The sequence below is a fragment of the Palaemon carinicauda genome, chromosome 37 (assembly GCF_036898095.1).
Source record: "Palaemon carinicauda isolate YSFRI2023 chromosome 37, ASM3689809v2, whole genome shotgun sequence".
Classification (NCBI taxonomy): domain Eukaryota; kingdom Metazoa; phylum Arthropoda; class Malacostraca; order Decapoda; family Palaemonidae; genus Palaemon; species Palaemon carinicauda.
In genome coordinates this window covers 17,622,454-17,876,206 of record NC_090761.1, presented here as the reverse complement: position 1 = coordinate 17,876,206, position 253,753 = coordinate 17,622,454, and the positions used below count along the sequence as shown (strand labels likewise).

Genomic DNA, 253,753 nt, shown 5'->3' with positions numbered 1-253,753 from the left:
CTATAAATGCATCAATGATGTCTGAAGGCGGTATGAATGCAAGTGCCATAAGGCACTTTACTTTTGTATTAAAAGCACAATCACTATGATATCGAACCTTAAGACCCAATATCTGTCACTTTTCTGTTAACATTCTTACAGAAATGAAAATAACAGCCTATTACATTTGCAGAAGGAAAATGTCAGAAAAAAATTAAAAAACTAGCTGGTTCGAAATCAATCATTAGATTTCAGGTTCTAGGACTCGAGTAAATCTTTAACCTTTTGAAAAAACGTATCGTAAGATTCCTTAGTCTTATTCAGAAGGAGACCGTAAACTCGTGGGATGCATGCATGTCCTATGTTGACATGTAGAGTATATACCCGATCAATGATCTTGAAGCCAGCTGGGATTTCAGTGTATTTTCTTTCATATGTGCAATTGTTTTTTGCATTTTATGTTTGCTTTGTTTGCTGGATGGGTATGCTCACTTACAGTTTTACAGATTGAAATCTCTTCAATATTCCGTTTTGTATGTACTCTTGCTTTGCAGTTTTTTCAACACACTTCCAATAAACCTTGCCTCCATATTCTCTTTCTTGCCGGTAAATGAAGTTGGAATCATCTATGAGCTTATCACAACCTCTGGTGCTTTTGATAGTGTACGGCATCGTAGGGGTTTAAGTTTCAACTGATAAAAGTAGATAATACAAAGGTTTAAGATAAAAAAAAAAAAGATATATGGTAAACTACCGAATTGTAATGACCTCATTTAAACATTCAACGACGGGTGTAACGACCTCTCTCTCTCTCTCCTCTCTCTCTCTATCTCTCTCTCTCCTCTCTCTCTCTCTCTCTCTCTCTCTCTTTTTTTTTTTTTTTTTAATCTATACATGACAAAGCATATACATTTTATGGCGAAATGTCCTTTCGGCAAAATATCCGTACGGCAATTTTTCTTACAGCAAAATGTCTTACAATCAATTGTCCTACGGCAAATTGTCCGTTCTCCGTAATTGCCGACAAGCATAGTCACAAAGGTTAAGTAGTAGTAGCGGGAGTGGTCATTCCATCCTCTAGTAGTGAAAAGGCTGCAAGTTTTGTGGGGTTCCCAATCGATAGACCTTTTTGCCGCAAAACTCAACAAGAAGCTTCCAGTTACTGTTTTGCCCAAACCCAGACCCAGCAGCAGCTCTAGAAGATATCTTCCAACACCAGGACAGCCTCTATGCTTATGCTTTTCCTCTATATTGGCTGATTTCAAGGGTTATCAACAGAAAGCTGATTACACTAAATCTCAGAATGACCCTGGGGCTCCCAAATGGCCACCAACAAAATGATATCCAGACCTTCTAATGTTACAGACAGAAGTTTGGCCCCACATGCAAAGATTCTATAGCTCACTGGCATCCCTGTCTCTCACAGATGGTGACTATCTAGCCTCTCCTCTGAGAGAGTGGCTTTATGCAAGGCACTGCGAAGATGTCTGGATACTTGTTTATATCCTCTGCAGCGGTATTATTATTATTATTATTATGTTGATGTGGTGGCTCTTAGCGAGACCAGACTACCCGAAGAGGGCAACATCAGGGAAGCTGGATCAGGCTACACCATCTTCTGGAAAGGCAAGGCCCTAGAGGAGCCTCGCATCCACAGTGTCGGCTTCGCCATCCGTTCCCAGCTAGTGCAGCAGCACAACCTCGCTCCCAAGGCCATCAGTGAGCGCCTGATGACAGTCCGCATCCCCCTCACGCGGGACAGACATCTCACCCTGATCTCTGTCTATGCCCCGACTATGACCTCAACCGATGATAACAAAGCTGCCTTCTACACCCAGCTCGACCGCACCATCCAGGCAGTGCCCGCCAATGACAAGCTCGTTGTGCTTGGCGACTTTAATGCCCGAGTAGGCAAAGACCATCGCCTGTGGGAGGGAATCATCGGCCGCCATGGCATTGGAAACTGCAACGCCAATGGCCAACTCCTACTGGGTCTGTGTGCAGAACACCAACTTGTGGTAACCAACACCATCTTCCAGTTACCAAAGCGACAAAAGACCACATGGAGACACCCACGGTCTAAACACTGGCACACCCTGGACTACGTCCTGACCAGAGCCAGAGATCGAGGAGACGTCCGCATCACCCGATCCATGCCCGGAGCGGACGACTGCTGGACGGACCACAGACTCCTCATCTCCCGACTCTCCGTGACGACCCTACGACCACCCAGAAGGGCACCTGACAGCGTACCACACCAACGCTTTGATTGTAGTAAGCTCCGCAACCCACAGGTGGCACAGAACTACAAGGAGGCCTGCGAACAATACCTCGCAGACCCTGTGGGTCAGGCCACTGTTGAGCACCACTGGACCACCCTCAGAAACGCCATGGCCCGTGCCGCGGAGGAAACACTAGGCTACACCACCAAGAAACGGCAGGATTGGTTTGATGAGAAGGATGCTACCATCTCTCATCTCATTGAAACCAAACGACAAGCACGCCTGTCTTTGGAAAACCAACCAACAGCAGCTAACAAATGTGCTCACAAGGTGGCTGAAGCTGGTTGCCAGAGAGGTATCCGTGAAGCCCAGAACATCTGGTGGCAAAGAAAAGCTGCAGAAATACAGAGTTTCGCTGACCAACGTGACCTGCGCAGATTCTATGCAGCAACAAAGGAAATATTCGGTCCCACACGGTCATCAGTGGGCAGCCTGAAGGACGCGGATGGGGCCACGACCATCACCGACAGCGAGGGCATCCTGGCCAGGTGGAGGTCTCACTTTGAGAACCTCCTCAGTGACCAAGCAGACACCCCAGACGATCTCCTGCGAATGACCCCGCAGCATCCCGTCCGTCACTGGATGGCACTACCACCCTCCATCCATGACTTCAACAAGGCCCTGCAGCGCATGAAGCCCGGCAAAGCCCCAGGGCCAGACAACATCCCGTTGGAGCTCCTCACTCACGGTGGCCCCGGCTTGAGGAACCGTTTGATGCTCCTTATACTGAAAATATGGGAGACCAAGACCCCCCCCAGTGACTTCCGCGATGCAAACATCACTACCATCTTCAAGAAGGGAGACAGGGAGAACTGTAACAACTACCGGGGAATATCACTACTAAGTATCGCGAGTAAGATTTTCGCTCGGATTCTCCTTGACCGCCTCGTTATTCTCGCAGAAGACGTCCTGCCAGAGTCCCAGTGCGGCTTTCGACCTTCCCGCGGGACGATAGACATGATCTTCTGTGCGCGACAACTACAAGAGAAGAGCCTCGAACAACAACAGCCCATAATGTTCATCTTCTGGGATTTGAAAAAGGCCTTCGACAAAGTACCTCGACCTGCCATGTGGGCTGTCCTCAAAAGATATGGCTGCCCACCCGATTTTGTCAAGCTGGTGCGTGCCCTCCATGACGGAATGGTTGGGAGAGTCTGCCACCAGAACTCTCTTTCAGACCCATTCCCCATCAACGGCGGCCTGAAGCAGGGCTGTGTTCTGGCCCCGACGTGTTTCTCGCTATACACCGCAGCAATGCTCAACGAGATTCCCCCAGACACACCCTCAGTCGACCTACGTTTCCGCATGGATGGAGGCGCTTTCAACCTCGCTAGACTCCGCGCCAGAACCAAGACCACCTTGTGTGCAGTGCGAGAACTGCAGTATGCTGACGACAATGCCACCCCAGGTCAGACAGCAGAGGACCTGCAGTCGTTAGCTGATGCATACAACTCTGCCTACGAACGTTTTGGAATGCAAGTCAACTCAGACAAAACCAAGACCCTCGTCCAACATCCACCAGGACTGATGCTCCCCAACTTCAATACCACAGTGAATGACCAACCGTTAGAACAGTTGGACCAGTTCTCCTACCTAGGGAGCATCCTAACATCAACTCCCACAAGCAAAAAGGACGTGGAGAACAGGATCAGGGCAGCCCACTCCGCCTTTGGCCGACTCAACTGCCGCGTATTTAACAACCACGCACTGACAATGACCACCAAAATAATGGTGTTCACGGCAGTAGTCCTCTCCACGCTCCTGTATGCATAAGAAACATGGACGCTATATAAAAACGATATTAAAAACCTAGAACGCTTCCAACAAATGAAACTGAGGCAGATCTTGAAAATCCCCTGGGAGAGCCACACCACCAACATTGAAGTCTTAGAACGTGCCTCGCTGACCATCGTGGAGGCCACCATCATCCACCACCGCCTCCGCTGGATAGGACACGTGCATAGGATGGATCCATCTAGGCTCCCAAAGAAAATATTCTACGGAGAACTGACCCAGGGCACCAGACCACGAGGAGCCCCGAAAATGTGCTATAAAGATCAACTAAAGCGCACCCTGGCTCTAACTGACATCGATCCTTCCTCATGGGAAGAGACAGCCAGGGACAGGAAAACCTGGAGGAGTACAGTACACCATAGCACCGTGGACTTCGAGGAGAGGAGGAGACAAAATGAGGAGGCTAGGAGGAGAAGAAGGAGAGAGCGATTAGAACAGCCCCGCCCACCACCTACCCTCCCTTGTGAACACTGTCCGTGACTCTTCCACCACAGACTAGGACTTAACAGCCACATCAGGCATAAGCACCCACCCCACAGATAGGAGGCTGATGGCTAACGACAGAACCCAATACTCGGACACGAGTGGGCGCCGACGACGATTATTATTATTTTTTCAATATTAATCTTACCCGATGATCATGTAGCTGTCAACTCCGTTGCCCGACAGAAATCTACGGTCGGGATACGCCAGCGATCGCTATCCAGGTGGGGGTGTACTCAACAGCGCCATCTGTGGTCAGGTACTCAAGTACTTCTTGTCAACAAGAACTCAATTTTTCCTCTGTCGTGCCGCCGGCAAGACCTACTTGGATACTCTGTTGATTTTGGAGTCTTTTGTTCACGATTTGGTGATATATTTGCTCTAAAGTTTAGCCTTCGCTGTTCAGGAAGCTTTATCCTTAGCTTAGCAAGCTTTTGGAATTAATTTGATTCATTGGTTAACGATCTTTGCTTAATTTTGGAATTCCCCCTTGACTACCTCTAAATTCAAGATGTCTGACCATTCCCAAGTTCCTAAATACAGGCAGTGTAGTGTTAGGACTTGTACTAGGCGTCTTCCGAAGGCCTCTATAGATCCTCACACCGTATGTTCCAATTGTAGGGGTAAATCCTGTCAATTGGAAGATCGATGTGGGGAATGTGCTGGGCTTTCGGAATTCGATTTTAATGAATTCCTCAGATATGCACGTAGGTTAGAGAAGGAGAGAGATAGGAGGAGTTCTTCTCGCTCTGTGGATTTTTCCTCTCCCCATGCCCCTCAACCTTTTCCTTCCCCTGTGGTGGTGACTCCCGAACCTGCTACGAGTGCTCAGCCTGCAATGGCTGATATGTTGCGTGCCATTCAGGCTCTCGGTGAGAAGGTGGAGTCGTTGGTTAGTGACCGCAATCAGCTCATGGCAGATGTCAGAGAGCTGAAAGCGAAGAGTGCAGTGGGAAGTGTTAGTGCTAGTGATGTGCATAGTGTCAGTGTCAGTGTTGCGCATGAGGGTACATCTGTGCGTGCCAGTCGTCCTCCCAGTCCGGGACCTCTTGCAAGCTCCCAAGCCCAGGGGAGAAGCAATGTCGAAGGACCAAAGGGTTCGGCAGGCCTTGATCGGCGTACGGATGTATCCTCAGTGGTTGCGGACGTATCTGCTAAGGATCGTCCCATCCACATACAGACGAATGAACCCTTACATTCCTCGTCTGTGGAAGAAGTTTCCAGGAGGAAACGGTGGACCAAGGTCTCACGACCGCTCAAACGTAAGGTCCCTTCCGAGCTAGTCCAACGGCCCAGGTGTAGCCACTGGGTCAGTTCGGACTCGCCACAGTCATCTGATGACTGCACACCTCCCAAGAGAGGTAGAGTGGTCCCTCAACAGGCCTCTGCTCCGTCTGTTGTTGCTCCAACCACAGTAGACCCTAAGTGGTCCATGCTGCAGACTATGCAGTCTCAGCTTGCGGCATTCATGCAGGAGTATCATGCCGAGAAGGTTAACACCTCTCCTGTTAACCTACAACCCGCAGAGGTTGTGCGCTCAGCAGATACTGCGGCTGCCTGCTCCCACACCCCACCTGTGAGAGCTCCTCCACCGATGCGCAGTCCTCCCTGCCAGACGCATGTTCTTGCTGCACCATCTGCTAACATGCGTGAGCTGCCGCATCAGGAGTTGCCGGGTTCCAGCACTATGCGGCATTCTCCTCAGCCCATGCAGCATGCTCTGCAGACCTTACAGCATGCTCCGCATACCATGCAGCATGAGCCGCATACCTTACAGCATGCTCTGCATACCATACCGCATGCTCCTCAGCCCACCGCAGACCCTCCCACACACCAGCCCTCTGCTTTTGTTGTTGCCAGCTCGCAGACTGTCCAGCAGAGGCATGATGTTGGATCCGCAGGTACGCATGCACCCGTTCTGCAGGATTCAGCCGTTCAGCTTGCTGCTCTGCCTTTGCCACTCACAACTCAACTTTCGGATGATGATGTATCGGATGATGAAGCTGCTCATCTGGATGAACCTCACTCTGATGTTGAAGGACACAAGTCTTCGCCACCCTCCTTAGACTTTCGCAAAGTCCTTGCTTTGTTCAGGGACTTGTATCCTGAACATTTTGTGTCTGCAACCCCTCGTTCTCCTCCCTCCGAGTTTGCTCTGGGCATGCAGTCTGCTGCGCCTGCCTTCACCAAGCTTGTTCTCGCCAGATCATCTAGGAGAGCTTTGAGGGTTAAGGGGGACTGGTTGCATTCCAAGAAGCAACTGGGAAGGACCTCTTTTGTGTTTCCTCCTCCCAAGCTGGCTTCTAAGTCGAGCGTCTGGTATGCCACGGGAGAGGAACCTGGCTTGGGGGTTCCTGCCTCTGCCCAGGCCGACTTCTCAAGTCTGGTTGACTCTCCCCGCAGGTTGGCTATGAGACGTTCGAAGATCTGCTGGTCCTTTTCCGATCTAGATCATATGTTGAAGGGAGTCTTTCGTGCCTTCGAGATATTCAACTTCCTCGATTGGTGTTTGGGAGCCTTAAGCAGGAAGACTTCCCCTTCAGATAAGGACTCGGCCATGCTGATCATGTCTAGCATGGACAAGGCAATTCGGGATGGGTCTGGTGAACTTGCGGCTTCATATGTATCAGGAGTCCTCAAGAAGAGAGAACATCTTTGCTCCTTCTTATCTGCTGGTATCACTCCTTGCCAGAAGTCAGAGTTGCTGTTTGCTCCTCTCTCCAAGTGTATGTTTCCGGAGGAGTTGATTAAGGGGATGGCTGCCTCACTTATCCAGAAGGATACTCATGATCTAATGGCTTCTTCTGCACGTAAGGCTAAAACCTTACCTTCCGTGCCTAGACCCTTCCGCCCTGCAGCAGTTGATACACCTGCTTCTAGGTTCATCCCGCCCTTTCGTGGCAGAACCTCCAGCAGAGGAGGTACCCGTGCAGACAGTCACCGTGGCAAGTCCAAGAAGGGTTCCAAGTCCGCAAAAGGCAAGTTTTGACTGCCTTCCTCTCCAGACAGCAGTAGGAGCCAGACTCAAGACCTTCTGGCAAGCTTGGGAGAGCAGAGGTGCAGACGCTCAGTCTGTGAAGTGGCTAAGGGAGGGATACAGAATTCCGTTCTGCCGCAATCCCCCTCTAGCTACATCTCCCATCAACCTCTCTCCCAACTACAAGGAGAAGGACAAGAGGCTAGCGTTGCAACAAGAGGTGTCGCTCTTGCTACAAAAGGAAGCAGTGGTCATAGTCCGGGATCATCAATCCCCGGGCTTTTACAACCGTCTCTTCCTGGTAGCCAAGAAGACAGGAGGTTGGAGACCGGTGCTGGACGTCAGTGCTCTCAATGCTTTTGTCACCAAGCAGACGTTCACGATGGAGACGACGAAGTCGGTCCTAGCAGCGGTCAGGCAGGAGGACTGGATGGTCTCGTTAGACCTGAAAGACGCATACTTTCATGTCCCCATCCATCCAGACTCCCAACCTTTCCTAAGATTCGTCTTTGGAAAGGTTGTGTACCAGTTCCAAGCCCTGTGCTTTGGCCTAAGCACGGCACCTCTTGTGTTTACTCGACTGATGAGGAATATTGCGAAATTCCTTCACTTGGCAGACATCAGAGCCTCCCTCTATTTAGACGACTGGCTTTTAAGAGCTCCCACAAGTCGTCGCTGTCTGGAGAATCTCAGATGGACTATGGATCTGACCAAGGAACTGGGCCTCCTGGTCAATTTAGAGAAGTCCCAGCTCGTCCCATCCCAGACCATTGTTTACCTGGGTATGGAGATTCAGAGTCAAGCTTTTCGGGCTTTTCCGTCGGCCCCAAGGATCAACCAAGCCCTAGAGTGCATCCAGAGCATGCTGAGAAGGAACCGATGCTCAGTCAGGCAGTGGATGAGTCTAACAGGGACACTTTCATCGCTGGCCCTGTTCATCGAGTTAGGGAGACTCCACCTCCGCCCCCTTCAGTATCATCTAGCTGCTCACTGGATAAAGGACATGACGCTAGAGACGGTCTCAGTTCCTGTTTCCGAAGAGATGAGGTCTACTCTTAACGTGGTGGAAGAACAGCATTCTTCTCAAGGAAGGTCTACCTTTGGCTGTTCAGACCCCCGACCACTGTCTCTTCTCGGACGCATCAGACTCGGGCCGGGGTGCGACATTGGACGGACAGGAATGCTCGGGAACATGGAATCAGGAGCAAAGGACACTTCACATCAATTGCAAGGAGTTGTTGGCGGTTCATCTGGCCTTGATAAACTTCAAGTCCCTCCAGCTAAACAAGGTGGTGGAGGTGAACTCCGACAACACCACAGCCTTGGCTTACATCTCCAAGCAGGGAGGGACTCATTCGAGGAAGTTGTTCGAGATCGCAAGGGACCTCCTCATTTGGTCAAAAGATCGAAAGCTCACGCTGGTAACGAGGTTCATTCAGGGCGATATGAATGTCATGGCAGATCGCCTCAGCCGGAAGGGTCAGGTCATCCCCACAGAGTGGACCCTTCACAAGAATGTTTGCAGCAGACTTTGGGCCCTGTGGGGTCAGCCAACCATAGATCTGTTCGCTACCTCGATGACCAAGAGGCTCCCGTTGTATTGTTCTCCGATTCCAGACCCAGCAGCAGTTCACGTGGATGCCTTTCTGCTGGATTGGTCCCATCTCGACCTGTATGCATTCCCGCCGTTCAAGATTGTCAACAGGGTACTTCAGAAGTTCGCCTCTCACAAAGGGACACGGCTGACGTTGGTTGCTCCCCTTTGGCCCGCGAGAGAATGGTTCACAGAGGTACTGCAATGGCTGGTCGACGTTCCCAGGACTCTTCCTCTAAGAGTGGACCTTCTGCGTCAACCTCACGTAAAGAAGGTACACCCAAACCTCCACGCTCTTCGTCTGACTGCCTTCAGACTATCGAAAGACTCTCAAGAGCTAGAGGCTTTTCGAAGGAGGCAGCCAGAGCGATTGCCAGAGCAAGGAGGACATCCACTCTCAGAGTCTATCAGTCTAAATGGGAAGTCTTCCGAAGCTGGTGCAAGGCCAATGCAGTTTCCTCAACCAGTACCACTGTAACCCAGATTGCTGACTTCCTGTTACATCTAAGGAACGTAAGATCCCTATCAGCTCCTACGATCAAGGGTTACAGAATTATGTTGGCAGCGGTTTTCCGCCACAGAGGCTTGGATCTTTCCACCAACAAAGATCTACAGGACCTCCTTAGGTCTTTTGAGACCTCAAAGGAACGTCGGTTGTCCACTCCAGGCTGGAATCTAGACGTGGTCCTAAGGTTCCTTATGTCATCAAGATTTGAACCGCTCCAATCAGCCTCTTTTAAGAACCTCACATTAAAAACTCTTTTCCTCGTGTGCTTAGCAACAGCTAAAAGAGTAAGTGAGATCCACGCCTTCAGCAGGAACATAGGTTTCACATCTGAAACGGCTACATGTTCCTTGCAGCTCGGTTTTTTGGCTAAAAACGAGCTTCCTTCACGTCCTTGGCCTAAGTCGTTCGAGATCCCAAGCCTGTCCAACTTGGTGGGGAACGAACTGGAGAGAGTACTTTGCCCAGTTAGAGCTCTTAGGTACTATCTAAGAAGGTCAAAACCTTTACGAGGACAATCAGAAGCCTTATGGTTTGCTATCAAGAAGCCTTCGCTACCAATGTCTAAGAACGCAGTTTCTTACTACATCAGGCTTCTGATTAGAGAAGCACATTCTCATCTGAAGGAAGAAGACCTTGCTTTGCTGAAGGTAAGGACACATGAAGTGAGAGCTGTGGCTACTTCAGTGGCCTTCAAACAGAACCGTTCTCTGCAGAGTGTTATGGATGCAACCTATTGGAGAAGCAAGTCAGTGTTCGCATCATTCTATCTCAAAGATGTCCAGTCTCTTTACGAGAACTGCTACACCCTGGGACCATTCGTAGCAGCGAGTGCAGTAGTAGGTGAGGGCTCAGCCACTACATTCCCATAATCCCATAACCTTTTTAACCTTTCTCTTGAATACTTTTTATTGTTGTTTTTGGGTTGTACGGTCGGCTAAGAAGCCTTCCGCATCCTGGTTGATTTGGCGGGTGGTCAATTCTTTCTTGAGAAGCGCCTAGGTTAGAGGTTGTGATGAGGTCCTTTAGTATGGGTTGCAGCCCTTTATACTTCAGCACCTAAGAGTCGTTCAGCATCCTAAGAGAACCGCTACGCTCAGTAAGGAAGACGTACTTAATAAAGGCAGAGTAATGGTTCAAGTCGACTTCCTTACCAGGTACTTATTTATTTTATGTTTGTTATTTTGAATAACTAATAAAATGAAATACGGGATACTTAGCTTCTTTGTTAACATGTATGCTGGTCTCCACCCACCACCCTGGGTGTGAATCAGCTACATGATCATCGGGTAAGATTAATATTGAAAAATGTTATTTTCATTAGTAAAATAAATTTTTGAATATACTTACCCGATGATCATGAATTAAAGAACCCGCCCCTCCTCCCCATAGAGAACCAGTGGACCGAGGAGAAAATTGAGTTCTTGTTGACAAGAAGTACTTGAGTACCTGACCACAGATGGCGCTGTTGAGTACACCCCCACCTGGATAGCGATCGCTGGCGTATCCCGACCGTAGATTTCTGTCGGGCAACGGAGTTGACAGCTACATGATCATCGGGTAAGTATATTCAAAAATTTATTTTACTAATGAAAATAACATATTATTATTGTTGTTGTTGTTATTATTACTTGCTAAGCTACAACCATAGTTGGAAAAGCAGGATGCTATAAGCCCAGGGGCTCCAACAAGGAAAATAGACCATTGAGGAAAGGAAAATATTTTAAGAAGAGTAACAAGATGAAAATAAATATCCTATATAAACAACGAAAGCATTAACAAAATAAAGAGGGAGAAATAAGATAGAATAGTGTGTGAGTGTACCTTCAAGCAAGAGAACTCTACCCCAAGACAGTGGAAGACCATGCTACAGAGGCTGTGGCCCTACCCATGACTAGAGAACAATGGTTTGATTTTGGAGTGTCCTTCTAGAAAATCTGCTTATCATAGCTAAAGAGTCTTCTACCCTTACCTAGTTGAAAGTGGCCACTGAACAATTACATTGCAGTAACCCCTTGAGTGAAGAAGAATTGTTTGGTAATCTGTGTTGTCAGGTGTATGAGGACAGAGGAAAATATGTAAAGAATAGGGCTGAGTATTCAGTGTGTGTGTAGGCAAAGGGAAAATTAACCGTAACCAGAGCCAATGTAGTACAGTTTAGCCAGTCAGAAGACCCCATAACCCTGTAGCGGTAGTATCTCAACGAGTGGCTGGTGCCCTGGCCAACCTACTACCTAAACTTGGTAATTTTTTACGATTGTTGCCATGGAAGGGGTGATTATCCAGAGCCTCTACAATTTATTGCAGATTTTCTTATCTACCTTTGCCGAAGAAAATTCCTTTCAATTGCAGCGGTGAATGGCAATTTCTTAGCCTTGAGCCAGATCTTTCAATTGAAGTGCTTAGACCTTTCCTTATCATGTGAATTGTCCATGCTCATTAGGAGCTTCAAACAGTCTTCCCTACCAAGGGAATTCAGACCACCCGCGAGGGGTGTAACCTTAGATCCCTTAGAAGGGCAGCATGCAAACCACTATGATTCGTTGGATAAAGACCTCTCTCTAAAGTCAAGTATTCTAGCTTTGAGTCTTTCTCCATCTTTTCTCTTAAGGACATGTGAGGGGGCCTAAACGCTACTCAAAGATAATCCTGTCCTTCAGACTGCATAACCAGAATCTCCTTATTAATGTCAGCAGGATTAGAAAGAAAGTTTTGAAAACACCATTTCCCTCTGGCTTTTGGAAACTATTGAAAGGGCATATCTCTAAACAGAGAATCCTAATGATTCAGTTCTAGTACGGGCCCTTGAAGTCAGAGGAATTGGGTCAATGCCAAGTGTATGAGGTTCTTCCATGAACATCTGTCCAGAGACAGAGACCTAGCCTAACCACCTTGAGATTCTTATCTGGTGTTAAATGTGGCTGTGTCAAGACCCTGCACCTCTTATGGTTCGAAGTTTGACATAGCAGCCAGTTTGATTATAGGAGTTTCTTCCAGTTTCATAAGGAGTCTCCTATTAAAAGATGAGGGTTTGTATTCTTTGTATAAAATCAAGTATCCAAAATTAATATACCCAAACTGTATACTGTATCTGAATATCTGCCCAATAATGTTGCTGTATGTGTAATGAGAATCCTGTTGGAATTTGGAAAATGTTATAATTTTCATGTTAAAACGAGAAAATCTTATCATTTTCATATTAAAACGAGAAAATCCTAGTTAAATTTTGATTGCAAGGAAATACAAAGAAGAAAAAAGTCTACTCTTGTGTGAAGAGGAAACGCTGTTTACTAAATCCTTGGAAATAGCATGCTAGGTACCATTCATAAGTTAAAGGTGATTTTATTTGAAGATAAAAAAGCTGAAATTATAATAAAAAGATACATGAATAGTGTCTTCTTATTAAGGGTTACTTGCCGACCTTAACAAGAAACTAATTGGGTATTATTGGTATGGTAGCTTGCAGTTTTTAATCACAATGTTGGATTGATTAAAGCTTGACAGTAGTGAAAGCTATCAAAGATTGAGATCTCTGCTCTTTCTCGTTAAGGTTAAAAAGGAAAACCAAAAAATTTGTGATAATATTTATTATTTCAATACTTACCTGGCAGTCATCTTGCTTAACCCTCTTTAAGTTACAGCTTCCTAACCTCTTTAATAAAAAAATAGAAAAATCCCTATCCTTTCCTGTATTGTGTACCCATATAGGTGGTCATTGGTCCCAATGTCACCTGTGAATCATCATTGTATTACTTAAAGGCACAGGCACTCAGTGGTCATCAAGCTTACCTTCTCAAAGGTACACCTTCCCGATATCTTGAATAACAAAGTAAAAAAAAATCTGTCTCCTCTCTTCCCTATATCACCTACCCCAGTGGAAGGTCTTTGGTCTTGCAACACTACTTATGTCAATGTAAGTTTTCCAAAAACCTCATAACTAAGTCTAAGGATACTTTGAAATAAGAAATCTCTTGACATCACTAAAAGATGGGGGAGGCAGGAGGGAAGTAGATGACTACTAGGTAGGTATTGAAATAAATTTTATTAAAATTCCCCTTTTTTTCGGTGAATCTTAACTGATACTCATTACACGGATTCCCACATCCTTATGGATGTGATTATATGAGATGTGAGGGCACGAGTCCCATTATAACTATCTTAAAGTTGAATCATTATTTAAACCAGTCTTATATATCTCACCTTTTTAAACTGTATCAACATTCTATGTTTCCTAGATTATGGAATTTTTGAAAACTTGTTTTATTTCATAAACTAGAGACAATTATCATATATTAAGAAATAATTTTTCTTTTCTTTTTCTTACTTATTAACTGATCCCCTGTGAGGCTTTTAAAAATCAACTGAAAAAATCTCTTAAACCTTCAATTATTACTAACCTAAGCTGTACAATCATAATGAAAAAAACAAAACACCTAAATTTGTATATAACCTGCTGCTACCATAAGACCTAATGTAAAATTTTGAGAACAAATCATGCCTTTTTTTTAAGTAATGTTTTACGAAACTGATTTGATATGCCATTGAGATGCTGCTAACACCTTTTCCTATGGCAAAATTTTCAAGAAACTATGAGAATTATCCCTAGTGTCTAGAGATCTAACTTTCAAAACATCACATTTGTTCCGTAACCGAAATACAAACCACGCTATTTACATTGGGTTTACCTTTTAGCGCAGCTAAAATGACGAGCCAATAGTTTTAACGAGGGTTAATTACCCCCGCGCTAGTTAGCGGGAGTTGGGGGAAGGGTAGCTTGCTACCCCTCCCCCCTCCACACACCGGTGACTTGCTTCACTTCACTTTTGGCTCGGCGGTGATCAGACGTGTCTTCTCATCGTCCTCGTGACAGCCTTTAATTTTCTGCTTTCTCTTTACAGCGTGTGTGTTGGTTGGAAGTTGACCTTCATTATTATTACTTTACAATGCGTACATGCCCTGGAGTTGCCGGTCGTCCTTGTGGGACTTTCATATCAAACGTAACTACGGACCCGCACACCCTTTGCCCTCAATGTCGGGGCCGACGGTGTGACCAGGAGAACATGTGCCGTGAGTGCAGGGAGTGGTCTGCCTCCCAGTGGGAGAGGTTTGGCCGTCGGCGTAAGAAGAAGTCCAGGAGAGACCGTTCTCCTTCGGGGTTAGCCTTGAAGGAGGAAGGTTCTCGGGACTCTTCTTCCGCCGCCCAAACCTCCTCCGAAGCTCCCCCTCGTCCGTCTCCTAAGGAGAGTCGGCCGAGTGGTAGCGCAGGCCCTAGTTCTGTTTCCCGACCTTGGGTGGGGGGAGAGTGCGTCGCCTCCCATAGCGAGGCGGTTCCCCCTCCTCCTCCGGGGGAGGTTATTGATAATGCCTTAACCAATGATGATCTTTTGCAGATTTGGTCGTCCCTGGGGCTTAAGGGCTTGCCCTCCAGGGTCGCCTTTATTGACCTTGTCTCGTTGGGGGCCGCTGTTAAGCAGTCGCCGGCGGTAGCAGAGGTAGACCCTCTGTCTATTGTCGACGTCGTGGTGACAGAGGCCTCCGACGTGGCTGGGCAATCCTCCGCAGGTGCTGTTGCGGATGATGGTGCTAAGGGCTCTCCTTCCCCTTCCGTACATCCTTCGAAGGGGGAAGTGAGTCCTTCGGTCTCTGCTGCTGCTCAACTTCCTTCTGAGGGAAGTGCTTTGATGGAGACTCCCCTTCGGAGGACCGATGGTCCCGGCGATCTTCCCCGAGGCCGCCTCCGCCGTAAGGCTCACCGTCCGCTACGCCGCAAGGGCCTTCCTTCCCCTTACAATGGGGTTAAGAGGCGCCTTTTTGGGTCTTCTTCCTCAGAGGGGTACTCTCCTCGTCAGCCTCAACCTACAGCTCTGTCTTCCTTGGACCTCTCTGCAGACCGTTCACCAACTCCTGCCAGATCTTTGCCTTCTGGAGAACTCGTCACCCGACGAGCAATGGTCCCTTCGGGGCAAAGGGATCCTTCCTTCCACGAGCAGTGTTAGCGCACAGGCGCTCTCCTGCTCGTCAGCGCTCTCCTGATCGCCAGTGCTCTCCTGCTCGTCGGCGATCTCCTGCTCGTCGGCGCTCTCCTGATGTTCGCCCTCCTCGCCAGCGCTCTCCTGATGTTCGCCCTCCTCGCCAGCGCTCTCCTGCTCGTCAGCGCTCATTTGAGGACCATCGCCCTGCGGTCTCTGACCATCCAACAGTTCCTGCTGAGCTCCCTGCTCACCATCTGTCTGATCCTGTGGCTACGCAACATCGTTCTGCGCGTGTGTCAAAAGCACATGTTCGCCAACGCGCCAGCGATCTTCCAGTTCCTGCTCGTGAACGCGCCGCACCACCTGTCCTCGCCGCGCCACCTGTCCTTTCACAGGACACGCGTCGACCTTCTGCTCGCCAGCGATCACCTACTCGCCAGCAATCACCTGCTCGCCAGCGTTCACCTGCTCGCCAGCGCGCACAGGCGGTTTTAGTATCGCCTATTTACCAGGGTTCTCCCACGTGTCAACGATTGCCTACGCGCCAGCGTTCACCTGCTCGCCAGAGTTCACCTGCTCGTCAGCGCGCACAGGCGATTTTAGTATCGCCTATTCAACAGTGTTCTACGCGTCAGCGATCACCTGTCTCTCGGCGATCTCCGGACCGTCCGCGTGTGTTACAGCCGGCGCACCAACGTTCTCCAGCGCTTCTGAAGGAACATGGTTCGCCATCGCGCGATCGCTCACCTGCGCATGCTGCTCGCCATCGCTCGCCAACGCGCCATCGCCAACCTGCGCGTCAGCGCTCACCAGCTCATCATCGATCGCCTGTGGATCTACATCGCCAGCGGTCTTCCTCACCCACGCGGCAGCGCGTTTCCTCGCCGTTGCGCCAACGCTTGTGTTCGCCGCCTCGGACACGTGTTCATTCACCTGCCCACCCTCGCGCCCACTCGCCTGCGCGCCCGCGTGATCATCCACCTGCGCGCCCGCGTGACCTTTCGCCCTCGCGCGACCATAGTTCACGGCGAATTCCGCAGCCGGTGGTAGCAGCAGGAACGCGTGTTCCTAGATGACGCTCGGGATCGCCTCCACCCAAACACAGGTTGGTAGTGCAGGACGAGGAGAGGTTAGTACATCATTCTTCCCCACCTTCTTTTCAGGCAGGTACCGTGGTGTCCACTCCAAAGGATCACCCGATCCCTTTCCCTTTAGCGAGGATTTCGGACTCTGTGTCCTTGGAGCAACAGACTTGGTTTGGTCGTCTGGCACGGGCGTTAGTGAGGGTTATGAAACCAGCACTCGCCAACCAGGGTAACAAACCAACGGCTGTCTCTCCTACGCTGAAGAGAAAGAGAGGAGTGGACTTCGTGGTGACTTCCCCCAGGGCGAAGTTGGTTCCCAAGAGGTCGGTCGCGAAGGCCCCTTCTCCTGCACGAGTGCTTTCTCCTTCTCCCGTGGACGAGGCCTTTCCGTCCTCAGGTGAGTCCAGTGGGACGGTAGTCTTCCCCTCGGCACCAAGGGGGGAGACTTCGATTCATGCAGGAGAATCATCTCGTGAGGAAGGGGCCCCTCGAACCTCGTTGTTGGGATCCTGTATCCCTCCCAGGAGGGAATCCAAGGACTCCAAGACCGTCCCTAAATCCTCTGCAAGGATTCGTCAGGAACCCACGACTACCCGGGGGAATGTCCACGTGTCACCCCAAGAAGAGATCCCTGGGGCAGGAGACTTAGCTGCCAGCCCGCAGGGAGGAGAACAGCAAGAATCCGAACATGCCTTCTGGCAGGTCCTAAGCCTGATAAGGCAACTTAACGGGCTCATGGATCCAGTCATCGCCCCCCGTGAAGGCAAAGACACGATCTTGGATGAAGTGTTTGACATTCGGAAGGCCCCTAAGACCAGTGCGGCTCTGCCCTGGTCTCGGGGTCTGAAGAGTGCCAGAGCTAGGGCCAACGCTCAGCTCACACTTCTTGCCTCCTCCAGTCGTTCCACGGCCGGGAAAAAGCTCATCCCTCCTCCTCGTCTTCAGCAGAGGAGGTATTTTGAGATCCTGGGTGAGCACAACCTCGCTCTTCCTCTCCATCACTCTGTGGAGGAGCTGGCGAAGGGAGTTCCCCTTGAGAAGCTCTCTGCCCGGCAGGTGTCGTTCTCGGCGGCAGAGATCCTTAGCCACGAGAAGGTCGCTAAGTGTGCCATGCAGGCCACTTCGTGGCTGGACTTTTGGCTAGGATCTCTGGGCATCCTATTGCGATCGGAGGACTTGTCCAAGGAGACCAATAGGAAGGCCCTGGAGACCTTCTTGCTCTCGGGCACCCGCTCCATCGAGTTTTTGGCGCACCAGGTTACCACCCTGTGGGCCAACTTGGTGTTGAAGCGTCGCGATGCTGTGTCCGAGAGATTCCATCCGAAGGTCCCCGCCGTGGATGTGTGTAGGCTCCGACATGCTTCCCTTCTAGTGGAGAACCTGTTTGAGCCTCAAGACATGGAGCGAACGGCTGAGAGGTGGAGGAAATCCAGCACGGACTCCCTCCTCCATAGGGCCCTTACAACTCGCCCCTATAAGCCTCCAGCCCCGCCACAACAGCAGCAACAGCCTCGTAAGGCCCCCAAGCAGGCACCGGCAGTTAAGAAGGTGGTGTCTAAGCCCCAGCCCTTTCCAGCCAAGGTCAAGAGGGACGGTAAGTCCTCCAGGGGAGGCAAGACTCCTAGGGGTGGCGGCCGCGGCCACAAGCCCTAGGGGTGGCAGTCCCCCTGCGTGTGGGGGGATGCCTTCAGCGTTGCGTCCGCAGGTGGCAGCAACACGGGGCCGATGCTTGGACGGTCTCAGTAATCGGCCAAGGCTATCGCGTCCCGTTCACAACATCTCAACCTCCCCTGACAGCAAATCCAGTGTCGTTGAGCTCCTATGCCACGGGATCGGCAAAGGGGCTGGCCCTTCAGACCGAAGTCGAGACCATGCTCGAGAAGGGTGCTCTCCAGGAGGTCGTGGACGGCTCCCCAGGCTTCTTCAGTCGACTCTTTCTTGTAGAGAAGGCTACTGGAGGCTGGAGACCCGTCATCGATCTCTCAGGTCTGAACAGGTTTGTCAAGCAAACCCGGTTCAGCATGGAGACAGCAGACACGGTAGACTTCATGTGCACACTGGATCTAAAGGACGCGTACTTCCAGATCCTAATCCATCCGTCTTCCAGGAAGTACCTGAGATTTTGCCTAGACAACAAGATCTACCAGTTCAAGGTGCTGTGTTTCTGTCTCTCCACAGCTCCTCAGGTGTTCACCAGAGTGTTCACCCTGATTTCATCTTGGGCGCACAGGAACGGCATTCGTCTCCTTCGTTATCTGGACGATTGGCTGATCCTAGCAGACTCGGAGTCGACCCTTCTTCGGCACCGAGACAGGCTTCTGGATCTTTGCCAGGATCTGGGCATCATGGTAAACCTCGAGAAGTCCTCTCTGCAGCCGTCCCAACGACTGGTTTATCTAGGCATGCTAATAGACACCAATCTCCACAAAGCCTTTCCATCAGACGACCGGATAGCAAGACTGAGGAGGGTGGCGGAACCCTTCCTCAGGCGAGAAGAACTCCCCGCCCAATCGTGGTTGCGTCTCTTAGGTCACCTATCCTCCCTGGCCCGTCTGGTTCCAAACAGCCGCCTCAGGATGAGATCCCTTCAATGGCGGCTCAAGTCCCGGTGGAATCAAGGATCTGATTCCCCGGACATTCTGATCCCAATGGGGTCTCTGGAACAGACGGACTTGCGGTGGTGGCTGGTCGACGAGAACCTGCGGAAGGGAGTGAGTCTTCTCGTCCTCCCCCCGGGATTGACTCTGTTTTCGAACGCGTCAAAAGAAGGGTGGGGGGCGCACGTTCTGAACCAGAGGGCCTCAGGCCTTTGGTCAGAATCAGAAAAGTGCCTACACATCAACCTGCTAGAATTGAAGGCCGTCTTTCTGGCTCTTCAGCAGTTCCAACGGTCCCTGGCGGGTCACTCCGTGGTGGTGATGAGCGACAACACCACGGTAGTGGCTTATATCAACAAGCAGGGAGGCACTTTTTTGCAACAGCTATCCCATCTTGCAGTAGAGACTCTGAGGTGGACCGAAACCCACTCGATAACACTATCAGCTTGCTTCATTCCTGGCAAGAGGAATGTGCTCGCCGACAGTCTGAGCAGGGCCTCGCAGATAGTGAGTACCGAGTGGTCTTTGGATCCTCAGATAGCCAAGAAAGTCTTGACTTTGTGGGGTTCCCCGACTGTGGACTTGTTCGCGACAGCCTTGAACTTCAAGCTGCCCCTGTACTGCTCCCCAGTCCCGGACCCCAAGGCACTCTGGCAAGATGCTTTCCAGCAACAGTGGGAGAACATCGACGTGTACGCCTTCCCACCGTTCTGTCTGATGAGAAGGGTGCTCAACAGGACCCGACTATCGGTCAACTGTTCGATGACTCTGGTAGCTCCGCTATGGCATCACACGGAATGGTTTCCGGACCTTCTGCAGCTCCTGACGGAACTCCCGAGGGAGCTTCCTCCATGACACGAGCTTCTCAGACAACCCCACTTCGGCGTCCCTCACAGGGCCGTAGCCTCGCTTCGGCTTCACGCCTGGAGATTATCCAGCGTCTCCTCGCGGAGAGAGGCTTTTCGCAACAGGTTGCGGAGAGAATGTCTCGGCACCTGCGAAGGTCCTCTGAGGGAGTCTACCAAGCAAAGTGGAGAGTCTGTTGTGGTTGGTGTCGTGGAAGGGTATCTCTCCACTCGATGCCACTATTCCAGCAATAGCGGACTTCCTCGTGTATCTGCGGGAAGAAATGCGCCTTTCTGTCTCGGCAGTGAAAGGCTATCGCTCAGCCTTCAGATTGAAAGGCTTGGATATTTCTTCATCGCTAGAACTCTCTTTACTCATACAGTACGTAGCTATGAGCTTACCTGCCCCCAGTCGGAAGTGAGACCCCCTCCTTGGAACGTGGTTCGAGTCCTCAGGTCTCTTAAGAGACCTCCCTTCGAGCCATTACGCCAGGCCTCCGATCGCCACCTGTCTTGGAAGACGGCTTTCCTACTCGCCTTGGCTTCGGCCAAGCGGGTTAGTGAACTTCATGGTCTCTCGTACGACATCGCCCATTCAAGGGGATGGGGGGAGGTAACGTTCAGGTTCGTCCCTGAGTTTGTTGCCAAGACTCGGAATTCTGGAGTGCCGGATCCTCGGTTCGACTCTTTCAGGATCGCGAGTTTCCGTTCTGTAACAAACGACCCAGACCAGCTGCTACTATGTCCAGTGAGGTGTCTGAGGCACTACTTGAAGAGAACGGCTGCAGTCCGACCTCAAGTGCGAGCTTTGTTTGTGAGCACAGGCAGGACTAAGAGGAGGGTCACCAGGAACACCATCTCAGCTTGGATTCGAAGGGTTATCCACCATGCCCTGAATCCTGACCCTCCTCCGTCACGTCGCCCTCGGGCCCACGATGTCAGGGGTATTGCTACATCCCTGGCCTTCAAGAGAAACTTCTCTGTGACGCAGGTACTTCAAGCTGGGGTCTGGAAGCGTCAAACGACCTTCACAGCCCACTACCTGCAAGACGTGACCCACAGGAGCCTCGATACGTTTTCTATCGGCCCTGTGGTGGCTGCACAACAGCTGGTCTAACCTCAGGCTCCTATTTGGACAAGTAGCAGTAGGTTGAGGGCGTTGTTACCCGGTCTTAGTCTGCGTGAATTAAAGAGTATGTCTGACCCTTTCTTCTTTCTTCATTCTCCCCTCTCTTGGGGAAGCAGCATCCTGGTCCTCGCATAGCTGACCTCGACCTCTGCAGATAACCCATGCTTTTTTGTGCTCCTAGTATTAAGCTTAATACTGTTGCGTCTCCCATACCCTGACGAGGTGGTATTGGGAACGTCCTATCCTAGAATTCTTATCTGAAGGTCTCAAGGTCAACTTCATAGGACGAGTCACACACTCCTCCACACACTGCTTATGTAAGCCACTCGTTCCTAGCGATGCTAGGAACTTGTGAGGTACAGGGGCTCCCTCTCTCTAGTGCTGCTCACTGAGGGATCGAGCCCCCGGGCAAGCCGAAGTCAGTAAGGCTGGGGACTTTCCACCCTTCCTAAGGGGTAAGTCACCCAATGTAAATAGCGTGGTTTGTATTTCGGTTACGGAACAAATGACAAATTCGAAGATAATTTGTATTTTTCCTAACCATACAAACCTCAGCTATTTACACACATGTGCCCGCCATCCCTGACCTCTAAGTGAAGGGAAGCAAGTCACCGGTGTGTGGGGGGGGGGGGGGGGGAAGGGGTAGCAAGCTACCCTTCCCCCACCCCCCGCTAACTAGCACGGGGGTAATTAACCCTCGTTAAAAACTATTGGCTCGTCATTTCAGCTGCGCTAAAAGGTAAATCCAATGTAAATAGCTAAGGTTTGTATGGTTAGGAAAAATACAAATTATCTTCGAATTTGTCATGTTTAGCATTTAAGTTCTTTGTGCACTTTTTTCGCTAAGCTTTAAATAATAAATAACATAGATTCTTGGAGAGATGGTATTCTAATCCTACAAAAGTGATTAGAAATGCTGCTTATAACAGACTGCTCTAATCAGACAAAAACCTATCCTACCAATCCCTATTCATTTACTGACAAGAGAATATGGATATAATGAGGCAGTAATTCTTGTCCCTTAAACTTAAAAAAGTGATAAAACACTCTTATTCAAAGCAAATACCATGTGCTTTGTTGATTTCAAAGCCAAAAAGAAGAGATTTTTGTAAGTTATTTTAATGCTAACATTTCCAGTGGTTCATATCGAGGACCTGTAGAATATTGTAAAGCCACATCTAAACTCAATGAACCAACTTAATATCTGGAGGTTTCTTAATATTTAGATGTGAATACATCAGCAATGATATTTGAAGAGGGTAAATCTAGCCTAATCTGCTTCAGCACTGTACAGTATTAAACATTGACCTATACCCATTGATAGCTATAATAAAGTTTTTTATATTGAAAAGGGAACATTTAACAATAATGTCTAAACTGGTTTTTTATTATTGAAATTCAAATAGATTTGCACCAACCAAACTAAATGTTGCACTATTTTCTGTATGAATTATGGGTAAATAACCATTTGTAAGCTAAAATAAACAATATAGAGGTCCATTAGGATCCTTTATCTCTGAGGATATGGTGGATGGTTTTCATGCAGTTAGCTGAAGCATTTGGGGTTTTGGTGTCCTATTTGCATTAGAAGGTATTGGAGAAGATTAGTCTTTGCAGGCAACCCTAGTGAGACTTATGACAGTAGAGGCCATAGATCTGAGAACCACTTCCCCTGGGTCCAGTAAAAGGCTCTTATGGTCATTCTACCGTTTGGTAATGTTTGGATAAGCATAAAAATCTATGTAGGGCTTCCACCTCTTGATCCTAAATTTCCCTGCATACTAACGGGAGAAGAGATTACCCACGCAGCAAAACTTTGTGTTTCTTGCTTAAGTGATTGGCTATGGAATGTTAATTTCTCCCCAGAATGAATTGGGGTAGCAATTGAATTCCCCACATTTCTATCCCCCATAATATTTCTTTTGCTTTACGGAACAAAGTTTCCTGACCTTGTCCCTTCCTGCTTTCCTGAAGCTAGAGCTTTTGTGTTGTCCATGTATCCTCCATTACACTCCCTCATCAGTAGAGTTTCTTGCGCACATATAGCCTTGAACACTGCCTGAAGCTCTTGACAATTTATGGGTAGGGTATAAGGTGACGATACGCAAATGATTAATTATTATTATTACTAGCCAACCCTAGTTGGAAAAGCAAGATGCTATAAGCACAAGGGCTCCAACAGGGAAAAATAGCCCAGTAAGGAAAGAAAAGAAGGAAATAAATAAACGATATAAGGAGTAATGAAAAATTAAAATAAAATATATTAAAAGAACATTAACAACATTAAAACAAATAATTCATAAACTGTATAGACTATTCAGACTTATGTCAGCTTGTTCAACATAAAAACATTTTCTGCAAGTTTGAACTTTTGAAGTTCTACTGATTCAACTACCCGATTAGGAAGATCATTCCACAACTAGATCACAGCTGCAATATAACTTCTAGAATACAGTGAAGTATTGAGCTTCATGATGGAGAAGTCCTGACTATTAGAATTAACTGTATGCCTAGTATTACAAACAGGCTGGAACTGTCTAGGAAGATCTGAATGTAAGGTATAGTCAGAATTATGAAAAATCTTATGCAACATGCATAATGAACTAATTGAATGATGGTGCTAAATATTAATATCTAGATCAGGAATAAGAAATTTAATAGACCGTAAGTTCTTGTCCAACAAATTAAGAGACGAATCAGCAGCTGAAGACCAGACAGGAGAACAATACTCAAAGCAAGGTAGAATGAAAGAATTGAAATACTTTAGAAGAGGTTGATCACTGAATATCTTAAAAGACTTTCTCAATAAGCCAATTTTTTGTGCAGTTGAAGAAGACGCAGACCTAATGTGTTGCTCAAAAGTAAATTTCCTGTCGAGAGTCACACCTAATATTTTAAAAGAGTCATACAAGTTGAAGAAACATTATCAATGCTAAGATCCTGATGTTGAGGAGCCACTGTCCTAGACCTATTTACAATCATACAGTACTTTGAGTTTTGTTAGGATTCAACTTTATACCCCATAATTTGTTCCATGCATTAATTTTTACTAGATCTCTATTAAGGGATTCAGCAACCCCAGATCTACATTCAGGAGATGGAGTTGATGCAAAGAGAGTAGCAGTATCTGCATATGCAACAAGCATGTTTTCTAGGCCAAACCACATGTCATGTGTATATAGTTTGAAAAGTGATGGGCCAAGAACACTAACCTGTGGAACACCAGGTATCACATTTCGTTACTCACTATGTTGCCCATCAATAACAACTCTTTGAGATCTATTACTTAAAAATTCAATAATGATGCTAAGAATTGACCAACCCACTCTCAACTATTTGAGTTTGAAAAGAAGGTCCTCATGATTAACACGATCAAAGGGAGCACTAAAATCAAGGTAAAAAATTATGAACTTCCTGACCACAATTAAGGGATTTCTGTACAGCATTGGAGACTGTAAGAAGGGCATCACATGCTCCAAGGCCTTTACGGAAACCAAATCGCAACTAGGGAACAGATGATTACCATCAGCAAACCTATTATGACATTTTGCCAAAAGACGTTCAAAAACCTTAGATAATATGGGAGTTGTGGAAATTGGGCGGTAATCAGTTATTGCGCATAAATTTTGATTGTGTTCACTGGGCTTAGAAGCGAAAGGAATGGATAATATATTTGAGGGTCTGACCACTTCTATCTCAAATTCCGATTGCATTTGGCAATAATCTGGATTCCAATATGCCGAACCCGTTGATATAGAAGAATCTGAAACCATATGAAAAATTCAAAGCTTGAGGTGAAGAATTTAATTCTTTAATGCACTGAGAAATATCACCTTTAAGATAATTCGTTGGTAAATTATTACCGCTAAGCACTCTCTTCGAGTATGTTAAACTAGGTTCAGGGTGGAATAGATTAGGCTGGTAGGTGCATCTTTAGTAGTCTTGATTATGTCTAATGACACATAATTTGTCGAAATAGTAACACTTGATTTCATGAAACTGGAAAACAGTTTTTTATAAACTGTAAACTGTGATTTAATCCCATCAGTCTCCTTTCTAACATCTGGCTGTTCACTCTTTGAACATTAATCATTATTTCTTTACTGAAGTCCACTAACTTAGCTTGATCTGTACTTTATCTTGATTTCCTTCCGTTTTTTTATGTTCTTTTACATTTTAAATCTAATTCACGAAGCTTTTATACTAACTTGACATATTCTGCTTTAAGCTTATCTTTATAATTTTGCACATTCTAAACATCTTTGCTCCTAAATTACATTGCTGACCCTTGCTCTATCAATTAAAAGAAACTTATACTCCTTTTTAAGAAATTAAGTAACAAGTTTAGTTATGAGGTTTTTGAGGCACCCATGCTTACAAGTGTTACGATGCTGATTCATTGCATGCATTATGGGACCCATGACCTCCTAGAGACTTGGGCGATAGGGAAGGGATCAAGTTTTTTATTTTTTTCATCAATTTTTTTATTTATTTTTTTTTTATTTATTTATTTATGAGGCAAGAAAATTGTAGCTTTGAGAAGGTAAGCATGATTTCCACCAGGTTAAGATTCAGTGAAATGATTTCAATGAATACAGAAGGAAGTTTGGGGAAAGGTATTTACGTTAATGGCTGCAGTACAAAGAGGGCAGTACTTTCAGCAACGTTAATTCATTGCCAAACACTAGAAAAAATTGTTAGTCAATATTATTTTAGGTACAGTATTAGAATGCTCAGATATATTTTTCCTTTGTAAGAAAGAATTTCCTTAAACTTTATAATGCAGTAGTGCATTTCGTATTGAAGAATTTCATTAAAAAGAGATCTGCTATTATTTATGGTCAAATTTTCCATGTACATATAGTTCTGCAAAATTTTCATATATATTCCTTATTTTTTCATGGTAGGAAAGAATCATGGTACTAAATTGCATCTTGGCTCATTCTTATTGTACTTCAGTAATTATTAATGTTTGTTCCAACATAATTATTAATGTATTTTAGTTCTTAATTTCTGTTTCATTCTTAACTCCTTTCAATACGATGTTACTGAACTAGCAACTAATGTGATTGTAAGTGGTTAACTGATGTTAACATTGTTACTTTTTATGTTAGTTGTTTATGTAAGGAATGACTTTTGGTGTGCTGTGATCTTACATCAGGCAATGCGTAGCGCTGGTGCAGAGGAATCTGAAAAGGCCCACACTCCACCAAGCCTGGATGCCTTGGAGAGCCAGTTAAGCGAGTATAGCTATGTCCATGGCCACATGCCTTGTCAGGTTGATTTTCGGATATGGGGTCGTCTGGCTAACCTCCCACTTACTGAAAGCCATCCAGCTGTATTCAGATGGTACAACCACTTATCCTCTTTCTCTTCTGAAGAAATAAAAGCTCTTCCTGACTTTGAACAACTCAGTGTCAGGGTAGACCTGGTAAGGGTTTGGAAGGTTTCAGATTAGCTTAGAATTGATTTTGCTTTGTTTTATGTATAGTTGTTGGCTTTACACCCTTTTTTTGCTTAGGTATAGGTTTTAGTGTCTCTCTGTGTTTGCATCTGAATGACAATTCACTGGAGTACTTATTCTTGTCTTGTTATAACAAAAAGTTGATTTGGTATCTTTGCAAAAAAAATGATTGAAGATTTTGTTTAAATTGAAAACATACATGTATGTGATGGATGGTTAGCTTTCTTTAATTTTGGATGTGGATATTTATATAACTGCATGCTAGCATGTGATAAATCCAAATATTGTTGGTCTTAGTTATCCTCCATGATTTTTCATTGTGCTTATGATATAGTTAGTTTTTATTATAATCTGCACCCTGCCTCTTCTCTGCCTTGGCCAATTTGTTGTCTGTGTGGAAATCATCTATCTCTGCCTTTATTTGGGCTTTGACATCCAATGATTCCTTCTTCTCCACAAAATTATAACCTTGATTGAGCAATTTTCAAGGTAAACAATGATATTTAAAGTAATTGATGCCCTTCAGTTACATTATGAAAATGGCCTTTCCAGATTAACATGGAAATGGTTGCTGATGAACAAGAAAAATTCTGATTTATTGGTGTTGAACTTCCTTACCTGCTTAATTTGCTTATTCCTATGCGTATATAAACATTTAATTTTTTGAAATAAGGAATGTCTTCAGCACAAGCTGAAACAGCTGTTGAATTTGTTAACGAGGTAGTTAAGATAGATTGTGTGCATGGGCGAGTAGCCCATTCACCCTCCTGTCAAAGACTACCCGTTTGTCTTCAGCTGCAACGAATATGGATGTACTGTTGCGACATTACCAGAGGTTTTCATTTTTTCTTTTACTTATTAGAAAGTGGATGATTGTATGAAACCTTATTGCTGATTATGGATGTTGCTAAATTTTGTAAATACTGTGGAAAGGGTGTTTTATGGAAAGACCAGTAGTAAAACCACACACTGTGTGGGAGCAAGATTTTTCAGTCATCCTCATGTGCTTACGCTTTCAGGAGGAAGAATAAGGCAAAGTCTTCTCCTGTTTCAGACTTAGCAATGCCCAAGAGGGTGTGGAAGAAGCTATATAACTCTGTTCTGTTCTCGTCATCTTGGCTTTCATAGCCTGAGGAGAAGGTTTGTAAGAAGTGAGTCCACTCTTCTTCCTTGTCCTCACCCTATTTTAATTCTGAGTCTGATACATCATCTAATAAGGAGGAAGAAGAAATAAAAATCCAGATGGTTGTAAGGGGAATTCCTACTTACCATTAATTGATTCTCCCTATTATAAAGGACAGAAGGTTTGTATACACATATGGAAACAAATAATGAATTTTAAAAGTAATTAATAGTTTTCCCAGCTGTACAAACCAGAATACTTTAAAGTTAAACATCTCACCTCAACCATCCCTTTAAGTTCTGAGTCAAAGGTCAAGGTCATTCTCACCACCTGCTATTAACTACCTTATTAATGAATTTAGTATTCCATTATATGCTGAAGACAGTCCCTATTTTAAAGAACTTGGGTTTATATAACTAGGACAAATACAAATTACTTTTACAATTTGTTATTTTAGGCTGAAGTTTTAGTAAGATACAACTGTTTTGGATTTATTTGGTGTATACCATCTCAAACTCAAAATTTGTAAGACATTTACAGTATTTGTAAAAGAATGCTATGCCTTATATTTTGGAAAGTAGGGTATCAACCATGGGGTCAGGTTTAATCTAATTACAGTAGTTCTCAATGATGTAATTATTCTTGAAGAAAGTCAGAAACTTTCGAACTTATAACCTTTGTTTTGTTATGTATAGAAAATCTTTGCTTTTCTTTAAGAAAAATGAGTGAATACATGATCCATTCATATTTATTGCATTATCTATACTGTATTTGTTATCTATGTGTCATACAAACTTTTCTCCTTTAATTAAGGAGGCTGATATAGGTAGAGCTGGAGACGGTTGTTAGAATTTGTTAACGAGTAGTAAACCAGCTGGGGACAAATCGTTCGTGTCATTACAAGCCTAGTCAGACCTGATGCTGATAAGTTACACTTTAGAGCTCCATTCTTTATAGCTAATGAAGCATCTCCTCCCTGAACATTGAGGAGGATGGTGGAATTTATTCCAACCCATTGATCATCATTCAGGTTTATGATTCCAAACTGATATCCCCTTACGTGGAAGGGTTTCTTTATTTAATAAAGTACATTTATCCATGTACAGGTCATTCTTTATCAGTCTTTTCATCCCTATGAATGACAGTTAGGAGGTTGTTGGAGTCACGGTTTATCTCCCGTACGGGACCAAGTAGTGAACACTTCTAGGGAAGAAAATGAACCATTCAGTTTTGTTCAAAGAGGACTTCCAACCCACGAGCAGTAAGTCTCCCTATTTAAAGGACAAGGGTTTGAATGTCACCTAGGAACAAATCACAAGTGTTTAAAGTAATTTGTATTTTTCCTAGCTGTACAAACCTGAGTCCTATAATCTAACTTCCCTCCTCAACCACCCCTCTCGGTCCTAGGCTGGAAGGTCAAAAGTAAAGCTATTTCGTTTGCAAGAGCAGACAGGGCTCCTTGCTCACACCCTTAACCAGCTGGTTAACCATTCGTTAAAAATTCTAATACAGTAACTGATATCAGCTTGTGCAGAGTCAATCTCCTGTATTAAAATTAAAAATGACATTTAAAGATTATTTTTTCATTAATTAAATAAACAAAATAGTTACATAATCAGGTCAAAGCCTGTTGTGTGTGTGTGTGGTTTTTTTTTTGAGGGGGGGTTAGGCTGAGGTTGAATTGTACTATATATGGAAGAAATGCTTGATTTTCTATTTTGTTATCACATTAGATTCTGATAAATCAGGTATCTTCAGTTATAATAAGTTAGTCTATTATTGTTATTATTATTGTTATTATTATTATTATTATTATTATTATTGTTATTATTGTTATTATTATTACTTGCTAAGCTACAACCCTAGTTAGAAAAGCAGGATGCCATAAGCCCAGGGGCTCCAACAGGGAAAATAGCCCAGTGAGGAAAGGAAAAAAGGAAAAGTAAAGTATTCTAAGAAGAGTAATAACATTAAAATATATATCCCCTATATAAACTATAAACAACACTGAGATTACCAAACAATTCTTCTTCACCCAAGGGGTTACTACAGTGTCATTGTTCAGTGGCCACTACTTTCCTCTTGCTAAGAGTAGAAGAGATTCTTTAGCTATGGTAAGCAGCTTTTCTAGAAGGACACTCCAAAATCAAACCATTATTCTCTAGTCTTGGGTAGTGCCATAGCCTCTGTACCATGGCCTTCCACTGTCTTGGGTTAGAGTTCTCTTGCTTGGGGGTACACTCGGGCACACTATTCTATCTAATTTCTCTTCCTCTTGTTTTTAAAATTTTATAGTTTTTATATGAAAGAGTTATTTTAATGATGTTACTGTCCTTAAAATATTTTATTTATTTCCTTCCCTCACCTGGCTATTTCCCCTGTTGAAGCCCCTGGACTCATAGCATCCTGCTTTTCCAGCTAGTGTTGTAGCTTAGCAAGTGATAATGATTATAATAATAGTAATATAGATCAACATGAAAATACTTTAGAATGTGTAATTTCCTTAGATATGATGAAGATTTGTAAAAAAGGTTATGAAAAATAATAAGTTTGTTTGATTATTTTAAATAGTCTAACTACTACTATGGTATTTTCTGTTGAGGGTACTTACGTAATCTCCTTAATACCTAATCCTTTATGGTTTTTGTTTAGCAATATGGACATGAAATATTCTAGTGGTGTTAGTTCGTCCTTAAACAGTGCAAAGTACTGTATATAGCATGTTAGGGATCGTTCTGTTCATTCATGTAGAAATTAATGCACTCTTCTCTTTATGCACTGTATTTGTTGATTCATGGGATATTTTTTTACATGCAAATATTGTGTTTAAGCATACTGTCTGTAATATTCTAATTAGGAGGTTGTATTGTCATGAAAATTTTTGGATCCCCCTTTTCAATGATATATATATATATATATATATATATATATATATATATATATATATATATATATAGATAGATAGATAGATAGATAGATAGATAGATCGATCTCTGTGTGTGGGTATGTATGTATGGTTTTTTTTACTGTTGTATTTTATGTTAATGACCTTTCTTTTTTCAGGCAAAAGAAGCAGAAGGAGATGAAACTAAAGTGCCTGAATCTGTCAGGGAAAAATTAACAGAACTCACTGTTGAGTTGTTACGACCATTATCTATATCACAGTTGAAGGAGGTATTGTATTTTCTTTAATGCTATTAATTTGCAAAAAAATTCTAATTAGTTATGTGTGGTATAGTTATTTGTCCCACTGTAAACGTATCACATCTATATAGCCTTAATTCCTGGTGTTCAAATATTCAAGTTTAGCAGTCTTTGTTTTACAGACAGAAGGGATTACAGCCATACTCATGCAACACCTGTGTCTTGAAGTAAACAGTAACTACCTACTTTGCCTTTTTTTTTTTTCTATTATGCTGTCAACAACTTTGCAGAATTACCCAGAGTATTATTAAGAGTATTTCTTAAAGAAATCTTTTGCTTTTGCTTTTTGGAATTATTAAATAAATTTTCTGTAAAGTAGGTTTTTAGATCAAGTTGTTTTCTATTAATTAGATAATGATGGGTTAGCTAGTGAACATTGGGTATAGATTGTATTTCTTCCTGTATTTTGTTGTTTTCTCATTGGGAATTTTTTTATTGTCGTTTTTCCTTACTAGCGTTAGTAAGGTACAGTATTTGTTCCTAGATAATACAAACATAAGTCCTTTAATAGGAGTATTATTTCAGCTTGGCTGGAATTTGTCTGTTAAAATTTTAACAGGGTGTTTTGTTCATTGGTAAACGGGAGGGGGTGGGGAGCGCCGTCCTCTCGCCAGCACACTGGGAAGCTACTACTTCTTCAGCCCCAGGGGTGTACAGATTTACTTTTGGTGTTTTTTTTCGGAAGTGGTGCACCTTCGTGAGCAGGATTCACTAGGATCCCCATCTTGGGTGAGTTTAGGCGGACCATGCTCATCCCATATGGGATCTTTTGGGCCATAATGATAAACTTTTTAAAGTTTATACTAATGTTGATTCGCCCACAAATCATATGATTATTATTGATGAATCACATTTTTAATTGTTGTTATTATTATTATTGTTGTTGTTATTGTTGTTGTTGTTGTTGTTATTATTATTATTATTATTATTATTACATACATACATACATATACCAAGGCACTTCCCCCAATTTTGCGTGGTAGCCGACATCAAACAAATGAAAAAAAAAAGGGGACCTCTCTTCTCTACGTTCCTCCCAGCCTGCCAAGGGACTCAACCGAGTTCGGCTGATACTGCTAGGGTGCCGCAGCCCACCCTCCGCCGTTATCCTCCACAGATGAAGCTTCATAACTGCTGCTACCTCTGTAGTCATCCAAGGCACCGGAGGAAGCAGTAGGGCCTACAGGAACTGCGTCACAATCGCTCGCCATTCATTCCTATTTCTAGCACGCTCTCTTGCCTCTCTCACGTCTATCCTCCTATCATTCAGAGCTTTCTTCACTCCATCCATAAACCTAAACCTTGGCCTTCCTCTTGTACTTCTCCCATCAACTCTTGCATTCATCACCTTCTTTAGCAGACAGCCATTTTTCATTCTCTCAACATGGCCAAACCACCTGAACACATTCATATCTACTCTAGCTGATAACTCATTTCTTACACCCGTTCTCACTCTCACTACTTCGTTCCTAACCCTATCTACTCGAGATACACCAGCCATACTCCTGAGACACTTCATCTCAAACACATACAATTTCCATCTCTCCATCACTTTCATTCCCCACAACTCCGATCCATACATCACAGTTGGTGCAACCACTTTCTCATACAGAACTCTCTTTACGTTCATGTCTAACCCTCTATTTTTTTACTACTCCCTTAACTGCTCCCAACACTTTGCATCCTTCATTCACTCTCTGGCGTACATCTGCCTCCACTCCACCATTTGCTGCAACAAGACCCCAAGTACTTAAACTGATCCACCTCCTCAAGTAACTCTCCATTCAACAAGACATTCTACAAAGGTAGTAAAGCATGTGTTAGGATAGAAAAGGAAGTGAGCGATTGGTTTCCGGTGAGAGTGGGGCTGAGACAGGTATGTGTGATCTCACCGTGGTTGTTTAACTTGTATGTTGATGGAGTGGTGAGAGAGAGGTGAACGCTTGAGTGCTTGGACGAGGATTGAAACTGTTAGACGAGAATGAACATGAATGGTAGGTAAATCATTTGTTGTTTGCGGATGATACTTTACTGGTTGCAGACGCGGAAGAGAAGCTTGACCGATTAGTGACAGAATTTGGAAGGGTGTGTGAGATAAGGAAGTTGAGAGTTAATGTGGGTAAGAGTAAGGTTATGAGATGTACGAGAAGGGAAGGTGGTGCGAGGTAGAATGTCATGTTGAATGGAGAGTTACTTGAGGAGGTGGATCAGTTTAAGTACTTGGGGTCTGTTGTTGCAGCAGATGGTGGAGTAGAAGCAGATGTATGTCAGAGAGTGAATGAAGGATGCAAAGTGTTGGGGACAGTTAAGGGAGTAGTAAAAATTAGAGGGTTGGGCATGAATGTAGAGAGAGTTCTGTATGAGAAAGTGATTGTACCAACTGTGATGTATGGATCGGAGTTGTGGGGAATGAAAGTAACAAAGAGACAGAAATTGAATGTGTTTGAGATGAAGTGTCTAAGGAGTATGGCTGGTGTATCTCGAGTAGATAGGGTTAGGAACGAAGTAGTGAGGGTGAGAACGTGTGTAAGAAATGAGTTAGCAGCTAGAGTGGATATGAATGTGTTGAGGTGGTTTGGCCATGTTGAGAGAATGGAAAATGGCTGTCTGCTAAAGAAAGTGATGAATGCAAGAGTTGATGGGGGAAGTACAAGAGGAAGGCCAAGGTTTGGGTGGATGGATGGAGTGAAGAAAGCTCTGGGTGATTGGAGGATAGATTTGAGAGAGGCAAGAGAGCGTGCTAGAAATAGGAATGAATGGCAAATGATTGTGACGCAGGTCCGGTAGGCCCAGCTGCTTCCTCCGGTGCCTTGGATGACAGCGGAGGTAGCAGCAGTAGGGGATTCAGCATTTTGAAGCTTCATCTGTTGTGGATAACGGGGCAGGGGCGGGCTGCGGCACCCTAGCAGTACCAGCCGAACTCGGTTGAGTCCCTTGTCAGGCTGGGAGGAACGTAGAGAGGAGAGGTCCCCTTTTTTGTTTCATATGTTTGATGTTGGCTACCCCCAAAAATTGGGGGAAGTGCCTTGGTATATGTATGTATGTATTCTTATTATTATTACTAGCCAAGGTGCAAGTTGGAAAAACAAGTTACTATAAGCCTAAAGGCTCCAACAAGGAAAATAGCCCAGTGAGGATTGGAAACAAATAAACTACAAGAGAATTAATGCACTGTTAAAATAAAGTCTTTAAAGAACAGTAACAACATTGAAATAGATATTTCATAAATAAAGTATAAAAACATCCAATGACAAGTGAAAGAGAAATGAGAGAATATTCTGGAAGGATATATAGTACTTCTACCACATGCCTCACTGACACATCAAACCTGGGTCAGTAATGGTCTCATCTGGATAATTTTCTTGAACACTGAGAGGAAAGAACTATGTGCTTCATGATACTTTAAAAAAAAAGCTGCAGAAATTGTGTAACAATTCTAGTTTGACTTAGAAGCTAATAATCTAGTAAAACTACATTAATGCATAAAAGAGTCAGGGCTATGGTTACACAGAAAGGAGAAAAATAAACTAAATCTTCTACAACTGATGAATACAATCCCATACCATCATGCAAAATACCACTCAAGAGGAAGTGGTCTAAAGTAGCTGTGATCTAAACAGTCCTTTTGAAAGCTTCTTCATTAACCACTACATATACCCAAAACGTGACCTGTAACAGCCATAATATCCCTTTCTTATTGTGCTTAATATATTTGTCTTCAGACAAGGAGAGTCTGCAGTTGTCTGAAAGGACTCTTTCTAGTCAAAGAGGAATGTCTTTGTTAATGTTTAAAGGCTAATCATGAATGGCAGAGGCAAGGGCCAGTGACATTGCCCTATCAAGCAGGACAATGCCCCTGAGACTGACCATATATACATATGATTGGTGCCCAAGCCCCCTCCCCACCCAAGCTAGGACCAAGGAAGGCCAGGCACTGGCTGCTGATGACAGCAGATAGACCTTTAGGCTCCCCTTAGCTCACAATGATGGTGAAGTTGCAGCGACCAAAGGAACTGCAGAGTTAGGATGGCAAAAAGGACAGTAATAGCATTGTTCATTGGTTGTCTGAGTCTTGGTGACAAAGAGAAATAAAACGCAGACCAAGGAACTCAGCCACAGGGCATCTAATTAACTTTCATGTCTTAGATTGTGTATGATTGGAGAGAGATACAATCTTGAGCATCAATCAACTGAATTGGGCTAATGAAATAGTAAAATTCCAACATGGTGAAGATAAAACTTTAAGGACTAAAAAGTGGCCATATTAAAAGACTGTCCCACTAGGAAGGCTTTATGGGAAATGTTACAAAATCCTTAAGAGGTCTGTTGGTCTAAAGTTTAAATGAACTAAGGTCCAATGCAAATGCCAGTCATGTCTCTGGAAGTTGTAGGTACAGTATATAACAATTTTCAAATTGAGGCATAAGGTTGTTTGTTAAATAGATTACTGATACTCATATCACCTCCTTAGGAGGAGGTTGATTAGAAATTGTCCCAACTTTTGGATGGTGGTAAGTCTTGAGTTTCAGTAGAAAATTAGCTAAGGCTGCAGCAAAAACCAATAAAATTCCTCTTTCTTAAAACCCTCACATAATACACTAGTGTAAAGGTGCTTGGGGAACCTCTAAAGTTTGTGCGGATCTGTGAAGCAACTCGAAAGTTAAAACCGTTCTGGATTTATTCCTACTGTGGCCACAGACTAGTTCAATAAAAGTCATCCCAGAATGGGTGGAGGCTCTGTGCTGCTTGGTAGATAGGAGGCATAAGCAGTAGCCTAGACATTATCATGTGTATTTTGTTATTCCAGTCTGATAAGTAAAATACAGGGACTGCTGTTGATGGTATTCCATCTTTCTACCTCACAGTGGTCATTTTGCAGCTGTGAAACATAGGTACCAATCTTGTACCTGAATGGTTGGCCTGGAACACTTTCTTTTTTACTGTAAAGATTACACTCTACAGTATGTTGCTTCTTGTTGTTTGTCTACAAAGATTGTAGGTTCTCTAAATAGGAGATATTTACTAAGAATCCAGGATTTTGGATCTTGAGGTACTAGACAGATACTTCTTTTGTGCTAAGGCTGATTATTATTATTATTATTATTATTATTATTATTATTAGTTACACTACAACCCTATTTGGGAAAGCAAGATGCTATAAGCTCAAGGGCTCCAACGCCGATAAATAGCCCAGTGAGGAAAGGAAACAAGGAAATAGATAAGCTACGAAAGAAGTAATGAACAATCACAATAAAATCCTTTAAGAACAATAACAACATTGGAATAGATCTTTCTTGTGTAAAGTAACTATACAAACTTCAAAAAAACAATAGGAGGAGAAATAAGACAGAATTGTGTGCCTGAGTGTACCCTCAAGCAAGAGAACTCTACCTCAAGACAAAGGAAGTCATGGTACAGAGGCTATGGCACTACCCAAGACTAGAGAACTATGGTTTAATTTTGGAGTGTCCTTTTCCTAGAAGAGCTGCTTACCATAGCTAAAGAGTCTTCTACCCTTACCAAGAGGAAAGTAACCTCTGAACAATTACAGTACTGTAGTTAACCCCTCGGGTGAAGAAGAATTGTTTGGTAATCTCAGTGTTGTCAGGTGTATGAGGATAGAGGAGAATGTGGAAAGGATAAGCCAAACTATTCAGTATGTCTTGGCAAAGTGAAGAATGAGCTGTGACCAGAGAAAGGGATTGTGCTATTACTACATCTATAAAAAACATCATTGATTTACAATCCTCTATTCATTTCCCAGATCAAAGCTTTAGTATAGCTATAGTTATTTACTATCATAAAGTCTACCTGGCAATCTGTTGGAAGGGGGTTCAAGACTCGCTCAAGATTGTTAGTTTCTAGTACTGTCTACAACCTCCCCATCCTTGTGAGCTAGGAATGTGGGTTATAGAAGACCTTATAAGTCCACCTTGTTCTCCCTGGTCTTAGCGATTGATGGAGAGCGGACTCGGGTGCTGATCATTTGCATATGTGGTCTGTTTAAGACATTGTCCTGTCCCTTGCCTTTGCCATATTTGAGCGACCTTTAATCAATTAAACCCTGTTTTGTTTATAAGAATTGTTATATTATTTAATAGTGGCTCATATTTTCCTAAGAATTTCATAAAATAATGTTTTAAATTCATGAAACAATAATGAATATCTTAGTGATTTGTATGAAAGGTTTAAAGAAAAATGTAGCATGCTGTATTGAAATAAAACTTGCAAAGAAACTTTAACTAAAAACTGGATTGGGAAAATAAGTAGGAATTTGAAGAAATTTGCAAGTCATTCTGAAATTCCACTTCATTAATGGATTTACTGTATTTTCTACAGGTTAAAAAATTGGTTGATGAAGCTATGGCCCAAAATAATGAAGATTTAGTTAAAACAGAAAATGAAAGGGACTCAATTTTAAAAGAGATTGGAAATCTTGTTCCTGATGATGTACCTGTCAGCGATAATGAGGTTTGTTACTTTCCTTTTAATTTAGATGAACTGGTTTACAAACATTAATTTTTTCCCCCTTTGCTAATCGAAGAACAGATGTTTTGATAATTACCATTTCATTTGTTCTGAAAATATAAACTTACTAGTCTTTTATTTAGGAGTATATTCAGATGTTACCTGAAAACTGTCATTTAAGCTTTGTAACAAGATATATTTAATAGTTAATATGTTAGTAGTTGTTGGGTAGGTGAGGGGAGATTCCTGACCATCTTGCAATTTTCCTTGTTTGAAGTATAAAAAAGATTATTACTTGTGTTATGTGTATGTTGAAGTGAGCAATGATGTTCACACGAGTGGTGATGAGTCAAGATACATTGAATGAGCTACTGCCCTTCCTTCTCATGAAGACTATTTTCATTGATGTAGAGTTGTGAAATTCATCTAGTTGTATAGACTAGCATATATTTTTGTAATACATGCATTATTAAAGGTATATATTATTTTTGTTAATGAAAATTTCAAATATTTGATATATTTGATATAGATGGTAACAATTTGAGTGATGTGTCGACCACAATAAGAATTGTTAGCTGTGAAATGCAAATTCTGATTATATGTTGGCACAGGTAGGAAAAATGTCATATCAAAACATATGTAAAATTTTGGAAACTCATTAACTTTAGTTGTGGCTCTTTGAATTTTCTTTATTTTTGCAGGACAACAATGCAATTGTAAGAACATTTGGGGAAGAATCCAAAAAGAAATACTCTCATGTGGATCTCATATCAATGATTGGTGGGGTTGACTCTAAGCGTGGTTCTGTTACCTCGGGTAAGATGTCACCTTCATCATTAATGCTTTTAAATCTGATATTTCCTTAATGGAGTTAGATGGGAAAGGAGTTTCTTCCTCAATACACCTAAGTCTTTTTCTAAATCTAATCCCTTTCTAACTAACTGATCTTCAGTCCTCATTATATGTCCTAACTATTTCAGTCTAAGTTTATCTTCAGAACTCAGATAACATATCTCTACACTGTTTATTATTTTGAAATTTGTTCTTGTTTAACTCTGGCTTTTAATTTTGATATACTACTCTGTATCATCTCAACAGACATTAACTTAGAGATTTCTGGTGTTTATTGTACAGTACAGTTCAGAGTCGAGTAAATATAGAAATTATATTTTTAAATATTTAACTTAGCCGGTGAATATATAATAGCTGCAACTCTGTTGCTCGACAGACAAAAAACAGTAAAAACTCGCCAGCGATCGCTATACAGGTTGCGGGTGTGCCCACCAGCGCCAACTGTCGGCCAGATACCACTCTCTCGATGTAAACAAAGACTCAATTTCTTCTCTGTCGACGTGTCGACAAGACGTACTTTTACTCGCTGTAGAACCTGGAGTTTTCTCAACATATTTGGTGAAGTACTTCATTTTGGTTTGAGCTTTCGCAGTGCAGGTGTTTTATCTTCATCTTAAATCTTGAACTCGTTTTGGATAGATTTAATTTTTGGTGACAAAGAGAGTATGGACTTTCTTTGACTTTTAAATGGCCGACCCTTCCCTTAGACGGAAGTGTGTTTAGGCTTTTAGTAATTATCTTATCACGTTATAAATTAATTATAGATTTTCCTCTATATATTTTATATCTCACCGCCTTTATTAGGCCTCTTCGATTAACTTTCCATTTATAATAAACATAAAAAATAAATTTTAATGTTTTGTTTATATGCGACCTTTCCTGAGAGTAGGCGGTCCTAACTTGGTAACCGAAGTTAAACAACGTTGAGCCCTTTCAATCGTAAATAGCTTTTAAAGAGCTAATGATTTAAAACTTTTTAAATGAATATTTTTAATAAATATTTTATGAAAGAATTTCTTTGAATAGTCTTCGTACTGTTTTCAAAGATGAACTAACGTTTAGTTTATTTATGCTACGCAGTTTGCGCTCTATCGTTACGATAGAGAGAGAGAGTATCACGGTTTCACTTTGCAGAAAGAGTAAATCGATTCTGACGTTTTGTTCATTCTTCTTTCAAAGCTTAAATGTTTTAAATTCTATTTTTCAATATCAAACTTACCCGATGATCATATAGCTGCATCCCTGCTGCCCGACAGAAAAAACCTACGGGCGGAATACGCCAGCGATCGCTATACAGGTGGGGGTGTACATCAACAGCGCCATCTGTCAAGTAGGTACTCAAGTACTCGATGTCAACAAAGAACCAATTTTCCCTCTGTCGTGCCACAGGCAAGACCTACTAAATACGCCGTCCCTAACTGGATTTGTTTTCACAACGATTTGGTGAAGTACACTATTCCAGTTTTGAGCTTTCGCTATGCAGGGGTTTTATCTTCATTTCAAAACTTGAACTCGTTTTGGATAGATTTAATTATGGTGATGAAGAGAGTATGGACTCTCTTTCACTTTTAAATGGCCGACCCTTCCCTTAGACGGAAGTGTTGGTGACGAAGAGAGTATGGACTCTCTTTCACTTTTAAATGGCCGACCCTTCCCTTAGACGGAAGTGTGTTTAGGTTTTTGGTAATTTTGCTTAACAAGTTATAGATCTATTTATTTTATATCTCTCCGCCTTTATAGGCCTCTTCGATTAACTTTCCATTTATCATAAACTTATAAAAATTAATTTTTATGTTTGTTTATATGCGACCTTTCCTAATAGTAATAGTAGGCGGTCCTTACTTGGAACCGAAGTTAATTAACATTGAGCCCGTCATATCGTATTTACCTTTTAAGAATTTATACTTTTTTAATTTTAATGTTTTTGAAAGAATTTCTTTGATAGTCTCGTACTGTTTTCAAAGATGAACTAACGTTTAGTTTAGTCTCCGCAGTTGTTGACGTTCAGAACGTTCAACATGCGCTCTATCGTTACGATAGAGAGAGAGTATTTCACGGTTTCACGTTGCAGTAAGAGTAAACCGATTCTAGCGTTTCGTTCATTCTTTCTTAGCTTAAATGGTTTAAATTCTAATAAAGGAACTTTTTATTTGGGAAACCTTTCAGTTTTTTCCTTTAGCAAATAATATGTTTTAACGATATATAATTGGGCTCTTCTCTCAGGTTCTAAGTCAAGAGAGAAGAGAGAGAGAGATAGAGACGGAGGGAGAGAGAGGAGAATAAACGTTTCGTTCAAGCGGGTAACGTTGTTCTCGTTTTTTTACTCTTCTCCCTAGTCGCTGTAGGGGAAGAAGGTAAAACGTTTCTAGAGTTTTATTCTTGTTCCCAGGCTTTATGCGGTGAGAGATTTTAAACGTAGTTTATTTGATCTAGTGTTTAGTCTCTTTTCCAGCCACTGAATTCTTTATCTTTAATTATGTTTTTCTGTTGCATTATAAATCTGTTTTCGCAATTACTACCTTTTAATGAAGGATAGGATTGCGTGTTTCAGGTAGAAATCAGTTAAAGTTTCGATTTCAGTGAAATAAGTGCAAACAGAAAATCAAAAGTGATAAAGTGATATGCGCAAAGTGTTACAGTGTTGCGTTCGAGGGTTCGTCTGTTCGTGCCAGTTGTTCACCTAGTCCGGGACCTCTTACAAGCTCCCAAGCCCAGGGGAGAAGTAATGTCGAACGACTTATGGGTTCCACAGGCCTTGATCGACGAACAGACGTTTCCCTCGGTGGTTTCGGGTGTATCTACACACGTTGCCGACGTGATCGCCCCACCCACACAAAGACGAGAGAGCCCATTTATTCCTCGTCTGCGGAAGAGGTTTCTCGTAGAAACCATGGACCAAATCTTGCAGCTTTTTAAGTGCAAGTCGGTCCCTTCCGCGCAAGTCCAACGGCCTAGGTGTAGCCACTGGGTCAGTTCGGACTCGCTGCAGTCATCCGACGACTGCACACCTCCCAAGAGAGGCAAGGTGGTACCGCAACAGGCAGTAACTCCGTCTGTTGCCGCACCAGCTGTTTTAGACCCTCAGTCACAACGGACAGTAGCTCCGTTTGTTGCCGTCTTTTGTAGACCCTAGTGGTCCATGCTGCAGACTATGCAGTCTCAGCTTGCTTCCTTCATGCAGGAGTATCGTGCTGAGAAGGTTGACACTGCACCTGTTAACCTTCAACCTGCCACGGTTGTGCGCTCAGCAGATACTGCGGCTGCCTGCTCCCATACTCCACCTGTGAGAGCTCCACCACCGATGCGCAGTCGACCCTGCCAGACGCATGTTCATGCTGCACCCTCCGTTGACATGCGTGAGCTACCGCATCAGCAGTGGGAAGGTGCTGTCAAGCTGCCGTGTTTTGACGCAATGCGGCATGCTCCGCAACCCACGGCAGTCCCTCCCACGCACCAGCACTCCGCTTTTGTTGTTGCCAGCTCCCACACTCCGACTGCGGAGAAGGTTGACGATGCACCCGTTGGCCTACAGCCTGCCACGGTTGTGCGCCCAGCATGGCTGCCTGCTCCCACACTCTTGTTGTGAGAGCTCCTCCACCCATGCGCAGTCGACCCTGCCAGACGCATGCTGACTCCCACAGACACACGGAGCACTCCGTTGCCGTGCGTGAGCTACCACAAGCTGCCGTGTTTTGACACGGTGTGTCAGCCTCCGCAACACACTGTGGTTACCGCCACTCGCCCGCAGCAGACTAGTCAGTCAGGAGTTGAGGCATCCCCACACAGCTTTGGTTGTTGCCAACTCACAGGCTGTCAAGCAGTTACATGACGTTGCCTTCTGGTCTGCTACTAATGCACCAGTGCTGTATGTCCTCACGCACCTGTTGTGGTTGACAGTTCAGTTTTTGACAGTTCACAGACTGTCAAGCAGTTACATAACGTTGCCTTCTGGTCTGCTGCTTATGCACCAGTGAAACCCTCACTGAGATAACCTAGCTTTTCTCGGACATGGTTCCTGTAGATGAGAAAGTGCTGTTCTCCCTCCTTCTGATTTTCCCTTGAGGACTCTGTCATTTGGAGAGGAGCCTTAAGCTTCTTAGCCTCCCATGGACTTTAATTAAAGCATAACAACTTCCAGGGATGGTAAATGGTTCCGCTTCAGTTGCTAACCCCGTCTGTTGCCGCACCTGCTCCCATAGACCTTGGGCTTGGTTGCAAGACATGCAGTCCAAGCTTAGTCCTTGATAGAGGATTTTTTACGGAGAAGAACCTTCTAGCCAACAACCTTCCTACCGGTTGGTTGTACGCCCTGTTGACGCTGAGGTATCCTACTCACGTCCGCCAGTTGAGATGGTTCCTCCACCGGTGCGACCCAGTGTGGGTTGCCAGTCGCACGTTGACGTTAAGCGACTCTCGGAGGTGGTTGTGGACGTTCAGTGTGTCACTAGGAAGACGTTCAACAACCAGCAGAGGTGACTTGTTGTGACGCAGTGCGGCAACCTCAGCAACCCGATAAGGGGTTGTCTGCACAACCCAGACAGTCTAGACAGTTTCGGGTTGTCGCTGTACTTCCTCGCGTCCCCATGGTTGACAGTTCACAGACTGTGCAGCAGTACCATGATCTTGTGTCCGGCTCCGTCACGCATCCACCAGTGCGACCGGATTCAGCGAGTCAGACGTTGCCCACTCCGTTGCCGTTTCCTCATCAGTTTCGGATGAGGAACCCTCTGATGAGGACATGGCTGAACAAGACGATCAACCCCCAGCCCTGCCATCCATCCAGAAGATGCTGAAGAAGGAACACGGCCCTGTCAGGCTGTGGATGAGTCTGGTTAGGACACTGTCATCCGTGGTTCAATTGGTGTCACTTGGAAGACTACACCTCCGTCCTCTTCGGTATCATCTAGCTCTTCACTGGAAAAGGACAAGACGCTAGAAGCGGTCTCGATCCCGGTTTCCGGAAGATAAGTATGGTCTGACTTGATGAAAGGACTTTATCAACCTTTGAAAGGGTCTTCCCCTGACTGTTCAGACTCCCAACCACGTTCTCTTCTCAGACGCATCGGACGTAGGCTGGGGTGCGACCTTAGGCGGTAGGGAATGCTCGGGATTATGGAACTCGAGTCAAAGGACAATGCATTTCAACTGCAAGAAGCTTCTGGCAGTACGTCTGACCTGGAAAAGCTTCAGGTCTCTCCTTCAAGGCAAAGTAGTGGAGGTGAACACGGTCAACTCCCTGCTTTGATGTACATCTCCTAGCAAGGAGGGACCTACTCTCTGACATGGTACGAGTTCGCAAGTGACCTCCTCTCCTGTTTAACAGGTCTAGACTTTTCACTAGTAACGAGTTTCATCCAAGGCAACTTGAATGTCTTCGCAGATTGTCTCAGTAGGAAGGGACAATAATTCCAACATATTGGACCCTCCACAAGGATGTATGCAAGAGACTTTGGGTCACCTGGGGCCAGCCAACCATAGATCTCTTCGCAACCTCGATGTCCAAGAGGCTCTCAATACTTTGCTCACCTATCCCGGACCCAGCAGTAGTTCTTATAGATGCCTTTCTACTAGATTGGTCTCATCTAGATCTATATGCATTCCCTCCGTTCTAGATTGTCAACAAGGTACTGCAGAAGTTCGCCTCTCACGAAGGGACAAAGTTGACGCTAGTTGCTTCCCTCTGGCCCGCGAGAGAATAACTTACCGAGGTACTTCGATGGCTAGTAGACGTTCCCAGAACTCTTCCCCTAAGGGTGGACCTGCTACGTCTGCCACGCGTAAAGAAGGTACTCCAAGGCCTCCACGCTCTTCGTCTCACTGCCTTCAGAGTATCGAAAGACTCTCGAGAACTAGAGGTTTTTCGAAGGAGGCAACCAGAGCGATTGCTAGAGCAAGGAGAACATCCACCCTTAGAGTCTACCAATCGAAGTGGGAAATCTTCCGAAACTGGTGCAAGTCAGTATCCGTATCCTCGACCAGTACCTCTGTAACTCAAATAGCTGACTTCCTCTTATATCTGAGGAAAGAGCGATCTCTTTCAGCTCCCACTATCAAGGGTTACAGAAGCATGTTGGCATCAGTCTTCCGTCACAGAGGCTTAGATCTTTCCAACAATAAAGATCTACAGGACCTCCTTAAGTCTTTTGAGACCCCGAAGGAGCGTCGTTTGGTTACACCTGGTTGGAATTTAGACGTGGTTCTAAGATTCCTTATGTCAGACAGGTTCGAACCACTTCAATCAGCCTCCCTGAAAGATCTCACCTTTAAGACTCTTTTCCTGGTATGCTTAACCACAGCTAAAAGAGTCAGTGAGATTCATGCCTTCAGCAAGAACATCGGATTCTCATCCGAAACGGCTACATGTTCTACATCTTGGTTTTCTAGCCAAACACGAGCTGCCTTCTCGGCCTTGACCAATATCGTTCGATATTCCAAACTTATCGTATGGTTGGAAATGAACTAGAAAGAGTATCATGTCCTGTAAGAGCTCTTAAGTTCTATTTTAAAACCTTTACGAGGCCCGTCTGAAGCTTTATGGTGTTCAGTTAAGAATCCATCTTTGCCTATGTCAGAGAATTCTTTATCCTATTTTTATCAGACTGTTAATACGAGAAGCTCATTCCCTTCTGAAGGAGGAAGACCAAGCTTGGCTGAAGGTAAGGACACACGAAGTTAGAGCTGTCACAACTTCCGTGGCCTTTAAACAAAATAGATCTCTGCAAAATATATTCGACGCAACCTATTGGAAAAGCAAATCAGTGTTCGCGTCTTTTATCTTAAGAATGTCCAGTCTCTTTACGAGAACTGCTACACTCTGGGACCATTCGTAGCAACGAGTGCAGTAGTGGTGGGGGCTCCACCACTACAATTCCCTAATTCCAGAACCTTTTTAATCTTTCTCTTGAAATATTTTTGGGTTGTCCGGAAGGCTAAGAAGCCTTTCGCATCCTACTTGATTTGGCGGGTGGTCAAAATCATTTCTTGAGAAGCGCCTAGATTAGAGGTTTTGATGAGGACCTTTAGTATGGGTTGCAACCCTTCATACTTCAGCTCCTAGGAGTCGCTCAGCATCCTATGAGGATCGCGAGGCTCAGTAAGGAAGACGTACTTAAAAAGGCAGAGTAATTGTTCAAGTCGTCTTCCTTACCAGGTACTTATTTATTTTATGCTTGTTATTTTGAATAACTGCTAAAATGAAAGACGGAATACTTAGCTCATAATGTCAACTTGTAATGCTGGTCTCTACCCACCCCCCTGGGTGTGAATCAGCTATATGATCATCGGGTAAGTTTGATATTGAAAAATGTTATTTTCCTTAGTAAAATAAATTTTTGAATATACTTACCCGATGATCATAAATTAAAGGACCCACCCTTCCTCCCCAATAGAGAACCAGTGGGACAGAGGAGAAAATTGGTTCTTTGTTGACATCGAGTACTTGAGTACCTACTTGACAGATGGCGCTGTTGATGTACACCCCCACCTGTATAGCGATCGCTGGCGTATTCCGCCCGTAGGTTTTTTCTGTCGGGCAGCAGGGATGCAGCTATATGATCATCGGGTAAGTATATTCAAAAATTTATTTTACTAAGGAAAATAACATTTTAAAGGAACTTTTTAATTGAAAAACCTTTCAGTTTTTTCCTTTGGTCAAATAACATGTTTTTTTGACGAAATGTAATTGGGCTCTTCTCTTAGGTGCGAAATCAAGAGAGAAAGAGAGAGAGAGATAGAGACGGAGGGAGAGAGAGGAGAGAAAACGTTCCGTTCAAGCGGGTAACGTTGTTCTCGAGTTACTCTCGTCCCTAGTCTCTGTACGGGGAGAAAGGATAAAACGTTTTTAGTTTTATTCTCGTCCCCAGGCAATGTACGGTGAGAGATTGAAAACGTAGTTTTGAATGAACTAGTGTTTCTTCTCTTCCCCAACCACTGATTTTTTTTTATCTTAATAGATGTTTACTGTTTTTTTTGCTGGTATTAATGTGCTTGCATTATACGACTGATTTCGCATTTACTACCTTTTGATGAGGGTAGAATTGCGTGCTTCAGGTAGAAATCAGTAAAAGTTTCGATTTCAGTGAAATAAGTGCAAAACAGAAAATCGTAGTGATAAAGTGATATTGCGCAGTGTTACAGTGTTGCGTCCGAGGGTTCGTCTGTTCGTGCCTGTCGTTCACCTAGTCCGGGACCTCTTGCAAGCTCCCAAGCCCAGGGGAGAAGTAATGTCGTACGACTTATGGGTTCGAGAGGCCTTGATCAGCGAACAGACGTTTCCCTCTATGGTATCGGGTGTATCTTACCAAGATCTCCCCTACCATAAGGCGAGAGAGACAATTTTCTCCTCGTCATCCGAAGGCTTTTCGCATAAGAAACCTGAAACAAGGTTTCGAGGCCCTTAAGCGAAAGTCAGTCCTTTCAGGACAGGTCCAGCGTCCTGGTTGCAGCCATTAGGACAGCTCTGACCCTATGCAGTCATCGGAAAACTGCTCGCCGCCTAACAAAAAGCGTAACACAGACTCCGAGAGTCTTTTTTGTTGGCAAAGTGTTGCGGTCACAGACGTTACCCTCGTCTCTTACCGCAACCATTTCCGTTGATCCTAAATGGGTTGTACGGCAAGACATGCAGAATAAGCTTGCCTCCCTTATGGAAGACTATTCTGCCGATTAGTCCGTTGAGCCTAGCCGTTTATCTCATCGAGATCCTGGCTTTCAGCCAACCTAACGTTCCTTTGTGCGTCCTGTTGACGTTGGCGTAGCTAAGTCACGTCAGTCAGGTTGTTTAGAACCACACTCGATGCGGTCTCGTGTGGATTTTCAGCCACATTTGGACGTTAGGCCACTTGTTGATGCTCCTGTTGACGTTCAGGACGTTCGCTAACAATCGGAGTTGACTTGTTTTGACGCTGTGCGTCAACCTCCGCATTCTAGAGTTGTACTGCTCAGTCTAGACAGTCAAAGCAGTCTCGAGTGGACGCTGTGCGTCCTCACGCACCTGTTGTTGTTGACAGTTCACAGACTGTCAAGCAGTTACATGACGTTGCGTCCTGGTCTCTCGCACCTGTTGTTGTTTACAGTTCACAGACTGTCAAGCAGTTACATGACGTTGCGTCCTGGTCCGCTACTAATGCACCAGTGCGTGTGGACTCTGCTTGTAAAGCATTGCCACCACGGTAGGTCTCTCCCTTGCTTGAGACTCAGCTATTATCGGACAAGGTTCCTTTAGATGAGGAAGTTGCTGTTCCCCCTCCTACTGATATTCCCTTGAGGACTCTGTCAGACGGAGAGGAGCCTAAAGCTGCTTAGCCCTCTATGGACTTTAATTAAATCATGCTGATTTTTAAGGATCTTTGTCCGGATCTTTTTGTAACTGCTGCTCCTCGTTCGCCTAAACGTCAGAGCTTACACTAGGCCTAGCTACTTCGAAGCCGTTGTTTATAAGCTAGTGCTCTCTCGCTCTCCTAGAGAGCTTTACGTTTGCTAGGCGACTGGTTTATCACCAGGAGGAGTTTGGGGGATACAGCCTTTGCTTTCCCTTCTTTTAAACTGGCTTATAGAGCGAGAGTCTGATATGACACGAGAGAAGTTCTCGGCTTGGGAGTTCCTGCCTCTGCCCAGATAGACTTCTCAAATCTCGTAGACTCTCCCTGGCGCCTGGCCAGGAGACGCTCCAAGATTTTACAGGTCAACTTCACAGCTGTTTTCGAGCCTTTGAAGTTTTGCTGTACAATTATGTCATGCATAAACAAGGCTTTCAGGGATGGCTCCAATGATCTGACAGCCACGTTCTCTGCAGGGACAAGTCCCTCAGGGATGGCTCCATGATTTGGCAGCCATGTTCACTGCAGGAGTACGTAAGAGGCAAGTGCGCTCAATGTGTTCATTGTCAAGACAAACTTCACGATGAAGTCTACCAGGCTGTCTTGACAGCATTTATGGAAGGCGACTGGATGGTCTCTCTCGACCTTCAGGAGGCATACTTCCACATTCCTATACACCCGGATTCCCAACCGTTTCTGAGGTTTGTTCACAGGAATGTGGGGTACCAGTTTCGAGCTATCGGAGATCAGAGCCTCCCTGTACTTGGACGACTGGCTTCTCAGAGCCTCTTCCAGTCATCGCTGTCTGAAGGATCTCAATTGGACTCTAGATCTGGCCAAGGAATTGGGACTCCTAGTCAATTTGGAAAAGTCACAGCTGGTCCCATCCCAAACTATTCTGTATTTAGGGATGGAGATTCACAGTCAAGTTTTTCGGGCTTTTCCGTCGGCCCCCAGAATAGATCAAGCCCTGCTCTCCATCCAGAAGATGCTGAAGAAAGAACGCTGCTCAGTCAGGCTGTGGATGAGTCTGGTAGGGACGCTATCATCCCTGGAGCAATTTGTCTCGCTAGGAAGGCTACACCTCCGTCCTCTTCAATTCCATCTGGCTTTTCACTGGAAAAAGGACAAGACGCTAGAGGCGGTCTCGATCCCGATTTCCGAAAAGATAAAGTCTTGTCTGACTTGGTGGAAGGACAATATCAGCCTACGAGAGGGTCTTCCCCTGGCAGTTCAGATACCCAACCACGTTCTCTTCTCGGACGCATCGGACTTGGGCTGGGGCGCGACGCTGGACGGTCGGGAATGCTCAGGTCTGTGGAACTCGAGTCAGAGGAGCATGCATATCAACAGCAAGGAGCTTTTGGCGGTTCATCTGGCCTTGATAAGCTTCGAGAATCTCCTTCGAGGCAAGGTGGTGGAGGTCAACTCGGACAACACCACGGCCTTGGCGTACATTTACAAACAGGGAGGTACCCACTCACTGACTTTGTACTAGGTCGCAAGGGACCTGCTCATCTTGTCAAAAGATCGAGGCATCTCCCTAGTAACGAGGTTCATCCAGGGCGACTTGAACGTCCTAGCAGATTGTCTCAGTCGGAAAGGGTCAAGTAATTCCAATCGAATGGACCCTCCACAAGGATGTGTGCAAGAGACTTTGGTCGACTTGGGGTCAACCCACCATAGATCTCTTTGCAACCTCGCTGACCAAGAGGCTTCCAATCTATTGCTCTCCAGTCCCGGACCCAGCAGCAATACATATAGATGCCTTCCTCCTAGATTGGTCACATCTGGATCTTTATGCATTCCCACCATTCAAGATTGTCAACAAGGTACTGCAGAAGTTCGCCTCTCACGAAGGGACAAGGTTGACGTTAGTTGCTCCCCTCTGGCCCACGAGAGAATGGTTCACCGAGGTACTTCGATGGCTAGTAGACATTCCCAGAAGTCTTCCTCTAAGAGTAGACCTTCTACGTCAGCCACACGTAAAGAAGGTACACCAAAGCCTCCACGCTCTTCGTCTGACTGCCTTCAGACTATCGAAAGACTCTCGAGAGCTAGAGGCTTTTCGAAGGAGGCAGCCAGTGCGATTGCTAGAGCAAGGAGAGCTTCTACCATTAGAGTCTACCAATCGAAGTGGGAAGTCTTCCGAGACTGGAGCAAGTCAGTTTCTGTATCCTCGACCAGTACCTCTGTAGCCCAAATAGCTGATTTTCTCTTATACCTGAGAAAAGGACGATCCCTTTCAGCTCCCACTATCAAGGGCTACAGAAGCATGTTGGCATCGGTCTTCCGGCATAGAGGCTTAGATCTTTCCAACAATAAAGATCTGCAAGACCTCCTGAAGTCTTTCGAGACCACTAAGGAGCGTCGTTTGGCTACTCCTGGGTGGAATTTAGACGTGGTCCTAAGATTCCTCATGTCAGACAGGTTTGAACCTTTACAGTCAGCCTCCCTGAAAGATCTCACTCTTAAGACTCTTTTCCTGGTATGCTTTGCCTCAGCTAAAAGAGTCAGTGAGATTCATGCCTTCAGCAAGAACATCGGATTTTCGTCAGAAAAGGCCACTTGTTCTCTGCAACTTGGTTTTCTAGCCAAAAATGAGCTACCTTCTCGTCCTTGGCCTAAATCTTTCGATATTCCCAGCTTATCGGAGATCGTAGGCAATGAACTAGAAAGAGTCTTATGCCCTGTTAGAGCTCTTAAGTTCTACTTAGCTCGTACTAAACCTTTACGAGGCCAATCTGAAGCGTTATGGTGTTCGGTTAAGAAACCATCCTTGCCTATGTCAAAGAATGCTTTGTCATGTTTTATCAGATTGTTAATACGAGAAGCTCATTCACACTTGAGTGAGGAAGACCGATCTTTGCTTAAGGTTAAGACGCACGAGGTTAGTGCTGTAACAACTTCCGTGGCCTTTAAGCAAAATAGATCTCTGCAAAGTATCATGGACGCAACCTATTGGAGAAGCAAGTCAGTGTTCGCGTCATGTTACTTAAAAGGTGTCCAGTCTCTTTACGAGAACTGCTACACACTGGGACCATTCGTAGCAGCGAGTGCAGTAGTGGGTGAGGGCTCAACCACTACAATTCCCTAATTCCATATCCTTTTAATCTGTCTCTTGAAATGTTTTAATGTTTTTATGGGTTGTCCGGAAGGCTAAGAAGCCTTTCGCATCCTGGTTAATTTGGCGGGTGGTCAAAGTCATTTCTTGAGAGCGCCCAGATTAGGGGTTTGATGAGGTCCTGTTGTATGGGTTGCAGCCCTTGATACTTCAGCTCCTGGGGGTCTGTCAGCATCCTAAGAGGATCGCGGGGCTCCGTAAGGAAGACGTACTTACAAGGCAGAGTAATCGTCTAAGTCGACTTCCTTACCAGGTACCTATTTATTTTGGTTTTGTTATATTGATAACTGTCAAAATGAAATAAAAAACTCTTAGCTTATACGATGTAAACATATTTAACTGGTCTCAACCCACCACCCTGGGTGTGAATCAGCTATTATATATTCACCGGCTAAGTTAAATATTTAAAAATGATATTTTAATTATAAAATAAATTTTTGAATATACTTACCCGGTGAATATATAAATTAAACGACCCTCCCTTCCTCCCCAATAGAGATGCAATGGGATGAGAAGAAATTGAGTCTTTGTTTACATCGAGAGAGTGGTATCTGGCCGACAGTTGGCGCTGGTGGGCACACCCGCAACCTGTATAGCGATCGCTGGCGAGTTTTTACTGTTTTTTGTCTGTCGAGCAACAGAGTTGCAGCTATTATATATTCACCGGGTAAGTATATTCAAAAATTTATTTTATAATTAAAATATCATTTTTCAGGAAATAGGATTGGCAACCTCAATATAATTCAGTTAGGGTCTTCAGAAACAGTTTGTATAGTACTGTAATTGATTGAATATTAACTCAGTCTTAACATAGACATGTTGGGGATATATTCATAGCTACTAAAAATAGTAAAAAAATAATGATAGAGCTTCTTTATACAGAAAATAATTAGTTGCATAAAATATACTCATGCTGTAATTACCTTTTAAAGAAAAACATATAAAAAACTAAGTAATGAAATAGAAAAGAAAAGGAACAGAAATGAGAAATTATCATGAAACTAGCAAGGCCAACTCAATAATTCAAGAGCATTTATATATTAACATTTATGTATTGTTGGCAATAAATAATATACATATGTTTAAACCAAAGAAAACTAGAGGGATTCTCAGTAGAGCGCAGGCCTCCGCCGCAGCAGCTTGATTCTTGACCATTTGCCTAACCTTGACCTTGACCTTAACATGTATTAATGGGGTTGGATTTTCATACACTCAAATATGAACCAAGTTTGAAGTCTCTGTGACAACAATGTCCAAACTTATGGCTGATTACGTGAATTGGATAGTTTACTTGACTGTAACCTTAATCTTTGACCTTGACCTTCCAAAATTTAATCATTTCTAGCTTTTTGCATAACAGTTAATCCCTGCAAGTTTCATTGCTCTACGATTAGAATTGTTGCCAGGAAGCTGTACACACACACACACACTCACACATTGAGACAAACAAATATACAAAGAGGGGCAAAAACATAACATCCTTTTAACTTTGTTGGTTGAGGTAATTATATAATTTAGGTAAAGTTTAAATAAAATTAATTAAGAATATATAGAAAATAAGAAAATTATTACACACTTGCTTAGTGATGAAAATACTGGTTAGGAAATATAATAGTAAGATTTTTGTTAGCTATCATATAATAAATTTTCCTATTTAAAGAAACCCCTGAATCATTTAATAAACTTATAACAGAAATATCCAGCTTTATCTGCCGTTTTATTTTCATTTGCAAGAAGTATTTAAAGGAAACTTTTCCACGTAGATTCTTTAGATTTTTAATCATCTCTAGGTGTGAAAGGGAAGGAGCATGTTATTTGGCTGCAAGAGAATAGAAGTTAATTACTATAATTTTTGTTTATAACTTACAGGGTTAAGAATGCACAGTACAGTAATTTCCAGTATTAAATATTTTATTCATCTTACAGTATTGCTTTTCATATCAAGTCTATATATTGGAACAGTGCTTGAAAGAAAAACCTAATTTTACAGCTATGATTTATTTCAGGTGGGCGAGGATATTATTTAATGGGCCCTGCAGTATTTCTTGAGCGAGCTATTGTTGAATTAGCATTGAAAATGCTCCATGAAAAAGGCTATCAGCCTCTGGTCACTCCATTCTTTATGAGGAAAGAAGTCATGCAAGAAGTTGCCCAACTTTCACAGTTTGATGAAGAACTTTACAAGGTAGCTATCTTCGCAATTTTAAAAATTCTTGAGCTTTAGTACGTGGAAGGATTTTGTTTGAAATTTACGTAGAAGTTGTTAATACTTAAGCACTTTTAGTGAATTTTCAAACTTTTCAATTTTTTTCTTGATATCTTTAGGCTTGGGTAAGATAAGGGATTTAGGTTGGTCATCACAATGGCCTTTGCATTATATAGTGTTTCCAAAAAATATCTTAATTGTTCTTTCAGAAATTCATCTGCTCTTACTTCAACTTTTGCGATTGATATTCTGTGGTCTCTGCAAATAATAAGTGTTTATATAGAACTGCATCATTACTATGAATAATGATTACTGTATACTTTTGGGTAAGCTGAACATTCAATTTAGATATTCATTTTATTTTTTAATCTTACCAATTTTTTTTATATGGGTTAACTGAAATATTTGATGTGACCCATCCTGATCCTTTCTTAGAGAGAAATAGTTGGTCAAGGATTTTCTTTTCATGATTAAAACTAGAAAACTCGGTTTTAATATGATGACCTTCAAAAGAAATGTCATTAAGACATTTGAAATTAAATCTGATGCTTATAGAAATCACTACTTAGTAACAGCCAGAGAGTGGTTCATGGCAGCAAATGCATTGCCCAATTCCTTTGACTACAGTTCCTGTATCAGGTGCTTAGCTAGGAATATCAATATTGTTGAATTTAACACAAATCTCAATCAGTTCCTTATGAAAGTAACATGCCAACCCAGCCCCCTCTGTATTATTCTCATTTTCATCTTAGCCTGGGGGCTCCTGTAAATAGTCACGCCATTTGTATACTTAATAGTAACCTTTGTGCCTGCACCAAGCAAGGGAATTGTTTTGGTAGTAAAGTTACTAGAACCTACGTTAACACCACTGGGAAAAACTAAAGATGAACAATTAAGCTGGTTGCCATCCAAAACATGATGTAACTGTTCAGCTCCCGCTAAAACATAAAATATTCATGTAAAACTGCTCCCTGTTCCACATGAACCATATGATATGCCATACCATTAATGTAGACATAAAAAGTTGCTTGTGCGCTACTTCAGTGAGGGGTGGGATACATGGATCCAAGCCATCAGCTTGGTCTTTTATAACAGAAATCAGTGGTCTTACATAGCAAACCAGATCATGGAAACACTAGGGTTTTGCAATAGGACCTGAAGTCATTTGAGAGAGAGACTTGTAGAGAGATAATTGATTCTATAATGTTCTGCTCACCATCAGAGCCCTTATTGACTTGGAAAACATGGAAAGTTAGCTTAGGGTTCTAAACAGGGCAGGTTAGGGTAGAATCAATGCTTTGCTTGAAGAGTCACTGGTTGTCTTAGATTTAATAAGGTAGAAGAAGTGTATGCTAATGAAACCCACTTTTATCAAACCCAGCTGTTGAAAAGATAGTTTTTGTTTATTTATTTAAGAGAAACAATTATTTAAGTTTTTAGTTTATGAAATATGCTATATTTCTGTTTAAGAAAATATAGATAACATACATCATAAGAGGCAATACATAAGAAGTTGCGTCATGCTTCTAGAGTAGCAGCGTAGGCTACGAGTCTTGAAGGAAAACACCGAACACTTACGCTAAGTATAGTATAGTTAAGCTGTACTGTAGTAATATTACTGTACATATATCACAATAATATACACTACAGTATCAGTAAGTATTAGGTTACAGTACAGTATTACTAGATAGGAACAACTTATATTATACAGAACAATAAGGGGATGATGACGACTCTGTAAACTTCACCTTAGCACAATACTGTACTGTACATTTACTGTGTCCAGTACGTGGTGTACTTGTGTGCAAATGTACTGTACACTGTACATATGATTATAAACTGTTGTAGAAACCAAATTACAGTAAAATAGTTTTAGGCAGTATTTACTATGATAATCATCAGCTTTGGCACCTGCTTTTGGCAAGGGGCAGTGACTTTTTAGGTTAGGAGTTAACCCTCCCTAGTGCAGTATTTACTCGCGAAAATTTGCTTTTCGCGCCTGTGTCTTTAACCTAACTATCGCGAAGAAAGAGGCCAGACTGTAACCCAATTCTCACTCCCACACACAAAATCAGGAGTCAGGCATACAATGGTTTATATTTTGCAAACAACAAAAAGACAAAGGATTATAGCGTACCCATGCTGAGGTAATTGATATCAACTGTAAGATTTTCTCAATACAATACTTCATAGCAAACTTCAATTTTTTCTTTTTCTTTGTCCAAAGTTTAGGTCACTTTAAACTTATTCTAGAGTGCCAGTTTCATCAAATTAGACTTTCGATTCAGCTCATACCCACTCTTGTCTGTAGCATAAGCTCAGGTCCCTGCTGATATATTTCCTGATATCTTGACTTTGTTTCTGAACCTAGTGCTAATGATGAACTTGCGTATGCCTGAATTGACAATGTCTTTATTGCATTTTACCCTTACCCAAATGAATGTACCATTTATTATTAACTTAATGAGTATGATAGCATAGGCTTTATACAGTAGTGTTAAGCTACAACTTCTGGATAACCTAACTGATACTAGCGTAAGTTACTTGCCTCTATCTGCATTCCCCTTGGTGGCAATAGTGAAGATTCGGGTGGAGTACTTTAGTTCTTGTGACCTAATCATTGCATACAAAAACAAATAGTTAACACTAAGAGTCACTTATGTGAATGGAAACAGCAACCAGCAGCTTGTGGTTAGTTTTAGAAACAAATAATTTAGTGGTTTATCTAGTTCAAATCTTGAATAATTGTTATTTGGTGAACAAAATGTCGATTTTTATATATGGGAGACAATCCCTTTGTATCATCTTTAACCAGAGTTTGATCTATCATGAAGAAAGTACTAAAACTGTTTGGATGGGGTTCTTTCCTCTTGTTGAAAGTATCTCGTATGATTTTTTTATTTGATATAAAAGCTATTGAGTTGAGTCTTTCTCATGATGTAACTACTGAATAACTCTTGGGTATTAAATCTTACTGAGATGTAGTCTTTTTCTCTAATCACGTGCTTTATACTTTATTATATTTATTTTCATACCTAATAAGTTTTCATTCAATGTATTTAGTTTTTTTTTTATTCTTTTGCAATCATCTATATTACCTGTCAGTTTCTCTTCCTTCATATGAGTCATTACATTCTCCTCCAGTAAGGTAATATTCTTTCCATAGGTGTTGGGGAAAGGTGATGTCCCAGGATCTGATCAGGTTGATGAAAAATATTTGATAGCTACCTCAGAACAACCCATTGCTGCCTTTCATAGAGACGAATGGATTCCTACAGATCAGCTTCCAATTAAGTAAGTGACTGTATTTCCTTTTACCATTATCATTACCTGTAACATTTAAGAATGTTCATGTTGAAAAGTTTGATTTCATTAATCTTGTGGGGCTATATTACTTTCTTGTTAAAACATATCATGGAAATTTATACTGCATTCTTAATTTGCATTTTTTTAAGTAGTTATGGTTATTTTTCATCATATTAACCATATTTAGATGTTTGGGGACATACCTTTGGGTTGCCATTGTATGTACTCATGGTCAACCTATAAAGGCATTTGAATCTTTTGAAATTTTGATTTTAATTTTCTGTTACTCACTGCTAAAGTTCAGGTGATAAGTAATAATTTGATTTTTGTATTTGAAAGGTGACAGTGCAGAAAGGTCTGTGGATGACAATGTAATTGTTTGTTGTTGGGTATCATTTATTAGAATATCTTAATTATACAAATTTGTGATGTGATGGGGTCAGCAGTGTATGAAATTTCACGAGTACAGTACATTGCTACGCTGTGTTGTAACTGAAATCAGTGTGTCATTTATTTTAATCTGGAGGTTTGATTATGTGAATTGAAATGATTTGATGATGTACTGTCTTCTCATACTTGATAATTATAATTCTATAACTTTTTGATGTACAGACAGGCATCTTTGCACTTTACAATATAATTTTTTAATGAAAATTGTCTTTTATAATCAGGAGAGGAATGGAAGTATCATTTGAACATAAAGGGGCCCAGCTAATTATTAGTGACTTAACATATTGAATACTGTATATTTTTGTAATATCTACTACAATAATTTGATTTTAGATATGCTGGACTCTCTTATTGCTTCCGACAAGAAGTTGGATCCCATGGACGGGATACAAGGGGAATTTTCCGAGTACATCAGTTCCAGAAGGTAAACACGTTTATTTTTATTTGATGCATTATGCTGTCTTTGGTTCTAGCCTCTTGAAACAGGGTTTGAGATTAATGTTACATTTCTTCATAAGTAGGGTGTTGGGAGTTCTTATATCATTATATTTCATGAGTAGAGCAAGAGTTTAACCCTGGATAGGTACGCTCCTCGGACACCCCTTTAAGGGTATACTCGGACGCGAACGACCCCGACGCCAAAAAAAATTCTTGAAAAATCAGTTTTTGCAGTAACCTCTTTTTTTCTTTTGCCAAAAAAAACTTCAATGAATGCTTAAAACAACTGTAAAGATAAATACTACTCATATGCAGAAAAACTATTTATTATAAATATTTTAAAAAATTAAGTAGAAAAAAAAAGACCTGACATAAAAATTCATAAAAAAAAAAGTTTATACATATATACACAAATCCTTTTAGGAATTGATTCTTGAATGTTTAGGACACATCTTGATGTATTTTGGATGAAGTCAGACCCATGGTGGTGAAGATCTGAAATGAGAAAAAAAGGGTAACTTTTTTTGGCCAAAAAAATTTGTCCAAATTTCATGAATTTTTTTGGGTACCCAAATGAAATAGGAAGTGGCTAATTTTTTTAGGGAATAAACATATGTTATCCTAAAATAGAAATATGTAAAAAAATCTTCATTATTTTGTAAATTACATTTATATCAGGGGCCATATCTAAAGGTAATTTTTTGAGTACTTAGAAATTTCGTAAAAAAATACATATTTAATATATAATATGATATTTATGCAGGTAAAAATATACCAAAATATCACAAATTCTATAGGGAACAAGAATATATATAGATAGGGCAACTTACGCTTCGGATATGTCCACAAAATGGCCGCCAACCACACTGACTCAGACTCCCTAATCTGCCACTTGAAATGTAGGAAGGGTATGTCAATTTCAAGGTGTTATTTACTAATCTAATTATTATTGGATATGCATAAAAAATTGTATGGTGGGTTGCTGGATAATTGTCGATTATTTTACGACTATAAAATTAAAATTCTGACCCAAAAAAAATTTTTTGAAGGGAAATAAAATCGAAAAAAAAACAAAAATGTGAAACAATATAATATTTTAGCTAAAAAAATTTGATGATATTCAATCAAAAAAGAAGTAAACAAAATTTTCTGACAAATAAACATCTAGAGGAATCATTACTCTGTGATAGTTCCTTAGTACGTAGTAATTTTGAAAGAAATGGGAAAAAACGAAAAAATGGCAATCACCGGAAAATCGAACACATACCTATATATACGCCATATCTGGCTAAAAATAAAGATAGGCATGGGTAGCCAGATCATCTAGAAACACTTTCCAACACTATAAAATTATAAGTTTTGCGACACTACTTGCCAATTCCTTACGGTAACATGACTAAGCAAAAAAATGCAAAACAAATAAAAAGGGGCACTCGCGGAAAAATGGCTAACATTCTAATATACGGCATTTCAGAAAAAAAAAATTCAGCCACGTGCTAGGCAAACCATCAAGGCACATTTTCCGACAAATAAACATCTAAATGAATCATTACTCTGTGATAGTTCCTTAGTACGTAGTAATTTTGAAAGAAATGGGAAAAAATGAAAAAATGGCAATCACAGGAAAATCGAACACATACCTATATATACGCCATATCTGGCTAAAAAAAAGATAGGCATGGGTAGCCAGATCATCTAGAAACACTTTCCAACACTATAAAGTTATAAGTTTTGCGACACTACTTGCCAATTCCTTACGGTAACATGACTAAGCAAAAAAATGCAAAACAAATAAAAAGGGGCACTCGCGGAAAAATGGCCATTCTAATATACGGCATTTCAGAAAAAAAAAAAATTTCAGCCACGTGCTAGGCAAACCATCAAGGCACATTTTCCGACAAATAAACATATAAATGAATCATTACTCTGTGATAGTTCCTTAGTACGTAGTAATTTTGAAAGAAATGGGAAAAAACGAAAAAATGGCAATCACAGGAAAATCGAACACATACTTATATATACGCCATATCTGGCTAAAAAAAAAATAGGCATGGGTAGCCAGATCATCTAGAAACACTTTCCAACACTATAAAAATATAAGTTTTGCGACACTACTTGCCAATTCCTTACGGTAACATGACTAAGCAAAAAAATGCAAAACATAAAACGGGGCACTCGCCGAAAAATGCCAAACATTCTAATATACGGCATCTCAGATAAAAAAAAAGACATGCACGTGTTAGCCCAACCATCAAGGCACACTTTCTAACACATAAACATGAAAAAAAAATCAATAATATACGGCAATTCCTTACTACGTAGTAAATTTTTACAAATATTGAAAAAAAAAAACAGAAATTGGCAACCGCAGTTAAATACCCAATATACCAATAACTACGTCGTATCTGACAAAAACAAAGTCACGCATGGGTAGCCAGATCATCTAGACACACTTTCCAACACTAAAAAAGCAAAAGTTTTACGACACTATTTGGCAATATCTTACGGAAAAATTACTTGGCAAAAAAATGAAAAAAAAATGAAAAAGGGGCACTCGCGGTAAAATGCCCAACATTCTAATATACGGCATCTCAGATAAAAAAAAAGACATGCACGTGTTAGCCCAACCATCAAGGCACACTTTCTAACACATAAACATGAAAAAAAAATCAATAATTTACGGCAATTCCTTACTACGTAAAAATTTTTACAAATATTGAAAAAAAACAGAAATTGGCAACCGCAGTTAAATACCCAATATACCAATAACTACGTCGTATCTGACAAAAACAAAGTCACGCATGGGTAGCCAGATCATCTAGACACACTTTCCAACACTAAACAAGCAAAAGTTTTACGACACTATTTGGCAATATCTTACGGAAAAATGACTTGGCAAAAAAATGAAAAAAAATGAAAAAGGGGCACTCGCGGTAAAATGGTCCTCGTGGTGATGAACGACATTTTAACTAAAAAAAAAATCATGCACATGGTAGCCAAACAATCCACCAAGACTTTCCACAACTGATAACCTATACAAGTTGCACCATTCTACGACAATTTCATAATACGTCATAACTTTGATAATTATGCAAATTACCTTAGAAGGGTAAACTCGGTCGCGCTCGACCCCGACGCGTCTCAGAAATCGGGGAAGGAGTACAGCTACAGCAATGCACATCTGGACACTACTAGAGCGTGTAGGGGAGACACCTCCTGCAGGTCGATCACCCACAAATTCAGTCACGGGGGTGAGTCACGTGAGAAAAACCTCTTTTTTTTTTTGACGCTCGGGGTCGCGTACGACCCACCGTACCTATCCAGGGTTAATAGATTTACAGTGGAGTTTTGTTTAATTTTAAAATTAATGTAAAGTATCATAAATATGGTCCACAAATATTTTCTTTTTCCATAACTTTTCCATGTTATATGCCATGTAAAGAGAATGGAACATCTGTATCATGTGATTTAAATAACTATTAATTACTATAAAAGCAACCACACTAATTGTTTTATGGATATTATAATAGTTTTTTGTATGATAATATAGGTGAATGTAGTTTTTCTGACATAAAGTACAGTATAGTTTAGTAAGTGCACAAGTTAATTTGGAAAGGGACCTGTTAACTTATGGTAATATTTAGTGCTCTCATTGCTAATATTATTGCTATGAACCTCTTTGTATTGATTTTTCTCCAGAAACTTATTTTATTGATGTTTACCCTCAAAATCTTATAAAAAAAAATTTCCATAAGCTTTCCTTTCAAAAGATGCATGTCCCCAAGAAATTAATGAGACAATCTAGTTGTTAATGCTAAGGAGTATGCTAGAAGTTTCCCGTTCTTCAGTTCCTCTAGCACTCAATGTATTGGCTAGTCGGAATAACCGGCACCCCTGGCTCCCACCAGCCAAGGTTTATTTATGCAATGAATGTTATCTAGAATTCCTCAGCAGTTGCCAGTTTAAAGGGATGCACTCTATCGGCGATACTGTAATTGTTTACGTTTTGCTATAGTCAACTCTTACTATCCACATGTTTTGGTAGTCCCAAATTTCTTACAACGCAAAAATGCTAAATTTCATAACTGTGAAAAATTGCCAATCAACACGAGTCAAAATGAGAAATTTAGAGTTAGAAATCGCCAAATACAGGTTACTGATAAAAAGTATCTAGGATTAAATATCTTCTTTCATTTACTATAACGGATATGTTTAAGCCTGTCAGTATAGGCCGCTAGTAGTCAGGTCTACTTGTAAGGCTTGAGATGTGGTTTTACATATATCATCATGATCATCTCCTCCTACGCCTATTGTCACAAAGGGCTGCGGTCAGATTTTGCCAGTTGTCTTTATTTGGTTTAGGTTTGTGCATGTATTGTACATATACCAAGACACTTCCCCCAATTTTGGGGGGTAGCCGACATCAAACAAATGAAACAGAAAAGGGGACCTCTCATCTCTACGTTCCTCCCAGCCTGACAAGGGACTCAACCGAGTTCGGCTGGTATTGCTAGGGGTGCCACAGCCCACCCTCCCCCGTTATCCACCACAGATGAAGCTTCATAACTCTGAATCCCCTACTGCTGCTACCTCTGCGGTCATCTAAGGCACCGGAGGAAGCAACAGGGCCTACCGGAACTGCGTCACAATCGCTCGCCATTCATTCCTATTTCTAGCACGCTCTCTTGCCCCTCTCACATCTATCCTCCTATCACCCAGAGCTTCCTTCACTCCATCCATCCACCCAAACCTTGACCTTCCTCTTGTACTTATCCCATCAACTCTTGCTTTCATCACCTTCTTTAGCAGACAGCCATTTTCCATTCTCTCAACATGGCCAAACCACCTCAACACATTCATATCCACTCTAGCTGCTAACTCATTTCTTACACCCATTCTCACCCTCTCTACTTCGTTCCTAACCCTATTTACTTGAGATACACCAGCCATACTCCTTAGACATTTCATCTCAAACTCATTCAAGTTCTGTCTCTCCGTCACTTTCATTCCCCACAACTCTGATCCATACATCACAGTTGGTACAATCACTTTCTCATACAGAACTCTCTTTACATTCATGCCCAACCCTCAATTTTTTACTACTCCCTTAACTGCCCCTATCACTTTACATCCTTCATTCACTCAATGACGTACATCTGCTTCCACTCCACCATTTCCTGCAACACCAGACCCCAAGTATTTAAAGTGATCCACCTCCTCAAGTAACTCTCCATTCAACATGACATTCAACCTCACACCACCCTCCCTTCTCGTACATCTCATAACCTTACTCTTACCCACATTAACTCTCAATTCCCTTCTCTCACACAACCTTCCAAATTCTGTCACTAATCGGCCAAGCTTCTCTTCCATGTCTGCAACCAGTACAGTATCATCCACAAACAACAACGGATTTACCTCCCATTCATGGTCATTCTCGTCTACCAGTTTCAATCCTCGTCCAAGCACTCGAGCATTCACCTCTCTCACCACTCCATCAACATACAAGTTAAACAATCACAGCGACATCACACATCCCTGTCTCAGCCCCACTCTCACCGGAAACCAATCGCTCACTTCATTTCCTATTCTAACACATGCTTTACTACCTTTGTAGAAACTTTTCACTGCTTGCAATAACCTTCCACCAACTCCATATAACCTCATCACATTCCACATTGCTTCCCTATCAACTCTTATCATACGCTTTCTTCAGATCCATAAACGCAACATACACCTCCTTACATTTTGCTAAATATTTCTCACATATCTGCCTAACTGTAAAAATCTGATTCATACAACCCCTACCTATTCTAAATCACCCTATATTTCTAAGATTGCATTCTCTATTTTATCCTTGATCCTATTAGTCAGTACTCTACCATACACTTTTCCCACCACACTCAACAAACTAATACCCCTTGAATTACAACACTCGTGTGAATCTCCCTTACCCTTATATAGTGGTACAATACACGCACAAACCCAATCTACTGGTACCATTGACAACACAAAACACATATTAAACAATCTCACCAACCATTCAAGTACAGTCACACCCCCTTCCTTCAACATCTCAGCTCTCACACTATCCATACCAGATGCTTTTCCTACTCTCGTTTCATCTAGTGCTCTCCTCATTTACTCTCTTGTAATCTCTCTCTCATTCTCATCTCCCATCACCGGAACCTCAACACCTGCAACAGCAATTATAACTGCCTCCCTATTATCCTCAACATTCAGTAAACTTTCAAAATATTCCGCCCACCTTTGCCTTGCCTCCTCTCCTTTTAAAAACCTTCCATTTTCATCTTTCACTGTCTCTTCAATTCTTGAACCAGCCTTCCTTACTCTCTTCACTTCTTTCTAAAACATCTTATTCTATTCATATGAATTGTACCACTATATAAGGGTAAGGGAGATGTGCACGAGTGTTGTAATTCAAGGGGTATGAGTTTGTTGAGTGTGGTTGGAAAAGTGTATGGTAGAGTACTGATTAATAGGCTTAAGGATAAAACAGAGAATGCAATCTTAGAAGTACAGGGTGATTTTAGAATAGGTAGGGGATGTATGAATCAGATTTTTACAGTTAGGCAGATGTGCAAAAAATATTTAGCTAAAGGTAAGGTGTATGTTGCATTTATGGAGCTGGAGAAAGCTTATGATAGAGTTGATAGGGAAGCGATGTAGAATGTGATGAGGTTACATGGAATTGGTGGAAGGTTGTTGCAAGCAGTGAAAAGTTTCTACAAAGGTAGTAAAGCATGTGTTAGGATAGGAAATGAAGTGAGCGATTGGTTTCCAGTGAGAGTGGGGCTGAGACAGGGATGTGTGATGTCACCATGGTTTTTTAACTTGTATGTTGATGGAGTGGTGAGAGAAGTGAATGCTCAAGTGCTTGGATGAAGATTGAAACTGATAGATGAGAATGATCTTGAATGGGAGGTAAATCAGTTGTTGTTTGTGGATGATACTGTACTAGAAGCTTGGCCAATTAGTGACAGAATTTGGAAGAGTATGTGAGTGAAGGAAGTTGAGAGTTAATGTGGGTAAGAGTAAGGTTATGAGATGTACGAGAAGGGAAGGTGGTGGGAGGTTAAATGTCATGTTGAATGGAGAGTTACTTGAGGAGGTGGATTAGTTTAAGTACTTTGGGTCTGTTGTTGCAGGAAATGGTGGAGTGGAAGCAGATGTATGTCGGAGTGTGAATGAAGGATGCAAAGTTTTGGGGGCAGTGAAGGGTGTGGTAAAGAATAGAGGGTTGGGCATGAATGTAAAGAGAGTTCTGTATGAGAAAGTGATTGTATCAATTGTGATGTATGGATTGGAGTTGTGGGGAATGAAAGTGACGGAGAGACAGAACTTGAATGTGTTTGAGATGAAGTGTATAGGGTTAGGAACGAAGAAGTGAGGGTAAGAATGGGTGTAAGAAGTGAGTTAGCAGCTAGAGTGGATATGAATGTGTTCAGGTGGTTTGGCCATCTTGAGACAATGGAAAATGGCTGTGTTAAAGAGGGTGATGAATGCAAGAGTTGATGGGAGAAGTACAAGAGGAAGGCCAAGGTTTGGGTGGATGGATTGAGTGAAGAAAGCTCTGGGTGATAGGAGGATAGATGTGAGAGAGGCAAGAGAGCGTGCTAGAAATAGGAATGAATGGCGAGCGATTGTGACGCAGTTCCGGTGTAGGCCCTGCTGCTTCCTCCGGTCGCCTTGGATGACCGCAGAGGTAGCAGCAGTAGGGGATTCAGCATTATGAAGCTTCATCTGTGGTGAATAACGGGGAGGGTGGGCTGTGACACCCTAGCAGTACCAGCCAAACTCGGTTGAGTCTCTTGTCAGGCTGGGAGGAACGTAGAGAGGAGAGGTCCCTTTTTTTCATTTGTTTGATGTCGGCTACCCCCAAAATTGGGGGAAGTGCCTTGGTATATGTATGCGTCTTTATCTTGATCTTTTAATTCAATACTTCTCCATTCATTGTCTCCTACTTCACGCTTCATAGTCCTCAGCCATGTAGGCGTGGGTCTTCCAACTCTTCTAGTGCCTTGTGGAGCCCAGTTAAACTTTTGGTGAACTAATCTCTCTTTCTTAGGGAGTGTGAAGAGCATGCCCAAACCATCTCCATCTACCCCTCATCATGATCTCATTGACTTATGGCACTTGAGTAATCTCTTTTATAGTTTCATTTCTTATTCTGTCTTGCCATTTAATTCCCAATATTCTTCTGAGGGCTTTGTTCTCAAATTTACTATACCTGTCGAGATTGTTTCATTGTCTTACCGTGACTCATATCCACATTGTAACACAGATATTACTAAACTGATATATAGTCTGATTTTTATATGTAATTTCAGGCAATTTGATTTCCAAATTTTCAATATTTAACTTAGCCGGTGATTATAATAGCGGCAACTCTGTTGCTCGACAGAAAACTCTAAGGTAAAATTCGCCAGCGATCGCTACACAGGTTGCGGGTGTGCCCAACAGCGCCATCTGTCGTCCAGATACCCAGTACTCAATGTAAACAAAGAACTCAATTTTCTCTCTGTCGTGCTCCCGACAAGACGTGCTTATTCGCTGTTGCTAAACTGGATTTGTTTTCACAACTAATTGGTGAAGTACACTATTCTAGTTTTGAGCTTTCGCTATGCAGGTGTTTTATCTTCATCTTAAATCTTGAACTCGTTTTGGATAGATTTAATTATGGTGACAAAGAGAGTATGGACTTTCTTTCACTTTTAAATGGCCGACCCTTCCCTTAGCGGAAGTGTGTTTAGGCTTTTAGTAATTATATCACGTTATAGATTTTCCTCTATATATTTTATATCTCTCCGCCTTTATTAGGCCTCTTCGATTAACTTTCCATTTATTATAAACATATAAAAATAATTTTAATGTTTTGTTTATATAGACCTTTCCTGAGAGTAGGCGGTCCTAACTTGGAAACCGAAGTTAATCAACGTTGAGCCCTTTATATCGTAATTAGCTTTTAAAGAGCTAAGGATTTAAAACTTTTTAAATGTAATATTTTATGAAAGAATTTCTTTGATAGTCTTCGTACTGTTTTCAAAGATGAACTAACGTTTAGTTTATTTATGCTACGCAGTGGTTGACGTTCAGGACGTTCAACATGCGCTCTATCGTTACGATAGAGAGAGAGTGTATCACGGTTTCACTTTGCAGTAAGAGTAAATCGATTCTGACGTTTTGTTCATTCTTTCTTAGCTTAAATGTTTTAAATTCTATTTTAAAGGAACTTTTTATTTGAAAAACCTTTCAGTTTTTTTCCTTTAGTCAAATAACATGTTTTTTTGACGAAATATAATTGGGCTCTTCTCTTAGGTGCGAAATCAAGAGAGAAAGAGAGAGAGAGATAGAGACGGAGGGAGAGAGAGGAGAGAAAACGTTCCGTTCAAGCGAGTAACGTTGTTCTCGTGTTACTCTCGTCCCTAGTCGCTGTACGGGGAGGAAGGATAAAACGTTTTAGTTTTTTATTCTCGTCCCCAGGCTATGTGCGGTGAGAGATTGAAAACGTAGTTATATGAACTAGTGTTTAGTCTCTTTCCCAGCCACTGATTTTTTTTTTTTATCTTTAAATATGTTTTCTGTTTTTTGCTGGTATTAATGAGCTTGCATTATACGACTGATTTCGCAATTACTACCTTTTAATGAAGGGTAGAATTGCGTGTTTCAGGTAGAAATCAGTAAAAATTTCAGTGAAATAAGTGCAAAACAGAAAATCGAAGTGATAAAGTGATATGCGCAAAGTGTTACAGTGTTGCGTCCGAGGGTTCGTCTGTTCGTGCCTGTCGTTCACCTAGTCCGGGACCTCTTACATGCTCCCAAGCCCAGGGGAGAAGTAATGTCAAACGACTTATGGGTTTGAGAGGCATTGACCAACGAACAGACGTTTTCCCTCTATGGTATCGGGTGTATCTTACCAAGATCTCCCCTACCATAAGACGAGAGAGACGTTGTTTCTCCTCGTCATCCGAAGGCTTTTCGCATAAGAAACCTGTCACAAGGTTTCGAAGCCCTTAAGCGAAAGTCAGTCCTTTCAGGACAGGTCCAGCGTCCTGGTTACAACCATTAGGACAGCTCTGACCCTATGCAGTCATCGGATAACTGCACGCCGCCTAACAAAAGCGTAACACAGACTACGAGAGTCTTTTTTTTTGTAGGCAAAGTGTTGCGGTCACAGACGTTACCCTCGTCTCTTACCACAACCATTTCCGTTGATCCTTAATGGGTTGTATGGCAAGACATGCAGTATATGCTTGCCTCCCTTATGGAAGACTATTCTGCCGATTAGTCCGTTGAGTCTAGCCGTTTATCTCATCGATATCCTGGCTTTCAGCCAACCTAACGTTCCTTTGTGCTTACTGTTGACGTTGGCGTAGCTTAGTCACGTCAGTCAGGTTGTTTAGAACCACACTCGATGCGGTCTCGTGTGGTTTTTCAGCCGCATTTGGACGTTAGGCCACTTGCTGAGGCTCCTGTTGACGTTCAAGACGTTCACTAACAATCGGAGTTGACTTGTTTTGACGCTGTGCGTCAACCTCCGCATTCTAGAGTTGTTTTGACTGCTCAGTCTAGGCAGTCAAAGCAGTCTCGAGTGGACGCTGTGCGTCCTCACGCACCTGTTGTGGTTGACAGTTCAGTTGTTGACAGTTCACAGACTGTCAAGCAGTTACATGACGTTGCGTTCTGGTCCGCTACTAATGCACCAGTGAGTGTGGACTCTGCTTGTAAAGCATTGCCACCACGGTAGGTCTCTCCCTTGCTTGAGACTCAGCTTTTTTCGGACAAGGTTCCTGTAGATGAGGAAGTTGCTGTTCCCCCTCCTACTGATATTCCCTTGAGGACTCTGTCAGATGGAGAGGAGCCTAAAGCTGCTTAGCCTCCTATGGACTTTAATTAAATCATGATGACTTTTTTTTAAGGATCTTTGTCCGGATCTTTTTGTAACTGCTGCTCCTCGTTCGCCTAAACGTCAGAGCTTACACTAGGCCTAGCTACTTCGAAGCCGTTGTTTTTAAGCTAGTGCTCTCTCGCTCTCCTAGAGAGCTTTACGTTGGCTAGGCGACTGGTTTTTCACCAGGAGGAGTTTGGGGGATACAGCCTTTGCTTTCCCGTCTTTTAAACTGGTTTATAGAGCGAGAGTCTGATATGACACGAGAGAAGTTCTCGGCTTGGGAGTTCATGCCTCTGCCCAGATAGACTTCTCAATTCTCGTAGACTCTCCCTGGCGCCTGGCCAGGAGACGCTCCAAGTTGTTTACAGGTCAACTTCACAGCTGTTTTCGAGCCTTTGAAGTTTTGCTGTACAATTATGTCACGCATAACAAGGCTTTCAGGGATGGTAAACGGTACCGCCTCAGTCGCTAACCCCGTCTGTTGCCACACCTGCTCCCGTAGACCCTAAATGGGCTTTGCTGCAAGACATGCAGTCCAAGCTTGCGTCCTTGATAGAGGACTTTAATGCGGAGAAGGTTGCTACCGAACCTTCTGGCCAACAACCTTCCAAGCGGTCGGTTGTGCGCCCTGTTGACGCTGAGGTAACCTACTCGCGTCTGCCAGTTGAGGTGGTTCCTCCACCGATGCGACCCAGTGTGGGTTGCCAGCCGCACGTTGACGTTAAGCGACGCTCGGAGGTGGTTGTTGACGTTCAGGACGTTCAACAACCAGCAGAGGTGACTTGTTTTGACGCAGTGCGTCAACCTCAGCAACCCGGTAAGGTGTTGACTGCACAACCCAGACGGTCTAGACAGTCTCGGGTTGACGCTGTGCTTCCTCGCGCACCCATGGTTGTTGACAGTTCATAGACTGTGCAGCAGTTCCATGATATTGCGTCCGGCTCCGTCACGCATCCACCAGTGCGACCGGACTCAGCGAGCCAGACGTTGCCCACTCCGTTGCCGTTTCCTCATCAGTTTTCGGATGAGGAACCCTCTGATGAGGACGTTGCTGAACAACAAGACGATCAGCCCCCAGAATAGATTAAGCCCTGCTATCCATCCAGAAGATGCTGAAGAAGGAACGCTGCTCAGTCAGGCTGTGGATGAGTCTGGTAGGGACGCTGTCATCCGTGGAACAATTTGTGTCACTAGGAAGACTACACCTCCGTCCTCTTCAATACCATCTAGCTTTTCACTGGAAAAAGGACAAGACGCTAGAAGCGGTCTCGATCCCGGTTTCCGAAAAGATAAAGTCTTGTCTGACTTGGTGGAAGGACAATATCAACCTAAGAGAGGGTCTTCCCCTGGCTGTTCAGACTCCCAACCACGTTCTCTTCTCGGACGCATCGGACGTGGGCTGGGGCGCGACACTAGACGGTCAGGAATGCTCAGGACTGTGGAACTCGAGTCAGAGGAGCATGCATATCAACTGCAAGGAGATGTTGGCAGTACATCTGACCTTGAAAAGCTTCAAGTCTCTCCTTCGAGGCAAAGTGGTGGAAGTTAACTCGGACATCACCACGGCCTTGGCGTACATCTCCAAACAAGGAGGTACCCACTCACTGACGTTGTACGAGATCACAAGGGACCTGCTCATCTGGTCAAAAGGTCAAGACATCTCCCTAGTAACGAGGTTCATCCAAGGCGACTTGAACGTCATAGCAGATTGTCTCAGTCGGAAAGGGCAAGTAATTCCAACCGAATGGACCCTCCACAAGGATGTGTGCAAGAGACTTTGGGCCACTTGGGGTAAAACCATCCATAGATCTCTTTGCAACCTCGCTGACCAAGAGGCTTCCAATCTATTGCTCTCCAGTCCCGGACCCAGCAGCAATACATATAGATGCTTTCCTCCTAGATTGGTCACATCTGGATCTCTACGCATTCCCACCGTTCAAGATTGTCAACAAGGTACTGCAGAAGTTCGCCTCTCACGAAGGGACAAGGTTGACGTTAGTTGCTTCCCTCTGGCCCGCGAGAGAATGGTTCACCGAGATACTTCGATGGTTAGAAGACGTTCCCAGTAGTCTTCCTCTAAGGGTAGACCTTCTACGTCAGCCACACGTAAAGAAGGTACTCCAAAGCCTCCACGCTCTTCGTCTGACTGCCTTCAGACTATCGAAAGACTCTCGAGAGCTAGAGGCTTTTCGAAGGAAGCAGCCAGTGCGATTGCTAGAGCAAGGAGAGCTTCTTCCATTAGAGTCTACCAATCGAAGTGGGAAGTCTTCCGAGACTGGTGCAAGTCAGTTTCTGTATCCTCGACCAGTACCTCTGTAGCTCAAATAGCTGTTTTTCTCTTATACCTGAGAAAAGGACGATCCCTTTCAGCTCCCACTATCAAGGGCTACAGAAGCATGTTGGCATCGGTCTTCCGGCATAGAGGCTTAGATCTTTCCAAACATAAAGATCTGCAAGACCTCCTTAAGTCTTTTGAGACCACCAAGGAGCGTCGTTTGGCTACCCCTGGATGGAATTTAGACGTGGTACTAAGATTCTTCATATCAGACAGGTTGGAGCCGTTACAATCAGCCTCCCTGAAAGATCTCACTCTTAAGACTCTTTTCCTGGTATGCTTAGCCTCGGCTAAAAGAGTCAGTGAGATTCATGCCTTCAGCAAGAACATAGGATTTTCGTCAGAAAAAGCCACTTGTTCGCTACAACTTGGTTTTCTAGCCAAAAATGAGCTGCCTTCTCGGCCTTGGCCTAAATCTTTCGATATCCCCAGCTTATCGGAGATCGTAGGCAATGAACTAGAAAGAGTCTTATGCCCTGTTAGAGCTCTTAAGTTCTATTTAAAGCGTACTTAACTTTTACAAGGCCAATCTGAAGCTTTATGGTGTTCAGTTAAGAAACCGTCCTTGCCTTTGTCAAAGAATGCTTGGTCAGACTTTATCAGATTGTTAATACGAGAAGCTCATTCACATCTGAGTGAGGAAGACCGAACTTTGCTTAAGGTGAAGACGCACGAAGTTAGAGCTGTAACAACTTCCGTGGCCTTTAAGCAAAATATATCTCTGCAAAGTATAATGGACGCAACCTATTGGAGAAGCAAGTCAGTGTTCGCGTCATTTTACTTGAAAGATGTCCAGTCTCTTTACAAGAACTGCTACACACTGGGACCATTCGTAGCAGCGAGTGCAGTAGTGGGTGAGGGCTCAACCACTACAATTCCCTAATTCCATAACCTTTTTAATCTTTCTCTTGAAATGTTTTTATTGTTGTTTTTGGGTTGTCCGGAAGGCTAAGAAGCCTTTCGCATCCTGGTTGATTTGGCGGGTGGTCAAAGTCATTTCTTGAGAAGCGCCTAGATTAGGGGTTTTGATGAGGTCCTGTTGTATGGGTTGCAACCCTTGATACTTCAGATCCTAGGGGTCGATCAGCATCCTAAGAGGATCGCGAGGCTCCGTAAGGAAGACGTACTTAAAAAGGCAGAGTAATTGTTCAAGTCGACTTCCTTACCAGGTACCTATTTATTTTGTTTTTGTTATTTTGATAACTTCTAAAATGAAATAAAAATTCTTAGGTCATAATAATGTAAACATATTTTGCTGGTCTCTACCCACCCTCCTGGGTGTGAATCAGCTACAGTATTATAATCACCGGCTAAGTTAAATATTGAAAAATGTTATTTTTATAATAAAATAAATTTTTGAATATACTTACCCGGTGATTATAAATTAAAGGACCCTCCCTTCCTCCCCAATAGAGACGCAGTGGGACGAGGAGAAAATTGAGTTCTTTGTTTACATTGAGTACTGGGTATCTGGATGACAGATGGCGCTGTTGGGCACACCCGCAACCTGTGTAGCGATCGCTGGCGAATTTTACCTTAGAGTTTTCTGTCGAGCAACAGAGTTGCAGCTATTATAATCACCGGGTAAGTATATTCAAAAATTTATTTTATTATAAAAATAACATTTTTGCATAACCCTAGCCATTGTCTTATTTGCATTTTTCAATCTATCATTAAACTCCAATTCTAAAGACCCTGTATTTGAGATCATAGTTTTCCACCATCTCCAACTGTTCTAAGTATTACAAAATCACATTTGTAGTATGTTCAGTTTTGAACCTTTGTGAAGCTTTCACTTTTAAATTTTACAGTTAAACACAATAATAAATCTACAAACACTACTTATTAAGTTTGTGTTTGGGAGTACAATTTTTCATCTCTCCTTATTTGAAACAGTTGTAAGTATTTAACCTGAGAGTAGTGGTCTTTGTTCAGTGAGACGTTCAGTATATTCAGGACAAACTATGGATATTGCAGGTATTGCCTATAATTGACTATGTGGGATTAGAATGTTAATTCATCCTTTGTCCAAAAGGCAGTGTATTTTGTTGGAGGTTTCGGGCACCAGGAACTTGGCAATTTTGGATCCTAATCTTATATAAGATGAAGATTTAAGGTTGTTGATATTGAGAGTAACCCAACATCTCTTAATTTTTGCTGAAAAGTTTTCTTTGCCAGTTTAATGTCATATGAGCATTATCTTGATATATCCTTACTTTCTTATCAAGGTTATTAGCTTCTAGTTCATATAGTTGCTGTGGACAGATTTATTTTTGATATTTCAAATATCATTAGAAAAACAATCTTGAGCCTTATAAGCAAATGTTTTTTTAGTTGAATCCCATTAAATTCTCAAATTATTGGGTCTAGAATTATAATTAGGGTATAAATTTCAAATTTTTATTACCTATTGTTTTCCTTCACTGGCATCCCACCTCCATCAGATTCTGTGTTTTTATACTCGACTGATTTATGTATACAGTACCTGATGTGCCTAAGCGCTTCTACACTGACTTGTGATGTCAAGGAATAGGGAATACTTTCCACTTCAAAACTGAAGAATGGGAAATTCCTAGCAGGCTACTCCATCAACCGCTAGATTGTCGCATTAACTTACTGCGGTCTTGTATGTTTTGAAAGGAAAGATAATGAGAATTATTTTTTATAAAATTTTGCGAGTAAACATTGGGAAAATGAGCTTATGAAGAAGAAGCTTTATGAACATAGGATGTATAGAAATAATTTTTTTATTAAGATTATGTTTTTGGTTTTTCACAGTCCAGGATTACACTCTTGTCCAGACCTTGTTTTATCACTGATTAATATGACAGTTTCTCGCTGCAAAAGGTTGAAATAACAAAGAAACTGGAGTGTCACTGCTTCATTTCTTGTTATGAACTGCTAGAGCATTTCATGATTTTACTAGAGCCATGCATTTACTGAAAGGAAAGCAAATTGAGTTATTGACCAAGTTTGTAGCGAAGAAGCAATATGAACAACAAGGAATGTTGGTAGAAATGACACTTTCTCTCTAGAACGTTTCTGTATAGTATGTATTTTTATTGTTTTAGAAGTTAATTTAAAAAATGGGAATTTGATTAAACATGGAGAGGAAAAAAGTTTAATTGTCTGGTCTAGTGCACATTTTATGCTCATTTGCAGCATTGAGTGGACAACATGTAAAGGGTATGTTTCTCAGATCATACCCTATTTTAGCCAAGGTTTCTTTTATTGTGTTAATGAATTCTTATCTTTCCAACAGGTCGAACAATTTTGTCTAACATCACCCCATGACAATGAATCATGGAAGATTATGGATGAAATGATCACCAATGCCGAGAATCTGTGCAAGGCCTTGGGTCTTCCTTATCGTGTTGTTAACATAGTATCCGGGGAGCTTAATAATGCTGCTGCCAAGAAATTAGATTTAGAAGCATATTTTCCTGGATCAAGTAAGTTTCTCTTTATTATAGCATACAGATGATCAAAATTATATTCTTGTAAGTTCATAGTGTTATAGTTTGGAAACTGATTGCTTTTGTTTAGTACCTTTATATCACTGTTTCTTAGGTGTACATTGAGGTTATGTTACTCAGCTATTTTACAGAACCTCATGAGGAATACATTGTTCCTTAACTAGTATACTTTGTTGTGCTCCACTGGATCTATTGGTCTCGTGAAAAAGCTGTACAATAGTGTCAACTAATCAACCTTTAGCTTAAATTATAATTAAGGTTATGGTATCAGATAATGTACTCTTAATTAAAAAAAATATATTCTATGAAAACAAAGACCACCTACACTTCTATTCTTGTTAGATTACATTCTCTTATTGAAAAGCAATGAGGTATACCTACCAACTAGTCAATGATGCACTTACTTAACCTGTCTCTCTTAGCTATTTTGCGTCTTTTAAGACTACAAAATTGGCATACCAGGGGAATCAGTTATATAGACCATGGATAACAGGTTGGATATGGATGAGAGGTTTATATAAAAGATATATACAGTATTGCATGCTATACAAATGTAATCACTGTATGGACTTAATACATAAATCCAGTCCTTGAAGGGAATCAGGCAAGTGTTTTGATGATAATTCAATTGTGCTAAGTTCATGTTTTTTTTTTCATAAAAAAAATTATGAAATTGATTATTACTGATAAGAATGAGTTGGTTTTGTGAATTACAGTAGAGCTAAAGCTTTTATCAGAAAATGGTTTTATAGTAGGTATTGCATTATGTTTTCAATGCATAGTAATTTTTGCTTCTGTAATTCTAGTTTGGTTTGTGACAAAAGTATATCAAGGCACTGTTAATAGTTTTTAAAAGTCACTTTACCTGAAGTAGCTATATTTCAGTAAATAGTTCTCTTTATCTTTCAGATGCCTATAGGGAGCTTGTTTCTTGCTCCAATTGCCTTGATTACCAGTCCAGGAGGCTGAAGGTTCGATTTGGAGCAACAAAAAAGATGAATACTGCTGTAAGATATATCTTTGTGTTTTAAAAAGATGGGTTCTTGTGTGTAATTTCTTTGAAAATTTCATCTTATATAGTGTTAATTTAAAAATACTGCCCACCGTATATACTCGCGTAATATGTGAGTTTTGAAGGCTAATTTTGAAGCTAAATTCAAGGGGGTCGCATCATACACGAGGTATGAAATTAGCATATGTACTCTGGGACTAGGCTACATCATCGCTCAAAATGTTTATCCATTTACTAGGGTAAAAAATCGGCTGTATTTCAAATAAACCGGATTTGGATTAAACTGGTGTTATACTTAAATGTATTCAATAATAATGCATGTAGTATTCATCTTTTAGTATCGTATTTATGAATAAAACCACGCCAACTATAATCTTTTCTATTGTTTATGTTTGAAAGTCAGTCAACACTCCTGTACGCTTTCCAAATCAGCTGATTAAGGCAAACTATCGAAGGATATTTCATATTTCCTTAAAGGAACAATTATTACTTGATACATCATTTTCCAAATAGCATACTAATTTCAATAGTATCATTTGAAATACTTTTCTCGTATTTCATTTACTGTTGAGTTGAATTGCATATAGAACTTGACCGGAGTTTCGTTCATGTTGCTGACTTATGATAATTGTTTTTTCAATATTAAACTTAGCCGGTGATCATATAGCTGTCAGCTTTGCTGCCCGACAGAAAAACCTAAGGACAAAATACGCCAGCGATCGCTATACAGGTGGGGGTGTACATCAACTGCGCCATCTGTCGAGCAGGTACTCAAGTACTCCATGTCAACACAGAACCAATTTTCTCTCTGTCGTGCCACTGGCAAGACCTACTAAATACGCTGTTACTAACTGGATTTGTTTTCACAACTATTTGGTGAAGTACACTATTCCAGTTTTGAGCTTTCGCTATGCAGGGGTTTTATCTTCATCTCAAAACTTGAACTCGTTTTGGATAGATTTAATTATGGTGACAAAGAGAGTATGGACTCTCTTTCACTTTTAAATGGCCGACCCTTCCCTTAGACGGAAGTGTGTTTAGGTTTTTAGTAATTTTGCTTAACACTTTATAGATCTATATATTTTATATCTCTCCGCCTTTATTAGGCCTCTTCGATTAACTTTCCATTTATTATAAACATATAAAAATAAATTTTTATGTTTTGTTTATATGCGACCTTTCCTGATAGTAGGCGGTCCTAACTTGGAACCGAAGTTAATCAACGTTGAGCCCGTTATATCGTATTTAACCTTTAAAGAATTTAAAACTTTTTAAATTTAATGTTTTATGAAAGAATTTCTTTGATAGTCTCGTACTGTTTTCAAAGATGAACTAACGTTTAGTTTTTTAGACTACGCAGTTGTTGACGTTCAGGACGTTCAACATGCGCTCTATCGTTACGATAGAGAGAGAGTGTATCACGGTTTCACTTTGCAGTAAGAGTAAACCGATTCTGACGTTTCGTTCATTCTTTCTTAGCTTAAATGTTTAAATTCTAAATTAAAGGTACTTTTTATTTGGAAAACCTTTCAGTTTTTTCCTTTAGCCAAATAACATGTTTTGACGATATATAATTGGGCTCTTCTCTCAGGTGCGAAAACAAGAGAGAAAGAGAGAGAGAGATAGAGACGGAGGGAGAGAGAGGAGAAAAAACGTTTCGTTCAAGCGGGTAACGTTGTTCTCGTTTTACTCTCCTCCCTAGTCGCTGTACGGGGAAGAAGGTAAAACGTTTCTAGGGTTTTATTCTTGTCCCCAGGCTATGTGCGGTGAGAGATTGTAAACGTAGTTTATTTGAACTAGTGTTTAGTCTCTTTCCCAGCCACTGAATTCTTTATCTTTATATATGTTTTCTGTTGCATTATACGACTGTTTTCGCAATTACTACCTTTTAATGAAGGGTAGGATTGCGTGTTTCAGGTAGAAATCAGTAAAGTTTCGATTTCAGTGAAATAAGTGCAAAACAGAAAATCGAAGTGATAAAGTGATATGCGCAAAGTGTTACAGTGTTGCGTCCGAGGGTTCGCCTGTTCGTGCCTGTCGTTCACCTAGTCCGGGACCTCTTGCAAGCTCCCAAGCCCAGGGGAGAAGTAATGTCGAACGACTTATGGGTTCGCCAGGCCTTGATCAACGAACAGACGTTTTTCCCTCCGTGGTTTCGGGCGTATCTACCCAAGATCGCCCCACCCACACAAAGACGAGAGAGCCCATTTACTTCTCGTCTGCGGAAGAGGTTTCTCGTAAGAAACCTTGGACCAAGGTCTCGCAGCTTATTAAGCGCAAGTCGGTCCCTTCCGCGCAAGTCCAACGGCCCAGGTGTAGCCACTGGGTCAGTTCGGACTCGCTACAGTCTTCCGATGACTGCACACCTCCTAAGAGAGGTAAAGCGGTACCGCAACAGGCAGTAACACCGTCTGTTGCCGCACCTGCTGCTGTAGACCCTAAGTGGTCTTTGCTACAGTCTATGCAGACACAATTAGCATCTTTTATGCAGGAGTATCGTGCGGAGAAGGTTGACGCTGCACCCGTTAGCCTACAACCAACCACGATTGTGCGTTCAGTAGACGCTGACGCTACCTGCTCCCGCACTCCGCCTGTGAGAGTTCCACCACCCATGCGCAGTGTACCCTGCCAGCCGCACGTTGATGTTCACAGACGCACGCTACCCTCCGTTGACGTTCGCGAGTTACCACAACAACAGGAGGGTGGAGTTAAGTTGCTTTGTTTTGACGCTGTGCTTCAACCTCCGCAACCCACTGTGGTTACCGCTACTCTCCCGCAGCAGACTAGTCAGTCAGGAGTAGAGGCTTCCCCACACAGCTATGGTTGTTGCCAGCTCACAGACTGTCAAGCAGTTACATGACGTTGCCTTCTGGTCTGCTACTAATGCACCAGTGCTGTATGTCCTCACGCACCTGTTGTGGTTGACAGTTCAGTTTTTGACAGTTCACAGACTGTCAAGCAGTTACATAACGTTGCCTTCTGGTCTGCTGCTAATGCACCAGTGAGACCCTCACTGAGATAACCTAGCTTTTCTCGGACAAGGTTCCTGTAGATGAGAAAGTGCTGTTCTCCCTCCTACTGATATTCCTTTGAGGACTCTGTCATTTGGAGAGGAGCCTTAAGCTGCTTAGCCTCCTATGGACTTTAATTAAATCATGATGATTTTTTAAGGATCTTCGTCCGGATCTTGTAACTGCTGCTCCTCGTTCGCCTAACGTCAGAACTTACACTAGGCCTAGCTACTTCGAAGCCGTTGTTGTTGCTAGTGCTCTCTCGCTCCCCTAGAGAGCGTTACGTTGGCTAGGCGACTGGTTTTTGCACCAGGAGGAGTTTTAGGGATACAGCCTTTGATTTCCCTTCTTTTAAACTGGCTTATAGAGCGAGAGTCTGATAGGACACGAGAGAAGTTCTCGGCTTGGGAGTTCATGCCTCTGCCCAGGTAGACTTCTCAATTCTGGTAGACTCGCCCTGGCGCCTAGCCAGGAGACGCTCCAAGTTGTTTACAGATCAACTTTTCAACTTTTGTCGAGCCTTTGAAGTTTTGCTGTACTATTATGTCACACATAACAAGGCTTCCAGGGATGGTAAATGGTTCCGCCTCAGTCGCTAACCCCGTCTGTTGCCACACCTGCTCCCGTAGACCCTAAATGGGCTTTGCTGCAAGACATGCAGTCCAAGCTTGTGTCCTTGATAGAGGACTTAAATACGGAGAAGAACCTTCTGGCCAACAACCTTCCAACCGGTTGGTTGTGCGCCCTGTTGACGCTGAGGTATCCTACTCGCGTCTGCCAGTTGAGGTGGTTCCTCCATCGATGCGACCCAGTGTGGGTTGCCAGTCGCACATTGAAGTTAAGCGACGCTCGGAGGTGGTTGTTGACGTTCAGTGTTTCACTAGGAAGACGTTCAACAAACAACAGAGGTGACTTGTTGTGACGCAGTGCGTCAACCTCAGCAACCCGGTAGGGTGTTGACTGCACAACCCAGACAGTCTAGACAGTTTCGGGTTGATGCTGTACTTCCTCGCGCACCCATGGTTGTTGACAGTTCACAGACTGTGCAGCAGTACCATGATATTGCGTCCGGCTCCGTCACGCATCCACTAGTGCGACCGGATTCAGCGAGTCAGACGTTGCCCACTCCGTTGCCGTTTCCTCATCAGTTTCGGATGAGGAACCCTCTGATGAGGACGTTGCTGAACAAGACGATCAACCCCCAGCCCTGCTATCCATCCAGAAGATGCTGAAGAAGGAACGCTGCCCAGTCAGGCTGTGGATGAGTCTGGTAAGGACACTGTCATCCGTGGATCAATTTGTGTCACTAGGAAGACTACACCTCCGTCCTCTTCTATACCATCTAGCTTTTCACTGGAAAAGGACAAGACGCTAGAAGCGGTCTCGATCCCGGTTTCCGGAAAGATAAAGTCTGGTCTGACTTGGTGAAAGGACTATATCAACCTTAGAGAGGGTCTTCCCCTGACTGTTCAGACTCCCAACCACGTTCTCTTCTCGGACGCATCGGACGTAGGCTGGGGTGCGACATTAGACGGTAGGGAATGCTCGGGATTATGGAACTCGAGTCAAAGGACAATGCATTTCAACTGCAAGAAGCTACTGGCAGTACGTCTGACCTGGAAAAGCTTCAGGTCTCTCCTTCAAGGCAAAGTGGTGGAGGTGAACTCGGACAACACCACGGCTTTGGCGTACATCTCCAAGCAAGGAAGGACCTACTCTCTGACATGGTACGAGATCGCAAGGGACCTCCTCACCTGGTCAAAAGGTCTAGACATTTCACTAGTAACGAGGTTCATCCAAGGCAACTTGAAGGTCATGGCAGATTGTCTCAGTCGGAAGGAACAAATAATTCCAACAGAATGGACCCTCCACAAGGATGTATGCAAGAGACTTTGGGCCACCTGGGGCCAGCCAACCATAGATCTCTTCGCTACCTCGATGACCAAGAGGCTCCCAATAGTTTGCTCACCAATCCCGGACCCAGCAGCAGTTCATATAGATGCCTTTCTACTAGATTGGTCACATCTAGATCTATATGCATTCCCTCCGTTCAAGATTGTCAACAAGGTACTGCAGAAGTTCGCCTCTCACGAAGGGACAAGGTTGACGCTAGTTGCTTCCCTCTGTCCCGCGAGAGAATGGCTCACCGAGGTACTTCGATGGCTAGTAGACGTTCCCAGAACTCTTCCCCTAAGGGTGGACCTTCTACGTCAGCCACGCGTAAAGAAGGTACACCAAGGCCTCCACGCTCTTCGTCTGACTGCCTTCAGACTATCGAAAGACTCTCGAGAGCTAGAGACTTTTCGAAGGAGGCAACCAGAGCGATTGCTAGAGCAAGGAGAACATCCACCCTTAGAGTCTACCAATCGAAGTGGGAAATCTTCCGAAACTGGTGCAAGTCAGTATCCGTATCCTCGACCAGTACCTCTGTAACTCAAATAGCTGACTTTCTCTTATATCTGAGGAAAGAACGATCTCTTTCAGCTCCCACTATCAAGGGTTACAGAAGCATGTTGGCATCAGTCTTCCGTCACAGAGGCTTAGATCTTTCCAACAATAAAGATCTACAGGACCTCCTTAAGTCTTTTGAGACCACGAAGGAGCGTCGTTTGGTTACACCTGGTTGGAATTTAGACGTGGTACTAAGATTCCTTATGTCAGACAGGTTCGAACCACTACAATCAGCCTCCCTGAAAGATCTCACCTTTAAGACTCTTTTCCTGATATGCTTAGCCACAGCTAAAAGAGTCAGTGAGATTCATGCCTTCAGCAAGAACATCGGATTCTCATCCGAAACGGCTACATGTTCTACAACTTGGTTTTCTAGCCAAACACGAGCTGCCTTCTCGGCCTTGACCAATATCGTTCGATATTCCAAACTTATCGTATGGTTGGAAATGAACTAGAAAGAGTCTTATGTCCTGTAAGAGCTCTTAAGTTCTATTTAAAAACCTTTACGAGACCCGTCTGAAGCTTTATGGTGTTCAGTTAAGAATCCATCTTTGCCTATGTCAAAGAATGCTTTATCCTATTTTATCAGACTGTTAATACGAGAAGCTCATTCCCATCTGAATGAGGAAGACCAAGCTTTGCTGAAGGTAAGGACACACGAAGTTAGAGCTGTCGCAACTTCCGTGGCCTTTAAACAAAATAGATCTCTGCAAAGTATATTCGACGCAACCTATTGGAAAAGCAAATCAGTGTTCGCGTCTTTTTATCTTAAGAATGTCCAGTCTCTTTACGAGAACTGCTACACTCTGGGACCATTCGTAGCAACAAGTGCAGTAGTGGGTGAGGGCTCAACCACTACAATTCCCTAATTCCATAACCTTTTTTAATCTTTCTCTTGAAATGTTTTATTATTGTTTTTGGGTTGTCCGGAAGGCTAAGAAGCCTTTCGCATCCTACTTGATTTGGCGGGTGGTCAAAGTCATTTCTTGAGAAGCGCCTAGATTAGAGGTTTTGATGAGGTCCTTTAGTATGGGTTGCAACCCTTCATACTTCAGCTCCTAGGAGTCGCTCAGCATCCTATGAGGATCGCGAGGCTCAGTAAGGAAGACGTACTTAAAAAGGCAGAGTAATTGTTCAAGTCGACTTCCTTACCAGGTACTTATTTATTTTATGTTTGTTATTTTGAATAACTGCTAAAATGAAATACAAAATGCTTAGCTCATAATAATGTCAACATGTAATGCTGGTCTCTACCCACCCCCCTGGGTGTGAATCAGCTATATGATCACCGGCTAAGTTTAATATTGAAAAATGTTATTTTCATTAGTAATATAAATTTTTGAATATACTTACCCGGTGATCATAGATTAAAGGACCCTCCCTTCCTCCCCAATAGAGACCCAGTGGGCCGAGGAGAAAATTGGTTCTGTGTTGACATGGAGTACTTGAGTACCTGCTCGACAGATGGCGCAGTTGATGTACACCCCCACCTGTATAGCGATCGCTGGCGTATTTTGTCCTTAGGTTTTTCTGTCGGGCAGCAGAGCTGACAGCTATATGATCACCGGGTAAGTATATTCAAAAATTTATTTTACTAATGAAAATAACATTTTTGTTAGCGTTGTGGTGCTTGATTATAAAGCTTAACAAATTATTTATATCATGTTATAACAAAACTATATTCTGTTTTCAGACACTTTGTAACTTTATCTTCAAAATTCGGTTTTTGCGTTTAATTACGCGATTTGGAAATTCATAGGTTCCCATTAAATTTCCTTTTGTTTCCTCCAGTCTCCTACACAGCTTTCCCCGATTCCAAACAGAATAGCAGCTATGAATATTTTTTGTTTTCTCTCCTTCATTTACTGCTTGTTAGTTTATATTTGACAAATTTTCTTGATATTTTCTCTATAGTGAATAGGGGTGTAATGTAAAAATATCAGATTTATGCTACTTTGTTTACTATCGTACGATATTGATATGCAAATAAAACAGCTGCTATCTGATTCGAGTGTTCATAACAAAACAACTGGGTTTTTGTTTGATTGTTAATGTGGCTGTGTTTACGCAATGATTATCCATCCATATACCAAGGCACTTCCCCCAATTTTGGGGGGTAGCCGACACCAACAATGAAACAAAACAAAAAGGGGACCTCTACTCTCTATGTTCCTTCAGCCTAATCAGGGACTCAACCGAGTTCAGCTGGTACTGCTAGGGTGCCACAGCCCAACCTCCCACATTTCCACCACAGATGAAGCTTCATAATGCTGACTCCCCTACTGCTGCTACCTCCGCGGTCATCTAAGGCACCGGAGGAAGCAGCAGGGCCTACTGGAACTGCGTCACAATCGCTCGCCATTCATTCCTATTTCTAGCACGCTCTCTTGCCTTTCTCACATCTATCCTCCTATCACCCAGAGCTTTCTTCACACCATCCATCCACCCAAACCTTGGCCTTCCTCTTGTACTTCTCCCATCAACTCTTGCATTCATCACCTTCTTTAGCAGACAACCATTTTCCATTCTCTCAACATGGCCAAACCACCTCAACACATTCATATCCACTCTAGCCGCTAACTCATTTCTTACACCCGTTCTCTCCCTCACCACTTCGTTCCTAACCCTATCTACTCGAGATACACCAGCCATACTCCTTAGACAATAAATCATATTTTATAGGTGAAAATTTGGGGTCCCACAGTACGTGAGATCGGCTGTTACACGAGTATATACGGTACTTATTTATTTCTGAATAATAGTTTATTTTCACTTGACAGCAATGTTGTTTGACATTACTGTAAAATTTCAAAGATCCCAAACTATTGGGTAGAAAATATAACTTGGTTTTCTTCAAATGATAAAATGAATTTAAAAGTAAATAAGAGAGAAAAGATTGAGGTTGAAAGACAAAACTCAATTTTTTGATAATTTTTCAAAAAAAAGGTACAGTATTTGGTAAAATGAATATGATAATACAATATGTTCTCATTCAAAAGTAAGAAAAAAAATTCTTGTATGAGAGAAAGATGAATAAAATGTAAACTGCCATATTCCTTAGATTTATACTCGCATGTCACATTTTTTTTTTTTTTAAATTTACTACCTCAGTTCCTAGATAAAATTTAAAAAGAATAATAGTTAACTATTTTGACTTATTACCCAAATATCTTTCCTTATATTAGTATGTTTTAGCATTATTACAGTAACAAATATTTACCAAACTGTTTATTTAGTTTAGTTTCTTGAATTAGATTTCCTTTTCTCAACCACTTTTCATGTAATTAAGTATTATTTATATACAGTATAAGTAAACCTTACAAACTGCCTCAGGATTTGCCTGACACCAAGTTTAAGGTTTTTATATAATTTTATTTTACAGTGCTCTGAAAGTTATGCATTTTCATGAAAACCAACTGACTTTTTAATTTCATACCAAGATGCAGTGCCTTAATTACTGCTTTGTATTTCGCATTACAGGTTGAATACGTGCACATGCTGAATGCTACAATGTGCGCAACTACTCGTGTGATTTGTGCATTGCTAGAAAATTACCAGACTGAAGAAGGCATTACTGTTCCTGAAGCAATAAAAGATTATATGCCAAAAGGTATGTTATGAGAAGTTCTTAGAAAAAAAAATGCATTCTGAACAAAGTAGTTCTTGTTTCTATTTAGATGTTATTATCCCTGTGGCTGTGGCATACTGGAGAAGAGCTTAGTTACATAAAGATATAATAATTTAACCCCAATAGAAATTTCAAGATTTTTTTTTTTTCCATGTAAATCATACATACATATACCATGGCACTTCCCCCAATTTTGGGGGGTAGCCGACATCAACAAAGAAACAAAAACAAAAAGGGGACCTCTACTCTCTACGTTCCTCCCAGCCTAACAAGGGACTCAATCGAGTTCAGCTGGTACTGCTAGGGTGTCACAGCCCACCCTCCCACATTATCCACCACAGATGAAGCTTCATAATGCTGAATCCCCTACTGCTGCTATCTCCGCGGTCATCTAAGGCATCGGAGGCAGCAGCAGGGCCTACCGGAACTACGTCACAATCGCTCGCCATTCATTCCTATTTCTAGCACGCTCTCTTGCCTCTCTCACATCTATCCTCCTATCACCCAGAGCTTCCTTCACTCCATCCATCCACCCAAACCTTGGCCTTCCTCTAGTACTTCTCCCATCAACTCTTGCATCCATTTTCCATTCTCTCAACATGGCCAAACCACCTGAACACATTCATATCCACTCTAGCTGCTAACTCATTTCTTACACCCGTTCTCACTCTCACCACTTCGTTCCTAACCCTATCTACTCGAGATACACCAGCCATACTCCTTAGACACTTCATCTCAAACACATTCAATTTCTGTCTCTCCATCACTTTCATTCCCCACAACTCCGATCCATACATCACATTTGGTACAATCACTTTCTCATATAGAACTCTCTTTACATTCATGCCCAACCCTATTTTTTACTACTCCCTTAACTGCCCCCAACACTTTGCAACCTTCATTCACTCTCTGACGTACATCTGCTTCCACTCCACCATTTGCTGCAACAACAGACTCCAAGTACTTAAACTGACTCCAAGTACTTAAACTGATCCACCTCCTCAAGTAACTCTCCATTCAACATGACATTCAACCTTGCACAACCTTCCCTTCTCGTACATCTCATAACCTTACTCTTACCCACATTAACTCTCAACTTCCTTCTCTCACACACACTTCCAAATTCTGTCACTAATCGTCCAAGCTTCTCTTCTGTGTCTGCAACCAGTACAGTATCATCCGCAAACAACAACTGATTTACCTCCCATTCATGGTCATTCTCGTCTACCAGTTTTAATCCTCGTCCAAGCACTCGAGCATTCACCTCTCTCACCACTCCATCAACATACAAGTTAAACAACCACGGCGACATCACACATCCCTGTCTCAGCCCCACTCTCACCGGAAACCAATCACTCACTTCATTTCCTATCCTAACACATGCTTTACTACCTTTGTAGAAACTTTTCACTGCTTGCAACAACCTTCCACCAACTCCATATAACCTCATCACATTCCACATTGCTTCCCTATCAACTCTTATCATACGCTTTCTCCAGATCCATAAACGCAACATACACCTCCTTACCTTTTGCTAAATATTTCTCGCATATCTGCCTAACTGTAAAAATCTGATTCATACAACCCCTACCTCTTCTAAAACCACCCTGTATTTCCAAGATTGCATTCTCTGTTTTATCCTTGATCCTATTAATCATTACTCTACCATACACTTTTCCAACTACACTCAACAAACTAATACCTCTTGAATTACAACACTCATGCACATCTCCCTTACCCTTATATAGTGGTACAATACATGCACAAACCCAATCTACTGGTACCATTGACAGCACAAAACACATATTAAACAATCTCACCAACCATTCAAGTACAGTCACACCCCCCTCCTTCAACATCTCAGCTCTCACACCATCCATACCAGATGCTTTTCCTACTCTCGTTTCATCTAGTGCTCTCCTCACTTCATCTATTGTAATCTCTCTCTCATTCTCATCTCCCATCACTGGCACCTCAACAGCTGCAACAGCAATTATATCTGCCTCCCTATTATCCTTCATGTAAATGGCAATATTATATCCAGAAATTGCCATGTCTTCCTTGAATATTTCTTATTTTTCCGGTGAATATGGACTAGTTCTAAGAAAAAAGTAATTTTGAAACTTAAAAGTTTGTAAATTCATAAAAGGAATTTGTAAGTTATGAATACAATGGAATGGGCTCATAAATTTTGAGATTTACTAAAATGATATATATTAAAATCTAGTTACTTTGCATTAGAAAATTATTATTGGAAATGTCCAAGTGTAAAAAAGCTCTAAACAGTGATACCATGTAAAGCGGTTTTTAAGCATAATTTGCAGTAAAGGTTTTTTTCCTTCTTTTGCAATCTCCCCCCCCCCCCTCACCTTTTATTTCCACATTATACACGAGTTATGGAGCACAAAACACACGTTAGTGTTTTTATACTTACGATTGGCCATTGAAATGGTGGTCCGTGATCTCTCTTTTTTTTTCCAGCAATGTTCATGGTTCTTACATATAAGAAATAGTGTTTAACCTTCAAGCATTTATCTTACTACTCCCTGATTAGATTCAACTTCAGAAGAAAATTAAAGGCCCCAATTGTAGGATCACAAATTTCTCCTCTCCCCTTGGCCCAGTACTTTAAGAGAGTTAGAGGTGCTTTTGGGGTGTATGGCAGAGGGGTAGTTTTTCTGCCCTGGCAGCTCCAATCTTTTTGACAAGCAGGGAGACCATTTTACAAACAAAGAAATAGCCGAGAGAAATGGTGTCCAGAGGCTAGAAAAAAGACTTAGAACCTTTAAGTAGTTTTGACATGCAATGGGAAAGAATGAGGAATGTTGGGTATAAAGACATCAGCTATAGAAAGAACAGTTTGAAAGCTTGTTGTAAGATCCAGAAAATCATGGGAAAAGGTTCTTCATGAAGACTGTTTCTTCTTCAGTTGCTTAAAAAATAGGCTTATTATGGAAGTGTTAGTAAGATTTTTTTGTGATCAATCTCTTCTGGAGAATTTTAATTCTTCCATCCAACCCTGTTTTTAGTATTTTTCTCATGTTTGCGGTCCAGCTGCTGACTCTCATCTCAATTTATTGAACAAGAACTTGTAGGGTATTGAATTTCTTACTCCTGATCTAAAGATTTTTCTCTAATACAGTCAATCAGTTAGTTCTTTATGCATATTGCATATGATTTTTCATAATTCTAACCATCCTTTGCATTCAGATCTTAGACTGTCTAGGCATGCAGTTAATAATAATAGTGTAGCCTTCACCATCACAAGGCTCAGTACTGCACACTATTCTAGAATTTTTATTCCATCTGTAACCAGATTGTGGAATGATCTTCCTAATCAGGTAGTTGATTTGGTGGAACTTTGGAAGTTAAAACTTGCAGTGAGTGTTTTCATGTCAAACAGGCTGATATAAGTCTCATAGTTTATATATGACATCAGCACCCTGATTTTCCTAATAGGGTTGTAGACTAGCTACCCAGCTATTAATAATAATTTTAGTAATAGTAATGAATAGTCTTACTAAAATATAAGAAATTCTTAAGTGAAGTACCAAAAGTTATGGTAATTTGCACATCACATTATTTTTATTCATTCCATCAACTGGAGGAAATTATTATGATTTACAAGTTTATGCATTTTATGGTAAGCTAATGTATTTACAGTTGGGTATCCCAGATTATTTAAATTGTAGGTTGCCTTCATCCACTTAATGCCCAGAGTTTTAGTACAATACTTTTTATTTCCAGAATACAAGGAGTTTATTCCTTTCAAGTTTCCAGCTCCTATTGAAGAAGAGGCTGCAAAGAAGAAAAAGAAAGGTGGATCCAAGAATAAAGAGGAATGATAAAACTCTAGTAGCCTTAGAGTTCAGAAAGGTTATGGTATTCCTTAGAAAACTATAAACATTCTTTTGTAATGCTTTGGTCTACTGGAATAAATATTTGAAAATGTTAGATATTTTTATCCCTTTTATCTTACTATATTGAGTGCTGATATGGTATCCATTTTACAGTATGTCTTTTTTAACTTGAGCAGTGTCACATTTAGAGTATAATACATGGAGCACCACATTTCTAGGATAATACATATTACACAAGATTTATTGTATAGTACATGTCTTGCATGCATAAGATGGTTACACATATGTACTGTATCATATTAAATTCCTTTAGCTGTAAGTTGGCTTTGGTGACAAAAAAAAAATTTAGCCTAATTTTTGTTAACCATTCTTTATGAAGACTGGTTTACCTATCTAAAACTGCTTTTATATTTTTTATGAACTTTTGTGTTCAAATGATATGAAACTTTATTTTCTGTTGTTTTATAAAATTTTGTGTTTTCCAGATTTGAAACCACATATTTGATTTGTTTCTGCAGCCTACCCGTTTATATTACACTCTGCAATCGGCGAGCTAGAGATCAGCAAGCTGACAATTGGCTGGTCAGAGATCAGCGAGCTGAGGTCGATGATAGAAGAAAGACGAGCTGGCAATCGGAAAGGTAGTGATTGGCGAGACCGGAGGTCAATGATCAGAGAAAGATGAGCTAGCAATTGGCAATCAGTGATCTAGCGATCAGTTGGTTGATGATTTCTCATTGGTGGAAGATGAGCTAGAAATCGGCGAACAGTGGTCGGTGAGCTAGTGATCGGTGATGTGGCAACTAGAGATTGGCGAGCTAATGATAGGCAGTTTTCAACGTCCAGATCGTGTTTGCTGACGGTGGTACTGTTAGAAAAACCTCCTGAAGAGAAAGGGACCAAGGATTCCCTGTGAGGAATCTCAACCGATGGTAGATGCGTTGGATCCGCCTTAGAAGATGGAATATTCGGGATCTTGAACCCTTCTGTGACGCCTCTTCCCTCTTTTCCCAGCGGGCGTGCTTTAATGTGTTTGCGGGAAGGGGAATAGGGTAATGGTGTCCTGTCAAAAAGTTTTCCCTTTCATTCTTTTTGCCTTTTCCGCGAGTGTGCAGGAGAGTACGGCGGTGCACAGTAGGATGCTGGTGCACATTTTCCGGTGAATGTGCAGAAGAGTACTGGTGCGTAGGTAACCACTGGCGCTTCGGTAAGCGCGAGTGCGCAGGAGAGCATTGGCGTGCAATAAGGCGCTGTACAGGGTGTTGCGCAGTCTCCCTAGAATGCGTAGGAGGGTGCGGCCGCACAGCAATTTGCTGAGTAGAGTGTTGCAGTCTCCTTAGAATGTGTATTAAAGCGCTGGCGCGCAGTTCGGTACTACACAGGAGGTTGCTGGAGAGCAGCTACTGGAGAATGCAGGTGTGCCAAAGGTTGCTGAAAAGCTGGTGAGAGCTTGAACACTGCAGAGCTCTGATGCGCAGTGCAGTGCTGGCGCACAGGAAAGGGCTGGCACTAGTGCCCAGGAGAGTGCTGTCGGCCAGAAAAGCATTGGCGAGCAGAAGACCGAGGTTGCGCAGGAGCGCGCTGTGGTTTTGGTGAGCGCTGACGAGCTTGAGCTGCCGAGCATACGTTGGCTAGTAAGCGTTGGCGAGCTGGCAAACGCTGCTTCCTGGAACAGCGATGGTGCAGGCGATCAGGAGATCACTAGGGCATTGGAGGGCGCTGAGGACGAGCAGAAGGCTGTAAGTCAGACGAACGCTGAAGCAATTTAGATCGCTCCTGGAAAGCGTGAAGGAGCAGGCTTGCACTGACGTGTTGTTGATGACCGCTGGTGCACTGCAGGACGGTGGCATGCTGGAGAGTGTTAGCGCGCAGCTGCACGCTTAGGTAGGGCCTCAAGAGGCTGTGCCAGATACAAGAACGGCGATGGCAGGTCGGCTGGTAGAACGATCAGGAACCGGGATGTGCCCTTTGGAAGGCCAAACATCCACCGATGGAGGTTGCGAATGATCCACAGAATAGTTCAGGACTGAAGTCCGAGGAGTGTCGTTAGGAGAAGGTCCACGAACAGGCCTGAAGGCGATGGAAGAGGAGGCTCCTCTGCAAGGAAAGACTGCATTGCTGAAGAAGCAAAGAGGTGTCTCTTCACCTGAGGTTTAGGCGTACTTCTAAGGAGAATGCCCTTTGATGATGCTCCTGAGGGCCGGTGGATCAGCAAGCTGACCCTCAGCAGTAGCAATCCTCCGAAGAGGAATCTCTATGAGTGGCCCCTCTCACGAACGTGAGGTGATCACTTTGCAGGAGAGACTTGCTTAAGACTATGCTCCACCCCGAAGGAAGAGAGACTCGGCAAGGGGGGAGTGTAGTCTAGGCGAAAATAGCAACAGCAGTCGCAGTCGATGAAGAAGATGCAGGAAAGTTCTCCCTCGGAAGGGAGAAACAACCCCACACCTGGGGAGGGGAGGAAAGCTCTCCCTCGGAAGGGAAAGTAGTCCAACGCCTAGAGGCAAACCTGGCAGCGCTATAAAATGATCTGCCAAAAGCACTGCCTGAGGAAGCGTAGCCGGATCTAGTTCCTCGAAGATGAAGTGCTGATCAGGAGCTGCCACGGGCGTACTTCTAAGGAGAAGGGATGATGCCCTCTGGTGGCCGGAAGTAACAGCAGATTCCCCAGGCATAAATGGAACAGTTCTATATTACCGGCTCTCTTAGTTGAATGAAGAAGAACTGCATCACTAACTGAGGAAAAATAAAATAAATTATATGACAAAAAACTCCCTTGGGAGGAACACCTACTCCTACTCCGAGACCAACGAGGGAACAAATGTAAAATAAGAACTGCGCACTCCCTTCCCCGGTTGACATCGATGGGAGGAGACCGGAGAGTAACTGTAATAAAACAAGAATTACAATTATTTAAATTGGCTAAAAATATTCACTAAAAGGAAGAACCATTGATCCTCTGAAGGGAAGTGTTCCCTGCGGTGAAGCTGAAAAGTTAAATTACAAACAATTGTGATATCACAAATAATTAAGAAAAAAAATCTGAAGCGCAACGTAACCCGCGAACGGGAAAGGTGTTCCCCACTGTTAGTATACTGTTGGAAGCCCATGAAAGGTGAACGGCTCGAGAAGAGAAAGGCCGAAGTCAACCTCTGAAAGGCCACACTCCCTTCCATCAGTAATCCATATGATCCCCGTGGAAGAGGGAAAGGCGAGGACAACAGTTGAACGAGGAGGGTCCAAACCAAACGATGACAATTCCCCTGCAGCAGCGGCCGATTCGACGGCAGGTTATCCGCCAATGGGAAGACCGATGGACAAGGGGGAGGAGAGGTCGGAAGGGAAGGTTCCTGGCCTTGTGCAAGTGTCTTGAAAACCTGCCGTATACGTTACCACATGCACAGCATAAACACTGAAGAGAAAACTTACAATATATCTATATATATATATATACATAATGATTAAGAATGTTTTCATATAAATATATATACTGTATATAAGAAAAAAGTAAGTTAAAAGACAAAAATTAATGGCAGTCCAAAATAGACAAGGAGGAAGAGCAGTAACAACCAGTCTCCATCCAAGCCAAAATTAAAGTGAGCGAGAGGTAAATCACTGGTGTGTGTGAGCGGGAGCAAGCTACCCCCCCCCCCCATCCCCCGGTAACTAGCGGTATAGGTAGTTAACCCTTGCTAAAGTTTAATGGCTCGTCATTTCAGCTTTGCCGAAAGTAATAACCGTGAATAAATAGCGTAGGTTTGTATTCCTGCTATGGAACAAATAGAATTTTACTTGAAATTTTAATCAATATTTCTCAAACAAAATAATAAATACCAAGCTGCAAGGATATTTAAAACATCTATGAAACTGCCAAATACATTTTATTCTATTCACTTTTCCTTAAAGGAGAAACGGTGAATGAAAAAGGCAATTCTCCTTTGAGGTCAGTACAAAATTATTTTCCAAATAAATGAAAGATTACTATACACAAACAATATTAGCAACTGAAAAAATAGGATTCGTTTAGATATACTTAAGCTAAACATCTCCAGGTGTCCTTCATTGCTACATACATATGAAAAGTTGTCACGTAGGATTCCTCGTGAACTAAAATTTCCCTTTCCTTACAGAAACTGGAGATTAATTTGTTTCCACTTAGGTTTCCTCTCCAATTTTAGTTTCCACTTCGGTTTCCTCTCCCTCCTCGACAACTTCAAGTATGCGGGGTCCATACAGTAAGATATATGCACAATGCCAATCACCTGTTCATAATATAAAGAAAATTAGGATGTGTTCCAGTTTATATGCCAACAAATTTTTCTAACGTTATTTTACAAATTTTATTTTGTCAGTAACAGCAGAGGCCAAACCCTAGTAAGGGAATGATGATGTCTGATGGGCGTAGGGGTAAAGACTATAAGCTTTAATACTGATAATTTAATTTACTATTCTGGGAAAAGGGAGCCAACTGCCATGATTTTTCGTGATTAATTTTTTTCATGTATCAAAAGATTAGTTACACGGTCTATGTGGAAAAAACCTATTGTCTAACATCCCAGGTTTCATTTGATTATCTTGATAGATAACCAATATAGAGCTCTTTTATATCACAAAATCATCGTAATTATGCTCATTTGGTTTGATAAAGGTATCACATGTATGGCCGATTTAGTATACCCCTAATTATTAAAACGTTTTAGCACATGCCACACATATTTAAAGGGGAGTTGTTACCAACCTTTACACATCACTGCTCACTTGAATGAGTCTTGATAACTTCAGTTGCCCATACATAATTAAGAATAACAAGTCAAGAGCAAGTTGACGAGTCCCCGGCAATTTAAGTAACCTTTGTGTCTACACCTATAACAACCCAGATAATCTATCTACTTTTCTGAAACTAATTGTTCAATGACCCGTGCAGTGCTACCCTCCTTGCACTGCTCTCCCAACAGAAGCATGAGGACAAAGAGAGCCATTATGGCTCAATGGGTTTGGGGATACCTATCCATTCCCCTTATGTTTCTTCAAAAACCTACGATTCTAATATTTTGACACTACTGTATATTCCCTCTATCCTTTTTCACAGAACCACCATTCCAGTACTTCTTCTTTAGACTATTTCTAAAAAGGTGGTCATGGCAGGGGTATTTGGCTGTGCAATGTATGTCTTCAGGAAATACCAAGGCTAGACTAAACACATTGTGGATTAACATGCGAAGAGAATAGGAGAGGAAAGTAATTATTGTCAGTCGCTAGCACTGAATTAGAAACAGCAGCACGAGGTTTATCAGCAATAGATATTTGGTCCAAGAAGGCACCAGAAAGACTTATCAAAGTCCAAGGAAGGTTAAATAACCTTCAGGTACAGTATTCTAACAACTACACTAATGGCAGAACAGCAGGAACTGCACCAGGGGCAACCATATACTGAACTTGTAATTGCCCTATAATACAAGGAAAGCACATGCTTAGACTTTCTCCACACAAGTACCCCCTTGTAAATTTGGATGCCAGGTTAAAACAAACAAGCCTAAAGGATGGTGGAATTCAAGGGACAAGAAAGTAACTCTCAAAGGTTGAAAATTCTGTAACATTATATAAAGGAGGTAGGATGAAAAAAAGGTATTAAATACATTCAAGTTAATCATAATACAAACTTCAAAGTGTTTAAAATTGACAAAGCTGGACATACTGTCTAAAACTTGTTTTAGAAATACATTATCTACAAATGACACAGGCAACTGCATTTCATTCTTCCTCCATTTTTCTAATACTATTTCTACTCAAGAAGAGACTAGACCAAACACTCCTCGCAGGCAAATCAATAAAGCATATCTGATACCACCAAAACACTAAGTACTGAAGGCCCAGAGTTATGAGCAAAATTAAATGTTTGAACAATCACACTGATCAATCATATTTTTACTATATCAAAATCAGTGCAGTCAGTAACATGAAAAAAAATAAGGAATTTCACAGTACAAGTCAAGATATATAAGTGAAGAAATCTGTTTATGATAATGGCCAAATAAAAAGTTAAGGTAATATTGACAGTGAGTAAGCAGCCTTCTGCCAGTTCCCAACAAAACTGAAATCTCATGAAATCTGTGATTCAGTTTTGCTTTCTCATAGGAACAATAAGTAAGTATATTACTAAGGAGGATAACAGGGTCTAACATTAAGTATATTACTCCAGTGGATAACCAGATCTAACATTAAATACTGTAATTCAACTAATCTGTCCTCATACTAAACATGTCCTGAATTGTAAATTTAATTATTACCAAGAATCGCCCTCTCATAAGAGCATTATCAAAATTTGTGGTAAGGAAGGTTTACCATACATAATATTCCACACACACACAAAAAGCTCAAAGTCAGTCCAAAATCTGTAACTAGTTGTTGCATTCATTATATCAAGAGAAGAAACCATCAAACCAAAAATAATACACAAACTCCTTTGCAACTATAATACAGGATTGATAAAAAATAATGTGCCCATTCTGAGGTGTCTCATAAGCAATGCTAATTAATGAGGGTATTAACTACAGTATACATAATACCTATGGGTAAATGCACCTCCAGGTAAGTACCTAGCCAACTATATACCTAAATTCTTTGATGCATATACAGACATATATAGACAGGACCATCAGAATAATATCAAATGCAGTCATGCATAAAAATATAACATAAAATCTTTAGAATTAAAAGTAATATGCAAACAAACCTCCTCCAGAGAGCTTCAAGATTTCTTCTTCTGTGACCGAAGTAACTTCATCATCATCACACTTCAGCCATTCCTTTCCCTTCAATCGTATCCAGCTGACATAATGACCCGAAGACGATGATCTCCCTTGATGTGTCAGCACAGCTTGAAGCTGATAAAATCCACTGTTGTTACTGCCAAGATCTGCATAAAAATATGTCATCACTAATCTTTACTTGATGCAATGGTAAAAATAAATCCTAGACTACATTTTGTATAAAAAATAGTACTTTAAGGCACCTAATTCATCACAATACACCCTACAGATACAGGCTGTGAGCAAATTATAAATGATTCTATACACAAGACTGGAAATTGCTCAGGCCTAGTAACCACCAAGTGCCTGCCCAGTTTTTTTGGCAAACTTGGTTTATGCTTCAAGTAGAACACAAGCTCAGACCTTCATTTAATTTCTAGTGAGGATAAAGCAAGCTGTCTTTGATTTGTTATACTATTTTAGATAGTTTACAGTAATAAAAAATCTCAAGCAGGCTGGAATGGCATTTCAAGTAATAATTGCATTTATGTTGGTAACAATTGTATAAAGATGAGTGAGCCTGTTGTAGGTTCAAATAACTATACCTTTTTGAGTGTTGAGAAACAAGATCAAGGACAAAGCATGGTTTAAAACCAATTGTTAATATATTTATTTAGATACTGGAGGCTTCCTTGGCTAAGATCTGCCTCTAATAGTTGATGTTTCAGCTGAAAAAAAATACAATTTAACCATAAAAGGTACCCATTCTGGTACAACACACAAATATAAATGGTAGGCTACCCTCAAATCTAAACACTTGTGCAGATTGAACAGTTCCTCTTTTGTTTATATCATATGTGACTGTTAGTTACTGTCTGAAATAAAGAAACCCTTTTGGTTGAAATGCCCGATTCCTATTTTTCAGAAGTTATACAGTCTGTTTAACCTCTCTTACTCATGTGTTAAAAAAAAAATCCTTTTCAATCATAAGCTATTAACTTGCTACATCATCTTTTCCCTTCTAATATAACTAAAGGACGCTGCTCATAAACACATGCAATTTACCAAACATTATGAAGGACTTGAAGCCTTAGAAACCATAACGGATAAAATGAAGCAGATGATAAACCAGCTCCTCATCACCCCATTCCTCAACCAACAAAGAAAACCTCCCTTATCCAACTAATCAACTCGACCTTTGACTCGGACAAGAAGACTGCTAACAGCTAAGAAATCAAGTTTAATTTATATTGACAGACTCTTGAAACCCAAATTAAATATAACTCATGAATAGTTTGGATGAATTTAGGAAAATTATTTACAATTCAAAGCTATCTAAGGAAATAGTTTCTTATAGTAAAGAGTTACCTCTGTTCGTGAATTACAACTGTTTGAATATGAGTAAATTGGGATATGAGCATACAAATTCAGATTTGATTATGGGGGCCACTGTATCAGTCTGCCAGTATAAATTTCATTCTATATGGGAATTTTTTGTGGATAAGAACCAACAAGACAAGCAAACAATGCACAGAAACTAGTCATCTTGTGCCCATACAGCAGACATGCAGTTTTCACAAGAGTTTAACGCCATTTTGTTTCACATTAGATTGCATCCCCACCTTTCTAAGATCTTAAATTTTCCACTCTCACAGCAGCTTAGATTTTAATAATAATAATGTAATAAACATTATTTTTAATTATGAAATAAAATTAAAACCAGAGTATTTACCATCTTCAAAGGAGAAAGGCATAGATCGAGTTTTTGGTTTTTTTATCACATCACCAGGTTTCCCTCTTTTCAGGGCACGCTCTTCCTCTATTTCTCGTTCCTCCATATCCTAAAAGAAAGACAATAAAATAAAATACTGACCATACAGAATGCATGCCTTCAAAGTTCTACAGAAGCTATAATATACAGGTAGGGTAATATTTCAAGAAATGATTATAGCAATGAGGTGCAAGAAAAAGAACAAAATATATTAAAAAATATTTTAGTTTTAATAATAAAAACAACCCATACTTTATTCAAAAATAATAATTTGGAAACATTGGTTGGTCTTTTATACAACTAAACAACCTTACGTCTATCTACCAAGGAACTTCCCCCAATTTTGGAGTCCAGCCTGACAAGGGATTCAGCCAAGTTTAGTTGGTACTGCTAGATTGTCACAGCCCACCCTCCTCCATTATCCACCATAATGAAGCTTTGTATGATGAATCCTCTACTGCTGCTAACTCAGCACCGCAAACAGAGGAATCAGTATGGCCTACCTGAACTGGGTCACAATCGCTCACCTTTCATTCCTAATTTTAGCACACACTTTTAGCTCTCTCACATTTATCACTCCGTCCATCCACCCAAACCTTGGCCTTCCTCTTGTACTTCTCCCATCAACTCTTGCATTCACCACCTTCAAGCAGACAGCAATTTCCATTCTTTCTACATGGCCAAACCACCTCGACACATTCATATCCACTCTAACTGCTAAATAATTTCTTACACCAGTTCTTACTCTCACTACTTTGTTCCTTTCCCTATATAATCAAGATACAGTACACCAGCCATACTACTCAGACACTTCATCTTGAACACATTTAATTTCTGTCTCTTCATCACTTTCATCCCCAACAACTCCGATCCATACATCACAGTTGGTAGAATCACTTTCTCGTACAGAACTCTTTACGTTCATTCCTAACCCTCTCTATTCTTTACCATTCCCTTCACTGACCCCAAAACTTTACATCCTTCGTTCACTCTCTGATGTACATCCGTTTACACTCCACCATTTTCAGCAAAAACAGACTCCAAGTACTTAAACCGATCTACTTCAAGTAACTCCATTTTACATGACATTCAACCTAGCACTACCCTCCCTTCTCAAGCATCTAATAACCTTACTCTTACTCACATTAACTCTAAACTTCCTTCTCTCACACGCCCTTCCAAACTATGTCCCTAATCGACCCAGATTCTCCTCCGAGTCTGCAACCAATACAGTATCCACCAGAAACAACAACTAATTTGCCTCCCATTCATGATCACCTCGTCTGTCAGTTTCAATCCTCGACCAAGCACACAAGCATTACCTCTCTCACAACTCTATCAACAAACAAATCGGCCAACCATGGCAACATCACACATCCCTGTCTCAGCCCCACTCTCACTGGAAACCACTCACTCACTTCATTTCCTATCCTAAAACATGCTTCATTGCCTATGTAAAAACCTTCCACCAAACCATATAACCTCATCAAATTCCACATTGCCTCCCTATCAACTCTATCATAAACTTTCTCCAGATCCACAAATGCAATACAGACCTCCTTCCCATTCACTAAATATTTCTTGCATATATTCTTAACAATAAAAATCTGATCCATACATCCCATACCTCTTCTAACACCGCCCTGTACTTCTAAGATTGCATCCTCTGTTTTATTCTATCCTATTAAATCAATACTCTATCACACACTTCTCCAACCACACTCGACAAACTAATACCCCCTGAATTACAACACTCGTGCACATCTTTCTTACCTTTGTATAGCAGAAAAATACATGCTCACACCCAGTCCACTGGTACCATTAACAACATAAAACATACATTAAACAATGGGTCCTTCTATCAAAGTAGGAGTTTGGTCATACCTTTGCCATGTGAGGGTAATTGTTTGGTATTTGGTAGTGCGTTCAAACATTTACACAAATAAATGTAAAAACAACACCTACACAGTACTGTAGTGAATATATTCTAGTGTTGAAAGATTATCAATTATTGCTTGTATGTGAGAATTGTAGACTCAAATGTTAAATACACACGCATTCGGCCTCTTATACAGGTGTCATACAATTATTACATACAAACATTATACAAAACATGGCAAATTATCATAGACAGGTAATAACATATGTCAACAAGATATACTTCTTGTTTTGAATTGTTGGCATATGACATGTTCATATAGCTGTGCCTAGAATAGCTAAATCATTTCCAGACTTGACCAGCCATTTGTCCCAGCATGCCCAAATTTGAAATTTGTCCAGAAAATAAAGGGTTACCAGTATTTGTCAGATTATGTTTTTACTTTATTAATTATGAAGTTTACAACCTTTAACCATTATTTTATTAAGTCGCAAATTTTTCAAGTATTTTTCCAAACTATACCCGAGTCCTTTATTAAGCTTTGTATTTGTGTATGAACAAACAATTGCTATCAATTCTTTACATAGAATGACTAAAACCTTACCTTGTACTTCTCTCTATTAGGTAGCAGCCTTTTCTGTAATTCTTCTGTACATAGCTCAAATATATCCAGCACTATTGGGAATTTTACATCTTTCAGTATTTTTGCGTTTACAGCTTCTTTTTCCTTATAAAAAAATCTGAAAAACAAAAACCATTATTATAAAAGGCTGGTCTTATATTTTACTATATACTACAGTATCTTGTTCTAATACTAATTGTAAATTAACACCAATAAGGAAATATTCTGTAAGGAAAGGTTAACATAATAGAAATAGTTAACATTAAAAGTAGTAGATAGAGGAATAAAATATTCAAGTAGCAAAATATTCTTCAGAACGAGTGTCAATCTTTAAATCATGCTCTTGTATTTAATTTCTATAAAGTGTACTAAATATAACCGGATTTATTCTGTATGATTATTTTCTTATCTGGATGGTTCATTTATGTTTTGTTTTTCCTAATATATGTTTTGTGTATCGTCTCCAGCACAACAGTAGAGTTCTGGTCTACTCTCGTCCCCAGTCCATGCATACTGCGTAGGGGTTTCATGGAGCTATATTTTAAGGGATATTGTTTTTCCTTTGTTTTGAAAATAACAGAATTATATTTAAAGCTTTAATTCTATAGGTGGAACTAAAAGACCAACATTTACCTTTATGTAGTACTAAGACAACTTGATTATTTTCACTATGCTTTATGTCCTCGCAAAAATGGCTAGATAAACTACTGTTTTTTAAACAAAGGCCAGAGGCTTGCCTATTACTGCAATGTTTTTATGGTAATCTTCTATACATATCTTCAAAATACAAATTAATGAAATGGAAAAAAAAAAAAAATTGTCAAAATACATTTTGACCTACCTAACCATTTCAACAGTTAAATAAGCTGGTAATCTTGATATTTTGGATTTTTTTGTATATACAGCATCTCGGTCTAAAATCGCTGATTTCTTTGTGATTTGTTCCTGAAAGGAAAAAAATTTCAGTCCACAATATTTACATACTTAAAAAACCAGTCACAAAATCAAAGCATAGAATACTTCCACTTTCTTTCAAAGAATAAATATATAAATTATCTTTCATAAAATGATATTTTAATTATAAAATAAATTTTTGAATATACTTACCCGGTGAATATATATAGCTGCAACTCTGTTGCTCGACAGACAAAAAACAGTAAAAACTCGCCAGCGATCGCTATACAGGTTGCGGGTGTGCCCACCAGCGCCAACTGTCGGCCAGATACCATACTCGATGTAAACAAAGACTCAATTTCTTCTCATCCCACTGCGTCTCTATTGGGGAGGAAGGGAGGGTCGTTTAATTTATATATTCACCGGGTAAGTATATTCAAAAATTTATTTTATAATTAAAATATCATTTTTAAATATTTAACTTAGCCGGTGAATATATATAGCTGATTCACACCCAGGGTGGTGGGTAGAGACCAGTTAAATATGTTTACATCGTATAAGCTAAGAGTTTTTATTTCATTTTGGAAGTTATCAATATAACAAAAACAAAATAAATAGGTACCTGGTAAGGAAGTCGACTTAGACGATTACTCTGCCTTGTAAGTACGTCTCCCTTACGGAGCCTCGCGATCCTCTTAGGATGCTGACAGACCCCTAGGAGCTGAAGTATCAAGGGCTGCAACCCATACAACAGGACCTCATCAAACCCCTAATCTGGGCGCTTCTCAAGAAATGACTTTGACCACCCGCCAAATCAACCAGGATGCGAAAGGCTTCTTAGCCTTCCGAACAACCCATAAAAAACAACATTAAAAACATTTCAAGAGACAGATTAAAAGGATATGGAATTAGGGAATTGTAGTGGTTGAGCCCTCACCCACTACTGCACTCGCTGCTACGAATGGTCCCAGTGTGTAGCAGTTCTCGTAAAGAGACTGGACATCTTTCAAGTAAAATGACGCCAACACTGACTTGCTTCTCCAATAGGTTGCGTCCATTATACTTTGCAGAGATCTATTTTGCTTAAAGGCCACGGAAGTTGCTACAGCTCTAACTTCGTGCGTCTTCACCTTAAGCAAAGCTCGGTCTTCCTCACTCAGATGTGAATGAGCTTCTCGTATTAACAATCTGATAAAGTATGACAAAACATTCTTTGACATAGGCAAGGATGGTTTCTTAACTGAACACCATAAAGCTTCAGATTGGCCTCGTAAAGGTTTAGTACGATCTAAATAGAACTTAAGAGCTCTAACAGGGCATAAGACTCTTTCTAGTTCATTGCCTACGATCTCCGATAAGCTGGGAATATCGAAAGATTTAGGCCAAGGCCGAGAAGGTAGCTCATTTTTGGCTAGAAAACCAAGTTGCAGCGAACAAGTAGCTTTTTCCGACGAAAATCCGATGTTCTTGCTGAAGGCATGAATCTCACTGACTCTCTTAGCTGAGGCTAAGCATACCAGGAAAAGAGTCTTAAGAGTGAGATCTTTCAGGGAGGCTGACTGTAAAGGCTCAAACCTGTCTGACATGAGGAATCTTAGTACCACGTCTAAATTCCACCCAGGAGTAGCCAAACGACGCTCCTTAGTAGTCTCAAAAGACTTAAGGAGGTCTTGCAGATCTTTATTGTTGGAAAGATCTAAGCCTCTATGCCGGAAGACCGATGCCAACATGCTTCTGTAGCCCTTGATAGTGGGAGCTGAAAGGGATCGTCCTTTTCTCAGGTATAAGAGAAAATCAGCTATTTGGGCTACAGAGGTACTGGTCGAGGATACAGAAACTGACTTGCACCAGTCTCGGAAGACTTCCCACTTCGATTGGTAGACTCTAATGGTAGACGCTCTCCTTGCTCTAGCAATCGCACTGGCTGCCTCCTTCGAAAAGCCTCTAGCTCTCGAGAGTCTTTCGATAGTCTGAAGGCAGTCAGACGAAGAGCGTGGAGGCTTTGGTGTACCTTCTTTACGTGTGGCTGACGTAGAAGGTCTACTCTTAGAGGAAGACTTCTGGGAATGTCTACTAGCCATCGAAGTACCTCGGTGAACCATTCTCTCGTGGGCCAGAGGGGAGCAACTAACGTCAACCTTGTCCCTTCGTGAGAGGCGAACTTCTGCAGTACCTTGTTGACAATCTTGAACGGTGGGAATGCGTAGAGATCCAGATGTGACCAATCTAGGAGGAAGGCATCTATATGTATTGCTGCTGGGTCCGGGACTGGGGAGCAATAGATTGGAAGCCTCTTGGTCAGCGAGGTTGCAAAGAGATCTATGGTTGGTTGACCCCAAGTGGCCCAAAGTCTCTTGCACACATCCTTGTGGACGGTCCATTCGGTTGGAATTACTTGCCCTTTCCGACTGAGACAATCTGCTATGACGTTCAAGTCGCCCTGGATGAACCTCGTTACTAGGGAGATGTCTCGACCTTTTGACCAGATGAGCAGGTCCCTTGCGATCTCGTACAACGTCAGTGAGTGGGTACCTCCTTGTTTGGAGATGTACGCCAAGGCCGTGGTGTTGTCCGAGTTTACTTCCACCACTTTGCCTCGAAGGAGATACTCGAAGCTTTTCAAGGCCAGATGAACTGCCAACAGCTCCTTGCAGTTGATATGCATGCTCCTCTGACTCGAGTTCCACAGACCTGAGCATTCCCGACCGTCCAGCGTCGCGCCCCAGCCCAAGTCCGATGCGTCCGAGAAGAGAACGTGGTTGGGTATCTGAACAGCCATGGGAAGACCCTCTCTTAGGTTGATATTGTCCTTCCACCAAGTCAGACAAGACTTTATCTTTCCGGAAATCGGGATCGAGACCGCCTCTAGCGTCTTGTCCTTTTTCCAGTGAAAAGCCAGATGGAATTGAAGAGGACGGAGGTGTAGTCTTCCTAGTGATACAAATTGCTCCAGGGATGACAGCGTCCCTACCAGACTCATCCACAGCCTGACTGAGCAGCGTTCTTTCTTCAGCATCTTCTGGATGGATAGCAGGGCTTGATCTATTCTGGGGGCCGACGGAAAAGCCCGAAAAGCTTGACTGTGAATCTCCATCCCTAAATACAGAATAGTTTGGGATGGGACCAGCTGCGACTTTTCCAAATTGACTAGGAGTCCCAATTCCTTGGTCAGATCTAGAGTCCACTTGAGATCCTTCAGACAGCGACGACTGGAAGAGGCTCTGAGAAGCCAGTCGTCCAAATAAAGGGAGGCTCGGATGCCCGATAAGTGGAGGAATTTGGCCACATTCCTCATCAGCCTCGTAAATACGAGAGGAGCTGTGCTTAGGCCAAAGCACAGGGCCCGAAACTGGTAAACCACATCTTCGAAGACGAATCTCAGAAAAGGTTGGGAGTCTGAGTGAATGGGGATGTGGAAGTAGGCGTCCCTTAGGTCTAGCGAGACCATCCAGTCTTCCTTTCTGACCGCTGCTAAGACTGACTTTGTGGTCTCCATGGAGAACTTCGTCTTTGTGACAAAGACATTCAGAGCACTGACGTCTAGCACCGGTCTCCAACCTCCTGTCTTCTTTGATACTAGGAAGAGACGGTTGTAAAATCCCGGTGATCGAAGGTCCGAGACTTTGACCACCGCTCCCTTCTCTAGCAAAAGAGACACTTCCAGTTTCAGGGCTTGTCTCTTTTCTTCCTCTCTGTACCTGGGAGAGAGATCGATGGGGGACGTCGCTAGAGGGGGTTTGCGTACAAAAGGGATTTTGTACCCCTCTCTGAGTAACTTCACAGATTGTTGATCTGCGCCTCTCTTCTCCCAGGCTTGCCAGAAGTTCTTGAGTCTGGCTCCTACTGCTGTCTGAAGTTGCGGGCAGTCAGACTCTGCCCTTAGAGGACTTGGATCCTTTCCTCTTCCCTCGCTTCCCTTCGGCACGAGCACCTCCTCTGCTGGAGGCTCTGCCACGAAAGGGCGGAATAAAGCGAGACGCTGGAGTGTCTATCCTCGGTCTAGCAGACAATGTAGGCAAAGGGGGAGCTTTGCGAGCCGAGGATGCAACTAGATCGTGGGTGTCCTTCTGAACTAAAGATAAGGCAATTTCCTTTACCAAGACTTCAGGAAACAGGCACTTGGAAAGGGGAGCAAAGAGAAGCTCAGATCTTTGGCATGGCGTCACTCCAGCAGACAGGAAAGAACAGAGAGACTCTCGCTTCTTCAGGACTCCGGACGTGAATGAGGCGGCTAGCTCGTTGGACCCATCACGGACGGCCTTGTCCATGCAGGACATAATGAGCAAGGAAACATCCTTATCTGCTGAAGAGATTTTCCTGCTCAGGGCTCCTAAGCACCAGTCTAGGAAGTTAAAGACTTCGAAAGCCCTAAATATCCCTTTAAGAAGGTGGTCCAGGTCCGATGGTGACCAACAAATCTTTGAGCGTCTCATGGCAAGGCGGCGGGGAGAGTCTACAAGACTTGAGAAGTCACCCTGGGCAGAGGCAGGAACTCCCAAGCCGAGAACTTCTCCCGTGGCATACCAGACGCTCGACCTAGACGAGAGTTTAGATGGGGGAAAGGCAAATGCTGTCTTCCCTAAACTCTTCTTAGACTAACCAGTCTCCCAACAGCCGCAAAGCTCTCTTGGATGAGCGAGAGAGAACGAGTTTAGTAAAGGCAGGTGCGGCAGCAGGCACGCCTAAAACAAACTCTGACGGCGGCGAACGAGGAGCCACAGAAACAAAGTGGTCAGGGAACAACTCCTTAAATACAGCCATGACTTTTCTAAAGTACAATGATGGTTGAGTTGCCTTAGGCTCGTCAAGTTCTGAAGGTTGATCCTCTTGTGGTTCAGCAACGTCCTCATCTGATAGTTCCTCATCCGAAAACTGATGAGGAAACGGCAACGGAGTGGGCAACGTTTGGCTCGCTGAGTCCGGTCGCACTGGTGCATGCGTGACGGAGCCGGACGCAGCGTCATGGAACTGCTGCACAGTCTGTGAACTGTCAACAACCATGGGTGCGCGAGGACGCACAGCGTCCACCCGAGACTGTTTAGACCGTCTGGGTTGTGCAGTCAACACCATACCGGGTTGCGGAGGTTGACGCACCGCGTCAAAACAAGTCACCTCTTATGGTTGCTGAACGTCCTGAACGTCAACAACCACCTCCGTGCGTCGCCTAACCTCAACGTGCGGCTGGCAACCCACACTGGGTCGCATCAGTGGAGGTACCCCCCCAACTGGTAGACGCGAGAAACTTACCTCAGCGTCAACAGGACGCACAACAGACCGCTTGGATGGTTGTTGGCCAGAAGGTTCAGCAGCAACCTTCTCCGCATTAAAGTCCTCCATCAAGGACGCAAGCTTGGACTGCATGTCCTGCAGCAACACCCATTTAGGGTCTACGGCAGCAGGTGCGGCAACAGACGGGGTGAGCGACTGAGGCGGTACCGCTTTGCCTCTCTTAGGCGGCGAGCAGTCATCAGATGACAGCAACGAGTCCGAACTGACCCAGTGGCTACAACCGGGACATTGGACTTGTCCTGAAGGGACCGACTTACGTTTCAAAGGTCGTGAGACCTTGGTCCAAGGTTTCTTACGAGAAACACCTTCGGACGACGAGGTAAAAACGGGCTCTCTCGTCTTACGTAGGTAGGGGCGATCTTGGGGAGATACGCCTGATACCATGGAGGGAACGTCTGTTCGCTGATCAAGGCCTCTCGAACCCATGCGTCGTACGACATTGCTTCTCCCCTGGGCTTGGAGCTTGCAAGAGGTCCCGGACTAGGAGGACGACAGGCACGAACAGACGAACCCTCAAGCGCAACACTGTTCACAACACTTTGAGAAACACTAGGCACTTTATCACTTCCCGCGGCACTTTGGCACTTTAGTTCCTTAACATCCGCCATGAGTTGATTGCGGTCACTTGCAAGGGACTCAACTCTCTCCCCCAAGGCATGGATAGCACGCATCATGTCAGCCATCGATGGTTCCTGAGTGCTAGGAGGGGGGTTAGGAACAACCACTACAGGGGAAGGATTAGGTTGAGGGGCATGAGGAGAGGAAAAATCTACCGACCTAGAAGAACTTCTCCTTACCCTATCTCTCTCTAGTCTGCGTGTATACTTCTCAAATTCGATAAAATCGAATTCCGAAAGGCCCACGCATTCCTCACACCGATCTTCCAATTGACAGGTTTTACCCCGACAATTGGAACAAACAGTGTGAGGGTCGAGAGAAGCCTTTGGAAGACGCCTATGACAATCCCTAGCATTGCATTTTCTGAACTTGGGAACTTGTGAAAGGTCAGCCATTTTGAATTGGTCAAGGGAAAATTCCAAAAAACGATCTAAGTCATCAACAATGAATCCGATACAAAAGAGTTCAAGGATTTATTTGAAGAAAAACCCTGTACTGCGAAAGCTCAAAACCAAATTAAAGTACTTCACCAAATATGATGGGAAAAACTCCAGGTTTCAACAGCGAGTAAAGTACGTCTTGTCGACACGTCGACAGAGAAGAAATTGAGTCTTTGTTTACATCGAGTATGGTATCTGGCCGACAGTTGGCGCTGGTGTGCACACCCGCAACCTGTATAGCGATCGCTGGCGAGTTTTTACTGTTTTTTGTCTGTCGAGCAACAGAGTTGCAGCTATGTATATTTACCGGCTAAGTTAAATATTTAAAAATGATGTGCAACATGAACATGACAAAAATGAAAGTAATTTGTATTTTTCCTAACGATACAAACCTGGAGTTATTGATAGGGATACACTTTTGGTGAAGCTGACAAACGAACCCTGATAATTTTAGCGAGAGATAACCACCCCAACCGCTAGTTAGCGGGAAGGGTTGGGGGGTAGCTGTCAACCCCGCTCACTCACACACTTGGGCTGAGTACCCACTTTGCTTTCAGGCAAGACTTTAAGGGGGACAGGACTGGCGGGGCAATTTGTATTCATAGCTTCAGGTTTGTATTATGAAAATTACAAATTATTTTCAATTTGTCATTTGTTCCGACACTATATACAAACCCTCCGCTATTTATAAGGAGGACTTGCCTCTTAGGAGGGAGAAAGTTCTCGCCAACTGGCTTTGGCACTGACCTGAGGTTCTCTCTCCTCTGATATTAGATCGTAGAAACCATGCCCTGCTAAAATAGTTGTGCTATGCACAATTAGCAGCCTGCAGAAGCTGTGTTTGTGATACTAGCAGTATAGCTGGTGTTAGTAAATAGGATCTTGAGTCATAGGAATCTGAGAATACGTTGGGACTGATCACTACTCCGTTGAATGACTTCCTGGGAACATTAGATATTCTTGACAAAACAATACAGGTATTTTGTCATCTGCTTCTGAATCCCTTAGCATTGCAGATGATTCCACTTTAGCTATTTAAAAATCAAGACTTTTGTACACTCCCTACTTTTTACCCGGGGTCTGGCAAGTGTGTAACAAAGTTCAAGCTTTCTGTGAACCATATTGTCTCTAAATAAACCTGGTCAGGACATATGGGAAATGATCCGCACAACTGGACCATCTGCTGTCATTTCCAAAAAGGTTGTCAGACTATAGTAATTCAATCTGCTCAGATGAACTATTTCAAGGGTGGTTTGCCCAAACACATACAGTAATTAGGACCAGCATCTCTCACATTCACGAAACTGATCTTCTATCCATGCAGTGCTAAAATTTGAAGCTTTTTCATATCTAATCAACTGAAATCTTTTGATGACAATCTCGAACCCATTGTTTTCGCAACTCCTAGATTACCCTTTATAAGTCTTAAAAGACAGTCTACCATAATCTACCATTATTTTATATAAAAAACAATAATTCTTTAATTTTATGAGGGTTAGTCTAAGAATGTATCAATAATTAAAAGTAGCTAGGTTCATATTATTAAAACATTTAAGGTGTGCTTTAAGATAAGAATCACCAGTCTCAGCTTAATTTGGTACTGTAGTATCTTAGATTAGACTTCTACTTTCAAGTATTATAACGGATATATTGGTAGTGATCACCAGCTCCTAATTTCCACACTGAAATTAAAACTGAAAACACCCCACAAATGTAGATAGAGTACTTAGGTTTGATACTTATAAGCTTATAGAAGATGAGCACAGAGAAACCTTTGCAATTGAAAGTAGGAATCGATTTGCAGTCTTACAGACTTCAGAAGAAGAGGAGCAGACAATTAATGAAGAATGGTGTGATATTAAGAACATATATCAGTCAGTTGGTAGTGACGTTTGGGACATGCAGTTACAAGGAGAAAGCCATGGATATCAAATGATAATTGGGATACTACACTGTAAAAAGAAGAGAAAGAAATTGATTGTTGAAAGTTTTCAAGGAAGTAATGATAGCTAGGTGAAAAGAAAAGCCAGGAATGGCTGGAGAGAACATTTAAGACAGGAAAGCAGATGAGGCTCATAAAGGGAGTGGCTATGGTGTAAGAATTGCTCATAGAATTATTAATGAAATCTCTACTGGGGCAAGGAAGAAGCATATGCCCATCAAAAAGAGAGTTGGATCTGTTATAACAACAGAAGATGAAGAAAGGAAACGTTGAATGGAACATTTTAGTGAGGTCATGAGTAGGAGATATGAAAGGAATAATTTGATTGATACACCTGAAGCTGAGGAAGATCTTGATGTGCCTATGAATGAATTCAGTGTGTTTGAAGTTGAAGCTATCATTAAAAAACTCGAGAGATGGAAGGCCACTGGATACGATGGAATAACAGCCGAGATGATATTGGTCGAAAATGAAGTGACTCCCAGAATACTTACAAGATTGTTTGACAAATGTGGTATAAAGAGGCAAAACCTGATGAATGGGAGCTAGGAAAAAAAAAAAAAAAAAAAAAGATCTGACTGATTGCAATAACTACAGAGGCATCATACTTACATCAGTTGTCATGAAAATATATAGTACAGTACGCTTATTCTTAAGAGACTAAGAGAGAAAGATTGATGAAAAGCTGAGAGATGAATAAGCAGGATTTAGAAAAGATAGAAGTTGTACTGACCAAATTTTAATTTTAAAACATGAGGTATAGCAGTGTAGAATATAGAAATACACTTTTGATGGCATTTGTGGACTATGCAAAAGCCTCTGATAGTGTGCACCGACCAATTTTGTGGAGAGTCCTGCGTTATTAGAGTTCCTCTCAAGTATATAAATTTCATTAAGTCTGTTCATGAGCATAGCAAGTGCACAGTTAATGTTAGTGGAGTCCTATCAAAAGAATTTCCAGTGAACATTGGAGTACTCCAAGGGAATGTGTTGTCACCTATGTTGATTATCCTCCTCCTGGATTTTGTAATGCATAACATAGTTGGGGATGGTGGAGAAGGATTGGACTAGATTGGTAATAAGTATGATGCTGTCCTTATTAGCAGAACACCACAGGACTTGCAAAGCTTGCTTATCAGGATGCATGAAATATCACATGAGATTGGGCTCAACATAAATATGATGAGAACGGAGTATGCAATGGAAGACGAAATATCATTGGAAAGAGAAAAGACTGAGGTGGAATAATTTAAATACTTAGGAACTATGATCTCTAATAGAGGATCTTTAAAATTTAAGATTAATGAAATATTAAAAAGAGCAAATCAGAAAATGGCCACGTTAAGTAAAATTTGGAAACCAAATCGTCTGAAATTACATATAAAAATCAGGATATATATCAGTTTAGTAAGATCGGTGCTACTGTATGGACAGGAATCGTGAAATACCAATGAAACAATATCCAACAGATTTTGTAGATTTAAGAACAAAGCACTTAGAAAAATATTTGGAGTTAAATGGCAGGACAGAATTAGAAATGAAACTATAAGAGAGATTACTTGAGTGCCATATGTGGATGAGATCATGGTGAGGGGTAGGTGGAAATGGTTTGGGCATACTCTTCGTACTCGCCAAGAGAAATTAGTTCACCAAACTTTCAAATGGGCTCCACAAGGCACTAGAAGAGTTGGAAGACCTAGGCCACATGGCTGAAGACTATGAAACGTTAAGTAGATGATGATGGTTGGAGAAGTATTCACTTAAAAGCTCAAGATAGAGACAACTGGCAAAAATCAACCGAGGCCCTTTGTGTCAATAGGCGTGGGAAATGAGGATGATGATGATATTTAAGCATATCAATATAGGATGACAGTAATTAGGTCTACTTGTCAGACTCAGGATGTGGATTTACATATGTGATAGGTTCAATTTTGAATCTTCAAGATACTTTCACTTGTAACCTTACAGCTAAACGTATAATAATCTACAAGCACTACCTTTTACAGTGAGCTTTGGAAGGAAGTTCATTGTGTCTTTTTTTAGTGCTAAATAGTTTTAGATTAAGTGTCAGTTACAGTTATACATACCTTGTAAACTAAGTTTCTAAATATCAGGAGTAAACCTATACCTTTTAAATTTCCCAGAAAGATTTCCTTGGAAAGAATTTTTAGACAGGTCAATTATGTACCTGTTTGGTGTCAGGTTGACATCATCTTTAGAAATCCTGACTTTCTTATAAAGATTATTGGCTTTTAGGTCCTATAGTGGCTGCTCCTTTGGCCTTCTAATCTTTATAAAAAAAAAAAAAAAAAAAAAAAAAAAAAAAGACAACAACAACAACAACAAAGATTGGAGCCCTATTAGCAAGCAGTTTTTGAAAGGATTCCAAATAAATTCTAGACCTATTAAGTCTGGAATTCTAATCAGGTTATACATTTCAAATTCATGTTGACCTATCTCTTTCCTTCACTGGCATCCTATCTCCATCAGTGTGGGATCCTGTTTTATGATGTCAATGAAGAGAGAATAATTAAGACTTCAAAACTGAAGAATGGGAAACTCCTAGCGAGCTACTTACCATTAACCAATAGATTGTCTCATTAATTTACTGGAGGCTTGTATCTTTTGAAGTAAAGAAAATAGCAAATTCTTTATATAAATTTTGGGGGTTAACGTCGATAAACCGAGCTTTTGGAGAGGAAGCAATATCAACATGAGGGGAGCATAGACATAAAATTTCATCATCAAAATTCTGTTGTTTAGACTAAAAAATATAACCAAAATATTCAAGCTGCCTACCTTGAACAAAATTTTCAAGCCTTAGAAGTACTTCACCCTCAATAAAAGACTACCATTTTCCCCATATACATAATAAAATATAAAATTTGTTAAGAATAATGCATCTTGAGAGGTTTATAGCACTACTGTATCTGTGAACAACAACAGATAAATGTTTCAATGCCTCACCTGGATTCTAGCAACTAGCCCAGTATGTAAATATTTAACATCTTGACTAATATGGCAAAGCAATTGTTGGAAATTGTCCGTTGACTTAGTTACTTCTTCTTCTTCACTTTCAACACATTTCCATTCACAAGAAAATTCTCCTGAGAAGAACTGATCAATAAGAGATGTCCTGTGAAAGAGAAAACAAAGAGCTAGAGATATGTCATGGTACACTATAGTTCTACAATCGGACTATCAAAGACAACACAGCTACCATCTTATTTAACAGGATAAAACACCACGGCACTATCCATCATCAGCAATTACATATCACATTATCCCTTTACCAGATTAAACATAAAATGATATCTCTTCACGGTCTTCTATCTTATGTGCCCCGTGGTTGAATTTCCTCTCTTGAAAACTATTCAGACTTTTCATCATCATCATCTCCTCATAAGTTTATTGACGTAAAGGGCTTCGGTTAGATTTCGCCAGCCGACTCTATTTTGAGCTTTTAATTCAATACTTCTCCATTCATCATCTCCTACTTTGTGCTTCATAGTCCTCAGCTATATAGGCCTGTTCCAACTCTTCTAGTCCCTTGTGGACCCCAGATGAATGTTTGGTGAACTTATCTCTCTTCCATTCAGACTTTTAAAATCTGAAAATCTCTCTGGATAAAATAGTTACAGAATGAAAATATAATCTAGCTGCATAGCATAACCTATGTCAGACAACCCTAAGGCATTAACAGAAAATTTCCATCACACAATGTAGAATAGTTTATAGTACTACATGAAAGAGTAATTAAATAACTCAAAGTTTAGGAGTCCTATAGGAATCTGGGAATTTTGATTCAATCAAGTGTCTTATTAATGTAAAGCTTATAGCTACTTTGACAAAGTCATATCTCAGCAACACCATAATTGCTCAAGTAAATATCTTTCTTTAAAAAGAATTCTATTGAATTCTTCCTTGAATTTTTCAGCTCCCACATTATCACATCTTGCAGCTTCACAGCATAATTTCACATTGTGGAAATTATTAGGATTCCACATATGCCGAGACCATCCATGAATTGCTGTGTGTGTTCAAGTTTAGGTAGGGTAGTGGTAACAACCTGTAAGCATTTCAATAGTATTCTTACCTTAGCCTGTATTATCAGTAACATAGATGGAGTATTCTGTATTAGACCTTCCATCCCTGTTAAAAGAAGTCACCCAATAACAGCAATAGGACATTCTCCTTTCTTTTTAATAGTCAGGCCTTCTACATCCTGAGGCCCAATACTGCACAGTATTCCAGAAGTTTAATTCCAGGTGTGACGAAGTTGTGGAACGATCTTCCTAATCAGGTAGTTGAATCGATAGAACTTCAAACTTGCAGCAAATGTTTTCATGTTGAACAGGCTCACATCCATCTTTTTATAGTTTATATATGAAATATCTGTTTTGATGTTGTTACTGTTTTAATTGTTCATTATTTCTCATATTGTTTATTTCCTTATCTCCTATCCTTATTGGTCTATATTTCCCTGTTAGAGCCCTTGGGCTTATAGCAGCTTTTCCAGCTATTAATACATACATACATATACCCAGGCATTTCCCCCAATTTTGGGGGGTAGCTGACATCAAACAAATGAAACAAAAAAGGGGACCTCTCCTCTCTATGTTCTTCCCAGCCTGACAAGGGACTCAACTGAGTTTGGCTGGTACTGCTAGGGTGCCACAGCCCATCCTCCCCCATTATCCTTCATAATGCTTAAATTCCCTTCTGCTGCTACCTCCGTGGTCAACCAAGGCACCGGAGGAAGCAGCAGGGCCTACCGGAACTGCGTCACAATCGCTCGCCATTCATTCCTATTTCTAGCACGCTCTCTTGCCTCTCTCACATCTCTCCTCCTATCACCCAGACCTTCCTTCACTCCATCCATCCACCCAAACCTTGGCCTTCCTCTTGTACTTCTCCCATCAACTCGTGCATTCATCACCTTCTTTAGCAGACAGCCACTTTCCATTCTCTCAACATGGCCAAACCACCTCAACACATTCATATCCACTCTAGCTGCTAACTCATTTCTTACACCCATTTTCACCCTCACCACTTCGTTCCTAACCCTAACTACTCGAGATACACCAGTCATACTCCTTAGACACTTCATCTCAAACACATTCAATTTCTGTCTCTCCATCACTTTCATTCCCCACAACTCCAATCCATACATCACAGTTGGTACAATCACTTTCTCATACAGAACTCTCTTTACATCCATGCCCAACCCTCTATTGTTTACTACTCCCTTTACTGCCCCCAACACTTTGCATCCTTCATTCACTCTCTCACGTACATCTGCTTCCACTCCACCATTTGCTGCAACAACAGACCCCAAGTACTTGAACTGATCCACCTCCTCAAGTAACTCTCCATTCAACATGACATTCAACTTCGCACCGCCTTCCCTTCTCGTACATCTCATAACCTTACTCTTACCCACATTAACTCTCAACTTCCTTCTTTGTCACCCTTCCAAATTCTGTCACTAATCGGCCAAGCTTCTCTTCCGTGTCCGCAACCAGTATAGTACCATCCGCAAACACAACCGATTTACCTTCTATTCATGGTCATTCTCGTCTACCAGTTTCAATCCTCGTCCAAGTACTCGAGCATTCACCTCTCTCACCCCCCCATCAACATACAAGTTAAACAACCACGGCGACATCACACATCCCTGTCTCAGCCCCACTCTCAACGGAAACCAATCGCTCACTTCATTTCCTATCCTAACACATGTGTTACTACCTTTGTAGAAACTTTTCACTAATTGCAACAACCTTCCACCAACTCCATATAACCTCATCACATTCCACATTGCTTCTCTATCAACTATCATACGCTTTCTCCAGATCCATAAACCCAACATACACATCCTTACCTTTTGCTAAATATTTCTCGCATATCTGCCTAACTGTTAAAAATCTGATTCATACAACCCCTACCTCTTCTAAAACCACCCTGTACTTCTAAGTTTGCATCCTCTGTTTTATCCTTAATCCTATTAATCAGTACTCTACCATACACTTTTCCAACTCCACTCAACAAACTAATACCACTTGAATTACAACACTCATGCACATCTCCCTTACCCTTATATAGTGGTACAATACACGCACAAACCCAATCTACTGGTACCATTGACAACACAAAACACATATTAAACAATCTCACCAACCATTCAAGTACAGTCAAACCCCCTTCCTTCAACATCTCAGCTCTCACGCCATCCATACCAGATGCTTTTCCTACTCTTGTTTCATCTAGTGCTCTCCTCACTTCCTCTCTTGTAATCTCTCTCTCATTCTCATCTCCCATCACAAGCACCTCAACACCTGCAACAGCAATTACATCTGCCTCCCTATTATCCTCAACATTCAGTAAACTTTAAAAATAATAATAATAATAATTAGATTTTACAAGAAATTATTCAACAGCCTCTTATCCTTTCCTTGTACTAGATGATTGTCAAAGCCATATAGGCTGAGAAAGTTCAATACCATATTCGACAACTGTTACAGCATTACCCACCCAAACTGAATTTATCATAAATTCCTTTTCTTTTCATCATTAAGAAATTATCCACCTGGGTGCTTGCTAGACATAATTGAAGACCTATTAATAAGAAATATCACACAAAAAAATGCAAATATCATAAATTGCAATATAAAAAACTACACATCTGTAATTATCAGAATACTTAAGCATACCTGATGATACCCGTTTTACATATGTATGATGAGTTTCCTTTTTTGTTAGCCAATATGGGAAATTTTATAAACTATTAGCATTTGGATATCCTGTAGCTAGTTGTTTAACAGATAACTGAGCTCAGCCCCTTTTCTCAAAAATACTGAAGGATTGGAAATGGAATTTTCACATTAAGATATCAGGAATGAAAAACCTAACCTAAAGATAAACCATCCTAATATTATCTGCAGAAAAACGAACATAATTTGATTGAAAATGTTCAGTACCGTGCTGTATAAGCTATGCAGTATAAGAATTACAAAAGCCTCAATATATTGAGAGCTTCCTATTATTTACTGCAGCAGAAACTTAAGCAATACAATTGATTAACGCAAAGAAGAAATAATTTTTTACTTTTTCTCAAAACCACTGCAAAACAGTCCTCAATTTAAAAAATTATGAATACAGTAATTCCATGGCTTGCGGGAGGGCGAAACTCACCTAAAGTTCTGAGCGGTCTTCTCAGGATCCTTGGCTGTAATTTCTTGCATTAATAGCCGCATTAGTTCAGTCCAGCATTCTGAGGCATCCTGCTGCAAGAACTTTCCTTGTTCTCCTTGTTCTGCAAATCTGAAAAAAAAGTAATCAGTTTATTTAGAAAAGCAATAGGTTGCTCTTAAGAAATTTTGGTTAGGTGTAGCCATAGTAGAATCGTTAGCAATTGGTTTTGTGAAAACAGTAAGCCTTGTGCTCATATTTACTTTTAATTCCAACTCACTACTTCTTGAAAATGTAAGGCAAAAAGAACTGGTGTAAATTGGACTTTCAGGCTAAATACGAAAAGCTTACCAATATGAACATGAATGATAAAATGCTTTCAAGCATCTCATGTAGATAAACAAAAATGAAACTAACTGATTACAGTTGGCAATATATAAGAAATCTTGAAATAATTTCCAGCTTTGGAAATACAAGTACTAATGAAAATGATGTGAAGATGGATGAATGGATGTACAAAGATGGAACCTTAATATTAAAATTCATTATTCTTATATTCATCTAATATTCACAATGGTTCTCTCTCGAAGCCAGATTTTCTATCAATGTTAACACTAAAACTAAACTTTACTCGTTTTCTTTACTTTCAACAGGCTTAGGACTCCACTAATGTATAGCACAGAAACAATCTGGTGGTTAATGGCCCCTTCTTTTCAGTATCAAAGTCGAAACTAATGCCCTATCCTCTTGACATCACTATTCAATGGGGATGAGGAGGGTTCAGTAAGAGATATGAATTTCAGACTAGCATAAAGATAATTTTCTCAACGAAATTTCGTACATTCCTACGAAACGCCATGATGTTTATATTGCTGATATCCACACTCTGATAGAGGTGGGTTACTGAAAAATCCTAAACTAATAAACTTTTTTTAGCACCTGATATTCACCTCTTGGCCTAATACCAAATAACCAGTGTCATAACTCAAGCCTCAAGATTGTCTTCCCTAATACTCGTACACACCTATCAAACTACACACTGAGAGATTACTCTTCTATCAAACTATACACAGAGAAATTACTCAACATAGTGCATTTTTAAAAGAAAAAATTGAAAACTATAACTAATCAAATTTACACAAAAGAAAATTCACATTTAACCTACAACAGCACCTAAAGCGCGACAGGTTTGACAAGAAAATCATGTTTCCCTAATATGAGGCTTAGCAGAAAATTACTATGTACACCATTCACTTGCCACTAAGACTCTCTAAAGAAAGATTTCTATAGAAATTAAGAAATGTAGCACTTTTAGTATCATGAGCCCTTATCTTCAAGTGCTTCATCTGACTTAAAATCCAATTTGCTCTGAGCTTCATTGGCTATGCTTTCAACAAGAAATGACAACATTTTTGTAAAGAGGACGATTCGACATCCTAACTCCAAAGAACAAATTAGGATTCTTACCCACTAATATATTTTGAATTAGCCAAAGAACAATTATCAGCTCTCATAGGGCAAAGAACTATTCACTGACATATCACCCACTTTCTTTTCCAAAGACATTGAGGCTAACTCTTCACGTTAAAATCATTATAAGCTTAGAAGATATATGCAATATCATCAAACAATGTTTCCTCTCATATTTTGTAATTCACTAACCCATGACTTTCAGGATGTAACAATTATATTCCAATGTGTCTGTACCTAGAACTAGTCTTGACTCGATTACTTTTCCATGCATTTCACTGTGCCTTAGCTTTTAGGGAGATGGTCTCTTAGAAAAAGAGTAAATACAAATTCTTTACAAAGGGGTAAAAGTGATTCAATCCAAATTTAACTGTAATTGTAATGACAAATATTTACCTAACTCACAATCTTTCCCATAGGAAACTCAGTCAACATACCAAAAAAATAGAGACCATTTTATCAATGCAGTACAGTACTGTTCACTGCTTTTGTAAAACATCTTTTATAATTTTATTTCATACTTGGGAAAAGTAGTACGGAAGAGATTGACCAAAATCAGGGGAACTGCGGTCTTGCCAGAATTCATGGTCTTGTAGCAATCTTGAATGGCCAAGGTGAGGAGCGAGGCGGAGTCAACTGCCAACGTTAAAAGTGAAGACGATTCCGGCTCTGTTTCAGGGGATATAACTTTCATCAAAATGCTCAAAATTATGAGAAAAATAAATCAATATCCATAAACCAATCATTACACTGTCAATAATCAATACAAAACCAATATTTTTCTAGAAAAATACACTGGTTATAAAATTCATTAAAAGAACCTTATCTACTGTACTTTGATCAACCTCAGAATCACTTTCCTTATTTCCCTTACTACAATATTTATAATTTTCTAACAAGCATAAAATGTGTACAACTGCTATCCTTACTCCAAAAGGCTGAAAGGAAACATTAACAATAGATAAGCAACATCACCTAACCTATCATCTAGACTGACTTGTATGCCGACAAAAGAAACTCGCACTTACGTTTGGGTTTATATTCTTTGATAGCACTGTGTAACTCTGGCACAGTCTTCAAGCACTGAATAACAGCATTTAGGTAACACGTATTACCTAGATTCTTGATGCCAACAGGCAGTTGAAGCTGGAAATAAGCAAATGGATATTAGCACCTAGCAAGTGGCTTAGAAAATCAATGCATCATTAAAATACCCTTAATCCGTTCTTCATAAAATAGTAAACCTGAACTCGTTCATTTTAAATACTAAATAGATTAAAGTATGGCAAACAACTCATTTCAAGTCCAAGAAATGTATGCTATAAATTCACCATTCCGAAGATAATCAGCCTCAACACGTTTATTTTTCATTAATGATGCTCCAAAGGCATAGTCACACGTACTGTATAATTATGTAAGAGTATGTTTACATGTGATTTTAAAAACAAAATCCATTTTATTTTTATCTTTATTTGTAGCACTGATTTATCATGAACATATCTTTATCATTAATATTTTTTATTAACTCTACCGATATTTTTGTCATTACTATTTTTCTAACTTTAATATTTTTCTGACTCTGAAATTTGTTTATTCAATAATACTAAGATTCTGTATCTCTAGCTTGGTTAGATAGTTATGTCAAACTTATGACAGGCACTTCGTGGTTGTAGGAAGAAAACATCTCCCAACCAAAGGAGAACGTGAGGCTTCACCAAGGCCGTTAAATAAGCGAATAAGACTTTATTTTCATAAAATTGGATGCTTCGACTGAGTTCGAGGCTGGCACCTTCAGGGATGCAACACCTCCACTTCAGAGTATTCTGCTGCAGAAGACTCCTGAGATGTCTTCTATTACTATAAGGAATGAAGGGGGCTGGAGATGTATGTCTAGGCTTGAACACTGATGGAGTAGATTCCTGTTTAGGCATGGATCTAGAATTTTTATTCTTTTCTGGAACGACCTTACATTAAAGGTGAACCTCTGACGTACAGCAGAGGAGAGTGAGGGAGATCGAGAAAATTCATAATTGGAAGTCTCCTATTCTGGTTACACCGACTCATAATAAGATGGAGGAGGAAGAAAAGGTTTTACCTCTTTCTCTGCTGATAAACAGTGAAAACTAGTCTTTTGTCACTTGTACTCTCTTCTTTGCACATCAGCTCTCTTTGAGATTTCCACTTGCAATTCTCTTTGATACCTATGCAATGCATAAGCTTTTAATGGAGAACTAGTTTTCTGATATTTATGCAATGCAGGCATACAATACTGGAAGAAGGATGATTCACTTTTAGGAAATAGAGGGGTAAGGCTCTGCACTTGGTTTTCTCTCATTAGATGGAGACCGAGGTCAAATATCCAACACTAAAGATTCCTAACTATAACTTGAAGTTTTTGATTAATGAATTACTGATGAGCAGTTGTTATCTTCCAAAGGAGATAATGGAGGAGAAGCTTACGTGTAATAGCAAACGAGGGTTCAGGAGGAGGGCACATAATGGTTGCTGCATGTTCAGCAGGCAGGCCAATGGGAGAATGCACAAAGGTAGCGCGCAAGTACTACGGCGTGTGCCGCGTTAATGTGGATGCACTGGAGTTCGTGGAGGTTGTTTATAGAACTGTGGGCCCACTGCTAAGTTAGCACTAGGGTTATAGGATATAAACTGTTGTTCTTATTGTCTAGAGGATTTACTAGGCAAATGATGACCCTACTTTTCTCTTAGAAGCTGACCATGTAGAAGGGCTGAGGATTTTCTAGCTTAAAATTGGAAGCGATAAAACTCTGACAGATTCACGAAGCAGAGATTGAAGTGCATAACCTTTTGAGCAACAGAGTACTCAAGAGGAATAACCCAGAGTTTTTAATGTATCTCAATGGGCCACCCAAAAGCGAAATGTTGAATGATTGGGCTACCCATAAAAAGCTAAGGGTGGACTCCATAGACTGCACATACTCCAAAGTATTGTAAGAGGAATGGGGGAGGGGGGGGGAGATTGTCAAAAGACGGATCGTCCACCATTCAATAAATTTCCTTACGGAATTTAATTAAAGAAAAAGCTCTTTCTTCTAAAATAATTTAGCTAATTTAGCTGACATGTCTACACTGACCTGTGCAAAGAGAAAACGTAGCAGAGAGGGGCTGTCTATAAAGACCTTTTTGGTAAGAGGGGTTGGACTTCAGATTTAGTCTAAAGGATAAGTCCTAAAACTATCTACCTGAATTCTACATCCCTTTCCTTGTGCAGTGGATCCACAGGATCCAACCAACCCCTTAGATTTAATTTCATCCTCATCTAACTAAGACCTATAAAAAAAGACATTCCTCAGGCCTCCTAGATAAGGAATAATGACTAAAAATTTCAGGTTTACCTCTAGACTGCAGAAATAGGTCGCACCTTTACCCAAGGTACTCTCGCTAAGTGCCTGACAGCGAGATAAAAAGGAATAAACAAGGTTATTGGTTATTTGGTTAAATGGTAGTTATAACTTTTCAGTCAACTTGTTAAATTTAACAGGTATATCCTTGTCTAAATTATGTTGTAAATTTTATAACTTCTGACCACTACAAGAATCCAAAGAGCTAAACTTGGAATCAATAACAGACAAATCAAGAAGAGGCAAACTAGCTGATTGGGGGTTGGGGGTCCGGGAATTGGGATAAAAATCCCCGGTAGCCGAAGGGAATGAACTGGAGGCTCTGAAACAAAAGTCTAATAAATCCTCTTTGAAAGACCCATAGCTTTTTTTTTTCTTTCCTTTGAAAGCTCTCTTGCATTGTAACAATTTCTGATGATTAACGTACGCCAACATTTGGTTATCAGGCCATGTACAACATAATTCACATTGAGATGAAAGGTTACAGACCATACCTCTGCAACTGGAACAACTCTCATAAGCATCATATTCCTTACAGCTCATCCTGATTCCGCAGGAAGGGAAACTTCAGACAGGGGGAACCGATAATGAATTCTACGCTTCCATTGAGAAAAATTCTGGTTGGACTCACAAAAATGACGTATTAACAGTAAACAAACAAAATAAAAGCACCACTAATATGCAAAAAAGGTATTCAATACCAACAATCTACAAATGATTTAAGGAGCTGAGGGCAAAAGGATATTGAAATTCAAAAGGAGCAACTGGTTACGGAAGTTGAGCTAGCAGCTCAGACGTCAGTGTTAGCAATGGTGGGACAGAATAAGAGGTATCAGGATTGCCAATGTGATAAGATTTGAGTGCGTTATTGGGATTCAGTGCTAGATAAATTATCTTGAGGATATGTTTATTAATACGTGTTTGTGGTCGAGGCATGTAGGTGATTGGTAGAAGCTCGTTTCTGTGCATCCAGTTGAAGAGGGGTTCGGTACAGATTGACTAGCACCCTTGCTGAGGGTCAAGAGTGCTCGCATGTCAAGGACTCACATAGCAACATCATAGCAGTCCAAGTCTGGTGGCAATCAGCCAAACAATCAGCCTGCAATAAGGGAGATCCAGAATGTTGAATCAACAGCACTCACTAGGATACCTGTTGCTTGTTTGCATAAACAAAGGAGGATACAGAATTCCTTCGACTTCAGGGAAGTCTTAACTCCAAGGTGGCTAAGGTGAGAATCCTACAGTCACTTTTGGCCAAACTAGAGTCGAAAGAGTTATCTTATCATTATTCATATCTCTGACTCAAGGATAATATCCCAAGACGCAATAGCGTCATGACAGGAACAAAGTTCAAAAGTACCAAAGAAAAATGTTGGAAAGCTTGAAAACCTGCCGTCTCCCACCAATTGAAGAACGTCTGTCTCTACTGACGGCTGCTATGAAAGTGACTACTCAACTGGGCCTGACAGGTAACCACCAACCAATGACACACCTTGTTATAAAATTTTAGTTGTCATATTCCAGGTTCGTTGTTAACACTCTCCTATGTAAAGGACAGGAGTTTGTATTTACTCTGGTACAAATAAGCAATATGACCAGGAGTTAAGTACAGTATCAAAATTATAAATCTTATCAAAATATCACAAATTTTAAGTAATTTGTATTTTTCCTAACATACTTACCTCGAACTACTTTCTTAGGAGTACCTGGAATCTCCTCTCATCCGACCAGAGTTTTGTGTAGTTTATCCTACTTCCGTTTTCTGTGAGGGCTAACCTCAGGCGGAAGGATACGTGCCTTGAGGCTAAGCCCGGGGCAGGGAGCGTTCTAGCTTGGGTCTCGACCCTCAGTAAGTTCTTGGTTGATTAATTACTTAAAGGGTCAGGAAGACACTCGGGAACGGAAGGGCGGGCCATTACCCGAAAGTAGTTCGAGGTAAGTATGTTAGGAAAAATACAAATTACTTAAAATTTGTGATTTGTTCCAACACGGAAACTTACCTCGAACTACTTTCTTAGGAGACTTACACTTTAGGAGGTGGGAGTGTCCTTCTTGACCCCTAGATCTAGCTAAGCAGGATGCAATGGAACCTAGATAGGGGGCTAGGTTCAGAGACGGTCGGGAAACGAAACGTAGGAGAAAACTACACAAAGAGCTCATGTTAGTGTCTAAGTAACTAACCTGTGCAAGAATTTCTCGGAGACGTGTCCTTTGATGACGTTGTGACTTGAGGTCTTGTGCAGGCTCTACCTGAGTCCATCTCCAAGGGAAAGAAGGGGAAGGAAGAACAAGGGGGGTTTTTAGGGAAACGAACCTGTGTCTATTGGTCTTACTACCCACGATTGTACCTGGGGCTACACCGTTAAATCGCTTGGAGCGCGGAGATGACTGTTCCTATAGAGAACCCGTCTAGGGACTTTCTTGAGCATTCCTTCATGTAGTGCGTTGTGAAGGTAGACTGGTTAGACCAGGTGCCTGCTCTTAGGATCTGCGCCACTGCCATGTTCCTTTCGAAAGCTAGAGAGGTACTTAGACCCCTAATGTCATGGGGCCTGGGTTTTCCTGGCAGGGGAACGCCCGCACTGCTATAGGCCCTGATAATCACCTGTCTTAGCCAGAAGGAGATAGTGTTCTTCGAAACCGGCTTTTTCAATGTACCTGTGGAGACGAAAAGGCTCTTGATACCAGGACGGAGATTAGAAGTCCTCTCCAGGTATTTCCTTATGGCTCTGACAGGACACAACTTCAAGTCCTCCGGATTGCCCAAACGAGGAATTGCTGGTATTGAGAAGCCCTCAAACCTAGGATCCCAAACAGTTGGATTCTGGGTCTTAGCCACAAAAGTCGGGACGAACTTAAGGGAAATCTCACGCCAACCCTTCGCATGTGAGACCTCGTAAGACAGCCTGTGAATCTCACCCACTCTCTTAGCTGGTGCCAGTGCCAACAGGAAGACAGTCTTGAGGGTGAGGTCCCTGTCCACTAAGTCTTTCAGGGGTTCGAACGGGGGTTCACTTAACATCTTCAGGACCCTCGCCACATCCCACTGCGGCACCCTGACAGCTTGAGGGGGACATGCTTGTTCGAAGCTCTTGATGAGCATTGAGATACAGTATGTCTTGAGGAACCCAGATCGATGCCCTTCACTAGCAAGACTTGGCCTAAAGCTGCACGGACTCCTTTGATGGCCGGGATCGACATACCGACTACATCCCTGAGATGTACCAGGAAGTCCGCAACGTCCAGAATAGAGGCCCTCAACCACTTGATGTTTCTGGAGGAGCACCACTTTGTAAAGGGGGACCACTTAGCCTGGTACACCGCTGCCGATGAACGCCTCAGATATCCCGACATCCTTTCGGCCGTTCTAGCTGAATAGCCTTCCTTCCTCAGGAGACGCTCGATAACCTCCACGCGTGAAGGCGGAGGGATCGAGGATTGTCGTGGAACCTTTGGAAGTGGGGTTGCCGCAGCAGTTCTGGCCTGTCTGGAAGAGGCCACGGGGAAGACACGCTAGTTCTTTTAGGTCGGCGAACCACTCTCTCTCCGGCCACCAGGGCGCTACCAAAGTCATCTTTAGGTTGTGGGCCGTCCTCACCCTGTTGAGCACCTGTCTGAGAAACGCAAAAGGGGGAAAGGCGTATAAGTCCAGATGGTCCCACCGGTGTTGGAAGGCATCCTCCAACGCCGCTTTTGGGTCTGGGACAGGAGAACAGAATACGGGGAGTTGTGCGTTCAGTCTTGTTGCGAAGAGATCCATCACTGGCGAACCCCATTTCTGGATGATGAGCTTGGCTACCTCTGAGTGCAGGGACCACTCGGTTCGCACCACTTGACCCATCCTGCTGAGTACGTCAGCCAGGACGTTTCTTTTCCCTGGAATGAACCTCTATGCGATATCGTGATCTGTTCTGCCGTGGCGCAATCCTGAAGTTCCAACGTGAGATTGCACAGCTCCCTCGATTTCAGTCCTCCCTGCTTCTTTATGTATGCTACTACTGTGGCGTTGTCGCACATCAACGCCACGGTTTTTCCCCGTAGAAGGTTGATGAACTGTAGGCACCCCTTTCGAACCGCCCTCATCTCTAGGATGTTTATGTGTTGTGCCTTTTCTTCCTCTGTCCAACTGCCTCTTGCTGACCTTACGAGGAGATGGGCACCCCATCCCTCTTTGGAAGTGTCTGTGAAGAGAAGCATCTCGGGGGGCTCGGCTGCGAAGGGCATCCCCTTGAGGGTGTTTGTCCGTTCTTGCCACCACATTAGGACTTCTTCAGGTTCCATTGGACACTCCTGAGCTTGAGTCTCCCCTGGGGAACCAGTTTCTCCAATGACACGAGGTGACCTATTAACCTCTGCCAGTCCTTCGCTCTCCTGGGTTGTCCCGCCAAGAAGGGGCGGAGGATTTGGTCCAAATTGGTCAGCCTTTCTTCCGACGGAAAGGCTCTCACTAAACGGGAATCCAGGACCATCCCTAGATAAGTCATCCTGGTGGAGGGTGACAGATGAGAGTTCAGGTTGATGGTGATGCCCAGAATCTTGCAGAACTGCAGAAGCTTCGCGCCTTGATCCCTCAAAACTTCCTCTGAGGATGAAAGGAGCAACCAGTCGTCTAGGTAACGAATCAGGCGGATGCCCCGTTCGTGAGCCCCCACTGAGACTGTCGCGAAGACCCTCGTGAAGACCTGAGGCGCTGTGGATAGTCCGAAGCAGAGGGACCTGAACTCCAAGGTCTAGGCACCCCACTTCACCCGAAGATACTTCCTGCTGGAGGGGTGAACTGGGATTTGAAAATAAGCGTCCTTAAGGTCTATGGACATCATGAAGTCCCCTTCCCTCAAGAACTCAAGGACCGACTTCGGGGTGTCCATCTTGAAGTCGGTTTTGCACACAAACTTGTTGAGAGCCGAGAGGTCTATGACCGGTCTCCAACCTCCCGTTGCTTTCTCCACCAGGAAGAGCCGACTTTAGAAGCCCGGGCCCGGGTCCCGTACCGTTTCCATTGCTCCCTTCGCCAACATCGTGGAAACTTCCTCTTGTAAGGCTGTTCTCTTCAAGGGGTCCTTGGGAGCCAACCACTCCGCCCAAATGGCTGGGATCAGGGGTGGAGGTTCTGCCAGAAACGGTAGCCTGTAGCCCTCCTTCAACACTGTTACTGTCCACGGGTCTGCTCCGTGGTTTTTCCATGCTTGCCAAAAAAGTCTGAGGCATTCCCCCACCTGAGGCTTGGGCAGGAGTAGGGGGCCTCTCTCCCTATCTCCCTATCTGTCCTTAGTCATGGAGGACGAGGCTTCCGTGGGCTTGCCCGACGGAGGAAGCCGTCTCTCCTTCTCCAGGGTCCGTGGTGCCACTTTCGAGGGCACGACGAGGCTGCCCGTCCGAGGGGCGACTCCCTCCGCTGGGCGGATTGAGTCGGAACCCCCGCGGTCTTACGCCTGTCGGAAGAGGTCCGCGAGGCCGGGTCCCTCCGTGGTTCTAGCTTGTGGCTGGAGGAGAACCTTCCTGGAGACTTGTCTCTGGGTCGCCAGCCTGAAGTGCTCGGGACCGAAGTAAGGTCCACGAGCTTACTGCGGGGGATGACCACCCTTTCCTCCTCTGGTGATCTGCTCCTCCTGAATTTCCTCCTAGGAGACCTGGAGCGCCTCCTCCCCTGTCGAGACCTGGAACGTGACCGAGAACGGGAGTGCCTCCTCCGGGATCTCTCACACTCCCCCGGGAATTCCTCCGGTTTTCTCCTTCCAAGGAATAGGAGGTTGTAGCAACCGATGAATCGGAGGACTCTTCATAACCCGTCCGAGGGGCCGGGGCCCGGAGAGTGGTCATCTGAACGGCCTGCTGTCCTACGGAGGGCGCAGATTGCAGGAACACTTCCGGTACTGACGACGGCGGTGCTGGGGGAGAGAGTGGCAGCTCTACGTTGGGGAACCAGGATCCGAGGCCTTCCTCCAACCTCAACGGGGACCTACAGGGCGTCCTAGGAGGGACCCATTTGAGGGGATCCGCCGCCGGTGAGTCTTCCTTCTCTGGGGCGCCTTCAGCTGCGGAGGTACCTGATAAACATGCCCATGATGCGGGCGAAGAGACAGGGACAGTTTTACTCCACATGGGATCATCCGAAGAGACGTGACCCGCGTGCACCAGGGCATCGTCTCTAGGACCCCCACTACTCACACCTTCAGGCCCCTCACTTGGCTGGAAAGATGCTGCTACCCCACTATCATGGATAATAGACTCTTGGGGAAGAACCTCTGGCTTCTTCCCCGCAACGGACTTACCTCGTCCCCTACTCTGGGTAGGAGAAGATGGAAGGGAAACCCTACTCGACGGTCCTTCTGGAGACGTAAAGGGTGAAGAGGTGCTAGCCTTCTTGGTCGACCGCTTGGCAGACTTCTTTTTCTTGGTACTGAATCATACCCACTGGACCTCACTCCAAGAAATGCACTCCGGACACGTGTCCGACGGAGAACGCACTCTACCCCTGCACGACGAGCACAAGGAATGAGGGTCTACCTCCAGCTTAGAAAGAAATGCACCAAACGACTTCCTGGCTCTAGGCCCAGGACAATGGCAGGGATGCTCCATCACGACCTATCGCAACACCGCAAGACACAGGAACGCAGCGGGAAAGGGTAATAAGGACAAGGATAACACGTGAGAACACAAGGGAAGGATAAGGTTAACACACGGGGACACAAAGGAATAGCACAGGGATACCACGTGGGAACCACGCGGGACACAAAGAGTCGCGATGAGATAAGGAGAGCGTCGAGATGATATCACGACGCGACCAGAGAACTTACTGAGGGTCAAGACCCAAGCTAGCACACTCCCTGACCCGGGCCTAGCCTCAGGGCACGTATCCTTCCGCCTGAGGTTAGCCCTCATAGAAAACGGAAGTAGGGTAAACTACACAAAACTCTGGTCGGATGAGAGGAGATTCCAGGTACTCCTAAGAAAGTAGTTCGAGGTAAGTTTCCGTGTTGGAACAATCTGGTATTTAAACAACAGCTTCCTGCAGATAATTATAAAATCACTTCTAACTATCATAATTTTAACAAAAAAATTTTCACTGGATAGTACATAGCTTAAAGTTGTGATTATTTTAAATAGAGTTGGGATTTTAAAACTGTATTGTGAAGTCACATGATTGAAGAAAAAATTCAACCTCTTTGTACATGAAATTTTCAATGAAGATCTACCCAAAAATAAAAGCAAACGGATCATTTAATGTGGAAAACTTCGCATGTAACCTCCTAACTACAACCTCTATTGGCTTATGAATTTAAAATGTAAATATTTTACTTACCATAGTATTCCTTTCTGCTTCTGTCATATCTTCAATAAATGATGTCTTTTCTGTAGGTTCGACTGGAACATCCTCTTCTTTGCTGCCCATCATTAGAATTGTGACACCCTATAAATATAGTTCAATTATACCGTCAAGTCTAAACCGGTAACATCTAAACAATCCTAAATTTTTACAATTTCAAAATTATATAATACTGTACACATATTACCATTCATAAATATGGTATTTTTATTTTTAAATAAATTTTTAAATATACTTACCTGGTAGTTACATATATATAGCTTAATCCCGCCGATTCTGCGCATGACAAATCGGTGGGATTAAGCTATATATATATGTAACTACCAGGGAAGTTACATATTTAAAATTATATATTACACATCTTGGCCAATAGCCAGAGTCCTAAAACAACATGAACCACTCAGCTTAGAAAAACTACAAAATACACAGTAACACGACAAATTTCGAAGCAATTTGTATTTTTCCTGACGATACAAACCTGTACATATTTATAGGGGATAATACTGCCCCCTGTGGCCGCGGGGGCATAAAAACAAAATTAGCGCAAACGTTATCCCTGCGTGTCGTAAGAGGCGACTAAAAGGGACGGGACGAGGGGGCTAGGAACCTCCTCTCCTGTATCTACATCCTGTGAGACATCGACAAAGAGATGGAGCTGGGGGGAGAGTGACTGCTCCCCGCACTCTAGTTTTGGGGTGTTTGAATGTGCATGGATGTAGTACGATAGAGAGTAAAAGTGATGTTTGGTGAAATGTCTGGTAGAGTGTCTGGGATTGAAAGGGGAAGAGCGAAAGAAGGTGTGGCTTTATTGCTGAGTGAATGGACGACAGGTAAAGTAGTGGAATGGAAGGAGATATCATCTAAGTTAATGTGGGTAAGGGTTAGGTTGGGTAGGGAATGTTGGGCTTTTGTCAGTGCGTATGGGCCAGGTAGTGAGAAAAGTGAAGAAGAGCGGAATGAGTTCTGGAATGAATTAACTAGGTGTGTAGAAGGACTGGGTAGAAGGAATTATGTAGCTGTCATGGGTGACTTAAATGCTAGAGTGGGCGCAGGAGAGGTAGAAGGTGTCATTGGGAACTATGGCGTACCAGGTGAAAATGAGAGTGGTGAGAAACTGGTAGATATGTGTGTTGAGCAAGAGATGGTAATAAGTAATAGCTTTTTCAAAAAGAAAGATAAAAATAAGTATACATGGGTAAGAGTGGCAAATGGAAGAATAGTAGAAAGGGCATTAATGGATTATGTGTTGATAACTAAAAGAATGTTTGGAAGATTGAAAGACGTGCACGTGTTTAGGGGTATGGCTAACGGTATGTCTGATCATTTTTTGGTGGAAGGAAAATTAGTTGTAGCAAAAGAATGGGGGAATAGAGTAGGTGGATGTAAAAGGGAGGTAGTGAGGGTTGAAGAGCTAATAAAACCGGAGGTAAAAAGTAAATATCAGGAAAGGTTGAAAATGATATATGACGAAGTGAAAGTAAGAGAAACTGACAATTTAGAGGAGGAGTGGAAGTTAGTAAAAGAAAATTTTGTTGGGATTGCAAGTGATGTGTGTGGAAAGAAAGTTGTTGGAGGCAGCATGAGGAAGGGCAGTGAATGGTGGAATGAAGGAGTGAAAGTAAAAGTGAAAGAGAAAAAGAGGGCTTTTGAAGAATGGCTACAGAGTAATAGTATAGAGAAGTATGAAAAATATAAAGAGAAAAATGTGGAAGTAAAGCGCAAGGTACGTGAGGCAAAGAGGGCAGTTGACCTGAGGTGGGGTCAGGGATTGGGTCATTCATCTGAAGAGAATAAGAAGAAGTTTTGGAAAGAAGTGAAGAGAGTAAGGAAGGCTGGCTCAAGAATTGAAGAGACAGTGAAAGATGGAAATGGAAGGTTGTTAAAAGGAGAGGAGGCAAGGAAAAGATGGGGGGAATATTTTGAAAGTTTACTGAATGTTGAGGATAATAGGGAGGCAGATATAATTGCTGTTGCAGGTGTTGAGGTGCCAGTGATGGGAGATGAGAATGAGAGAGATTACATTAGATGAAGTGAGGAGAGCACTAGATGAAACAAGAGTAGGAAAAGCATCTGGTATGGATGGTGTGAGAGCCGAGATGTTGAAGGAAGGGGGTGTGACTGTACTTGAATGGTTGGTGAGATTGTTTAATATGTGTTTTGTGTTGTCAATGGTACCAGTAGATTGGGTTTGTGCATGTATTGTACCACTATATAAGGGTAAGGGAGATGTGCATGAGTGTTGTAATTCAAGAGGTATTAGTTTGTTAAGCGTAGTTGGAAAAGTGTATGGTAGAGTAATGATTAATAGGATCAAGGATAAAACAGAGAATGCAATCTTAGAAATACAGGGTGGTTTTAGAAGAGGTAGGGGTTGTATGAATCAGATTTTTACAGTTAGGCAGATATGCGAGAAATATTTAGCAAAAGGTAAGGAGGTGTATGTTGCGTTTATGGATCTGGAGAAAGCGTATGATAGAGTTGATAAGGAAGCAATGTGGAATGTGATGAGGTTATATGGAGTTGGTGGAAGGTTGTTGCAAGCAGTGAAAAGTTTCTACAAAGGTAGTAAAGCATGTGTTAGGATAGGAAATGAAGTGAGTGATTGGTTTCCGGTGAGAGTGGGGCTGAGACAGGGATGTGTGATGTCACCGTGGTTGTTTAACTTGTATGTTGATGGAGTGGTGAGAGAGGTGAATGCTCGAGTGCTTGGACGAGGATTAAAACTGGTAGACGAGAATGACCATGAATGGGAGGTAAATCAGTTTTTGTTTGCGGATGATACTGTACTGGTTGCAGACACAGAAGAGAAGCTTGGACGATTAGTGACAGAATTTGGAAGTGTGTGTGAGAGAAGGAAGTTGAGAGTTACTGTGGGTATAAGAGTAAGGTTATGAGATGTACGAGAAGGGAAGGTGGTGCAAGGTTGAATTTCATGTTGAATGGAGAGTTACTTGAGGAGGTGGATCAGTTTAAGTACTTGGGGTCTGTTGTTGCAGCAAATGGTGGAGTGGAAGCAGATGTACGTCAGGGAGTGAATGAAGGTTGCAAAGTGTTGGGGGCAGTTAAGGGAGTAGTAAAAAATAGAGGGTTGGGCATGAATGTAAAGAGAGTTCTATATGAGAAAATGATTGTACCAACTGTGATGTATGGATCGGAGTTGTGGGGAATGAAAGTGATGGAGAGACAGAAATTGAATGTGTTTGAGATGAAGTGTCTAAGGAGTATGGCTGGTGTATCTCGAGTAGATAGGGTTAGGAACGAAGTGGTGAGGGTGAGAACGGGTGTAAGAAATGAGTTAGCAGCTAGAGTGGATATGAATGTGTTGAGGTGGTTTGGCCATGTTGAGAGAATGGAAAATGGCTGTCTGCTAAAGAAGGTGATGAATGCAAGAATTGATGGGAGAAGTACGAGAGGAAGGCCAAGGTTTGGGTGGATGGATGGAGTGAAGGAGCTCTGGGTGATAGGAGGATAGATGTGAGCGAGGCAAGAGAGCGTGCTAGAAATAGGAATGAATGGCAAGCGATTGTGACGCAGTTCCGGTAGGCCCTGCTGCTGCCTCCGATGCCTTAGATGACCGTGGAGGTAGCAGCAGTAGGGGATTCAGCATTATGAAGCTTCATCTGTGGTGGATAATGTGGGAGGGTGGGCTGTGACACCCTAGCAGTACCAGCTGAACTCGGTTGAGTCCCTTGTTAGGCTGGGAGGAACGTAGAGAGTAGAGGTCCCCTTTTTGTTTTTGTTTCTTTGTTGATATCGGCTACCCCCCAAAATTGGGGGGAAGTGCCTTGGTATATGTATGTATGTATGTAATACTTTTGGCAAAGCTGAAAGACAAGGCATTAGACTTTTAGTGAGGTTTAACCACCCACCCACTAGTTAGGGGGCTGGGGGTAGTGGCTACCTCACTCACTCACACATCTAGGTTGTGAACCCCATTTTGCTTGGGGGTAGGACTTCAAGGGGGACTGGTGCTGGCAGCCCAATTTGTATAAACAGCTACAGGTTTGCATCATCAGGAAAAATACAAATTACTTCCAAATTTGCCATTGTTCCTTTACTAATACAAACCAACACTATTTATTGGAGATGATTTACCCTTTAGGAGGGTGGAAGTCCAGCCGGCTTTTTGGCTTTGATCTGGGATTTTCCCCTTAATATGTTTTGCAAATAATTGGTGGAAACCCTACACCTCGCTAAAACCAAGGTATGTATGGTCTGCGGACTATGCAAGCTGCGTGCTTGTGATACTAGCACTGACTGGTCTAAGTAACAGTTCTCCGAATCATCGTACTCTTCCGAGGGTACCATGGACTTCCCAAATCCCCCCTCACCAGGGGGTATGGGGACATAACGAGTATACCCAACAATACCAGATTCCACAAGGGAAATGCTTTTACCTGCAGACAATGAAGGTCAGCTTTGTAGAGTAACGTAGGTGCTGTTATTCAACAAAGTGGAAGATGAAAGAAAGAAAGAGCCAGTCATTGCCTGTCATTCATCCCAGACTTAACCATGGTTAAACTCTACCCTCCCTTATCTGCTACTTGTCCATGTCCTGAGGTTTCAAAACCATTTATTGTGTAGCCACCACAAGATCCATGGAGAACGTCTCCATGTTCCTGTGAATCACACCTTGCAGAAAGTGGGGGGTGATGGTCATTTAACGCTTCTATATGCCCGCTGAGAAGGCCTGCGTCACAGAGTAGTCTTATAAATGTTAGGGCATATTTCTGCCCCTTATGTTATTAGCTCTCCGTCTCTTCTATGAGGAGAAGGATATGGATTTGATGATTGGTCCATGGCCTTGTGAATCCGAGACGACGTATACTTGGTGATCCTTCTCCTAACTTTCCCCGAGCTGACGAAGAGTGCCGACACTCGGGGGAGAGCACTTGTAGTTTCCTGGAGGTGGGCCTCCAGTTTCTCTTTGGCATAGTAACTGTTAATTCGGATCATTGGTCATGCGGCGAAGGACTCCCAGACCGAAGGATTCAGATTCCAAGATCTGACCTGCCAGAAACGAGGTCGAGCATTACTTGGCCCATCGTCATGAATGAGAGACGTTAAGGCATCCCATGGGGGTTCCCCGACTCTCTAGGCCAAAGCCAACACGAGCGGGAGACCTGTCATCGAGGTCAGGTAAACATCTGCTGTTGGGAGTCAGCTCTCCGACTAAGGGTCTGTAGGCTTGAAACTCCGTATGAGGGGGAGGGGGCGACCCCTACGTGGAGGAAAGGTTAATTCCATTTGGAATGAAGGAGAGGCTCCGGAACTAGCGGGGGACTTTCATTGACGAGACCGAGAGAAGCTTTCCTCCCGAAGGTAACCGGAACTCCATTAATGCTGGCACAGTGGCATTGAGGGGAGGGATACCCCTTCCCTGATACCAACTTACAGTTCACTTGGCCCGGATGGCCAAAGCCTTAGATTAACACAGGTATCCAGACATCCTTTATACAAACTTTTGTGGGAGAGACTCTCTGAGTGAGGAGGAGCATGAAGTTGTAGCAAAGATACTGCTTTGTGAAAAATTATATTTTAATTATAAAATAAATTTTTGAATATACTTACCCGGTGAATATATAATAGCTGCAACTCTGTTGCTCGACAGACACATACATAAAAAACTCGCCAGCGATCGCTATGCAGGTTGCGGGTGTGCCCACCAGCGCCAACTGTCGGCCAGATACCACTCTCGATGTAAACAAAACCTTCAATTTCTTCTCATCCCACTGCGTCTCTATTGGGGAGGAAGGGAGGGTCGTTTAATTTATATATTCACCGGGTAAGTATATTCAAAAATTTATTTTATGATTAAAATATCATTTTTAAATATTTAACTTAGCCGGTGAATATATAATAGCTGATTCACACCCAAGGAGGTGGGTCTCTCCAGAGTTAAATATGTTTACATCGTATAAGCTAAGAGTTTTTTCATTTTGACAGTTATCAATATAACAAAACCAAAATAAATAGGTACCTGGTAAGGAAGTCGACTTAGACGATTACTCTGCCTTGTAAGTACGTCTTCCTTACGGAGCCCAGCGATCCTCTTAGGATGCTGACAGACTCCCAGGAGCTGAAGTATCAAGGGCTGCAACCCATACAACAGGACCTCATCACACCCCTAATCTGGGCGCTCTCAAGAAATGACTTTGACCACCCGCCAAATCAACCAGGATGCGAAAGGCTTCTTAGCCTTCCGGACAACCCATAAAAACAACATTAAAAAACATTTCAAGAGACAGATTAAAAGGATATGGAATTAGGGAATTGTAGTGGTTGAGCCCTCACCCACTACTGCACTCGCTGCTACGAATGGTCCCAGTGTGTAGCAGTTCTCGTAAAGAGTCTGGACATCTTTCAAGTAAAATGACGCGAACACTGACTTGCTTCTCCAATAGGTTGCGTCCATGATACTTTGCAGAGATCTATTTTGCTTAAAGGCCACGGAAGTTGCTACAGCTCTAACCTCGTGCGTCTTAACCTTAAGCAAAGCTCGGTCTTCCTCACTCAGATGTGAATGAGCTTCTCGTATTAACAATCTGATAAAGTATGACAAAACATTCTTTGACATAGGCAAGGATGGTTTCTTAACCGAACACCATAACGCTTCAGATTGGCCTCGTAAAGGTTTAGTACGAGTTAAGTAGAACTTAAGAGCTCTAACAGGGCATAATACTCTTTCTAGTTCATTGCCTACGATCTCCGATAAGCTAGGAATATCGAAAGATTTAGGCCAAGAACGAGAAGGTAGCTCATTTTTGGCTAGGAAACCAAGCTGCAGAGAACAAGTAGCTTTTTCTGACGAAAACCCGATGTTCTTGCTGAAGGCATGAAGCTCACTGACTCTTTTAGCCGAGGCTAAGCATACCAGGAAAAGAGTCTTAAGAGTGAGATCTTTCAGGGAGGCTGAATGTAAAGGCTCAAACCTGTCTGACATGAGGAATCTTAGGACCACGTCTAAATTCCACCCAGGTGTAGCCAAACGACGTTCCTTAGAGGTCTCAAAAGACTTAAGGAGGTCTTGCAGATCTTTATTGTTGGAAAGATCTAAGCCTCTATGCCGGAAGACCGAGGCCAACATGCTTATGTAGCCCTTGATAGTAGGAGCTGAAAGGGATCGTCCTTTTCTCAGGTATAAGAGAAAATCAGCTATTTGGGCTACAGAGGTACTGGACGAGGATACGGAAACTGACTTGCACCAGTCTCGGAAGACTTCCCACTTCGATTGGTAAACTCTAATGGTAGACGCTTTCCTCGCTCTAGCAATCGCACTGGCTGCCTCCTTCGAAAAGCCTCTAGCTCTCGAGAGTCTTTCGATAGTCTGAAGGCAGTCAGACGAAGAGCGTGGAGGCTTTGGTGTACCTTCTTTACGTGTGGCTGACGTAGAAGGTCTACTCTTAGAGGAAGACTTCTGGGAACGTCTACCAGCCATCGAAGTACCTCGGTGAACCATTCTCTCGCGGGCCAGAGGGGAGCAACTAACGTCAACCTTGTCCCTTCGTGAGAGGCGAATTTCTGCAGTACCTTGTTGACAATCTTGAATGGTGGGAATGCGTAAAGATCTAGATGGGACCAATCTAGGAGGAAGGCATCTATATGTATTGCTGCTGGGTCTGGGACTGGAGAGCAATAGATTGGAAGCCTCTTGGTCAGCGAGGTTGCAAAGAGATCTATGGTGGGTTGACCCCAAGTCGCCCAAAGTCTTGCACACATCCTTGTGGAGGGTCCATTCGGTTGGAATTACTTGACCTTTCCGACTGAGACAATCCGCTATGACGTTCAAGTCGCCCTGGATGAACCTCGTTACTAGGGAGATGCCTCGATCTTTTGACCAGATGAGCAGGTCCCTTGCGATCTCGTACAGAGTCAATGAGTGGGTACCTCCCTGTTTGGAAATGTACGCCAAGGCCGTGGTGTTGTCCGAGTTGACCTCCACCACCTTGCCTCGAAGGAGAATCTTGAAGCTTATCAAGGCCAGATGAACCGCCAAAAGCTCCTTGCTGTTGATATGCATGCTCCTTTGACTCGAGTTCCACAGACCTGAGCATTCCCGACCGTCCAGCGTCGCGCCCCAGCCCAAGTCCGATGCGTCCGAGAAGAGAACGTGGTTGGGTTTCTGAACTGCCAGGGGAAGACCCTCTCGTAGGCTGATATTGTCCTTCCACCAAGTCAGACAAGTCTTTATCTTTTCGGAAATCGGGATCGAGACCGCCTCTAGCGTCTTGTCCTTTTTCCAGTGAAAAGCCAGATGGAATTGAAGAGGTCGGAGGTGTAGCCTTCCTAGCGAGACAAATTGCTCCAGGGATGACAGCGTTCCTACCAGACTCATCCAAAGCCTGACTGAGCAGCGTTCTTTCTTCAACATCTTCTGGATGGAGAGTAGGGCTTGATCTATTCTGGGGGCCGACGGAAAAGCCCGAAAAACTTGACTGTGAATCTCCATCCCTAAATACAGAATAGTTTGGGTTGGGACCAGCTGTGACTTTTCCAAGTTGACTAGGAGTCCCAATTCCTTGGTCAGATCTAGAGTCCAATTGAGATCCTTCAGACAGCGATGACTGGAAGAGGCTCTGAGAAACCAGTCGTCCAAATAAAGGGAGGCTCGGATGTCCGATAAATGGAGGAATTTTGCCACATTCCTCATAAGCCTCGTAAACACGAGAGGAGCTGTGCTTAGGCCAAAGCACAGGGCCCGAAACTGGTAAACCACATCGTCGAAGACGAATCTCAGAAAAGGTTGGGAGTCTGAGTGAATGGGGATGTGGAAGTAAGCGTTCCTTAGGTCTAGAGAGACCATCCAGTCTCCCTTTCTGACCGCTGCTAGGACTGACTTTGTGGTCTCCATGGTAAACTTCGTCTTTGCGACAAAGACATTCAGAGCACTGACGTCTAGCACCGGTCTCCAACCTCCTGTCTTCTTTGATACTAGGAAGAGACGGTTGTAAAACCCCGGTGATTGAAGGTCCGAGACTTTGACCACCGCTCCCTTCTCTAGCAAAAGAGACACTTCCAGTTTCAGGGCTTGTCTCTTTTCTTCCTCTCGGTACCTGGGAGAGAGATCGATGGGGGACGTCGCTAGAGGAGGTCTGCGTACAAAAGGGATTTTGTACCCCTCTCTGAGCAACCTCACAGATTGTTGATCTGCGCCTCTCTTCTCCCAGGCTTGCCAGAAGTTCTTGAGTCTGGCACCTACTGCTGTCTGAAGTTGCGGGCAGTCAGACTCTGCCCTTAGAGGACTTGGATCCTTTCCTCTTCCCTCTCTTCCCTTCGGCACGAGCACCTCCCCTGCTGGAGGCTCTGCCACGAAAGGGCGGGATAAACCTGGACGCTGGAGTGTCTATCCTAGGTCTAGCAGACAAGGCAGGCAAAGGGGGAGCTTTGCGAGCCGAGGACGCAACTAAATCGTGGGTGTCCTTCTGCACTAAAGACAAGGCAATTTCCTTAACCAAGACTTCAGGAAACAAGCACTTAGACAAGGGCGCAAAGAGTAACTCAGATCTTTGGCATGGCGTCACTCCTGCTGAAAGAAAAGAGCACAGAGACTCTCGTTTCTTAAGGACTCCAGACGTGAATGAAGCGGCAAGCTCGTTGGACCCATCGCGGACGGCCTTGTCCATGCAGGACATAATGAGTAAGGAAACATCCCTATCGGCAGATGAGATTTTCCTACTCAGGGCTCCCAAACACCAGTCCAGGAAGTTAAAGACTTCAAACGCCCTAAATATGCCTTTAAGAAGGTGGTCCAGGTCCGAGGGTGACCAACTAATCTTCGAGCGTCTCATGGCAAGGCGGCGGGGAGAGTCTACAAGACTTGAGAAGTCGCCCTGGGCAGAGGCAGGAACTCCCAAGCCGAGAACTTCTCCCGTGGCATACCAGACGCTCGATCTAGACGAGAGTTTAGACGGGGGGAAGGCAAACGCCGTCTTCCCTAAACTCCTCTTGGTCTCTAACCAATCGCCTAACAGCCGTAAAGCTCTCTTGGATGAGCGAGAGAGAACGAGTTTAGTAAAGGCAGGCATGGTAGCAGGAACGCCTAAGACAAACTCGGACGGCGGCGAACGAGGAGCCACAGAAATAAAGTGATCAGGGAACAACTCTTTAAAAACAGCCATGACTTTTCTAAAGTCCAAGGATGGTTGAACTGCTTTAGGCTCATCTAATTCTGAAGGCTGATCCTCAGGCTGTGGTTCAGCAACGTCCTCATCTGACAGTTCCTCATCCGATAACTGATGAGAAAACGGCAAAGGTGTAGGCAACGTTTGACTCGCAGAGTCCGGTCGCACTGGTGCATACGTGACGGAGCCGGACGCAGCGTCCTGGAACTGCTGAACAGTCTGGGAACTGTCAACAACAACAGGTGCGCGAGGACGCACAGCGTCCACCCGAGACTGTTTAGACCGTCTGGGTTGTGCAGTCAACACCATACCGGGTTGCGGAGGTTGACGCACCGCGTCAAAACAAGTCAACTCTGATGGTTGATGAACGTCCTGAACGTCACCAATCGCATCAGTGCGTTGCCTAACGTCAACGTGCGGCTGGAAATCCACACTGGGTCGCGTCGGTGGAGGTACCACACCAACTGGTTGACGCGAGAAAGCTACATCCACGTCAACAGGACGCACAACAGAACGCTTGGATGGCTGATGGCCAGTAGGGTCAACGGAAACCTTCTCAGCGTTGTAGTCCTCCATCAAGGACGCAAGCTTAGACTGCATGTCTTGCAGTAACACCCATTTAGGGTCTACGGAAGCAGGTGCGGTAACAGACGGGGTTAGCGAATGAGACGGCACAACTTTGCCTCTCTTAGGCGGCGAGCAGTCATCAGATGACAGCAACGGGTCCGAACTGTCCCAGTGGCTACATCCGGGACGTTGGACTTGTCCTGAAGGGACCGACTTACGCTTTAAAGGTCTAGAGACCTTGGTCCAAGGTTTCTTACGTGAAACACCTTCGGACGACGAGGTAAAAATGGGCTCTCTCGTCTTACTTTGGTAGGGGCGATCTTGATGAGATCCACCTGATACCAAAGAGGGAACGTCTGTTCGCTGATCAAGGCCTCTCGAACCCATAAGTCGTACGACATTGCTTCTCCCCTGGGCTTGGGAGCTTGCAAGAGGTCCCGGACTAGGTGGACGACAGGCACGAACAGACGAACCCTCAAGCGCAACACTGTTCACAACACTTTGCGTAACACTAGGCACTTTGACACTATCCGCCGCGGCACTTTGGCACTTTGAGTTCCTTCACGTCCGCCATGAGTTGATTTCGGTCACTTGCTAAAGCCTCAACTCTCTCCCCCAAGGCATGAATAGCACGCATCATGTCTGCCATAGACGGTTCCTGAGTGCTAGGAGGGGGGTTAGGAACAACCACTACAGGGGAAGGAATAGGTTCAGGGGCATGTGGAGAGGAAAAATCTACCGACCTAGAAGAACTTCTCCTTACCCTATCTCTCTCTAGTCTGCGTGTATATTTATCAAATTCGATAAAATCGAATTCCGAAAGGCCCACGCATTCCTCACACCGATCTTCCAATTGACAGGTTTTACCCCGACAATTGGAACAAACAGTGTGAGGGTCGAGAGAAGCCTTTGGAAGACGCCTATGACAGTCCCTAGCATTACACTTTCGAAACTTGGGAACTTGAGAAGGGTCAGCCATTTTGAATTAGTCAATGGAAAATTCCAAAAAACGATCTAAGTCATCAACAATTAATCCGATTCAAAAAAGAGTTCAAGGATTTATTTGAAGAAAAACACCTGTACTGCGAAAGCTCAAACCAAATTAAAGTACTTCACCAAATATGATGGGAAAAACTCCAGGTTCAACAGCGAGTAAAGTACGTCTTGTCGACACGTCGACAGAGAAGAAATTAAAGGTTTTGTTTACATTGAGAGTGGTATCTGGCCGACAGTTGGCGCTGGTGGGCACACCCGCAACCTGCATAGCGATCGCTGGCGAGTTTTTTATGTATGTGTCTGTCGAGCAACAGAGTTGCAGCTATTATATATTCACCGGCTAAGTTAAATATTTAAAAATATTCCCATGTGGGTGTTAGTCGCTGAGGGGGTTCTTTTGGGATCTCTGTCAAGAGTTGCAGAAGAGTCAACTGGGCGTGACGAGACTGCTGTACAAAAAGATTCTTGCTGGCGAGATAAGTATGCTGAGCAAGACGAGTCTGATGACCTGTTCCCAAAGATTAAGAGTGGGGGACGGATAAATCCAATTCCTGTAGGATCCTTTAGGATCTACGTTGGAAGGTGAGACGAGTCTTCCAACAAGACAAGACTGCTGATGACTAGGCCTGCTCTGAAGGGCAATAGTGAGAATGGGCGAACCCAATTCCCGTGGGAAGAATCCCCCGGAGGGGAGACCAACCAGGAAAAGGAAGATGCTCTCGCAAATGGGAAAGGTGACCATTGTTTGCTGCCGCTGTCGGCGATCAGCAAGCAGGAAGATTGCTGCACAGTGGCTGGAGGGGGGACTACTACAGCAAGGGAGTGGATGAATCCCTCTCTTCGCTGGAAGAGTCCTCCAAAGCGGAGACCAAAGGGTAAAAGAAGTCTTTTCCGTGGAAAAAGACATGATCAACATCTGCTGCTGTAGTCAGTGATTCTCCCCACACGCAAGAAGATTGTTGACAAGTGGTTAGACTCGGGATTCTCCCTCAGAAGGGAGAATTCCAGCACTTAGAGGCGGTCCTCTTGGCCGTACTCTCTGTTTCCCCTCCACGAGAGGCGGTCCTCTTGGCCGTACTCTCTGTTTCCCCTCCACGAGAGGCTGTCCTCTTGGCCATACTCTGTTTCCCCTCCACGAGTTCTAGCTCAAGTTGAAGGTCAACATCGGGTGTTGTTTGAGAAACAAGCTGGAGCTTAAAACTGAATTCTCCTCGAAGGGGGTGGTACCCCTTGTCCGTAGGAAGGCTGCCCTCATCTCTGGGAGGTTTAAGAGACGGTACCATTCGGACTCTGACAAGAGCCCACAGGCCGAATGGTACAGCATGCCACCTTTTTCTTTGATGCATCTGGAGAGAGAGTTCATCCAAGGGTACCTGTCTCTGATAAGGAAGCTGGAGTATCTCTCGAGATCTACATCAATCCTCTGAGTTCGGTAAACTCGGGGTGAAGTCTCTGTGGTAACAAAGATCAGCCACAGAGTCTGTTAGGATCAGTCCATAGTACTGAAGTCTTCAGAGAAGGGTAAACCTTCTTGTGAGAATTTCTAGATGGTTGAAGATACTTCCTCGATGACGGCATTCTGGAATCTAGGAGTTAGAGTCCTAGTGGTCGAACATAAAAGGAAGTCCTGTGGACTAACTGCTTGTTTAACCATATGCCTTCTTGTCACACAGTTTGAAAAAAAAATAACCTGTTTCAGGAAAAGAGGACAAAACTGGAGAGGAGGCTTGGAGATCTCGATGAAAACATATCATTCTGTCCAAAGACATAACGGTTGGTCGTATAAAACGGAACTAGAAGTATAACCATTTTAATGACTAGGAAGTTTGAATCTGTCTGGGAATATGGAGTTTTTATGATAAAACCAAGTTTTATGAATACTTACCTGGCAGTTATATATATATAGCTGATATCTCTAAATCGGCAGAATTTTTCAAAACGAGGCAACCGCCTTGTGGTGGTTGGGAGGTAGGTGGTAACACCCGTCACAGGGTGGTCCAAGGAATCATTCCCGTGTCCAATACTTCAGTTCATCTATGCCCGACCTGTCTCCCGAGGGGAGGTGGGTGGGCCTTCGAATATATATATAACTGCCAGGTAAGTATTCATAAAACTTTGTTTTATCATAAAAACTCCATTTCTGGGCTTGAACCTGTGCCGGCCAGTGAATAAGCTCCTATTAGCACTTATTCTTAGGTAATTTACTGCTAAATATACCAGAGAAAAAATGTAAAGGAGTGCTAGGTTAACTAGCTCGCTCACCTATTGGTGTCGGTATAGAATTGGGCGTATAATCCAGAGGTCCCGCACTATTTAGATTCATCCACGACAAAGACCCCAATAGAGGAGAGCCGTTCAACCTCACTCGGCACCACCAACTCTGCATCCGCTCAGAACCCAACTCCTTTTTAGCACGCCTGTGTGGTAACCCGCTTGTTTGTGCTCTCGTGTTTTTGCCTTATTTTTCGTGGATTATGGCTTCTACATCGGTTTCCCAGGAGACACCGTCTAAGTTAAGTACCAAGCTGTTTTGCTGTGTTTTGAGCAATCTAGACCGTTTAATATTTAAATTATAGGAGTTTATTCTCTTCGATCATCTCGGTCTTGCTCGATTCCGTTTACGGTTGGTACTCCTGTTTTGAGAGCTTTTAGTTTCACTCGCGGTGTTACTAAGTGTATTATTTTTATTATTAGTTTAAATTTTTATATGTTTTATTGTGGATATTCATTATTTAGCGTTTAGAACCCTTGTGGTTCATATTTAGGGCCGATATCAGATTACGTATCGTAGATGGCTTGCCGACCTTCGTTACTGGGCGGCAAAATTTTATTATTTAAGCCATCAGGATGTTGTCCTTCGGGATTTATTCATTATTTCGCATGCCTTGCCCTAATTTTTTATGTGTATATTTATATATTTTTCAACGCTATTACTTTTATAATGAATATTTGTGCTTATTACTCCGTATGATCTGTTTTGGTAGTGTTTGGGGATCGTCAGTTGGTAGCCCTGCTGCTCCGTATCACGTGATCCTCCCCCAAGCTCCCCCTCTCGCTAGGTTGGTGGCTAGGCTTCTCTTCCCCCTCCCCTAGGGGACCGTTGCCTTCCCTCCTTTTAGAGGGGGTAGTTCAGTGTTTATGGACTTTGTCCTCCGGGTGTCCCGGCGGTTTCGTCTCTGTCTAGACGGGTTGGCCACCGGTCAACAGAGTAGGATCCCGGTGCACCCTATTTTATATTCACCTATCACACTTTTATTATGTTATACGAAACCCTCCGGGTTCTGTTGGTGGTTCTTATCTACGGTTCCGCCCCCCTCTTAATTTATAACAGTTCCTATGATTATATATGACAGATCACTATCCCGGAGTTCCTATATGTATTGGTTTATGGATGTACTTTTATTTCCCGGTCCGGGGCTTAACCTCGCTCCGGGAAATCAGACACCATGTGTCTTAATTCTTTGTTGCATCCTTCTTTATGATCCCGGCTCGACCGGAATGGATAGCTATACTCTAGTCTTAAGTTAGACTTATGTTTAGGCCCGGGTCCTCCAGACCCGCCCCTACTTAAGAGTATTACAGTTAAGCTCTAGTCTTAAGTTAGACTTATGTTTAGTCCCGGGTCCTCCGGACCCGCCCCTACTTAAGAGAATTACAGTTTCTCATATACTATTCTTTTTATAGATGGTGCATTGTCAGACGACGGCCTGTGCGGCTGTTCTTCACCAGCCTTGTGGCCATACTGTGTGTAGGTCTCACGCCCTCTGCGGAGTTCAGCTGGAAGACATCGTAGTCTGGCACCCTGATAATTGTATGGTCTGTTTTGACCTCATCACCACCCTCGGATCTGATTCGGTGAGTCCCGTTGGCTATGTTGTCTTTCTAATTATTTTACCTTTATTTGGTATACATACACTATTTAGTAAGATTTCTATGGTCTTGAAGGACCGCCGGGAATCTTCCTTTCTGTAATTCCCACTATTATTTCAGGCATCCCCGGAGCAGAAGACTGCGGCTCGGGCCACACTGAAAGTGTGGGTTGGGGGATTTGCCCGAAACGTGAAATCGAAACAGCCTTACGTCCTATCTGAAGACTACTGTGCTATGATCTACCCTAATGCCAAGTCTTCAGCCGCTGTGGCTAGGCATGTTGCGGCACCCATCATTGCCGACATTGATGCCACTATTGCGGGATTCATCGACCAGGAACAAGATCCGTTGGATGCCCCCGGAGATCTGGAAGACAATGTTGCCTCCTTGAACTTGGATGTGGAACCTATGTTGTTGGATGATCCGGATGCAGGTAGGGTGGTAAGTGAGGCAGGTGTTACCGGCGCTGAGATTCCTATCCTCAGACCCGCTCTTTCTTCTTCATCTGATCTCTCTTCTTTCCATGGTTTTTCTGGGGACCGCGATTCGTCTCACCGATCACACCCGGTTCCCCCCAAAGATAAGTCTATATCTAGAACTTTGCCAAAAGCTCGTAAGCCCCACAAGGCTTCCCATAGTTCCAAATCAAATACAAACCCGTCATCTAAGGCTTCCGGCTCCTCCTCTAAGTCTCACGACCCGGGAGTACAATCCGCCACTTCTGCTCCTAACCCGGGCCTTTCCGAATCAGCCATGCTTCGCATTGTGTCGGAGATGCAATCTAAGATTGTGTCGGAAATGCAGGCCAAGATGGACACGATGTTCTCTAACATTGGTCAGAGACTTGGGGCATTAGAGCATGGTGCTCCGGAGCGAGTTCAAAGCTCTCTCATCCCGGATGCCTCTAAGCTTCCGCCGTTTACCAAGAATAACCCTTGGCGCATGGCTCTTCATTCCCCATTCTCAGACGGGATGTTAACGTTGGAAGGTCTTGGTACTCGTCCACTAGAGGATTTTGAATTCTTTCCTCCTGGTCTCGCATTTCCATTTCATGGTTATGCCAGGCTTACCGAGGAAGCTCTGGTTCGGCTGGATAAGGTCCCCAAAGAGACCGTCATTTTCCCAAAGGAACAAGCCCAATCTGTTTGGGCTAGGTTTCTGAATGATATAGGTTGCACCAATACCATGTTGACGCCTCATAAAAGTTCTTTCACAATGTTCTTAATGGACAAGAATACCGTGACTCCATGCGTCAATAAGATTGCAGAGCTTGCTTTTCAATATGCTCTGGAGGAGAAGCCCTTGCCTCCCATCCGAGAGGTGGATCCGATCTCCCTCCTTCTTCCTTCAGGTAATGAGTGTTGGGACAATGTCCATACCACCTTTACTTCTGGCAAGCTAACAGCGGACTGTGCGTCAGTTATGTTTAGTGAACGGCTTCCCCGTCTCCCGGAATCCCTTATTAAACAGGAGTATGATTCCCGCCTACGTGTTGGTCGAACTTTGAACTTGGCCACGTCTACGGAGTCGATAGCCTTAACTTATGATACTGAGAGTATCTTTAAGTCTCTCAATAAGGCTACTTTGCAGTCGTTATATTTTGACTTATATGACTTTGCTCTTGCTAAACGTAGGTGCCGCAAACACGTCCTGGCTGAGGCGACTATTAGGCACGAGCCGAATAAACTTATCCGGTCCTCTTGTTGGGGTCCAAATATTTTCCCTGAGGATCTTGTGGAGGAAGTCTTGGCAGAGGCTACTAGAGTTAATCAGAGCCTTAAAGCCCGTTGGGGTTTGACTCCTAAGCGGAAATATGATCCCGCAAGTTACCAAGCCCGGGGTAGGAAGAAGCTCCGCCCGTATACCTCCACTCAGTTCCGGCAACAGCAGAGTAGCTCGTCCGTTTTCCGGCAGCCTCTTCCTCCATCTCCTGCTGTTCCTGCACAGCCTTCCACCTCTCAGGCTCCTTCCTCGGACGACTACGTCACCGTTCTGCTCCCTAAGAGCCAGCTTCCCGGTGCCTCCACCACCTCTCCAGCCTTTAACCAATCTTATGAGGCTCAAGGCTCTTCCCAGGGTTATAACAGAGGTAGAGGCTACCACCGTGGTTCATACCAGAACAGAGGTAGAGGTAGATTCTTTCGCAAGGGAAAGAACTTCCGAGGCGGACGTGGAGGCAACTCCTCAAGCCAATACTGAGGTGCAGCGGGTAGGGGGGAGGCTTTATGCCTTCCGCAACAAATGGAGGTTCAGTCCCTGGGCTTTCAGTATCATCTCCAAGGGACTGGGGTGGAGTTGGATTCAAGGACCTCCTCCACCGAACAGATTTCATCAGCATTCCACTCCGGACCTAGTCGAATTTGTCCAGGACCTGTTACAAAAGAACGCCATACAAGAAACGAAACACCTGAAGTTTCAGGGTCGGCTGTTCAGTGTCCCGAAGAAGGATTCGGACAAGAGAAGAGTGATTCTAGACCTATCCCTTCTCAACTTGTCCATTCAATGCGACAAGTTTCGAATGCTTACCGTCTCGCAGGTGCGGACCTTACTTCCCCGTGGGGCCGTCACCACCTCTATCGATCTTACAGACGCCTATTATCACGTCCCGATAGCGAGACACTTCCGTCCGTATCTTATTCTTCCGCCTAGGAAACAAAAATTACTCCTTCAAGGTGATGCCTTTCGGGCTCAACATCGCCCCAAGGATCTTCACAAAGTTAGCAGAAGTTGCTGTTCAGGAACTCAGAAATCAAGGGATTCAAGTAGTAGCCTATCTGGACGACTGGCTCATTTGGTCAGACACCTCCCAAAATTGCCTAAAAGCCACTCACAGAGTCATCCAATACCTTCAATCTCTAGGCTTCCAGATCAACTTCAAGAAGTCCCGTCTTCTTCCGAAATCAAAGTTCCAATGGCTCGGCCTGCAATGGGATCTTATATCTCACACTCTGTGTCTTCCCAAACCCAAGAGGTTAGAGATTGCAATGAACACCAAACGCTTTCTCAAAGACAAAGTAAGTTCCAGACGACTCCAAGAGAGGATCCTAGGATCCCTTCAATTTGCTTCAGTGACGGATCTACTTCTGAAAGCAAAATTGAAAGATATCAATCGTGTCTGGCGTTCGAGGGCGAACCGGAAGCTCCGGGACAGGAAAGTCCGCCTTCCTCCCATTCTCCGGGAAAGACTTCTACCTTGGACAAGGGCCAACAATCTGTCAAAGTCAGTTCCCCTTCGATTTCCGCCTCCGAAGTTAATCATTCACACGGACGCATCCCTATCAGGTTGGGGAGGCTATTCTCAGCTCAGGAAAGTTCAAGGTCTTTGGTCTCCCTTATTCCGCCAATTTCACATCAATGTGCTGGAGGCCATGGCAGTTCTTCTAACCCTGAAACGTCTCGCTCCATCCAAGAGACAACACCTTCGTCTGGTTCTCGACAGCGAAGTGGTGGTCCGCTGCCTCAACAGAGGCGGATCAAAATCAGGGCCTCTGAACCATGTTCTAGTATCCATATTCTCCCTAGCAGCCTCGAACCATTGGCATCTTTCAGCTGTCCACCTGGCGGGAGTCCGGAACGTAGTTGCAGACGCCTTGTCCCGGACCTCCCCTCTAGAATCGGAATGGTCACTCGATCTAAAGTCATTCCGGTGGATTCTCTCTCGGGTTCCGGGTCTCCAAGTGGACCTCTTCGCCACGGAGTCCAACCACAAATTGAGAGTATATGTGGCTCCCAATCTAGACCCTCAGGCCTACGCCACAGACGCCATGTCACAGAATTGGGACATCTGGGAAAGGATTTATCTCTTTCCCCCGGTGAATCTTTTACTGAAAGTTCTAGACAAACTGAGATCCTTCAGGGGATGAGTAGCCTTGGTCGCACCCAACTGGCCCAAGAGCAATTGGTACCCTCTCCTGCGAGAGTTGAGACTACATCCTCACCCGATACCCAATCCGGTTCTGTCTCAGATAGTACAAACACGCGTTGTGTACGCTTTCTCAAACATTCATAGCGCCCTAACTTTATGGACTTCATGAAGTTTGCGGCCATGCATGGTGCCAATATCGATCCTCAAAACACCCTGTTCCTAGAATCAGATAAACGGGATTCCACTATCCGCCAATATGATTCTGCGGTTAAAAAGTTGGCTAAATTTTTGATAGACTCAGACGTACACTGTATGAACTTGAACCTTACAGTCACTTTCTTTAGAACTTTATTAGAATCAGGTCTGGCAGCCAATACTATCACCACTATTAAATCTGCCTTGAAAAAGATCTTCCTAGTGGGTTTTAACATAGACTTAACCGACTCTTTGTTAGCTTCAATTCCGAAAGCCTGTGCCAGACTGAAACCGGTTACTCGTCCTACCCCGGTTACCTGGTTCCTTAATGATGTACTCAAATTGGCTTCTGATACCATTAACAGTTCTTGTGATTACATTCCCCTTCTCAGGAAAACACTTTTCCTGGTGAGTTTGGCTTCCGGGGCAAGAATTTCTGAACTGGCAGCTTTGTCAAGAGACCCGGGTCATATTGAGTTCCTTCCTTCGGGAGAGGTCCTTCTTTCACCTAACAAATTCTTTTTAGCTAAGAACGAAGACCCTCAGAACAGATGGTCCTCCTGGAAAATTGTTCCCCTCACGCAAGATCCGTCTCTGTGCCCTGTTACTACTCTTAAGTCTTATTTATCCCGGACCTCCTCTAACTCCTCCGGGCCTCTATTCGTTAGAGAACAAGGCGGTACCATTACCATTAAAGGGATCAGGCAACAAATTTTGTATTTTATTAAACAAGCTAGCCCTGACTCTTTTCCTCTTGCACATGATATCAGAGCGGTTGCTACTTCGGTGAACTTTTTTCACCACATGAATTTTACGGATCTTTCCAGGTATACAGGGTGGAAGTCACCGTCAGTGTTCAAGAAACACTATCTTAAACATTTGGAAGCCCTTAAATTTCCTACAGTAGCTGCAGGGAGCGTAGTTACCCCCAGGTAACTCACATGTTAATTCCTTGTCATTTTATCTCTCCCCCTTACCTGCCTCATTTATACCCTATTTGTATTCGTTGGTTTTGCACCTGATTACTATTACTATATTTGTAAATTTTTGACTCCTGAGTATCTGTATATATCATCACTCACGGCATTATTATACCTTACCTTTTTTGTCAATTGTTCTACCAAGTGGATTTATGTTCTTTTTAAGATACCCTTATAGCTGTTTTTGGCACTCATCTCTGATTAAAGTAACTTGTATTTCCCTTATGTTTATGTTTTTTCCTTTATTTTGCAAGTTTGGTGACATTTCTCTTGTATATATTCACTGGCCGGCACAGGTTCAAGCCCAGAAAAGGGATTTTGACGTAGGAAAAATCTATTTCTGGGCGAGGGACCTGTGCCGCCCAGTGAACCCTCCCAGCTCCTCTCCCTTGGAGTCCCCAAACTTTGAGTGCTAAGGAGTTGGGTTCTGAGCGGATGCAGAGTTGGTGGTGCCGAGTGAGGTTGAACGGCTCTCCTCTATTGGGGTCTTTGTCGTGGATGAATCTAAATAGTGCGGGACCTCTGGATTATACGCCCAATTCTATACCGACACCAATAGGTGAGCGAGCTAGTTAACCTAGCACTCCTTTACATTTTTTCTCTGGTATATTTAGCAGTAAATTACCTAAGAATAAGTGCTAATAGGAGCTTATTCACTGGGCGGCACAGGTCCCTCGCCCAGAAATAGATTTTTCCTACGTCAAAATCCCTTTTTTATGAATAGTACTTAACTGGCAGTTATATATATATAGCTGATTCACACATTTGGAGGAGGGAAACAGACAGTAAACATCGTTGGGGAAACAACAAAAGAGTTGTAGGAGATAAAAACAACTTGATTCCTTGCCTGCTGAGGTAGCTGATTCAAAGGTACAGCCTTTAGAGTGGCTTTCCCTTAGGAGAGTTTATCCAGGAGTAAGCCTGCAAAGCTGCAAAAAACTCAATCTAGTCTGTCAAAGGGATAAGACCAACAACTTGACTAGACTTCAGAAACTACCTTCGCCCCATAGGATAAAAACTGCAACCTTACTAAAACTAACCACCTAACCCTGCAACATAGACATAAACTATCTATCTAGACTGAGGGAACCGCACCACAAGACGAAGTCCTCAGACCATCATAAAAACACAAACCCTCATACATGCATATAAACCAAGGTTGAGTGGGGTTATAAACTCCTTTGCCTAATACAGAAACCGCAGCTATGTATGGGCCCAAGGTATAGCACTTGCCAAAGTCTACTCTCACCTCTCTAAGTTAATGAGAAGCGAAGACAGAGTTGCTTCTCTAGAAAATAGCATCCATGAATAGCCTAACTAACATATATTCCTGATATGCCAGAGAGGTAGCAATGGCCCTCACTTTGTGAGCCCGAAATTTCAAAAGGGCGAAGTGTTCCTCCTCACATAAGAGGTGGGCTTCCCTAATTTTCTCCCTCAGGAAAAAGGACAAAGCATACTTAGACAGGGGTTTTTGGCGGATCTTTCACTGAACACCATATCAAGTTGGATGCACAGCTCACGTTCATAGTGTGAGCCAAAAAAACTTTGAGGGACCTAACTGGGCAGAGGAGTCTTTCCTTCTCTCGACCCACTAGGTTCGTGAGGTTAATGACATCAAACGTCGTAGGACAGGGTTACGAAGGGTTCTCGCTCTTTACGAGAAAGATGAACCTTAAGGCACAAACTGCCCTATCCTAATTGAAGCTCACCCTCTTCCCAATCGCCAGGACTTCGCTGACCTCTTGGCATTCGCTAGAATCATAAGGGAGAGGGTTTTCTTCGCTACAACCCGAAGAGAGGCTAGCGAGATAGGTTCAAATTTCTTGGAGCACAGAAACTTAAACACCACATCCAGGTATAAGAGTACCTATTACGTCGTCTAAAGACCCAATGAGGTCCTGCAAACCTTGATTTTGGGACAACTCTAGGCCTCTATGCCTAAAGAAGGGCGGAGAGCATACTGCTGTATCCATTGATGGTAGATACAGCCAGCTTAGCATCCTGTCTGAGGTACAAGAAGAAGTCTGCAATCTGGCTCAGAGAGGTAGTGGATGAGGAAACTTATGCCGCCTGCACCAAGCTATAAAGGTCTCCCACCTAGATTGGTAGACTCTTTGTGAAGAGATCCTCCTTGCTCTGGCGATAGATTTCGTCGCTTGTGCCGAAAAGCCTCGAGATCTGACAAGCTTCTAGTCAGTCTGAAGGAAGTCAGTAGAGAGCAAGGGGGGTAAGATGATACCTCTCGAAGAGGGGCTGTTTGAGAAGATCTGGACTTGCCTAAGTCTTCTTGGGAAGTCCATCAACATGCCCATCACTTCCGAAAACCATTCCCTAGCAGGCCAGAATGGAGCCGCTAGGATCATTCGCCCCGAATCGAGGAGAGCAAATTTCCTGAAGACCAGATTGATGATCTCGAACGGGGGCAACGCAAACATGTCCACCCCCGTCCAATCCATCAGGAAGGAGTCCACTGCTACAGCTTCCTCGTCCGGGGCTAGGCAGCAGCAGCAGGGGATCCTCTTCTTCCAGTTGGAGGCAAAAAGGTCTGTTACAGGTCTGCCCCACAACATCCAGAGACTGACAGACTTGCGGGTTGAGAGACCATTCTGAGGGAAAACAAGACTCTTCCTGCTGAGCATGTTTGCCCCGATATTTCTTGCCCTAGAACAAACCTCCTTTCTAGATCCAACAAATCAGAACGAAGGCGTCCTTGATCTCGACACACGATTCGACTAGTGTCATCACGAAGTCCTAGATTCTCATGTTCAGAGTCATGCCTCATGCTAGAACTTCGACGTCGAGCGTCCTGAAAGACGAGAAGCCGATCGTCCTGTAAGACGTGGCGCCGATAGTCCTGTAAGACACGGCGCCAAAAGACCTGTAAGACGCGGTGCCAAAAGTCCTGTAAGACGTGGAGCCGAGAGGTTAACAGAGCGAGACGCTGAACGTTCTAAAAGACAAGGTGCTGAGCGTCCTGGTGTCAGAAGAGACTCTTCTTGTTGACAGGAAGACCTAATTATTTGATAGGCTCAACGTTATCTAAAAATCCAGATACAGGGACGCTCTGATTTCTCCAGAGAGCAGTATTCCGCTACATAAAGCAAAAGTTACGTGAACATGAGAGGGGAGGAGCTGAGACCAAAACACACGCCCTAAACTAACCCATTCTACACCCGTTCTTCCTTGTAAACAAACCTCAGATAAAGTTTGATTGCATAGCCTGCCACTTAGACTCCTCTCTAGAACTGGGAGAGAGAATCGTTGTAGCTAAAAACTAAAGGAGGTTTCCCTATAAAAGGAAAAAGTAATCCTCCTCCAGAAGAAGTACTGACCAAAGGTCTGCTCCCCTCTTCTCCAAAGATTTTGATGTCTCCATGGAGAACTTTGACTTCTGAATGAAGGCGTAAAGAGCATTTACGTCCAGGACCGGACAAAAGACTCCCTCTCCCAAAAGAGAGACATTGAAGTTGCAAAGTCGGTTAGGCAGACAGAAGTAACAAAGTCTGGCTCTTACTATTGTTAGTCATCAAAGGTTTCTGTTTTAAGAAACAAAAATTAATATATTCTTAAAGCTCCATTAATGACCACGTGAAAACTCAGAGGGTGGGGAACATGGAGCAACAGAACTTAGGATCCTCTCCTTCTGTTAACCTCAAACAATTCAACAGGAGAAAAGTGATCACTAAAGTCATCCTTGACAAAGATCTTATAAGACGTGGCGTGGCCCTGAAAGGACAAGGCGGCGATCGTCCTATCATCCTGAAAGACGAGGCTGCCCTCGCCCCGAAAGACGAGGCTGCCCTCGCCCCGAAAGACGAGGCTGCCCTCGCCCCGAAAGACGAGGCTGCCCTCGCCCCGAAAGACGAGGCTGCCCTCGCCCCGAAAGACGAGGCTGCCCTCGCCCCGAAAGACGAGGCTGCCCTCGCCCCGAAAGACGAGGCTGCCCTCGCCCCGAAAGACGAGGCTGCCCTCGCCCCGAAAGACGAGGCTGCCCTCGCCCCGAAAGACGAGGCTGCCCTCGCCCCGAAAGACGAGGCTGCCCTCGCCCCGAAAGACGAGGCTGCCCTCGCCCCGAAAGACGAGGCTGCCCTCGCCCCGAAAGACGAGGCTGCCCTCGCCCCGAAAGACGAGGCTGCCCTCGCCCCGAAAGACGAGGCTGCCCTCGCCCCGAAAGACGAGGCTGCCCTCGCCCCGAAAGACGAGGCTGCCCTCGCCCCGAAAGACGAGGCTGCCCTCGCCCCGAAAGACGAGGCTGCCCTCGCCCCGAAAGACGAGGCTGCCCTCGCCCCGAAAGACGAGGCTGCCCTCGCCCCGAAAGACGAGGCTGCCCTCGCCCCGAAAGACGAGGCTGCCCTCGCCCCGAAAGACGAGGCTGCCCTCGCCCCGAAAGACGAGGCTGCCCTCGCCCCGAAAGACGAGGCTGCCCTCGCCCCGAAAGACGAGGCTGCCCTCGCCCCGAAAGACGAGGCTGCCCTCGCCCCGAAAGACGAGGCTGCCCTCGCCCCGAAAGACGAGGCTGCCCTCGCCCCGAAAGACGAGGCTGCCCTCGCCCCGAAAGACGAGGCTGCCCTCGCCCCGAAAGACGAGGCTGCCCTCGCCCCGAAAGACGAGGCTGCCCTCGCCCCGAAAGACGAGGCTGCCCTCGCCCCGAAAGACGAGGCTGCCCTCGCCCCGAAAGACGAGGCTGCCCTCGCCCCGAAAGACGAGGCTGCCCTCGCCCCGAAAGACGAGGCTGCCCTCGCCCCGAAAGACGAGGCTGCCCTCGCCCCGAAAGACGAGGCTGCCCTCGCCCCGAAAGACGAGGCTGCCCTCGCCCCGAAAGACGAGGCTGCCCTCGCCCCGAAAGACGAGGCTGCCCTCGCCCCGAAAGACGAGGCTGCCCTCGCCCCGAAAGACGAGGCTGCCCTCGCCCCGAAAGACGAGGCTGCCCTCGCCCCGAAAGACGAGGCTGCCCTCGCCCCGAAAGACGAGGCTGCCCTCGCCCCGAAAGACGAGGCTGCCCTCGCCCCGAAAGACGAGGCTGCCCTCGCCCCGAAAGACGAGGCTGCCCTCGCCCCGAAAGACGAGGCTGCCCTCGCCCCGAAAGACGAGGCTGCCCTCGCCCCGAAAGACGAGGCTGCCCTCGCCCCGAAAGACGAGGCTGCCCTCGCCCCGAAAGACGAGGCTGCCCTCGCCCCGAAAGACGAGGCTGCCCTCGCCCCGAAAGACGAGGCTGCCCTCGCCCCGAAAGACGAGGCTGCCCTCGCCCCGAAAGACGAGGCTGCCCTCGCCCCGAAAGACGAGGCTGCCCTCGCCCCGAAAGACGAGGCTGCACTCGCCCCGAAAGACGAGGCTGCACTCGCCCCGAAAGACGAGGCTGCACTCGCCCCGAAAGACGAGGCTGCACTCGCCCCGAAAGACGAGGCTGCACTCGCCCCGAAAGACGAGGCTGCACTCGCCCCGAAAGACGAGGCTGCACTCGCCCCGAAAGACGAGGCTGCACTCGCCCCGAAAGACGAGGCAGCACTCGCCCCGAAAGACGAGGCTGCATTCGCCCTGAAAGACGAGGCTGCATTCGCCCTGAAAGACGAGGCTGCATTCGCCCTGAAAGACGAGGCTGCATTCGCCCTGAGTCGCCCTGAAAGACAAAGCTGCATTCGTCCTGAAAGACGAGGCTGCATTCGTCCTGAAAGACGAGGCTGCATTCGCCCTGAAAGACGAGGCTGCATTAGTCCTGAAAGACGAGGCAGCATTCGTCCTGAAAGACGAGGCTGCATTCGTCCTGAAAGACGAGGCTGCATTAGTCCTGAAAGACGAGGCTGCATTAGTCCTGAAAGATGAGGCAGCATTCGTCCTGAAAGACGAGGCAGCATTCGCCCTGAAAGACGAAGCAGCATTCGCCCTGAAAGACGAGGCTGCATTCGCCCTGAAAGACGAGGCTGCATTCGCCCTGAAAGACGAGGCTGCATTCGCCCTGAAAGACGAGGCTGCATTCGCCCTGAAAGAGGAGGCTGCATTTGCCCTGAAAGACGAGGCTGTATTCGTCCTGACAGACGAGGCAGCATTCGCTCTGAAAGACGAGGCTGCATTAGTCCTGAAAGACGAGGCTGCATTAGTCCTGAAAGACGAGGCTGCATTCGCCCTGAAAGACGGGTTGCATTTGCCCTGAAAGACGAGGCTGCATTCGTCCTGTCTTGAAAGACTTAGCGCCGAGCGTTAAGGCAAAATGATATTCATTATGCCGCTCGGCGCGTTCGGTTCCGACCAGAGGGTTCATAAGGCCGACTGGCGCTCTGGGACAAAAACCGAGTCAATGATGGTTTGTAAGCATTGACATTAGCAGAGAATATCTATGACTTAAAGTATTGCCATTAAAATCAAAAGTGATGCAATGCAAAACTCTAAAAGCAGTGTAAGAATCTTAACGTTCAACGCTCTTTGCTTTCCCATGGCAAGGGCGAGCATTCTTGGGAACGTTAACAGGAACGCTCCCGAGGGCGTTTGCTCGTGAGCTAACGCCTCTCGTTTCCTTTCGCCGATCGACGTTCCTTCTCCCATGGGCCAGGGAGCTTGGAAGAGGTCTAAGGCTAGGAAAACAACGTCCCTGTGCTGAAAGAATCCAATGCCTAATTTAGCACTTAAAACTTGCACTATTAAACTCTTACACAAAAAACCATAATTAGTCCTGCCCGTTGTGAGAGAACTTATTCTTCTGCCACGGGCTTGAATGAGAAAGCAAAATTGTCTCTAGTACTTGCTATATAAACTGTAACAAAATATTTTTATAGAATATTAAACTGACATTTCCATAATAAAATAAACTTTCAAACATACTTACCCGGCGGTCACAAAAAGAAAAAAACCACCGGGCAAGAGATGAGATTAAAAATACATGTTGAAGACACTCACCCGGTAGTTACATATAACCACCGGTAAAATTAAATGTCATAAATACCTACCCGGTAGTTACATACAAACGCCGGGAAAGTTATACGTTAAAGATTAAAATGAACAGAAAAAAGGGAAAACAAATGTAATCCACAATTAATTCAAAGGGTTTTCAAAAACAAGCGAGTTGTAATGATAAAAAGAACAGATATAGCAATAACGTATCTATATATATAAATGTAAACAATAGGAACATATAAATGAAAATGCTACTAAAACTAGAATTCCTATATAAATTAGCTGTTGTTGGAGAATAATAGCCAACACTTTAATTCCCATATCGAAAAGAACGCTACCAAGGCATGTTGGGACTGCACCGATAGTAACGAGTAACAGCGTAAATTAACCATACGCTAGTTCTATTTAATTTATGAAATTAGATCGATGATTTAAAGAACGAATACCAAATGGACAAATATTTCTTTAAAATTTTACATTAAAAGTTAAAAAACTTAAATAAGTGGAATTCCTCCCATTCTTTGCATAAAACAAATAAAGAGAATTTGCAAGACATACATGAAGATTACGTCACACGACTGTGACGTCATAGAGTTGCCGGAACGTATTTCCGTCATCAGGATTAAAAACTTCGCACCTAAAATATAGTGCACAAACAAAACCTCTGCATACAAACTGTGAGGATCAACCGACACTTTTGGTAACCTCACCTTGCATACATCACTCGCACAAACACGAAAATTAAGTTATCACTCATGATAAACAAAGTAAATAATAATAATAAAACACGATTGCCAAAACCCTAAATCAGTGTACTTCACCAAACGAAGTCCAAAAAAGCGAAGAAGGGAAAATGATTCGAAAAACTCTCAATGGTGGACCGACGATGTTTTCGATCCAGCCGGCAGAGATGAACTGAAGTCTTGGACACGGGAATGATTCCTTGGACCACCCTGTGACGGGTGTTACCACCTACCTCCCAACCACCACAAGGCGGTTGCCTCGTTTTGAAATTTAGAGATATCAGCTATATATATATATATATAACTGCCAGGTAAGTACTATTCATAAAAAAACATGTTTGGTACTTTTTACAAATGTATATTATAAAACAATACATAATCTACATTAACCACTTACATCTTTCATCTTGATGCCATCCCAGGTTTCATCTTTGATAGTCGCACCCCTAAGCATGATTTTCTGACGGTGAGGTTGTACCCCTGTCAGGGCAAACAACTGAGCCTTGAAAACCATTGGAGGTTCCCCAGTGTCCAGCTCGATATCTGGGTACATTTCCTTTCCCCATTTTACTTTAACTGTAAAGAAGAGATAATAAAATTAGTTATAAAAAAATTTATGGAAAGTTAAAAAAATTAGTTAAAAATACATCTTCCTTGACAAAAGTAAATAACTAGGATTCCAAATTGCTTATCAAAAAATACATTAATTTATAAAACAATTATATATCAATCTCATATTAAAGACTCTAATCCCTTGCTTGTGCAGTACCACATACAAGGTATTAATGGGTACAACTGAAATCTTCCTTTCAAAGTAATCTTGAAAAATGTTATTTTCATTAGTAAAATAAATTTTTGAATATACTTACCCGATAATCATGTAGCTGTCAACTCCGTTGCCCGACAGAATTCTACGGAAGGGATACGCCAGCGATTACTATACTAGAAGGGGGTGTACTCACCAGCGCCACCTGTGGCCAGGTACTGCAGTACTTCTTGTTGACACCACCTCAATTTTTCCTCGGTCCACTGGTTCTCTATGGGGAGGAAGGGTGGGTCAATTAAATCATGATTATCGGGTAAGTATATTCAAAAATTTATTTTACTAATGAAAATAACATTTTTCAATATTAAACTTACCCGATAATCATGTAGCTGATTCACACCCAGGGAGGCGGGTGAAAACCAGTGTACATGACTATAAGATAGCTAAGTATCCCGTATTTCATATTATCAGTTATTCAAAATAACAATGAAATTATAAGTACCTGGTAAGGAAGTCGACTTGAACCATTACTCTGCCTTTAATAAGTTCGTCTTCCTTACTGAGCGCAGCGTTCCTCTTAGGAGGCTGAACAACCCAAAGGTGCTGAAGTATACAGGGCTGCAACCCATACTAAAGGACCTCTACACAACCTTTAACCCAGGCGCTTCTCAAGAACGAATTGACCACCCGCCAAATCAAAAAGGATGCGGAAGGCTTCTTAGCCTACCGTAACAACCAAAAAACAACAATAAAAGCATTCAAGAGAAAGGTTAAAAAAGGTTATGGGATTAAGGGAATGTAGTGGCTGAGCCCTCACCTACTACTGCACTCGCTGCTACGAATGGTCCCAGGGTGTAGCAGTTCTCGTAAAGAGACTGGACATCTTTAAGATAAAATGATGCAAACACTGACTTGCTCCTCCAATAAGTTGCATCCATAATGCTCTGCAGAGAACGGTTCTGTTTAAAGGCCATCGAAGTGGCTACAGCTCTCACTTCGTGGGTCCTTACCTTCAGCAAAGCAAGGTCTTCATCCTTCATGTGAGAATGGGCTTCTCTAATCAGAAGCCTTATATAATACGAAACTGCGTTTTTGGACATAGGCATCGAAGGTTTCTTGATTGCACACCATAAGGCTTCTGACTGTCCTCGTATAGGTTTTGACCTATTAAGATAGTATTTCAGAGCTCTGACAGGGCAAAGAACTCTTTCTAGCTCGTTACCCACCATGTTGGAAAGGCTAGGAATTTCAAACGATCTAGGCCAAGGACGTGAAGGAAGTTCATTCTTAGCTAAAAATCCGAGCTGTAAAGAACATGTTGCTGATTCGGATGTGAACCCAATGTTCTTGCTGAAGGCGTGAACCTCACTAACTCTTTTAGCTGTTGCAAGGCAGACGAGGAAAAGAGTTTTGAGAGTAAGGTCTTTGAAGGAAGCTGACTGGAGAGGTTCGAACCTAGGAGACATAAGGAACCTTAAGACTACGTCTAGATTCCAGCCTGGAGTGGATAGATGACGTTCTTTAGAAGTCTCGAAAGATTTAAGGATGTCTTGAAGGTCCTTGTTGGATGAAAGGTCCAAACCTCTGTGGCGGAGAACTGAAGCCAACATACTTCTGTACCCTTTAATCGTCGGAGCCGAAAGGGATCTCACATTCCTTAGATGTAATAGGAAGTCAGCTACTTGGGTTACAGAGGTATTGGTAGAGGAAACTGCATTGGCTCTGCACCAGCTTCGGAAGACTTCCCACTTGGATTGGTAGACTCTACGAGTGGATACCCTCCTTGCTCTGGCAATCGCTCTGGCTGCCTCCTTCGAAAAGCCTCTAGCTCTAGCGAATCTTTCGACAGTCTGAAGGCAGTCAGACGAAGAGCGTGGAGGTTTGGGTGTACCTTGTTTACGTGAGGTTGACGTAGAAGGTCCACTCTTAGAGGGAGAGTCCTGGGAACGTCGACCAGCCATTGTAGTACCTCTGTGAACCATTCTCTTGCAGGCCAAAGGGGAGCAACCAGCGTCAGCCGTGTCCCTTCGTGCGAGACGAACTTCTGAATGACTCTGTTGATGATCTTGAACGGCGGGAATGCATATAGGTCGAGATGGGACCAATTCAGCAGAAAAGCATCCACGTGAACTGCTGCTGGGTCTGGAACTGGGGAACAGTACAAAGGAAGCCTCTTGGTCATGGAGGTGGCGAACAGATCTATCGTAGGCTGACCCCACAAGGTCCAAAGTCTGTTGCACACGCTCTTGTGAAGGGTCCATTCCGTGGGGATGACTTGATCTTTTCTGCTGAGGCGATCTGCTGAGACGTTCATGTTGCCCTGAATGAACCTCGTTACCAGAGTGAGATTTAGACTTCTTGACCAAATGAGGAGGTCCCTTGCTATCTCGTACAGCTTCCTCGAATGGGTCCCTCCCTGCTTGGAGATGTAAGCCAAGGCTGTGGTGTTGTCGGAGTTCACCTCCACCACCTTGCCTAACAGGAGGGACTTGAAGTTCATTAAGGCCAGATGAACTGCCAGCAGCTCCTTGCAGTTGATGTGGAGCGTTTCCTGTTCCTTGTTCCACGTTCCCGAGCATTCCTGTCCGTTCAAGGTCGCGCCCCAGCCCGAGTCTGATGCGTCCGAGAAGAGATGAAGATTGGGGGTCTGAATCGCTAACGATAGACCCTCCTTGAGAAGGATGTTGGTTTTCCACCACAAGAGAGTAGTCTTCATCTCTTTGGTGACAGGAATAGAGACTGCTTCGAGCGTCAATTCCTTGTCCCAATGAGCTGCTAGATGGAATTGGAGAGGGCGGAGGTGGAGTCTCCCTAACTCGACGAACAGGGCTAACGATGACAGGGTCCCTGTTAGACTCATCCACTGTCTCACCGAGCAACTGTTCCTCTTCAGCATGCTCAGGATGCATTCTAGGGCTTGGCTTATCCTTGGGGCCGATGGAAAAGCCCGAAAAGCCTGACTCCGAATCTCCATTCCCAGGTAAACGATGGATTGGGAGGGAATGAGTAGGGACTTCTCTAAGTTGACCAATAGACCCAGTTCCTTGATCAAGTCCAAAGTCCAGTTGAGACTCTCCAGACAGCGACGACTTGTGGGGGCTCTTAACAGCCAGTCGTCTAAATAAAGGGAGGCTCTGATGTTCGAAGAGTGGAGGAATTTTGCAATATTCCTCATCAGATGTGTAAACACCATAGGAGCTGTGCTTAGGCCAAAACACAGGGCTTGGAATTGGTACACAACCTTTCCAAAAACGAATCTCAGGAAAGGTTGGGAGTCTGGATGAATAGGAACGTGAAAGTAAGCGTCTTCAGATCCAACGAGACCATCCAGTCCTCCTGCCTGACCGCTGCTAGGACCGACTTCGTCGTCTCCATAGTGAACGTCTGCTTGGTGACATAAGCATTGAGCGCGCTGACGTCCAGCACCGGTCTCCAACCTCCTGTCTTCTTGGCCACCAGAAAGAGCCGGTTGTAGAAGCCCGGGGATTGATGGTCCCGGACTATCACCACTGCCTTCTTCTGTAACAGGAGCAACACCTCCTGGTGTAATGCTAGCCTCTTGTCCTTTTCCTTGTAGTTGGGAGAGAGGTTGATGGGAGAAGTGGTCAGAGGGGGATTGCGGCAGAATAGTATCCTGTAACCCTCCCTTAGCCACTTGACAGACTGGGCGTCTGCACCTCTTCTTTCCCAAGCTTGCCAGAAGGTCTTGAGTCTGGCTCCTAGTGCTGTCTGGAGAGGAGGAGAGTCAGTGTTTGCCTTTTGAAGTCTTGGGACCTTTCCTAGACCTGCTCCTGGAAGAGTCTGGACGGGTACTTCCTCGGCTGGGGGCTCTGCCACGAAAGGGCGGAATAAATCTCGTAGCAGGAGTATCGGCTACTGGGGTGCGGTAGGTTCTGGGAACTGAAGGAGCAACCTTAGCCTTACGAGCTGAAGAGGCCACAAGGTCATGAGTGTCCTTCTGAATAAGGGCCGCAGACAATTCTTTGATAAGCTCCTCAGGAAACAGGAACTTAGAAAGCGGAGCAAAAAGTAACTGAGACCTTTGACAAGAGGTGATGCCAGTAGAAAGAAAAGTGCAAAGTTGTTCCCTTTTCTTGAGTACTCCTGAAACAAACATTGATGCAAGTTCGCCGGACCCATCCCGAATTGCTTTATCCATACAGGACATTATAAGCATGGCTGAGTCCTTGTCCGCAGGGGCAGTCTTCTTGCTCAAGGCCCCCAGGCACCAGTCGAGAAAATTAAAAATCTCAAAGGCATGAAAAATACCCTTTAAGAAGTGGTCTAAGTCGGAAAAGGTCCAGCAGACCTTAGAGCGCCTCATAGCTGATCTACGTGGAGAGTCAACCAAACTTGAGAAGTCAGCCTGGGCAGAGGCAGGGACTCCCAAGCCTGGTTCCTCTCCTGTGGCATACCATACGCCCGCCTTAGACGTCAGCTTAGTAGGAGGGAACATAAAAGAAGTCTTCCCTAGTTGCTGTTTGGACTGCAACCAATCCCCTAATATTCTTAAAGCTCTCTTAGAAGATCTCGCAAAGACGAGCTTAGTATAGGCCGACTTAACAGGTTGCATGCCTAGCGAAAACTCAGATGGAGGAGAGCGAGGGGTAGCAGAAACAAAATGATCCGGGTAAACCTCTCTGAAAAGAGCCAGGACCTTGCGAAAGTCAATGGAGGGAGGAGAAGACTTGGGTTCCTCCACGTCCGAAGAGGGATCATCTAGGTGCGCAGCTTCCTCCTCAGAAACCTCATCACCAGAGTGTTGCGAAGCGAGAGGTAAAGTTACAGCGGTGTGCTGAACAGCAGAATCTTGACAAGCGGGTGCATAAACACTTGCGGTTTCATCCTCAAGTCTCTGTTGAAGAGGATGAGGGCTGGTAACGACAAAGTCAAGAGGTTGGGATGAAGGAGGTTCTGCGGCGGTTTGAGGAGCAAGTGTGGAGAGAGGCGACTGTATTAAAACCTGAGGTTCAGGCTGCAAAGACTGGTCAAGTAGAGTAGAGGAAGGTAGGTGCATGCGTTGAGGTGGCTGACTCCTAGCATGAGTTTCCTGTCTCAAGAGTTGCGCTTGCTTCAAGGGTTGAGGTGGATGCGCAGTAGCAGGTTCCTGTCTCACGAGTTGAGGTTCTTGAGGTGTGAGCTGCGAGAGTTGAGGTAGTAGCTGCGCAGAACGCAGTTCCTGTCTCACGAGTTGAGGTTCCTGAGGTGCTAGCCTCAAGAGTTGAGGCTCTCGCCTTGAGGAAAGTTGAGGTAGCAGCTGCGAGAGCTGAGGTGGCTGACTCAAGGATGGTAGAGGTTGTCGTACCTCAAGAGGTTGTTGCCTCGAAGAAGGTCTAACCGCAAGAAAATCTTGCCTCAAAGCATAAGACTCCTGTTCCCATTGCTGAGGTTGCCTTAAGGAAGGTGGAGGTTGCTGCACAACGCTGGTAACTGGCAACTCCGAACGCGGTAAGGTAGCCTGAGGAACCTCAACTTCGTACGCCTGGCAGACTGGACTGCGGTGAGGCGGAGCGCTCGCAGGAGGAGGTGTAACCTTCTCTGCCTGAAACTCACGCATTAAGACCGCAAGCTGCGACTGCATGGACTGCAGCAAAGTCATCTTGGGATCAACAGACGATAAGGTCTGTTGAGGCAAAACCTTAACAGAAGATGAGGTCTGTTGAGGTATCGCCTTACCTCTCTTAGGAGGTGTGCAGTCACCTGATGACTGCGGAGAGTCAGAGCTAACCCAATGACTGCATCCGGGTTGTTGAACTCTTGAGGTCTGGACTTTACGTTTAAGAGGTCTTGAGACCTGAGTCCAGCGTTTTCTCCCCGAAATTTCTTCTGCAGACGAGGAAAATAAGGGCTCAATCGTCTGCGGGTGGGAGTGACGGTCTCTGTAAGACACGCCCGCAACCACCGAGGATACTTCTGTGCGCCGATCAAGGCCTGCCGAACCCTTTTGCCCTTCGACATTGCTTCTCCCCTGGGCTTGGGAGCTTGCAAGAGGTCCCGGACTGGGAGGACGACTGGCACGCACAGAAGTACCCTCACGCACAACACTGACACTGACACTAGCACTCGGCACCGCACTGACACTAGCACTCGGCACAGCACTGGCACTACCACTTCCCACTGCACTTTTGACCTTAAGTTCCTTGACGTCCGCCAAGAGGAACTTGTGGTCACTCACTACCGATTCCACTTTGTCACCTAAAGCCTGAATGGCACGCAAAACATCGGACATATCAGGCTGAGCACAAATAGTAGGATCGGGGGTAGCCACTACAGGGGGAGGAAAAGGTTGAGGATCATGAGGTGAGGAAAAAAGCGAAGAGCGAGCAGAACTCCTCCTATCTCTCTCTCTCTCTAACTTAGTGGTATATTTAAGAAATCGAACAAACTCAAGTTCCGAAAGTCCGGCGCATTCCTCACATCGATCTTCCAACTGACAGGCAATTTCCCTACAGTCGGAACAAGCGGTGTGAGGATCAACCGAGGCCTTCGGAATACGCCTATTACAAGACCTACATCGTCTATGGGGAGGGGCTTGAGAAAGGTCGGACATCTTGAATCAAAGAGCTAGTCAAGGGGGGATTCCAAATAAAGCAAAAGATCGTTAACCATTAATCAATCAAATAAAAGCTATCTAAGCTAATAGAAAAGTTTCCAGTATAGCGAAAGCTGAAATCTTAGAGCAATACTTCACCAAAAACCGTGAACAAGACTCCAAAATTATAAGCGTATCCATGAACGTCTTGCCGGAAGCACGACAGAGGAAAAATTGAGGTGGTGTCAACAAGAAGTACTGCAGTACCTGGCCACAGGTGGCGCTGGTGAGTACACCCCCTTCTAGTATAGTGATCGCTGGCGTATCCCTTCCGTAGAATTCTGTCGGGCAACGGAGTTGACAGCTACATGATTATCGGGTAAGTTTAATATTGAAAAATTAAAAACACTGTCTATATCAGACTTGGTTGCTGAGGTCCTGTAAAATTTGCACCAATCCAAATTCCTTCATCGATTGGATAAAAATCATTAGAAGGCTTTTATATACAAGCCACTCTATAAAAAATAGTGTCTTGAAAACACTTTTGCTCTAAGACAACGGCAGAAAGTCTGTGACTGAATAAATCAATTCTGGAAGATTAACAGCAAGGAACATTCACTACAAGAAGCCACACCAGTGAATCCCTCACTCTGCAAACAATAAAGAACCAACTGTCATTCAGGCATTCACTGATGACCAGACTTTGTTTATCACTAGTCAAATCATGGTGAAGAGAGGGAATAGACATCTGAATTTGATCAAATTTGTAACATGACATCCACCGCCCATATAAGGAACAAAACAATTCAAGACCCCATAAACCTGAGGTGGTAAAGCCCATTTTGCTGGTCTACAAGGACATTTATTTTTCATAATTTGGACGAAATCAGGAATATCACTATAGTGTATTCCTGACTTCACCCAATATAGCAGTCTCTGGCCTTGTTCCTCCTTATTTCTTGATGTAGAACTGAGCTGTTGCGTTGTCTAGTTGCAGAACAATACAAAGATGTTATAATCTGCCTATAACTAAGAACTCGGTCTGGAAAAGAGCTTTGAGTACTTAACTTTAGATAGTTGGTAGAATCAAGGATCCAATACTGATCGTGATAAGTGTGTAGATATCAAATAAATCTTCCAAGTATCTTTAAAAATGTTATTTTCATTAGTAAAATAAATTTTTGAATATACTTACCCGATAATCATGTAGCTGTCAACTCTGTTGCCCGACAGAATTCTACGGAAGGGATACGCCAGCGATCGCTATACAAGAGGGGGGTGTACTCACAAGCGCCACCTGTGGCCAGGTACTGCAGTACTTCTTGTTGACACCACCTCAATTTTTCCTCGGTCCACTGGTTCTATGGGGAGGAAGGGTGGGTCAATTAAATCATGATTATCGGGTAAGTATATTCAAAAATTTATTTTACTAATGAAAATAACATTTTTCAATATTAAACTTACCCGATAATCATGTAGCTGATTCACACCCAGGGAGGTGGGTGAAAACCAGTGTACATGTATATCAAGAAGCTAAGTATCCCGTATTTCATATTATCAGTTATTCAAAATAACAATGAAATTACAAGTACCTGGTAAGGAAGTCGACTTGAGCCATTACTCTGCCTTAAATAAGTTCGTCTTCCTTACTGAGCGCAGCGTTCCTCTTAGGAGGCTGAACAACTCTAAGGTGCTGAAGTATCAAGGGCTGCAACCCATACTAAAGGACCTCATCACAACCTTTAACCTCGGCGCTTCTCAAGAAAGAATTGACCACCCGCCAAATCAACAAGGATGTGGAAGGCTTCTTAGCCGACCGTACAACCCATAAAAAGTATTCAAGAGAAAGGTTAAAAGGTTATGGGATTATGGGAATGTAGTGGCTGAGCCCTCGCCTACTACTGCATTCGTTGCTACGAATGGTCCCAGGGTGTAGCAGTACTCGTAAAGAGACTGGACATCTTTGAGATAGAATGATGCGAACACTGACTTGCTTCTCCAATAGGTTGCATCCATAACACTCTGCAGAGAACGGTTCTGTTTGAAGGCCACTGAAGTAGCCACAGCTCCCACTTCATGTGTCCTTACCTTCAGCAAAGCAAGGTCTTCTTCCTTCAGATGAGAATGTGCTTCCCTAATCAGAAGCCTGAATAGTAAGAAACTGAGTTCTTAGAACTTGGAAAAGAAGGTTTCTTGATAGCACACCATAAGGCTTCTGATTGTCCTCGTAAAGGTTAAGACCTTTTTAGATAGTACCTAAGAGCTCTAACTGGGCAAAGTACTCTCTCCAGTTCATTCCCCACCAAGTTGGACAGGCTTGGGATCTCGAACGACTTAGGCCAAGGACGTGAAGGAAGCTCGTTTAGCAAAAACCGAGCTGCAAGGAACATGTAGCCGTTTCAGATGTGAAAACAATGATCCTGCTGAAGGCGTGGATCTCACTTACTCTTTTAGCTGTTGTCAAGCACACGAGGAAAAGAGTTTTTAATGTGAGGTCCTAAAAAGAGGCTGATTGGAGAGGTTCAAATCTTGATGACATAAGGAACCTTAGGACCACGTCTAGATTCCAGCCTGGAGTGGACAACCGACGTTCCTTTGAGGTCTCAAAAGACCTAGGGAGGTCCTGTAGATCTTTGTTGGTGGAAAGATCCAAGCCTCTGTGGCGGAAAACCGCTGCCAACATACTTCTGTAACCCTTGATCGTAGGAGCTGAAAGGGATCTTACTTTCCTTAGATGTAACAGGAAGTCAGCAATCTGGGTTACAGTGGTACTGGTTGAGGAAACTGCATTGGTCTTGTACCAGCTACGGAAGACTTCCCCTTGAGACTGATAGATTCTGAGAGTGGATGTTCTCCTTGCTCTGGCAATCGCTCTGGCTGCCTCCTTCGAAAAGCCCCTAGCTCTTGAGAGTCTTTCGAAAGTCTGAAGGCAGTCAGACGAAGAGCGTGGAGGTTTGGGTGTACCTTCTTTACGTGAGGTTGACGTAGAAGGTTCACTCCTAGAGGAAGAGTCCTGGGAATGTCGACCAGCCATTGCAGTACCTCTATGAACCATTCTCTCGCGGGCCAGAGCGGAGCCAACCCACGTCAGCCGTGTCCCTTTGCGAGAGGAGAACTTCTGAAGTACCCTGTTGACAATCTTGAACGGCGGGAATGCATACAGGTCGAGATGGGACCAATCCAGCAGAAAAGCATCCACGTGAACTGCTGCTGGGTCTGGAATCGGAGAACAACACAACAGGAGTCTCTAGGTTATCGAGGTAGCGAACAGATCTATGGTTGGCTGACCCCACAGGGTCCAAAGTCTGCTGCAAACACTCTTGTGAAGGGTCCACTCTGTGGGGATGACCTGACCCTTCCGGCTGAGGCGATCTGCCATGACATTCATACCGCCCTGAATGAACCTCGTTACCAGCGTGAGCTTTCGATCTTTTGACCAGATGAGGAGGTCCCTTGCGATCTAGAACAACTTCCACGAAAGAGTCCCTCCCTGCTTGAAGATGTAAGCCAGGGCTGTGGTGTTGTCAGAGTCCACCTCTACCACCTTGTTAAGCTGGAGGGACTTGAAGTTTATCAAGGCCAGAAGAACCGCCAACAACTCCTTGCAATTGATGTGAAGTGTCCTTTGCTCCTGATTCCATGTTCCCGAGCATTCCTGTCCGTCCAAAGTCGCACCCCAGCCCGTGTCTGATGCGTCCGAGAGGAGACGGCGGTCGGGTTTCTGAACAGCCAAATGTAGACTTCCTTGAGAAGAAAGCTGTTCTTACACCACGCGAGAGAAGACCTCCTCTCTTCGGAAACAGGAACTGAGACCGTCTCTAGCGTCATGTCCTTTATCCAGTGAGCAGCTAGATGATACTGAAGGGGGGGAGGTGGAGTCTCCCTAACACGATGAACAGGGCCAGCGATGAAAGTGTCCCTGTTAGACTCATCCACTACCTGACTGAGCATCGGTTCCTTCTCAGCATGCTCTGGATGCATTCTAGGGCTTGGAAGATCCTTGGGGCCGACGGAAAAGCCCGAAAAGCTCGACTCTGAAGATCCATACCCAGGTAGACAATGGTCTGGGATGGGACGAGCTGAGACTCCTCAAAATTGACCAGGAGGCCCAGTTCCTTGGTCAGATCCATAGTCCATCTGAGAATCTCCAGACAGCGACGACTTGTGGGAGCTCTTAAAAGCCAGTCGTCTGACGGAGCCGGACACAAGATCATGGTACTGCTGCACAGTCTGTGAACTGTCAACCATGGGGAAGCGAGGAAGTACAGTGACAACCCGAAGCTGTCTAGACTGTCTGGGTCGTACAGACAACTCCTTATCGGGTTGCTGAGGTTGCCGCACTGCGTCACAACAAGTCACTTCTGCTGGTTGTTGAACGTCTTCCCAGTGACACACTGACTCCGTAAACAAAAAATCCTCTAACAAGGACTAAGCTTGGACTGCATGTCTTGCAACACAGCTCAAGGTCTATGGGAGCAGGTGTGGTAACAGACGGGGTTAGCGACTGAAGTGGAACCATTACCTTCCCTGGAAGCATGTTATGCTTAAATAAAAGTCCATAGGAGGCTACGCAGCTAAAGGCTCCTCTCCAAATGACAGAGTCCTCAAGGGAATATCAGAAGGAGGGAGAAAAGCACTTTCTCATCTACAGGGACCATATCCGAGAAAAGCTAAGTTCTCTCAGTGAGGGTTTCACTGGTGCAAAAGCAGCAGACTAGAAGGCAACGTTATGAAACTGCTTGACAGTCTAGTGAGTTGGCAACAACAAAAGATGTGTGACTGAGAAGCATGCGGTAAGGTATGCAGAGCATGCTGTATGCAGAGCATGCTGAATGCAGATCATGCTGTATGTAGAGCATGCTGTAAGAGAAGCAGAGCATGTTGCATGGCGTGTAACATTTCTCAGAAATTCCATGACCAGTGCTAGATTGAGTAATATCGCATTACTGTCCATTGAAAGTGCACGTGCCGAGGGAATTGATTTAGACTGTTTTGTTGATGAATTTGATAGCCGGCATGATAATCGTAGAATTAAGCTGCACTAAATATACGATCTATAATCTACTTCACCTCAGGACAGGGAAACTCGCCCTGTTGGCAACACTGCATTACTTCATGCATGTTGCATGGGGTTTTAATATCAACATAATATTTACATTACATTCATAACTCATGATTCATTTTTGTTTTGAAGATATTTTGCCATATTTGCGATTTGTTAAAAATATATTGCAAGGAATACATATATATTTTTTTATTTAAGTAATACGAATAACCTCCATTATCATAATGTTTGTGTAGGCATACATGTATATGATAACAAATGCAAGTTATGAAAGTAATGAGGTGTTATTATTGTCATTTGTTATTTCAAAGTTGAATGGGAAGAGGCTCGAGTTGAGGAGAAAGTGGCAGATGCATGCGTTGAGGTGGCTGACTCATAGCATGAGGTTCCTGCCTCAAGAGTTGCGCTTGCCTCAAGGGTTGAGGTGGCTGCGCAGAGAGAGGCTCTTGACTCACGAGTTGAGGTTCTTGAGGTGTGAGCTGCGAGAGTTGAGGTAGCGGCTGCGCAGAACGCAGTTCCTGTCTCACGAGTTGAGGTTCCTGAGGAGCTAGCCTCAAGAGTTGAGGCTCTCGCCTTGAGGAAAGTTGAGGTAGCAGCTGCGAGAGCTGAGGTGGCTGCCTCAAGGATGGTAGAGGTTGTCGTACCTCAAAAGGTTGTAGCCTCAAAGATGGTCTAACTGCAAGAAAATCTTGTCTCAAGGCATAAGACTCCTGCTCCCATTGTTGAGGTTGCCTTAAGGAAGGTTGAGGTTGCTGCACAACGCTGGTAACTGGCAACTCCGAACGCGGTAAGGTAGCTTGAGGAACCTCAACTTCGTACGCCTGGCAGACTGGACTGAGGTGAGGCGGAGCGCTCGCAGGAGGAGGTGTAACCTTCTCAGCCTGAAACTCACGCATTAAGACCGCAAGCTGCGACTGCATGGACTGCAGCAAAGTCATCTTGGGATCAACAGACGATAAGGTCTGTTGAGGCAAAGCCTTAACAGAAGATGAGGTCTGTTGAGGCATCGCCTTACCTCTCTTAGGAGGTGTGCAGTCACCTGATGACTGCGGAGAGTCAGAGCTAACCCAATGACTGCATCCGGGTTGTTGAACTCTAGAGGTCTGGACTTTACGTTTAAGAGGTCTTGAGACCTGAGTCCAGCGTTTTCTCCCCGAAATTTCTTCTGCAGACGAGCAAAATAAGGGCTCAATCGTCTGCGGGTGGGAGTGACGGTCTCTGTAAGACACGCCCGCAACCACCGAGGATACTTCTGTGCGCCGATCAAGGCCTGCCGAACCCTTTTGCCCTTCGACATTGCTTCTCCCCTGGGCTTGGGAGCTTGCAAGAGGTCCCGGACTGGGAGGACGACTGGCACGCACAGAAGTACCCTCACGCACAACACTGACACACTTTGCGCTAATCACTTATCACTTTTGATTTTCTGTTTGCACTTATTTCACTGAACTCGAAACTTTAAGTGGTTTGTACCTGAAACACGCAATTCTATCCTTCCTTAAAAGTTAGTAATTGCGAAAACAGAATTACAATGTAACAGAAAAATCTAATGAAAGATAAATAATTCAGTGGCTGGAAAGAGACTAAACACTAGATCAAATAAACTACGTTTAAAATCTCTCACCGCATAAAGCTTGAGAACAAGAATAAAACTCTAGAAACGTTTACCTTCTTCCCCTAAAGAGACTAGGGAGAAGAGCAAAAACGATAACAACGTTACTCGCTTGAACGAAACGTTTATCCAGCTCTCTCTCCCTCCGTCTCTATCTCTCTCTCTCTCTCTCTCTCTCTCTCTTGACTTAGAACCTGAGAGAAGAGCCCAATCATATATATCGTTAAAACATATTATTGTTAAAGGAAAAAAACTGAAATATTTCCCAAATAAAAAGTTCCTTTATTAGAATTAAAACCATTAAGCTAAGAAAGAATGAACAAAACGTTAGAAACGGTTACTCTTACTGCAACGTGACACCGTGAAAATTCTCTCTCTATCGTAACGATAGAGCGCAAGTTGAACGTTCTGAACGTCAACAACTGCAGAGACAAAACAAAACGTTAGTTCAACTTTGAAAACAGTACGAGACTATCAAAGAAATTCTTTCAAAAACATTAAAATAGCATAATATGTTAACAGGAAAACCGAAATGACGGGCTCAATGTTAATTAACTTCGGTACCAAGAAAAGACCGCCTACTATTAGGAAAGGTCGAATATAAACAAATATAAAAATTAATTTTAATAAGTTTATAATAAAAGGAAGTTAATCGAAGAGGCCTATAAAAGGCGGAGAGATATAAAATAAATCTATAACTTTTGTTAAGCAAAATTAAGAAAGAGAGTCTATACTCTCTTAGACACCAACACTTCCGTCTAAGGGAAGGGTCGGCCATTTAAAAGTGAAAGAGAGTTCATACTCTCTTCGTCACCATAATTAATCAAATTAATTCCAAAAGCTAGCTAAGCTAATGATAAAACTTCCTGAATAGCGAAAGCTAAACTCTAGAGCAAATACATCACCAAATCGTGAGCAAAAAACTCCAGAATCAACAGCGTATCCATATAGGTCTAGCCGGAGGCACGACAGAGGAAAAATTGAGGTGGTGTCAACAAGAAGTACTGCAGTACCTGGCCACAGGTGGCGCTTGTGAGTACACCCCCCTCTTGTATAGCGATCGCTGGCGTATCCCTTCCGTAGAATTCTGTCGGGCAACGGAGTTGACAGCTACATGATTATCGGGTAAGTTTAATATTGAAAAATTTTATTGTATTATTTAAGAACATAATTGATATCTTCTCTTCACAACATTATAAAAAGAGCGCACCATCTCAGATGGGCCATCAGATAAAGTAGTGTCCAAAAACTGAGTGACTGATATGATAAGCAACATGTCTTGTACAAACAAATCATCCTGGAAGCTTTCAGACTTGACTAAAAGATCCAGTATCAATTTATATAAGACTGCTAATGAGGAGTCTGCAAAAGAAGAAATTTTCAACAACTTCCCCATGCTGTCACATTATGATTGACAAACTCCTTAGCTGGCAAAGTAACATAACCCACATCCCCAACACCTGATATCTGTAAGAATTCACTAAAGGAGCCAAGACATTTCCTGTGTGGAAGTAAAAACAAGTGAGAGTGAGGGAACTCCCCTAATCTCATAAATTTCAAGACTATGATAATACATTGGGGTATGAAATAAAATAAGAGCTGACTAAGACAAGGATGTCTTAACAGATCTCTTTGAGGATGAATCAAACTTCTCAAAGGATGTTGACAACTGGACCTTATTCTAAAATTTTACCAACAAAAGTTGAAAGGTTCATCATCTATTTAACTCTCCTACTTACCAGCTAAATGTTCAACTGAAACCTGGCCTGTAGGTGAACCAGATTTGAATTCTCATAATTCAAATTTCAAATTTAAAAGTCCCATAGAAAGGAGATTGAAAAGTCTTTCAATCACTACAGAAGACAATACAGTACTAGATGGAAAGAAGAGAGAGATTACCTCAGGTTACCACCTTGAGGGATACCCAGGCTACAGCAAAAGGGGCTTGTTCAATCTAAAATTTTATTTTGTTGAATAGCTAGAACTAAAGAACAAGTTGCAAACTTAATTTTGAAGACAACAGAATAAAAATTGTTAGTTTTATTACTGAACCGCTTTTAGTAATTCTTTTACTGTCTAATATTTTAAGAGATCATGAGATGGCATTTGAAATACAGTACTCTTACTGTAGTTTGCTGGGAAACCTAGTAAAAGTAACTCAGGCTAACATTTGAATTCCCTGTTGTCCGACTACACAACAGCAGCGATTCTCAAGTAAGGAGAAAATACCTCTTGCATTGCAGTATATATTTTTAGGAAATATATGTACCAACAGCCAAAGTCTCCAACAATACACAAATTCCCATGAAATTCTAAAACAGGTTTTGGAATAATGGTATTCTTGTTGTGCTTTTGAATATCTATTACTTGGTTTTTTGTTGCTTCATTTATTTAACTCCAATAACCAAATACAGTAGATAGCGCTAACTCCCGAAGAACCGAGAGGCTCCACTGATCCATTTTTTTCATCACCCATGTCATCCTTACTCAATTAAGGGATGAGTTCCATTGATATATCTTCTCAAGTTACCTTTATTGAATGAACCTTCCCGACATTCTCATGAGCATTACTTCATGTAATACTGGAACGAACCCCGACACATTTAACTTTTCAATCTTTAATATGACAAATTCGTAGATAATTTGTATTTTTCCTAACTATGCAAACCTTAGATATTTAATAGGGGTTATTACTTTCGGCGTAGCTGAAATGACGAGCCATCAAAATTTTAACGAGGGTTTACTACCCCACCGCTAGTTAGCGGGGGGTAGGGGAGGATTCTGAGTCTTAGCAATAAACTCAGGGACGAATTTGAACGTTACCTCCCCCCATCCCCTTGAATGGGCGATGTCTTACGAGAGACCATGAAGTTCACTAACTCGCTTGGCCGAAGCCAAAGCTAGTAGGAACACCGTCTTCCAAGTTAGGTGGCAATCTGAAGCGTGGCATAATGGTTCATAGGGAGGTCTCTTTAAGAGACCTGAGAACTCGAACCACGTTCCATGGAGGAGGTCTCACTTCCGACTGAGGGCAGGTAAGTTCATAACATCGTATGAGTAGGGATAGTTCCAGCGAGGAAGAAATGTCCATTCCTTTGAGCCTGAAGGCTAGACTTAAGGCTGAGCGATAGCCTTTCATTGCCGAGACTGAAAGGCGCATTTCTTCCCGCAAATACACAAGGAACTACGCTATCGCTAGAATAGTGGCATCGAGTGGAGAGATACCCCTTCCACGACACCAACCACAAAAAACTCGCCACTTTGCCTGGTAGACAGATGCGGATGATTTTCGCAGATGTCCAGACATCCTGATCACAATTTGTTGCGAAAATCTTCTCTCAGCGAGGAGATGCTGGATAGTCTCCAGGCGTGAAGTCGTAGCGAAGCTACAGCTTTGTGGAAGATGTTGGCATGTGGTTGTCCGAGTAGATCGTGTCGCGGAGGGGGTCCTCTCGGAAGTTCCGTTAGAAGTTGCAGAAGGTCAGGAAACCATTCCGCGTGATGCCATAGCGGGGCTATGAGGGTCATTGAAAGATTGACCAATATTCTGGTTTTGTTGAGCACCCTCCTCATCAGACAGAACGGGGGAAAGGCGTACACGTCGATGTTGTCCCACCGTTGTTGGAAGGCATCTTGCCAGAGCGCCTTGGGATTCGGAACCGGGGAGCAGTATAGCGGGAGCTTGAAAATCAACGCTGTTGCGAACAAATCCACAGTCGGGGAACCCCACAAAGTCAGGACTTTGTTGGCTACTAGATGATCCAAAGACCACTCAGTACTCACTATCTGAGACGCTCTGCTCAGATTGTCGGCGAGCACATTCCTCTTGCCTGGAATGAAACGTGCCGATAGTGGAATCTAGTGGACTTCGGTCCATCTCAGCATCTCTACTGCAAGATGGGATAGCTGCTTCAATAAGGTACCTCCTTGCTTGTTGATGTAAGCCACTACTGTGGCGTTGTCGCTCATCAGCACCACAGACTGATCCGCCAGGTATTTTTGGAATGTTGAAGGGCCAAGAAAACGGCCTTCATGTCTAGAAGATTTATATGGAGGCACTTTTCTGATTCTGACCAGAGGCCTGAGGTCCTGTGGTGAAGAACGTGTGGCCCCCCCCCCCCCCCCTTTCTTTGAGGCGTCCGAAAAAAGCATCAAATCCGGGGGAGGACGAGATGATCCACTCCTCTTCGTAGGTTCTCGTCTGTCACCCACCACTGGAGGTCCGTCCGTTCCGCAGGTCCCATTGGGATCATGACGTCCGGGGAATCGTAAGCTTGATTCCATCGGGGACTTGAGTCGCCACAGGAGGGATCTCATCCTGAGCCGACCGTTGGGAACTAGACGAGTCAAAGATGAGAGGTGACCGAGGAGATGTAACCACGATTGGGCTGGAAGCTCTTCTCGTCTGAGAAAAGGGCTTGCGACCTTCCTCAGCCTTGCTATCCTGTCGTCTGATGGGAAGGCTTTGTGGAGATTGGTGTCTATAATCATGCCTAAGTATACCAGTCTTTGAGTGGGAAGCAGAGAGGACTTTTCGAGATTTACCATGATCCCCAGATCCTGGCAAAGTCCCAGAAGTTTGTCTCGGTGTCGAAGAAGGGATGACTCCGAGTCTGCTAGGATCAGCCAGTTGTCCAGATAATGGAGGAGACGGATGCCGATCCAGTGTGCCCACGACGATATTAGGGTGAACACTCCGGTGAAAACCTGTGGTGCTGTGGAGAGACCGAAACACAGCACCTTGAACTGGTACTCCTTGTTGTCTAGGCTGAATCTGAAGTACTTCCTTGAAGACGGATGGACTGGGATCTGGAAGTACGCGTCCTTCAGATCCAGTGTATACATGAAGTCTTGCGGTCTCACTGCGAGTCTGACCGTGTCTGCGGTCTCCATGCTGAATAGAGTTTGTTTGACAAACTTGTTCAGAGCAGAGAGGTTGATGACTGGTCTCCAGCCTCCAGATGCCTTCTTTACAAGAAAAAGTCGACTGAAGAAGCCTGGGGACCCGTCGAGGACCTCTAGGAGAGCGCCCTTCTTCAACATGGTCTGGACTTCTGCCCGAAGGGCTTGGCCCCTTGCTGATCCCATGGCAAGGGAGCTCAATGACACTGGATTCATCGTCAGGGGAGGTAGAGATGTTGTGAACGGGACGCGATATCCCTGACTGATTACGGAAATGGTCCAGGAATCGGCTCCGAGTTGCTGCCACCTGACTGCGCAACTTTGTAGGCATCCCCCCACAGGTGGACATGCAGGGGGACTGCCAATCCTAACGTTTGCGGCCTCGGCTGCTCCCTCTAGGATTTTTACCTGCCCTGGAGGACTTTTTGCCTTTCTTGTCCTTGACAGGAAAGGGCTTAGACACCACTGCCTTCGCTGCCGTTGTCGATTTCGTGGTCTTAATAGGATGGGACTGCTGGGGTGCTGGAGGCTTATAGGGCTTGGATGTCAAAGCCCTATGCAGGAGGGAGTCTTGGTGGGACTTCCTCCACCTCTCAGCAGCATGTTCCACGTCTTTAGGCTCAAACAGATTTGTTCCTTCCAAGGAAGAATGCCTGAGCCTGTTTATCTCGGTGCTAGGGACCTTCTGATGGAACCTCTTAGCCACCGCATCTCGACGTTTCAGGATGGTGTTCCCCCACAAGTTCGAGACTTGGTGGGCCAGAAACTCGATCGTGTGAGTGCCTGAGAGGAGGAACGTCTCCATAGCTTTCCTGGTACGTTCTTTGAAGAAATCCTCCGAACGTATCAGGATACCTAAGGTCCCTAACCATAGCACACTTCGCAACCTTCTCCTGGTTAAGGATCTCGGTTGCCGAGAATGAGACCTGCCGGTTGGAGAGTCTCTCAAGAGGGACTCCCTTGGTAAGCTCTTCCAAAGAATGGTGAAGCGGAAGAGCTAAACAAGGCTCCTCCAAGATCTCAAAGTACCTCCTCTGCTGTACGTGAGGAGGTGGGAGAAGCTTGTTTCCGGCACTGGAGCGGTTGGAGGAGACTAACTCAGAGAGCTGGACCGCGATCTTGTCCCTGGTACTCTTAACCCCCTGAGACCAGGGCAGAGCCGCACTGGCCTTAGAAGGTTTTTGAGTTCCAAATACTCGGTCCAAGACCATGTCTTTGCCCTCTCGAGGGGGAGTCTCTGGGTCAGCAAACCCATTAACAGTCCTCATAAGAGTCAGACTTGCAGCGAAGTCTCCTGTCCCAAAAGGCTCTTCTTGGGGAGCGTCGCGGACGTTCTCCGAGTGACTAGCTGGCTCCGTCCTAAGTCTCGTCGAGGATTTTGGCAATGTCATCGAGTCCTTCAACTCCCTCCTGGAAGGGATGCACGACTCCAACAAAGACGGAGGCAAATTCTACTCTGCCCCTACCCAGGAAGACTTTTCAAAGCGAGGTGGGGGTTTCCCTCATTGGTGCGATGGGGGAACGTCTCACCTCAGGGAGGGAGAAAAAGTCTGGGGGGGGGGAGAGAGATGACCTGCTTCGAGGTATTACGAGGAGACAACCTAGTTCTTGGAGAAGTCACCGCGTCCGAAGCTCCTCTTTTTCTCTTCAGAGGGGTAGACGCAGCCAAGGATTTGTGGCCCAATTCAGAGAGAACAGGCTTGAAAGCCTGTGTAACCGCTCTGATTAGTGCCTCAAACCATGGCTGTTGGCTGGAGACACTCCCTCTGGAGGGACAGGGATCGACAGATCCCTGGGAGGAGTTTCCATAGGGGGGTTCGCCTGAATAGAAAAAGAAGAAGAAATGTTCCTGGACCTTTCTGGAAGCTTCCCTTCCTGCGCTTGCGGGGAGGGGAACGTGGGGATGGTGACCTTGCCGTGCGTTGTCCTGCAGCCTCAAGCGCGGGAGGGTATTAGCGCTCGCGCGGGGGAGCGTGTTGGCGCTCGCGCGATGGGGAATACCCAGGGTTGCGCGCGGGAGACTGATGGCGCGTGTGTTCGCGCGCAGGACACTGATGGCGCGCGCGGGAGACTGATGGCACACGTGTCCGCGCGCAGGACACTGATGGCGCACGCGCGGGGGGCTGCTGATGCGTGTGCGTGCGGGCGATTGCACGGGCGCACAGGCGAGTGATGGCGCATAGAGGAGTGCGCGGGAAACACAGGAGAGTGCGCAGGAGGCTGACTGTGCGCTCGCGCAGGCTCGCAGGATCAGGATGATGGACCCGTGGGCATGTAGGCGAGAGATCGCGCGCCCCAGAAGATGTCGTAGGGCGCACGCGTGCAGGAGAGATATCCCTTGCTCGCAGGTGCGCAGTCGGAACCTGTGTGCGTGGGCGCGCGTCAGGCTGGCGGTGCATAGCTACTGGAGGGGATGGGCGTAGGCGCGCTCGCGTATCCATGTTGGCGCGAGCAGGTAAACACACGCGATTGTGCGCTTGTGAGGGATGGCGCGCAGGAGATAACAGGCAGCGCGCAGGAGATAACAGGCGGCGCGCTGGCGAGCGCTGGAGTGTAGGTGAAGTCCTTGACTTCCCTAAAGCCCCCAGATCCAAAGATCGTGGGCGCACAGGAGAGATGGCAGTATGTGGGTGCGGGCGCGCAGGAGATCGTTGGTGCGTTGGAGAGCGCTGGTGCGCAGGGGAGCGCTAGCGCGTTGGCGAGCACTGGCGTGCAGGGTGTTGGCGCGCAGTGGCGCTGTCTCAGGTAAAGCCTTGCGTACAGGAGACCGTTGGCGCGCATGATCATCATGGCGCATAAGGGACGTATGCGCGCGATGGCGCGTACGCCCTAGTTGCCCCGTAGGGACCGGTGCCTGACTATCATGATAGACAGGGTTCGTCGGCGCGTAAAGCGCATCAGCTGCCAGGAACGGCGACGGAAGGTCAGCAGGTCTGTCGGGTGGAAGGTTGGCGTGCCCTTTGAAAGGACGACCTTCCACCGAAGGGGATCGCCAACGATCTGCAGAGAGGTCCAGAACCGTAGCAGGAACAGTTGGTGATCGCTGACGAGGCTCCTCTGCGGCGGACTGCAACGACGATGATGAACTGGAGGCGCCTCCTCACCGCGGTAGAGAGCTCGTGAGCATTTATACCAGCCATAGGGCGTACGCGGCCAGGAGAAAGATCCCTAGCGTCCGTGCAGTTGAATCATGCGAGGCGCACGGGAGCGCGAGAGAATGTTGGCGCGCATCCTTAGGAGAGCATGGCCGAGCGTTTGCAGGGCGCGCGTGCATATCCCACGCGCCAGCCTTCTCCTGGGCGCAGGTGAGCGCTGGCGCGATGGTACTGGTTGGCGCGGGAGAGAAACCAGCATTGCTGACTTCCCAGAGATACTACTTTCAGTAGATCGTTGGCGCGCAGGTTTTTCCTGGCGCGTATGATGATGCGTAGCATAGGGGAGTTGATGTTGGGCGCGTATGCCGACGAGCAGGATACTGACGCCATTGCGCAGGAGGTTGATGGCGCGCAGGTGAGTGTTGGCGCGTAGCTGGGCACGGGCGCGTAGGAGAATGTTGACGCATAAGCGCAGAGCACACAGGCAAGACCTGGCGTGCAGGAGAACGTGGGCGCATATGCGCATGAGGGCGCGCATAGCACGTGATGGAGCTATGCTCCTGTTGGAGCGTATGCGCGTGTTGCCGCATACGCCCTTGATGCCCTGTGTTAGGGTTTAGTGATGGGCCTGATGAACTACTAAGGAGCATTCGTCAAGTCTCATTGGCGCGTAGCGTGTATGTGGTTGCCGCGCAATAGCGTGCTTTGGTGGAGCCTTATTAGGCCCATGTAGAAATGGTGACGGCAGGTCTGTCGGATGGAAGGTCGACGTGTCCTTTAAAAGGACGACCTTCCACCGAAGGAGATCGCGAACGATCTGCAGAAAGGTCCGGGACCAGTACAGGAGCAGTGATGGATGATTGGTCTCAAAGCTCCTCCGAGGTGGACTGCATCAAAGATGTTGAACCAAAGAGGCGCCTCCTTACCGCAGGTGAAGGAAGGCCTCTAAGGCGAAGAGGGAGGCGAGCCTTCCGACGAATGCGCCCTCTGGGAGGCGTTGGATCAGCAAGCCGACCTTCTGCAGTCCTCCGAAGAGGAATCTCTGTAAGTGAACTCCCCTGAGGGAGAGAAACACTAGCAGGAGAGACTGACGATGGACCTAAGTTTCTCCCTCGTAGGTTGAACAGGAACGGTAGAAACTAAGGCGTCAGCTACCGTAGAGTCTGGAGCAGCAGAGGTGATGGGTGATACGGCATTGGATACCTCTGACACCACAACGTCGACAAGAGACAGAGGATCAACCTCTGACGGTGACGAAGACTGCTTGACAGCGGCACCCAATCGGATGTAGTTAAGCAAAACCTCATTGGAGGGCGAACCCATAAGCCCCAAGGAGGACCAAAGCTGGAAAAGGGAGGTTAATGACATATCCTCCCCCGGGGGGGAGAGGTGGAGCTGCTTCGCTAGGGGAAGCAACGTCATCTCTCGAGTCCCGAGGTTGGTAAACAATACATCAGTCTACGCTACCACTCGACGGTCTCTCGAAAGAGACAGACCGAGTGGGAGCTTCGGAGGAGGTTTGGGCAACGGAAGAAGAGGCCTTGGGTTTTTCTCCTTTTGAAGCAACCTTCGAAGGAGAAATATCCCGTTTGGACTTCTTCCGTCGTCGCGAAAACCTCTCCCACTGGGAAGTAGACCACTCCCTACACCTGTTGTTGCTATCACACTGTTGGCCCCTACAAGATGGACAAAGGGCGTGAGGATCGGTCTCGACCGCCGACATGAATGTTCCACAGGGGCGGTCGAGAAACCCAGGGCAGGTGCGCATGATCGCAGAGGCCAACTTCACATATACAGAACTAGAAAAAGATAAGACAAAAGCAATTAAATAGCTGCCAAATGACGGCGAGGATGAGTGCGGACACGTCCAACCACCATCCGAGCCGAGAGCAAAGTGAGCTCAAGCACAGGTGTGTGAGAGGGGGGGGGGTAACAAGTTACCCTCCCCTACCCCCGCTAACTACCGGTGTGGGTAGTAAACACTTGTTAAAAATTAATGGCTCGTCATTTCAGCTACACCGAAAGTAATACCCCTATTAAATACCGTGGTTTGTATTCCAGTTACGGAACATTTAACAATTTACGAAATCTTACCATAGGAACGAAACTTGAATAAATATTACAAAATAACCAAAGCAATAACAAAAAACATGAACTCATCATTAAATAAGCCACAGCAAACAAAGATATGCGAAAGCCTAAATGACTGTAAAGGGGCATAGAAAGTCTAAAGGACAGTAAAGGGGCATAGCAAGCCTAAAGGACCGTAAAGGGGCATAGTAAGCCTAAAGGACTGTAAAGGGGCATAGTGCGCCTAAAGGATCATGAAGGAGCATAGTACGCCTAAAGGATCATGAAGGAGCATAGTACGCCTAAAGGATCATGAAGGGGCATAGAAAGCCTAAAAGTACCATGAAGGGGCATAGAAAGCCTAAAGGACCGTAAAGGGGCATAGAAAGCCTAAAGGACTGTAAAGGGGCATAGAAAGCCTAAAGGACCGTAAAGGGGCATAGAAAGCCTAAAGGACCGTAAAGGGGCATAGAAAGCCTAAAGGACCGTAAAGGGGCATAGTACGCCTAAAAGACCGTAAAGGGGCATAGAAAGCCTAAAGGACAATGAAGGGACATAGAAAGCCTAAAGGACCATGAAGGGGCATAGAAAGCCTAAAGGACCATGAAGGGGCATAGAAAGCCTAAAAGACCGTAAAGAGGCATAGAAAGCCTAAAGGATCGTAAAGGGGCATAGAAAGCCTAAAGGACCGTAAAGGGGCATAGATAGCCTAAAGGACCGTAAAGGGACATAGAAAGCCTAAAGGACCGTAAAGGGGCATAGATAGCCTAAAGGACCGTAAAGGGACATAGAAAGCCTATAGAACCATAAAGGGACATAGAAAGCCTAAAGGACCGTAAAGGGGCATAGTAACCTTAAAGGAACGTAAAGGGGCATAGTAACCCAAAAGTAACGTAAAGGGGCATAGTAACCCTAAAGGAATGTAAAGGGGCATAGAAAGCCTAAAGGATCGTAATGGGGCATAGAAACCCTAAAGGATCGTAATGGGGCATAGAAAGCCTAAAAGAACGTAAAGAGGTATAATAACCCTAAAGGAATGTAAAGAAGCATAGAAAGCCTAAAGGAACGTAAAGGGGCATAGAAAGCATAAGGAATGTAAAGGGGCATAGAAAGCCTAAAGGAATGTAAAGGGGCATAGGTAGCCTAAAGGAACGTAAAGGAGGTCAATATATGTAGTTTTCTGATACCTGTATAGAAGTTTTACAGGCAGTACCCATAAAGCTATTGTTGCTCATGTAAAATTAAAAAATATCCCGGAAATAATGACCCATAGGGTCACGAGCATAGCTCAACATGTACCGCTTGCCAGAACATAGGAGCAGTGATGTTAAGTTAATTTCATGAGAGCAGCAAGCCACGGCGGAGCAAAACCCATTAGAATTGTAGTAGGGATTGAGGCCCAATAACATTTGTGGAGTGTGTGTATGATAGCAGCCACCTGTATGTATAATTATGGCTATCTTAGAATACGGCAGTGGAAGGGGGGTCGCAGGGGGGCGTTAGCTCTCCCTATAGGTAAGTAGGTAAGGACATGGCTTGTAGGTTAGGTTAGGGGGGAAAAGGTAATTGTTTAAAACACCACGCTCTCCATTTGCTCCAATATAATGCAATCCTGCAGTTCTTATCTTCTTGCACAGTAATTCGGTGGCTACTTAAATTCTGGGAAAGCAATAATTAGCAAGATAGGTTAAAGAGGGGGAAGGGGTTATAAACAGAAAATAGCTCGGTTTCCTCACTAAACGACTTGGAACTGACATTTCAACATAGTCAACCAAACAAAATTTGTGATGCCAGCGTACATTTGATATACTGTATATTCAAAATATACTTAATAAAAAATTGAGTGATTACTCAAAAGTGTCACTATTTGCAAATTGCATATTTCATGGACACTTTTGAGTAATTAATCCATTTTTAATTAAGTATATTTTGAATATACAGTATATCAAATGTACGCTGGCATCACGAACTTCTGTTTATGTACGTTGGCATCACGAATTCTGTTTGGTTGACTATGTTGACATGTCAGTTCCAAGTCGTTTAGTGAGGAAACCGAGGTATTTTATTTTTATAACCCCTTCCCCCCACTCTTTAACACATCTTGCTAATTATTGCTTTCCCAGAATTTAAATACTGTAACCACCTAATTACTGTGCAAGAAGGGGAGAACTACAGGATTGCATTATTTTGGAGTAAATGGAGAGCGTGGTGTTGTAAATAATTACCAGGGAAAATTCCAAATGGGAGGAACTGGCCACTGTTATACAAAGGCTCCAACATTCGGTAATGTCCAACTCACATCACCTACGCTGGAAATCACCAATGTCTATCGATTTCCAATGTCTAACGCAAGAGTATAACCAATCACTTTCTGATGAATATTGAGTACAAATATCCTAATTTCATATCCCTTGACATTCCTTAACGTTATCTATTTCCTTTACGCTTTTCAGTCAACCCCTATAGGTGTGGTAGATTACAGGGTACAACAAAATAGAGCTTACTTGTAAGCTATCCATTCCCTCAATCCAGCACACATCGTACCGGGTTTAAAATTTCCTCTGGGAGTAGTTTCAGAGATTTAGAAGAACCGCAAAGGCTACCATGATACCCTGGAAATGTATCATCATACCTAAAACAGTGATCTTGGCCCGAGGCTAAGCCGGAACTAGGGGCAACATGACACTTGAAATGACATGGACGAGTTTTGTTTCGCAGCCCCATAACTGTAGTACGTCCTATGATAATAAGCATAACAATATTTGAGCACGGGATAGCTTTCAAAATACCATAAGGCATCGCCTCTAAAGTAGAATCATTGGATAGAATAGCTTAGCCAGTAGTATACTTACCATGGAATGCAGACATAATAGCTTTCTTCGGAGACGTTTAGTCTTCCCGTAATACTATGCAAATTCGTTTGCAAAACAATTAATCTAGATAAAAGATAACTGGATCTACAGGATGACAGAATTTCACTTGCGTCGAGACGTAGGGAGAGTTCAGTTTATCAACGTTGAACTAGACAGTAGACACCTAAACATCGACTTCCTTCCTTCTTCTTTTCTAAAAAAACAACAAGGAATTCGGATATATCATGACACTGCCCAATGTGTTTTGAGCCATTTCTTTAACATTACATCTATTTTTTTGTTATTTTATGTCAAAATCAATTAATATACTTAACTAATAAAGGAGTTAAATAGTTGAAAATTAATTTTTGTAATTGCAAATTGCCAATGGCGTTATCTCTTTGTGTGGTGGTACATTTGGCACCCAATTGCCTAAGATGTAGCCAATATCCTAAAACAAAATGTCATGTCATGCTAGTCTTTAGACCCAATTATCTAAAAGAAAAATTGCGAACTATCTTTCTTTGTATTATAAAAAAAAGACATTTTCCGTCTTACATATTCCCGTTAAACCCGGTAAAGGTAGACATAAGCTTTAAGAAATTTTCAATCTTATGAACCCTCTTTTCAAACTGGCAATTTTCTTCACTAACACAGAAAGATATTACTTATTTACTTACTTTACTTTGACGGCTGTTTTTCCGGTCCTATACAGCAGAGGAATCCTACTCTCTACAGGATCTCCACAGTTATTTTATCTTGTTCGTTCAGAGTATTCAACATATCATAATATGTATTGCTGTTAAATCGTCACTGCCAAAGGACTCAGAGAATAAGAAATTATTAGTTATTAAAACTGATATTATGTTATGAATTAGGTAATCATAACCTTGGGGTTGGCAATAAATAATTCCTTATTAGCATTAGATTCGGACCCGTGATCGAATTATTGTTTCGTTCCAGCTAAAATAAGCATTGAACAAACTCCCCAAGATCGTGGGACCCGTAATGGAAATAGTAAAGTAAATAATTTGGTTATAAATTGACTTAAATGTAGTAACAAAGATTTTACTATTAAAGTATTTACGCAAAATAGTATAATAATTTTCTAAAATAATTGAATAAATAGATAAACAATTAAGTATTAAGTTTTGTGATTGTAAGGACACCGATCCCTTCGTCGTCCAGAAAATCGACAAACTACTTACTTATTTGAATTCTCTGTTCGCCACACTGTGGTTTCCCATGTATATATATTCCGCTCTACCAGAGCTACATTTTGACATATGTATCATTTTATTACATGTTTCTGTTAACTCATAATTCGTATATTTGTAAGTGTAAGAAAACACATATATTTTGGCGGGCACTTAAATCTGATGGACCTCCTCAAGTCTTATTTCCAGGTCCCCGTATTCCCGGAAGACATCCCAAAAACTGCCATTTTAACGCCGTTTGGATCCTACACCTTCGCATACTCAACCTTCAGTCTACGCAACGCCGGGGCGACCTTCCAACAACTAATGGATAGCATTCTGGGTGACCTACCTTTCTGCGTCTGCTACGTCGACGACATCCTGATATTCTCGAAAACCAAGGAGGAACACCGGGGGCACGTCCGCACCGTCCTCAAACGCCTACAGGAGAACGGCCTGGTCGTACGCTTCGACAAATGCACGTTCAGTGCGGAGGGAGTGGATTTCCTTGGTCACCGCGTATCCTTGCGCGGGGTAAAACCCATGACAACCAAGGTCGACGCCATCAGGAAGTTCCCGATGCCTACGACTATCCGCCAACTTCAGGAGTTCCTGGGAATGGTCAATTACTACAGGCGCTTCATCCCCAACATCGCACAAACCCTGTCACCCCTCGACGACGTCCTGAAAGGAAAAGCAAAAAAACTCGAGTGGGGTTTGCCCCAGCAACAGGCATTCGCTCGGACGAAGGATGCCCTTGCGAATGCCACCATCCTGGCTCATTTCGACGACAACGCACCCCTGCGACTAACGACCGACGCCAGCAACGTCGCCTATGGGGCTGTGCTGGAGCAACTCGTCGATGGTTCTCCTCGACCGCTGGCATTCTTCAGCAAGAAGTTGAAACCCGCCGAAACAAGATACAGCACCTTCGATAGGGAACTCCTCGCCGTCTACCTCGCCGTCCGCCACTTCAGGCACATCTTGGAGGGTACCCCCTTCACAATCGCGACGGACCATCAACCCCTCGTACATGCCTTCACGAAATCGACGGACGCATGGTCCTCCCGACAACAACGTCATCTCGCATCAATCGCCGAATTCGGGTGCACCATACGTTACGTCCCAGGAAAGAAAAACTCAGTCGCGGACGCCCTTTCAAGGATTGAAATTGACGCGATCCACCTGGGAATCAACTACGCCAATCTCGCTACCGAACAACGCACCGACCGAGAAGCACAGGATCACCTAACGGGGCCATCCACGCTCAAGATAAGTGCGATTCCCCTCGGACCAGCAGGAGTAACTATTCTTTGCGACACCAGCACGGGCCGCCCACGTCCCTGGATACCAGCCTCCTGCAGAAGGAAAATATTCGATATCATCCATGGACTTTCACACCCCTCAGGACGCACCACCGCTCACCTTCTGTCTGAAAAGTTTGTCTGGCCAGGGATAAAAAAGGACGCCCGGGAATGGGCGAAGTCATGCATCAACTGCCAGTCAAGCAAGGTCAGCCGTCACACCGAATCGGGGGTAGGTGATTTTCCCCAGCCAAAAAGACGTTTCGCCCATATACACATCGACGTCGTGGGACCATTGCCCCCTTCTGGATCTGCTCGCTACCTGCTTACGATCATCGATCGCTCCACGAGGTGGTTGGAGGCATCGCCGATGACCGAAGCTACGACTCAAGCATGCGCCGAAGCCCTCCTGTCAAGCTGGGTGAGCAGGTTTGGCGTTCCTGACGACATCACGACAGACAGAGGCCCCGCTTTCCTCTCAGAAATATGGCTCGCTTTGGCGAACCTGATGGGGACGACGCTTCACAGCACCACGGCATACAATCCCGCGGCAAACGGCATGGTCGAAAGAACTCACCGCACCCTCAAGGCGTCCCTGATGGCGAGCTGCACCGACGGGGACTGGAAATCACGACTTCCTTGGGTACTCCTCGGCCTTCGCACCGCCCCTCGCGCAGACGGCGAACCTTCGCCCGCCGAAAAGGTTTACGGTGAAGCACTCGCAGTTCCTGGCGAATTCTTTCCCTCATCAACCGACGACACGCAGCTGGATCACCTAAGGGACATCGCCAGGAAGTTCAGGCCGTGTCTCAAAACTTACCAGGACAGAACCAAGCACTTCAAGCCTGGATGACTGCGGGTACGTTTTCGTCCGTGTCGACGCTCATCGACAACCACTAACTAGACCTTATCGAGGCCCCTACCGGGTAATTAAAAAGACAACGAAAGCCTTCCTTCTCGACGTCCACGGCCAAGAGGACTGGGTCTCAATAGACCGCGTGAAACCAGCGTTTCTCGAAGGAAGCGACACCGCCTCCGCCGGACCTGGCAGATCCAGAGTTCCACCTCAAAACAAGCCGCCCAACGAAAGAAAAATCATCAAACGACGACAAGAGGAAGAGATCCTTACACCGACCACCAGCGCGCCCCTCCGTTCAAAAACAAGAGGAACCCTCCGACGCCCGAAAAGATACGAAGATTGATCATCAGCTCTCTACGCCGCCCGATGTCTTGGGGGGGGGGAGTACTTGTAAGGACACCGATCCCTTCGTCGTCCAGAAAATCGACAAACTACTTATTTATTTGAATTCTCTGTTTGCCACACTGTGGTTTCCCATGTATATATATTCCGCTCTACCAGAGCTACATTTTGACATATGTATCATTTTATTACATGTTTCTGTTAACTCATAATTTGTATATTTGTAAGTGTAAGAAAACACATATATTTTGGCGGGCACTTAAATCTGATTTGGCGCCAGCGCCATCCTACCTTTCCGTCCGCACCTTGTAATATACTCCCGTGCACATTCGAATAAAGTATCAGTTGATCTTGGTGACGCTTGTCTCACTGTCCTTACACGATAACAAGCAGTTTGGAGAGTCGAATCTTTAGACAATAGGTGACTTACAGCAATCGTTCAGTAGAACTTTTACATTCTACTATAAGCAGCCGCTCAGTACACAGCGTGGAAACATCTCTACTGTGTATGTTTTTTGTTTTTATATATATATATGTATATATATATATATATATATATATATATATATATATATATATGTATATATATATATATATATATATATATATACATATATATATATATATATATATATATATATATATATATATATATATATATATCGACGGTTCACATGCGATATCGCGAAACACGTCTTGACTTCAAGGAACACTTCTTGAAAAAGCTCCAGCACCAAGATAAGTATGCTTCTCAATGTCGATGTGTGGATTAGGTTAGACCGGTCTATACCATTAATATCTTACATTGCTTGTAAAGCATACGACGGCGGAAGAGCTGTATCCTTTTGGAACCAAAAAAAAAAAAAGAAAAGAAAAAAAACCGGTGTGCTGCTGTTAAGATAAATTGTGTTAGAAGACTAAGCGGTTAATTTTGTATCTGTGCGATATACTATATCTTTTTTTCGTTGCAACTTTGTAAATTTTATTAAATTGCAACAATAAACATAATTATGTATTAAGACAAATTGTTAAAATGCGACATTGCCTGCGATTACCTTATCTTGAAATTTCGTATGACCCTATTCATTACGTTATCCTATAGGGGACGTATATAGAGTCCTTTCATTATACGTCATCAAACTTCCGGTCCGCCATCTTGGAGGACATACAAAGACGCGTTCAGTGAATAGCTGTGGCTGAACTCTTGAATAGTTAGCCATCTCATCACATTCACATTCACACAATGCCCAGTTTTTGCGCTATTGTGGGAATCGAGGACAAAGAGATGACAAGAGTTTCTACCGCATACCGGCAGTTATTCAGAATCAGGACAAAGATACAGAAGAATTATCCAAGCGCAGACGTGACTTGTGGTTGACCAGAATATCACGGGCTGATCTACATGAATCCTCACTACCCTGGGCACGTATCTGTTCTGATCATTTCATATCAGGTCAGTCTCGGCTAGGCCCTAAAAGTATCATTATTCCTGTGTAAACATGCTATATCCGATCGCATGGGTGACTTCACAAGTATCATCGTCAGTTCAGTGTGTAGTGTGTGTGGGGGAGGGGGCATCTCAATTTTTAAACATCAAAAGGGGCATCTCAGATTTTCAAAACAAAAATTAAAAGTGCCCATATTGGCTATATTAACAAAGGCTACTTACCTAGGTCTCTATTTCGTCAAGGTGCTCATGCCTATATATAATTGAGTGTATATTTATATTTATTTTGATTTGTGTATTAAATTGTGCAGACATACAGGCCTATGTGATGAATAAACATTGATTATAAATAATAATAATAATAATAATAATAATAATAATAATAATAATATCTGAAAGCTGGTTTAACCCGAAGGGGTCTTCAGCTTATATATGAAACATCGAAAAAATAATTAAACTTGCGCATTTAATTGCAAGGAGGCAAAACGATCATCCAAGAGCATTACAATAGAGTTTGTCCATCATATGTTTATATGTATATAAGAAATTATAGCATTTGTAACCAAACACAAACAAAATGGTTAGGCATGAACTGATAAAGATTTGACATTATAATGCAAAACTTTTACATACATTTTGACAATCAAAAATTATAATACACAAGGTTAGGCTAAATGATCAATATTAGCTTTATAATTATAAACACTCTCTTCATTGGCCCAGTGTTTATCTAATTTTGGACTTAAAAGCATTAAAGGGAAAAACAACAAATTCTGGAAGAAGATTATTCAATGGAAATGTATGCCCACTCATGTTCTGCCTTCGTAAGTTTAAAAAGCATCTGAATTGCATGTGCCATAAGCTGAATGAATTCAGCATCTGGTATGGATATAGGCCATCAATTAGATCGAGTTTCTGCTTGTAAAAACGCTTATCATCACCTGACAATTGTTTGACAAAGTCGCTCTCATTGTCCATATTCGCAGTAGCAGACGCCATGTTTTCGCTTTGTATGTCCTCCAGCATGGCCGCCGGCGATTCCCAGTGACGTCATTGAAAGGACTCTATACCAAAATGATAAACTGGTCACAGGAAATGCGAGATGAACACCCGAGATAATATGCATTAACACAGCACGTATGCTACGTTTCATGAAATCAAATTAAGATAAATGGTGATGATGGACGCTGGGAAGATATTTTCTTCATCGTGCCTTCTTGAAATTTTCGGTGGACAAATTTGGATCGTTCTTAGTTTTTAAACTTTCATATATGCAGAATAACTCCAATTTCCATGAAGTTTGTGTAAATCTGAGACTTTGTTTTTTAGGAAAATCTTGTAAATGCATCGTTTTGAAGTTCATTATTAAAACCACCATACAAAATTGTAAATCATTGTACACTCGTATCTACGATCAATACAAAATACTAATTCTCTGTGCTAGTAAATTATACATTATACTTGAATTGCCACAAAATACGGATTACTGTCATGCATGCAGTTCCTTCACTATCTAAGCTCGATATAACAATAATATAATATGATGATTGTAAGTAGGTCCGAGGACAGTGATATTCTCTCTCTCTCTCTCTCTCTCTCTCTCTCTCTCTCTCTCTCTCTCTCTCTCTCTCTCTCTCTCTCTCTCTCTCTCTCTCTGTGACTTAAATTCTAGGAATGATTCTTGATAGGAAATTTACTTTCGAAAAATACATTCTGTCTCCCTTCTTCGATTGTTTAAAAATGGACTTATTGAGAAAGTCTTTCAAGATTTTTGATAATCAATCTATTCTGAAGAAATGTTTTAATTTTTTTTTTTTTCATTTTGACTTGTTTCGAGTATTGTTCTCCTGTCTGGTTTTAAGCTGTTGATTTTCAACTTAATTAAATGTCTTATTCCTGATCTAGATATTAATCTCTGGCACCATCGTTCAATTAGTTTGTTATGCGTAAGATTTTTTCATAATTCTGACCATCCTACTACACAGTATTCTAGAAGTTTTATTCCAGCTATGACCAAGTTGTGGAATGATCTCCGTAATCGAGTAGTTTAATCAGTACAACTTCAAAGGTTTAATCTTGTAGCAAAAGTTTTTTTTTTTATGATGAACAGGCTGACATAAGTCTCTTTTTATAGTTTATATACGAAAGATCTGCTTTAATATTGTTACCGTTCTTAAAATATCATATCTTAATGGTTAATTACTTTTCATATAGTTTTTTATTTCCCTATTTCCTTTCCTCACTGAGCTATTTAAACCTGTTTGAGCAACTGGGCTTATAGTATACTGTTTTCCAACTACGGTTGTAGCTTGGCTAATAATAATTATAATGATAATGATACCAATACTAATACTAATGATAATGATAATAATAATGATAATGAAAATAATAATGATAATAATAATAACTGATAATGATAATAATTAATAATAATAATAATAATAATAATAATAATAATAATAATTAATAATAATAATAATTAATAATAATGATAATGATAATAACAATTAATAAAAATAATAATAATTAATAACAATTAATAAAATTAATAATTAATAAAAATCATAATTAATAATAATAATAATAATAATAATAATGATTAATAATAATAATAATGATTAATAATAATAAAAATAATTAATAATAATATTAATAATTAATAATAATAATAATAATAATAATAATTAATAATAATAATAATAATAATTGATAATAACAATCAATAACAATAATAAATCATTATAATTAATAATAATAATAATAATTAATAATAATAATAATAATAATAATTAATAATAATGACAATTAATGATAATAATAATTAATATTAATTAATAGTAATAATAATAATGATAATTAATAATAATAATAATAATTAATGATGATAATAATGATAATTAATAATAATAATTAATAATAACAATAATAATTATTAATAACAAGAATAATTAATAATAATAATAATAATTAATAATAATAATGATTATTAATAATTAATAAGAATTATTAATAATTATGTACGCTGGGAAGATATATGTGTGTATATATGTATATATATAATATATATGTATATATGTATATACATATGTTTATGTATATATATATATATATATATATATATATATATATATGTATATATGTATATATATATACACAGACTATATATATATATATATATATATATATATATATATATATATATATATATACACAGTATATATATATATATATATATATATATATATATATATATATATATATATATATATATATATAGCTTCCCTATCAGGCTCACGGGGGGAGGAGGGAGTAGTCATACCCTGGTGAGAGGGGGTACCTTGAGAGGTACACTCGGAAACCACACTCTCCCACAAATTGCCGAACCATTGTGTTGTAGTTAAGAAACGGGGAAGGGTTGAATCTGTGCGTGTGTGTGCATATCTATCTAAATATTTAGACGTCATTTTTGACGGCTCGGGTATACTAGCACGTATATATATATATATATATATATATATATATATATATATATATATATATATATATATATATATACTATATATACATATATATATATATATATATATATATATACTATACATACATACATATATATATATATATATATATATATATATATACTATACATACATACATATATATATATATATATATATATATATATATATATATATATATATTATGCGTAACCCGTTGATTTTCTCAAAGGCACATGCAAATGTTTTGCCAAGTGTTAAGCAAGGAAGTGAAAGGTATAAACTACACGCCAGGGCGAAAACGGGCGAAGACGGGTGGTCGGGAGGCGAGGCAGGTGTCTTGAGCCACACTGGCCCACACGGCACACACCCGACTCTGGCTTTTTGGTAGCATGAGTCATGTTTTCTCGCGCTGAGCATGGACATGTGCTAACACCTGGACTTTGCATCTTTTGAGTCAACACTTGCCGGTGCTAAATATTCAGTGCGTTAAAATGTTGGATCATCTTTTCTTTGTTGTTAATCACCATGGTACTATAGAAGATCCGTTGAGACCTATTAATTTGTTACGTGTTTATTCAAGTGATAGATTTTTTAATGTTTATATAATTCAAATACATGCTAATAAATATTCAGGCTAATCTACGTGTATGTGGCATTTAGGGGAAACTGTGACATACCTGTTTTGATAATAGTTTTGATTATATCCTTGAAAAAATAGATATGCTTACATAAATTCTGATTACAATATTAATTCAAGAACTAATCATGCCTCCTATTAAAAAAAATTCTAAAATGAATTAAAGGAAAGCACAGCAAAGTAAACGTTCTACGGTACCTGAAACTTTGGTTGTTTCAAAAGCCGAAGGACAATTCTTGTTTATCCCTCCATCAAGGTTATGTCTAATAACCGAGACTGCATCATTGGCTAATTATTGACGTCTGGTTGGCGATATGTTGTAGATCCTTAATTATATAGTTTTACGTAATATCTATTGTTATTGTCTTATATATTATGATAGTGCCATAGCCTCTGTGCCATGGCCTTCCACTGTCTTGGGATAGAGTTCTCTTGCTTTAGGATACACTCAAGCACACTGTTCTATCTTCTTTCTCTTCCTCTTCTTTTCTTTAAAGTTTTTATAGTTTATATATGAAAATTTTATTTTAATGTTATTGTTCTTGAAATATTTCATTTTATTGAATTAAGTTAACTATTTCTATTGCAGTTTCCTTATTTCCTCACCTCACTGGGATATTTTCCCTGTTGGAGCCCTCGGGCTTATAGCATCCTGCTTTTCCAACTAGGTTGTAGCTTAGCAAGTGATAATATAATAATAATAATAATAATAATAATAATAATAATAATAATAATAATAATAATAATAATAATAATAATAAAAATAATAAAAATAATTAGAAATAATTAATGATATTAATCAATAATAATAAATAATAATAAATAATGATAATAAATAATAACAATAATAATGAATAATCATAATAAATAATAAATAATAATTAGTAATAATAATAATTAATGATAATAATAATAATGAATAATAATAATAATAATAATCAATAATAATAATTAATAATAAATGATAATAATAAATAATAATAATAGATGATGATGATGATGATGATTATAATTAGTAATAAGAATGGTGATAATTATAATTAGTAATAATAATGATAATAATAATAATTAGTAATAATAATAATTATCATAATCAAAATAATTCCCTGATTGGGTGTATAAATAAACCTTAGATATTGAAATGAGACGCTATAGTAAAGGGACTGATATAGTGAATATTATTATTATAACTAGCTAGGCTACAACCCTAGATGGAAAAGCAGGATGCTATAAGCCCAAGGGCTCAAACAAGGAAAATAGCACAATGAGGAAATTAAATAAGAAATTAAATAAACTATAAAAGAAGCATTGAAGAATTAAAATAAGATATTTTAAGAACAGTAACAGCATTAAAATAAATCTTTCTTATATAAAATAAAAAATCTTAAGAAAAGCAAGAAGAGAAATAAGATAGAATAGAGTACCCGACTGTACCCTCAAATATGAGAACTCTAACCCACGACAGTGGCAGCCCATGGTACAGAGGCTATGGCACTACCCAAGAATAGAGAGCAATGGTTTGATTTTTGTTTACTATAGCTGAAGAGCCTCTTTTACCCTTACCAAGAGGAAAGTAGCCACTGAGCAATTACAGTGCAGTAGATAACCCCATGAATGAAGAAGAATTGTTTGGTAATCTCGGTTTTAAAAGGTGTATGAGGACAAAGAAGAACGTTGACAGAATAGGCCAGATTATTCGGTGCATGCGTAGGCAAAGCAAAAATGAGCCGTAACCAAAGAAAGGGGTCCAATGTACCACTGTTTGGCTAGACACAGGACCCAATAACTCTCTAGCGGTAGTATCAAAACGGGTGGCTGGTGCGACAAGTAAAAGAAAAATGTGACGGATAATATTTAATGTAAAAATACTACGGGAAGAAACGTTCTTATTGATTTTAATCAAACTATATATTTTGCTTAGTTTTGTTGCCAAGAAGAGGATACATGGAAGGGATGTTGATCATGTGTATTTTTTTAGTACAATCCCGGTAAATTGAATCTTAGTGCATTTGAGAAGATAGAACGGTGAACCGCTGACGGATTTGGATATAATCATATTATAAAGGAATGCATAACTAACTAGATTATATATTTTTCCCCAGAGTACCCAGATGCACACTTCCTTACACACCTGGAGTAGTAAGATGGCTACTCCTTGCGACCGTCGATGACTCACCCACAGTCATAGGTAGAGATCAATGTCGCGAGCTCAGGTGTTTTCCTTCTCGTTTGCAGCGCAACTAACATTTCATTGCCATTGCTCACTCTATAAAAATCTCAGGTTCTCCATTGCGCCATATCCTCCTGACACAAAACACCTTCAACGTTACAGCCCCTTCCCCGGCACCCACCAGTACCTACCTCCTATGAAAACGCCCACCCTACCAGTCTACCTGTATCTCTTATCGGTTTCACCTTCCCAACTCCGGTACCGAGGAAGAAACAGTTAGTGTCGTGTGTGGCTTCCATGTGATATTGTTGCTTGCATTAAGGTTCATGGCGTTTTTCATTTAATATCTATCTCACTATGGAAAGTCATCAGTGCGGTAAATAGCAGTGATCCGTCTCGCTTTTATTAGCATACTATTACTCTGGTGTTAGGTTGTCGGAAAGGGGAAGTTGTACTTTAAAATTATAACTACTATAATATTTAAGTAAAAATTGAACCATGATAAACTGACCTGGAAAAGGGCAAATGAAAAGGTTTACATTTTCAATATTGATATTTAGCCCCACAAATTTTTTATTTTTTTTTTGTTAAATAGAAATATAAATCTAAAGTTTTGGGATTTAAAAAATAAGGAATGACAACTTGTCCATGAATTAATATTTCATTTACTGTGACGTTTATATAAACACCTTTCCACCTTCCAATCAGTAGTGAATTTTAGCTCTGTTATCAAAAGTAAATGGAATTTCTTGTTTAAATGTAAAGTTTTTGAGGCAGTAAATTTAGATTATAACTCTAGTGAATAACATCACGTTAAAAACATGACGTCATCACGAGATAAGGGCTTACCAATGTATGAGTAATTATCACAAGATATTCCGAGGTTATCTACATTGAAAGATAACATTATATATCTTCCGCCACATCCTCACCTTATTTTATGCAAACAGAATAACTCCCCGAGATGATACTTTAAAAATTTTATCGTCAGTGTTGGTTATGAACCAAAATATATTAGTGAAAGAGGTACGTAAAGAAATAGAAGAAAAAGAAATCAGTCCTAAGTAAGACAGGAAGAAGGATAAGCTATTAAGTAGTGAAAAATTAACAAGAAAAATGTGGAAGAATAGGAGTTTTTCTAATAATAAAAAAAAAAAAAACACCAAAGGAGTCATGTCAGCCAATTAGCGTTTGATTAGCAAAGGAGTTCCCGAAGAAGACATACGGGACACCAGGAGGATATGCTGTATGCTTACAGCTATCGAGAGAGGTACACGAACAGGCAGGAAGGACAAGTTACTCAGCCATCGATCTTCCATGAAGAAAAACTGACTCACTCGAGCGACGCTCTTTCTCGGGAATAGTTGCATGCCCCTTACAGTCTTCTATGCTGTGTGCGTAGGAAAATTCCGTGTACTAGATAAGAATGAATTAATGTGTTAATTACGGTGATGATAGTGAAAGACTAACTTAGTATATCAAGAGTGATTGCCCAATTGATTTTTTATATGTGATGAAAAATTGCTCCATTGTAGCCTGGAAACCACGTGAAAGTAGGAAAGATAAGCGGACGTCATTCCGTTAACCTCATTATCTCACTCTAAAACATTCACTTACGAAGGTCTTTCAGTGTACGACTAAACTTAATGGGAAAACGCAACACTTGTCAATGAACAATCAAATACTCTAGAGAATTATATGTGACAGGAAAAAAGGTCAAGATGATTGTGTTGATATCATCGTTACTTATTCTGGGGCTTTGTGCACCTGCTCAGTCTCAGCTCGGTGAAATTAATCCAAGTGTGGCAACGGTTCAACCCTCCCCGGCGACAACCACCTCTTATTATTACGACGAAGTCATCTTCGATGATGACGGTAAGACGTTGCATAGACAGTGTTTCCTGTCATGTTGTTAACCTGTCGCGTGTGCATGTGCGTGTTTCCGGTTGTACGTTTACACGGTGTGTGTGTGTGTTATCAACAAAATTATAATGAGTACTACCAAACTTTAGAATGCTCTTCCTATTTCTGCTTTTACTGAATTTATTGCACCCATTTCCTGATTGCCATTTACTCTTTCCTGGTTTTCGTTTGAGTTTATATTAACTAAATGATCTCTGAACTTTAAACGCATCTGCTATGATCTATAGTCTGAATTAAAGATGTATTATACGCGTGGTGTAGCAAAGGAAATGTAGTGTTTGCTGAATAAAGTTCAATTTATAGAATTGTATGATATAATTAGAAGAATTATCATACAGTCGTAGGCTTATTCTTGAGAATTTGGGATAGGTTTATTTTTGCAACATAAAAGATAATCAATAACGTAGATGTGTTTAGTAATGGCTGCAAAATTAACGCAGTCTTATCTGCACAAAAACATTCCCATTTTCACCGTTAATATTTCTTAGACATTTGTAAATAGAAAAGTCAAGTTTTGTTTGTCATTATACTTATGAAACATTAATTCTGTTGATCATTTTGATTTCGATAACAAATTCTTCGAGGCCAAGGTAGAAAATGATGAAAATACAAATAGGAAGGTTCGTAAATGCAAGGTCAGTAGCTGGAATCATTAACAACTCCTCTTTCATATATTAATGAGGCAGTTCAGTTCTGCCGAAAGTATCGTGGATGGTCGTAGTATTGTTGCAATGCCAATTAACGTAAATCAATTTATTAGAATTGCAATGATGATGTGTGGCATTTGAAAGATTTAAGTGGCGGGGAAGTCGGTGATAGTGTTATTAACAACTCTAAATTAGAACAAATTAAATCTGGAATATTGTATAGATACAATTAACATTAAATAAAAATAGAAGTCTAAGTGAGGTTTAAAGGAAATAAGAATCAAAGCTAAGATTATGTTCGAATTTTATCAATGTTAAACAAAAGGAGATTCTTCCATATTAAACAAAACAACTATTTTAAAATAAATACTGAAAGTTATGGCAATTCAAAGTCAAAATAAAGCTATAATAACTTTGGTTAATTTTGAAATTAAATTCAAAGTAGATGTATAATGACAGTATCCATAAAGACAAATTAAATATTCAGCTTGATAGAAATAGCTATGGAAATATACATTTTCTCAACAAAAGGACACCGTAGTCAGGTGTAGTGGATATTTGAGTAGGAAATGCCCACCGTGTTCTGGGTATTATTCATCACTTCCTCTCACTATAAAACTGAAAAACATTTTGATTTAATGTTCAAGAATTTCTCCGTGATTCATTATCCTTGTTTGCCTTTAAAATCATCATTATCATTACTTTGAGAATGAATACATCATCATCATCATCATAATCATAAGGATATTAATAAACGCTCTTGAATGAAATGCAAAAAAGAGATATAGCATAAGTTACAAACTAAACAACAAACGAATAAAAATAAACAAATAAATGCAAGATTAAGTAGAAGAAAATTAATAAATTAAAAAAATATAAAAAGATATAGGTAAGAGTTCATACGGGTAATAGTTCTAGGATGCTTTCAATTCAAGTGCTTTCAAGCAAACGATAACTTTGCAAAATGTTCCCAGAATTTTTTTTCACGTATCTCAAGGCTAGGTAAGCAGGAATGCACAATCTCGCTTACAGTATATGTGTTATATTTTTGTATGCACGTCGTTAACGTTGGAGTTGTTATATCTTCTGTTTGTATTTTTGAAACGGACGACTCAGAATGGCCAGATAAAATACGCTCTCTCTCTCTCTCTCTCTCTCTCTCTCTCTCTCTCTCTCTCTCTCTCTCTCTCTCTCTCTCTCTCTCTCTCTCTCTCTCTAATCCGATTAGAGAGGTCAGTTTAGCACCAACACATTTATAGACTATATGATGCTCTTACTTGAACAAAAAAGTTCCAAAGGATAAATGGATAAAGACTTTCAAAACTAACTTGCGTATATATATATATATATATATATATATATATATATATATATATATATATATATGTATATATATATATATATATATATATACAGACAGACAGACACACACACACACACACACACACACACACATATATATATATATATATATATATATATATATATATATATATATATATATATATATATATATATATATATACATATATATGCTAATGATAGAGAATACCGATGAAACGCCAGAATAAGTAGAAATTATAATGTTATATTTCAGGAAATAATATGCTACCATTCCGGACAGGAAATGAATTAAAGAGGTACAAATAAAAAATAAATATAGCGGTGAATAATCTTCCCTGAATTTAGGCGACATCATTGAATCAGTAATAGTACTGATAATTTTGAGAATTTTAAAGTAATCTTTTCAAAACCTTCTTAGTTTTATAACCCTCCAGAAACCCACAAAGATGGTCTGCCTTTCAAACCAATCAAATCTGTATTTTAGGTTAATTTTCTCACGTCCACCTTCTTCATCTTCTTCTTCTTCTTCTTCTTCTTCTTATTATTATTATTATTATTATTATTATTATTATTATTATTATTATTAATTGCTAAGCTACAACCCTAGTTGGAAAAGTACATTGCTATAAGTCCAGGGGCTGCAACAGGGAAAATACCCCAGTGAGGAAAGGAAACAAGGAAAAATTAAATTCCTAAGAAGAGCAACAACATTAAAGTAAATATCTCCTATATAAACTATATACACTTTAATAAAACAAGATTAAAAGAAATAAGATAGACTTCCAGAATGTAAATCTTTCAGAATTAGATTAGGAAAACTTTCCTCCAAAGTACTCATTAAAGATATCTGCTATACATTCTTTTCAGATAAATTAACTACCTATTCAAAGTATTTTTTACTGGACCTTGATGAAGTAATACAATCAGTCGTATCTTTTTTTTTTTTCTTATTCTGGGATACTTTCCATACATAAGGATTACTTTGAATCCGCAGCAATAGATCCAGTAAAAATCAAATCCCAAAGACGTTATTTATATGACATTTGTTGATGTCATTTTTTCGTTCTGAAATATTTTTTTTCTCGGAAGTAAATGCCATTATTATTATTATTATTATTATTATTATTATTATTATTATTATTATTATTATTATTATTATTATTATTATTATTATTTATAATTTATTATCATTTATTATTATTTATTTATAATTTATTATCATTTATTATTATTTATTATCATTTATTATTATCTATTATCATTTATTATTTATTATCCTTTATTATTTATTATCATTTATCATTATTTATTATTATTTATTATTATTTATTATCATTTATCATTTATTATTTATTATTTATTATTTATTATTTATTATTTATTATTTATTATTTATTATTTATTATTTATTATTTATTTATTATTATTTATTATCATAATTATTATTATTATCATTAGAAGAGATGCGACAGAATATAAATTTACCGTTTATTTACGTTACACTATATTCTCAATGTTACCATTTTAACTCGATTATAATGGCTTTAGACAGTATTTTTTTCTCTCTCTCTACGTAGAGAGGTATCACTTCTCGTTTCATTATTTTATCTTGCGAAAGTTCAAGGCACATATCAGTGACGGAGCATACTTTGAAATGGCAACACTGATAAAATGCTTTATGGAAACAGAGACCCCTAAAGTTTTCTACGGGAATGTGTCTTTCATCCTTTTCCGTCAAAACTCATTTTCTTCGCACCAGTTTTACGTCCTTAGTAATTTCATTTATTATTCTGCCTAAATACTGTAAATATACAATGCATTTCTGTCATAGAACTTATTTTTTCTTTAATGATAACAAATCCATGGTCAAGATACTCAAAAATAAATATATTTCAGAAAGTCCAGACATTGTGTTGAACAAGGATGTGGGAGAACGCAAAACAAGGAGTAGGACAGTTGAGGAAACTTACCAAGGCTGCTTGAGCGAAGAATACATATACAATGGAACTTATATATACTTCAATCTTACTGAGGTGAGTTTTTGTGCCCATTATTCTATACCAAATCAACGCCATATATATATATATATATATATATATATATATATATATATGTATATATATATATATATATATATATATATATATATATATATATATATATATATATATACACACACACACACATATATATATATATATATATATATATATATATATATATATATATATATATATATATATTTCCCTTTTTTTCAACTCCGCCCTGGTTTGTCTGTTTGTTAATAACTACCTGGCCTCAATTTTGATCATATAATAGTGAAACTACCATAGATTAATTATGTTGAGACGTGGAAGTGATAAAATTTGGAAAGTCCTAGGTCAAAGGTCAAGGTTAAGGTCGAGCAAAAGGTCTACCGAATTAACCCTAACCTTAACCCCGAGTTTGCACATGGTTGTTTGTCATACAGACTTCAAATACGCCTACGGTCTAAATTGATTCTACGTAAGGTAAGCTGGTCTCTAGAAATAAACTGCCGTGGCGGAGGTATGCACTCTGAGTGCTTTTCTAGTTGTGATTTTTTTTACTGGTGTTATCTTAATTTTTTTGTGACTTGCTTTGCTGGAGTTATCTTAAACAGAGAAGTTTTTTGTGCGTTGTTTTAATAGTGTTATCTCAAACAGAGAAGGTTTTTGTATATTACTGGTGTCATCTTCAACAGAACAGGGTTGGTTCTTCTACGGTCGTGAAAATTACTATTTTTCGTAGTTACCCCATACCTATACATATCTAAAATGAACTTGTCTTTTAAAGTGTTTGTAAAGATTTGAAATAAGTTAAGCAAAATAATAAAGATTTGGAAAAACAGTGTTAGGTCAGTTACAGAGTTTTTCAGTAAAAAAAAAAAAAATATGACTACAAAGTTCAATTGCTCCCTGCTGTATAGCCAGTTAGATTCAGGTCGAAGCATAGGGATGAAATTTACTCCTTAGTATTGTGAATTAGAAATGCATCTCAGTACATCACTTAATGAACTAAGCCTAAACCTTACTATTTACTGTAAGAGTCTGAATGGCAGGTAGCAAGAAAAGTTTGGACTAATGGACGAAAATTAGTTCAAGAGACTGAGATTTTTATCTTCCAATAAATAACGGACAATCTTCTCAAAAAGCTTTTGTAATTTCCGTGGCCAAACATAATGAGTCTAGAGAAATTAAAGCATTTGAATAAATCGCCATTTTGTGATATGCAGACAAAAACAAAGAAAAAAAAAGAAGATAGGAAAGACAGTAGCCTACATGCTCTTTTGTTTGCCAGCTTAAAAGCTATATGGTTGTTTTTTATGGATTAGGGAAAGAAGCTTGACTGGTAGGCCTACTGATTAGTCAACCTTCTAGGTTGGAGGCGTATAGCAAGTTAAATCAGGGCTTACTCTTAGCTGACTCTCCTGAATAACAATGGTTTCCAAATCTATCATATGACCTGCTGGTTTACTTTTAAACACGGATAACCTCCTAGAAGTTGTTCAATTAAGTGTTGAAAATATAATACAAGGTCATGTTCTGTATGACACCGAGCACCTATGTTACCTTGCATTTTAGTAAGATAGTTTATCACTGACAAAGGTTTTGCTTCTGAAATTTTGAACGTGTTTCTCTGCCATGTTTAACATATGGGAAGCGTTATCAATTGGCCTTAGATATCATTATAACTCAGTACGGTACATTTAACGTAACCTAACCTTTAGTCCTGTTCTTCCACTTCCCCTTTTGGTAATTGAAGTATTTAGCTCTAAATGGTCTCATTTGCTCCATTACTTTGACATGGCATAAATGACATAAATCAAATTGAGATATTTCTACTATTTCATCTACAAAATAAGGTCCATTTTATATTCTGCTTGTGGCCTACTCATGTTACTTTACCTCTGGACTTCTTGGGAAATGTGTGTTACGCTTTGGACTTGTTAGTTTATTTCATCTCTTGATACTGATTGTTTCTCGTTAATGAGAAACCTGTATCTCCAAATGGCTTTTGAATCTTTTTTATGTAGAGTGAATATTCGTGGAACCTTCCTTGCAGTTTCTGGGAACCGGTGCATGATGTAATGACAATTTTAATAACCTTCGTATAAGTAAGAGAGTGAGTGCCGATTTAGCTTTTATCAATGAAAATGTCAGCGCAGCTTAACACTGACGCCAGAAGTATTACTTTGAAAAGTTCAAAGGCAACAGCTAGTATATCTATTGGTTAGAGGTAGTAGGTTGGCCAAGGCACCAGCCACCCGTTGAGATACTGACGCTAAAGAGTTATTGGGTCCTTTGACTGGCCAGACAGTACTACATTGGATCCTTCTCTCTTGTTACGGATCATTTTCCTTTGCTTACACATGCACCGAATAGTCTGGCCTATTGTTTACATATTCTCCTTTATCCTCATACACCTGACAACACTGAGATTACCAAGCAATTCTTTTTTTGCCCAGGGAGTTAGCTACTGCAATGTAATTGTTCAATGGCTACCTTCCTCTTGGTAAGGGTAGAAGAGAGACTTTAGCTATGGTAAGGAGTTCTTCTAGGAGTAGGACAATCCAAAATCAAACCATTGTTCTCTAGTCTTGGGTAGTGCCGTAGCCTATGTAACATGGTCTTCTACTGTCTTTGGTTAGAGTTCTCTTGCTTGAGTGTACATTCCACCTTATTTCTCTTCCTCTTGTTTTTTAAAGTTTTATAGTTTATATATAAAAGATATATTTTATACTGTTACTGTTCTTAAAATATTCTATTTAAATTGTTCATTGCTTTTGTATTTTATTTATATCCTTATTTTCTTTCCTCACTGGGCCATTTTCTGTTTGAGCCCTTGGGCTTATAGCATTCTACTTTTCCAACTAAGGTTGTAACTTACCAAGTAGTAGTAGTAGTAATGATAATAATAGTAGTAGTAGTAGTAGTAGTAGTAGTAGTAGTAGTAGTAGTAGTAGTAGTATTTCAAGTTAAGTTTATCTTGGCTTGAATTTTCAGCGGATTTATTTCATGAAACTAAAAGAAATGTTGTTGAATCTATATGGCATTTACTTTGGCGTTGTTTTTCCATTTATATATAAAAAAACATTCTAGATACTTTCTCAAAAAAAGGAAAGACTTTTGTGAATGAACGCCATACTCTCACGGGAGATATTTATTCTTATAAATAATTTTACTTCATAATTGGATTTAAACGCCGCGAGAGTCTTAATACATTTTCTCCTAAGCATATTATTGTTGTAAAGCAGCTGAATTTGGCACGTACCATATACTACTGCACGTGTCAAATCATTTCATTATGAAGACATTAGTTTTGAATGGTAACATCGAGGAGCATGTTCGAGCATAGATTTATATTTAAGAAAACGTAGAGTTTTATTTAGAAATTCAATTATTTTTTATACACAATCAAGTGCACTCGATATAGAATGAATTCTCTGTACATGGGACGCTCAGGTACCAAGCATATGCCATCTTACTTTAGAGAGAAAAAAAACATGGATACTCGCCAATCAATACTAATTTAAGTCTGCAAGTCATGGCAAACTTTATATATATATATATATATATATATATATATATATATATATATATATATATATATATATATATATATATGTATATACATATATGATATATATATATGTATGTACATATATATGTATATATATATATATATATATATATATATATATACATATATGTACATATATATACATGTGTGTATGCATATATATATATATATATATATATATATGTATATATATATATATATATATATATATATATATATATATATATATATTTATATATACACATATATTTATATATATATATATATATATATATATATATATATATATATATTTATATATATTTATATATACATATATGTTTATATATACATATATATATATATATATATATACATATATGTTTATATATACATATATATACATATACATATATATATATATATATATATATATATATATATATATATATATATATTCATATATATATACATGTTTATATATGCATATATATGTTTATATATGCATATATATGTTTATATATGCATACATACATACATATATATATATATATATATATATATATATATATATATATATATATATATATATATATCTACTGCCCTTACATTGATTAACTAAAACAAAGACACCAGACTTACTCATTGATGTCAATGTGACCTAAGGATATCAAAGGCGTTTCTTCTACTTCATTTATTTTTACTTTAACCAAGCTTTCTAGATAACAGCATATGAAATACTAAAAATGTTCCAATCATTTTATACAGCTGATTAGATAAGTATTTTGATGACTAATGCTAACCTTAATAGTGTACATAAATATTACCAATATAAGACTTAGTTAATATTTACACGATTGAAGCATCAGGCATTGAAATACGAATAGTTTTGCAAGATATTTATATTGGATTCTATTTAAAACCATAATCTGAATATTTGTCAGTTTCACCTAGATTTGTGTAGCCGTAGGTTATGGGATTTGAAAAAAAAAAAAAAAGTTTAAGCTTACTGTGTGAATTTTTATTCACCCTCAACACCAACAATTTACCTTAACTAGATATTTGATTTCCACCCTTAGTAGAAATTGAATCCGTCAAACACACACTTCTCAACTCTTTCTTTTCCCTTTGAAGGAGCTTAAAGACCAGTTCGGTGTCAGCAACGAAGCCGATTGGTGTTACTATTTGTGTCTACACAAGGATCCATTTTCCTTCTTCATTAGCGTCAACAAAGGACTTGGAGGCAACCGCGATGCTTGTGGATGTCATGCTCAATCGGAAATAAACATCGTGAACATTGTAAGTAACCTGGTGGTGGGAGAATGAGTATGAGAGAGACAGGTGTTCCTGTTGTATGGCAATAGTTGCAAAGATAGACATGGAGATACTTGTTTTACTGGCGTTTTCTTAAACATAGAAGGTGTTTTGTGACTTGTTTACTGGTGTTCTCTTATAAAGAAGTGTTTGTGATTTTTTTTACTGGTCTCTTAAACAGAAGTTTTTGTGATTTGTTTTTTCTGGTGTTATCTTAAACAGAGAATGTTTTTTCATGACTTGTTTTGCTGGTGTTATCCTAGACAAAGAGGGTTTTTTTAGTTGCTGTACTGGTGTTCTCTTAAGCAGAAGTTTTTGTGATTTTGTTTCTACTAGTGTTATCTTAAACGGAGAAGGTATTTTATGACTTGTTTTACTGGTGTTATCTTAGACAAAGAGGGTTTTTAAAGTTGGTTTATTGGTGTTATCTTAAACAGAAAATTTTGTGACTTGTTTTCATGGTGTTATTTTAAACAGAGAAGGTATTTTTGTGACTTGTTTTACTGGTGTTATCTTAAACAGAGGTTTTGTGACTTGTTTTCCTTGTGTTACCGTAAACAGAACAGGTTTTTTTTGTGATATTTTACTGGTGTTATTTTAAACAGAAAAGGTTTTATGTGACTTGTTTTACTGGTATTATCTTAAACAGAAGTTTTTGTGATTTGTTTTACTGGTGTTATCTTAAACAGAGAAGGTTTTTGTGACTTGTTTTACTGGTGTTATCTTGAACAGAGAAGTACTTTTGTGACTTGTTTTATTGGTATTATCTTGAATAGAAGTTTTTGTGACTTGTTTTACTGGTGTTATCTTAAACAGAGAAGGTTTTTTTTGTGACTTGTTTTATTGGTATTATCTTAAATAGAAGTTTTTGTGACTTGTTTTACTGGTATCTTAAACAGAGAAGTTTTTTTGTGACTTGTTTTACTGGTGTTGTCTTAAACGGAACAGGTTTTTTACTTATTCTACTGGTGTTATCTTAAACAAGTTTTTGTGACTTATTTTACTGGTATTATCTTAAAAAGAACAGGTTTTTTGTCAATTGTTTTTCTGGTGTTATCTTAAACACACACATACAGAGAGAGAGAGAGAGAGAGAGAGAGAGAGAGAGAGAGAGAGAGAGAGAGAGAGAGAGAGAGAGAGAGAGAGAGAGAGAGAGAGAGAGAATTTACCTTGAAAATGCTATCAAAATATAATTTCAATCTTTAAAAAATCAACAATTTATGCTTGACAATTGAATTTAAGAAATGTATGCCATAGCAAAAGCAGATTATTTGGAATATTGAATAATGAATTGAGTAGAAGTACAAGGATATAACTTCAATGGGTGCGGCAATAATAGAATTTAAGAAATATATGTAAAAATAAATTTTATAAGGCAAGAAGACATTAATAATTGAAATAGTTTTTTTCGGTGGTCAATAGGCCGGTTTATCTAATGAATTTTTCCAGGCTAGAACCGAAAAAAGGGAAAATATATTTGGAAGTGAAGGGAAGTGATTTTTTATTTATATATTTATTTATTTTTTAATCTCATCCTGGGGTTTACTTTGATTTCCAGGGATATTTCTTACTTTATTGTTACTCATGTGAATCATTTATTATGTTCAACGATTATGACATTTAAGGAGCAATCACTATCTCAATATTTTAAATCAACAATTAAAGTTATCAAAGTATTAATACCTAACAAATCAGTCTTGACATAAAACCGTAGTGGCAACGGTCGATGGTTTAACAACTCAAAAGATACTTGATTTTCTAAATTAAACTTACCTCCTGGTTCCTCGTTGCTATCTCCACAACACATTCATTGTGGGCACACTACTAGAAGCGTAGTAGGTGCAAAGAACTGCAACCTGCAGAAAAATTCATTATTATTAGTAAGTTACCTCCTTTATAGACAGAACAGCTTGCATAGATTTACTTCTAACTTCTAAGGGTTGGTGTTTCTAACCTTTCTAATTTTATACCATTGCTTCTAAATTTTCTGAATTCCTTATAGCTAAACATTCAAACCACAACAAGACTCATGCTCTTAGTAGCTCATGTACAGTATCACTGCTATGAAAAATTATTTTATATAATGCCTTCCTATCTTAGAGCTATAGTGATATATCAGTATTAATTATATCTTTTTTTTTATAGGACTATTACGACAGTTCCTGTGATAAGAACGCGACTCGCGCCAAAATTTACTGCGGCCCTGAAAACATTGGTTGCATCAACGGAGCCTCTTTCCTTGGGAGTTCCACCGCCATCCTATGTCTAATCCTATCTTCCCTTGCTGTGTGGTCAGGGGGCCTGCGGTGATTATTCGAAGAAAGAGCCCGTGCTGCCACTAAGCCAGCTAACTCTACTAAGAACTATTCTTTGTACAAATTTGTTCTATCTTATCTTTGGAGGAATAATGTTTAGATAATTGAATACACGTTGATATATATATATATGAAATATAGATTTCTAATGAAGATTTATTTCAAGATTTATCCTAACTATATATGGTAATTACAGTGTTTTTTATTAATTAAGGAAATCCGAGTTAGTAACGAAGAGAGTTATTCAGCTAAACGGGGAAAATATTTATATTTATCATATTTGTTATATAACAAGCATTACAAATTGCAGATTATTATTATTATTATTATTATTATTATTATTATTATTATTATTATCATCATCATCATTATTATTTATTATTATTATTTATTATTATTATTATAATTATTGTTACTATTATTATTATTATTATTATTATCATTATTACTTGCTAAGCTACAACCCTAGTTGGAAAACCAGGATGCTTTAAGCCCAGGGGCTCTAAAAAGGAAAATAGCCCAGCGAGGAAAGGAAGTAAGGAAAAATAAAATATTTTTTAGAACAGTAATATCAAAATAATTATTTCCTATATCAACTATGAACACATCAATGAATAAATGGGGTGCAAAATCTGGGGTCGTTGAGGGAAATAATTCAAGGAAGACTTCCCCATAATAGTTTATATATGAAAGATTTATTTCAACGATGTTACTGTTTTTAAAATGTTTTTTGTTGATTATTTCTCTTGTAGTTTATTTATTTCCTCGTTTCCTTTCCTCACTGGGCTATTTTTCCTGTTGGAGCCCTTGGGCTCATAACATCTTGCTTTTCCAACTAGGGTTGTAGCTTAGCAAGTAATAATAACAACAATAATAATAATAATAATAATAATAATAATAATAATAATAATAATAATAATAATAATAATAATAATAGAGCATAACCTGTGGTACTGGAGTGCCAACGGATCAGAAAACCACAGTGATACGGTTCGTAATCCGTTATAGATTAAAGGGGCTGGTTTCTATATTGAATTTATCGTTCGCCTACCAATACCACATGTTAAGTCTAGCACGGAATAGTAGCCTAACCTCAACAGTCCAACTCGGAGTGCTGAAATTCAGAATGCTGGACATCTATTTGAGTAAGCACAATAATGATAGAGAGAAAACGACAACGAATGCACAGAAAACTGAAAAATTTATCTACTTGATAAGAAGGGGGACTCTAAGATTCTTCTAAATTTAAATTTTCCCCCACAACACAGTGGTCCAGAGCGGGAGATTTAGGGACAAAAATACTTTATGCAGGAACTGATTTTAATAGAAAAAAATAGTTAATAAATCAATAGGCTGCTTGATTTTAAGCTTGCAATTACTTTGTAATTAAAATTACATTTAACCTCAGGAAAATAAGTGTAAACATTAGGCAAATAAGTGAATTCATGAACATTTTAAAAAGTAAGCTTTGTATATCACCTGATACATTTGCCCCCCAAAACATGAACCATAAAAAATGTGCTTTCCTTTAAATTAATGGACAGTTCACGTAAATAAAAATATGATATCCAAATAAGAACAAATCCAAGTATAATTCTGAAGGCAGCAATCTTTCATGCAAGATAGGCATGAGTTAAGTTAGGATATGTACATTATCTCAGATTATATTTCAGTCCATATCATAATCTGTAACTATTAGCTGTCGATCTTTCTTAGGAATGCTTTTAGTCTGATCTCTCAGTGATATTTTTTTTCTATAGTTTATTGACAAGTTGATATTAAAATGTTCTATAATTCAAGATACAAATATCTTTGTTTAGGAGAAGTGTTTTAACTTGAACACTTGTTGTCTGTGTCTTTTATTATGCTAACGGTCTATTAAATTTCTTATTCCTGATCCAGATATTAATCTTTTGTACCGTCGTTCTATTAGTTCATTATGCATGTTTCATAAGATTTTTCATAACTCTGACCATCCTTTACATTCAGATCTTCCTGGACAATTCTATCCTGTTCGTAATACTAAGCAGGCCGTTAATTTTAATAGCCAGGCCTTCTTCATCATGAGGCTCAATACTACACAGTATTCTAGAAGTTTTATTCCAGCTGTGACAAGTTGTGGAATGATCTCCCTAATCGGGTAGTTGAATCAGTAGAACTTCAAAAGTTTAAAGTTGCAGCAAATGTTTTTATGTTGAACAGGCTGACATGAGTCTTTTTCGGTTATAATATGACACATCTGTTTTGCCGTTGTTACTGTTTTAGAATGTTTTATTGTTAATTTGTTCTCATCATTTATTTATTTCCTTATTTCCTTTCCTCTCTGGGGTATTTTTCCCTTGGGCTTATAGCACTTTGCTTTTCCAACTAGGGTTGTAGCTTGGATAATAATAATAATAATAATAATAATAATAATAATAATAATAATAATAATAATAATAATAATAATAATAATAATAATAATAATAATAATAATACAGTTAGCTACTCAAAGACAATACACTCAGGATGCCTGAAAACTTTAAATCAATCAATCAAAGACAATACAGTAACGACGTCATCAGAAACCCTCATAGGTCCTGCTGTCCCATTCAAACACATTGTATTGTTTACAAAGATAGTTGTTCACTGTTTCGTGTTTTAATTATGTAAGTGTGTTGAATTCGTTATATATCAATGTGACAGTTCCAGCAACTATTCTCCCTTCAAGTTTCATCATCTGTAGGTTGGAATATGAAAACTAATTTCCAACTTGAAGAGGTATGTATGGGATTTTAAGTGCTAAGAAAATCTTAGACATTTGTATTGGCCTACTGTAAGAAATATGGACTTGAGTAGTTAAGTCTGTGGTTCTATGTGTGAGTCGACTGATTTTTGGGTGTCATATCAGACTGCTATTGGGAAACCTGAGTGTATTTCACAATACAGAATGCTCAGTCATTGCATGAATATAACCAAACTTAGTAGGTAAAATACTTAGCTCTGGTTTCAAGGAAAATTTGGTTGAGGAAAAAACTGGGATATTTTGTCATCAGTATTATTATAGTTCTCGGCAGAACATTTTCTAATGATAAACTTTTTCCTGTAGGAAAACTATAGTATTTTTGTATGAACTATATTTTCGTCACAAATAAACAGTGAGGTACAGTATACTCTAATATACAGTATCCTGAATTGACTGTTCTCACCTAACCTAATGGATTCTGCCTCCTCACACCTCAACAAGTTAGGAAGGACACAGCAATCTTAAGTGAGGTTAGGTGGGGGTATCTTAGGTTAGTGCATGTTCCCTTTATTTCCATACAATTCTATCACATTGCCAAGCAGTCTACATAGAAAATGAGATTGACTTATTTAGACTAAATGATGTTTCAATATTTCCATGGTGAAATAAGTTTTTTGAGACATTCTCATGTCTTGGAGGGTTTAGATCAGTTTGTTCTATTTGAAATTGTTAGGATTTGTATGGTTTCATTATAGAACTGCAATATTAGTTAGAACATTAAAACTCTCTTTATTGAATAGATTTTTGCAAATAGGACTACACTAATTTCAATCCCATATACTAGTGACAGAAACTTCTATAAACAAAGTTACAGATTTTAATGAAAAAGTCCAGTTTTGTTCCTTTAGTCATCTTAGCGAAGGCCACATGAGCCTCCCTCCACGCGGTAGTTCAGAAAAACATTGATAGACGGTGCTTCTGTCGTAAGTTACTTGTTCAAACAGAATAAATTGCTCAACATTTTTTATTCTTACCCTCTTATTTATTTGTTTTCAGTATTGGAATATACAATATAATTATAGCTCTTACTTTATTTATCATTTTAATAATGAAAGTTTAGGGTAGAAATGTGTTTGATATATTTAGTCTGATAATAGCAAATGGAAGCAAAGTCAGTGTTTGAACAGAAGCTGGAGCATGAAGCTATAACTCGCCCCTATATTCATTGTGTATTCACCTCTTGGTAAGATTGTATGATTGATAATTAATACCGAAATACTAGCCCTTGGGACTAATGCTTGAAGTGAAATATTTTCGGTAAATTTATTCTGCATAACATAGGAGCAATGAGATAATGTTTAATTGCAAGTGAAGTGAGCTACATCAGAGGAAAAATCAATAAATCATTAGGTCAATTAAGTAGGGAGGTATTTGTAATACGATGAACACTGCTACGAATGACTACATTAAAAAATAGGATAGAAAATAGTGTTTTCTATGTGTCTGGAAGTCCTGGCAAACAAAAGTCCAGTGTTTTGACCTTGTTTCATTACTATTTACTGGGTTTTGGCTACATTAACTTTTTAAATATTAAACTTAGCCGGTGAATATATAAATAGCTGACGTCTCCGACGATCAACAGATTCCAAGAACTCGCGAGCGATCACCATGGAGGCTGCCGGGTGTGCCCACCAGCGCCGACTATCGGCCAGATACCGCATATACTTCTCAACCAAACCAGTTCTTCTCTGTCGGTGTTAAAGATAACACTGGTTCCGCTCGCGCTTGACCTCGAGTTTTTCTACCGTTTGGTGAAGTACTTGGTTTTGGTTTTATTGCTTTCGCCGTGTTGGATTATTCAATACTATCTTCAAAAGAAATGCTTTTGAAAGGAGAGGAAAAGTTTTTGCCCTTGCTTTTTTAATCTCGCTCTGGTTTTTCCATAGAGAAAAGATGGCCGACCCTTCCCTCAGTGTACGGAAGTGTGTTAAAGGCTTTTAGTAATTATTTTATCACTTTATAAATTATTGTTGATTTTTATAGATTTACCTCTATATATTTTATATCTCACCCGCCTTTATTAGGCCTCTTCGATTAGCTTTCCATTTATACTAAACACCGAGATAAATTTTTATGTTTTTGTTTATATGCGGCCTTTACCTATTCTTGGTAGGCGGTCCTGACTTTGAAAACGAAGTTAAACAACGTTGAGCCCATTCAACTTTTATTTTTGTTTAGATAAAAACAGTTGCTCTGTAAGAGTGATGAGATGAATATTTTTAGAAAATATTTTAAGAATTTTATTCTTTGAATAGTCTTCGTGCTGTTTTTCAAAGATGAACTGACGTTTGGTTTATTTATGCTACGCAGTTTGCGCTCTATCGTTACGATAGAGAAAGAGAGAATCACGGTTTCACTTTGCAGAAAGAGTAAATCGATTTTGACGTTTTGTTCATTCTTCTTTCAAACTGAAGTTTTTTAGATACTAATTTAAAGGAACATGTTAATTTTCAATTTCTTAGTCCTTTCAGTTTTTTCCTTTAGTCAAATAACCTGTTATTGACGAAGAGTGAGTGAGCCATTCTCTTGTGAGTGTCAAGAGAGAGAGAGAGAGAGAGAGAGAGAGAGAGAGAGAGAGAACGATCCGATCTTTATTCTCGTCCCAAGTCTCTGTACAAGGAGTTTGGGAGCGAGTAACGTTGTTCTCGATTCAGATTTTTACTCTCGTCCCAAGTCTCTGTACGGGGAGAGAGGATAAAACGTTTTAGTTTTTATTCTCATCCCAAGGCACTGTACGGTGAGAGATTGAAAACGTAGTCTTTAGTGAACTAGTTTTTTAGTCTCATCCCCAGTCACTGATCTTTTTAACTTTATATATTTCCGTTTTATTCGATATATATGTACAGTGAACCCTCGCTACTTCGCAGTTCGACAATCGCGGATTCACCACTTCGCGGGGTTTTCCCATAACCCATATATATATACATATCGCGGATTTTCCGGAAAATTCGAAAATACCGCGAAATCTGAAGACAACCAAATACGATATTTTGTTACCTGTAATTCCATTAATACTGTAATTAGTAATATCTGCTCTTACTGATTGTTCATTGCATTACATATGATATATAATTCAGCACAGAAAGAAATAAAACACGAAAAGAGAATGTGATCATACGATAATTCAGTACGTAGTAAAATTAAATCGAACATGAAACGCAAATCAGATGCAGTCATACCATATTAGAATGGTGTGTACTGTAATGGATGTGCTTCTTTTCCATGAATCTTTTGTATGTATACGTACGTAGTACAGTACTGCATCCAATAATATTCTTTGTTGCAAAAATCACATTTCGAATACTGTAAGCGTACGAGAGAGAGAGAGAGAGAGAGAGAGAGAGAGAGAGAGAGAGAGAGAGAGAGAGAGAGAGAGAGAGAGGCGTAAAATAGCGTACGTAAATTTTTATTATTATTGTTATTATTATTATTATTGTTGTTGTTGTTAATAAAATTATTATTGTTATTATTATTATCATTATTATTATTATTATTACTGTACAGTATTATTATCATTATTTATTATTATTACGGTATTGTACTTAATCTACGTACGTTCATTATGCGCGGGGCATCTTCTATGAGTAACCAACGCATCATAGTACTGTAAGACGGGTTGTGATTGGTTCAAGCGCTGATAGATGGCGAATCAAAACTCAAGTTTTGTTATCTAGCCTGTGATTGGTGTTTTGCCCGCATCTTCTACCCGCAGCATCAAAGTTCTCGCGGGGCTGGATCGTTCACTTTCTCTTTCCGCGTATTGCTGAGTAGACGTTCTTAAGTTTGTGAAGTTTAATCTGTGCTGTGTGCAACTGTTTTAAGTTGAACTTTTTGTTGAACTTTCTGTTAAATCCTACTGTACAATGCCTCCCAAGCGTTCTGCTTCTAGTAAGGCTGGTAGTGAGCCTAAACGCCACCGAAGGATGATGACGATAGCTGAGAAGATTACGCTTCTCGACATGTTAAAAGATGGTAGAAGTTACGCGGCCGCCGGCCGCCATTTTGGCATCAACGAATCCACCGTTCGCTATATCAAAAAGGACGAGGCGAACATTAGAAAGACTGCTGCAATCACCTTTAGCAGATCAGCGAAGTGAGTCGTTACAACGCGTAATAAAACGATCGTACGCATGGAAGGTGCTTTAGCTGTGTGGATTGCCGACTGCCGGAAGAAGAACATAGCGTTGGATACGAACACCATCCAAACAAAGGCTTTGAGCTTATATGAGAATTTTGCTGCAAAGGAACCTAAAGACGACGACGGCAACCATGCTGAAGATGATGATGATGCAGATGATCCTCAACCAGGGACATCCACTGATTCCCAGCCTCAGAAACGTTTTTCCGCAAGCAAAGGATGGTTCGCGAAGTTTCAAAAACGCTTCGCCCTGAAAAGCATTTCCCTGCATGGGGAGTCTGCTTCCGCTGACACTGCCGCTGCTGAAACTTACGTGAACCAGACTTTCAAGAACATTATCGCTGAAGGTGGATACAAGCCGGAACAAGTGTTTAATATGGATGAAACCGGCTTGTTTTGGAAGAGAATGCCGTCGCGAACTTTCCTGTTCAAAGAGGAAGCCAAAGCCTCTGGCTTTAAGGCATTCAAGGATCGCGTTACCCTCGTGATGTGTGGCAATGCTGCTGGATTTTTGTTAAAGCCGGGGCTTATTTATAAGTCGAAAAATCCTCGCGCTTTGAAAAATAAAAATAAGAATCTCCTTCCCGTGTACTGGATGCATAATCAAAAAGCATGGATTACGAAGATGCTGACCTCCAACTGGTTCCACCAGTGTTTCATCCCGCAAGTCCATGAATATCTCTTAGAGAAGGGCTTGCCATTCATGATCCTTCTCCTTATGGATAACGCTGGTGGACACGCAACTGACCTGTCGCGTGAGGGCGTTCAGGTTGAGTTCCTGCCACCCAACACCACGTCATTAATTCAACCGATGGACCAGGGGGTTATCAGGGCGTTCAAGGCCCTCTACACGAAGAATACCTTGGCGGACCTCGTTGCGTGTGTGGATGCTGCCCAAGATGACGAGGATGAAGATTTCAACTTGAAGGCGTACTGGCGGCAGTACACCATAGCCACGTGCCTGCAGAATATTCAAAAGGCACTTCAAGAGATGAAACCTGCAACCGTGAATGCGAGCTGGAAGAAGCTGTGGCCCGATATTGTTTACGACGACAAGGGATTTACTCCGTCGGAAATCCAACACTCTGCAATACGGAAATCTGTGCAGTTGGCTGCCATAATTGGAGGTGACGGGTTTGGCGACATGACGACTGAAGACGTCGACGAGTTGTTGGACTGCCATTCCCAGCCCCTAACTGACGCAGACCTCGAAGACCTGACGAAATCGGCAAGTGAGGAAGAGAGTGAGGGTACCCAGGAAGAGACCCAAGAAAATGTCGAAGAAACGGGCTTAACATTAGAACGGCTTGCCAAGTTCTGCAACCATATGAAGGAGGCGAAAGAAATGTTACAAGAGTGGGACGAGGATATGGTTCGCTCGATGCAATTCTGCAACAAGATCGATGAAGACATGACTCCCTACAAAATGCTCTTGGATCGAAAAAAGAAGCAGCGGCAACAACTTCCGATCACAATGTTCTTCCAGCCTCGCAAAAAAGAGCCAGTTCCTCCTGCTAGTACGCCTTCGGAAGAAATTGAAGAAGTTTCCCAGGAAGAAGTTGAAGAGGTGTCCCAGGAAAAGACACCTCCGTCTGAAGAGACGTAAAATACTATCATTGACTGCACAGTAGAACACATCATCAGCTTCATCATCATCATTTCTACTGTGCAGCAAATTCATCGCCATCACCATTCAAGTTTTTCTTCAACTTCTTTCGTGGTGAGTACAGTAACAATCTTTATTTTTTACTTTAACCTGTTTTATAGTTTAGTAATGTACGTACTGTATGCATTAAGTTAAAGGGAAGGTTTTAAAAGTCTACATGTTGTAACCTATCATATTTTTTTTGTTTAAAATTTACATTTACGTACGTAAAACAATCTCTCTCTCTCTCTCTCTCTCTCTCTCTCTCTCTCTCTCTCTCTCTCTCTCTCTCTCTCTCTCTCTCTCAAATTGTTTTCCTGCTTTGCTACGTACAAGTACTGTATAATTTATATTTGTAAGGTAACATATTTTGTAAATGCTTTTACTGTAAATACTGTATGTACTGTATCATTATTTATCACTATCATCATGCGCGTTAAATGCCTTGTTTGTTCTGAGCGTGGTTGTTTACTGAGCGTACACGCCGTCGTTTCAGGCGGCGTCATAAAGAAAAAGATTTCATTTGGAAGTCCTAAGAAAAATACGTAAACTAAAACATTGGTAATAAAAAAATCAACATACAGTACTGTATAATCAATATAATCGATGCAAAAACTAACCTATACATATATGTGTACACTAAATGAGTTTGTTTCTTCATTATGATCAGAGATGAACGTAAACAAAACATTGGTTGCCATTTTTTATCGTGCTTTTTAGGTGTTTAGGAAACGCATGATATAAAATCGCCTTTAATATTTGTGCCTGTTTTAGTTTAGGGTGCTGTAGTACATGCATTAAGTGTTCTGTACATTAAAGGGTGGTTTGTTAACAGTACTACGTACAAGGGAAGGTTTTAAAAGTCCGAATATACATGTTAAATAAATAAGTAAATATGCTGTCACTACTTCGCGGATTTTCACCTATCGCGCCCGCGTCTGGAACCTATCTACCGCGATAAACGAGGGTTCACTGTATATGTTTATTGATTTTTGCATGTGTGTTTCATTTTGTACTAATGTGCTTACATTATACGACTCATTTCGCAATTCTAATCTTTTGATTTAAGGGAGAATTGCGTGCTTCAAGTAGAAATCAGCTTTATTCGTGTCTAATGTGAAATTATTAAAAATGCGATATCAGTGAAGAAAGTGAAAAAAAAACATGTTCTGTGTTGCGGAGGGTTTGTTTGTTCGTGCTTGTCGCTTGCCTAGTCCGAGACCTCTTTCAGGCTCTCCTGTACCAGGGAGAAGGAATGTCGTAGGACCTAAGGGAGTGAGGGGTGTAAACCAACGAACAGACGTTCCCTCAAAGGTATCAGACGTTGCTCGTCAAGCACGTCCTTGCCATAAGACAGGAGAGACGAAGTTTCTCCTTGTCTTCCGATGATTCGTCTCTTTAAAAGCCTGGGCGTAAGGTTTCGAGACGGTTGAAACGTTTATTAGTTCCTTCAGAACAAGTTCAACGTCCTAGCTGTAGTCATCATGAGAGTCCCGTTCATAGCGATGACGTTCATGTACAGATGTTTCTGCCACAGACTCGACGTGACGTTGAGCGGTAGACACCGTAGACCCAACGTGGCGTCGAGTGTCAGTCACCGTAGTCACGATATAGCATCGATCAGCAGTCACCGCTGTTACTACGTGACGTTTGAACGTCAGCCACCGCAGTCACAGGTTGATCCGAAGTTAAGCGTTTTGCAAGATATGCTGTTAAAGCTTTCTTCTTTAATAGAAGCTTACGATCCTGTTCCTGTGCGAAAGGATCCTTTGCTTTTTGTACGTCACGGTTCTGGGATACGTGATTCGGGTCTTCAACCTTCTAAACGAGCTTTGTTACACCACGCTGACGTTATCCCTAGTGACAGCTTTGCTGTTAAACGAGATGCGGAGCATAAATCTCGATGTAACTTTGATCGCTTTGAACGTCAGCCACCGCAGTCACAGCGTGACGTTGAGCTGCAGACACCGCAGACACGACGTGACGTTGAGCGGTAGACACCGTAGACATGACGTGACGTCGAGGGTCAGTCATCGTAGTCACGATATAGCATCGAACAGCAGTCACCGCTGTTACTACGGGACGTTTGAACGTCAGTTACTTCTGTCACGACGTGTAGTAGAATAACATTCTCTGCAGTCACAACGTGACATCGACCCTCCAACTTTAACTTCTGTTCATATACAAGTTGATGTAGCCTGTCAGGCTTTTTCTTCACGTCATTCTGAATATAAATCTCCGTCTCGCAAGACTTTAGATTTATCAGATGATGTGCCTTCTGAAGAAGTTGATGACCCCCTTTCTACTAATGTGCCTTTGGGGAGTCATTCAGAAGAGGAGTATCCTAGAGTGGTCCAACAATCCCTTGTTTTATAATTTTGAATTTCTTTAGTGAAATTTTGTCCTACTCGTTTTGTAACGGCTGCTCCACCGTCTGAGTTTACTCTTGGCATGACTTTCTTCGACTCCTACGTTTACGAAGTCAGTTCTCTCTTGTTCTTCCAAGAGAGCCATGCTTACTGGGAGACTGGTTGGAATCCAGGAGAAGTTTAGGAAAGTCTGCTTTTGCTTTTCCTCCTTCTTAATTAGCTTCTCGCTCGAGCGTCTGGTCTGACACAGGAGAAGTTCTCGACTTGGGAGTACCTGCCTCTGCCCAGGGAGACTTCTTAAGCCTAGTGGACTCACCTCGTCGTCTAGCCATGAGACGCTCCAAGATTTTATGGTCTGCTTCAGAGCTAGACCATCTCCTGTTAGGAGTTTTTTCGAGCGTTTGAAATATTTATTTGTTGGATTGGTCCCTGGGAGCCTTAAGTAAAAAGGTCTCTCCAGCTGTCAATATATTGCTGTACAATTATGTCATGCATGAACAAGGCTATCAGGGATGGCTCCAATGATTTTCTACCGTTTGGTGAAGTACTTGGTTTTGGTTTTATTGCTTTCGCCGTGTTGGATTATTCAGTACTATCTTCAAAAGAAATGCTTTTGAAAGGAGAGGAAAAGTTTTTGCCCTTGCTTTTTTAATCTCGCTCTGGTTTTTCCATAGAGAAAAGATGGCCGACCCTTCCCTCAGTGTACGGAAGTGTGTTAAAGGCTTTTTGTAATTATTTTATCACTTTATAAATTATTGTTGATTTTTATAGATTTACCTCTATATATTTTATATCTCACCCGCCTTTATTAGGCCTCTTCGATTAGCTTTCCATTTATACTAAACACCGAGATAAATTTTTATGTTCTTGTTTATATGCGGCCTTTACCTATTCTTGGTAGGCGGTCCTGACTTTGAAAACGAAGTTAAACAACGTTGAGCCCATTCAACTTTTATTTTTGTTTAGATAAAAACAGTTGCTCTGTAAGAGTGATGAGATGAATATTTTTAGAAAATATTTTAAGAATTTTATTCTTTGAATAGTCTTCGTGCTGTTTTTCAAAGATGAACTAACGTTTGGTTTATTTATGCTACGCAGTTTGCGCTCTATCGTTACGGTAGAGAAAGAGAGAATCACGGTTTCACTTTGCAGAAAGAGTAAATCGATTTTGACGTTTTGTTCATTCTTCTTTCAAACTGAAGTTTTTTAGATACTAATTTAAAGGAACATGTTAATTTTCAATTTCTTAGTCCTTTCAGTTTTTTCCTTTAGTCAAATAACCTGTTATTGACGAAGAGTGAGTGAGCCATTCTCTTGCGAGTGACAAGAGAGAGAGAGAGAGAGAGAGAGAGAGAGAGAGAGAGAGAGAGAAAGAGAGAACGATCCGATCTTTATTCTCGTCCCAAGTCTCTGTACAAGGAGTTTGGGAGCGAGTAACGTTGTTCTCGATTCAGATTTTTACTCTCGTCCCAAGTCTGTACGGGGAGAGAGGATAAAATGTTTTAGTTTTTATTCTCATCCCAAGGCACTGTACGGTGAGAGATTGAAAACGTAGTCCTTAGTGAACTAGTTTTTTAGTCTCATCCCCAGTCACTGATCTTTTTAACTTTATATATTTCCGTTTTATTCGATATATATGTATATGTTTATTGATTTTTGCATGTGTGTTTCATTTTGTACTAATGTGCTTACATTATACGACTCATTTCGCAATTCTAATCTTTTGATTTAAGGGAGAATTGCGTGCTTCAAGTAGAAATCAGCTTTATTCGTGTCTAATGTGAAATTATTAAAAATGCGATATCAGTGAAGAAAGTGAAAAAAAAACATGTTCTGTGTTGCGGAGGGTTTGTTTGTTCGTGCTTGTCGCTTGCCTAGTCCGAGACCTCTTTCAGGCTCCCCTGTACCAGGGAGAAGGAATGTCGTAGGACCTAAGGGAGTGAGGGGTGTAAACCAACGAACAGACGGTCCCTCAAAGGTATCAGACGTTGCTCGTCAAGCACGTCCTTGCCATAAGACAGGAGAGACGAAGTTTCTCCTCGTCTTCCGATGATTCGTCTCTTTAAAAGCCTGGGCGTAAGGTTTCGAGACGGTTGAAACGTTTATTAGTTCCTTCAGAACAAGTTCAACGTCCTAGCTGTAGTCATCATGAGAGTCCCGTTCATAGCGATGACGTTCATGTACAGATGTTTCTGCCACAGACTCGACGTGACGTTGAGCGGTAGACACCGTAGACCCAACGTGGCGTCGAGTGTCAGTCACCGTAGTCACGATATAGCATCGATCAGCAGTCACCGCTGTTACTACGTGACGTTTGAACGTCAGCCACCGCAGTCACAGGTTGATCCGAAGTTAAGCGTTTTGCAAGATATGCTGTTAAAGCTTTCTTCTTTAATAGAAGCTTACGATCCTGTTCCTGTGCGAAAGGATCCTTTGCTTTTTGTACGTCACGGTTCTGGGATACGTGATTCGGGTCTTCAACCTTCTAAACGAGCTTTGTTACACCACGCTGACGTTATCCCTAGTGACAGCTTTGCTGTTAAACGAGATGCGGAGCATAAATCTCGATGTAACTTTGATCGCTTTGAACGTCAGCCACCGCAGTCACAGCGTGACGTTGAGCTGCAGACACCGCAGACACGACGTGACGTTGAGCGGTAGACACCGTAGACATGACGTGACGTCTAGGGTCAGTCATCGTAGTCACGATATAGCATCGAACAGCAGTCACCACTGTTACTACGGGACGTTTGAACGTCAGTTACTTCTGTCACGACGTGTAGTAGAATAACATTCTCTGCAGTCACAACGTGACATCGACCCTCCAACTTTAACTTCTGTTCATATACAAGTTGATGTAGCCTGTCAGGCTTTTTCTTCACGTCATTCTGAATATAAATCTCCGTCTCGCAAGACTTTAGATTTATCAGATGATGTGCCTTCTGAAGAAGTTGATGACCCCCTTTCTACTAATGTGCCTTTGGGGAGTCATTCAGAAGAGGAGTATCCTAGAGTGGTCCAACAATCCCTTGTTTTATAATTTTGAATTTCTTTAGTGAAATTTTGTCCTACTCGTTTTGTAACGGCTGCTCCACCGTCTGAGTTTACTCTTGGCATGACTTTCTTCGACTCCTACGTTTACGAAGTCAGTTCTCTCTTGTTCTTCCAAGAGAGCCATGCTTACTGGGAGACTGGTTGGAATCCAGGAGAAGTTTAGGAAAGTCTGCTTTTGCTTTTCCTCCTTCTTAATTAGCTTCTCGCTCGAGCGTCTGGTCTGACACAGGAGAAGTTCTCGGCTTGGGAGTACCTGCCTCTGCCCAGGGAGACTTCTTAAGCCTAGTGGACTCTCCTCGTCGTCTAGCCATGAGACGCTCCAAGATTTTATGGTCTGCTTCAGAGCTAGACCATCTCCTGTTAGGAGTTTTTTCGAGCGTTTGAAGTATTTATTTGTTGGATTGGTCCCTGGGAGCCTTAAGTAAAAAGGTCTCTCCAGCTGTCAATATATTGCTGTACAATTATGTCATGCATGAACAAGGCTATCAGGGATGGCTCCAATGATCTGCCAGCCACGTTCCTGCAGGAGTACTTAAGATGTAAGTGCGCTCAATGTGTTCATTGTCAAGACAAAGTTCACGATGAAGACTACCAGATCTGTCTTGGCAGCAGTAAGGGAAGGCGACTGGATGGTCTCTCTCGACCTTCAGGATGCATACTTCCACATCCCGTTTCATCCAAACTTTCAACAACATCTGAGGTTTGTGGACGGGAAAGTAGTGTACCAATTTCGAGCACTGTGCTTCGGCCTCATTCCTGCTCCTCTTGTTTTTACAAGGCTCTTGCAAAATGTAGCAAGCTTTCTACATTTTTTGAGGATTCAGAGCCTCCCTTTATTTTGACGACTGACTAATCAGGGCGTCGTCATTAAATCGCTGTCTGGAGAGCCTCTAATGGACATTAGACCTAACCAAGGAGCTAGGTCTCATAGTGAACGTAGAGAAGTCGTAACTTACAGTACTCCATCCCAGACTATTCTTTATTTGGGAATGGAGATACAGTGTCGAATTTTTCGAGTCTTTTCGTCTCCCACAAGAATGGAACAAGCTCTGTTAAAAGTCCGTCACTTGCAAGAGAAAAACAGTTGCTCTGTAAGAGTTTGAACGAGCCTCGTGGGAACTCTTTCATCGCTGGAGTAGTTTATCTCTCTGGGGAGACTCAACCTTTGCCCTCTCCAATTTCACCTAAACCATTGGAACAAGGTGAAGGGCTTAGAGAGTATCTCTTTCCCAATCTCCAACTCAGTCTAGACATGTCTGACTTGGTGGGACAGCAACATCAGACTTCAAGAAGGTCTTTCTCTTGCGATCAAGAACCCAAACCATGTGTTGTATTCAGATGCATCGGATTTGGATTAGGGAGCTCCACTGGACAGTCTGGAATGCTCGGGTCTTTGGTCCACGGATCAGAAGGAACTCCATTTAAGGCAAGTAACATCTCTCTTTTGACGAGATTTGTGCAAGGAGAAATGAATGTCTTGGCGGACTGCCTCAGGAGAAGAGGACAAGTCATCTGCATGGAGTGGACGTTGCACAAGACTGTGTGCGAGAAGCTATGGATGACATGGGGTCAACCCACCATAGATCTTTTTGCGACTTCACTGACAAAGAGTCTCTCGACTTACTGCTTTCCAGTTCCAGATCCAGAGGCAGCCCACATAGACGCTTTCCTGCTGGACTGGTCTCACCTGGACGTTTATGCCTTTCCACCTTTCAAGATCCTAAACAAGGTGCTGCAGAAGTTCACCTCTCACGAAGGGACCAGGTTGACGTTGGTTGCTCCCCTCTGGCCCGCGAGAGAGTGGTTCACAGAGGTACTTCTATGGCTGGTAGACGTTGCAAGAAGTCTGCCGTTGCTGATGGATCGCTTGCGATAACCTCACGTAAAGAGATTTCATCAAAGCCTCCCCACGCTTCGTCTAACTGCCTTCAGACTATCGAAAGACTCTCTTGAGCTCGAGGGTTTTCGAAGGAGGCAGCTAGAGCGATCGCGAGGGCTAGAAGTTCCTCTACCATCAGGATCTATCAGTCGAAATGGGAGGTATTTAGAGACTGGTGCAAGTCCTCCTCTATTTCCTCTTCCAGTGCCTCTGTAGCGCAGATTGCGGATTTTCTGCTTTATCTGAGAAACGGTCGCTCCCTCTCTGCATCCACCATTAAAGGCTACAGAAGCATGTTAGCTTCTGTTTTCAGGCATAGGGGTTTGGATCTTTCTAATAACAAAGATCTCCAAGACCTGGTTAAGTCTTTCGAGACTTCCAAGGAGCGTCATATTTCGACTCCTGCTTGGTACTTGGACGTGGTCCTACAGTTCCTTATGTCAGACAGGTTTGAACCATTAAATTCAGCCTCCCTGAAGGATCTTACCCTCAAGACACTTTTTTTGGTGAGCTTGGCTTCGGCTAAAAGGGTTAGTGAGATACATACTTTTAGCAAGAACATCGGCTTCTCCACTAATAAAGCAGTATGTGCTCTTCAACTTGGTTTTTTGGCCAAGAATGAACTTCCGTCTCATCCTTGGCCTAAATCATTTTAAATCTCCAGTCTTTCTGAGATTGTGGGGAATGAAGTTGAAAGAGTGCTGTGCCCCGTTAGAGCTCTTAAATTTTATTTATCCAGAACTAAACCGCTACGAGGTTGTTCAGAGGCTTTATGGTGCTCCGTTAAAAAGCCCTCGTTGCCCATGTCTAAGAATGCGTGGTCTTATTTTATTAGACTTTTGATTCGGGAGGCACACTCTCATTTAAGTGAGAAGGATCGTAATTTACTTAAAGTCAAGGCTCATGAAGTTAGAGCGATAGCAACTTCAGTAGCGTTTAAGCAAAATAGATCCATTAAAAGTATTATGGACGCGACCTTTTGGAGAAGCAAGTCGGTATTCGCTTCATATTACACTTGAAAGATGTCCAGACTCTTTATGAGGACTGCTACACACTGGGACCATTCGTAGCAGCGAGTGCAGTAGTGGGTGAAGACTCTACCACTACATTCCCTTAATCCCAATATCCTTTTAATCTACTCTTGAAATTTTTAATCTTATTTTGGGTTGTACGGGAGACTAAGAAGTCTTTCGCAATCTTTTTGATTTGACGGGTGGTCAAAATATTGTTTCTTGAGAGCGCCCAGATTAAGGGTATTGATGAGGTCCTGTTATAGGGGTGTTCACCCTGGATATAGCAGCTCCTGGGAGTCTTTCAGCATCCTAAGAGGATCGCTGGGCTTCATGAGGAAAGCGGACTAATGAGGCAGAGTAATTATCAGAGTCAGCTTCCTTACCAGGTACCTATACTTAAGTTTGTTTTTTGAATAGTTGTCAAAAACTCTTGAGCATATACGCCTTTATTGTTTTAATACTGGTCTCTAAAAATGATATTTTAAATATTTAACTTAGCCGGTGAATATATAATAGCTGCAACTCTGTTGCTCGACAGACACATACATAAAAACTCGCCAGCGATCGCTATACAGGTTGCGGGTGTGCCCACCAGCGCCAACTGTCGGCCAGATACCACTCTCGATGTAAACAAAACCTCAATTTCTTCTCTGTCGACGTGTCGACAAGACGTACTTTACTCGCTGTTGAACCTGGAGTTTTTCCCATCATATTTGGTGAAGTACTTTAATTTGGTTTGAGCTTTCGCAGTACAGGTGTTTTTCTTCAAATAAATCCTTGAACTCTTTTTTGAATCGGATTAATTGTTGATGACTTAGATCGTTTTTTGGAATTTTCCCTTGACTAATTCAAAATGGCTGACCCTTCTCAAGTTCCCAAGTTCAGAAAATGTAATGCTAGGGACTGTCATAGGCGTCTTCCAAAGGCTTCTCTCGACCCTCACACTGTTTGTTCCAATTGTCGGGGTAAAACCTGTCAATTGGAAGATCGGTGTGAGGAATGCGTGGGCCTTTCGGAATTCGATTTTATCGAATTTGAGAAATATACACGCAGACTAGAGAGAGATAGGGTAAGGAGAAGTTCTTCTAGGTCGGTAGATTTTTCCTCTCCACATGCCCCTGAACCTAATCCTTCCCCTGTAGTGGTTGTTCCTAACCCCCCTTCTAGCACTCAGGAACCGTCTATGCAAGACATGATGCGTGCTATTCATGCCTTGGGGGAGAGAGTTGAGGCCTTAGCAAGTGACCGAAATCAACTCATGGCGGACGTAAAGGAACTCAAGTGCCAAAGTGCCACGGCGGAAAGTGTTAAAGTGCCTAGTGTTTCTCAAAGTGTTGTGAACAGTGTTGCGCTTGAGGGTTCGTCTGTTCGTGCCTGTCGTCCACCTAGTCCGGGACCTCTTGCAAGCTCCCAAGCCCAGGGGAGAAGCAATGTCGTACGACTCATGGGTTCGAGAGGCCTTGATCAGCGAACAGACGTTCCCTCTATGGTATCAGGCGTATCTCTCCAAGATCGCCCCTACCAACGTAAGACGAGAGAGCCCATTTTTACCTCGTCGTCCGAAGGTGTTTCTCGTAAGAAACCTTGGACCAAGGTCTCTAGACCTTTAAAGCGTAAGTCGGTCCCTTCAGGACAAGTCCAACGTCCCGGTTGTAGCCACTGGGACAGTTCGGACCCGTTGCCGTCATCTGATGACTGCTCGCCGCCTAAGAGAGGCAAAGTTGTGCCGTCTCATTCGTTCACCCCGTCTGTTACCGCACCTGCTTCCGTAGACCCTAAATGGGTGTTACTGCAAGACATGCAGTCCAAGCTTGCGTCCTTGATGGAGGACTACAATGCGGAGAAGGTTTCCGTTGAACCTACTGGCCATCAGCCATCCAAGCGGTCTGTTGTGCGTCCTGTTGACGTTGAGGTAGCTTTCTCGCGTCAACCAGTTGGGGTAGTACCCCCACCGATGCGACCCAGTGTGGATTTCCAGCCGCACGTTGACGTTAGGCAACGCACTGATGTGATTGGTGACGTTCAGGACGTTCATCAACCATCAGAGTTGACTTGTTTTGACGCGGTGCGTCAACCTCCGCAACCCGGTATGGTGTTGACTGCACAACCCAGACGGTCTAAACAGTCTCGGGTGGACGCTGTGCGTCCTCGCGCACCTGTTGTTGTTGACAGTTCCCAGACTGTTCAGCAGTTCCAAGACGCTGCGTCCGGCTCCGTCACGTATGCACCAGTGCGACCGGACTCTGCGAGTCAAACGTTGCTTACACCTTTGCCGTTTTCTCATCAGTTATCGGATGAGGAACTGTCAGATGAGGACGTTGCTGAACCACATCCTGAGGATCAACCTTCAGAACTTGATGAGCCTAAAGCAGTTCAACCATCCTTGGACTTTAGAAAAGTCATGGCTGTTTTCAAAGAGTTGTTCCCGGATCACTTTATTTCTGTGGCTCCTCGTTCGCCGCCGTCAGAGTTTGTCTTAGGCGTTCCTACTACCATGCCTGCCTTTACTAAACTCGTTCTCTCTTGCTCATCCAAGAGAGCTTTACGGCTGTTAGGCGATTGGTTAGAGACCAAGAGGAGTTTAGGGAAGACAGCATTTGCCTTCCCCCCATCTAAATTCTCGTCTAGATCGAGCGTCTGGTATGCCATGGGAGAAGTTCTCGGCTTGGGAGTTCCTGCCTCTGCCCAGGGCGACTTCTCAAGTCTTGTAGACTCTCCCCGCCGCCTTGCCATGAGACGCTCGAAGATTTGTTGGTCACCCTCGGACCTGGACCACCTTCTTAAAGGCATATTTAGGGCGTTCGAAGTCTTTAACTTCCTGGACTGGTGTTTAGGAGCCCTGAGTAGGAAAATCTCTTCTGCCGATAAGGATGTTTCCTTACTCATTATGTCCTGCATGGACAAGGCCGTCCGTGATGGGTCCAACGAACTTGCCGCTTCATTCACGTCCGGAGTCCTGAAGAAACGAGAGTCTCTATGCTCTTTCCTGTCTGCTGGAGTGACGCCATGCCAAAGATCTGAGCTACTCTTTGCGCCCTTGTCTAAGTGCCTGCAGTATTTCCTGAAGTCTTGGTTAAGGAAATTGCCTTGTCTTTAGTGCAGAAGGACACCCACGATCTAGTTGCGTCCTCGGCTCGCAAAGCTCCCCCTTTGCCTGCATTGTCTGCTAGACCTAGGATAGACACTCCAGCGTCTCGGTTTATCCCGCCCTTTCGTGGCAGAGCCTCCAGCAGGGGAGGTGCTCGTGCCGAAGGGAAGAGAGGGAAGAGAAAAGGATCCAAGTCCTCTAAGGGCAGAGTCTGACTGCCCGTAACTTCAGACAGCAGTAGGTGCCAGACTCAAGAACTTCTGGCAAGCCTGGGAGAAGAGAGGCGCAGATCAACAATCTGTGAGGTTGCTCAGAGAGGGGTACAAAATCCCTTTTGTACGCAAACCCCCTCTAGCGACGTCCCTCATCGATCTCTCTCCCAGGTACCGAGAGGAAGAAAAGAGACAAGCCCTGAAACTGGAAGTGTCTCTTTTGCTAGAGAAGGGAGCGGTGGTCAAAGTCTCGGACCTTCAATCACCGGGGTTTTACAACCGTCTCTTCCTAGTATCAAAGAAGAAAGGAGGTTGGAGACCGGTGCTAGACGTCAGTGCTCTGAATGTCTTTGTCACAAAGACGAAGTTTACCATGGAGACCACAAAGTCAGTCCTAGCAGCAGTCAGAAAGGAAGACTGGATGGTCTCTCTAGACCTAAGGGACGCCTACTTCCACATCCCCATTCACTCAGACTCCCAACCTTTTCTGAGATTCGTCTTCGACGATGTGGTGTACCAGTTTCGGGCCCTGTGCTTTGGCCTAAGCACAGCTCCTCTCGTGTTTACGAGGCTTATGAGGAATGTGGCAAAATTCCTCCACTTATCGGACATCCGAGCCTCCCTTTATTTGGACGACTGGCTTCTCAGAGCCTCTTCCAGTCATCGCTGTCTGAAGGATCTCAATTGGACTCTAGATCTGACCAAGGAATTGGGACTCCTAGTCAACTTGGAAAAGTCGCAGCTGGTCCCATCCCAAACTATTCTGTATTTAGGGATGGAGATTCACAGTCAAGTTTTTCGGGCTTTTCCGTCGGCCCCCAGAATAGATCAAGCCCTGCTCTCCATCCAGAAGATGCTGAAGAAAGAACGCTGCTCAGTCAGACTGTGGATGAGTCTGGTAGGAACGCTGTCATCCCTGGAGCAATTTGTCTCACTAGGAAGGCTACACCTCCGTCCTCTTCAATTCCATCTGGCTTTTCACTGGAAAAAGGACAAGACGCTAGAGGCGGTCTCGATCCCGATTTCCGAAAAGATAAAGTCTTGTCTGACTTGGTGGAAGGACAATATCAGCCTACGAGAGGGTCTTCCCCTGGCAGTTCAGATACCCAACCACGTTCTCTTCTCGGACACATCGGACTTGGGCTGGGGCGCGACGCTGGACGGTCGGGAATGCTCAGGTCTGTGGAACTCGAGTCAGAGGAGCATGCATATCAACAGCAAGGAGCTTTTGGCGGTTCATCTGGCCTTGATAAGCTTCGAGAATCTCCTTCGAGGCATGGTGGTGGAGGTCAACTCGGACAACACCACGGCCTTGACGTACATTTCCAAACAGGGAGGTACCCACTCACTGACTTTGTACGAGATCGCAAGGGACCTGCTCATCTGGTCAAAAGATCGAGGCATCTCCCTAGTAACGAGGTTCATCCAGGGCGACTTGAACGTCCTAGCAGATTGTCTCAGTCGGAAAGGTCAAGTAATTCCAACCGAATGGACCCTCCACAAGGATGTGTGCAAGAGACTTTGGGCGACTTGGGGTCAACCCACCATAGATCTCTTTGCAACCTCGCTGACCAAGAGGCTTCCAATCTATTGCTCTCCAGTCCCGGACCCAGCAGCAATACATATAGATGCCTTCCTCCTAGATTGGTCACATCTAGACCTTTACGCATTCCCACCATTCAAGATTGTCAACAAGGTACTGCAGAAATTCGCCTCTCACGAAGGGACAAGGTTGACGTTAGTTGCTCCCCTCTGGCCCGCGAGAGAATGGTTCACCGAGGTACTTCGATGGCTAGTAGACGTTCCCAGAAGTCTTCCTCTAAGAGTAGACCTTCTACGTCAGCCACACGTAAAGAAGGTACACCAAAGCCTCCACGCTCTTCGTCTGACTGCCTTCAGACTATCGAAAGACTCTCGAGAGCTAGAGGCTTTTCGAAGGAGGCAGCCAGTGCGATTGCTAGAGCAAGGAGAGCGTCTACCATTAGAGTCTACCAATCGAAGTGGGAAGTCTTCCGAGACTGGTGCAAGTCAGTTTCCGTATCCTCGACCAGTACCTCTGTAGCCCAAATAGCTGATTTTCTCTTATACCTGAGAAAAGTACAATCCCTTTCAGCTCCTACTATCAAGGGCTACAGAAGCATGTTGGCCTCGGTCTTCCGGCATAGAGGCTTAGATCTTTCCAACAATAAAGATCTGCAAGACCTCCTTAAGTCTTTCGAGACCTCTAAGGAGCGTCGTTTGGCTACACCTGGGTGGAATTTAGACGTGGTCCTAAGATTCCTCATGTCAGACAGGTTTGAGCCTTTACAGTCAGCCTCCCTGAAAGATCTCACTCTTAAGACTCTTTTCCTGGTATGCTTAGCCTCGGCTAAAAGAGTCAGTGAGCTTCATGCCTTCAGCAAGAACATCGGGTTTTCGTCAGAAAAAGCTACTTGTTCTCTGCAGCTTGGTTTCCTAGCCAAAAATGAGCTACCTTCTCGTCCTTGGCCTAAATCTTTCGATATTCCTAGCTTATCGGAGATCGTAGGCAATGAACTAGAAAGAGTCTTATGCCCTGTTAGAGCTCTTAAGTTCTACTTAACTCGTACTAAACCTTTACGAGGCCAATCTGAAGCGTTATGGTGTTCGGTTAAGAAACCATCCTTGCCTATGTCAAAGAATGCTTTGTCATATTTTATCAGATTGTTAATACGAGAAGCTCATTCACACTTGAGTGAGGAAGACCGATCTTTGCTTAAGGTTAAGACGCACGAGGTTAGAGCTGTAGCAACTTCCGTGGCCTTTAAGCAAAATAGATCTCTGCAAAGTATCATGGACGCAACCTATTGGAGAAGCAAGTCAGTGTTCGCGTCATTTTACTTGAAAGATGTCCAGTCTCTTTACGAGAACTGCTACACACTGGGACCATTCGTAGCAGCGAGTGCAGTAGTGGGTGAGGGCTCAACCACTACAATTCCCTAATTCTATATCCTTTTAATCTGTCTCTTGAAATGTTTTAATGTTGTTTTTATGGGTTGTCCGGAAGGCTAAGAAGCCTTTCGCATCCTGGTTGATTTGGCGGGTGGTCAAAGTCATTTCTTGAGAGCGCCCAGATTAGGGGTTTGATGAGGTCCTGTTGTATGGGTTGCAGCCCTTGATACTTCAGCTCCTGGGGGTCTGTCAGCATCCTAAGAGGATCGCTGGGCTCCGTAAGGAAGACGTACTTACAAGGCAGAGTAATCGTCTAAGTCGACTTCCTTACCAGGTACCTATTTATTTTGGTTTTGTTATATTGATAACTGTCAAAATGAAATAAAAAACTCTTAGCTTATACTATGTAAACATAATTAACTCTGGTCTCTACCCACCTCCTTGGGTGTGAATCAGCTATTATATATTCACCGGCTAAGTTAAATATTTAAAAATGATATTTTAATTATAAAATAAATTTTTGAATATACTTACCCGGTGAATATATAAATTAAACGACCCTCCCTTTCTCCCCAATAGAGACGCAGTGGGATGAGAAGAAATTGAGGTTTTGTTTACATCGAGAGTGGTATCTGGCCGACAGTTGGCGCTGGTGGGCACACCCGCAACCTGTATAGCGATGGCTGTCGAGTTTTTATGTATGTGTCTGTCGAGCAACAGAGTTGCAGCTATTATATATTCACCGGGTAAGTATATTCAAAAATTTATTTCATAATTAAAATATCATTTTTCATTATAAAATAATTTTTGAATATACTTACCCGGTGAATATATAATATTAAAGGGACTCCCTTCCTCCCCGATAGAGACCCTGCGGACTGAGAAGAACTGGTTTGGTTGAGAAGTATATGCGGTATCTGGCCGATAGTCGGCGCTGGTGGGCACACCCGGCAGCCTTCATGGTGATCGCTCGCGAGTTTTTGGAATCTGTCGACCGTCGGAGACGTCAGCTATTTATATATTCACTGGGTAAGTATATTCAAAAATTTATTTTATAATGAAAATATCATTTTTTTTATTGCAATGACTTTTTCTACGATGATGACTGGCAGAAAAAAATTGTTTAAATATCTTACAGTAGACTACTATTAGACTGGTACACATGGTGTTTAAAGATGTTGTGAATGTAATTGATGACGATACCTAATGCAAAGCCATAGCTTTTCAGTTTATGGTAGTCGACCCATCATAACTCAAAAACTATGGATTTCTGCCAAAAGTCATTATAAAGAAATGTTCAAACATCACAAAATACATTGAAAAATAGTCTTATTTTCTACAATCCATTTATTGCACTGTTCCATAATTTAACCATTTGAGATTTTAGAGAAAATAACCATTTCTGCAAAACAATAAAGTTCTAATACTAGTGAATGTCAGAACTGCATGAAGCACATTAAACTACGTCTGTAATACAATGTTTCACCAGTGTCAAAATGATCGGTGAAGGCATATATATTTACCATGACCTGGGTCTGGGTTCTTACCTACAGGGAGAGAAGAAGACTTTGACCATCTTGAAACCTCCTAAACTATTGCCATATTTATGGTAGAAATGAAGGCCTGATTATTTTGAAGCCAAAAAAAAAAAAAAGAATAAACATATTTTGAAATCCACAACACAGTCTTTTCTAATTTGAAATAATAAAGTGGCTGGTATTGCATAGCCGTATTAAGTTTGTTCTGGCACTATATAAAAACCATTTTGGCTACAGCTGAAAATAGCCATAAGGCTTTTAGTGACGTGTAACTACCCACCGCTACTGTGGGTAGATTGGCCACCCCGCTGACATCTGCACTGGTAACATTACGTCAATTTTCATTTTGGCTCGATAGAGAACAGACATGCTGTAGTTCTCTCATGAAAATATTGTACTCATTCCGAATAAATACAAACTGGCCCAAAACTTACACTTCCCCTTTCTCTTTCAGAGTGATTGTACATGTGGAACTACCATGTGTGTTTGTCCTAGCATAAAAGGGCATCGTTGGGGCACATTTGTGTCGGCCCTGTCCTGCTTGGAGGGATCACTCCTGTTCGCAGGCATCTCCGTGTAATGAGAGTAGGGAGTGGCTTCCTTCCCACTGAGAATGGAAGATGAAGGCAAAGAAGGACTTCCACTTTGATGATGAACTTGAAGGTAAAGAAACCTTGTCGACTGACTCTGTCGGCTTGTTCCTGTCACTGACTCTGCTTGATCGGTCTTTTTTGGTGATTGGTCGAGTAAGAGTGGTGGCCCTTTAACTAAACCCCAGACAACCTTACAGTTCTGAAATCTCCATTGCATCCCCTAAAGAAGCAGCACCGACCTCGGCTGTAGGGGAGGCTTTCTCCGGTGCCAGTGTCAGCTTTGGCTTTATATGGGCAGCCATCCTGTTCGTAGGAAAAGCGCCATTCGCCAGAGTGTTCCCCCCTGGGGCTTTTACAAGTTTGTGCTTGATTCATTGATGCCTTGCACTAGCTCTTCGGAGAGTAGGTTCTTGGAGCTAGACGACAATGGGGTTAGGCAGCTGCCCGCAGCTCTCTTCCCACTCTCGCATCTGTAGGATACAACAAAAATCTCATCGTTTTGTAAGGCTAGGTCACATTTTGCAAGGCTAGGTCCTTCGGAACCTGCGCCTATGGCTTCAATGTCTCATGAGGGCAAACCAGAAGACCTGCGCTTAGGGTTTCTACCTCTCATGAGGAAGAACTTGCTCTTCTGCCTATGTGCCAACTAGCAGCTACAGCCCAACTTTCATCTCCTAGTGAGAGAACAACTCCTCACATAGGAGACAGGAAGACTGCTCGCCAATCTCCTGCGGAAGGAAGGAAGAATTTCTTTCTCCAGCGCTCGCTAGTTGGGCGAGATAGCATATAAAGGTGGGATCCACCTTAGCTGCTCGCGCTAATACAGGTGTTCTTCATGGCTCGCCTTGCCATCAATTGGTACAGCAATTGCATTCTTTGGGTAATACTTCTTCGGTAGTAATGCCCACTCCATCTTTCCACTCTACTACGGTAGGTGGCGAGAACTCAATCGCTTGTGATCGACAGGTTGACCGCTCTCGCTTCATTAGACAAATGGAACATGGAGAGGGGCACGACAGTCGTGCTCTTCCTTTCCTAGGCATTCCACCTAGGAAACACTTGTGTACAGTAGCGCCTTTTCGGATGCCGTCACCTATTCAAAGGACGCACTATGGTTTGCTGACCTGTTGCAGACAGTTTGGCAAGCGGTCTTGGGACTGACCCACGATTTTGCAGCGGTACCTTGACGCTACTCCAACCATCCCTTTGAAAGTTTCAAACTCCTTGGAGAGGAGTAATCCTCCCTCAGATCTAGGGTGCAGTAGTACTGCTGCTAAGTAGATTCCTCCTCTGGAAGTGCCCTGCCTTCCTTCCTGTCAGCAGTCATCTAAGTACCAGCATTACCTTAGTACCAAGGTCTGTAACACTAGTAGAGGGATGCCTATAAAGGCATTGGTACAGGTGGCAGTTCTTTGGGGTCGATCCCTGGACGTTAGAAGTTCTGCGTTTAGGGTATCAAGTCCCATTCATAGACTGTCCGCCCGCTCTGACTCGTATTCTGACAGCCTGACCATTTAATTTGAAACGCTCGGTAAATGACGTCCTCATCTTAGGGGAGGTGTCCAAGATGATGGCTAAAGGAGCCACAAAGGAAGTCTTAGACAACTTAACGGGTTTCCTCAGAATCTATTTTTAGTAGAAAAGCTAACTGGATGTTGGAGACCCGTCATAGACTTGTCCTTTTTTAATCTGTTTGTCCTACAAACAAGATTCAAAATGGCGACTTGGGCCACTGTTCTTCAGGCTATCAGGAAGAACGACTTTATTCTGAACGATGCTTACTTTCAGGTCCCTATCCATTCTGCCTCAAGGAAGTACCGAAGGCTTTCCTTTTAAGAGAGTGAGTCTTCCAGTTCAAGGTGCTATGCTTTGCCCTGTCAATAGCCCCTCAGGTTTTTACAAGAAACTTTACCCTTTTCTCAGCCTTGGCTCATGCCATAGCCACCAGGCTTTTGAGATATGTGGACAACTGGCTCCTCCTAGCAAAATCCCAAACCCTGCTTATTAAAACACAGGGATTTCATCGATTTCTGCAAGGAGTTGGTGGTTCTAATAAACCTAAAGTCCAGTCTCATACCCCAACAGTCCATCAGACATCTAGCCATGGTTATCATTTTGGTCCAGGCCAGAGCATTTTTGTCCTCCAACAGGGTAATAAGACTCAGGAAAGTATTAGAATCCTTCTTCACACGGAAATCGTTTCCGGCCTGCTCCTGGCAAAAGTTCCTAGGACACCTCTCCTTGATGGAGAAGCTAGTCCCCTTTGGGAGAATGCATCTTTGCTAAGTGCAGTAGGCTCTGAAGAGCCAGTGGTCTCAAACATCCGACCACTCTACAACCCTGCTGTCGGTGCCCCAGGAGGTTGTAACACATCTCTAATAATGGCTGAGAGGAGAGAACCTGTTAGCAGGAACACCCCTTCAGGTCTCCCCAAAAGTGCTTTCTATTCTCAGACATTTCATGCCAAGGGTGGGGAGCTCACCTAGGAAGGGAGATTTCAGATCTATAGTCCAAGGACTACAAGGCCTTTCACATCAGATACCTAGAAATGAAAGCGGTGTATCCATTGTTACTTCACTTTTCAGAGATTCTCAAAGGCCACTCTGTGGTGTTGAAGGGCAACAACTCCATGGTAATGATCTACATCTCCAACTAGAAGTTGAGATGCACAATTGATCACAGAACAATGCAGTGTCCCTCTCTGTGAGTTTTGTCTCCTGGGAGAGGAATGTCATTGCAGACCATCTGGGTCAACCAAGGATGACAGTTGGTTCTGAATGGTCTTTGCTTCCTCTGATGGCAGTCTTTTGACTTTGTGGGGTTCCCATTTACTAGACATGTTGGCCAGTCACCTGAACATCAAACTCCTAGGGAATTGCTCCTCAGTCCTGGACCCAGGAGCAGCAATGGAAGATACCTCCCAGCATCCTTGGGACCAGCTGGATTGTTATGTCTCTATACCATTCTGTCGGATTCATCAGTCCAGAACAGAATTCGAACATCATGAGAAGTCAGAGTTATGCTATTAGCTCCAAGGTAGCCAACAGTTGAGTGGTATCCAGACTTGCTGGGACTTCTCATGGAAATCCAAAGAGAACTTCCGGAATGGCCAATCCTACTGCATGAAGTACACGTAAGAAAGTTCCTTGTGGCAGTTCACTGCCTATTTCTTCACGGTTTGAGACTATCCAGTATCTCCTCCGAAAGAGAGGCTTTTCGGACAGACTGCAAAACAACTTTCTTGATACCTCCGAAAGTCATTTGCAGCAGTCTACCAGGCTAAGTGGAAAACTTTCTATGATTGGTGTCGTAAGGGGAATATTGCTACAGTCAAGACCGCTATTCGCCTAATTGCCGACTTTATTGTTCTTTAGGAACGGGAGTGAGAAACATTTTCAGTCATTGCGGTAAAGGGATACCACTTGGCCTCGAGCCAGGTTTTCAAACTGAAAGGGCTTGATGTCTCCTCATCATGGGAACTTTCTGCTCATTAAAAGTTTTGAACAGACTTGTCTTCCACAAGAACCCAAGACCCCTTCCTGGGATGGGACAAGGTTCTTAGGTTCTTGAAAAGAGCCTTTTTCTAACCCATGTATAATGCCTTAGACAGGGATCTTACCCTGAAGACTATCTTTCTCCTTGCCTTAGCTTCAGCCAAGAGAGTAATTGTCTGACCGTCCTACCTAATTTCCCATTAACCCTGATCAAATTGGCTTTTGACTTTGATGTTGTCTCTGGCTGTTCAGCCTCTTTTGAATGACAAACAAATGTAATGATGATCAATTGACCGTGGACTTCCCTTAGGTGCGGACACTGTTACTTCTAGTGAAGCGGCAGCGCCCTCCACAACAGAATCTCTCATTGCTTCCTGTGGCAACTCCTGCCTTCCTTGGGGGTGTTTGGGGGTCTATGTTTAAGGAATGGCTTTCGGGGGTGTTACAGTTAGAGGCACAGCGAGAGCGCACACCTGTCTTTCCAGAGGTTGACTAGCGGTGTTCCTATCCAAGAGTCTGGAGGTAATGCACCAACAGAGTTCTCGTGCCTTTAGCTACAACACTCTCTGCATTGGATCTTCCTTAATTCCTGCAGCTCTGACTGGTTACCTTCCAGGTTACCAGTTGAGGGAACCCTTTGGGGTAAACCCAGAAACTCGCTTCCTCTACGTTTCGCAGGCAGTGTATGATGCTGATCTTCAACCCGAGCTTGCTCTGCATGTTGACGGGAAACAGAGTGTGCGGCTTGGAGGTCCACCTCCAGGTGTCGGGCAGCCATCTCATTCGCAGGAGATGTGCCCCTTGCAAGCAGCAGGTGTTGGGCAGCCATCTCGTGTGCGAGAAAGGCGCCCTTCTCCAGCCTCAGATGTAGGGCAGCCATACCATTCGCGAGAAAGGCGCCCTTTGCCAGAGTGATCACTCCCTGCGGAGCTTTCGCAAGCATGTACTGGATTCATCGATGTCTCTTGCTAGCTCTTCGTAGCGTAGCTTCTCGGAGCAAGATGATGATGGGGTTGGGCAGCTGCTCACAGCTCGCGCCCCTTTCCGTAATGCTCCCAGGGTACAACAAGCCTTAGGAGCAGTATCGTTTCGAGGTTATTGCCGCAGATGGTGATGCTTGCCGACTGTTTCCATCGACGAGCCTTGTAGCCTATAACCGGGTTTATGGCTGCATATAGAGATGCCTGCCAACTGCATCCAGCCGTCTCATACCATCATTCCTGAAGGGCACAACAAAGCTCATGGAGTTTTGTGAGGCCAGGCCCTTTTGGGGCCCAACCTGGAGTTTCCTCTTGCCAGGAAGAGACTGTTTTTCCTGATGTGCATCAACACATAAGAAAATCTTTCTCAACATTGCTTGCCACCATACGAGCTCATGCTGCCTTCTAGAGCCTGCTAGACAACTCCCCAACCTCCTCCAGGAAAACTGGCGAGTGTTTGTGTTCTTTTCATGCTAGAGAGAGAACCCAGACATTACTCGCCAGTGAGCTGTTGCTGACAAGGGTCTAAGCGAGCTCCTCTAACCTTTCATGGGAGAGAACGAACCCAGACACTACACGCCAGTGAGCTCTGCATGCTGATGAGGATCTGGGCAAACTCCTCCTACATTTTCACAAAGAGAGTGAACCCACACACTGAGCATTGGCGAGATGAGCGGGTGAGCTCATTTTGCTGACGAGGGTCTGCTCAAGCGCTGATCGCTGACAAGCACCTCTATCCTTTTCATTTTCATGAGAGAGAGAGAGAGAGAGAGAGAGAGAGAGAGAGAGAGAGAGAGAGAGAGAGAGAGAGACTGACTTAAGCATAGCGCCGTACATGGGGTAGCTCCTTTCGCTGACAAGGTTTGAGCAATTACAGCTGAACACCATCACCTCCATACTGAGGTTCTGGCAGGAGCTTCTTCATTTGCACTTGCGTGTTTACTGAAATGGCCATCAGACCTCTCCAGGAGGTAGAAACTTGCAGCAATACAACAAAGCTCATAGATCAGACCCCTCTGGGGTTATTCCTGGGGGATGCCTGCTGACTGCTTGCGGCCACCAAACCCCATCATTTTGCAACCCGGGCACAAAGAGTTTTATTAGACATAATATTACCTGGTTATTGCTGTAGATGGGAATGGTGCTGACCGCTCGCGGCTGCCGCATCCCACCAATACAAGAAGTCTTGGAAGGCACGAATTGTAAAACATAAGTCTTCGGGTGTATTATCTTGGACTTCTCCCTATAGGACAGAGAGCTCATTGGAGTACTCATATAGTACTGTATTGGCCGCCTATCCCTTGCGATTTTCATCTCACCTCGTCACGCCCTCTGGGAATAAAGATCTTGTGAGACATAACCGCTCATGATCTCGATCACAAATGTCTTGTGGTCACGATCTAAGCGCGACGCTCATGCTCACGACCGTGAGTTACATGCTCACGACCGTGAGTTACATGCTCACGGTCACGATGATTGCGATACTAGTCTCATCATAACCCCTTGAGGACGTTCACGATCACGAGCTGGACACTCGTGATCACAAGCTAAACACTCGCGATCACAAGCTAGACACTCGCGATCATGAGCGAGACACCTGTGATCACGGGTGAGACGCCAAAGATCACGCTCGTGATTGTAAGTTACACTCTCGGTCACGAGCGTCTGCAACAGTAGTCTCCACACAACCTTTGAGGACGCGATCACTCACTAGACACTCGTGAGCGCGAGCGTCTCTGCTTGCACTCACGAGCGTGGGTTACACGATCTCGGTCACCAGCTTGAGGACGCTCACGCTCACGAGCGTGAGTTACAAGCTCACAGTCACAAGGGAGATGCTTGTAATCTCGAGCATGACTCTTACTCTTATGGTCATGATCACAAGCAAGGTGGTCATGATTGTGCTCACGCTCACGAATGGGAGTGACACTCACAGTCACGAGCACGACTCTTGTGGCCACAATCACGAGCGATACGCTCACGATCACGCTCACGCTCGGGATTGTGAGTTATACGCCCATGGGCTCATGACCGCGATTGCAAACACGACGCTCTCACTCTCGCTCACACTCATGATCATGAGTTACACACCCTTGGTCACGAGCGAGACGTTCTTGATCGCGATCGTGAGCGTCTTGTGGTAAAGATCACAAGCTACAGTCTCGTGATCACGAACAAGACGCAGGTAATAACCACTTCCCTTGTATAGCCAAGTATAGTTTATTGTTGTCTACTTGTTCATGTCCCCAATGCCTCCTGCGAGGTAGGTCTTGGGAAACGTCTTTTTATATATAGGGTTCTTATTTAAAATAGTAATATTCTTACTTAGACGTTCTTATGATATCTCTCTCAACTACATTATTTGCTCAGGCTGCTATCATACTCACTTGTATTGATAAGCAAGGTGGAAAGGTTTCCCTTGGTTACAGTCTAATACTGTAATAGGTAAACCAGGGTCAATGACTGAGCCAGTAGTCAAACTTACCACTCTCCTAAGAGTGAGTCTTCCACATAAATAACGAAAGGTTTGTTAGTATGGGAACAAATAATAATTGTTCCGTAACCGAAATACAAACCACACTATTTACAAAGGGTATTACTTTTAGCGTAGCTGAAATGGCGAGCCATTAGAATTTAACGAGGGTGTATTACCCCCGCGCTAGTTAGCGGGGGGGTAGGGGAGTGGTAGCTAGCTACCCCTCCTCCCCCTCACACACAGGTGAATACTCACTTTAACTTTTGGCTCGGACTGTGACAGACGTCTCTGTCTTGGTCCTCGCTTGGCAGCCATTGTCTGTTTTGTCTTTACTTAATCGCTTACTTTTCATTTACTCAATATATATGTAAACATGTTTTCATGTTTGTATATATATTTGAGTATAGAAATAAGTAAGTTTCCTTTTCAGATGTGTGTGTGTAGTGTACGATATCTACGTGGAGGCCTCGGCAGTTAGGCCACCACGGCGTATTTTATGGGTGGCGATCGAGTTTGACTTATGTCTTTCTCTCTCTCTCTCTCTTGAGGTCGTTCACCCTTTTACTACGTGTTACTACGCCCTTGTAGCCTAGCTTCCTTTCCGTGTGGGGGGTTGCTACGCCGTACGTTTGTATCAATTAGTTATGAATCTAATTGTAGTTGTTTTTTGTTTTTCAGCTTGTAGAACGATTCCTTTCGGGGTTTTCGTTCTTTCTTTAGTGTTCATTCATTTTTAAATTACATAATTACATAGTTACATAATTATAATTGTTATAATTCTGTTTTGGTTACAGCTCTCCTTCCGCGAGTGTAAGTGGTTGTGAGGGCACGTGCCTGTTGTGTAATTCTTGTTCCTTTCCCTCGGGATTCCTCTTCGGAGCCTTCCCGGGGGAATGAATGTGTACTAATATTTGTTTTATTTTTTTTTTTTTTACAGTTACCGATCTAGTTCGTTTCTGTAATATAGCAACGGTGTGAGCTGTCTGGTGGAGTCCTGGGGATTCGGCTGTTGCTGCCTCCCCCCTTGTATTTTCGTCAGGGGCGTGTCTCCTTCTACTGGTAGTACTCCCGTGTCGACGGACAGCTCTCCAGTTCATTTTAGAACAGTCAGGAGGCTTGCCTCCTTGGGCGGATAACTTTCCTTCCGAGGGAAGTTTTTCCTGTCCAGGCTTGAGTTTTTCCCCTTTTGGGGGGTTCTTCTCTTGCCCTTTTTTTCGTGCGACTATGCTCTTGGTGCTGAGCGGTCGCACCTGCAGTTTCCCTCAAGGGGCTGGGCAACTGCAGGAGCTCCTCTTCGGAGGATTGCTCCTTTTAGGTCACTGGCTGACCAGTCTCTTCCACGAAGTGTTTCTCTTTCGTTCGCGAGAGAGTACACTCATAGAGACTCCTCTTCGGAGGTTTCTTCTGTTGCTGTTGCTGTTGCTGTTGGCCTCCCTCGCCGTAAGGCCCACCATCCGCCTCGTCGTAAGGGCCTCTCATCTCCCTATAAGGGTGCTTGAGGCGCCTTTTGGATCTCCGTTTGCAGCCTACAACTCCTTTTTCTCGATCTTCCGCCTTGGTGCAGATGGACAGCAGTCTGATCTCGTCTTCCGACGGGCAACGGTCTTCCCGACGGACAACGGTCTGCCCGACGGACAGCGGTCTTCCGACGGACATCAGTCTCCCGGCGGACAACGATCCCTTCGGGGCAAAGGGTTGCCCCCACGGGGGTTCTTCCCTTGCGTGTCAGGGTTTCCCTGCGCGCCCTTCTGCTCATCAGCGCTCTCCTGTTCGTCAGCGCTTTCAAGATGATCTTCCCTGCGGTTCCTGTTGGTTCCTGTTACGGGCCCTGTGCGCCCACGTTCGCCCTCGCGATCTAGAACTTCGGTTTAGGTCGGGGTCAAGGACTCTTCTTCTTTGCGCAGGCTTCCACGCGTAGCCTTCTGCTCGTCAGCGATCATCAGCTCGCCAGCGATCATCAGCTCGCCAGCGATCATCAGCCCGCCAGCGATCATCAGCTCGCCAGCGATCTCCGGATCGCCCACGTGTGTTACAGCCGGCACGCCAACGTTCTCCAACACTTCTGAAGGAACATGGTTCGCCAGCTACTAGCTCACCTGCGGATGCTGATCGCCATCGCGCGACCCTCAACTGCGGATGCTGATCGCCATCGCGCGACCCTCAACTGCGGATGCTGATCGCCATCGCGCGACCCTCAACTGCGGATGCTGATCGCCATCACACGACCCTCAACTGCGGATGCTGATCACCATCGCGCTACCCTCAACTGCGGATGCTGATCGCCATCGCGCGACCCTCAACGGCGGATGCTGATCGCCATCGCGCGACCCTCACCTGCGGATGCTGATCGCCATCGCGCAACCCTCAACTGCGGATGCTGATCGCCATCGCACGACCCTCAACTGCGGATGCTGATCGCCATCGCGCGACCGCACACCTGCGGATGCTGATCACCATCGCTCAACCCTGCGCATGCTGATCACCATCGCGCGACCCTCAACTGCGTATGCTGTTCGCCATCACGCGATCGCCCACCTGCAGATGCTGTTCACCATCGCGCGACCGCCAACCTGCGCATGCTGATCGCCATCGCGCGACCCTGGCATGCTGATCACCATCACGCGACCCTGCGCATACTGATCACCATCGCGCGACCCTGCGCATGTTGATCACTGCTCGCGATCGCTCACCTTCGCATACTGCTCGCCATCGCACGATCGCTCACCTGCACATACTGCTCGACCATCGCGTCGGCATATCACAACGCACCACCGATCGCTTGTTGATCCATATCGCCAGCAGTCCTCCTCGCCCACGCGGCAGCGCGTTTCCTCGCCATCGCGCTAACGCTTGCGTTCGCCGCCTCGGACTCGCTCTCATCCACCTGCCCACCCTCACGACCGCTCGCCTGCGCGCCCGCTCGCCCGCGCGCCCGCTCGCCCGCGCGCCCGCTCGCCCGCGCGCCCGCTCGCCCGCGCGCCCGCTCGCCCGCGCGCGCCGCTCGCCCGCTCGCCCGCGCGCCCGCGCGCCCGCGCGCCCGCTCGCCCGCGCGCCCGCGCGCCCGCGCGCCCGCGCGCCCGCGCGCCCGCTCGCCCGCGCGCCCGCTCGCCCGCGCGCCCGCGCGCCCGCGCGCCCCGCGCGCCCGCTCGCCCGCGCGCCCGCTCGCCCGCGCGCCCGCTCGCCCGCGCGCCCGCTCGCCCGCTCACCCGTGCAACCGCGCGACCGCTCGCCCGCGCGCCCACACGCCCACGTGCCTGCACGTCTACGCTCATGCTCTCCAATGTTCGCCCACGCGCGAACCAACGGTTTTTTTCCATCGCGCAGACGGATGGTGTTCCGTCGCGCGAACCTACAGTGTTTCTTCGCACAAATGTCGGCTTATTTCTTGCAGTATCCATTGCTCGTCTATGGGTTATCGCCCGCCGACCACCAGGAATAACCGTCGCGCGAGCTCCAGGGCAATTGCGACCACGATTCCCAATGGGGTTTTCACAGCATGATCAGCCTGGCGAGTTCTTCTGGAGCGTATTTCCAGAACACTGTCTCACCCCGTAAACACAGAGCATGGCACTTGCAGAATAGGAGAAACTTAAGGGAGATCTGAGCAACACTCCTCTATTCCTGAACCTGGGCTAGCCCTTCCCCGTCATTCCCTGGAAGGATTTTTGGCGGGGGGGTTTTCCATTCGAGATTTCTCCATCGGACAAGGGGTGACTGCTTACCTCTTCCTCTGGGAGCTTACCAGGTTCTTTCCCTCCTCGGTTATGGCCCGAGGTTTGGTTCAAGGAAGCTACAGGAAGATCAAGGGTACTTTCCTCCTCTCGAGCTCAGGCACCTTGGCCTTTCGTCGTTAAGTATCTAACTTGCGGACAAGCTCGATGTTGTACCATCTGGACGCGCTGACTGAGGGCTTCCTTCGGGTGTCTCATCTGTGGAGGTCGACGACCTCAGACACCCTTCCATCCGTGAGAAGAGTTTGTTTGTGCCCAAGGACAGAGACTTAGACAGCTGTTGTGCGGAGTAAATCGACTTCCGGTTTCACTCCTCCAAGGCGCTTTCTTCCAGACTCTGCAGGGCTCCAGCGCCTTTTCTTTCAACCACGTCGGCCTAAGTTATCGGCTACGACAACTGGGACTAGGTGTCCAATTGCAGTTTTCTCCTGTCAGGAACAGATGGCACGGGAGACTCCCCCGGGGGGGCATAGTCCTAAAAGGAGTTCACGAACTCTAGGAATGCAGGTTTTTCGCTGGGAGGATGCTTAAGGTTACTCATCCGAATGACAGCTTCCCGATGCCCATTCCCGCATATTCTCTGTGAATAGCCAAGGATATCGCGCCTGCCGTCTCTGTCAGCGAATTCAGTGTCTCTGAACCTCTATGCCATAGCATCAGCAGAGTTGCCCGGTTGGGCAGAATGATCCATACCTTAGGCGAAGGTCTTCCTTAGGATCATCGACGGCTCCACCCCCGGCCCCCTCAGTCGATCCTTTCTTGTAAGGAAGGATCTGAGAGGGGATGTCCATAGTCGACCTCTCAGCCCCGATCAAGTTTGTCGAACAAACTTCGGCCAGCAGAATCGATCAGACTGGTAACGAGGCGACAGGACTCCTTAAAAACCCTGGATCGGAAGGACGGGTACTTTCAGTTTCCATTCCATCCATCTTCCAGGGTGCTCGTCGAATTCAGCCTAGACTGCAAGTATTCCTGCTTATGATGCAGTGTGGCTATCCCGCCGTGGCATAGCAGGTTTGTTTCCCCAGAGAACTCTCCCTGCCTTCCTCTTGGCCGCTCAGGGGCAGGCTTCCGCCTCCTCTGCTGTTTGGAGGGCTGGTCAACTCCTGTAGGCTCGGGTTTCGACCTTCTTCAGCGCCGGGACAAGCTTCCGGATGCTTACCATGAGTGTGGGGTCATGGTATTTTGCTTGGAGCCTTCTCTTCCTCTGCCTCAACATCTGGAGTATCTGGCCATGATATTGAGTCAACCGCCTTACCACATTGGAAACCCCGCTTCTCCTCCATCCAGCGAGGTTAAGCAACGTCGGTACTTGGATGGGTGACCACCTGGGGACGCCAGATTCTGTTACCACATCCTCCGAGCCTTCCTTTCGGTTGACTGTGGCAAGACTGAGGAGAGTCGCAGTACCTGTTCTCAGTCAAGCAGAGCTTTCAGCCCTACCTTGAAACGTTTCCTAGTTCTTCTTTCCTCATTGACCCGTCTATAGTCCGAACGGTCGCCTCAGGATAAGTTCCATGTGGGGCGATCCAAGTTCCGGTGGCTTCAGGCAATGTTTAACCGGACTCCCTGGCCCTATGGGACCAGCGGAACTATTAGACCTGCAATGGGTGTTGACCTATGGAGCCTCTTGATGGTAGTGGATATTCTCGTCCTTTCCCCACATTCTTGATGCGGTTCTCGGACTCGTCAAAGGAAAGGGGGGGGGGGGGGGGCATGTTCCGGTCCAGACCTATGGTCAAGACCTGAAGGATACCTCTCCATCATTCAGGCAGGCTTAGGGGCCTTAGTCTGGCCCCTCTTCAGATCCTACAGCTACTGCCGAGTCTCCCCGTTGCGCGTCGACTTCATTCTAACCAGCAGGGGACGCATTTTCACACCTTCACATCTTGCAGTAGAGATACCGGGATGATTGAGATTCTCTCAATACCACCATCGGCTCTCTCATTCCAGGCAGGGGAATGTTTTCTCTTAGACTATCCGAGCAGAGCCTCATAGAGAGAGTGTACCTAGGGGTCTTTGACCTTGGGTAACCAGCAAGTGCTGGTCTGGGGGACCTGATCGCGACAGCTTGGAACCTCAAGCTTCCGCTAGTCTTCCCCCCAGTCTCAGACCCCGAGACACTGGCAAGATGCATTCCGGTGATGGTGGGACAACTTCGACGCCTGCGTCTTCCCTCCTTTTTGTCTGCGGACAATGGGCCTCAACAAGACCAGGTTGTCTGTCAACCTTTCAATGGGAGAGCTCCACTGGGACTACGCGCAGAACGGTTTCTGGACCCTCTGCTTCCCCTGACGGATCTCCCGGGAGAGCTTCTCCCACGGCGCAGACTACTCAAGCAACCACACTGCGACATCTCTCCCGAACCGGGACGTCGCTTCGGCTTCATGCCTGGAGACACTACGCTTCCTCCTCTAGAAGAGACAACCCGCTACAGTCGCGGTACGGAGGTCGCGTCATCTGCGATAGTCATCCACAGGGGTCTCCCAGGCAAAGTGAAGAGTCTAAGGTGGTTGGTGCCGTGGGAGATATACCTCTTCCCTTGAGGCCTCTTCTCCAGCAATAACAGTCTTACTGTATTGCCTTTCGGCGGGAGGAAACTCCTTTCTGCTCTCGGCAATGAAGCCTGTCGCTCAGCCTTTCCCTGACCTTCAGGCTTAAAGGAATAATTTTTTCCTGCCCGCTGGATCTATCCTCGCTCATGCGAAGCTACGATCGTCCCTGCCCTAGTCGGAGGAAGACCTCCAACTTGGAGCATGGCTCGGACTTTTAGTCCTTTAAGAGATCTTCTCAAGACCCTTTTACGACAGGCCTCGGATTGTATTCCGCCTTGGGTCTTCTGCTCACTCTGGCCACGGCCAGTGTGTAAGCAATCTTCTTGGTCTCTTACTACTCCCCCCTTTCTAAGGAAGAGGGGAAGGCAACATTCAGGCTCGCTCCTGAGTTGTTGGCTAGACTCAGAATCTGAGGGTCCCGGCCCTTCGGTCCGATTCATTCAAGATTTCGAGTCTCCATTCTGTGTCTGATGTCCCAAGACCTTCTCTTTCTTGCCAGTAAGGAATCGAGAGGTTAGCGCTGGGAACAGCTGCAGTTTGTCCTCAGTTGCAGCCGATTTGGGAACACAAGGAGGACATGGGGGGAGAGTCCCCAGTATACCTCTTCAGCCCGGACTCAAGGACATTCATCTCGTCCTGTCTTCAGATCCTCCCCCGTCACGTCGCCCTACAGCACGATGTTGGATACATCGCAACGTCCCTCGCCTTCGAGTAATACTACTCTGTGACGCAGGTGCTACAAGCTGGAGTCTGGAAGCGTCTGATGACCTTTGCAGCCCGCTTCCTGCAGGGCGTGACCCACAGGAGTCTCGATACGTTTTCTATCGCTCTGTGGTGGCTACACAACAGCTGGTCTAACCTCAGGCTCCCTTTTGGACAGGTAGCAGAAGGTTGAGGGCATTGTTATCAGGTTTTAGTCTGCATGAACGAAAGAAGTATGTCTGGCCCTTACTTCTTTCTTCATCATCCCCTCTACGGGGAAGCAGCATCCTGGTCTCTGCATAGCTGACCTCGAACCTCTGCAGGTAAACCATGCTTCCTTGTGTTCCGAGTATTGAGTCAATACTGTCGCGTCCCCCATACCCTAACGAGGTGGTATTGGGAACGTCCTAACCCAGAGTTCCTTCTGGAACTCCAGGTCAACTGCCTAGGACGAGTCACACTTCTTCCTTCACACACAAGCTTACGTAGGCCACATGGTTCCTTGCGGAGCAAGGAACTTGTGAGGTGCAGGGACTCCTTTTCTCGAGTGCGACTCACTCGGATTCTGAGTCCCCGGGTAAAGCCAAAGCCAGTATGGCTGGGGACTTTCCACCCTTCCTAAGGGATAAGTCACCCTTTGTAAATAGCGTGGTTTGTATTTCGGTTACGGAACAAATGACAAATTCGAAGATAATTTGTATTTTTCCTAACCATACAAACCTTAGCTATTTACACATATTTGCCCGCCAGCCCTGTCCCCCAAGACAAGTCCTACCTCTAAGTGAAAGTGAGTATTCACCTGTGTGTGAGGGGGAGGAGGGGTAGCTAGCTACCACTCCCCTACCCCCCCGCTAACTAGCGCGGGGGTAATACACCCTCGTTAAATTCTAATGGCTCGCCATTTCAGCTACGCTAAAAGTAATACCCTTTGTAAATAGCTAAGGTTTGTATGGTTAGGAAAAATACAAATTATCTTCGAATTTGTCATATTCGGAGATAATTTGTATTTTTCCCTAACTAATACAAACCTGTAGTTATTTAAATGAATTGACACGCCATCATCTGTCCCCTCGTAAGTTCTGCCTGCAATCAAAAAGTGACGTGGTTCATTGAACCGTCAGTAGTTATAGGTGGCTGGGTACCCCCCAGCCACCCTTTACCTACCCACTGTTAGTGGTTAGGTAGGTTTGCCACCTCGCACTCTAAATCTAATGGCAACCTTCCAGCTCCTCCAAAAGCATAATCCATATAAATAACTAAAGGTTTGTGTTAGTTAGGGAAAGATACAAATTATCTCTGAATTTGTCATTTTCAGCTGTTGCCGAAATATATCTCCGAGGTAAAGACCTCATGGTTTGTATAGTTAGGAAAAATTAAAGATATTTCTAAATTTGTCATTTTTTTTCTTTTTTGCTAATCCTTTTTTTTTTTTTTTTTTCAGAACGTTAAGATGACAATGTAAGTACTGTGAATAAGATTCTTTGAGACGAATAAATGTCAAACTCGTACTATTGCAATTTCTTTACAAATATAAGAATATTAAGTGGTGGGTGAAAGTTTTATTGTAGAATTCCATTCAAAAGATGTGATATAATAAGATTATCATTGGAAGGTTCAAACGATCAATTCTGATAGCTGTTACATCCAAAGTTTTATCAAAATTTGGGATTTGTCGTTTGTCTATGTACATAAAATTTTATCTACTGTTTCTTGTAGACATTTCAACTTAATTTAAGGCTAGTTTATTGTTAGAAGTTTTGGTGTTAAAAACTAATGCGTTACTGTTTACTTGTACACTAATCACTTGCTTCAAATTTAGGTCGGGTATTTTTCAAAATTTTATTTTTTCACCAAGTCTTATCCAAAATTTTTCTTGCTATAAGTTTTGAAAGTGCAGCTTTGGGTGACAAACTGAAGAATGAAAGGATCAATAGTAGATTTGTGAGTAGCCCTCCTATTTTAATGCCACTACAGCACAACAATGTACAGTACAGTATAAACATTTTGGTCTCCGCGTTGGAAAATTTTATTTTTTGCTTTGTCAAGCAACATGTTGACTACCTGTGTGGTACAGTACTTGAATGTTATGTTCTTTATGATGATTTCTTTTTTCCACATCTTTTATCAGGCTCTTAATGGTAGTAGAATTCTATATTGGTTTTTATCTGAACATTTATGGTATGCCTGTGGATGCAAGATTTCTTTTGTAATGTGTAATAAGACTTGTATATACTGATTAATAAGGTTAAGTTTGGAACACACAAGATAAGCATGTTGACGCAAGTGTATTTATTCCCACGTGGATACAAACTTCTGAGTCATTTAATTTGGTTACTCTTAGTTCAGGTTTTTATGACCAGACAATTAAAAAAGAATAAGGGTTTGATTGCATCACAATAGGTTGCTAGGTAACTGCACTGCATGGCAGCATAATGCGCTGCTGCATGGCTTATCTCACTCTCTTCTGGTCATTTTGTTAAAAAGAGGCATCCCCTCCTCTCCTTTACGATCACAACTTTAAGCTTATCCACACTGGATTACCGTCATAGTCGTCAGTGCTTTGTGTCTTTTTCTATATCATTGTCACTAATTGTGCTTTCATTATCTGTGCAAGAAACAAGAAGAGAGAGATCGTTTTCCTTCCTCGTCTTCTTCCATCAATGGCAAGAAGCCCAAACTTGTTACTGCACTGAAAATTATCCCTCATTCTGCTCCTTCGTGTCTTGATCTCCTGAGGCCCTTGGTCAGAGAGGACAGCAGCCATAATTTAAGAATTGATATCCTTAACTTTGTTAATGTCTTGTCACCTAGTGTTGAGAATGGGCATGATGATTTTGAGTTGATGCTTATGACGGATCCTTTGCCTACGGTTGCTGCACCCCCTGAGTAGAGGCTCCTGCTAGGTAGGGCATATCCTCAACTTACCACCAATATGGGGATCCCTACAAAGCCATTGGCTCAGGTGGCTGTTCTTTGGGGCTGATCCCTGGACAGTAGAGCTTTAGTGTTTAGAGTACAGTAATACCTTGAGATATGAGCTTAATGCGTTCCGGGACCCGAGCTCGTACAGTATGTCAATTCGCTTGTATGTCGGATCAATTTTCCCATATAAAATAACTAAATAAAAAATTCATCCGTTTCCACCCTCTGAAAAAACGCCTAAAAACAGTATACAGTATTAGAGTGGAAGAACATGTTTTTAATTGTTCTAATTCACAACCTACGCTCACAAAATAACAAATACATATGTACTGGTTATGATCTTCAATAAAATGTGACATTATTATGGAGTTCTTACCTTTGAGACAGACGGTAGCAGCTAACGGCGGTGTGTGCGGAGGAGGAGGGAGAGAAAAAGGGGAGGAGACTTGACGGCAACACGTTCGGTATGCTACACATGTGTAACACTACGTAACATAACTTAAACTTTAAATTTAACTTAAATGGAATTAGCTTACTGTACTTGAAGATAAATGTTAAAAGAAGCCTCTACATCTCGTCATGAATATCACTGCGCAGCTTGGAAAGGATGGTTAGTCCTTGGGAAGGCTTGGTGCTCTTTATAGCATCCTTCTGATTAAGGATGGTACATATTGGTGATGTACTCCTCTCATATTGGCTAGCCAGCTCAGTCACTCTTACACCACTCTCATGTTTTTCGATTACAGTATTTAATGCTTTATCTCAATTGTCATCATGCGCTTTTTCTTTTCACTACCATTGTTTGCACTTGCTTGCTTTGGACCCATTGCTTATTCACTTAATTCTGTATTAACACAAAAAACTCATAAAAATGCAAACACTATGGCCGATGCTCAGAGATAACTTTACGCGACGGAGATCCGACGGGAAAGAGCGAGCGATGCTGTCCTTGTGAGCAGCCTCTCGCACACTCGGCTACCTAGCGGCCGCATAGGGAACCGTCTTGTATCCTCGTATCTCAAATTTGTCTCATATCTCGGGGCAAAAATTTTCTTTAAATTTTCCTCGTATCTCAAATTTCTATTATGTTGGGACACTCGTATGTCGAGGTTTACTGTATTGAGTCCCATTCATAAACTCTCCTTCCCCTATGACTCGGACTCTTACAACCCAACCATACTATTCAATAGGCTCAATAAAGGACATTCTCTCACTAGAGGAGGTGGGCAAGATGTTGGCCAAAGGAGCCGTGGAAGAAGTATTAAACCACTCCCTGGGTTTCCTCAGAAATCTGTTTTTAGTGGAGAAGGGAGAAGCTGATGGGAGGTTGGAGACATGTCATAGACGTGACCCATATGAATCTGTTTTACAAACAAAGATTCAAAATGGAGACGCTGGCCACCATTCTTCTGGCCATCAGGAAGAACGACTTCCTTCTGACCATTTACCTAAAGGATGTGTACTTTCAGGTCCCCATCCATCCTGCCTCAAGGAAGTACTTAAGGTTTCCCTTTCAAGACAGAATCTTCCTGTCCAGGGTGCTATGCTTTGGCCTGTCAATATTATTATTATTATTATTATTATTATTATTATTATTATTAGCCAAGCTACAACCCTAGTTGGAAAAGCAAGATGCTATGAGGCCAAGGGCTTCAACAGGGAAAAATAGCCCAGTGAGGAAAGGAAACAAGTAAATAAATAAACGATATAAGAAGTAATGAAAAATTTAAATAGAATATTTTAAAAAACATTATTAACATTAAAACAGATGATTCATATATAGACTATAAAAAATACTTATGTCAGCCTGTTCAACATAAAAACATTTGCTGCAACTTTGAACTTTTGAAGTTCTACTGTTTCAACTACCCTATGAGGAAGATCATTCCACAAGTTGGCCACAGCTGGAATAAAACTTCTAGAATACTGTGTAGTATTGAGCCTCATGATGGGGAACCAAAGATTAATATCTAGATCAGGAATAAGAAATTTGATAGATTGTAAGTTCATGTCCAACAAATTAAGATGAGAATCAGCAGCTGAAGATCAAGCAGGAGAACAATACTCAAAACAAGATAGAATGAAAGAATTAAAACACTTCTTCAGAATAGATTGATCACCGAAAGTCTTAAAAGACTTTCTCAATAAGCCAATCTTTTGTGCAATTGAAGAAGACACAGACCTAATGTGTTTCTCAAAATTAAATTTGTAGTCGAGAATCACACGTAGAATTTTAAAAGTTATACAAAGTTAAAGAAACAATATCAATGCTGAGATCCGGATGTTGATGAGCCCATGTTCTTGACCTATTTACAATCATACTTTGAGTTTTGTTAGGATTCTACTTCATCCATAATTTGCACCATGCACTAATTTTAGCTAGATCTCTATTAAGAGATTCAGTAACCCCAGATCTACATTTAGAAGATTGAAATGATGCAAAGAGAGTAGCATCATCTGCATATGCAACAAACTTGTATTCTAGGCTAAACCACATATCATGTGTATATAAGATGATAAGTACTGCAATGGGCCAAGAACACTACCGTGTGGAACACCAGATATCACATTCCTATACTCACTAAGGTGACCATCAACAACTACTCTTTGAGATCTGTTACTTGAAAAATCAATAATAATGCTCAGAAATGACCCACCCACTCCCAACTGTTTGAGTATGAAAACAAGGGCCTCATGATTAACACAGTCAAAGGCAGCACTAAAATTAAGGCCAATCACACAAACTTCCTGACCATAATCAAGGGATTTCTGTACAGCATTGGAGATTGTAAGAAGGGCATCACATGCTCCAAGGCCTTTACAAAAATCAAATTGCAAACTAGGGAACAGATGATTTCCTTAAGCAAACCTATTAAGACGTTTTGCCGAAAGACGTTCAAACACTTTAGATAATGTGGGAGTTATGGAAATTGGGCGGCAATCAGTTGGACATGAGCTACCACAAACACATTTACAAAGTGGAGTAACATTACCAATTCTCCAACAAGTACTAAAAGCATTGTCTCAGCATGGCCTCATGCCATGGGCATCAGGCTTTTGAGGTATCTAGACGGGTGGCTTCTCCTAGCAGACCCTAACCTTGCTTATAGAGCACAAGAATCTCATCTCCTTCTCAAGAAGGTGGAGATCCAACTAAAATTAGAGAAGTCAGGTCTTGTCCCTCGACAGTCCATCAGGTACATAAGCATGAATATCAACTCAGTCCAGGTTAGAGCTTTTCCATCTGCTGACAGGGTAATGAAATTCAGGAAGTTAGCAGAGACCTTTATGGATGGGAAATTGCTTCCTGCTTGCTCTTGGCAAAAGCTCCTAGGACACATCTTGTTGGAGAACCTATTGTAGTACCTTTGGGAGAATGCATCTTTGCTAGGTGCAGTGGGCTCTAAAGAGCCAGTGATTTCAGACATCTGATCACCCTGCAACCCTGCTGTCGGGGCCCCAGGAGGTTGTGACAAATCTAAAATGGCTGAGAGAGGAGAGCCTATTAGCAGAAACACCCCTTCAGGTTTCTCCCCCAAAATACCTTCTATTCTTGAATGCTTCTCGCTGAGGGTGGGGTGCTTACCTAGGAAGGGAGCAGATAAATTATTTAGAGATGAAACTAGTGCACCTAGTGTTACTCCACTTTTCATAAACTCTCAAAGGTCTCTCCGTGGTGGCGATGAGCGACAACTCCACGGTAGCAGCCGACATCTCCAAATAAGGAGGCGCAACCTCTCTCCTATTATGCCAGCTAGAAGTGGATGCACAAATGGGCACAAACCAATGCAGTATCCCTCTTGGTGAGGTTTATCCCCTAGAATAGGAACGTCATTGCAGACTACCTGAGTCAGCCAGGGACAATAGGACGATAGTTGGTTCCGAATGGTCTTCACTTTCTCTAGTGGCAAAGAGACTTGTGACTTTGTAGGGTTCCATCTTTAGACATGTTTGCCACTCACCTGAACAAAGACCCAATGTATTTCTTTCCTGTCCCAGACCCAGCAGTAGCAATGGAAGATGCCTTCCCGCACTCATGGAACCAGCTGGACTTTAATGCATTCCCTCCGTTCTGTCTGATTCTCAGGTCCCGAACAGAGTCCAAACATCACGAGAAGTCAGAGTAACGCTAGTAGCAGCAAAATTGCCAACAGTGGAGTGGTATTCAGACCTGCTGGAACTTATCTTGGACGTTCCAAGAGAACATCTAGAATAGCCAGACTTACTATGTCAACCGCATGTAAGAAAATTCCATGAAGCAGTTCACAGCCTATCACTTCATGGCTGGAGACTTTCCAGCATCTCTGAAAGAAAGGCTTCACAAGATCAAATGCGAAACAACTTTCCAGATACCACCGAAAGTCGACTGCAGCAGTCTACCATGCCAAGTGAAAATTCTTCTGTGATTGGTGTCATAGAGAGAGAATATTGCCACACTTAAGGCCACTTTCCCCCCGATTGCTGACTTTTTAATGTTCCTGGGGAACGAGTCATTTCTGTAAAGGGCTACCGCTCGGCCTCAAGCCAGGT

The 253,753-nt window shown here is 42.8% G+C and overlaps 4 protein-coding genes across 9 annotated transcripts; 3 read left to right on the top strand and 1 right to left on the bottom strand.

Moving 5' to 3' along the window:
* Nucleotides 1-26,391: 26,391 nt before the first annotated feature.
* SerRS (Seryl-tRNA synthetase) lies at nucleotides 26,392-87,970 on the top strand. Its single transcript, XM_068360789.1, has 11 exons — nucleotides 26,392-26,673; nucleotides 30,893-31,003; nucleotides 37,373-37,504; nucleotides 38,203-38,317; nucleotides 52,801-52,979; nucleotides 56,167-56,294; nucleotides 57,090-57,180; nucleotides 73,704-73,893; nucleotides 74,827-74,924; nucleotides 83,872-84,001; nucleotides 87,767-87,970. Exons 1-11 carry the CDS (start codon nucleotides 26,407-26,409, stop codon nucleotides 87,862-87,864), a joined length of 1,539 nt encoding a protein of 512 aa, XP_068216890.1. The 5' UTR covers nucleotides 26,392-26,406; the 3' UTR covers nucleotides 87,865-87,970.
* A 3,771-nt stretch (nucleotides 87,971-91,741) lies between these two features.
* On the bottom strand, nucleotides 91,742-182,782 carry Usp14 (ubiquitin specific protease 14). The gene is made up of 12 exons (XM_068360788.1): nucleotides 182,562-182,782; nucleotides 156,068-156,246; nucleotides 127,422-127,529; nucleotides 117,770-117,887; nucleotides 117,263-117,410; nucleotides 115,275-115,403; nucleotides 111,051-111,219; nucleotides 99,742-99,845; nucleotides 98,883-99,018; nucleotides 96,361-96,469; nucleotides 94,613-94,795; nucleotides 91,742-92,141 (listed from the first exon to the last, which is right to left on the bottom strand). The coding sequence occupies exons 1-12, from the start codon at nucleotides 182,575-182,577 to the stop codon at nucleotides 92,035-92,037; spliced, it is 1,506 nt and encodes a 501-aa protein (XP_068216889.1). The 5' UTR covers nucleotides 182,578-182,782; the 3' UTR covers nucleotides 91,742-92,034.
* On the top strand, nucleotides 142,603-145,418 carry LOC137628998 (uncharacterized). The gene is made up of 2 exons (XM_068360252.1): nucleotides 142,603-142,984; nucleotides 143,120-145,418. Exons 1-2 carry the CDS (start codon nucleotides 142,814-142,816, stop codon nucleotides 145,196-145,198), a joined length of 2,250 nt encoding a protein of 749 aa, XP_068216353.1. The 5' UTR covers nucleotides 142,603-142,813; the 3' UTR covers nucleotides 145,199-145,418.
* Nucleotides 182,783-194,054: 11,272 nt separating the features above from the next.
* LOC137629470 (uncharacterized) lies at nucleotides 194,055-207,278 on the top strand. 6 transcript variants are annotated; one of them, XM_068360786.1, is made up of 5 exons: nucleotides 194,055-194,392; nucleotides 195,647-195,891; nucleotides 199,827-199,963; nucleotides 204,645-204,809; nucleotides 206,970-207,278. In XM_068360786.1, the coding sequence occupies exons 2-5, from the start codon at nucleotides 195,738-195,740 to the stop codon at nucleotides 207,132-207,134; spliced, it is 621 nt and encodes a 206-aa protein (XP_068216887.1). In that variant the 5' UTR covers nucleotides 194,055-194,392; nucleotides 195,647-195,737; the 3' UTR covers nucleotides 207,135-207,278. The 6 variants fall into 6 exon arrangements, with proteins under 6 accessions (XP_068216887.1, XP_068216888.1, XP_068216883.1 ...); XM_068360787.1 differs by having other exon boundaries at nucleotides 195,638-195,891; XM_068360782.1 differs by having other exon boundaries at nucleotides 194,056-194,338; nucleotides 194,967-195,891.
* The last annotated feature ends 46,475 nt before the right edge of the window (nucleotides 207,279-253,753 follow it).

Bases quoted from the DNA above. Each gene is read 5' to 3' on its own strand.
- SerRS (XM_068360789.1), top strand. From the start codon at position 26,407: ATGCGTAGCGCTGGTGCAGAGGAATCTGAAAAGGCCCACACTCCACCA. The intron at 74,925-83,871 runs GTAAGATATATC...TTCGCATTACAG, and splicing joins CAAAAAAGATGAATACTGCT to GTTGAATACGTGCACATGCT. The intron at 84,002-87,766 runs GTATGTTATGAG...TTTTATTTCCAG, and splicing joins AAAAGATTATATGCCAAAAG to AATACAAGGAGTTTATTCCT.
- LOC137628998 (XM_068360252.1), top strand. From the start codon at position 142,814: ATGGTGCATTGTCAGACGACGGCCTGTGCGGCTGTTCTTCACCAGCCT. The intron at 142,985-143,119 runs GTGAGTCCCGTT...CTATTATTTCAG, and splicing joins CCACCCTCGGATCTGATTCG to GCATCCCCGGAGCAGAAGAC.
- Usp14 (XM_068360788.1), bottom strand. The intron at 127,530-156,067 runs GTAAGTGGTTAA...CTATATTTATAG, and splicing joins ATGGCATCAAGATGAAAGAT to GGTGTCACAATTCTAATGAT. The intron at 111,220-115,274 runs GTGAGTTTCGCC...TCTCTTTCACAG, and splicing joins AAGACCGCTCAGAACTTTAG to GACATCTCTTATTGATCAGT.
- LOC137629470 (XM_068360786.1), top strand. From the start codon at position 195,738: ATGATTGTGTTGATATCATCGTTACTTATTCTGGGGCTTTGTGCACCT. The intron at 195,892-199,826 runs GTAAGACGTTGC...AATATATTTCAG, and splicing joins AGTCATCTTCGATGATGACG to AAAGTCCAGACATTGTGTTG. The intron at 204,810-206,969 runs GTAAGTAACCTG...TTTTTTTTATAG, and splicing joins AAATAAACATCGTGAACATT to GACTATTACGACAGTTCCTG.